The sequence below is a fragment of the Podarcis raffonei genome, chromosome 3 (assembly GCF_027172205.1).
Source record: "Podarcis raffonei isolate rPodRaf1 chromosome 3, rPodRaf1.pri, whole genome shotgun sequence".
NCBI lineage: Eukaryota > Metazoa > Chordata > Lepidosauria > Squamata > Lacertidae > Podarcis > Podarcis raffonei.
Window position 1 is genome coordinate 94219691 of NC_070604.1, and position 288358 is coordinate 94508048.

Consider the following 288358-nt stretch of genomic DNA (forward strand, 5'->3'; position numbering starts at 1 on the left):
ACACAAAGAGTTTTAAACATGCTCTTAAATGTATGGGGTGCATTTTTATAAGTAACGGTGCATTTCTGTATTATTTTGTTTAAGGTGTCTGTTGTTGCTCCACTTTTCTGTGCAATGCTTACAGATATTTTTTTAATATATTAAGCAGTATAAAAATTAAATAACCAATCCATCAAAACCCACCCCAGTGCAGGAATCACAGCTAATCAAATCCTTATATTGGCAGGTGTGTGAAATAATCCATCCTTGTTGATAGAAGCCCATGCTGGGAGTTATAGAGTAGTTGCTTTGGAAGACGATCAGGTCCAGAATTGGCCTCCACAGTCACTTACGGACTCATTGTTAAAACCGTGTTTATGGAAGACAATCTTTTGGCTACAAGTGAAGGCCAAAGAAGAAGATGATGCTGGGAGCATGTTAGAGCATTTTATAGAGTATGCAATCCTTCGGATGCATACTCACTGGACTTCTAATAATATATTCGAAGCACAATCTTTCCCCTCAAATAATTCTGAGCGATGTAGTTCACACCTCTCAATTACAGTTCCCAGCAACCCTTAAACTACAGTGCCCAGAATTCTTTGGGGGGAAAGGAACGTGCTTGGAATGTGTTTTAAAGATATACTGGGAGAATAGTCAATTTCAGTGATCTCCAGGACACCTCAGCTGGCTTTAGGCCGACTTTCTGCAGGAGCCCCAATAGCACCTGGATTTCGCCCTTTGGAATTTGTTGTTCCCTGACTGCCTGGAGAAGCGCACGATTTCCTGTCAGGGCTGCGCAGAGGTTCCATTGCGAGGATCCTCGCTGCAGTGTGGATATACAGAGAAAGCGTGGGCCGCTCACCCGGTCCGCCGCCTTCCTTAAAAGTTGGGGCAGTTCTTTTGTGGCAGTGTTAAGCCTTCCTGCCTTGTGCAAACCCACCAGGGTGGGGAGAGGGGCTTTCTTTTCCTGCGAACTATAAGCTCTCAGGGAGGATGGGCCCGGAAAGCGGCCGCGCAGTCGACGCGGCTCACGGACAGGAAAAGAGCGTCTTCTCTGCTAAAAAAAAGACAGAGTCCCCTACAGGCTCGAAAAACAGGCGCCTTTCCTATTTCTACACTTCCAGTTTGCTGAGCGGCGGAAGGATTAACGAGGGGAAGATTCGAGGAAGAGGGCGGCGCCTCTGCCCTGCATTGGCCCTGTGACGAAAGAGGGGGCTGAATGCAGCAAGCGCACGTAGCTAGTCCTCAGGAGGGTCGAGGAGGAGCGACCATGCCTGGAGAGTTAGGCGCACAGGCACCGTTTGGTCGCTCCTCTGAGGGGGCGCGCGGCTTTTGCCACTCTCTTGGGCGGAACTAGTTGGCCACGGGACAGTGGGGGTGGTGGGAGGAAGCCCTACATTGTTCGTTAGGGAGGAGGGGTCTCTGCCTAGCAGCTACTGCCCCTCCCCTTGCTCAGTGGTCGCGTCGGGTGCCTGCTTTGCATCCAGGTGCGTCCAGGTAGGGCAGCGCGAGGCACCTGTTCCGTCGGACTCCTCGAAAGGTGTGCGGGTGGCAGTGGGTGGGCGAGGCGTAAGCTAGGAAACGTCTGGCTTGGAGGGACGCCTTCTCCCCGCCTCTGCCACAGAGTCTCTGCTTGCGGCCATGGTCACCTCCTCTTCACTTTTCTCCCTTCTGTCATGGGACGCAGAGCCCGGGAAGGAATATAGGAAGCAACCCAAGGTAAGCTGCTATTCCCTCCTCCTTGAGAGACAGCCTTAGTCTTGGGAGGGCCAAATGAGCTAGTGCCTCTGAGCATGTTTAAAGTGTACAGTGGTACCTCAGGTTACAGACGCTTCAGGTTACAGACTCCGTTGACCCAGAAATAGTACCTTGGGTTAAGAACTTTGCTTCAGGATGAGAACAGAAATTGCGCGGCCGCGGCGGCAGCAGCAGCAGCAGGAGGCCTCATTAGCTAAAGTAGTAACTCAGGTTAAGAACAGTTTCAGGTTAAGAACGGACCTCCGGAACGAATTAAGTTCTTAACCAGAGGTACCACTGTATTTCCATGTGAAGTTTCACCACCAAAAGTGCTTCAGAGCATATGTGGCGGGAGAGCGAAAGAGCTTAACTCTGAGAGGAATGCATGAAGTGAAATGAAGAAAGCACCCCTGAATTGGCGCTCACCCCCCCATCTGTCTGTGTGCTGGGCCACATATCTGGGATGGGCGCAAGATGCTGCATATTTCTTTAGCACTTAAGCCATACTTCACCTTTTGGTGCCCCTAGTTTGGGGAAGGAACATGGGGCGTAGTAAAATGCTGTTTAAGAACAGCCTGCTGTTTTAAGCAAGATTTGGTAACCGTACCGTGAAGGGAAATGGCCACAATGATTTAAGCAGAACACTTCTGCCTTAGATTGTAAAATGCCCATTGGTAAATATAAACTTAAGGATTTTGCAACACTCGAATCTTCCAGCATTCAGCTTCATTGGATGGCCACGAGTTCTAGTGTTATACGAGAGAGAGTTATACTATCCCCCCTTCTCCATGCCATGCATAATTTTGTAAAGCTCTAGGGAGTCACCTCTTACTTTTTCTCTTAACCTTTTCTCTTACCTTTTCTGAAAAACCCCAAACGCTGCAACCTTTCCTCAAAGGGGAAGTTACTCCATCCTCTTGATCATTTGGGTTGCCCTTTTCTAACTCTACAATATGCTTTTCGAGGTGAGGGGGAAAGAAATGCTCACACTACACAGTATTCCAAATGTGGTTGCACTATAGGTTTGTATAGCGGCATTATGATAGCAACAGTTTTATTTTTCAGTTCCCTTCCTACTGATTCGTAGCATGGAATTTGCCTTTTTCTCATCTGCCATGTTAGCTTCTTCATCAAGCTCTCTACTACAACCCCAAGATCTTGTTCCTGGTCACTTGTTTATATTGAATTGAACCTGTCATTTTACCATCCAGTTGGGAGAGGTCCTTTTGGAGGACCATAACATCCTTCTGGACCGTCTTGAGGGGCTGGGAGCTGGGGGCACTGTCATACAGTGGTTCCGCTCCTTCCTCCTGGGCCGTGTTCAGAAAGTGGTGGTGGGGGATGAGTGTTCAGACCCCTGGGCTCTCACTTGTGGGGTGCCTCAGGGTTCTGTCCTCTCCCCCCATGCTTTTCAACATTTACATGCAGCCGCTGGGAGAGATCATCAGGAGGTTTGGGCAGGGTGTTCATCAGTATGCGGATGATACCCAGCTCTACCTCTCTTTCAAATCAGAACCAGTGAAGGCGGTGAAGGTCCTGTGTGAGTGTCTGGAGGCGGTTGGAGGATGGATGGCGGCTAACAGATTGAGGTTGAATCCTGACAAGACAGAAGTACTGTTTTTGGGGGACAGGAGGCGGGCAGGTGTGGAGGATTCCCTGGTCCTGAATGGGGTAACTGTGCCCCTGAAGGACCAGGTGCGCAGCCTGGGAGTCATTTTGGACTCACAGCTGTCCATGGAGGCACAGGTCAAATCTGTGTCCAGGGCAGCTGTTTACCAGCTCCATCTGGTACGTAGGCTGAGACCCTATCTGCCTGCAGACTGTCTCGCCAGAGTGGTGCATGCTCTGGTTATCTCCCGCTTGGACTACTGCAATGCACTCTACGTGGGGCTACCTTTGAAGGTGACTCGGAAACTACAACTAATACAGAATGTGGCAGCTAGACTGGTGGCTGGGGGCGGCCGCCGAGACCATATAACACCGGTCTTGAAAGACCTACATTGGCTCCCAGTACATTTCCGAGCACAATTCAAAGTGTTGGTGCTGACCTTTAAAGCCCTAAACGGCCTCGGTCCAGTATACCTGAAGGAGCGTCTCCACCCCCATCATTCTGCCTGGACGCTGAGGTCCAGCACCGAGGGCCTTCTGGCGGTTCCCTCATTGCGAGAAGCAAAGCTACAGGGAACCAGGCAGAGGGCCTTCTCGGTAGTGGCGCCCGCCCTGTGGAACGCCCTTCCAGCAGATGTCAAAGCAATAAACAACTACCTGACATTCAGAAGACATCTTAAGGCAGCCCTGTTCAGGGAAGCTTTTAACGTGTGATAGTTTACTGTATTTTTGGTTTCTATGGAAGCCGCCCAGAGTGGATGGGGAAGCCCAGCCAGATGGGCGGGGTATAAATAATAAATTATTATCATTATTATTATTATTGTTATTAATCTCTTTTTGTTTTAACAACCCTGAGCAATTTAATATCATCAGCAAATTTGGCCACCTCACTGCTCACCCCTAACTTGTTTATGAATAAGTTAAAAAGCGCAGGTCCCAATATTGATTCCACTTTCTACATCTCTTCATTCAGAGAACTGTCCATTTATTCCTACTTTGTTTTTCCTGCTGCTTAACCAATTCCTGACACACAAGAGGACTTGCCTTGTGCTCCATGACTGTTGGAACAGTGTCTTCAGAGTTGTTCTTTTTATATCTAATTTTGCTCCATCTTAAACAGTACCATACATATCGACCAACCTGGGTTGCTGGATGGACTTCAGGCCAAACACCAGTACTGTAGTTGTTTAAGTTACTGGTGATTTATTTTGGTTTTTTTAACCTACATCAGCTGCAAAAGGTGTGGATAGCTGGTGAAATAGAGAGGTTTCTTAACAGACTTCCCTTTAAAATCAACTGTCACTACCCCAAGCTGCTCATTTTCCCCATTGAGTCAATCGCCCATCTCCTACTACCCTCCTTAGAAAAACCCCATCCCACTCTCCCACTATATATAAGGGTCTGATGACTTCTGTTTCAGTGTATCTTAAGAAGTGTGCATGCACATGAAAGCTTATACAAAGAACAAATCTAGTTGGTCTCTAAGGTGCTACTGGACATTTTAATTTTTTTATATACTTTGACTGCGTCAGACCAACGTGGCTACCTACCTGAATCTTTCCCCATGAGGAAAGTGATGCAAAGACCTGTTATTTTTTTTCTGCATGAGGGAAAAGGCGGGGAGGGTGGTGGTGTTTAGTGAGAGAAGATGTCAGATGCAAGAAGCTGCTCCCTGCTCACCTGATGCCAGTTTCCCACTGAAGCAGATCGCAGACCCTGCAGCTGTTTGGGACAAAAAGAGAAAGAAAGAAAGAAAGAAAGAAAGAAAGAAAGAAAGAAAGAAAGGTGTGTTAGAGTAAGCAAGGCACAAGGCAGAGTATGGTCTTTTTGTTGGTTGTCTGTTGCATTTGTTTATATAATGTTATTGGTAGAGGCTATTACACTGGTCGACAATAATTCATGTGCATGTAAATATTGGAAACCGTTTAATCTATTCTTGTGTTTACTTTAAGTTGTTTGTCTTTTTTATAGTTCTGTAGGTCTTATCATTTTGTAATTATTTGTCTGGTTTTACTTTTTCATATTTTTTCCCATTGCGTGCAGTATCTGTGCCCACACAGGGGAGGGTGGTCATATTGGCTTTCAAGGTTGAGAAACCTATGTCTCTCCATATGTCGTTGGAGCCTAATTCCCACCATTCCTGGTCCTTGGCCATGCTGGCTGGGTTTGATGAGACAACATCTGGAGTCCAACAACAACTGGAAGGACACAGGTTCCCTACCTCTGCTCTATGGAAGTTTTTGATCAAAACATGAAAGGGAAGCGAATCTTATCTTGCTGGCTCATCACAGTAAACTGAGAATTGCAGAAGTTAAACTTGCTGGATTGTTCTTTCCTGCTGGCTTCTAAGAGAAGGATGATTTATGCAGCCTTTGGGAGTGTGGAAGAACACATCCGAATGGCTAGAGAACTGAATGTTCTTCTGTAGATGCAGCTTGATACTGAAAGGTCATATTTCAAACCTTTTTGGAGATTGGGAGCAGGGTGTTAATATATGAAACCCCAGCATCTCTATTGTAGACTCTGACATCCAGTAGATTTTGTTTAAAGCTATTATTCAAGCTTTTGTCCAGTGGTTCTTTGTGTCCCCTAAAATAGGAAAATATTAGCCTTCTCTTATTATGCTGAGGACCTAAGTTACTAGTACAAGTTCAAGAGGTTAAGCAGGGTTCAGACCCCTGAGCCACCTTCTCTTATGGACAGCCACCTGAGAGGCACTTGGCAGAGGTGGGTGGGGCCAGAGTCAGACGTGGATGGGGGCATGGAAACACTACCTTTGTACAGTGTACTAGTTTCTACACACTCTTCTCTGTCCACCATCCAAACTAGGCATGATCAGAGTTCAAGGACACATTCCATCCGGACAAAAAGACCAGGGTGCAAAGTGGGTCTGTGAGGAGTGTGGCCTGCAAAGAGTTCTGAGGACCAGACAGATATTTATTTATTATTTATATTTTTTTCATCTAATATATTTATATCCCACCTTTCTCCCACATGGGAATCCAAGGCAGCTCACAACATTTAAGAACAACATTGTAAAATACAAAGTTAATAAAAACACGCTACTGAAAAGCAATAATTAAAGCACACCAAAACAGGTTAAAATGCTAGCAGTTAAAATGCAGTTTGCCCTAACGACAGCCCAGTGAGTGGCATTATGTGCTCCTGAATTATCAAAGTCCTGTCTGAATCGGAAGTTGCTGGCAGAAGGACAGCAAAGACGGAGCCAATCCAGCCTCTCTTGGGTGGGAATTCCACTAAATGGGAGCACCCACAGAAAAGGCTCTCTCTCGTTTCACCACCAACTGTGCTTTTGGTGCCTATGGATCCAAGAGAAGGTGCTCACCTGAGGATCTTAGCACCCAGGCAGGTAGATATAACCTTTCAGGCGGCCTGGACCCAAGACATATGGGCCTTCATAGGTCATAACCAGCACTTTGAATTGTGCCCAGAAACAGACCAGTAGCCAGTTAAGTTGTTTTAACAAGGGAACAATATGTTCCCTGTAAGTGGCCTCAGTCAGCAGTCTGACTGCAGCAGTCTGGACCAGCTGAAGCGTCTGAACATTTAAAAGTGTTCAGGCAGTCTCATGTAGAGTAGTCCAGCCAGGATATAGCTAAGGGCCTGAAGTTTCCCACTACAGAAATAAATGTACCAGCCTTGCATCCAGATTTCAGTCCTAGCATGGACCCCCAATCCAGTGGTGCGCATGCTCAGTGGCTGGGGCTGTGCATGCCTAATCTCATCAAATAATGATCAGTAGTAATGCTGTATCCTCCTGGCAAATAGAAGGGGAAGAAATGGAGGCAGTGAGAGATTTTACTTTTTTGGGCTCCATGATCACTGCAGATGGTGACAGCAGTCACGAAATTAAAAGACGCCTGCTCCTTGGGAGAAAGGCGATGGCAAACCTAGACAGCATCTTAAAAAGCAGAGACATCACCTTGCCAACAAAGGTCCGTATAGTTAAAGCCATGGTTTTCCCAGTAGTGATGTATGGAAGTGAGAGCTGGACCATCAAGAAGGCTGATCGCCGAAGAGTTGATGCTTTTGAATTATGGTGCTGGAGGAGACTCTTGAGAGTCTCATGGACTGCAAGAAGATCAAACGTATCCATTCTTAAGGAAATCAGGCCTGAGTGCTCACTGGAAGGACAGATCGTGAAGTTGAGGCTCCAATACTTTGGCCACCTCATGAGAAGAGAAGACTCCCTGGAAAAGACCCTGATGTTGGGAAAGATGGAGGGCACAAGGAGAAGGGGACGACAGAGGACGAGATGGTTGGACAGTGTTCTCGAAGCTACCAGCATGAGTTTGACCAAACTGTGGGAGGCAGTGGAAGACAGGAGTGCCTGGCGTGCTCTGGTCCATGGGGTCACGAAGAGTCGGACACAACTAAAGGACTAAACAACAACAATGCTGTATCAGCCCCACCAGCTTTTTGATGTTATGAGTGATTTTCAAATGCGTGCAATTCATGTATGTATCTTTTAGCTAGATTAGGTTGGGTACTACTGCTTTCTTTTTCTAAATTCCAGTGTGCATACATGGCTTTAGAAAGCTCAGGAGAGATGAGTAGAGTCCAAGTAATGAGTACCATTATAGGATTGTCTATAGACATCTCTGTTCCTTTCACTGCCCTATACTACAGTAAGTTATAGGCTATTTCCACCACAGATGGTAGGATTCACTCAGGGTGAAATTTAACTTTGTGCTATGGTGAATGTCCCATCCTTGCAGCTTTCCAGGCAGAATGATCGTCTCCCCTGTGCATGCTGTTCTGGGGGTTCACCTGACTCCCTTGAATCCTATTTTAGGCTTCACCAGGTGTGTGCTGGGGAGGAGAGTGGGAAAGCCCTATAGCAGAAGTCTCTTCCTATGCTGACAGGAGTCCTTAAGTGAATCTCATGTTTCCTTGGTTTGTATCCTAAAGTTATACCTTAGCTTACCGTGTATTGATGTGCTTTGCCATTGAATTTAGCTTAAGGGTAACACTTGCCAAGGAGCAGCTTTTGTTCAATTCTGCTTCCGTTACAGAGCAAACTGTAATTGAGTAATGTACAGAACGAACTTACAAACTAGAATTTCAACAAGTTACAATAATACAGGTAACACCTTTGCTGCTGATGAAAACGAAAGACAGTAACTTGTTTCTTTTGGGTGTTCCATATTACATCCTTAAGACAACTTCCTAGTATTGTTCAACGTGTTTATTAAAGGGGAAGTGTTCAGATGGGTTTGACAATACAAATTCAGTGTCTGAGTAAACCATTCCAGATAGGTATCAGTGTCAGGCAATTTTCATTGCATTATCAATCGGTCAGAATTTTCTCATGCTTTCAAATCACTTCTGTGTTTGTTAGTCAAGGGAAGAGAAAGGATTTTGGTGAAGCCTTGGAATTTTACTCAGCCACTTCCCTAGCACTTGGAAGTTCAGCAGGCATTGCTGACCCATTTTCAAGCTTATTTTCTCAACCTTAATGACCGCAATGTTTCTCCTTTAAAATGGAACAATTTTATTACTGTTTGTAACATTTATTTCCAGCACTTCTTATTTTCATACACCACTTAGGGTGGTTTGCAACAATTTGAATGCTTTTCGCTTGAAAACTAGTGTTTTATTCATATGAAAAAATAACTGGATATTTTGTATCACATCTTGTTGTTTGGTTGACCACAATTACTGTAATTGGGTGACAGCCCCTAAGTATAAAATACATGTAATCTGGAATAGCTAGACTACCATGAGTGTTCATTGTTGTGTGAGTGTTTTTAATCTCATCAGCTATTACCTTTCGTGCCGCTAATCCTGGATCATCTTCCTTGCATAATATAAATATTTTCTTTTGCAAAGCTAGACAAAAACCTGCTGTATTCTTAGCTCTTGAAGGCATAGCAACTATCTGATTTCTTTAAACTGTTTAATTTAGGGCTTGGAGCTCAAATCACACCTGCACACAGAGACGGGGCATGTTTGGACTTTAAGTATTTAAAGCCCCAAATATGGGATGTTATCCAATGCAAGAGATGTGCACTAGCAGAACAGAACTTCTCTCTTCTCCCTTGCAGCCCCTCTGTGCTCTGGTGAACTCTCAAAATCAGTTCCAGAGCCGTACACTATCCAGCCTTGAATGACTTGTATGTACGGGGTGTGTGTGTAAAACTGTGGTGTGCTGGATGCATTCTGACCCTATGTCCTTCAAACCAAATTTATTAATCAAGTGTAGAAATTGAAGTTTCCCTTACAATGTATTGCATTTCCCTTTAATGCAATTTTGACGTGCCTTTACTAATAGTGCAGGATCCAGTCCTTTCCAATTGAAACCACCCCCACCCCCAAATCAAATCATCTGCTTGAAGTTTGCCTAATCTCTGGAATATTTTAGATAGGAAACCCATTTGACTCATATTGTGTGCATAAAGTGTCCCTATTGATAGATCCCTTTTGAATATGTCACATTCCTGTTAAAAAAAGAAAACTGTTCTCTGAGTCACACTGGATTTTTATTTTTATTTAATCTCAGAAGGATGATAAGGTTTCTTTAATACAGGCATAGGCAAACAGGATTGCAAGGGTGCCTGCCTAAGGTTAAAGTTATCACCATAAAACATGCTGTGATATAGCTAAACGGAGCCTTTCCACTACTTAAGAATATGAGCTATATAACTGTATAAATTCTTAAATACTATATGACAGCTTTACTGTTTCAGAAAATAGTACAAGTTACATAGCTCATTTAATTGCTCAATTTGCTCATGATTTGTATGAAGCTATATTAGGAAGGATGGGGACAAAATGTTAATCAGATACAATAACACAAACTGGTGTGTTTGAATATGGCATTTAATTTCTCTACCTTTCCCTCCACCCCATTTTCTGTCTCTGCATTTGCATGTCACTGAGCAAGATCACGGGCATGTCAAGAACTCAGACCAATTTCAGTAACAAGCTCAAGTAGTTATTAGGCAGAATGGTTTTAAATTGTTGTTAATTTTTCTTGCTGGTAATTTTTTTGTATTTTCTTTTTGGTAAACCACTTTGAATCTTACGGGGTGGGGGGAAATAAATTCCCTTCCCCACCCCATGTTTATTTTCTTTTTGGAATGGAAACAGTCTAACTTAGTCTGAGGCACCAAGAATATATGATAATGTTAAGTCTCATTACATCTTTGATATCGGAAAGGATGGCATCAATATATTGGTTTGGTTATAATATTGTCTTTTGGTTGCAAACAGTATTCTGTATTTGCTATAGTTTGTGGTGAGACTGTTTTAAGAATCAGGGACAAGTAATTACTAGTCTGAACCACCCTGAGACCTCTGGGTACAGGGCGGTATATAAATAATAATAATAATAATAATAATAATGATGATGATGATGATGATGATGTTTTTGTTTTTTTAACTGAAAAGCATGCTGGAAGGCAAAGATTTTGAAGAGAGTAATGACAGTGGGTTAAGGAGAAGGAGAGGAGGAATGTTTAACCCTTTCCCTACTAGCTGCTTTTCTGCACAAAATTCCCTGCAGCTTCTTTTCCAGATGCACATTTACAAGTGTAATACAGGCAACTTCCTATTTACGCAGCGATGACATTCTGAGGCACAGGTTGCATTAGCAGGATGTGCGTAAGCCCACCCCACCTCGTTCTGCCCCTGCCCTGTCCCCTTGCGGTGCTGAAAACATCATGCACATATCGATCATGCACAAATAGGGAGGCGCCTCTACACATCTCAGATCTGCAGGGGAACCAGCTGGGTAGGGAACTATTTTGAGCAGAAGAGCTGTCAGGATAAGTCTTGGTGGGTGCACATGCACACATCCCCACACTATGCTGCCACTCCTTTGTTCAAAACCCAACCTCCTGAGGCTGCTTTTCTTTTCTTTTTTTACCCATCCTCATTCAAAATGCCCGTGCAAAAAGGACATGTTTGACTCCTGCTGTTGCTTAAGCCATGGAAGATAGAGTTGGTGAAAGGGAAGGAACTGGGCAGACACCCTGTTGCACATGCTTCCTAGCTCTCCGGTGGGGGCAGGGAGGGGGTAAAGCTGAAGTCACTGTTGGCTTAGAACAGCTTGATTCTGGTTGTGTCTTGTGCAAGCAGTGCAGGTCAGTTTTTACAAGCTCAGCAGTATGCCCAAGTTCCTCTTTGTGTGCATCTGTGGTTTGTTCAGTGTCGCTAATTTATGGCACTGTAGAAATGCTTTCGACCACATCTAGATCTTCAGCTTGATGTTTTTGAGCCAAGGTGATAATCCCATCACCACCAATGTTGTTGGACCATCAGGCCCAACCTCCATGGCCGATGGTCAGGGTTGATGGGAATTGTAATCCATCAACATCTGGAGGGCACTGTTGGCTCTCTTTGTTCTTTGAGGCTGTACTCCCACTAATAATATTTTCACTGGGGGACAAGGAATCTTGTATTTCAAGTCTGGTATGGAAGCCTTGCCAAGAACAGCATGTACATTAAGGATGTACATCAAAGGTGAGTGAGTGTTGATGGGCAGCCTCAGTTCACACAGAGACTGCTGAATCTGTAGGTGGAGGCCTCCTGCTTGCACAAGAAGAAGACACGTGGATGAGACTCCCATATATATTTGTAAATAAACACAAATATTGCAAAGCACCAACCAGCCTCCAATGACCTCCACCCAAAGAAAACCAAACACGGGTAGTGCTGTCATTGGGCTATGCATAATATTAGGTAACAACATCTTGAATTGTAATTGGATGCACACTGGCAGCCAATGCAGATTTGATGCGACAATATAATATATTTGTCACAGCCTTCCCCACTGTGTTTGCTACTGCATTCTGCACTGGCTGAGGTTTCTGAACAGTCATTGTGAGCAGCCCCGTGTTCAGTGTGTTGCAGTAGTCTGTCCTCCTTATGTTCCTATTAACTAACAGTTCCTGAGTCACCAGCATCTTCCAGTCAGGGTGGAAGAATAACAGCCTTTACTGAGTTCATGTGTTCAACCTCCATTAACCCATCTGATATGCACCCAGAAATTGCAGTTGTCAAAGAATCACCTTGTCCATAGTTTCTTTTTAAAATGAGCTCGGGGCAGTAAACTTTTGGTTTTTTTTTTAATATAATGAGGTTGACAATTTATGCTTTTTAGGCTGTTGGGATATCCTCCTTTTACTTTGCAGCTGATAAGGAGAAAATGTGGCCTTTCAGGTGCCATCTGGGTTACATTTTCCATCATCACTGCATTGGCAGGTTGACTGGGGATGAATGGAATTTGTGCATTGGAGAAATGGGAGTCCCTGTAAAAAAAAAAAAGGAGAGGGAACCTGCTGTCAAGTTTTTAATAGGCAAAATGGACAATGAAGTGACTGGTGTGCAATTCGTTTGCCCACACATTCCCCAAAACCCTTCTCCGTGCTGCTGGTGGCTTTGGATTAAACCTGATCTGGGGTTAGAGCCATTCCAATATGCTGTCCAGATTAGCAGTAAAAAAGGCAGGTTGCTCTTTATTTTGTCACAAATATAAACTCTTAAGTGATATCTGTACCGCTTCAAAAGACTGCAAACGTTTCTAGTAATTAAACTACTGCAACAACACAAGCATTTGCCCAGCAGAAAACCTTTTGCAAAAAGCAGTCTGTGCAAGATGCTGGCAGCCCATTCTGTGAATGCAGCAGTTCAGTTAATTCTGTATCAATAATTCATGGCACTGGCCTATTTGTTAATTACTGGCCCATGGCCCAGTTCTCCTCCCTGCTCCCCCTAAAAGCATACATTTATGGGATGGCTTGCAGGGATTTCGGTTCCACAGCAGTTTATGCTTATTAACTTTGAACACAATAATGCTGAAGGGGACAAAAAAAAATTCCTCTGGTTTTCAGTCGTTTATTCCAGCTATAATCTCAGTAAACTCTTAAAAAACAAAACTGGCTCTTCCTGTGCTGGAAAATGACGGTGTTCTGCACAAACGATAACATGCCAATTTACATGTTATGAGGAGCCTCTTTCTGTAGGTTCATCCCATGATAATGACTTTAATGTTTAAAGCAGAGGTTGTTGCCGTGGTGTCCTCCTGATGCTGTGAAGGACAACCCCCATCACCCACCTATGCTCAGATCCTGCTTTGGTCATAGGCATCTGATTGGCTAATGTGAGAACATAGCGCTGGACTACAGGAACCAGGATGGCTTCTCTTATGTTCTCACCATTGAGAAGGCTGGTGGGAGTTTGTAGACTGCAACATCTGGAGGGCACTACGTTTGCTATCCTTGGTTGAAAGGCCCACAACCACAGTGGTGTTTCTTCCACAATTCACATCCTTGGTGGGAAGCTTGTTTTAGTAGCAGGGTCCTCTTAGCCTTTAAACCACTAGCCCAAAGGGTCATCTTGAGCACTGCTGGAATGCCGAAAGCAGTGTTGCCCAACCTGGTGTCTTGCAGATAGCTTGAGCACAGTTGTCCATGCATTGGTGACATCATGATTGGATTATTGCAATCTGCTCAATGTGGGGCTACCCTTGAGGGTTGGTCAGGAGTTTTGCAGCTGGTGCAGAACATGACTAGGTTGCTTGTGGTGACAAACTAACACCAGCATATAAACATCCCGCTTGCATGATTTGCACTGGCTACCAAACTGCTACTGGGACAAGTTCAAGGTGTTGGTACTAACATACAAGGGCCAGGACCTCTGGAGTGCACAAGGTTGGGCAAGGTTCCTTTAAGCACTCCAGAAGTGTTGCTAGATCCTCTCTCCACGGCAATTTAAAGTGCTTCCATGATGCTTTAAAGGTATTTGGTGTGAATGTGGCCATAGCTGCCAATGATTCATTTACTCATCCTTCATTTTTTTTGATTAATATTCCACTTAATATATATTGGGCTTCTTCTGGCCCAGGCAGTATCACAGGGATAGGAAACATGAAAAGAATAATTTCTCCCAGCAGATTAGGGAAGTAGTACATTCTTAAATCCATCTTTGTACAGTAAAAAGGGCAACCTTAATAGCAAAGGAGAGGAGCCCATAACATTGTGTAGTAGCAGTGCTAATTATTTTCAGTACCGTTTAATTATTCAGCTCTATATTTTCTGTTGCTGGATTTATATCCTGCCATAAACATGTAGCTTGTGCAGGTGAGAAGCTTGTGCAAACAACTCATAATGAACTGAAAAGAGATAACAACTATCATGGGTGTGGGAAGCCCAGGATCCAAACCAACCCTTCCTTATCAGGAAGACATTGAGTCCTTCAGCCTCTTTGTTGTGTTCTTCCCCTCAGCCCAGCTATTGTGCAACAAACTACAGTGGTACCTTGGGTTAAGAACTTAATTCGTTCTGGAGGTCTGTTCTTAACCTGAAACCGTTCTTAACCTGAGGTACCACTTTGGCTAATGGGGCCTCCCACTGCCGCCATGCCACCGCCATGCGATTTCTGTTCTCATCTTGAAGCAAAGTTCTTAACCCAAGGTACTATTTCTGGGTTAGCAGAATCTGTAACCTGAAGCGTCTGTAACCTGAAGCGTCTGCAACGTGAGGTACCACTGTATTGCTACAACTGAAACTGGTAGAAAGAAGTTACTTGCTACTCATGGTCAAGGAACAGAGTCCTTGCAGGTCCTAAGCTAAAAAATGCATTCCAGCCAGGCAAAAGGGTGGCGTGGCGGGGGGGGGCATGTGGGGTGTGTGGGAAACCAGTTGGATAGGCCTGGAGGTCTGCATTTGGAACCTGGCCTGAGGTTCCCCATCCCTGATATATTGGACAGGTGGTCTCCAGCTGTTGATGGACCCCCAGCTCCATCATCTTAGACCACTGCCTTTGCTGGCTAGGAGTTGGGAATCCAACAATATCTTGAAAGCCACTGGTTCCCCCAGCGCCTGAGTTATTGGCTATAGTGACTAAATAGAAGCTCCCATCTTGAGATCTCATCCCTCCGATCATCAACAGCAGAGAGTGCTCTATAAACTTTATACCCTGCTTATTCTGTTTAAATTGCACAGGGGCTTTGATGAGCAAGAACTGTACAAATCCCTTTAAATTAAATAATGAGCTCAGGGGCATGTGGGTGGCCTCTGTTGGAAATAGGCTTTTGAGCAAGAAGAGCCTTTGGTTAGTTCTGCTAAAGCAAACTCTGTGTGCTGTTTAGCCCAGCCTTCTGTAGTCCTGTGTGAATTACAATGCTGTTTTTCTCTCCTCTAGGACAAGAGCACAATGCTTCATGGCCACCTACTATTTCTCATTGGACTGACATTTGCATACAGAGGAATAAATGCAGATTCTCGGTGTGCCGTAACAGGCAGGCTTGTGAACTATGAGTGGTGCAACTTCACACAGGTTCCCCCTCTGCCTGAAGGCATTGTTTTACTCTCCCTAAATTTCAATTTCATCCAGCAAGTGAATGCCACATCCTTTCCACTGCTGGAGACATTGACGGTTCTCTCACTTGGAAGCCAGCTGGTCTCTCCTGTCACAGTAGGAGAAAATGCTTTTAGGAATTTGCCAAATCTTCATCAACTGGATTTAGCTTACAATAAAATGATTGTGCTGGATCCACAGGCTTTCAGGGGGCTGGGGAAGTTAAGTAACCTTCTGCTATACTATAATGATCTTAACGAATCCATTCTGGAAAAGGATTACTTTAAAGATTTGGTCTCTCTGGAATATCTGGACCTTGCATTCAATAAGATCACTAGGCTTCACCCTCACCCTTCATTGCGCAACATGCAAAAGTTAACACTTCTGAACTTGAAATTAAACCGCATTGAAACCATATGTGAGGGAGATCTCTACAGCTTTCAAGGAAAAGCTTTCACATTGTTGAATCTTAATTCTAATGGTTTGTTTAAAGAAGATTCTCAAGACTGGGCAACTTGTGGCAATCCTTTCAAAAGCATTGTCTTCGATACGCTGGATGTTGGTGGCAATGGCTGGGGTATAAGAACAACCCAGCAATTCTGTGCAGCTATTCAGGGAACACCACTTGTGGGTTTGAAGATATCGCCTCACACCATGGGCTCATCATTTGGCTTTAATAACATGCCAGACCCAAACAACAATACATTTGCAGGTCTGGCCCAGAGTGGCCTTCGCCTGCTTAATATTTCACATGGCTTTATCTTTTCTCTTAACCCACGTGTATTTCAATATCTTGGTGATCTGGAATTGCTGGATCTCAACTCAAATAACATAAATAAAATTCAAAAAGAAGCATTCTTTGGTCTCTGGAGCCTACAACACCTAGACCTGTCGTACAATCTGCTGGGAGAACTCTTGGATTACACTTTTGAAGGTCTTCTAAATGTGCGTATTATAGCTCTGCAACACAATCATATTGGGGTGATTGATAGGGCTCCGTTTAAAGGCTTGCCAAACCTTCACACTGTGGACCTCAGTGACAATGCTCTAAAAGTAATCTTAACACTCCCAAGTCTCAGCTATGCTTTTTTAGGTAGCAACCGGATACAGTCTGGAGACCACAGCAAAATAGTTGCTATAAATTCAACATATGTTGACATGGGAGGAAACAGGATGGACAATCTGGGGGACCTCTATGAACTTCTCCGATATCCAGATATCCAGTATATTTTGTTAAGAAATAATCGCTTCTCCTACTGCTACAAGTACAACAATATAGCAGAAGACAACCAGTTGCTCTACTTGGATCTTGGAGACAATATGTTGAAGCTTGTGTGGGAGAGAAGTTTGTGCTTGGATGTGTTCAAGGCGTTGTCCAAGCTTCAGGTCCTGCATCTCAATAATAACTACCTTAGTTTCCTTCCAGAGGGCATCTTTGATGGCCTGGTATCACTGGTTAGGCTTAACTTGGCTTCAAACCTCTTAACTTACATTTCTCACAGTGCTTTTCCTGTGAGCCTCAGGAAACTTGACTTATCCTCGAACCAGCTGCTTTATCCAGATCCTCAGCTCTTTGCAACTCTGGACAATCTGGATATCACCTATAACAGATTTTACTGTAATTGCCTCTTAAGTGACCTAATTGTGTGGCTGAACCAAACCAATGTCACCTTAGCTGGGTCACCAGATGAAAGGTTTTGTTTTGGACCCCCTGATCTTGCTGGCAAAAGCCTTCATGAGTTTAATGTTGATGATTGCAATGAAGACAAGATATTGGAGCCTCTGCAGTTGTCGCTCTTCATTTTTACCACCGTTGCTGTGACAATGTTCCTAATGGTGGTGATTGTTTTTGCTCGCTTTAGAGGAACCTGCTTCATTTGGTATAAGACCGTGGTAAGAGTATTCTTGAAGGAGCAACAGCCAGCGTTGGAGGAAGAGACCTATAGATATGATGCCTACATGTGCTACAGCAGCAAGGATTTTGAGTGGGTCCAGAACTCCTTGATAAGGCACCTAGACCTCCAGTATTCTGATAAAAACAAATTTGCTCTCTGCTTTGAAGAGCGAGATTTCTTGCCAGGAGAGGATCACATCACCAACATTCGTGATGCCATTTGGAACTGTAGGAAAACAATTTGCGTAGTGACAAAGCAGTTTCTCAAGGATGGCTGGTGCGTCGAAGCTTTTAATTTTGCTCAGAGTCGGTATTTTTGTGACCTGAAAGATGTCCTCATAATGGTGGTGGCTGGATCACTTTCGCAATATCAGCTTATGAAGTATCAACCAGTCAGAGTGTTTTTGCAAAGGGGTCAATACTTGAGGTGGCCTGAAGACCCCCAAGATGTGGAATGGTTTCTAAATGCACTTTCTCACCAAATACTGAAGAAGAAGGAAGTAAAAAAGAAACAGAAGAAGAAGAAGAAGAAACTCAAGAGGAGGAAATCAAAGACATTGGAAATGAAAGTTATTACCATCTCTTAGTTGGCAATTCTAACTACCAGGCCATTGAAATGGCCGCCAGTCAGAGAAATGTGTCATACTGTTCCTTAAACACATTGAGCCCTAATCTCTCTACATGAGCGAGGCAAATCCTGCACTGAGAAGACTGTGCGAGCACTCTGGAGATCTTTGTGCCATTTCCTCCTTCACTGCCAAGACTTTCCAAAGATCAGTATGTTGCACCTGATGAATCTTGCATTTACCAGACTGAAATTGAAGGAAGTTTGCATGTTTATAGTAACAATTGTGTGAGTTCCAACTATGTAAGCTTTTGTTGATTGAAGGATTGTTAATCATTGAGTTACTTAGTTAAAGGGGGGAGGGGATCCACTACTTTGCCCATAGACCTGAAAACATATTGCCAATTGCATTACTGCCTTAGAGCACAGTGAAGTTCTCAAAGCTCTTTCCTGACTAGCTGTTCACATCAGCGCAGCCTAATTAGTGTCCAGTCCATTTCTGTTTGTGTACACACCAGTGGGCATTCATGGAATGAGGATGTGTACACCCTAAAGAAAGGTGTTCACACCTTGGCTAGAGACGAATTAGAAATGGCTCAGGGACTCCAATCACTGTGAAGCTGGTTTGGAAAACGACGCATCAAACCATAGTATCTTATAACAAAAGTAGGGGATACATATGCATGTTGGATAACAATAATATGCATTAAAAACCTGGCACTGAAAAGCAGTGTGAGTGCACAGCCTTAAACTGAAACATGAGATAGCTATGTTTTCCATTGTGACCTTTTCATATCTTAACAGAGGTGGTTACTCCTTCTTAAGCCTATCTCCTGTACAATATCAGTATTGAGTCAGTGAAAGATGGTGGCCTCTTTGGGCCTTCATTGCCCATCAAATGTGCAATGCGCGGACACCTCCAGTGGGAAAGTGGCATTGTGGTGGCAAACTCCGCTCCTCACCTATGTATTTTCATTACAATGTCCATAGGGACCCCCCCCCCCGATGCATTGTGGAGTTCATTTTGGATGAATCAGGGGTGGAGCCTAGCCTGCCCTGCCCCACATTGATGATTGTCATTCGTGGGGAAAAGCAACTAAACAACTCTATATTAGAACTATTTTTATATGTCAACTACCTCAAGGTTTGAACTGGTTTAGAAACCAAGTTCAGCACGTCTGTTAGTATATAGTTTACATAATACAGTTTAAAACATAATGGTTACAAACACCTCGGGTTACAAACACTTCAGGTTACAGACTCCGCTAACCCGGAAGTAGTACCTCGGGTTAAGAACTTTGCCCCAGGATGAGAACAGAAATCACGCTGTGGCCACGCAACGGCAGCAGGAGGCCCCATTAGCTAAAGAGGTACCTCAGGTTAAGAATAGTTTCAGGTTAAGAACGGACCTCCGGAACGAATTAAGTTCTTAACCAGAGGTACCACTATAGTGACCATTACAAATTCCAGTGCCTGCCTGAATGTATTTCAAACAAACTACCTAAGAGCTTGAAGGACTGCACAGCAGGCAGAGGAACCATGTGGCCTTCCAGATGTTGTTTGACTGCACCTCCCATCATCACTGACTATTGGCTGTGCAGGCTGGAGCTGAAGAGAGCTGATAGTCCAGCAACATCTGTAGGGCCACAGGTTCCTCGCCCCTCATGCATACAGAAAGGGAATATTAAAGCAACGTCCTTAGACCTAAAGACATCAGGTTATTGTACATGTGCCCGAATGAATTTAAATATTTAGGTTTTTGGTTCAAGGCAGAAATCTTGGGACTGTTGCTTAATGTGAAGTTCTGAAATCGTAAGTGCATAACTGAGTTTAATGACTTCCGGAGGTGCTGTGCATCTATAGCTGGTATTAGTTATGCGATTCACAGATGTTCATTACCAGCTTGAAAGGGAATGGAAACTCAGGCTATCAGTCTTCATTTAGTCTCTATGAGAACAAAGGCTTGTCGTGCAGTGGCACCAGTTATTTGGAACACCGTTCCTATTGAAATGAAGCTAGCACCCACGACTCTTGATATTCCATCGCTTGATGGAAACCTTTTTAAGAGACCTAATAACATTCACTGTTGGTAATTTGTTTTGTATTTTATGATCTTGCTTTTTTACGATGGTTTATTGATTTTATGGTACACCTTCCTTATATATGGTTTTAATGAGTTGCTGGCTTATGAATAAAACAAAAAAAAAATTTTCTTTCCAGTAGCACCTTAAAGACCAACTAAGTTAGTTCTTGGTATGAGCTTTCGTGTGCATGCACACTTCTTCAGATACACATCTGAAGAAGTATCTGAAGAAGTGTGCATGCACACGAAAGCTCATACCAAGAACTAACTTAGTTGGTCTTTAAGGTGCTACTGGAAATAAATTTTTTGTTTTTGTTTTGACTATGGCAGACCAACACGGCTACCTTTCTGTAACTGGCTTATGAATGTTATTGGAAGTAATAAAATGGAATAAATCAGTCTTGCCCTCCTCATATGGTCTCCATAGGTAACCTAGCATTTCTCCCAGGCAAATGAGTGAGCTGGCAGATGACCCTCTTCTAGCAGTCCACTGTATTTCTGAGCTGGGCAGCAAGGAAACACAGACCCCACCCCCAGCCTAGAAGTGGAGGCAGCATGGGGTGCTTCATTCCTCCTCTGGCAGCCCACTGCACCCCCATTATACTGGGCATAGAAGAGATAAACTTGCACTCCTTCCCTGCACCATAGCAGCACCCTCTGCTGTGTTTCTATGCCGGATGTCCAGCACAGATATGCGGCACCAGACCATGGAGCCATCCAGGTCTCAGCCACAGACCACTTGATCTCTAAGCTGAGCTTGCAGGTCGAGCCTTCACACCGAAGTGCAGTGGGCTGGTGGTGACCAAGGGCCAGAGCGACCTGGCCCTTCATCACCAGTCCTTTCCTGGATGGAGGAGTCGGTGAAGCTCTACCCATCGCATCCAGCACAGAAGCCGAGCAACCAGAAGTGAGAGGCAAAGAGGTAAAATAATCTATGCAGTGCTGGAGGTGTAAAGGTTTTTATACATGGTTGGTGGTTGTAAGAAGGATTGGATGTTTGGTTGGGGAAGAACAAGCAATTCGAGAAGCCTTAGGGGAGAAAGGGTTTTCTGTCCGCTAAGCCGGTGTTGTTCAGTGATGCAAACAGATCTGCTGAAACAAGGTCTGCTCACTCAGTAACTAAGATGAGCATAGCAGCCAGGACATTTAATGCAATAGGAAGGAAGGAAGGAAGGAAGGAAGGAAGGAAGGAAGGAAGGAAGGAATTCTATTAGGGCATCTTCTTTGAGAGAATAAGGTAAATGACCATGAGTAAAATTGCAGCAAGTGCATAAAGCCTAATGGGAACAATGGATGTAATTCAATTAATAATGATTAAACTTTGTTCCTCTGGAATTATGTGTGTGCAGGATGATGATAAATCTCAAGTACTGAGAATGTTGCACATCTTCTGAAATTTTACCAGAGGTCTTTTCCCTTAAAAACCAGAGGCAAGGAATGGTCAAATTTGGGCCAGTAGACCTCCCCATTTGGCTCAAAAGGCTGTTTTGAACAAGTCATGCCCCTCTGACAATCAGTTGTAGGGAAAGTGAGGGCAGGGCTTGAAGGAAAGAGGCTTTGCATAGGACTTCCCAAGCATCCAGCAGGCAGCTGATTGTCAGGCATCTGAGAAGCGCTGCAGACAGAGCTGAGCAAGCCCCTTGAGCTATGGTGAAAGAAGGTAAAAGACCCCTGGAGGGTTAAGTCCAGTCAAAGGCGACTATGGGGTTGCGGTGCTCATCTCGCTTTCAGGCCGAGGGAGCTGGCGTTTGTCCACAGACAGCTTTCCGGGTCATGTGGCCAGCATGACTAAATCGCTTCTGGTGCAACGGAACACTGTGACAGAAGCCAGAGCTCACGGAAACGCCGTTTACCTTCCTGCCGCAGTGGTACCTATTTTTCTACTTGTACTGGCATGCTTTTGTACTGCTAGGTTGGCAGGAGCTGGGACAGAGCAACGGGAGCTCACCCCATTGCAGGGATTTGAACCACTGACCTTCCGTTCTGCAAGCCCAAGAGGCTCAGTGGTTTAGACCACAGTGCCACCCACGTCCCATCTTTGAGCTATACCCCCCCCCCCGTAGACCAACTTTGATAGGTGTCAATCACATGACATTATGCCAGATGATTTACAGGTGGGTAGTCCTACCCAGCTGCCCAAACTGGCCCACGGGGGTGTGTGGAGTTAAGATCTGGCTAGAAAGGTTCACCATTGGGTGGTGGGGTGGAGACCTGCCGCCTAATTTCATGGAGTAGGGAGGAAACCAAATGGAGGGAAGCAGGAGGGGGAAACCGCTGGTGTGATGGAAGGCGGAGGGATAGAAAAGTCTCTCCAAGCAAACAGTTTGGCAAGAGTGATCTGTCCCTCTTCAGCAACCCAGTGGATGGGGAGGAAGAGAGAGAACGAGATGGGGAGAGAGAGAAGGGAATGGCAGACAGAGAAACGGGGTGGCCATGCGTACCTCTGGCATGTGGCCCTTGACATATCACCTCCTATGGAATGTCCTGTGCTTGTCTTATTTTTTTATGACGTCTATTAGTGGGGGGAGGACTCTGCTTGTGTATTCATTTTTATAGTGATATTGACATTTTGTATTTTTGTATAATTAAATGGATAAAAATAAAAGTTCTGCTGGATGTTTGCTCATATAAAGGCAATACTGTATATTCATTGAGGAGTGTTTATGGCATTTTGAATATGTTGCTTTTATGTTCTTTTTAGCTGCTGCTTAATTGGAAAATCGCACACCGCTGTGAATCCTTTCCTTTCAAAAGGCTGATATACTTACAAATATATTTAGAAATGAGAGTTACAAATACATCTTTACATTTCTTAAGATGCAGTCAACTCTTCTCAAGCTAACATTAAATGACTGATTTTGGGAAGAATTATATCATATGATTCTGTCCATAAAGGAAGTTGCTGTTGATTCTTTAATGAAAATTAGAAAGTGGTGGCACAGTCCTTGTCCTGCAGGTGGTGCTGTGGGATTTTAAAAGCCCTGCCAGTTGTGCCAAGTTTCCTGCTCACTGCATTTCAATAGGCAATTTTGTTAAGAAGACTTTTGCAAAAAAAAAAAAAAAGCTTCCTCCAGGGTTGTTTATCAGGCTGCACTTCATTTTTCACTAGACCCAGCTCTATCATTCCCATTTTAATCTCCAATGACAAATTATTGCAGAAAACAACAGCAAAGGCTCCTTGTAGGCTAAGAGATTTGTGATGGCATTAGCTTTTTACAAACAAGAGCCCACTTAAGCCAATGAATTTGACTCAGTAATTTTACAGATACAGTACACACACACCTGGTAATATGGGGGGGGGAGCTGTCAGCTGGGGGCAGAAAGCCATGAAATTCAAGAGACACAAATCTCTGATATGTCTCCAAAAAGCTGAAATGTAGCATTTTGACCATTCACAACAGCAAAAATGGGTAACACCATAATATTCATGGCATTATGGAAACTTAATACCTGTAGGAGAAGAGGGAGCATGGCTGTCGATTAAGCCCTGAACCATGGAAGTGTCTGCCCAGGGTTCAAATGTGGCCCTCCACACCTATCAGGACCTCAAAACTCTTTGTAGGCCACACTTCCTTCCCCAGGTCACACACCTTATACCCCAAGTGACTTTCCCCTGGCAGGAGTGTGTCACTGAAGCCTGGGGAGAGGGTAGACAGTGTGGTATAATGGCTAGAGTCCACATTTGGTCATGGGCTTGGGGCCCCCCATCTCCTGCTCTAGCGAAAGCAGTTCTTGGAGGGAAGCCATTTAATGTTTATTTTGTGTACGTACACGAGTCGGTTCTGGCGTCCCCGGTGTACAGAGTAGAGATGCTGTGTGAAAAAGCACCTTCAGGAAAGGACCTGGTGGATTTCATGGTGCAAGCTGCAAGGGCTAGGCTGGTTGCTGTTGGTGGGAGGAGGAGGAAAGATTGTGGCTCTTGTACATTGCTGAACTATATAAAACATTGGTATATTTGACCCCCCCCCACAAAAGTCAGGCTGTACATGGTTGCTGAATCATAGAATTGAAAGGGACCACGAGGCTCATCTAAGACCTGCGATGCACAAATCTTTTGCCGAACACGGGGGTCGAACCCACTACCCTGAGATTAAGAGCCTCAAGCTCTCCCAACTGAGCTATGCTGCTCCCTTTGAGATCAGTGCAGCTATTAAACTGGTGCCCTCAATTCTGTCTCCTATTTTAGCAGTTTCCCAACAATGGAAGAAAGAAGCACTTGCACCAGGCTTTTCCCTAGGAGTGTGTGCTTTTTAACAGCTTGATTAATTGAGCCCATGTAAATTGAGACTTGGGCTCATAACTATCAGTTGGATTCCCTTTAGCCCCAGTGGGAACATTACAGCTTTATTAGAATTCTGTGGCACCTGTTCAGGACGCCCTCCCTAGTTTTGCTCAGAAGATGAACGATGTTATCGTGCAGAGAAAGTAGCTTCCAACAGGGGCACAGAGTATGATAGAGCGATCCTCTGTTAAGTTTATTTGTCAACGTGACCTAGAAAAACTGATGTAGACCAGAGACTCAGTACCAGAAACCACAAGATGGTAAAGATGAGTTCTATGAGGGTGTCTTCTTCTGCCCTTCAGGATTCCATCTCCCCAAAGATCTACACTTCTGGGGCACTGTTTATCACCATTTCTTCCTCTCCCCCTAACAAGGGAAAGAGGGTAACAGAGGAGAAGAATATCCAGTAGGATTGTCATTTCCTCTTTAAAATAAAATAAATAAAATAAAATTATAACCCACCCTTTATCCAAAGATCTCAGGTTAGGAAACAATGCAAGCATCTAACTGTGTGTGGGGAATCCCTCTCAGGTCAAGGGCTGCATTTGCCCCCAGGAGCCACATGGCAGGGGTGGCACCAGAGACAAAAGCAAGCAGAACAATTTTCCCTTTGTGGGATAGGCTAGTTTCCACACACACACGCACCTCTGCAGCCAGGCAAATTGAAAAAACGGTATGAGCCTGCAAGGACACATTCCATTCCAGCCCAGGCAAACACACCCAGATAAGCAGGCACAAAAACCAGGCATAATCAGACGATATCAAAGCTCGTTCCCACTTCCCAGTTCCTTGCCTGAAAGTTCAAAGCACTGGAAAGGAAGGAAAGTTCACCTGTCCCTGAACTGCTGGATAAATAAGCTTATGTTTTGTCCTCAGGAATCTCTGGGTCAGGCAGGATCCAACGGTATCTTGTACAGAACATGCTTTCATATCTGTGGGTGGCCCAAAGCATAGTTTGAGGTGGGCATCACCAGTCACTTACTTTTCCTACATATTTTGGCTGGTTTTGGTGTGCACAGAGACCTTTATTCATGCCCTACGCCCACAGGAAGCTCCAGGGCAGGTGAGATGCCTTGGCATCTTGTATAAGACACTCTCCCCTTTGCTTGGGTGTATGATTTGTCCTGACATGAAGCATATTTTGGAGTGGGCACCCCCAGTTACATTTCCTGCCCTACACACTGCCTATCATTGCTATGCATAGATTCCCTTTGACCATGCAACGCGTCCCCAAGTGTCTGGGCCAGATGGGATGCATAGTGGATTTGCTTGGGGGTATGATTCTTCTTGTGAAGCTGAGGCTCCAATACTTTGGCCATCTCATGAGAAGAGAAGACTCCGTAGAAAAGACCCTGATGTTGGGAAAGATGGAGGGCACAAGGAGAAGGGGACGACAGAGGACGAGATGGTTGGACAGTGTTCTCGAAGCTACCAACATGAGTTGGTCCATGGGGTCACGAAGAGTCGGACACGACTAAACGACAACAACAAATGATTCTTCTTGTCCCAAAGCATATTTGAGGGTGGGCACTCTCCATTACTTATTTTCCCCCTACATAAGTTAGCTATTTTTTTCTTTTTTGTCTCTGCCATTGAGTGTGTGCCATGCACCCACAGGAACTAGTAAAAAAAGGTAAAGGTAAAGGACCCTTGGTCGGTTAAGTCCAGTTAAATGGGGGTTGTGGCACTCATCTCGGCTTTCAGGCTGAGGGAGCCAGTGTTTGTCCACAGACAGCTTTCCGGGTCATGTGGCCAGCATGACTAAACTGCTTCTGGCGCAACAGAACACTGTGACGGAAACCAGAGTGCACGGAAATGCCGTTTTTAGTACCTATTTATCTACTTGCACTGGCGTGCTTTCAAACAGCTAGGTTGGCAGGAGCTGGGACCAAGCAATGGGAGCTCACCCCATCGTGGGGATTTGAACCGCCGACCTTCTGATCAGCAAGCCCAAGGGGCTCAGTGCCACCCCTGTCCCTGCTACAGGAACTAGTGCACGCTAAGTTAGTAATTTTTTATGGTTTTGTGATGTCACCATGCACTTATGAGCATTTTGCGGTCATGTTAGTTTCAATTGATTATCTGCATTGTTGTGCTTCAAAGAGGGAGTCCTCTGATCCTGATATAAGACATGGGGCATCCCAGCATTTATTTGGGGTTTCAGGGATTACTATGGAGTTCAGGTGTCATGGGCTAGGAGTTAGCTTCACTACCAAAATGATGAAGGTTTTAAATGACAATTTTAGGTTATATTTTAGTGATCAAGATTTAATATATATTTTTAACTGACGCTATATCTGAATTGTCTCTGTTATACCTAATTGCAATCCAATGTTTCCTGTTGTGTTTTATAATTTTTCTGATATTGTAAGTGAGCTGGAACTGGTCTGTGACCGTAATAATAAAATTAGTTAAAAGTCAGCTTCACCTGCTGAACAGCAGCCTGAAGGGGGGAAAGGAGGAGTGGCTCCACTTGCAACTGATCAGCCTTCAATGACACAAAGGAGAAGGGACTGATGAGAACCAGCTGGCTTCAGTCTGCCTAAGCAGAGCTTCCAGTAGCCTTCAGTTGCTGGTAACAACGCCTGTAGCTCCTGGCCCTACCTAGCTGCTTCTTGCTCATCTTGACCCCATGATCATCGGGGTCCCTGACCCCTGGACCATCTGACTATGTGGATTGCTGCTCACCTGCTCTTGGGACTGGACCGGACTTTGGATGCTGACTCTGTCTCCAGGCAAGTACACCTCAGGGAGTCTTCTGGGTGGCTGGCCTCCCACTCCACTGAGCTCTGCACGTTGTCGCTCAGCAACAAGACTACAACAACAGGAACAGATGGACTTTCCTTCCTTTGTAGTGTTTTGAGCTTTCGAGCAAATAGGAAGTAGGGAGCCAACTTGAACACCACCATAATCAGGCCCTGTACACTTGGATGCCAAGAGGCCTTCAACCTGCAGGAGGATGCTGCTAAGTGCCTGCACTGATTGCATTCTGAATTGCTATTATACCTGTTGCCACACAACTGTGCCACTATGAATGTGCAGAAATGGAGCTGGGTTGCAGCTATGGCAGACTGCGCAGCATCCCGCCATTACTTGTGCTCAGCAGGAAGTTGCAGTAGTAGCTCCCCAGGAGTCCTTGAATTCAGAGACTGCAGCAAGCAAAAGCATTCAGCAGATACAGTATATGAACAGAATGCCAGAAGAAGAACAAATCTCTGTCATCTCCTGTGATCGCTGCAATCACAAAATGGGCTCAATCAGGCCTCACTTTTGAGCTGATTGAGGGCTAATTTAAGTGATGCATGAAAGGATCCTTGGCTTCCTCAAATGCAGAAGGTGCTCCAGCTATAACCTAACTCATTTCGCTATGCAAAGGCCAATTATCTACTCACAGCAGAGACCGTGCTTCCTTCCTTCCTTCCAGGTAAGCCATTGTTTGCTTTGCTATTCTATTAATAAGAACCTTTGAATACAGGCAGTAAGGATGGAAAACAGTCTGCAAGAAATGAACAATTAATGAACGGAAAGAATAGCTTTTCCTGTCTGGACACAGTGTCCCAAACCAAGAATTTTTTAATTTTAAATTGCGGAAGTTTTAACAGCAGTCGTGCATAAGGATTGATATATTTTCATGAATCACAGATATGAGTTCGTTAGTACAGATGTAACAGTCCCACACATTGCTAAAAACAAAGAGCCACATGTACTCCCTTCCCTTTGTGATACAGCGGCACCCTGATGTTAGCTGCAATTAACATGCTAACCAATAATCCCTTAGTTAGGAAAGAGGAGGGACTGAGGTGGTGAAAAAAATGTATAATCCCTGCTCCGGATCTCTTAACCATAGGTGGGAAGAGGGTCTTCACGTATCTGCTTTCTCTGAAATTTAAACTGGCAGACATGGTTTAGGGCTGATCTGTGCCTTTCCCTTTATGCAGCTGTGTCTTATTTATGTGGGAAGTGCAACAGCAGGGGTCATTTTGTTAGTGTTAAAAGTCACCTTGCCAAGAGGGGAGGGGTGGAGGTGTTGCTTAGGAACCAGGCAAAGTGCCATGATGTTCTCTGAGGGAGTGTGTGCTCTGACTGGCTGCACAGTTCTTGAGGGAGTTTTCCTCTGTATGTTTGGTTGCAGAGGTGCCAACTTAAATAATATACTGTGTGGGGGGCAGGGAGGTAAAGCCCACCCCTCATAATTGATCACAATACACGACACACGCACCATTTGAATGGCAATGTCCATCAACTTGGGGTGGGGGCAGCCCCCTCAAATATTTTATGGGAGTGCGAAGGGACCTCAGCCCCTAGGAATTGGCTCCTATGTTTGGTTGAATGTCACCCTCTTATGCACAAGGCTGAAGGAAAAACAACAAAACCTTTCCGTTCCTTTCTCCTCAAATTATACACTGTTTCTGTTCAGTTTCCACAGTAAAGCACTTTCAAGACTTTTCTCTCAGGACTCTCTACATTAAATGATTAACAAAGTCACATAAACATGTATATCCCACTTTCCCCCCATGGGCTCAATACAACTACCATATTTACTTGAATCTAATGCTCACATTTTTTGGCCAAATTACGTTGTGAAAATAAAGGTGTGCATTAGATTTGATGGCACGTTTACATTCGCTACAAATTCTTTTTTTGGCTTCAAGGTTCTGAAAAATTGAGGTGTGCATGAGATTCGATGGTTCATTAGACTCAAGTAAATACAGTAACAAAGTGAGTTAAAACAAAGTGAGTAACTTAATTAACAGAGATTCAAGCAAATTGTGAAACATGTGAAAGGTTAACACATTGCATAAAGCGCTTAAGAACAATTTGAGGAACAAACACCCTCTACCAAGAATGGAACTATAGCTCACCCTGCAGGCATGCACCATTTAATGCAGAAGTACAAACACATTTTAAAAGCAAAGGCATTGCAATATGAGGCAGCAGTAGCTTTTCTCACCTTGTCCTGTTATCTGGCCCCTTCCCCTGTCTGTTGGACTACATCTCCCATTACCCCCAACCAGCAGGCTAGTCTGTTACCTCAAGTCTCTTCCCTATTACAGTGGTACCTCGGGTTACAGACGCTTCAGGTTACAGACTCCGCTAACCCAGAAATAGTATGAGCTTTCCTGTGCATGCACGCTTCTTCAGATACACCCAAAGAATAGATTTTGCATGCACACGAAAGCTCATACCAAGAACTAACTTAGTTGGTCTTTAAGGTACTACTGGAAAGGAAAAAAAATTTTTTGTTTTGACTATGGCAGACCAACACGGCTACCTATCTGTAACCAGAAATAGTACATCGGGTTAAGAACTTTGCTTCAGGATGAGAACAGAAATCGCATGGCGGCAGTGGGAGGCCCCATTAGCTAAAGTAGTACCTCAGATTAAGAACCGTTTCAGGTTAAGAATGGACCTCCAGAACGAATTAAGTTCTTAACCCGAGTTACCACTGTAATTATAGACACAAGATATGCCTGTTTCAACTTCCTTCAGGAAAGGAGGACATTTTCCAATTCGCCAGGCCCAGAGACAACACGGTTCACGAAGAACCTGTGCAAATGTCGGAGCATGTGCTCTTGCTTCTGTGGTAATTTCTACTTAACAGTGTCCTTTTCATTGGTGTTCATCTCTGAAGAGTTTCATTCATCATATTCCTAGGTGGCAGAACACATGGGCCTCACAGATTTTTTATTTATTTTTAAGTCCACAGCTTTATTCAAATACTAAATGCACACTTATTTGACAACTTTTTTGGGGGTGGGAGGAACATCAAGGAAGTTTACTCAGAGATACACATTCTATTTTAAGCCTTGGGTTTGGCTAGAAGATCTGGCAGCTCATCTGTATTTCCCAACCACAACTTGTGCCTAGCCAGAACATGTACAGTACACCGTGTGAGGAAAACTGTTGCCTAAGCAAATTATGGGAGAGATTAAATGTTTTACGACATCCTGGGCCCAATGCCACCAAAAACACGCAAAGAACCTCTACTGTAGGTGTAGCACAGTTTTATGATGTTATGAATCATACAGTCCTGCTGTGGAAAGCTCCCCTTTAGGCTAAGGATGTCTTAGGTCAGGGGTGGGGAATGGATCCAGCCAGCAGGCTGGATCTCTAATTTCCCCAGCTCCTATAGGCCAGCTTTGAGGTGAGAGGGGCTGCCCATCGGTCCATCACCTGACCTCATGGCCGATTCTCAGGGGTGATGGGCGCTGTGGTTAATGGTCCCTGGAGGGCTACAGGATTACCCAGCCCTGCTCTAAGTGTTGCTTTCCTCAACCATCCACTAGCATAGCTCCTAAGGCCTTGCCCCAAGCATTTAGACTGTAAATCACACCCAAGACAAGACATTTCAGTGCAATCTTCTGCCATTTGTGAAGGCCTGTCCCCAGAGTGAAATTGGCATGCAACTAAGTGCCCTGAAAGCTTTTAATGCTCAAAAATGCTGGCAAATCCTGCCAGTTGAATGAGCTCCTCCATCAACATTCTGAAATTAGATGAATCTCCCTGAAAATGGCGAGAGTTGCAGGCATTGCTTTGTCAGCAAGAGACATGAATGGCATTTTAATAGTGTACTTAACAGTAATGAAACGGTAATTTATCCTAATTGGTAGAACACTGATTATACAGAAAACGTGATGTACTCACAGACACAGATGGCAGAGTGCAAAAAGAGAGAGAGAGAGAAGTAAAGGTTTCAGCATGGTAAGTAGGCGAGATCTCCTGGCAGGGCCACTTGCCTTTTATGCATTCTGTGTGGCTTTCCAAACCTGTTGGAACCTGGCACTAGCTGCAACTCAAACCTTAAAAGTTAATTATGGCTATAAAAAATAAGACTTTTAGCTGAAGCATCTAAAGCTGCAATCATACACACTTCCCTGGGAGCAAGCCCCACTGAAATCCACAAGGCTTGCTTTTGCGTAAATATACATTGGACCAGACTGCAAGAGGCTTAGACTACAGTGAAGCAGAATGAGCAGGAGACAAGAGTAGCCATAGCTGCCCAAGAGAAATGTGGCTTCAGTCCACCACTCCTATTCCTTGGGAGCACTATAGAAGCACGGCAACATTGGTGGCCAAGTAATGTTTTCAGCCTCCTGGCATGTACTGTAGCTGTATAGCTCCCCACCAGCCAGCCCAACAAATAGTCTTGTAGTGGCAAAAAAAGACACACATCACCTAAAAGCAATCTCTGGTGGCGGCAGGAAAAGGAGGAAGGTAATTATTATTATTATTATTATTATTTACTAAATTTATATACCGTGGTAAATCACAAGATCTCAGGACGGTTCACAGAATAAAATACAAGATAAAAACACAAGGTTTAAAACAAAAACAACAAAACTATCTTTGGCGATCACTCGTAGCTGAGTAAGATTGTCTTCCATAATCACGGTTTTAACAGTGAGTCCGTAAGTGACTGTGGAGGCCAATTCTGGATCCACATGTCCTTCCACAGTGGGGATGCAAGTATTGGGGCAGGAGTTGATCATGGTGAGGGTTTGTCAAATGTGCCTTCCTCTTAGCACATTTCTCCCTTTCATCCTGAGTTTGAGCGTCTTCAAAACCCTTGGTAAAGGCTGTTCTCCAATTGGAGCGCTCACAGGCCACTGTTTTCCAGTTGCTGGTGTTTATACTACATTTTTTAGATTTGCCTTGAGAGAATCTTTAAACCTCTTTTGTTGACCACATCAGCATTACACTTTCCATTTTTAAGTTCGGAATAGAGTAGTTGCTTTGGAAGACGATAATCAGGCATCCGCACAACATGACCCACCCCACCCACTGCCTTCCTACAGACACATTTAAAAGGCTGTAGAATATTAATCAGCCCAAGGCCTTTTTGAAGAGGAACGTTTTCGCCGGGTGCCTAAAATATATAATGAAGGTGCCAGGCAAACCTTTATTCCACAAACAGGAAGCCATTACAGAAAAGGCCTCTTTTCGTGTTGCCACCCTCTGGACCTCTTGTAGGGGAGGCACACAAAGGGCCTCAGATGATGAATGCAGAGTCCAGGACAGTTTATATGGGGATAAGCGTGACGGTTTATGTGGGCAGAAGGTAACTTGCGGATGGTGGAGAACATAGCCCAGGCTATTTCTGGTTATCTCCAATAAAGTCTGCAATCCTAAACACACCAGAGAGTAAGCCTATTTAAACCAATGGAACTAAATTGCTGGAGCATGCCCTATACAGATATTTATTGTTTGTTCAGTTGTAGGCAAATCACTTGGGGAAGCCGTGCCCGGTTTTAGCAGATCCTAAATATGGAACAGGCTTTCTATATACTATTCATCCATATTTATGGAGCAAGGATAAAATCTTGCCACCTATTTAAAAAGGAACCAAAAACAGAATTCAAGGGTTGTTGGTGAACAAACAGAACCAAGATCCTACTCATTAAAATGATGTCCTCAAAATGTGCTTCCTTGGAGAGCATGTCATATTAAAACCCCAAAACATTTATTCTACAGCCACATTAGTCAAAGGCTTAAAATACTATCAGAACTGGCTGTGAGGAAAGCCATGCAAACAGAGCTGGTTTCTTTTTCTTTTTATGTTGTGAGAAGATGCCTATTAAATGCACAAACTCTATCCAAGCATGTACTGGAACCTCTTTTTTCTTCTAAAAAAGAATGTTTGGGATAAAATAGGATGTTGAACCCAATTTGTTTCCTGCCAAACCCATAAAATAAACCATAGAACTATTGGTTTGGAAGTCCAAGTCCAAACCTTTGCCTCGGATATCAGTCTCCCGCTTCTCGTAGGCGAGTTCAAATACCTGAAACCAGGAGGGAAGGGGGGAGAAGAGAGGATGCCTAAAACTTTATCAAATGTGCCAGACCTCTGGAAGGCAAGTTCACACATGTAAGATCATACTTCTGTGACCGAACCTCAAGCAGAGTGAAATATACTCGGAGTCGAGTGTGGATTTCATGCTCTTTATTCAGCTCATAGTAGTGAGGAATGCAAGTTCCCCCAAAATGTCTGCTTTATATACATTGTTTACACAATGGGCCCCACATGATTGGCTAACTCCGGGATTCTCCTGTAGGCCAATCAGGTTGCAGATTAACTTCCACCAGGCGTTGGATTGGGTGGCTCCTGCGGACCAATCAGACTGCTGCATTCTGAATCCTATTGTTCTAGGACCAATCAGACTGCTGCATTCGGAATCCTATTGTTCTAGGACCAATCAGACTGCTGCATTCTGGATCCTATTCAACTCAGTACATAACACCGAGCATGCATGTTGTTGAGTTCTGTGACCCTGGTGTAGTAAATGTGCCTACGAGAGCCAGCCTTTAGACCTGGGGTTTGAAGCAAATCCTACATACTGAGATTCCTTACCCTCCTCAAAAAGTTTGAATTACATTTGTGTGCATGTATATTGTACTCCCCCCCCTCAACTGTTCTTGTCTTGAGAACCTTATGCAGTTTTTGTTTAAGATTTAAGCGACCAAATAAACTGACTTGAAACAAACAAACTGAAGTGTCGTTGGCCCAATACTCTCGGCACATAAATCCATTCCACTCACCAACTCTGAAGTTTAACATGGATTTTTTTTTTTGTGGGGAGGGGGTATTAAAGAAGTAAAAGAGCACTATTTACTATTCAAAATAGACCATGGGAATTTCAAATTCAAATGTGTCTAATTAGATGGTGCACCCGATGTTCTAGTATGCATTTTATTTGTTTAGGTACGCATTTGGGGACTGGAGAGTGCAGATGGCTATTAATTCCAAAATGACAACGCATATCTGCACCCATGCCCATTGCACCAGCAGACTTTGCATGATGGAGTAGGGAAATTAAAGCATTTCATGCGCCTTGGTCCAATTTCATATCATGTTTGCTGATGAACAAGAAAGAGTGTGTGAGGAGGAATCTTCTACACTGGTGTCAAATGCAACCAGAGTGAACTGGGTACTTCTTCAGAATGTGTGTTCAGATTGTGTCATGATTCTAACCCCTAAATGAACCAAAACAGCAACACAGGCAGATCCCTGAAGCCAAAATAATTTTCAAGACTCTTTTACATCCTGCCACTCATTGATGTATTATCCCCTGAAGCTGTTGCATCAGTGATTCAAATAGGAGGGGCCTCTGTCTCTCCCAAATCTTGTTAAGATTTGTTAGCATTTCAAAATTTAGCTTTTTTTCTTTATTCTTTTAAAGCCAGAATCAAAAATAGTCCTATTCTCTGAACACTGACCAAGGAAATTTATCCTGTTTTCTGCATTTTAGTGCCAAAAAGAATGATGATCTTTTAATGGATCGGTTTCAAGCAATTTGCACGGAATCTGAGTTTTGCAGATAAAAACATGTCTGTAGATGCGATAGATCAGGAACATATTAATTACTATCAGTCAGCTCTCGGTTCATGTTAGACAGATGATTGTTTTGTTTGGTTCTCCTCCCTGAGCTTCAGACCTTGTCATTGTCTTTAAATGTAGCAATAACATTCTGCTGTGGTTGAAAAATGGCAAGAGGGGAATGTTTTCAAGTAGCAGATATTTTTTAAACCCTCATCATTAATAAGAGCAATGAAGCAAGAACTTGCAGAATGAGTTGCTGTTTTCCCCTCACTTTACATTCCTGGTGGCTGAAAACTACTCTACTGGGGGAAAGGAATAACTGTGTTGATTTGAAATATGTTAAGGTGTCTAGATCTGAATCCTAGATTTGTTATAGCTGTCTTGGTAAATCATGTTACAGATAGGTAGCCGTGTTGGTCTGCCATAGTCAAAACAAAACAAAATTTTTTTCCCTTCCAGTAGCACCTTAAAGACCAACTAAGTTAGTTCTTGGTATGAGCTTTCGTGTGCATGCAAGCATACCAAGAACTAACTTAGTTGGTCTTTAAGGGGCTACTGGAAGGAAAAAGGTGTATCTGAAGAAGTGTGCATGCACACGAAAGCTCATACCAAGAACTAACTTAATTGGTCTTTAAGGTGCTACTGGTTGGTAAATCATGTTGGCTAAATCTTTTTTTTTTTATAATATTTTTATTAAAGAATTTTTTGTAACCACAAAAACATAACATAACAATACAATAAACACAACAAATACATAGACAAACGAAAACGAAAACAAAAAAAACAAGTACAATTTCATATCTTAATTTCTTATGCCTTTCTTCTACGACTTCCTCATGCCTCCCTTTTCTGTATTCCAGATTCTAATCAATTATTCAGCAAATCTTCCCTTATTTTAATTTACTTTAATCTTCCTTATTCTCCTTATCTTAACCATAACTAATAGTAACCATTTACTTTCTAATCCAACATCATTCTAACTTTCATTAAATTTTGTAATGTTTCTTTAAATAGTCCTTAAATTTTTTCCATTCTTCTTCCGCTGCTTCTCTTCCCTGGTTTCGGATTCTGCTCGTCATTTCTGCCAGACCCATGTAGTCGATCACCTTCATCTGCCATTCTTCCAGAGTGGGTAGATCTTGTGTCTTCCAGTACTTCGCAATGAGTATTCTTGCTGCTGTTGTGGCATACACAAAAAAAGTTATATCCGTCTTTAACACCCCTTGGCCGACAATACCCAAGAGGAAGGCCTCTGGTTTCTTAGGGAAGGTATATTTAAATACCTTTTTCAGTTCATTATAGATCATTTCCCAGAATGCCTTAATCTTCGGGCACGTCCACCAGAGGTGAAAGAATGTGCCTTCCTTTTCCTTACATTTCCAACATTTATTATCAGGCAAATGGTAAATCTTTGCAAGCTTGACTAGGGTTATGTACCACCTATAGATCATTTTCATAATATTTTCTCTTAGGGCATTACATGCCGTAAATTTCATCCCGGTGGTCCACAACTTCTCCCAATCAGCAAACAAAATGTTATGACCAATGTCCTGAGCCCATTTAATCATACTTGATTTAACCGTTTCATCTTGTGTATTCCATTTCAGCAGCAAATTGTACATTTTTGACAAATTCTTAGTACTGGATTCTAACAATTCAGTCTCCAATTTTGATTTTTCCACCTGGAAGCCCATTTTACTGTCGATTTTAAACACTTCATTTATTTGATGATAGTGCAACCAATCTCTCACCTTCCCTTTTAGTTTCTCAAAACTCTGCAATCTCAGTTTGTCCCCTTCCTTTTCCAAAATTTCCCAATATCTTGGCCATTTCGACTCCATATTTAACTTTTTAACTGCCTTAGCCTCCATTGGCGACAGCCACCTTGGAGTTTTATTTTCCAGCAAATCTTTATATCTAATCCAGACATTTAATAGTGCTTTTCTGACAATATGGTTTTTAAAACCTTTGTGTGCTTTAACCTTGTCATACCACAAATATGCATGCCACCCAAAAATATTGTTAAAACCTTCCAAGTCCAAAATATCTGTATTTTCAAGAAGCAGCCAATCTCTTAGCCAGCAGAAAGCTGCCGCTTCATAATACAGTTTAAAGTCTGGCAGGGCAAATCCCCCTCTTTCCTTTGAATCCGTTAATATCTTAAATTTAATTCTGGGCTTCTTGCCCTGCCAGACAAATTTAGATATATCAATCATGTTGGCTAAATCATCTGGCACAAAAAGGATACTCCTGCACAGAGCTTTTGAAGTTGTTGGGTACAAATATTATATTTTTATTTGTACATGGCACCCGTGCATGTTGCCAGTGTCACAGTCCCATCTTATCTCAACAGTAGACATGAGACATTCTGGACTATAGATACTGTTTAAGTGTGCACTCATACACAATAATGCAGTATTCTGGCATGAACTAATGCACACCACCTTGGACCTAAAAATGGCTTGGGAATTGTTTGTTTATTTATGAAGCATTCAACAGCATGGGAAAGAATTTTCCCATATAGATGAGCTCAAAGTCTACATCATGAGGAAGCTGCTCACACATCATTTTCAGAACCATTCTGAGGTGACTTCTGAAGGCCCCTTCAGAAGTTACCTTAGCAGTGTGAGAGCCACTGCAACACATGCCATTTTTGCATTGCTCTGATCCTGTCAGAAGCCTGAATTCACCTTGCAGGTGCCACATTCTCCAGCAGCAGTGGCACGATTAAGGGGATGAAACATCTCTCCTGTGACGGAAGCCTACAACATTTGGAGCCTTTTAGTGTTGTTTTTGAATGCGAATCAGGGAGGATATGACTGAGTAAAAGATTACGTATGGTGTAGATCAGGGACGTCCAACTCCCAATAGTCTGTGATCTACTCACAGTATTTAAAAAACTGGCAGTGATCTACCCAAAGTTGTGGAGCTTTTTTTAGGAAGCCAAAGTTGGGTTTTGGTTTTGTTTTGTTTTTTTTTGCTTTTTTGTAAGGAGATTGCTGAGGGGCCAGAGATCTACCAGGAGCACCCCGCGATCTCCCAGTAGATCGCGATCTACCTGTTGGACATGCCTGATAAAGTAGATATAGAGCAGTTTTGTCTCTCATAATATTAGAACCCAGTGCCCTTCAATGAACCTGAATACAGGATGAACAAATGACAGTATGTCTTCACACGGAAGATGGCTACACCGTGGAATTTGTTTCTATATGGAGTATTGATGGCCTCCAACTTGGTTGGCTTTAAAAGGGAGTTACACAAATTCATGGAGGATCAGCCTACCAGTGGCTACTGGCTCTGATGCCTATGTTCAAACTCCATTGTTTGTATGTCTAGAGATCAGTTGCTGAGAATCAGAAGTGGTGAGAGGACCATTGCAATGTGGTCCTGCTTATGGGCATCTGGTTAGCTGCTTTGAGAACAGAGTGCTGAACTAGATGGGCCTTCAGCCTGGTCCAGCAGGAGACTCTGTACATTCTTGCAAAAGGGTAACAAGGTCTGGAAAGTACCACTTTTGGCCCTTTGCAGATGTTAAAACCATGATGGCTGTAATGCCAATAGGCAGCATGCAGGCACGTACATATTTTTGTCATTCTGTCTTCCATCTGTAAATTGAGGAAGGGATGGATAACCCAGAGGTACTGCAACTGTAATAAAAAGACTGCGAGATGATTGCTATGACAGAAAATCATAGGACTGTGGATCTGGAAGACAGATTATGGGTAATCTATTTCAATCGCCTGGAAGTTAATTGCTGCATTCAGTATGTGCCCATCGAGTCTTCTTAAAACCCTCCAGGAAAGGAAATTCCAGAGCATAGGCCTCACCTCACCGCCTGACTTTTTTAATATTAGGAAGCAGTTTCTGATATCCAACATAAATCTGCTTTGTCACTTCAACCAGTTGCTTCGTGTTCCTTCCTTAAGGGCTCAGAGGTATGCTGTGTGTGTCCCCGTCCTCCCTAAGTGCAACACAGTTGCTTAGATATTGGTTGACTGCTGTTACCTGTGAGCATCCCCACCACTACTTACCTTATTTTGTTCAGGTCTGATTACCACTGATACTCAGAGGAAAATCGCCTCTCCTCTGGTATTTCCCATAGGCAGTATAAAAAGCACTGGAATGCTAGTTCAGCATTCATACATGCAGTTATGAATGGCTTGCTTTTGATCCAACAACCCCAATATTGTATGATCTACTCTCTAGCCTCACCTTGTCCCTTTCTACATTGTTTGCCATTTTCACTGAGAAAAATGAAGGCAGGTTTTATTTTTGATACCATTATCTACACACCTGGTTGGCTGCTGGGAGAACAGGATGCTCAGCTTACCCAGAAGGCTCTTCTTATGTTCTTACGATCCCACCTACAATGATTTAAATGATGGCACAGCTTCATTTTCAAGTCAATGGTACTCTATGGATTTCTCTGAATATGACAAGGTATATTGGTGGCTTACACAGAATGGTTCCTCAGCTCCTGTGCTCCTGTCCCCAAGTGCCTCTTCATGCTTCAGGAACACCAGCAATCCAAGATTCAGAAGCTGCATGACTGGCACAAGACAACATGGTCCCCAACCCCATTTCCGTGGCAAGGAGATAGCTACCTCTACCACACCTGAGGGCAGTAAACTAGCTTAGGAGGTGCAGGGCTGCCTAACTTAGGAGACTTGGGGAAAGTTGGAGGTTGTTGCCCCACCCACCAGTATTTGGTGTCTGAGGCAGATGCCTCACTTTGCCTAATAATAGGGTCTGGGCCCACATTGACTGAAGCCTAATTTGGTTCTGCGGGACTCAATCTAGAAAAGTATCCTTTCTGCAGCAGCTGAAGCCTCCGAGTTCCGTCCCAGCTTCTGTTCTCATCAGTAAAGAAAAACAGTCTTGTAATGGACTCTTTGCCAAAGTATATGGGTGGAACAATTAGAACTTGGATGGTCTGAGATGCAGGATAGAGCATTTGGTAACTCAGATTCTCAGTGAAAATACACTGGCAACAACAGGAGGAAGAACACATATGAATAAAACTCTAATAGCCCCTGGAAGCAGAGCTGAAGTTTGAAAAGCCCAAGACGCAAATGTGTTCCCAAGCAGAATGTAAACCAAAAAACATTTGGGATAATACATGAAGGTGCTTAAGCTTCACTTGAGTCCCATTCCAACCAGAGCATCAGTGAGTACTCTCTCTCTCTCTCTCTCTCTCTCTCTCTGTGTGTGTGTGTGTGTGTGCTGCCCTAAGAAAGCATTTCAGTATCAAGTTGTGCCGAAATGTCAAGCACAGCAGCTCTTGTCGAAGCAGCTCTGCTTACTGGTGGAATGATAATAATCAGTAATTATAAAGTAATTAGAAATTTCAAGCTGCTCTGCAAGCACAGGCATAGCCCTAGTGAGTCAGGCATTCTTGCCTCAATTTACAGAGATGAAGGATCCCTGAGGTGCTGAGGCAGAGATGGTGTTGGCAGGTTTCAGCTGGGGCAAGATAGGTCAAGGGCAGAGCCTGGTAGATTCTGGTGGGTCTAGGGACAGGGTTCATAGCAAAGAAAGAAACTGTCGGGCTGCTTCTAGAATTCACTGGCCGCTCAAATCCCAGTTCCAGTTGCCTGCCAGAATGCTGTTTTATTAGCTGGGCAAGTAAAATAATGCATGGTTGACATCCTGTGGAGGGCTGCAGAACCATAGTGGGTTATTACTTATGCATGGTGATCTATTTGACTGACCATGAAAATATATGGCCGCAAGCCCTGAACATCTTACTAGGCCATGTAAACTCACAAAGCTTGTCCATGAGCACTGACAGCATTAAGATGAAACGAGGATGTAAGGGCTGGTGGAAAGAGCACAGGAAGCTGCCTAATACAGAGTTAGACCAGGACTGTCAACACGGATTGGCAATGGCTCTCTAGGGCTTCAGGCAGGAGTCTCTCCTAGCCCTACCTAGGGATGGACCCTGGGACCTTCTGCATGCAAAACACATTCTCTACAACCACGCTATAGCCACATCAAGTGGCCCTCTCTCATGATCTCTGTGACACGAAAGATCCTTACACATGTATCCCCCATCATCATAATCTTGCTCCTAAGCCACAGATAGCAATTCCCCAGAGGCAGACAGCTACTAGGTGCAGCTAACCTGGGATAAAATCCGATGCACAGTTGCTTATAATTGCAAGATCGCATATGCCATTGCTTTGAAACTGGCAGTGCCACATAATGTTTGTTCTGCTTTTGTAAGATATTGATCTTTTTGTGTGGCAGAACTTACCCTTTGGAACTCCCTGCCTATTGACATCAGGCAGGCTCCATTGCTTTACTACTCTGTTTGGTGCCTGCTAAAAACATTTTTCTTTAGGCAAGCCTATTCAGACATGTAGAATGTTGCTTTAATTTGTTTTTCAGGTTTTCATTGATTTTAATTATTTTCCTGAACATTTTCAGTAGTTGTTTTTTCCATTTGTAAACCACTTTCAGGTTTTATAGCACTCAAGTGGTATATAAATCTTGTGAAACAATAATCAAGTCCCTCTATCAGTGTGATGGATTGTGGCAGTGTTCATGGGAATTGAACCTTCAACTCTAGGTTTCCGTAAAGCTGAAAGGTGATTTCTCCTGCCCTAGGTCTTGAAGAGAACACTGCATTATAGTCTCTGGCAAAGAAGTTTTGTATTATTTCAAAAACCTACAATACATTTTTTAGCCAGAAACAAGAACGGGACAAAAAACGGTGTGCGTACGCCATGGAAAGGAAAACTCCTCTCAACTCAAATGTGATGCCTTGTGTGACACATTTGCAATTCTGGGTTCGCCATGAGAGTCTGATGATGACTTGTTATAGTGAATCAAATTATCAACTGGTTTAGCTAAGCATTTTGCCATTGATGGTCCCCAATCAAATGCTCTTTGGGGTTTTTTTAAAAAATGCTTTTCCTAGCTGAAATGCACCATTCCAAACCTATTACTCCTTCCCTTTGGACAGAAGTGTTTTGTTCGGACAAAATGTCAATAACTGGCCAATTAAGCTGCATGACTCCATCCCATCTTGAGAAAATAAAAACAAAAAGGCAGAGCCCTCAGAGGGTTATTTGACAAATGCCTTCATTAAAGGAGATCTTTGTGTAACAGAATGGAAAGAAGAGTGTTGTATAAAGAGCAGAAGTGGGTGACTCTCTCTTTCTCTCTCTCTCTTGAGCAGCTGAGGATTTATGCAGATGCAGGTTTAACCGAATAGCATTCAGTTTCTGGGGCAAGGCAGAGCTCCCTCCCCTCCAATTTAGGAAATTCCAAAGAGCCGCTCATGAGTAAAACAGGAATCATCATTGCTTGGTTGATCCAACTAAAGCAAAAGATGTACATCAAATTGAACAATGTCTTTATTGGGCATGATTAGCACATTAAATGCTGGAAAAGCCTACTTTTTGGGTGACACAAAATTCTTCAAAGAAAAGAAAGGAAATAACTAATGTTTCACCATGGCCTGCTGTGCAGTCTTCTAAACTGTTAAATGCATGACACTGTTAAGGATATTACTTGGCCTTGCTGTTAAACATCCAGGTATAAAAATCCTTTCCAGGAGCAAAGTAGTAAATGAAAAGTATATACTCCCTTTGCAACTATATCATTCGGAAGTAAGGTTCACCTAGACGACAACTGGAGTCTCCTTTGAGTCCTGGTAAGCAGGGCCAGGCCAAGCAAAAACAGAGCAGCAAAGCTAGAGAGTCATTTGGGAAACTCAATCAACAGAGTGTCAACTGGAGCAATGGTACTGCCTCACATAGAGCAATTGTTCTTGAGGTCTTCATTCAGAATCATAACAAAGTTATCCTCTGGTTTTTGCATTTCTCTGAATTTGATGATATAGTTTGCAGCTCAATTCATATACCGTGTGAAAATGCTTGCTTCGAATGCTATTTGGTAGCAACATTGCCTAAATAATGCAGATGGGGTCCAGAGAGAAAAGAAATCTTGATAACACTTACCGAGTTACTAAGGAAACTGGACCAAAACAGTGTAGAATTTAAGGAAGAGGGAACAGAGAAGTTTTGTCTTCCTTCAGGCCTTCTATATTCAGCAAAGGCTTTTGACAGAACTACACATCCAATCGAGGCATGTACTATCTCAGGAAATGCAGGTTTCTTCAGTGCTATTGCTTCCACTTTCAACCACAGTTTTCAAACAACAAAACTTCCTACAGAAGCCTTAGGGAATGTTTGTGCTACTACTACTGAAGGCCATAACGTGAGCATGGCCAATCCCCATTTCAAGTTTGCTCTTTCCTTGCCATCAAGTCTCTGTATGTAGCATGTCAATCTTTTTCTTTTTGTTTTGAAGTGGTCAGGATTGGGCACAAATTCAACAGGGGAAGCTTACCCTCCCACTCACTCCACACTTCCAAACAGGAAGCTTCAGAGAGAAGGGGGAGTTTATTGCCTTTGCTTCTGACACTGTATCTCACCTGTTAGAGGCAGAGAGTCAACTCTGTTAGGAAATGAAATCTTTGGCAATATCAATATAGGAATCATGGGATAAATTCCCTCATTCACCTCTTCTTCAGTCCACGTCAGTAGGTGCAGCCTCCAGGTCCTTTTCTTTTCACCCAGCTAATCCCTTCCCCACATCCGTGCTGCACAGATGCTATTAGCCCAGAGATGGAAAGAAGATAAAGTCTCTACCAAGAGAAGAATGGCAAATCAAACTGTTGGACTATGCCGAAATGGCAAAACTAGCCAGGAAGCTCAGGAACCAAGAAGACCAAAACTTCAACAAAGAATGGGGAAAATTTACCATTTATCTTGGAGACCACTGTAAGCAGATGAAAACGTTAGCAGGATTGCAATAACATTTGTAATGCAGCAAGTACTATGGAGATAATGGATTTATATAAAATATGGACTATTGAAAAAGATGGAGTAGAAAAGGTTTAATAATAGGACCCACAGAGGGGAAGGTGGGAAGTCCAGAGATTCAGTAAAGGTAAAGGTAAATGTACCCCTGACCGTTCGGTCCAGTCACGAACGAATCTGGGGTTGCGGCGCTCATCTCACTCTATAGGCCGAGGGAGCCAACGTTTGTCCGCAGACAGCTTCCGGGTCATGTGGCCAGCATGACTAAGCCGCTTCTGGCGAACCAGAGCAGTGCAAGGAAACGCCGTTTACCTTCCCGCTGGAGTGATACCTATTTATCTACTTGCACTTTGACGTGCTTTCGAACTGCTAGGTGGGCAGGAGCAGGGACCAAGCAACGGGGGCTCACCCCGTCGTGGGGATTCGAACCGCCAACCTTCTGATCGGCAAGCCCTAGGCTCTGTGGTTTAGACCACAGCGCCACCTCCGTCCCCCAGAGATTCAGAGGAATCTTCAAATGTGGATGTTTTTGGTTGTATTGTCATAATTTTATACTTTTAGAATAAAATAAAATTATTATTAAAAAAAAATTCCTTCCCCACAGCAACATGCAGCAGAGGTAACAGGTAGAGTGCATGCACATTCACAAATACACACCCATCAATTTATTTATAGAACATACATCCACTACTCCCTCCTGGCAGCCAAGAGGCATGATCACAGTTCAAGAATGCATTTCAGCCAGGCAAGCACCATCAAAGGAGGACATGGCCAGATAGAGGGGTGTGGAAACCCACATTTGCAACATGCATCGGGACGTTCCCCATCCCTGTTATAACTAGCTAAGCTGTTTCGATGTCTTCAGACAGCCCAGAGCATTGATGTTCATATTGGCAGGAGAAAGTGAGAAGATAGCAGAGGGAACACCAAAAAACAGTGGCACTCTTTCCAGCTGCACTCTAAAGAACATCACAATGGAGCTCTAAAGATCCTGTATGGAATTTGCTGCACTCGCTGAATAGCTTTTTCAGACAAATTTGGGTTTTGGCAAGCACACAGAAGGAATTCCTAACCCACAATGGTTTGGGGGAAGACTTCGACTTCCTACCTCACTTGAACTGGAGTTGTTTGATCTGTGTTTTGATTGAGCGCAACTTTGCTTTGGCAGCAGCGCATGTAATTTCCTGAGGTCGTGTCAATATTTTGCAGCGGGGAGGCCCCAACTTCTCCACAACACTATTATTATTAGGAACACACAAAAATATGAGAGGCTGATGCCAGATCTTCGGAGAGGCTGCAGGCGAAAGGAAGCAAAACCCTGAAGAAGGGAAAACCCGCAACTGCTAGCACACAAATTGACAAAACACTGTGCTCACCCAGCACCACAACTGCATCTCTGGCTTGTCTCTTCCCGTATTTCGCCTTTAGAGAGGCAGCTCAAAGAATACAATGCCGGATTAGACAGCCTCTATAAAGAGCAGCAGCATCTGGCATTACACTAGATGGGATAAGTATTAGGATAGCTCCGCATTGTTGGAACTCAAAAGATTTAAGCTGATCCCCAGCTGAGGGCCAGAAGGAATCCATACTCTGCCATCGGAGAATATAATATGATTACACTACATACAGAAAGAGGATTTACACCTCCCTTGGAAAGAGACATTGATAGCAGCTTTGCTAACTCTCATATCTGATTGGATGAATCTCCAGTTTTTAAGGGGGGGAAACACAGCAAGAGATTCAGGCAATTAATTTGATCACACTAGTAATAGAACAGGTGGAGGATGCACCGAAACATGTTTGTTATGAAGTTATTATCGAGAAAGATGCACCAGCCCTTGAGAAGTGGACATCAGCTCACAGGAGTTACCCATTAATGGTTTGGACATGCAAGGAAGTTTGGAGTTTGTTCTCAGGTTCCCCTTTGCTCTGCCATCCTTCAAGCCACTGGCAAATGAAACCAAATATGCTGCTTAGAGGGGTTCAGCCCATTCTTGCTACTCAAAGAGTAAATACCTTCCACTCCGGGCAAAGGAGGATGCAAGCCTGACACAGTCCTTCATCAAGCACTCTCGCCAGAGCAGGGTGTCCCAAATTTCTGAGTTCATTAACTCCTCTATGAGTTTATAAAGTTGGCATTGACTCCAACCCAAGTTCTTAGAAATGTAGTAAATGAAATCAAGTCAAGACATAGCTATATTTAAGGAATTATTTAAGGAATTATATTTAAGGAATTATTTTGGAATTATTTTTTGCCACTGTGTTGGAATTATTTTTTGCCACTGTAAACAAAAGTAGTGCACCTGAATACAGGATTTTTTAAAAGCAAGAAAGCAGCACGGTCTGAGAATACTGTTGCATTATTATATCATCTTATTAAATAGAATGGTTCCTCACTGGAGGCACACTTTTTATATACTCTTTATTTCTGAGGCCCATAGCTCCTAAGTAATTTTTTCACACTGTGCCTCATGAACTCCTTTTCTGTCACGTTTGACTCTGTTTCAATCCTTAGTCACCCTCTGGGCAGTCCCACTGACTTGTGGTGGGGTCAGTTTCAACTACTTTGGGAAACCCTGCACTAGAGAGCACACAAAGCTGGTTATAAGTGTAGCTTCTGAGCCTCAAACCTTTTCTCTCCACCCTACAAATACCCCTTACAAAAAAGCCCCAAACCCTTAAAGCAAAGCCCAGCCCCTTCTCCCCCAAACCACAAAGGGCCTCCAGTTTTTTGGTTTCTGAATTTCCAAGGAAGAGTAGATGCACAGCAACAAAAAGTGCAAACAGGCAGGCAGGCAGGGAGGGAGGGAGGGAGGTCATGAGAAACATCTGATGTCGATCTCTGTTCTCTTAATCCTAAATCATAACAGTGTGAAACCAGAGCAAGTACGAGAGCTGTGGCATCCATCTGGAATTCACACTGGTTCCTCTGCTTCATGTTGAATGAGGAAAGGGTGTATCATTCGTTACATGCAACAAGGGAAGAAATTACATGTTTGTGTAATCAGAATAGCCTCTGTGATGATGGCGCAGGCTCCGCCAGAGGTATTGACCAAGTCAACCGATTTCCCATCGAGATGTATTTGAACTCCCTGTTGTTGTTAACGAAAGAAACAAAGAGCTGCATTCAGCTGGGATGCCGTCCAAAGTGCAGGCCCTGTCAGCCTCCCTCCCCTTTGGCAAGCACTTCGGGGGCAACGCAGTGGCGTGAGCGTTTTGGAATGTGAACCAGGAAGGTGCCATGACGGACAAGAGCAGCTGCTGCCAGCTAAGGGGAAGGAGAGCGCCAAAAGCTTCGTTCTGTGTAATGAGGTGCGGCGATGATAAACACACTCTTAAGGGGATTCAGAGTGCAAATAACACTTGGTGGAGCGAGCAGAGAAGCCAAAGGACAGCAAGGAAAGGAAGAATTCAGACCAAATGTCAGGAAAATAAATTGCTGCAATATCCATTAGGCTGGAGCCTTAACTTTTCCCCCCAAGGGAAAGGAGGAGAAGCTTCATTTCTGTGCAATTAGGGCTGTATTCTTTTTCATGGCAATAGATTGTGCATTTCATGGTCCATTCACTCCTCCCCTCCTCAGTTGCCAAGTCCTAAAATGGACCCTCATGCAAGTGTTTCAGGAACAAATATTTTTTCACAGGGAACTGATATTACACAGGCCTGGGGAGGATTTCACACAAATTATGAAATCCTTGATGCCTGTCGGGGAAAGAAAGAAAAAGATGACCCTGACTGCAAAATGTCAGGCTGTGATGTGTGAATCACTTGTCCCCTTTGCAAGGAATGTTGCATTTCTTTCAAAAGAAGACATGAAGAGAATCCAGGTCTGAAGGCTTTAAGTAGATCATCAAGCTGTCTTTGCCTACACTCACAGGGTTCAGTTTGTAGAGGGATCACTTTGTGACAGCCCACTGTCTAAGGGTATAATTTGGAAACTGAAAACTGAAATACCTTGAATTGATGCATGCCAATTGGACCAAAAATAAAAATAATTATTCGTCTTGTCTCAAGGCAGTAAGATCCCTTAGCAACAAGCATATCCTGTTAATCAAAAGCCTAAAACAGAACAAAGGCATGCCTACCGTTTCAACAAAGTGTTGGTAAAAATACAGGAAGGAAGCTGAAGATTAAAACAAACCAGGGAGATTCTTTTGAAGTTTGATAGCACCTCTTGACCACGCTGGCTTCTGTTGCTAGGGGCAGCAGACAGGACATGTGAAGAACGAAGGGTCAATTCAAACACTATGGCTGTCACATGAAAATGCTGCCACATGACAGAAGCTCTGCAAAGGCCATCCTGCTGGAAAGCTGCTCCTTGGCATGTGGATCACTCCATTACAGAAGACTTGCTTCCATCATAGGCAGAGCAGGTTCCAGCTACTCCGCCCAATTCCCTTGCTCAGAGGATCACGGTGGGTGAGGCAGCCTGGCAACACTTTCTTCTGTCATTAGCTGAGCAAGGTCTTGTTGCTGGGCCCTCTTCCCTCGCCTCAGAGGTTTTCAGTGGCTCTGCTGCCTACTAGGCAGGAGCCAAAGGGTGTCACTGAGGGGACATAGAAAGCTGCCTTATAGTGAGACGGACAATTGGGTCTATCTCATTCTGTTCTGTCTACACTGACTGGCAGGAGCTTCCAGGGGTTTCTCCTTCCCAGTCCTACCTGGTGACAGGATCAAGCCAGCAGTAAATTATACTGAGCAATTTGGAATTAACTCTTTATTAGCAAAAACACAAACAGTACAGCAGTGGCCGGTCTAATGAGCACAGCAACTCATCTCTGGCAGGTCTAAAGCAATTGCAGAGGCTGAAGGTCCCCGCTTTCCCACAGCTGCCTAAGTTCCCTCCTTTCCAGGGTTTTTGCCAAGCAATCTGAGACTGTACCTGCATGAAGCTAACTGCTCCTCTGCCCTCTTCATGCCTCTCCCAGTTCTGGGAGAACAGGAGAGAGGGGAACTTGAAGCAGCAGGAGGGGGAGACACCTGTGCCTCTTCACCAACCATATTCATCTCTGCCTCTTGGCTGTCCTCCTCTCCTCTCCTGCTTCAGCTTCTTGCCTTTGATTCTGTACCGCTCTCTGCCACAGACTCTTCCTGCTCATTCAGCCCTGTAACCTCTTCAGCTTTTGACACCTCCACCTCCCAGTCCACTCCTTCAGACCACTCATTGTTGTCCCACCACCAACCCCTGGACTCTGAGCCTTCTTCCCTTGGGGGCTCCTCACACTGTTCCTCTGTGCCCAACCAGTTTGTGACATCTGGTGGTGCAAGGGATAGAACCTGGGCCCTTCTGCATGCAAAGCTGATGGTCTGCTGCTGAGCTATGATCCTTCCCCAAAGACCAAGGATGAGAATGGGGAAAGTTGCCTGTATAATCCCAGAACCATATGGACACAGTGTTATTCCTCTGTCCAATATTACATTTCATTGCAATTGTATTGCGATAACTAGATGCTTGAAGAGCATCTAGGAACATCTAGGAGTGGGGATAGAGTTCTAAGCCTCCTTCCGCACGGTCAGAGTGAAGCATGGGTGAACAGTTTTAAATGTTCTGGGCCCTGAACAGCAGCATTACTATGACAAAACTTCAAGCAAATTGGCAAGATCTGATTCGTGAATTTTAGTGCCACATCAAAAATGTATCTCCTGTATTAAGTACAAATTCTGTGCACACCAATCAAATTCTAGGACACTTATACAATGCATACACTGGAAAGTAAGCAGTATATGTTCTCACAAGATCTTCAGAGCTTCCACAATTTCCCAGGCAACAGTTTTTTACTGGCATGTCCTAACACAATTCTTAAAGGGACGAGGCTCAGTTCAAATACAGGTCACAGCACTCATCCTGTTACAGGCCGGCAAAAACAACACAAGCTTCCTTAAACTAGTCTACAAGTAACCCTTTCACCTTGGAGTTACCTATAGGTGATCAACAGTTCAGGACATCCTGTGTCCTGAACTTTGACAATCGTGCTCTTTTGGATTGAGGTTTTGTTTTTGACATCACTGCTTTCAAAGAAAAGTCTTTTTGTAAACTACTCCATTATTTCTGTAAACCATTTTGAGATTTTATTATAATCAAGTGGTATATAAATGTTGTGAAATAAATACATTAAAAAATTAAGCAAGTTATGAAGCCTTAGATTAGCAGTACCCGGAGGTCCAGCGGTCCGCCAACCCCGTGGCCAGAGGGGAAAAACAATTCCAGAGACTTCTTGGTCAGAGAAAAGAGATTTATTGAGATCTGCGCAGAGGCAGCCAGTGGAGTCCTCTCCAAAGACTGGCTACGCCCAATTTCACATTTGCAAACTTTCTTATACCTTGAAAACACCCTTCCCTCCCCCAAGCTTCCCCAAAACCTTCTCCAATCAGCTGGCAAGTTTTAGCTTACTCCCTAATATGGCATATAGCTAGCTAAGCCCCCTCCCTCCCTTGTTTGTGTGCTCCTTGTCTCTTGCGTTTCTGCAGCTTCCTGCTAGCCGGCAGAAAGAGGAAGTAGCTCCCAGCTTGCAATTGCGGTTTTTTTGCTAGCTGCTTAACCACAACTGCAGAAGTTAGCTTAGGTGCAGATAGTATTGAGATTAACCCTTTCAATTCCCTCCTCTTCTTTTGGACAACCTATCTCCTAGGTTCGTCCTGGTCTCTTGGGTTTATAATCCTGGGGGAGAACAATAAGGGCCATGATTCTTTTTGCATCACACCTTGTAAGCATTGCACGAAGCAGGATATACAGAAGCAAAAAAAAAAAAGCAGAAGGATTAACAGCGGCCCTGCTAATAATACCACAATATGCCTGAGCCAACTGCCATGAGGCAGCCAGGAATATAACCAACCCCATAGATCACCTCCTGTAGTTTTCAGCGGGTTCCTGGCTATCATTGTTTCCATGTGATCAATGGTGGCTGAAATATTATCTGGGACATATCTATTTTATTGCTGAAGGGCCCACTGATACTCGTGCTCTATCAGCTGCCTTGCTTTTTGGGAGGTTGTGTCCCACCTCTCTAAGGAGGAGCCTATTATCTTAACCAATTTTCCCACCTGTCCTTGTGGATGCTTAATACTCTCATGATTTCCTCCCAACATACTGTATCCGAAAGGGGCTTCTCCCTCTACATATATTAACATATACCCACAGGAATATATCCACCCTTGCAGAGGCCTGACACACGGAGTGACCATATCAAAGAGTTCTGGCCCCAATATCAAAAGTCCTGGCGGTGCCTTAAAATTTGCTGGGGGAAAAAGTCTCTACGTTGGGGACGCTGCCCGCGGGCGTCCCTCCCATCCACTTGTCCAGTCGTCTGGCGCTCTTCTGGAGATGGTTAGCTTCAGAGGATCATCAGGATTTGGTGTAACTGTCCAATCTAAAATAGCCTTCTTCACTTAAGTGTGGTGGACCCAAGGGGTGAGGTAACAGCAGTGGGCCTGGGTCCACCTGTTAAGAAAGAGAAAAAATCTCGGGAGAATTACTGCACATAATTATTAAACTGCACATTTTGACTAGCATGGGGGGTTATTGCAAAACTGAGTGGACAAAGGCTGGTCCATTGTCAGATCCTATTGACCTAGGTAGTCCATAGCGGGGAATGATCTCCCTAAGCAGGCACCTGGTTACTTCAAATGCCTTTTCAGTTCTGGTGGGCCAGGCTTCAACCCATTCTGTATACGTGCAGATCACCACAAGCAGGTAACGGTATAGTCCACAGCGGGGCAATTCAGTGAAATCCACAACAAGGTCTTCCATGGGTGCAGTTCCACTATGCTGAATCCCCGGGGGAGCCAAGGGTCCGGTTCTGGGATTATTCTTTTGACATAGCGGGCACTTCCTGGAAATCTGGGCTGCCAGTTGATAAAGGTGGGCTATGTAGAAGCACTGCTTCAGCTGTCTGGTTGTGGCATCTGGTCCCATGTGGGTGGACTCATGGTATCTCTGAGTAATCTGCCAAGAAAGGGACTCTGGAACCCATATTCTGTCATCATGAGTAAGGTACCATCCTTCTTTGGACATGGTCAGCCCCTGGGCATCTGCAGTGTCCCTCTCCTTTTGGTGTATATTGGCTTATCAGCGGTGTTCAAGATCCTTCCAGGGACCAGTGCTCCAATAACTGACGCGGGAGCTGGTTCCCGGGCTGCTTCCTTGGCCACCCTGTCTGCTAGTCGGTTTCCTCTGGCCACTTCTCCTAGTCCAGTTTTGTGTCCATAACAATGGATAACTGCCACTGCCTTGGGCTCCCATACAGCATCCAGAAGGTTCAATAAGGCTTGTGGGTGGGCCACCTGGTTTCCTCTGGAGGTAAGCAAACCTCTTTCCTTCCATAAGGCTCCATGGGCATGTAAAGTCAGAAAGGCATACTTAGAGTATAAATGTTTATCTTCTGTCCCTTTGCCAAGCACAAGGCTCTGGTGAACGCTGTTATTTATGCCAGCTGGGCCGACGTTCCAGGCGGGAGTGGCTGCGCTTCGATCACTTGGTCTTCCAAGGCTACCACTGCATAGCCTGCCTTCCGCTGTCCAGCCTTAACAAAGCTGCTTCCATCCACAAACCATGAAGGCCAATGGGGGTTTGCCTCATCTTTGAGGTCAGGCCTGCTAAAATATTCTTCATCCATTACTTCAATGCAATCGTGCATCTGCTCCTCACCTTCTCCTGGCAACAGGGTAGCTGAGTTGAGGGCGGTGGTGACCTGAAACTTCAAACGCGGATGCAGCAGTAACATCTGGCACTTTCTCATCTTCGCTTGGGAGAGAAAATAGGTACCCTTCATGTCAAGCAGAGCTGGGGCTGCATGCGGGGTCACACAAACAGTGTCTTGGCCAAAAGTAAATTTGTCTGCTTTGTTCAGTAGGGTGGCTACTGCCACAACTGTTCTCATACACGGCGGTAAACCTTGCTCTGTAGGCGTCAGGCGCTCAGGTACCCTTCATGTCACTGGCTGTTGCCAGCTTCCCAATTTTTGGCACAAAACCCCTTTCCCCGTCCCTTGGTCCTCATCCACGAATAGAATAAAGGGTTTCTCAGGGTTTGGGATGCCAAGCGCTGGGGCTTGCTGTAGTGCCCTCTTCAAATCCACGAAGGCTTGCTGTTGTTCTGTGTTTCAAACAAAGGGGTCTCTCTCAGTTCCTCTGGTTGACTCATGTAGAGGCTTGGCAATGATGCTGTAATTAAATATCCATATCCTACAAAATCCTGCAGACCCCAGAAAGCCACAGAGTTCTCTGCAGTTCTTTGCCTCTGGTATCAGGATAATAGCCTGCTTCCTTTCTTCACTGGTAACAAAGGGGTGTTTCACTGTGATTGGCATTGCCTCAAGATCCTATGTTGGAGCAGTCGCTCTAGATGCACCTACACCCCTTCAGTCGCCCTTCGTGGGATGGGATACTTATTTACTGCAACAGGATTGACAAATGGCTTGGGCTTCACGATTATTGGTGGGACATTCTTTGCCATTCCTAGGGGGTTCACTTGTTCCAGAATACTGGCGGGGATGGGTCCCTCCTCTTCTTTTACCATCATGAGGTGCCAGTACTCCCTCAGGGGTGCCTCCACAACCAGTTCCCCAAGTGACATATTGGACAAGGTGGCTTCTCCCGATGGCTTAAAAGTAATTTGGGCTTGCAACTTTACCAACAAATCTCTTCCTAATAATAGAATAGGGCATTCTCTCTTCCAGTGCCCTTCCTGTCGGCAGATGGCGCACTGATTCCTCCCCAGACGGCTTCGCCCTCCTCCCCGGGCACTTCCTCTTTCCTGAGGGGTGGGTGTGGTGGCCTGTAATGCCATCAACTTCCTTGTTTGATACTTCTCCTTTTTTTTTTTTTTTTCCTCTGGGCTTCCTCATCTCTCTGATTGTAAGTGGTTTGAGCTAACTTCAACATCTATTCCAGCCCATGGCCGATGCACCCCTCATGCTTCTGGATTTTTTCTTTTGGCGAATATTGGACGCTGCCTGAGCTACAAAGGCAGCCTTTATAATGGGGCGTTGGCAATATCATCTGGGTTCTCCTCAAAGGTAGGGTTCTAATTTCTCCAATTGCACACATCAGCACTTGAAAAAGGCACATGTTGGACTGTATAAGTGCATGGTGGTGCTTCCCCACCCTGTCCTGGGGGGCTGGTGGGTCATACACTCTGCGTAGAGGCATCATTGCAGTCCCACCCTTTTTCTGTGCCTTATGGGACTTATGGAGGGACGCCCTGGTTTCTGCTTCTATCCATTTCTTCTGTGCCAACAAATGGGAACTAACATTCACTTCTTTCGCACAGGGTTGTACATACTGTTGCAATCTCAATGTCTGATACTGTGTCCACATTTTTTCCTTTCTTTGCTAACTCAATTAGTCCCTTCATAAACTCCTCATCATCCTCTTCCTCTTTGCTCTCTAATTCATCAACCTTGGAGGGTTCAGGCTGAGGGCCGGCTCCTCCCTGGTCCTGGGGCCCTGGGCCTGGGGGATTCGCTAGAGGGGCAGTTGGTGGAGCATAGGGTGGCGGCGGTTTAATGACTTCCCCCTCTTCTCCTTCCTCTCCTTCCGGCTCTGATATCACCGGAGGCTTTTCTGACTTCCCTGCCGGTCAGACTGCACAAATTGTATTTTGTGGGGCGTCGCCTCGGCAGGCTTTCAGCCACGGTGGATTCTTTTCTACATTGATTTTCCAGGTAGGAATATAAGGGATCTGGTCTGGGTGGACGTTCAAGATATTTTGATATAGTGGGTTGATTAGTTGCAAATTAAATCTGCCCTCCAAGGGCCAATTAGTTCCTTGGGTGGGCCAATCAACCTCACATCCTCTCTCTTCTCAATTTGAACCCAATCATCATGCTTCGTAGCTGCTTTCCAGTTGGTTAAAAAGCATTTCAGAGGACTACGTTGGCTTGCCCCAGACCCCATTTTTTTTTTTTTTTCAGATACTCCGCTCCTAACCGGGCTTAAGATCCTTTCACACACCAACCACTACAGACTGTGACTTGGCGAACTCGCGTTGCTAAGAAATGCACAGCCCTGCAATCGCTCGGCCAAGGGGACGCTAAGCCCCGGCCCACACTTGACAATTCAGCCGCTGGAGTATCTGACATGCAACACACAAAACACACCCCAATATAATTCCAACATGCAACACACAAAACACACCAAAATAATTTTCCCTCTGTTTCCCCTTTCCCCAACCTTACTGGCGGCACTCTACTGCCACCTCTGTTTCCCCTTTTCCCTTTTCCCGTCCCTGTCTGGCGGGGCGGCACCTTATTGCCACGGCCAGTTCCTTTGTTCCTTTTCTGGCGGCACTCTACTGCTCACAGCCAGACCCTTTATCCCTTTTCTGGCGGCACTCTACTGCTCACAGCCAGAGGAAGCTGATCGGGCTTCCTACCACGCCCTTTCCCTTGGGCTTACCTGTTCCGCTGCGGACCCCTCCTTCGGCCGTCCTCTTTTCTCTCCCGACTGGGTGTCTCGGCTCAGGCACAGCGTGGCGATCTCCCCCTACGAACTGGCAGGGTGCGCGCTGGAGATTGCGAGCGCTGGTCCCGGTTGCTCACCCGGTCGAGTCTGGCCCCTCGGTCCACCTTTCGTGGGGTGGGGACCCATCCCGGACACGAGCCCCCAAAATGAAGCCTTAGATTAGCAGTACCCGGAGGTCCAGCGGTCCGCCAACCCCGTGGCCAGAGGGGAAAAACAATTCCAGAGACTTCTTGGTCAGAGAAAAGAGATTTATTGAGATCTGCGCAGAGGCAGCCAGTGGAGTCCTCTCCAAAGACTGGCTACGCCCAATTTCACATTTGCAAACTTTCTTATACCTTGAAAACACCCTTCCCTCCCCCAAGCTTCCCCAAAACCTTCTCCAATCAGCTGGCAAGTTTTAGCTTACTCCCTAATATGGCATATAGCTAGCTAAGCCCCCTCCCTCCCTTGTTTGTGTGCTCCTTGTCTCTTGCGTTTCTGCAGCTTCCTGCTAGCCGGCAGAAAGAGGAAGTAGCTCCCAGCTTGCAATTGCGGTTTTTTTGCTAGCTGCTTAACCACAACTGCAGAAGTTAGCTTAGGTGCAGATAGTATTGAGATTAACCCTTTCAGTTACTTTCTAGGCAATGCCTGTTTTGCCTTCAAAATTACAGATGCAGAAAATAAGCATCACTTGTGATAATGACTTTCGTCAACATGACTGTTTCTTTAAATTTTTAGTTGATTCAGAATATGAATTCTCTGTTTCCCCCACAGCCTGCATTCATTGCCTTCACCCAGACTAAACAGAGCTTAGCATTTTAATCACAGCCTTAAATGTACTCAAAGAGTTGCCATTTACCTGTATATTAAGATCTTCATGGTAAGAGCTCCTGCAGGTGCCTTTGCCTTCTGAGGTCAAACTGGAGGCTTCCAGAAAGAGGGCCTTTTCTGTGGTGGCATCTAAACTACATATCCAAACTACCCCAGCCTTTTAGTTCATTATATTTTGCTTGTGTTTACATTTTAAGTAGTTTATTCTTTCTTTTAAACCATCCTAATGTGGAAAAACCTGTTCTTTACCTCTGGATAAAAATTGCACATCATGAATGTCCCCATTTAAGCCTCAAAATTCAAGTAAATATGTTTTACTTTAGAAAACACCATAAAACAATTCGGCAGTTATGTAGCAATTTAGAACATACTGATGTTTCAAAACAGTGAAGCCAAAGAGACAAAGCACACACACTTGGCCATTTTCCACCATTTCCAAGGCCACTTCCCATTTCGTAGGGGCCGCAGTGGAGAGGAGAACTGGCACGCAGTACATGGCTTTTGGATTTCAACCATCACCTCAAGAATCCTCACAAGAGCAATGGTCAGTTGAACTTAGTTTCAACTGAAACAGTGGGTCTTCTCTTAGCTGTGACTACCTTTTCCCATTCATTTCAGTGGGACCTAAACACAATCAACTTACCTCTTAAAGGCAGGCAGCTGTTATTCCCATATTGCAAAGGGGCGTGGGCTGAAGTAAGATGGCTGGCCTAAGGCTCAGAGCTCATACCCTGAGATGCTTTTTAAGAAAACTGGAATTGGAGGAATTTAAAAAAAAGTGTTAAACTAAACTTCACCAGTATATTTTGACAAGCACTTGGGCTCTGGGGCACAGCTCTTTTGCTTTTTATTGGTCTAATAATTGAAGGCTGTAGATCCAAGCTGTCCAGGTCGCCCACTGCGCTGTCTCAAATTCTGGCTTCAGGGCTTATATATCTTGCCATTAAAATATCCTACTTCAAACCCCATGCCTCGATTTTTCTCTGCAAACAATGAGATCAACCAAGTAACACTTGAGAAATTGTCTTCATTAAGACGTTCCCCCCCCCCTTTGGCAAGATAGGCTCATTCAAAATGATTGAATTTACCCCAAATCTTTTCTGATAACTTTTATAGATGCCAAGGCTTGGCTTTTTGAATTTTCCAGCTTTTATAGAGGATTTGTGATCTGTGCCTACATAGCTATTCCTAGAGTCAAGTCTCTTAAAATATAAATAATTAGTTCCCTCCCAAGAAAGGATAAGGAAACTGTTTATTATGTGCAGATGGCTTCCCTTCACCCAGAGGAGAAAGAAAGAAAGGGAAAAAAGGAGGGAGGAAAAAGAGAAAGCGGGGGGAGGTAAGGAGAAAAGCCACTCATTCGCTTTACCATCATTATTTGATTTAATGAAAAGCAGGTGATTGTAATGGCATGAATGGGCTACACAGAAGAGGAATTGAAAGGAATCTTGGACTCCTTGGCAAGGCATCAGGAAAAGAGACTAGGTAGGGACATCTGCTCACCAGCAGATGTGGGACCCTTGTAAGCCATTTCTGCGGTTCTTTGGCCTACTTTCACTGAGCACATGATTAATTATTATCATTATTTAATTGCCTTTGCTTTCCAGAAAGGAAAAATGACAGTGGATCATCATTCCCAATGTACAAAGGAAGTCATCTTGAGAGCATGCACAGGAAAGAAATTAGATTTTGCCTACAGCTGCTCAAGGCCAGCCCAGGACATTTTGCTCCCTGAGACAAAGGATACCCTTCCACATACAAAAATCAGGCTACTTATTTTATTTACTTAGCATTGTATAATGGTTTTGGTTTTTATAAATATTAGTTTTTAACAATCCAAATTGCATATCCATATTTTGAGATTTCTCCAAATCTCAGGACTTCCTGCCTTCCCCTCCATGCTTCCTATTGTACAATATTTTATTTACTTAGAAAACCACTTATTAAGAAAATGACAATAGCTCTCCAAGCTAAAAATATAGATAAAACATGGCTTAAAGCCATAAATCAATTCAATGCAACTATACCCACAACCATCATCATTAAAAACTAAAGATATAAACAATAAAACTTAAAACTAACACAAGTAACTAAATCATGTGTCTGAATAGGCTTGATAATTTTGCAGCAGGTGTCTAAAATAATATATTGAGGGCACCTGCCTATTGTCAATAATGTCAAGATTAGGCTGGCTGTTGAATCTTACTTTGGGACCCCATCCTCCAGTCCAGCAGGCTATTTGAGAAGTGTAGGACAAGACTACATGGGACACAGTCTTCCAACATTAGGGAAGAGCTGGAAGTCTCAGGAGTGGCGAGTGGATTGTCAACATTCCCTTCCCATTTTCCACCTGAGCCAGCTGCTTCACTTGGCCCAATGGTAGGGGCGACCCTACAGTTGGTTCTCTACAACTCTCAGTCAAGGTGACACGTGAAATAAGAACTTCAATGCTTGTTCCTGTATGCTAATGTAAAAGAAGATGTCGCAATGGGCAATGTTGCTGCAGATCCCAGGATCAGGTCGATTTCTAAGCAAAAGGATAGAGCTACGTAAGATCAAAGATCTGAAGGGGGTAAAACTCATCATCACAGAGATAGGTTATTAAATAGGCTCAGAAAGCACTTGCGTGGCACTATAAACCAGCCATAAAAGAATACTTTTTGTATCCACTCTGCAATAAAATAGCAAGTGATATTTACAGTGACTGTTGAAATGCAGAGTATATTTGAAAGTAAGCAGATGTGAATAACAATCATAAGTCCTGTCCAAAACTGCCCAAACACATAAGATTCTCATTGTTTAAAGCAGCTGTCTTCAGACCCATGAGTCATTTTATGGTAAAAAAAGAAGAAGAAGAAAGAAAAAAAGTTAATGCATTTCTCTCCTCCCAGTTTCAGTTTTTTTCTATTTATTTTCTCCTCTGAATTTAAAATAAAGTGAGATAAATTGTCACAGTGTGGCTTGGTTGTAGGTCATGATCTATCCAGTGAAAACATAAAATTACAAATATTTATTCTAACACCAACTCAAAACCAACTTAATTTTGCATTCATAGCAGGTGATAAGGTGTCCTGAGCTCACCTTATCATATACTCTTTTATGTTTTCCTGTTCACAATCATACTTTAACAGAGGAGATATATTAGATCAGTGGCTCCCAATTAGCTAAAGGACCCCCTATTTTTCACAAGGCAAGCCACGGTCCCCCTACTTTTGAAAAATTTTATAACTCTATGGTAGTTACCTGTACAAAGCATTTTTTTTAAAGGAAATCTGAGGTAACCCCTAATAAGCGAAATTTAGGACCATAAAATTTGTGATATTACTACACAAAATGCAAAGATTTAGTTGGGGGAGGGGACAAATTAAATGTTATTAACGCATAGTAAAGGTAAAGGGACCCCTGACCATTAGGTCCAGTTGCGGACAACTCTGGGGTTGCAGCGCTCATCTCGCTTTATTGGCCGAGGGAGCCGGCGTACAGCTTCCGGGTCATGTGACCAGCATGATTAAGCTGCTTCTGGTGAACCAGAGCAGCACACGGAAATGCCGTTTACCTTCCCGCCGGAGCGGTACCTATTTATCTACTTGCACTTTGATGTGCTTTCGAACGGCTAGGTTGGCAGGAGCAGGGACCAAGCAACGGGACCTCACCCCGTCACGGGGATTCGAACCGCCGACCTTCTGATCAGCAAGTTCTAGGCTCTGTGGTTTAACCCACAGCACCACCCACGTCCCCATTAACGCATAGTACAAGTGAACAAATTAGGACATGTCCAGCAGCTACCTAAATATATGCCACTCATCTGTCTGGGAGCCACTCTGGGTGGCTCACAACAAAATGTTAAAAGCACATTCAACCTAAATGTGATGGGAAAAACCACGCCTCTTTTTGTCCCTTCCACATCCGGTTCAATATTTCCTACTTTTATTCTCCAGCCTGGTTCAACAGTAAGTCATTTTCTATGCTTTTTCTTCATATAACAAAATGTTGACAATGTGTTTTCACAATGATATGTGGAACAAAAAGGAACTAGGCATTTCAAAGCTTTTTCAGCAAAAACCTCTGCCCAGAATTGGTCCAGTCTACATTCTTTGAAAAATGATTTCAATGAACCCTCACAAGTCACGTCAACAGGTACATCTTGCTCTTCCACAGATAGTTGTTAGTTGTACATCACCACATTCAAAAGGATTCCTTACCCATGAGTTTTCACGATTTGGTGCCAGGAAGTAATCTCTGAAGCTAGTCACTAAATCACGCAGGTACTCAGTGATGTAATGTTTTACTTCTGGTATCAATTCTTTGTCAGTGGTATCAATTGTTTGTCAGTGGCCCCCAGAAATGTCTCCAGTGTTGGGATGTTAGTGAGGCTGCCATCTTCTACTCAGCTTGCCCATAACCACCATTTTTTAAATCACTGCCTCAATCTTATCTTCAACATAAAAAATATTCACATCACTACCTTGAAGGCTTATGTTGAGAGAGCTCAAGTATGTGACTACATCTGTTAAGTAGGCTACCATACACAACCATGCAAAGTTGTTCACCTGATCGCATGAAATTTTGAATCTGTCAGGAAAAAAACATTGAGTCAGACCACTGATCCATTTGGCTCAGTGTTGTCTCTACAGTGACTGGCAGTAAATAGTTCTCCAGGATTTCAGATAGGGATGCCAGGGCATGTGCAAAACAGATGCTCTACTGCTGAGCTCTACTTATCCCCAGACAGTAGGAAAAACTTGTCTTCATTGCTCCTCTATAACTGAATAAAAAAAAGAAACTGTGTCCCTAGCTTGCAAGTGTTCTATATGCAGAAGGCTTTTTATATGAGAGAGTATTCAAACATGCTATTCCTTACTTGTAATCTGAGATGGTACATTTTAGCAAAGCTTTGCAGCTAACTGAAGGATCTTGCACCTTCAAGACATAGGTGAAGGCTTGGTCAGGGCTTGATAAAGTATTGGTGAGGACCGAGTAGAAAACAGCTGGAATTATATAATGTTGGTAATAGTAGTAGTAGTAGTAGTAGTAGTAGTAGTAATTTATAATAATACAGTCCTTCTGTGCCCAGGTTTCATCCCTGGCTTAAAGAGATTAATTAGTTAAATACAGCACTTATTTGGAGTGAGGTTTTTATTCTTGCTGATTACCCAATAAGAACTACCAACTTTTTAATTTATTAGGATTCTGCCGTACATCTGTTTCCTCCCATCCCCAAATGTAGCTGCATAGCTTCACACAGAAAACAAAATCTACACAGGCTGCCTTTTGCACTAAACTAAAATATTAAAGGGTGGCCATTTGCTTAGCTATTTTCCCTGTTGGACTTCCAAGCTGAGACATGAATCCCAAACTCAAAAGGCAAGATTCATTGAAAACGCTACTCACAAGCAGTGGGAGAGTACTCTAAACCTGATAGTCCTTGAAAGCAATTAGAACTTCTTTGCAGTTAAAAAGTAGAGAGCAAGGGGAAAGGAACCATTACTTTTAAAAAATATAGGCATGTGAACCCACCCTGTGGAGCAAGCCATTTGCTCCCTGCCCCAAATGCAAGAGCCCTAAGAAACTGCGTCAGTGGTTTTTCTCTCAATACCAGCTCACTTGCCATCCAACAACTCTTTCACAAGTTTTTTTCCCTGGCTAGCAAGCAGGCCCTGGTCAGGAGCAGAGGCTGGATGATGTGTCAGAAGCTTTCACTGTACATTTAACAAGATAAGTGAGTCCCCTGGCAGGGGATGGTGCCAGGGGTCCCCTGGGTGTGTTCTGTGGGCCCCCAGACACCCATTTGGGAACCACTGTCTTAGACCATTGAAGTTTGCCTTTCTTTAAGTTTTCTGATTCAGTTCTCTCATTGCCACATTCTCTTATTATAAATGTGAATATTATATTTCAGACTTATACCAGTGTATTTTAACATTTTGTACTGCTTCCTTGACCACTGAAAATTGAATCATTGTTCCATCTTTAATCAGCTCTCTGTAACTAGATAAATCCCTTCTCCCCATCCAAATATTAAAGCCATAGTCCTGTTCAATTTCACACACAGATTTTTCTTGGACTGAGTGCTCCATTTCCATCTGGCAGAAAGCAATGTGCTCCAAATGTATTTTCAAGGGAACATCCTCATTCTAATTTAATCAAGTGCAAGTTAGAGTCTATGCCAGATGTCCCGCGATGAGTTCAGAACTGGACTGGGGATGGAGGATACTGGAAAGAGAAGAAAGTAAACAAACATTTGGCTACATCCCCCTTCGTTTTATTTTAAGTTCTACACAGAATCACAGAACTAAATTTAGAATGCTTTTATTTCAGCTGTGACAGGGTAATGAAGTGTTTAATAACGGGAGTGCAACTGACCGTTTTCTGTAGTTTGATGTCCATAAACTAAATGTTCTAGGACTAGGTGGTGTATTAAGCCACTGGGATATGCTGAATATTTTATCAAAGGTGCTTAGTAGCTGGTACTATGAAACAAGTGTAACTCCCCCCCCCCCCTTATCAGGTTCTGTGAACTTCATCCTAGATCCTGTCACCAGACTTAACTGTACTGGGTTCTTCTCTGAGCAGAACAAAAATCCCAATTCCTTTGTCATTTTGTTGTTGTTTTTATCTCACACTGAGTCTCACTTCACTTTCTATCCTGATCAAAGATTGGTCTGGGACTGGAGAGCCTCCATGTTAGTGCTCTCTGTAGTACTAGCTTTAGGAGCTCAAATGGAAACACTTGAGATGGATTTTGGCTGCTACTTTGCTTTTCTGTTCTGGTTTCAATCCTGAATGTGTTTAAATGGATATAAAAAGATAATAAAATTAAACTTTTTTAACCGTTTTGATTATAGGTAGTAAATATTCTCCTCTCTACCTTCTCCTCATGCATTTATGTTGTAAGAGTGTTCAGTTGTTTTTTATTTTAATTGATCAGCATTTAATTTTGTTCAGGTTTTTTTTCCCAATCGCTTTTTAAACCAGCTCTCCTCAGTATGGCTGCTCACTACTAAAATGTTTTGTCTGTCTGGCTGTTTTATACTGCAAAATAGTGAAATCTGAACTCCAAAGGTGAGAAGAGCAGGCATGGTTATGTCCATGAATAAGCTGGCTGCATATTCAATTTCTTTCTGTTCCAAAATAAATTAATAAAATGTGGCATTGCTTGCCTTACTTTTTTTTGGAGTAGACAGAAACTAAATGAAAAGGTAAGACGTGAGCACTTTTCAGTGAAAAACAATAACTGTGTGAGATCAGTCGTGGATTGGGGCCCTGAGGTTGCTTTTTCTCTGAAAGGTTAAGCACACTTGTTTAAACACATGACTAATAACACATGTAATTTGGCCCTAACACAGCTACTCTTCTAAACTCTTCACTTACATTGCTTGGGGCTAGTCTTTAAAAGAACAAAAATAAACACTAGTTCGATATGAACCAGCAATGTGTGACTTGCCTTTTCCTTTGCAGAAAATGATTGTCAGTCACTTCACTACAGTGACTACAGATGCCGGCCAACAGAGATCCCTGTATTTGAGTCATATAAGACCCACTCAGTGCTCAGTTCTGCTTAAAGAGGTGAGCAAAATTACGAGGTTTTCACAATAGAATTCTTAAAGTACCTGCGCTCTCTCTCTCTCTCTCTCTCTCACACACACACACACACACACACTGACCCAAGGCTGAAAAACACTTTTTGTACTTCATAGATAGATAAAAGGTAAAGGACCCCTGGATGGTTAAGTCCAGTGAAAGACTGGAGATAACTGGTTTACCACCATGCTGAATTTAATGCAACATGTTGAGTTAAGAGAAAGTTGTTCTTGAACACTGTGACACATTTCCTGGTAATCGTTTAATTGCACTAATGTGCTCTATAGGGGGCTGCCCTAGAAGGTTGTTCATAAATTGCAATTAGTTCAGAATGCAGCGGCAAAAATACCTTCCGGTTAGCGCCAGCGCTTAATGGCGGATTTCTCCCGGAGCTCCGGGAGAGATCTGCTTCGTGGGTTCGGGTCCTGCAGCCACGGCGGAGCGAGGACCCTCAAAAATCACAGGCGCGTAGCCTGTGAACTGGAGAATCGGCGGGCACCTTTGCGCCCCCCCGACGTTGTGAAATAGCCTTTTTAAAGGCTACGGAACAGCGGAGGGTGTGTGGAGCGGTGCTGAGAGTCGCTTTCACCCAGCCTGCGAAGCGAAGCCGCGTCGCCATTAGCGGAGAGCGCTGATTTCTTCCGGTGAATTTGGATTAAAAAGAACAATTTTCCGTGAGTAGGATTGAACTTTAAAATATAATTGGACGTTAAAATTAAAGAAATTGGGCACCGAGACGGACAAGCACTAAAAAGGAAGTCTGCTTTCCGTTGTGTAGCAAGATCAAAGCGAAAGGCATTCAAGCTGTAACTTTTTGACAGGAGAGTTGTGCGAACTAAGAAATCCACCACCAAGCAAAGAACTCCCTCCCCCGAAGGCAGGAGGGGGGGGAAGAAGACTTTAAAGTGCTTTCCTGCCTGCTTAAAAGAAATTGAACTGTTTACCGCTGCTCCTTTACCTGGGGGTCGGACTGCCGGAGAAAAGGAACCGGCTAAGGACTGCCGCTACAAGAAGGTTAAAAAGTAACTGTAATATTGACTTTGGCTACTCTCAACTTGAAATACTTTATTTTGTTGCACAGTAAAGTTATTTGCAGGACACTATTGATCTGGATCTTTTAAAAAGAAAAAAGAATAATTGAAAGGGACTAGGAGGGCTTTTGTTTGTTTTTTGGAAAGTGTGGGACCAACTTGAAGGCAAAGAATTGACTTTACGCCCTCTAGAGGACTTGTGAATAGTTTCAGCAACAAGTGGAGCTTAAAACTTGAGAATTTTTTTTTTCTGACAGCTTAAGAGTGTGGGAATGACCTTGAGTGAAAGACTTTGTTATGGCAGATGGTAAAGAGAAAGAGGACTCACAAGAAACAACCTTGAGATCTGGTAGACAATACAAAGTCGATCTTTCTATGCAAAGAAGGGCCTCTGTATCAGGAGCCTCTGGAACTGCAGCTGTCTCAAAGGCAAAAGTGAAAATAATGTCTTCAGAAGAAGCATTTGCTAAGGCACTGGGGAAAATAAATGATTCTTTGGAGGAACTAAAAAAGCAAGGCACTGAAACAAATAAGAAAATTGAAGAAATCTCTGGGAAAATTGATTTAAATACAAAAAGTATAACTGACCTTGGGAACAAAGTGAACTCTAATGCAGAAGCAATTGGGAAACTACTGGAAGATTCATCTACAACACGAAAGATAGCTGAGGAAGCTAAAGAAATTGCAACTGCTGCCGAGGAAAAGTTTCCACCGGTGTACAGGAAGCTAGATGAGTACGAGCTGGCACTCTCTATGCAGGATATGCAACGCAAGGAGAGGAACCTAAGGATCAGACTTGTGCCGGAAAAGGAAGGAGACAACTTGGTGGATTACTTGACAAAAGAATTCTCTGACTTTTGGAAGCAGGAGCTGGATAAGGAAGAATTTAAGATAGAGAGTGCATTTAGACTGGGAACAAGGCAGAGGAAGAACAGACCCAGAGATTGCTTAATAACTTTAAGATCAAAGGAGGAGAGAGACAAAATACTGAACCTGCACTACCAAACAACCCTTCAAATTGAAGATTTTCATATTGAGATTTTTAAAGATATTCCCAAAAGTATTTTGGATGCAAGAGGCTTTTACAAGGACTTGGTGACACTGCTGAAAAGGAACTACATACCATTCAGGTGGGAGTTTCCCCAAGGCTTGTCTTTTAAATACAAGGGGAAGAAAAGAAGAATAAAGACAGTGAGTGATAAAGACAAGTTCTTAGGAGAACACGAAGAAGACCTACAGAAAGAGACGTTTCCAGGACAAGGGCATCCTTCAAGCAAGGGACCATTAGATACGGATACGGAACCACCGACAAAAGAGGAACAACAACTGGGAGCTGTAGGAGGAAAGAGTAAATAACCCCATCATGGCTCTGCAACTTTTAACCTGGAATTGTAACGGTTTAAATATTCCCAGAAAAAGAAAAAATATATTTCATGCTTTAAAGAAAGACCAATTGGATTTGATTTGTTTACAAGAGACTCATGTGACAAGAGCACATAGAAAATTATTAATAAATAAAAGATTGGGACAAGAATTTATATCTTCAGACAGAGTAAAAAAGAGAGGAGTGGTGATCTATGCAAAGGAAAATTTGCAACCGAAACAAATTTTTAAAGATGACCAAGGAAGATATTTGGCAATTGAAATTCAATCTCAAGGAGAAAAGTTTTTGATAGTGGGAATTTATGCACCAAATGAAGGGAAAGCTGAATTCTTTAAGAAGTTGCATGAGACTTTGATGGACTACATGGATTACAATTTAATTATGATGGGTGACATGAATGGAGTAGTTTCAACAAATATGGACAAAGCACTAAGACAGGTAGTTACAAAAGACGGAAGACTACCAAAAACTTTCTTTGAAATGACTGACAATATGGACTTGATTGACATTTGGAGAACAAAACACCCATTAGAAAGAGAGGGAACCTTCTTTTCTGAAGCCAAAATGACATGGACACGGATTGACCAAATTTGGGTGACTAGCAGTATGGCGTCGAACATAAAGAAAGTGGAAATCTGCCCAAAAACCTTCTCCGACCATAACGCAGTAAAGATGGTGATGAAGCAAACAACAACTGGCTCCTTCAGATGGAGAATGAATGACACCTTATTTAGAGACGAGGAGATTTGTAAGAAGGCCCAAAAAACTTTGAAAGATTATTTTGAAATTAACTTAAGGACTAAAGTAGAAAAAAGAATAGTATGGGACGCAAGTAAAGCCGTGATGAGAGGGTTTTTGATACAACAAAATACATTAAAGAAAAGAAAGCAAAATGAGAGGAAAGAGAAAATCTTGGAAAAGATAAAAGAAGGGGAAAGGAAACTAAGATTGAAGCCAAAATCGCAAGAGATTTTAAGAGAAATTAAATTATATCAAACACAATACATGGAACTGATGAATCAAGAAATAGAATGGAAAATTAAACAAATGAGACAAAAGACTTTTGAATCTGCAGATAAATGTGGCAAGTTATTGGCTTGGCAAATAAAGAAGAGACAAAAACTCAACACGGTAACAAACATAGAAGTGGAAGGAAAGAACATATGTAACCCAGCGGAAATTAGGAACTGTTTTCAGAGCTACTTTAGACAACTGTACACACAAGGGCCGCAGAAAGAAATGGATATACAACAATTCCTCGAGAAAAATGGGCTGAAAAAGATTTCGCAGGAAAGTAAGACAATTTTGAACCAGGAGATATCAGCACAAGAAATAGAAGATGCCATTCAAAGCATGACGTTGGGCAAATCTCCTGGACCGGATGGACTGACTTCCAAATATTACAAAGTTTTGAAGGAAGGGTTGATACAACCTTTGAAGGAAGTCTGCAACGAGATCATGGAGGGGAGAAGGGCACCCGACACGTGGAGGGAGGCCTACATCACACTTATACCAAAGACAGAGACTGAAAAGACTCAACTTAAGAACTACCGACCCATCTCGTTACTAAATGTGGATTACAAAATCTTTGCTGATATTTTAGCAAAGAGATTGAAAAGAGTTTTGATGGAGGAGATTCATGGGGACCAAGCGGGCTTTCTCCCGAAAAGGCATTTGTCGGATAACGTAAGGAATATAATTGACATTTTGGAGAAGTTGGAAGTGAATATAAACACTAAGGCTGTTTTGATATTTGTGGATGCCGAGAAAGCCTTTGACAATATATCTTGGAGTTTTATGTTGAAGAACCTCCGGGGGATGGGGGTAGGCCAAGGGTTTGAAAATGGTATAGGTGCAATATACTCTGAACAGAAAGCAAAATTAATTGTAAATAATGTGGTTACAGAAGAGTTCAAGATTGAAAAAGGGACACGTCAGGGGTGCCCTATCTCCCCACTACTTTTTATATCGGTCCTGGAGGTTTTGCTTAATATGATTAGGAGGGACCAGCTGGTTAAAGGGATTCAGGTCGGAGCTAAACAATATAAACTGAGAGCATTTGCAGATGACCTAGTACTTACATTACAAGAGCCAGAAGCTAGCACGAAAAGAGTTTTGGAAATAATTCAAGAGTTTGGTCAAATGGCAGGATTTAAATTGAATAAGTTAAAGACTAAGGTATTGGAGAAAAATTTAACACAGGTTGAAAAAGAAAGGTTTCAGAATGAGACGGGGTTGACTGTGGTTAAAAAAGTGAAATATTTGGGTATAAATATGACAGCTAAGAATGTGAACCTATTTAAAGATAATTATGAAAAAACTTGGACAGAAGTGAAAAAAGATTTGGAGATTTGGTCAAACTTGAAGCTTTCCTTGTTAGGTCGAATTGCAGTTATAAAAATGAATGTATTGCCAAGAATGTTGTTTTTGTTCCAAGCATTACAAATAATGGATAAAATGGACTGTTTCAAGAAGTGGCAAAAAGATATATCTAAATTTGTCTGGCAGGGCAAGAAGCCCAGAATTAAATTTAAGATATTAACGGATTCAAAGGAAAGAGGGGGGTTTGCCCTGCCAGACTTTAAACTGTACTATGAAGCGGCAGCTTTCTGCTGGCTAAAAGATTGGCTGCTTCTTGAAAATACAGACATTTTGGATTTGGAAGGTTTTAACAATATTTTTGGGTGGCATGCATATTTGTGGTATGACAAGGTTAAAGCACATAAAAGTTTTAAAAACCATATTGTCAGAAAAGCACTATTAAATGTCTGGGTCAGATATAAAGATTTGCTGGAAAACAAAACTCCAAGGTGGCTGTCGCCAATGGAAGCTAAGGCAGTTAAAAAGTTAAATATGGAGTCGAAGTGGCCAAGATATTGGGAAATTCTGGAAAAGGAAGGGGACAAACTGAGATTGCAGAGTTATGAGAAATTAAAAGGGAAGGTGAGAGATTGGTTGCACTATCACCAAATAAATGAAGTGTTTAAATTGGACAGTAAAATAGGCTTCCAGGTGGAAAAATCAAAACTGGAGACTGAATTGTTAGAATCCAGTACTAAGAATTTGTCAAAAATGTACAATTTGCTGCTGAAATGGAATACACAAGATGAAACGGTTAAATCAACTATGATTAAATGGGCTCAGGACATTGGTCATAATATTTTGTTTGCTGATTGGGAAAAGTTGTGGACCACCGGGATGAAATTCACGGCATGTAATGCCTTAAGAGAAAATATTATGAAAATGATCTATAGGTGGTACATAACCCCAGTCAAGCTTGCAAAGATTTACCATTTGCCTGATAATAAATGTTGGAAATGTAAAGAAAAGGAAGGCACATTTTTTCACCTTTGGTGGACGTGCCCGAAGATTAAGGCATTCTGGGAAATGATCTATAATGAACTTAAAAAGGTATTTAAATATACCTTTCCTAAGAAACCAGAGGCCTTTCTCTTGGGTATTGTCGGCCAAGGGGTGTTAAAGACGGATATAACTTTCTTTATGTATGCTACAACAGCAGCTAGAATACTCATTGCAAAGTACTGGAAGACACAGGATCTACCCACACTGGAAGAATGGCAGATGAAGGTGATTGACTACATGGGCTTGGCAGAAATGACGAGCAGAATCCGAAACCAGGGAAGAGAAGCAGCGGAAGAAGAATGGAAAAAGTTCAAGGACTATTTAAAGAAATATTACAAAATTAATGAAAGTTAGAATGATGTTGGACTGGAAAGTAAATGGTTACTATTAGCAATGGTTAAGACAAGGAGAATAAGGAAGATTAGCTTAAATTTAAAGTAAAATAAGGGAAGATTTGCTGAGTAATTGATTAGAATCTGGAATACAGAAAAGGGAGGCATGAGGAAGTCGGGGAAGAAAGGTATAAGAAATTAAGATATGAAATGGTACTTGTTTTTTGTTTTGTTTCTGTTTTTGTTTGTTTATGTATTTGTTGTTTTTATGTTATGTTTGTGTGGTTATAAAAACTGTTTAATAAAAAATATTAAAAAAAAAAAAAGAATGCAGCGGCAAAAATAGTTTTTTTTTTATGTGAGCCAAAGGAACAATGTGCAAAGACTTCACTTGTTGCCGATTTGTTTCTGGGCTGTGGTGATGCTTATCTTTATGGTCTGGGCCAGGGATGCCTTCTCACTCGGAGAACACTGCTGAACCATCTTTTTCAGGACTGGCTCTAAGATTCTGGAACCATGAGCCTGCCCTTTTTAAACAGGTGGCTAAAATGTTATTTAGGCAGCCTCTCCATGTTTTAGCATTTGTTTTTATTTGTGTCAACTCTCGTGGCTTTGATTTGGCCCTGATTTACTCTAGTATTTTAGCGCTTTCAGAATTGCATCCCAAGAGAGTAAAAAGTTTTTGATTTGAGTTCCTACTGAAATGAGGCTGCATTTTAATGTTGTATTTTAATCTTGGTTGTAAGTTGCATTTCAATCGTTTTAATACCTGGTGGAGGGCAGGGTATAAATAACATTTATTATTATTGTTGTTGTTGTTTTTAAATCTTCTAAATAAAGACTCCCTGGGCATTAAAGCAAGCAACAACAGGCAAGTCACAATTATTATTTTTTTAGGATGGCTATGGGTGATAAGGATCTCAAACAAGTGACAGGATTTAGTTTCCAATTGTGCCTTTCTACCTTGCTGACATACTGGAAGCAATCTGTATAACGGGAGAGTTGCATTTACGGCAACACTTTAACAATTGTAACGGCTTTCTATTTCAGGCGCAGTTCAATATATTGGTAGTCCTCTTTAAATGCTGTTGCGTGATGTGCTCCTGCTCAGGGTGCCTGCCAGTGGACCACATCCCTTTCCAGGATACTCCATTCCATTCCAGTGAGTATGCTGTCCTTATTGATATATCTTTTGGGTGGAGGGTACCCCACCTAGGCTCCTCACAAAATATCATTTATTTTTCTACAAATCTTGGTTTCCCAGAGCCTTCTGATACCTCCTCCTGTGTGTAGATCGATGCCAGATCAACCACATAAAATAGTCAGATGGGGTGGGCGTGGGCAGGAGGAAGGTGAAAAAGAAGTAGCAGCACTTATCCTGTTTGGGATGTAGCCAAACATCCTACTCCTTGTCTTCCTTCCCCTGTAGAAAACTATGGGAAAACAGATATGGACTGCCATTGTGCTGGTGATGAAGCAGTATTGGAGGCACGCATGCGCTGTGCTCTCCAGAAGAGAGCAATGATAATCATGACTTTAGATCCAATTTTGCATGGCAAGACTGGAATGTAGCAAATAATTAATTATTCCCAAATTCTCCAGAAGAGTATAGGATATTTGCAACCTGGTAATTTTTCCATAATGTTTGGCATCATCTTGATTTTATGGAATAACTGGCCACAATATAGATTTGCACTATGTGCTCAAAGCATCCAGCCCCAGAGAGCGACCTGGCCACTGAATTCTGCACCAGCTGAAGTTTCTGAACAGTCTTCAGAGGCAGCCCTACATATGATGTGTTGCAGTAATATAACCTAGAGGTTACCAGAGCATAATCGACAGAACTTAGGCTACCTGTGTCCAGAGAGGGGTGTAGCTGGGACATGAGCCAAAGCTGATCGAAGGCACTTTGTGTCACACCAAAGCCACCTGACCCTCAAGCAACAGCAGTGGGTCCAGAAGTATCCCCAAGTTGCATACCTGCTCCTTCAGAGGGAGTGTAACTCATGAAGAGCGGGCTATTTTTAATTGCTATTCAAATAGGTGCCCATGACATTCATTTATGCCAAAAGAGCAGGAGGAAAGTGCTTTTTCGGTTGGAACTCTTGGGGAATGTAAAGTGAGAAGCACATAAAAATTCAAGCATTTGTTTGAACTAATTTACCCAACGGTACTATTCCGTGAGTTGTGAAACAGATTGGTAACATTTAGAGTCTGTACAATTTGTGCTTCTGATTAGGTTCAGTCTTCTTTGTGAATGTTATACAAGCAATAAATTTAGACAAATCTCATTTATGACATCATGCCAATAGCTAATGTGTGTTGGTGCCATTTTAAACCTGTAATCTCTTTAGATCCAAGTCAACGTGCAACATGATACATATGGTAGAAGCAGATTATTTTTATAATGTTAAAAGCAGATGAGAAAATCTGTGTGCAGGGAATTTTGTCGTTTTATTAGCCTCCCTGATCCTTTAAGAGATGTCTCTAGCTGACCCAATGTAAATAGATAGATAATAGAATAGTAAGAATAATACAGCACATTGGTTCACAAACTCCACATCTACACCCACACCACTTGCAAACTGCTGAGAGTCTTGGCAGACCAGGAAATGTTTTTCCCACCTGTTGTTTAGGAACTGTAATGCATTCTCTTAGATTCCTCCTCTTTTTCTTGCTGCTTCCTTCATTCCAACACATTGATTCTCTGCTCATTTCAAGTACCTTGTCTGTCTCTTTCCTCTGCTTGGGACCTTCCTGTTTCCCTGCCAGCTGCGACTTTATTCCTCTGGGGAAGGCGGAGCCTCCATCACTTATGCTGACCACACCGCAAGAACCCCTCAGCAGCATAATTATAACCTCAATGACTAATCCTCTCTTGCCAAAAGGTGATTAGTAATGTTTTAATAGATAATTAGTTATCTTAAAAAGTAGAGACATCACCTTGCCAACAAAGGTCCGTATAGTAAAAGCTATGGTTTTCCCAGTAGTGATGTATGGAAGTGAGAGCTGGACCATAAAGAAGGCTGATCGTCGAAGAATTGATGCTTTTGAATTATGGTGCCGGAGGAGACTCTTGAGAGTCCCATGGACTGCAAGAAGATCAAACGCATCCATTCTTAAGGAAATCAGCCCTGAGTGGTCACTGGAAGGACAGATCATGAAGCTGAGGCTCCAAGACTTTGGCCACCTCATGAGAAGAGAAGACTCCCTGGAAAAGACCCTGATGTTGGGAAAGATGGAGGGCACAAGGAGAAGGGGACGACAGAGGACGAGATGGTTGGACAGTGTCTTCGAAGCTACAAACATGAGTCTGACCAAACTGCGGGAGGCAGTGGAAGACAGAAGTGCCTGGCGTGCTCTGGTCCATGGGGTCACGAAGAGTCGGACATGACTAAACAACTAAACAACAACAACAAATGTTTTATTTTTCAGCTTGTGTGGATGCATTGCTGTTTTTTTTCCACCAAGACCTAAATTAAACATGGCTTCATATTCTTGAGAACAATACCTAATTAACTTGTATGAGTTAAGAGAACTAACACACATACACCTTTCTTTTTAAGGAAGCATTTAATTCGAGAGTGTTAACTTTAATGTCTTTGTGTTTGACAGCTTGGCCAGGTTGGAATATTCTTACTTTTAAAAAGAGAAAAGATCTCCCCACAAAAAAAGACAGAACCAACAAGTTTAAGATTTATTATAGGTTTTTTTATTAGCAAACTTTCATGGGAAAGTTCTGGGTGTGCTAACAACAGCAGGCACATGGGCTTCACTGTTTGGCATATGACACTCAACAAAATTGCACTTTATTGTTATGGTTCTGTTACAATACCAGGAATTTTCAGGCCACAACTCAAAACCAAGCCTTTGTTGATGTACTGTTTTCTGTATATTTCCATTTATTCTGGTTAGCCCTCACACCTGAAGCAGTTTGTCGTAAGTTCTGGAGGCACTCAGTTTCAGTTTGCGGATTTTGCTTTGATTTAGATGTTCTGTTTTTGTTCCCATTTACTTCAGTGACTCTTACAACCCATTTGTCTCTGCAGTTATCACAAGAGTCCCTTCTGATTATTAGATACGTTTTTCTCCATTTCACAACAAGAGTGAACCAACACCCTTGAAGATAAACAGAGAAGAACTTGCTTCCTTTGGAGGAGTTCTCAAGTTCTCCTTGGCATTTGGAAGACTTCGGGATTGAAACAGTTGCTGTAAGTGGAGAAAAAATATTTCAGGGGCTATCTTAACCTGCTCTGTAGACAGTTACAGTGCAGAACTTGCTGGGACGGTAGTCACATATCTATCCAAAGAATGATGCAAAGCAGTTGTGCAAACTACAGAACTCTGGCTATGCACATTCCTGGACAAAGGAGAAGAGAGGTAGCATGAAGTTTCATTTGACCCCAAATTTTAACTGCTGACATGAGTGGGGGCTCCATTTCATGCTCACATGCTTATAATCAACTGAGCAACTACACTGCTGGTTTTGACATAAGAGCTGGCAAGTGGTGTCCTGCTCACCAGAAGACAACATGCCTATCCTGAATTCATTTTTGCTGCTTACGTTCAGGTCGCTGTTATACGCTGACTGGGGAAGGACGTGCTCATTTGCAAGCCTGCCATCTAAGAGCTCCGTGCACATGTGCGTTTCTTCATAGGTTCTCTTCTCTAACGTGCTGCAGTTGTTGGCATGGCATGCCAAAGGCTCCAATTCGTAATGCTCATGTTCCATGCCCGTTTTTTGACCTCTAGAGTCCAACTGATACTTACTGGCAGGCTGAGCTTTGTTTTGTTCCCCGTCCCCTTTGTTCCCCGACAGCGCCTGGGAAAAGGCGCTGCACTGCAGCCTTTTCGGCAGAGGAATCTGACCAAAAGTACCTTGGGGTCCAAGGCAACGGCACATGCACTGGAAGAAGAAGGTCGCAAAGCCCCAACTAATGCACATTATAAGCATCATGAATGTACCGAGCTGAGTATATGCCAGAACGGTGGAAGGCATCATCATGGCGCCGGCTACAAATGTGGTCAGCGCAGCCATAGCAATTGCCGAACCCATGCGGCTGAGGGAGAAGACTACTTTCCCTTCTCGGTCAGGATCGGGAGCTAAGCGATAAGCAACACCATAATGGACCGCGAAGTCTACCGATAAGCCGACAGCAACAGAAATGGTGACAGACTCCAAAACATTTAGCTCCCAGCCAAGAAGGACCAATGATCCAACTGTGACAAAAATGGTTCCTGCTATCGAAACTATTGCATAAAGGCTCAGTATGATATTCCATGTTGTGAGCAGCATTACGCTGAACGCAACAGCCACGGAAAGACCCATGGCAATCAAAGTGCCATCAGAGAGACTGTCCTGGAGATCATAGAACTCTAGATTGCTCACAAACCAACCACTGCTTAGACCCTCAGGGGCAGTGCTCAGCTCATCCGCAATCCAGGTATCTACCTCTTTGTAGAACTGATGCATCTTCTCGTAAGCCAAGGTGAAGAGGTAGGTGCTCTGGAACTCCAGTACTACTGCTCTGATGGTATCGTTGATGTCAAAGCGAGGCCCTGGGGTTTTGCTGTCTAAATGGTACCCTGTGCTTCTTTCAAGTTCCATGATGGCCCTCTTGATGCATAACTCAAAAACCTCCTGTTTATAGGGGAAGCTCCAGTGACTGCAGCACGGATAGAGAGCCGGCTCGTCGCAGTCCTGATTTTCCATCCACTGCTTAAACGTCTCAATGAAGCAGCTCGTGAAGTCCTGCTCTTCTGTTTGGTAGAAAAAGGTCTGATTTCTCAGCCTCTGGCAAAACTTCAGAATCCAGAGCTGTGAATCTGGGCTTGCAATATTGAAAGTGCTGTCCAGTTTCAGCTTCCCTTTGCTTTTGGGATTTAGGGGGTCCCCGTTATCCTCAGGAGAGACCCCCCAGATAATAGTGATTGGCATATGAAGCTCCTCTCCGTGGTGGACACGTTCAAACATGAACAGCTTTTTGTACTCAGCGTCATAGCGTTCAAAAGGGTGGGAAGACCTGAACACTTGAAACTCGGAGAGTTCCAGGGATGGCAGCTTCATCTTTGGATTCACACAGACGATGTATGCTCCCCCAACAGTTAAGGCCAGGAACCAGACCAACCAGATGTAGCGAAACCTGATAACTATGTGTGGCAACACTTTCTCAAAAAATATCCGGGATGCTTCTGACGCTGCGAAAGCAACCTTGCGGAACATTTGGCACAGCACTGTCCAGCAGCTTTTGTTATTGTACACACTTGCCTGAGGCTTTCTGAAGCAACTAAATATATTGAGTAGATACCGTTCGTGTAACACGACGACTGCAGGTAACCAGGTTACCATTAATACATAGTTCACCAATATGGCGGTGCCAGCATAAACACCAAAACATCTGATTGCTGTGATATTGCTGACATAATTGGCATAGAAGGCAGCGGCGGTGGTAAAACTGGTGACAAACATGGAAAGGGCAGCATGTTGCAGGGTGATGCTCACCGTCTCCGAAGTGGCAGCTTGAGACTTGTCAAATTTTGTGTAGTTCCACACATCGCACAATACGAAAGCATCATCCGCCCCAATCCCGACGAGAATAATCAGTGCAGTGAGGTTCATAAAGGGGAAAAATTCAAAATTAAATACTACCCGATAAAGAAAATAAGAAACGATCAAGGAGCTAATTATTGCAAACATAGTCATCAGTGTGATAAACATGGACTTGGTATATATGCACATGACTAAGAGAACAATCACAATGGCTATAGCAGGATACACAGTATCCATTAAAAGGTAATCTTGGAATAAACTATGCTTTATTCCAAACTCAATCCCTGTGATGGTGGTTATTCCATCTGAAGAGTTCCAGTTCTCAAAGTTATCCAGATAGATATTCATCATGCTCTCCCCTTTTTCAGTAGGTGAAAAGAGCATGCTGTACTTTAAAGCTGGTAAGACATAGTCTGTAGTCTTTGGGCTTAGAAAATCTTTGTCTACTAGGTAGTGGAGAATCTGGTAAACAGCATTGTACTTTGTACATTTACGAGGCACATTTGTACACTTGAGTTGGTCCTTCCTTCTGGCTGCCATATCCCAGCAATCTGGTCCCAGGGTCCCATTATAGTAGTATTTGGCACATGTACGGAGCTGCTTCAGAGTGTGAGAAACATCTTTCTCCACAAGCTTTTGACAGGATGATCTGTTGTTTAAAATGGCAATGTAATTGCCTAGCGTCCAGCTGGGGCAGCACGAAGCAGCAGTGGTCCTCTGGCAGAGATCACCAAACTGAGCATGGGATCGTATCTGCGTAAAGAAAGACAGAAAGAATTATAATAAGAAGCAGAAGTACAAAGCTCAAACACCATTTTAACATTTTCGTTGCCCACAAAAAAAATCTTCTTACCATCTCTAAAAATATTAGTTCCAACTGTGGGATTTCTCAAGCATTTGAGTGATTTGGAACCAATTCTTTGTGATCACAAATTGCACACACTTTTGAGCTCTGTCCTTCCCTTCTGCACATTTAGCAAGAGCAATTTATACTAAGCAATCAGTGGTTTTGATAGCAAATGAGATGTAATTTTAAAGGTAACATACTTTGTAGACTAAATTTACTGCTCATAGATTTATTTGAACACATACCAAAAAAGTCAATATACTCCATCAGAAATATATATTTTTTCTGTATACTGAAGGCAAAGGAAAATACAGGCACCGGGAATTCTCAACTGAGCAAGCTGCTGTAGCTACATTTATACAAATGTGAGTGCAAATTGGTTAAAACTGGTCACCTGGAAGTCTTGAGTGTATCTTTAACTACAGCCAAGAACAGAAAAATCATCTGATATAAAACAGGCTGACTTGTGTGGACAAAACTATAATTAAATTTTGCTTCTTTCCTCGGTTCTCAGTCAGGACTATGAATCCTTTCTTCACCAGATCAAGAAAAGGCAACAATGCAGGCAGACAGGTAAGTGGCTTGGTTAAGCGTTTATGTGGTACTTGAATTTCTCAATCACTTGACACGGCTGCCATTTCACAATGTTTCTAGGGTTATCACACATCTATTAAAGTTGCTGATGACCGCAGGAAAGTCATTTTCCTAGACATATTTAGAAGTTAACTGGCACAAACTGTGGCAAGTCTTCAATACCTTTTCAGACTAGTCTTTTGAACTGGTTCCCATGCTATCTTTTTGCATAGGGAATGTTGGAAGATATCTGTGTCAGGATCCGTCCTACTCTTGAGTAGGACCCTGGCAGAGAAACATGCCCGACTGGCATATTCTCTCCTTCCTGGTCGATTGTTCGGGAGCTTCAAAAGCTTTCTTCTGCCCGAACATCACAGCGACTGATGCCAACAGACATCAGCACAGTTAGGGATCCGCAGTGTTTGCGCAGTCAGCGTAACAGAACTCAGTAGCTCAGCATTTGGCTAATCTACATTTATTTACATATAAAGCACTCGGAGCATTCTGACTTTGCTGTCTGATGAGAAAGAGGAAGGAGCTAAGAGAAAGAACAGAGGACAATAGTCCCACTTCACAGAACACAGTAACACAAACATCCTGTCTCCCTCACTTCCCACTCTGTGGAGTCAAAACATACACAGTCATGTGATAGACAACAATCCCATGACTGCAGACACGGGGAATGAATCTCCAATAATCTGAGAGAGTTTCTTGGACAAGTTCAACCACTGTAACATGATGTGACAAAGAGGGTATGTACATACTATATCCCACAAGAGCAACAAACCTGTAACAACCCCCCCCCCAAAACCTCCAGTGTTACCTTTCCCTAACTGGTCAATGCATTCAGAGAATATACTGATATGTAGACTCATTCCATCACTCCCAGAAATCAGAATATATATATTTATGGAAATACAGGAGGGATAGGCTCCTTAATTTGTGTTGGCACACCTACTGAGGTGTGGGGATCTTTGTGGCACTGCTATTCAGAGGGCCAGGATACTCATTAGTTAGGCCTGCAAAGCTTCAGAATTAAGTTGTGCCTAATGTACATCTGGACTCACTAGTCAAATTTCCTACTTGGAATGCATAACAAAGGACCAATCCTGGATACACTTATGTACTTTCCCAATATTATCAGAGGATTAGTCTTACTAAGTCACTTACACATGTGCTTAAGCTTTTTGAAAGCCAGGCACATTTCAGACATCCAAACATTCTGGTTTTGAGTCATATTGAAATTGCTTTGGCTGATTATGTGCAATCCTTTTATAGCAGAGGCAAAAAAGAGCAGGATTTAGGAATTCTCCCGATCGTTATAAAAGATTTAATATGGCCTTAATTTTGTCAAACAATTTCAGAACAATAATGACCTAGCATTCCATAAAAACAGGATAATTCACATTTGATTGTTTCCAGATAAAAACACTCACACATGCAAGCTCAGGAAAAAACGAACAACCTAATAAATAAAAGGAAGCACTGGAATGCCATCTCTTTATTTTTCATGGCCCATGTCCAGTTGTATCAGGGAGGATACAACATGAAAGCCCTTCAGGTCAGCCAGACAAGCTGGGAGGGAAAAACAATCATCCACTTTACATATCCAAGTTCAATCTGAAACTGTGAGTTTGCTTGCTATTCCTCAACACACTGCAGACCTTACATATTTGCTGTTAAAGTAAGCCTCACAAAAGATAAAGATGAATTGGCTGTTAGAACTTGGAAAGAGAGACTTAGCCTGGAACTTATCAAAATACCTCATGAAAACATTGTTTTAGAAATACTGCTAACACATGCAAGGGTTAGGGGTCTGTTTTGTTGCTACATCAAAAGGTGTTGCCAAGGCCACTTTGTGTATGCGAGATTAGATGTATCATTGTGATGTTTTCCACTTGTTCTGCAACATCTAAAGAAAATATTGTGCTTAAATTATCTCTCTGTGGTTTTCAGATTTCTTACACTCCCAATGTGACCATGTGCTCTAGAACCCACACATTTCTTAGTAATACTATATTGTACAGCAGGAGGAACTTACCGTATTTTTCCGTGTATAAGACAAGGTTTCCCCCCTAAAAAATAATGTCCAAAATTTCAGGGAGTCTTATACACGGATGGATCTCCCCCCATTTTCTTAAATTGGAGTCCCTCAAAATAAGGGGCGTATTAAAAATACAGTACCTCTGCTCCTGCAGATGTTGCTGGACTGCAATGTCCATCATCTTCCATTACTTATGGTGGCTAGGGCTGGTGGGAGTTGAAGCCCAACAACATCAGAAGGACAGCAGTTTAGCCATCTCTATTTTAAGAGAAGACTGGTAATGGCAGACGACCTGTCTTTTAGGGGGCTTTATCTATGTTTCACACTGGAGAATGAGGACACGCTTCCAAGAAACCCCAGAGTTCCTCAGCAAACAGTTTGAAAGCAGTTGCTACGTGTTTGTTTATTAATCTATGACTTGGCTTTCACATAAATTTCAAGGTGATTAACAATCATACAATAGAAAGATGTGGGCAGTGGCAGTAAAAGCCCTGCTGTGGACGGGGGCTTCTGATAGCTTAGAGACTTCACAGAGAGCTTCTTTTGCAGAACAAAGCGACCTCCTGGGTATATAAGAGGTAAGACCTCAAACCACCTGGTCCCCAAACTGTTTCAAGCCATGTATGTTAGTACCAAAACCTTGAACTTGACCTAGCAGCAATTAGCAAGCATTGTAGATCCTGCAGACAAGGTGTTGTGTGCTGGCTGCAGTTCGCTCCCCACAGGCAGCCTAGCTGCCATATTCTGCAGCAGCTACAGCAGGGGTAAGGCAACCTAAGGCCCGGATGTAGCCCAATCGCCTTCTCAATCCGGCCCGCAGACGGTCAGGGAATCAGCGTGTTTTTACATGAATAGAATGTGTCCTTTTATTTAAAATGCATCTCTGGGTTATTTGTGGGGCCTGCCTGCATGAGTAGAATGTGTCCTTTTATTTAAAATGCATCTCTGGGTTATTTGTGGGGCATAGGAATTCATTCACCACCACCCCCGCAAATATAATCCGGCCCACCACATGGTCTGAGGGATGGTGGATTGGCCCATGGCTGAAAAAGGTTGCTGATCCCTGAACTACAGCTTCCAGAACAATGTCAAGCATTGCCCCCTCCGAGAGAACACTGCAGCAATTCAAACTTGAGGCTACCCTGCATGGTCAAGCTGTCCTAATTGAGAAACTGCTGTAGAAGTCTGTAGAAGGCACTCCAAGATCATCAGTAACAGAGCAGCATCTAGGGCAGGCATGTCAAAACTCCGTTTTGGGGGCATAATTCAGCCCGCTGGAACCCCATAGCAGTATATGTCTGGGGGTAAAATACTCAACAACTTCAATCCTAAAGAAAAAGCTCAACAACTTTGGTCGGCCCTCATGCATGGTCACTTCATCAAATCTGGCCCCCTTTGAAAAGTTTGGGCACCCCCAGATCTAGGGAAACCCCCAGACCACACACCTATTTCTTCAAGGATAGTGCAACATCATACAGGGCAGGCAACTGTCTAACTTCCCCAACCTGGGAACTGCACACTCACAGAGCTTCCGTCTTGCCAGGATTCACACGCATCCAGACATTGATTCAGCACTTGCTTAAAGGTAAAAAGGTAAAGGTACCCCTGCCCGTACGGGCCAGTCTTGACAGACTCTGGGGTTGTGTGCCCATCTCACTCAAGAGGCCGGGGGCCAGCGCTGTCCGGAGACACTTCTGGGTCACGTGGCCAGCGTGACAAAGCTGCATCTGGCGAGCCAGCGCAGCACACGGAAACGCCGTTTACCTTCCCGCCAGTAAGCGGTCCCTATTTATCTACTTGCACCCGGGGGTGCTTTCGAACTGCTAGGTTGGCAGGCGCTGGGACCGAGCAGCGGGAGCGCACCCCGCCGCGGGGATTCGAACCGCCGACCTTTCGATCGGCAAGCCCTAGGCGCTGAGGCTTTTACCCACAGCGCCACCCGCGTCCTAGCACTTGCTTAGCTGGTCCTAATTCTCTGTTATAGTGGCACAGAGTTGGGTATCAGCAATGAATGGATGACACCTCACTCCAAATCTCCTAACGACCAATCCCAATAACTTCATATAGATGCTCAATAGCATTGGAAGCTAATACATTGCTCTGCAGCACTCAAAAGCCAGGAAACTGAGAAACACTCATCCAATACTATCTTCTGGAACCTTTCATGGAGATATGACCAGAACCATGGCAGAACAGTGCCCCCAGTGCCAATCTCCCAAGGCTGGTCGAAGAAGATACCATGGCTGATAATATCAAAAGCCAATGAGAAATCAACCAGAAGCAGTAGGGTCACACTCCCCCTCCCCAGGCCAATTTAGTCCCAAACCCTGTTCTAAACTCAGACTGAAATAGTTCTAGACCAGGGGTCAGCAAACTTTTCCAGCAGGGGGCCGGTCCACTGTTCCTCAGACCTTGTGGGAAGCCAGAGTATATTTTGGAAAAAATAATAATGAACGAATTCCTATGCCCCACAAATAACCCAGAGATGCATTTTAAATAAAAGGACACATTCTACTCATGTAAAAACACGCTGATTCCTGGACCGTCCGCGGGCTGGATTGAGAAGGCGATTGGGCCGCATCCGGTCCCCAGGCCTTAGTTTGCCTACCCATGTTCTAGACAAATGTATACATCTACTTGCAGCATGATTTTCCTATACTGGAATCTCACTTGTGAGTCTGTTTTTAAGAAGGACCCTGGAGAAGATTTCTAGGTCAATTAAAAACTAAAAGCATATGATCGATTTTTAAAAGGGCTTAAACGTTAGCAATATACAAACGGGGGGCTGAATCCTGTAGCCATTCTGCATATGGCATTAACATTAAGATTATGTGGGTGCAATGTGTGAAGAATTATAGGATCTTTTCCCTAGCATAAGTAAACCAGATGGCTAAAGCTGATACAGCATGCCCAAGACAATTTGTGTATGACTGGTACACAGCTGGCAATACAATTTATAATATCCCGCCTCCTCTTATGGAAATGCTGGGAATTTAATCAAAGTTTCCATTAAAACACATAATGGCACAGAAAGGAAATATGGCAGACCTTAAACTTAAACTTTCAAAACACCAAACGAGTTGGATTTGCTTCCACATGAGTTAATGGCATTGACTTGAGTACAAGAGGAGTCAGGCCTTTAAAGGAACATGAACTGGAAAGAGATACGGATAGCAGGCAACAAGAGAGAGACATTAATAAAGATGAAAGACCACAGAAGACATCAATGCCTCATTACTGGGCAAGACAGCCTCAGTTCAAAGATCCAGAGGTTTGCAATAGGATAGAGCTGTTTTCTAAATACAAGACACACTTAAAAACACCACCTATTTCCATATGGCTTGAACAGCCAATGAATCTTTAAAAAATGATTCCGTTAGAATAACTAAATGCACTTCCCATTCCCCTAGCTCATTCAGTATTGAAAGCTTTTCTAACAAGAAGCCATCATGTTAATATCTGGGTAATACAGTGGTACCTCAGGTTACAGACGCTTCAGGTTACAGATTTCGCTAACCCAGAAATAGTACCTTGGGTTAAGAGCTTTGCTTCAGGATGAGAACAGAAATCGCGCGGCAGCAGCGGGAGGCCCCATTAGCTAAAGTGGTACCACAGGTTAAGAACGGACCTCCAGAACAAATTAAGTTCTTAACCCGAGGTAGCACTGTATTGCTACTTCTCCAAATTCTCATGATAGCATCTACAGGGATAGCAAATAACTTGAGAAGCTATCATCTGGTTTAAAAGTAGCCCACAATTTCAACTCAACCCCAGTTGGGATTATGCTAGACATCGTCCTCATCATCATAATGATAATAAAAATTATTCAAGTGCCTCTAAAGTAAACATCCATGCAAGTGTGCTGCAAAGCTGTCAAGCTGCTTGAATAAAATTATGTTATAAAATAAATGGCTTGTTTGCTTTATTATAATCACGTAGAACTGGAAAATATTTTAAAAGCACTATTACAAGCTCTTCATCTTGAATTCAGTGTTCTTTTGTAATTTTGTGGTGCTTCAAAAACAGGTTTTCTTTCATTCTTTTTTCAAAAGCAGAGTATTATTATTAAGCAGTAACTGAAACATTTCCCCTTATATCTAGCGTGCAGGTTGGGTTGTGAAAGCCTTGCAACAATGAATGATTACGTGAACCCTAAAGAAGTTATTACGCATTCATTCCTGCACACACACCCCACAACTGAGTGCTCGTACTTCCACTTGCATGGATTCTTGCATTGTTGGGCATAACAATCCGATAACCCACAAAAATCTAGTTTTCCATTTCCCCACCAGCCTGCTAAGCAGCACTGTGAGGGGCAAACTACAAGTGACACCAATCTGTGGTTTGTCTGTGGCTTTTTTTCCGGAAATAGCCAGCACAGGACACCAGGCCCAGATTGAAACCATGGTGAGAGGAGCAGAGGGACAACAGCCCTTTTGTCTCCTGCTGTGGGTTAAACCCCAGAGCCTAGGGCTTGCCAATCAGAAGGTCGGCAGTTCGAATCCCCGCAATGGGGTGAGCTCCTGTTGCTCGGTCCCTGCTCCTGCCAACCTAGCAGTTTGAAAGCACGTCGAAGTGCAAGTAGATAAATAGGTACCGCTCCAGCGGGAAGGTAAATGGCGTTTCCGTGCGCTGCTCTGGTTCGCCAGAAGTGGTTTAGTCATGCTGGCCACATGACCCGGAAGCTGTACGCCGGCTTCCTCGGCCAATAAAGCAAGATGAGTGTTGCAACCCCGGAGTCGGCCACGACTGGACCTAATGGTCAGGGGTCCCTTTACCTTTACCCTTTACCCAATCTGGACTGGACCCCAGCACATGCAGTTTGCATGGTGACCCAATCCGGATCAGGACCATGAACCAACCATATTTTGAGGCTCCAGCACCTGTCAAAGTATACCAACTACTGTAGATTCAGAGAGTGACAAGCTCACATATCATAGATATACAATATGAACATACTCTCTTCACTTTACCAAAGACCTTGCATCAGTTAAGGTCCATTAGTTAAAACCAGACTTCATTCTCAACTATATGCAACGTTAACTTCTAACACATGCAGGAGGAACTCACGGAGTCCCTGAGGCTGCCTGTTACTTTTTACATTTTGGTTCCTTGGGGGAATAAAAAAAGGCCCTAACTATTTTGATGATGGAAAACATTCTCTCCTGATCAGAGCAGTCAAGACCAAAGTGTCTTCTTTCATCCCCCTGTGCTCTGAAGAGGAAGCAAACTTTGCTTTCTCAGAACACCACGATCTGGATTGAATTATTTTGGGGGGCTGCAGGGGGTATTTACGCAAGTTACTGTATATATGTCTGCGTTCCCTATTGCCAACCTATTCCCTTTTGGACTTACAAACCTAAGCAACTCACGGAATCACACACAAGAAAACTACTTTAAGGAGTATTGTAAACGGGCAAAAAATACTTCCTCGCCAAGATGACAAAACAATCAATGAGAAAGACAAAGTCTTATTCTGAAAGATGCATACTAAATCCTGCTCCTCTCCTCAGACAAAGTATTCAGAATAGGAATGGGTAGGAAAAAATGAAACAGACTGCACTGTTAACCTTGAGAAGAGGTCATAAAGAAATGTTGGGCAGCATTATCATCACCACTGTAAAAGGCAAAGTTTCTTTTGTCCTAATGGTTGCCTGCCAATAAGTGCCCCGTGACAAGCAAGACTTTAGTAATTATCAAAGACAAGAACACGAAGTTTCACATTTAGTCATATGGAAATTTGATATCGGTACTTACTCTCATATTATCCACATTGCACATGGATTTTATTGCAGGTAAATTCCACAAGTTATTTCCATCTGCTGATGTAAATACCACTCGGGAATAGCGATCACCTGAAATAAGATTGACATATCAAGAAGGTTTCTGATGTTATAGACCTTGAGAGTTAAAGTGTAGGGTATGTTCTAGTTCAGTAGCATCCTGGGACACTCTCTTAGTCTAACCCACCTCAAAAGGTTGTTGTGGGAATAGGATGGGTGTGGAGAAGCATTTACGCAGTCTTGAACTTCATGGAGGAAAGGCGGAATTATAATGTAATGAATAAAATATATAGCCTAGCTAAATTGGTGTGCCTAAACCATCTTCTGTACTATATCAACATATAGAAACTAATTGCCAAGAAAAGCAGCACATAGAAACTGGGGGATGTTTTATAAAGTTAACATTCATTTTCAGAAATGTTGAGTTTGTAATAATCAGTTGCTAGAGTCAAGTGTCTTATTTTAGTGCATACACTTTCAGTATCAATATACTTTGAAAAATAGCGCCAAAGGGACCAATGTGTTATTGGTGTGAGTGGGTTGGGCTAAAAGAAGAAGGAGGAGGATTTACACCTCCCCCTTTGTTCTAGCACCAAGGAGAAGCAAGCATTCAGATATCCATTTACTTCCAGTGGTGAGAAAGGAGGACATGCAAAATGCCCTTTCTTCCCACACCACAAACTTCACAAAGCTGCAGCTGGTAAGGAAGTAAAAAATTGATTTCCTGGAAATATCGTGCAGGATTCATCTAATGAACCCTGATAGCAGAAGCCATGTGCAGGACTTCTGTTCGTGTGGCGTCTCCTTCCCCGTGTGCCCCCGACAACGGGCTGGGGGGTGTATCTAGAGACTCCCCAGACAGTGACTGCAGAGGGGAGAGAGGATTGTTCTGTCTGATATGCTTGTGTAGACCCACTGTTTCTAGTACCAGGACACTGAATTCCACCCATGCACATTTTCGTATCACTAGTGTGTGTGTGTGGGGGGGGAAACAAGTGCATGTTAAATGCCACTACTATGGTGATAATCTCTAAATGTAGTAAAGAACTTGTAGCTTGGTAATCATCCCTTGCTTTTCAACAACTGAAAAGAACATTTCCTAGGAAATTGAAAAGGTCAATAGATAGCACCAACTGTACGTAAAATATTAGTTAATCTTCCTCACATGCTTTAGATCAGGCATAGGCAAACTCGGCCCTCCAGATGTTTTGGGACTACAACTCCCATCACCCCTAGCTAACAGGACCAGTTGCAGTCCCAAAACATCTGGAGGGCCGAGTTTGCCTATGCCTGCTTTAGATTCATTTCCTAACATTTTTGCACACTTAACACTCACTTGGAATGTCGCAGAAAAAGCTGTCCTTGTGGAAATTCCAGTCTGCTTCCCTCTTCTCTCTTTCATAGTGATCATCTGAATATCGGTTATCTCGATGGCTAAGAGAGAACAAATTTTCATCTTTGAAAATATAGCATTCGAACAGCTTACACTTTTAACAGTTATCTTTGTTTCAATAGTAACTGCACAAAAAGATGGGGTGGGATGAAGTGCCATGAAGATACATGTACTCCATTTTTGTTGGGTGCTAAAGACATACCTCTTTACTCAGATGTTTGGGACTTCTTGGGGGTGTCACTGGTTAGGGTCAGGAAAAGCTGGTTGGCAGAACAGTTTTTGGCAGGGATGGGGAACTTATGTCTCCCACTACCTGCGAGATAACTCTGACAGGTGGGTGGAGCAACCAGCCCATGAATCACTTAGAAATAAATTAATTAAAAGATTGCTGAATGCAGGAGGGAGGGGGATGAATACCTATCCACAACCGAACAAAGAACAAGCTGCTCCTACCATGATTTTCAAGAACAGTTCTATCCTTAAAAGAACACTAACATAAAACAGGGTCAACAACATCATTACTCTGTGTTCTCTGCTTTTTATACTAATATGGGCATACTGCCCCATTACACATTTTCGGCTGTGGCTGCCGGATAAAGTAAGAATTCCCTAAGAAAATAAATCAAGTTTCACATGACTTCCAGGGTTTAAGAGTTCAAATATTCAAAATAGTTTTTTATATCACTGTAAATGCTTGTTAGCATGCCACCTTGTTATTAACACTGACCAGGGCTTATGATTAAGAGAGCCAGATGTTAAAAGTGTGCAGTGCTATTTTTGCTGTATGGTGGGGGGGGGGAGGAGAGGTTTAAAATAAGTTCCCACATTTTGTTTCATATGATACATAAGTGGAAAACAACAGCAGAAGAGATCATGGTTGAAAAGCTCTTACCTCTTAGCCTGCTCATCTGCATATTTGAAAGGATAGTTTGCTAAGGTTGCTTTGTAGCCTGTGTTTTTCACCATATTATTCCAGGTAACCAGCCGCTGTCCTATTGCAGTTCCTCTTGGCTCAAAACCCTATGGCAAAACATTAGAGAGCTTTTTTAGTGCATGCCATCCTTCTATTTGAAAAGGATGTTAGCAAGTCCAATTGATGAGAAACCTTCATTAGAAAGCCCTCTCTCTGCAGTCTTATGCAACAAATTCACTACCATCAAGTCTTGCTCTTCCATAGGCCAAGGAAGACACAGATTGAGCATTCTGGGGACCAGTGGATAGAAATGTTTTAATTATCCTCCCCTCTTCCCTCTCCATCCCCACCATGGGCCTTTCAAAGGTCACCTTTGGGAAGCTGCTATTTGCATTGAAAGGGAAGCTCCCATAGGTGACAATGGAGATTTCAGAGGGATAATTTTTGTTGGGATTGTGGCAGAGAGCGCGAGAGCGCAAATATGAGAGTGAAACTTCTCCAGTCCAAGGTCCCCAGGCTGCTCGTTAACACCATTCATGCAATTAATGGTGTGCCTAGCGTGGTTCTTAGTTGTTTGAGAGTTTTCCTACAATGTATTCAATCCCTATGGTAGTTCAAGAGGGAAAATATAGCTGCTCAAGTAATAAGCCTACAAACTGTGATGTCTAGACCCTGACTGAAATATAGCTTTAGGTGTGCCTGCAATAAAATGAAATTGTCTAAAGCTTGCCAACTTTTGTTTCTTTAAAAATAAGATAAAATTAGAGGGGTTGGACTCATATCCTTGCCTTGTTTAACCATTTATGGATTCTTATGTCTATGCCAACAGTGGCACATTTAATGTCTAATGAGGAGCACGCTACAGCCGACTTCACCTAAATAGTTCAACCAGATGGTTCTGCGACAACTTTTAATAGTGTAGTTATTCTCTCCCCCTGCCCCCAGCCCAGAAGACTCTCCGTACCTTTGATGGCTTGTTTTTTATTGTTAGCAAAGCCGATTACTAACCAAATATTCCTCTTTCATCTTCATGCTGCCATTGTTTGCATGCTCTGTTGTCTCTGTCTCGAGAGACCACACAATTCCCATATTGCTCACACTGGGCTTTGAAATGTATGAAGCTGTTCTCCAATAACCTAAGCATGTGTAGACGTGCTCCACATGAAAAAAACACCCCTGAGATTGTGCAAAGCCACCTCCATAATAGTTGCTACATGCAGCGATCCATCAGTACGAAGTGCCTCACTACTGGCGGCCATCATCTGGTTTGTCTCCATGTGATGTAAAAACACCCTATCAGAGTTGCTTTGCAGTACAGAGAGAAACTGACAGTGTTCAATACATGTGCAAAAATCTGCACCCAGTAGTTTGCTGCATGAGCAGCTAAGTTGTGCAGTCATGGAGATTGTGTTAAGCAGGCTGTGATTTCCACAACCCCTTGATCATTGTTGTATTGCCACTGTTATCCTCTTTACTGTCTCTGATTACCAAAATGCCTGACCACTGAGGCTAAATGCCAGGCAAGAACGGAAGACTGCAACAATTTCATTGTGGTGTAGTAGTAGTAGTAGTAGTAGTAGTAGAAGAAGAAGAGTTTGGATTTGATATCCCGCTTTATCACTACCTGAAGGAGTCTCAAAGTGGCTAACATTCTCCTTTCCCTTCCTCCCTCACAACAAACACTCTGTGAGGTGAGTGGGGCTGAGAGACTTCAAAGAAGTGTGACTGGCCCAAGGTCACCCAGCAGCTGCATGTGGAGGAGCGGAGACATGAACCCGGTTCCCCAGATTACGAGTCTACTGCTCTTAACCACTTTGACCTGAGAGACCAGGGATCAAATCCCCACCCAGCTGTGAAGCTCACCGGGTGATCTTGGGCGTGTTTCGCCCGACCTACCTCACAGGGTTGTTGTGAAGAGACAATGTGGGGGAAGAGACATGTGTACCTTCTTGGAGTAAAAGTGGAGGGATATAAATGTAACATAAAAAACCCCCACTGGGTGATGACCCCAAGGGTCATCTAGTTCACCCCACTGCAACGCAGGAATCTCAACTAAAGATGTTATTGTCCCAGAGTTGGAAAGATGACAAAGTCCCTACCAGAGAAGAATGGCAAGCCAAGTTGATCGACTATGCCGAGATGGCAAAGCTGACGTGAAAACTCAGAAACCAAGAGGATTTAAACTTTATAAAAGAATGGGAAAAACTTACAAGTTATTTAGGAGGCCATTGCACGCTGATGGAAACAAGAGCAGGATTATGACACACTTGTAGTGTAAAAAAACATTGTGGATAATATGGTTTGATATAAAAACTGGAGTACAGATTAATATGCACAGTTGCAGATGTTCAAAATAAGACTCCGTGGACGGGATTGGGGGAAGTCGCAAGATTCAGAGAATCTCCACATACAGTATTGCTCTACTGATTTGAGTTTATTTGTACTTTTTATTTGTAAAATTAATTAAATGTCTTTTTAAAAAGCCCAAAACTAAAGATACTCAGAAGTTCTTCACAAAGCCCCCCCCCCTTAAACTGCATCCTCCCAAAATTGCCTCAGGAGGGGCCAGCAAGCAGGGGATTGGAAGAGGATTGTTCCATTGGGTGAGCTGTTATGCTTACACAGACAGAATGTTTCTAATAGTGTAATGTTGAACTCCACCCATTGACTTCAATGCGTCTACTCCAAATATGATTACACAATACTTTTGGTAAACTCATTTTAAAATTTAACAGGATAGATATTCCATGTACCATTTCATAACACTGATGGTGTTATACTCTATAATCTAGTCATTACCATTTAATAAACCCATAATCTTCCTTTTACTGGAGTTGCCTTCTATACAGCACATTCAAAACTGAAATTATTTTCAGAGGTGGTGCTAGAAGAAATCTTTTCAATTTGTGTGTTATTGATTAAAAGGTTCAGCAGCTGCGCAGACATATTTGAAGACATCTGGGCTCAACTACCAAACTTCATAAATATTCAGATTTGGCGTTTTGATTTGCGCACATCTGTATTTGAAAGCAATATAATACATTTGCTGAGAATTCTTACAGCTCTCTGCTTACCATTACTGCTGGAAATAACACAACGATTTGACAGCACAAGATGATAATGTTTACTTACCAATAATGGATCAGAGAAGTCTGGAAGATCTGGGACTAGTATTCCAACCAACGCACACACCACAATTAACACAGTACACATGCCTAAAACCACCACCGGCCAGTCAGCTATCAGAGCTGCATAGCTAGAAGAAAATGGAAAATAACTATTTAAAAGGGGAAGGCTTGTGTGTGTGTGTGTGTGTGTGTGTGTGTAGAACCAAGGAGAAGATAAATTTTATTTTAAATCTGTTTTTAATTCATGAAGGTAATTTAAAAAAGAAAAACAATTGCCACAATGTTTGTGGCAATTTAGAAGTGGCACTTCCAAAATACATCAGGCTGATAACCAATGTTGCACGAATGCAACAGGACTACTGCTTCCTCTCATTCTACTTGCAGTCTCCCCTGTGTCCCCGAAATCTGCTCCAGAGTATTGCGAGATTTTTTAAATTTCTTCCTCAAGTTCATGTTTTTGGTTTGGTCAGAATATTTCCAAATTCAATACCAAAAGTAAACCCCATACAATGTTAGAACATGAGAAGGGCTAGGCTCCAGCTCTTCTGTAAAGGGTTTCAGGGATTTAATGTAATTAGATTGCAAAACATGGAAATGTAATTTTGGGCCCAGTTAACTCAAACACGGTGGCTCGGACATAAAAGGAAACACTACTGTATTACTCTGTGCTTGAAGAGTTATATCCAGTTTTAAGGCTAGCACCAACAAACTGAAGAAGATTTATCTGGTATGCAAGACACAATTAAAAGGTAAAAGACTGGCCATATTTACTTAAAGGAAAGAAGACTGAAGAGGGCCAAATAAGTAGACCATTGCCATGACAAAGAGGTCACATGCTTACCAGATGTACCAAAAAAAAAAAAAAGGATGAAAAACGTGGATTCAAATTGCAGCAAAGCAAATTTAAGCTGGATATCAGAAAGGATTTTCCAACTATAAGAATTTTAGGGCAGTTACCCAGAGACGTTGCAGCGAGTTCTTCCATAAAGATTATTAGAATACCGATCAGATGTTGGTTCTGTCTAAGGAATCTTGCATTTATTGGGACTGGTGTGGGTCCATGCTGGGAGTTAATTCCAACAATATGTTCTGACAATATTGAGTTGATGCGAGATTTCAACTGCTCTTTTGTAAACTGGAACATTCCAACTTGCAAGGGGGCAACCTTAGAAGAATTAGCTGCTGTGTTGCACTGCTCACAAAAGTAGGCAACTCAGACGAACCTTTATTTTATTTAACACAAAAAATATGCCAACAGTGTATTGTTGGACATCAGTATGACTGTTTTGGGCAACTTGGGCAATGTTTAGGGCAATGTCCGGCCAGTTTCTCTTTTCACTTAACAGATTTCTCTTTAACATAAGCTGTAAGGCAGAATGCTTTAACTGTCTTTGCAGGCAGTGATCCTCCTCAACTAAGGAAATGTGAATTCAGCAAAAGGGGAAGAGATGCCAACTGCTACTCTCAGCAAAAGTTTGCTGCCTAAGGACATAAGCATGTGTTGTTTTGTGTCTGCTAACAACTCTTATGGCTTCTTGTTTTTGTTTTTCTTATTAACAAACTGGGAACGAAAAGCGAATGTTTTGAATGGTCTTCATTAGTGAATGACTACAAAGATGCACAATCAATTTCACCAGGAAAAAAGGAGAGAAACTAGGAAGGATTAGAAACAGGGACAATACCGCGCCCCCCCTTACAAATGAGCTGAATCTATTCTTCAGGCTGCTTCTGATAATGTTTGCTACAAAAAATAAAACAAAACATTTAAACAAAAACTGATAAAAGGTGGTGACGTCAACCTTTCTCTAGCATGTGTGTGAGACGAGCAGATTTGTGTATTATATAACCAAGGCAGGGAAAATTAACAGTGGGAAAGGTAACAACAATAAAACGCTCTAGTCACTCTTGTCGGCGGTCCATCCCTACCTACACTGTTTGATACAAACTTTGTTTAGATTTTTTAAATAAAAAAAACACATTTATTCAAGAGTTACAATATAGCTTTGTCCACTGCCATAATATCACAGAATGATCACTCCAAACTTTGTTTAGATGAGCATTGTGGGTTGAGAGATTGTTTGATAGAAATTTAGTCTTCAGCTTAATACAATGAAGGTGTTACTTTCCCGCCTCTGTCTCTTGTTTTCGATTAATTTTGTATTCTTATGATCATTCGTCACCCTGCACACCAAATTTATATATAAATTAGTCACATCAGGTGGTGATGTGGTCAAGTCTATGAAGGTATCGTCCGGAGTGCCCCTCAGCCCCCAGGATTCTTGCCACACCAGATCACAGTATTTATACTTATTTGGCTTCCTCATTACTTGAGTCCTGAGGTGGATTGGACTAGTACACAAAAGATGTTTCCATGAATAAAAACCACAGAAGAGAATATAAAGCATGGAAATAATTCACATCTTACCTTTTTGGCCACGTTAATGTTCTGGCTGGCCTGAAAATCAAAAGAAAAAGAATCTTAGATAGATAACAGATATACCAATGCCCAATAATTTCCCTCCCCTCAACATGTTTATAGAGGCAGTGAAGGGATTAAACTAGTAAGTTTGCTTTTCAAGGATCTACACTGTGCTAGTATTTTGATGCAGATATATCAGAAGTACTTTGTCATTAAGAGCTTGCAAAACCAAGGCAATTTTTACAAGTTAAATAGAAAATGGGGGGGGGGCGATGATCTACAGCACTTCCTTCCCTTTCTACAGAATGTATTCTGGAAACGTTTCCCCAGTCGATTTCCAAAGTCAAGCTCATACCTAAGACACTCTATACAACACTGATTTTCTTGGCTAACAGGAAAGAAACAAATAGGAAATTACAAACCTCTATTCTTAGATCGTTTAAAAGCAGTTTGCTTTTAAACTGCTATGCATTAAATATGAAAATATTTCATGTACACACCAAAATACAATACACATTATCTTTACTTGGATCCCTAAGTACAAATATGCCAATATTATTTTAGTAAGAGAACATGGCCAAGAGTTCTGAGCTGTTTGCTCCCTTCAAACAAACAAACAAGAGGTCATGCTCTGATTTAGAAAAAGCAAATCAAGTTTTGGTTTCCAAACTCTAATCAGATGATTAAAAAATGGCCTCCTGGGAAAGCTGAAAATCCTCTGAAAAATGCCAGATATATGGACATGACAAACATAACAAACAGATGTTCAGAAATAACTTAAGCTAAAGGTAAAAAAAAAAAGAAAAGTTTTTTCTTCAGGTAAAAAAAAAAGAAAAAGAAAAGTTACTTCACATTGAAGGTCAATTCTAAAAGGTCCTTCTGTCTGCTCCTAAGCTACTGAGTTGGTGGATAGTTTTTTTCAAGAAAAGTTCATTCGTAGAAAGGTATAATGTTTCTAGTTTTCAAAGAGTTTTCAAAATTGCTATATGATAATGCTATTGATGAAACCATGAAAAGCAACTGTGAATTCAAAGACCATCACAATCGACATAGTGGCCCACTTTTGACAATGCAACCAACAGCAGTGTGTTCTTAAACACATGAGCCTCAGTCTTATGCACTCCATCTTCTTCAGTCCTTAATATACACATTTCTCCAATATGTAACAGAAAATGCCTACACTTGGATCTAGGGCAAAGCACGTGGGGACCTAGTTGTGCTTTATCACTGCTTTAATTAGGCATTCTGTAGAATTCATTATACTGCTATGTTGTACCAAGCCCTGCTTGGAATGCACTTTTTGATAACATTTGGATAATGCATGGATAAATTACATTAATCCACAATTCTCTCGTGGGGAGTCAGGAGTGTTTGCCCTTCTCCACAAAGCAGTTGGGGAAGGTGTTCTTGACAAACCAAACTGGAGCATAAAAAAGACCTTTTAAAACTGTGCATATCATCCATTAACGCAGCGGGAAAATTCTATTTTGCTATGCCTTTCTACGTTTAAGCATAACAGAAAAGACTGTTGAAGTCAAAGATGGATAATGTTCCTAACCAACATAATAAAGTCGTCATAAAACAGCTGCAACGTATTGGTTACAGTGCAGGGCTTCATTTTGGTGCACAGCTTTTTTAATGCATACTTTTGAAAACAAAACAGTTTGATAGCAGGTGTGACCTTTAACATTTCAGACTTGAAGGACTTAATCATCGCTTTTGTGCAGCTCAAATATGCTTAAAGCCACTGAGTTGGTAGAAAAGGGAACATAGATGCAAGCTGGGATCTCTCCAGAACAATTTTGGGCATATCCATTGGCCTGCACAGATCCATTCTCTCTCTCTCTCTCTCTCTCTCTCTCTCTCTCTCTCTCTCTCTCTCTGTGTGTGTGTGTGTGTGTTAAACACTTTCAGCATGCCATGTCACCAAAAGCTTTTCAAACTCCTTAAACCTTTTTTTTTTTTAAAGAGTAGCCTACTTTGAAGTATTGCTGGGGAAAGGTAAGGGTGGTTCCTGCTTTTTGAAAACAAAATGCTGCGCTGCAATTATTTGGATTCATGTCCTTTTTCCCCAGAAAGATGTTGTGTGAATTATTTTTAAACGCTATCTCAAATAAAGTCATAGCATAGGCCCATTGAAATCAGTGGACTTAAGTCCATTCGTTTCAGAGAGTCTCCTCCAAGTATGATATAAGAAATAAATACTGGCATAGATACTCACTGATAGCTTATGGTATCTGAAGAAATTAATTTGTTTTGCTCAAGAACAGAATTCGGGTCTCTGGGCTCTGCTTAATAAACTAACTCTCTAAATCGTATACTATGGAGAGAGTTCAAGGCTACCGTATTTTTCGCTCTATAACACGCACCCGACCATAACACGCACGTAGTTTTTAGAGGAGGAAAATCCTTAGGCATGCCACCCGTAGGCATTCCCTCCATAACACGCACAGACATTTCCCCTTACTTTTTAGGAGGAAAAAAGTGAGTGTTATGGTGCAAAAAATACGGTAAATTAGTAAACCAACTCAACATTCAGAATGACGAGAGAGAAGACTGCTTTGGCAAAACTACTGCCATCATTTTCAAGATGAAGTAAAAGGGGAAATTGTATTACCGTAAATTTTGCTCCATAACACGCAGATTTTTCCTCCTAGAAAGTAAGGGAAATGTCTGTGCGTGTTATGGAGCGAATGCCTACAGATGGCGGGGGAATCTGCTGCAGTTGTGAGCAGTCCGTGGCTCGCTTTGAAACAGCAAAGCGGGTGTAAGCGGCTCCTGTCAGCTAGTGGAGCCGGGGAGGAGGGAGAGAAGCAGAGCGGGGTTGGCTGCTTTAAAACAACCCCGTCCTCTATGCTCCTCTCTCCTCCCCACTGAGCTGCTAAGTAGCAGCAAAGCTTTTCAGCCAGCCTAGCCGGGAGGACGGAGAGAAGCAGAGCGGGGTTGGCTGCTTTAAAACAACCCCGTGCTCTCTGTCCCTGCCTGCAGTTTTTTGCTGTCTGATTTTGGATTAGCCACTGTAGGGGCTGTGTGTGTGTGTGTGTGTGTGTGTGTGTGTGTGTGTGTGCTTGAGCTATCGTTCTCCTCCTCCTGCTTCCCGTTCACTCTCCCTGCGCCCCTGCGCTCTCCCTCTGACTTTAGAATCGACACTCTGTGTGTGTGAGAGAGGGCTCCTTCTCCTTCTCTTGCTTCCGTTCACTCTCCCTGCGCCCCTGTGCTCTCCCTCTGACTTTAGAATCGACACTCTGTGTGTCTCTCTCTGTGTGAGGGCTCCTTCTCCTTCTCTTGCTTCCGTTCACTCTCCCTGTGCCCCTGCGACTTTAGAATTGACACTCTGTGTGTCTCTCTCTGTGTGAGGGCTCCTTCTCCTTCTCTTGCTTCCCGTTCACTCCCCCAGCGCCCCTGCGACTTCCAGCGCCCTGCGACTTTAGGGCCAGTTCTCTCTCTCTCTGTGTGTGTGTGTTTTGACCTCACTGCGCTTGTTGGGGGAGAGTGTTGGTCGCAATTTTTCTTGATTTGTCTCAGAGTGGTTACTATCATGGTTTCCTTGCCGGGGAGGAGGGAGAGACGCAGAGCCTGCTTGTTCTAAAGGAGCAAACCCGGAGAGGAGCCTCTCCTGCATTATTAGCAGCATCCTTCTCCACACACCCCACGCGTGCTCCTTGTCCCTTGAGTTCTTTTCCTTCCCTCCCCACTTAAAACATGGTTACAAAGCACGGATCCACATGGATCCTCAGGATTTTTGCACTAGGTCACCCCAAATTCACCATCAGATCACATAGCATATCCATGGCTACAGCCTGCACCAAAAAACACACCCACCCACTGTTTTATGGGGCCGCAATGGTGCAAAAACATGGTTACAAAGCATGGATCCACATGGATCCTCAGGATTTTTGCATTGGGCTACCCCAAACTCACCGTCAGATCACATGTCTGTGGCCACAGCATGAACCACAAAAATCATACATCCACTGTTTCGTTTAGAATATTTTTTTCTTGTTTTCCTCCTCTAAAAACTACGTGCGTGTTATGGTCAGGTGCGTGTTATAGAGCGAAAAATACGGTATTTCCAGAGCAGCCATTTCCTGATCAACTTAGATGTTGGTGAAAATGAATTCGGGGGGGGGGGGGGTTGGGGGGGAGAGGTTTCATATTTAAACACTTGTATTCAGTCAAACCTAACTGTCTGCCCTGTAGCAGATGTAAGCAAACTGACCAATAAACTCTTGGAAAAGGAAAGCAGGGCATGCCAACATAGAAAGGCACCATGTCACAGATCTGAAAAGAATACTATATTGTATTCATCCTTTATAAATGACCCTACAGGACATTTATGAAAACAGAAACAATTGGTATTTACTGTTCATTATTTCCATTTGCAGATACTGAACTGACTTGCCCGGGACAGTCGGCGTAAAAAAAAGGTTGCTGCCATTTTGGTACCACGCAAGATCCTTTTAGTTTCCCAGGCTTTTAAATCCTGTTACATTGCTTTTATACTGCTTGGTGTTTGCTTTTAATCCCGACTGCCTTTATACTGCTCTTTCGTATCATGGCGTTTTTATCATGCTTTTGTTTTAAAATTGTATTGTTGCAATGTTAACTTATTGAAAGCTGCTCAGAGAAGCTCCTCAAGGTGGGATATAAATCTAATACACAAGAAAAAAAGTAAGATAAAGGTCTTCGTTGCAAACTGTTTGATAAACATTGCTTTAATTGCTGCATTACTTTTTACTGTTGCATTACTTTAAAAAAAATAGTAATAATCCGCCACCACTCTGAGAACAATTATGGTTGAAAAGCAGTATACGTATATTGTAAATAAAGGGGACATGAAAGCGACTATAAACACTTACCTGGGATACTATAAACATGATAATGTTTAATGAGGCTTTCTTCCCTACAAACCCTTACCTTCCAACTTTTGAGAATACACATTCAGGGGTTCAAGTGTTATTTTATATGCCTCCACTACTATATATATAATTTAAGTCATGAGTGCATATTAAGCTGATCTCTAAACTTACAGTTCAATACAGATGATGATTTCAGGATGCTGGCATTCTGACAAATGCAGAACAAATCTCTCTAAATGTATACAGTGCCACAGTTAAAGCTTCATATGCTTGGCTAGTAGTTCTGAGAAAAAGCATCCAGTTTTATTTCGCCCCTCGGCTCTGCCTAAAAGATGGACATGACTTTTCTTCTCATGATGTGTCTTGTCACTCATAAATAGGCCTGTATTCCTTCAAGGTTCTATTGCTTAGGTTCAAGTATACCGTATTTTTCGCTCCATAGGGCGCACCTGACCATAGGGCGCACCTAGTTTTTAGAGGAGGAAAATACGGAAAAAAATATTCTGAATCAAATGTTGCACTAAACTATTTAAAGCAGCAAAGCAGGTGGCTCCTGTCCGCTTTGCTGCTTTAAATCGAGCCTCAGAGGAGGGTAGGAAGGTGAACTATGGCTTATCTAAGTCCAGTTAATAATGCTGACTTATGGCCATCGAGATTAGCCTGGCCGTCTCAGTGGAAATCTGGGGTGGACTTTCAGTGGTCAAAGTGTGGTTGTGTCTTCCTGCCCAGCATCTATTTCCTGCCGTCTTTCCCCCCTGCACCCCCGCACCCTGCTTCGAGGGAAGGAAGCGGAGCCATGGATCCTCTGCTCGCAACTGCAGTGGATTCCCTCCACTTTGAAGCAGGAAAGTGGGAGAGGAGCTGCTTACACGAGTGTAAGCTGCTCCCCTCCCACTCTGCTGCTTCAAAGGGAGCCCAGGAGGAGGGAATCCACTGCAGCCGCAAGCAGTGGAGGATCCATGGTCCCTTTCCTTCCCTCCTCCGTGATTGCTTTGAAGCAGGAAAGTAGGAGAGGAGCTGCTTACACAAGTGTAAGCTGCTCCCCTCCCACTTTGCTGCTTCAAAGGGAGCCCGGGAGGAGGGAATCCGCTGCATTCGCTAGCAGAGGATCACCCATGGTCCCCTTCCTTCCCTCCTCCGTAGTTTCTTTGAAGCAGGAAAGTGGGAGAGCAGCTGCTTACACGAGTGTAAGCTGCTCCCCTCCCACATTGCCGCTTCAAAGGGAGCCCGGGAGGCGGGAACCTGCTGCAGCTTCCCCCACCTCCTGCAGAAGCCGCGCGCTCTTTAACGGGGCTGCGCGGCTTCTCCTGGCTTTTCTGGGAGGTGGGGGAATCTAGAAAAGCCCGCAGGAGCCGCGCAGCCTTTAAAGAGGGCGCCGCTCTTGGGGGCTTTTCCCCGAGGGAGAAGGGACTGATGCGGCCAGTCAGTCCCTTCTCCCTCCTGGGGAAAAGCCCACAAAAGCGCACTAAGCTTGTGTGCGGCTCTTGGGGGCTTTTCCCGCCTGCCTCCCCCCTGCATTCGCTCCATAGGACGCACACACATTTTCCCTTGCTTTTTAGGAGGGAAAAAGTGCGTCCTATGGTGCGAAAAATACGGTACATAGAGCACAAAATTGGTACAGGATGCTGTAGTTTGCTTAATAATGGGTGATTGGGGTGCATATTAACAGAAGCTTTCCTGTCAGTCATGTTGGCTTCAAATGATTTCTAACTTTGTCTTTTGCTCCAGTATATTGAAGTCAGTGAAAGTAATGGAAATCCAAAATAAATTGTTATAATTGAAGCTTAATATTTAGATGGAAAGGGGGTATTTGTAGCCTAATTACGGTCTCGTGTTGGAAAGAGGTGGTTTGGGGAGTGCCAACGCTATTATATTCAATCGTTAACAGTGGCATTCTGTAATAGTTGCAAGTTATTTTACATTTCCCTAAGCACAACACTGTGATTCACATTGCACCAGTGTTCATCAATATGATTAACTGGTTCAAAATAAGTTTCTAGCTAAGAGGTAGCATATCAAGACAAACCTTTTAGTTCATGGAAGGTGAACACATAGCCTTCAAGATGTTAATGAGCTCCAACTCCCCATAAGACCCAGACAGCATGGCCAATGGAGAGGGAAAATGGGAGTTGTAGCCCAATAATATGCAAGGAGGGGGGAGGTACTTCATCCCTGCTTGAGCAGAATGTGAAAAATCCCAGTATTTGCAGGTCTTTGGATATAGGTAGGTAAATGTAAAGGACCCCTGGATGGCTACGTCCAGTCTAAGGCGACTATGGGGATGCAGTACTCATCTCGCTTTCAGGCCGAGGGAGCCAGTGTTTGTCCACAGACAGCTTTCCAGGTCATGTGGCCAGCATGAATAAACCGCTTCTGGCACAACGTAACACCGTGATGGAAAACAGAGCGCACGGAAACGCTGTTTACCTTCCTACCACAGCGATACCTATTTATCTACTTGCACTGGTGTGCTTTAGAACTGCTAGTTAGGCAGGAGTTGGGACACAGCAACAGGAGCTCACCCCATTGTGCAGATCTGAACTGCCAACCTTCTGATCGGCAAGCCGAAGAGGCTCAGTGGTTTAGACCACAGTGCCACAGCATGGAAGAGGGAAATCTTGCTGTAATTAAAGAAAAGTAGCTCTCATTATGACTGTAACTTTTAGAGCAGAGAGAGCCTGACTTGCACCAAATGGGCAATATAGATCGTCAACTGCAGGAAAGTTACAGGGAAAAGGTCTATGCATACTGAACAGCACTCTCATTTTCACCCAATAAAAACAATCGAAAAACTCAAGACAAATGTGTATCAAAGTTGTCACGCCACCACCAAGTGCCTTTCATTGTCAATTTGATCCTGCCACTCTGTCTTTCAATATCATTGCAAAGTCCCTGATTTTCATGTTATTTCTTACAATTTGCCTGCCACTATGCTAACAGAAAACCACCAGAGCAGTCAAATATATAGTGAAATGTGACTACAGCAGCTTAATCTAGAAACTGGTACATTGGTTGTGCTAGTGAAAATGCTGTCCCCATATGCTGGGATTTGTATCTTAGAACAGCTTGCATTGCCTTTAGCCTTACCTAAGATTTTACTAATGTTCCCTTCCCTGTATCATATTTGGGTAATGGGTCTGCATTCTTTACTCTCTTAAGAGACTGATGGTTAAACCAGATCCCCTTTCCGCACCCCCTCCCTAGCACTGAAGCTAAATGTTTGAGATCTATGCATTACTTTATCATCCAAATAGACTGTTACAAAGTCCTGGCAGCCTTTGAACACTAGGGCTATTCGTCTCTGGCATGAAAATCAAAGGAACGGACTATAAATGGATGAGGTCTTGCTGGGATCCAAAATGGTGCTTAAGCTTTGGATTTTGGAACAAATGGAATTTACTAGAAATGATTTACAGATCGTCGTTTTTCCAGCTGTCACTACCTTTCATTTAAAAAGAAGAAGGCAAAAATGAGATACTGCATTTCATAGGATTGTGCATCTTTTTTTCCCTTGAGCATCGCCCATTGCAATTATTTTTTCTGACATTCTCTGTCTTCAGTTTTGGAACCAGCAGGACCATTTCAAACATTACCTTTTCCTACACAAAGACGCAAAGGGCATTACTTTGGTATGGATGCATAATGCCCTGAATGTCCAGAACTGGCCTCCACAGTCACTTATGGGCTCATTGTTAAAACTGTGTTTATGAAAGACAATCTTACTCGGCTACGAGTGATCGCCAAAGAAGAAGGTGATTTTATTTTTATTTATAATATATATATATGGTATTTCAAGATAGGTAACAACTATTTAAAATAATGTAAGGCCAGGTAAAAGTAATTAGAAGATAGAACAGCCAATATCCCTCACATCTATTCCAGCATAGGACTTATACGTCAAATGCTTGGCAGAAGAGGAAGGTGTTCATCTTTTTGCTTGCAACTTTTCCACCTCCTCAACTGCTTTTCCCTCCAGCAATTACAGGTGCACATTTGTGAGAGTAAATGCACACATCTGGAAGTCTACAGGAGGGAAGCAGCCAGAAAGGGCCCGCCCTCTTGGCTCTTCTCTCCTCCAAATCAACCCTGACCAAATCTGCTTTACCCTAACAGACATGGCAAAAACACTTTTTGGTGCACACATTTCTGCATATAATGTCCTCCCCCAACCCCACTTTCAGGCCTCTCATGAAAAGATACAGTTTGCTGGGTTAGTGAAATAAAAGGTTCTGAAATATTCAAAGACAATAAAAGTTTAATATCACTGTGAGTCACAATTTGAGAACAGGCCAACATCTAATTTGGAGCAGGCATTTTACTACTAAATACTTCATAAGATGAAATTCTTTTGTGCTGCCTTCTCCACATCCCTTCCATAACCGAAATGAAATTGAATAATAGTTGGCCTAAATGATGACCAAGTGGCTTTCAGCAGCATTTTTGGCACATAGTTGCTTCCATAACAGACTTTATTTGTATGCTTTCATTACACCTCCTATTTCAAGCAGCATCACAAGGTCAAGGTCACCAATATCTTTGAGAGGAAACTGAAACGATTCAGCAAAAATCACACGAGACATCAGACTCCTCCAAAACTGCACAAGAGGAGAGACACGAAGGGTAAATACTGACAGTTATATGCATGATTATAGTTGCTCATTAAAAATACTATTTCTCTCTTTACTGTATCCAAACTACAGTTTTGAAAACTCAACGCAAGCTGTGTGTTTCCTAGTATCCCTTAAAAGTTTTTCTTATGATGAAGACCTTCCAAAAGATAACACATGCACTTACACAGAAATCCTCAAGATATTTGTGAAAACATGCCAAATATTACAAATGTTTGTCATAGCATCTAAGGCTTTCAAAAGGCTACTCATGCATTATGGATCAGCGAGGGGTGGGGGGTGGTTTGATGTATTTATACACGTATTTTTATCCAATATTTTTCTAGTGCGCATGCACCTAACAATTAAAAACACAATATAAAACCCGAGGCAATATAACAAAGCAGATAGGTTCACAGGAGACAAACCAAAAGCATCAGATAAAAAAGGTACTGAATTTTAAAAAAAGCCTGCTTAAACAGAAAGATTTTGACCATAGAGTAAACCACCCCAGAGGAGACCAACCAAGCCTTATGGAGCAAAGAGTTCACATATTTTAGATGCAGCCACAAAGAAGGTCTTTCTTCCATCCCCACCAGTTGAGGTTCCATAGTTGGAACATAGAGAAGGGGCCCCTCTGTAGGAGCTTAGGGAAAGGAAAGGGTTGTGTTGGATGTGGTGATTTGCAAGGTCACCTGGATCCAAGGCAGGGGTCGCCAACCTTTTTGGATCATTTTGAGAGAGTGCTTGGGGCACCAGTCACATAACAGCTGTTGGTGTGTGTGTGAGAGAGAGTGTTATGTGTGTGGTACAACACAAAATTAGAGAGGCAGTCACCCCTGGCAGCCTTATGTGAAACCATAGGAAGTTAGCTATGCCCTACTGGTCCCAATTGTGGAGATATACAATCACACTCACTCACTGTTATTATTGCTATCTAATAGCAACAGGCCACATTCCTAAGTACCAGGAAAAATATACAAGGTGGCCACACTACTCACTCTCATTTTCACAGAAATCAGTTAAATGACTTTTTGCCCCACAACTTTCTTTTTCCAAGGGCTAGAAAAATTTTCAAAAAGAAAAATTGAAGCTTAAGAGTCTGCGGCATCTGCCCAGGGGCACCAGTAAAAGCCTTTGCAGCTGTCTACGGCACCAGGCTTGCAACCCCTGACATAAGCCATTTTATAGTTTTGCTGCTTTACCTTGTCTCGGATTTTAAAAATGAATCAAGTAGTTCAGCTTTGGAATATTGCTATTTAAGAGATGGAATTTAGAAACAGCCTGAAGGGTGTTAGCTAAATCTGTACCTTGTACAAAGCAACTCCCCTACAAACACACACACCTTCAAAAGAGTTTGCAATCCTAATTTTGGACGTTTTACTCTTTGGGCCTAAGTCAACAAAACCATCGTAAAGTAGTATTCCTGCTCTCCAAACATATCTGAATGACTTAGATGTCACCTAGGTCATTTGGAAAATTTGGGTTGTGCTGTATTTGCTCATATAATTATACATTCCTCCCTCTTTTTCTACTGCTATTTCTCTCTCAGTTTTCAGAGGAACTGGGAGCCCAGCATCAACATTAAGGAAATCTAGATTATACTAGTAGTTTTCACCAAGCATGCACAATGCTTAGCCACAAGCGGTATAAAACAAGTCTCTTGCTTATATATCCAGTAATGGGGGTTGACTCACTCCTGACACACCTAGTTATTAAATTTCTTTAGCTAGTTTAGACACTTACTTTCTTTGCTTAGGGAAAAAACCCCACTCTATTTCCTTTAATCTGGTGTCTTCATTAAAAGTGAAAGAAAGATTTGAGGCTACGTCCAAAGAAAATGCCAGTTAGTTCAGCATTTGATTTTATGTGTGGGGAAAGAACCAAAATAAAATAAAATAAAAATACAGAGAGTAACTGAACAGAAATGGGATAAAATTTAATAGAATTTGCAGCATTAAAGTGCTTACAGTACTGAGCAGTGAAATGGGAGATTCGCGTACAGAATTGTTTTTAATCTTTTAAAGCAAAAGTTAAGAGATTTAGAGAATTTAACTACCAGATACAAAACACAGTAGTGTTTATTTACATTTCTGTGCCATTCCAAAAGGCTTGGGACAAAGAGAACTAGAGTAGATTGGCATTATCATGTCATATAGCGCATATACTCTTGTGGGAAAGGAGTACCATGTTTTGGGGGTAGATACTAAGAATACTTCTTCACATTACTTACAACCAAAATTTGGGCCTGCTTCTCAGATGATAAATCTGTGTCTAGACTCAATAACTTGAAAATAGAGGTGGGGGCTTAAGTGATGGATAGATGTGACAAGTTCTTGCACAAAGATGTCAGGGAAAGCGGTGCTAGCCTGCCTCCCAACCTCCATTATGATTTTTATGTATAGCAAACTCAAGGTAAAGGTAAAGGGACCCCTGACCATTAGATCCAGTCGTGGTTGACTCTGGGGTTGTGGCACTCATCTTGCTTTACTGGCCGAGGGAGCCGGCGTACAGCTTGTGGGTCATGTGGCCAGCATGACTAAGCCAACTGCATGTTTGAGGAGCAAACACTGTAACATTTCGAGCTGTGATGCTGCTGTAAAGTTTGTACTTGCTTGGTACAATATACAGATCTGTCCACCTTATAGTCCTCAAATGCTGATGGCAACAATGGAGGAGTGTCCCTTTGGGAGTGAGGTCAAACTGCTGGAAGGCTGCAGCGCTCAAATGTATAACAAAACAAAACGTTGCTTCCCTGAGTAATTATTCCGTGATTCAGAATGTCAGATAAGGCTGCACATATGCACAAGGTGTGCTTTTAGTACAGTTGTTTCTTTTCATCCACAGAAAAGAACTAAGAAAATGCCCCCAAAGGATTTTTTAACTACTCCAGGGACATGCTAGAGAGGCCCCCAAGTCAATAGGGCTGGGCGTTATCAGCTTTTCAGCATTGTGGTATATCACCAGCCAAACATCGTGGTCTAGCGATATACCACGATGTTGGGAAAAAAGCTGCACTGGCCCCAGCTTGCGAGGTGCCAGGGGAAAGTGCCACAGCTCTCAACGTGGGAGCCAAGGTAGTTTTGCCCCAGCACCTAGTGGGAGCCTGGGACAAGACAACTTGCTTGTACGGTTCAGCTGGGGCACGGGAGGGTGGAAAGAAAATAAGGCCATGTTGGACATGATAGAAAGGGAGTGAATGAGTTGCGTTACAGATAAGAACGCATTTTGGAGCCATCAGGAGATGGGAGAACGCAACAAATCATGCTACAGAAGCTTCAAAGAGAATGGAAGATGGAGCACTTATGCATAGCTGGTGGTGTAAAACAGGCTAGTAACAAAGGGGACTAACAGCATATCTAATTAAGTCAGCATGGCTGAAATAATGCTTTAATTAGTCAGTGTTGCTGAAATGATGCTTTGAGACTGTGCTGAACTAACAGTAAAGAGGGGGGTGGGTTTGGTGATTTTACGTTGCTGTTACCTATGCTTGCATTGTGTTGGAATCCTTTGCAGCGACTTCTGCACTGGAGTTGCCACCTTGCACGTGCAAAATGAATGTTTTTGATTTACTACTGTGTTATTATTGACCTCCAGCAAGGAAACCTAGTTATTTCCCTACAGTGGAACATTTGGATCATGTCAAATCCCTATAAAGTAGGGTCTGTGATTTAATGTGCAGTAGGGAGGGATGGAAAAGGGACGCTGGAGGCGCTGTGGGTTAAACCACAGAGCCTAGGACTTGCCGATCAGAAGGTCGGCGGTTCGAATCCCCGCAACGGGGTGAGCTCCCGTTGCTCGGTCCCTGCTCCTGCCAACCTAGCAGTTCAAAAGCACCTTAAAGTGCAAGTAGATAAATAGGTACTGCTCCGGCGGGAAGGTAAATGGCGTTTCCGTGTGCTGCTCTGGTTCGCGAGAAGCGGCTTAGTCATGCTGGCCACATGACCCGGAAGCTGTACGCCGGCTCCCTCAACCAATAAAGTGAGATGAGCGCCACAACCCCAGACTCATTCGCGACTGGACCTAATGGTCAGGGGTCACTTTACCTTTTAGGGAGGGATGGAAAAGGTTCCCAAACCTTTCCCCACCAATGTTCCTTTGTCTCCCAACATTACTTCTCCCCAGCCATTTTTCTCCTGGTTTGGGTTGCTTCTGGAGTCCCAGAAGAATTGTAGTTGGCGAATTGTGGAGTGAAATGTAGTATGAGAGAGGAGTGGAGTGTTCGGCTTTCAGCTCAACTGACTCCCACCAAGTTCAAATCTCCTACATACATATGCATTACATGTATATCCCACTTTTCGTCCAAGAAGCCCCCCCTTCATTTTATTCTTGAGTAATCCTTTTGAGGTAGGTTAGTCTGGGAGACTGCAAATGGCGCAAAGTTGCCCCACAAGCTTCACAGATGAGTGGGGATTCAAACTCTGGCCTGCTGCCACCATGTCTATTTTGTCCTGAAGGCAGACCTTTGTATTTTTTAAAACTAGAACAAGCCAACAACAGTGGCTGGGTCCTTGCATGTTCTACTCACATTTATAGTGGAACATGATTATTTCAAGCATCATAGGAACAAATTTCATAGCGCCACTGTGTTAGAAGTTCATTTGGTAAAATGCAATTGATTTGTGATTAGTTGAAAAATTAACATGTAAACTTCTAAAATTATATGCGGTCATACTAAGAGCTTTTAAGTAAAGGAGGGCAATCAGAGAAAGTCTTGGAAGACTTGTAGATAATCCATTAGAAAGAGAGAAATCCAAGATCTACAGTAAAGTAATGCCTCTATTAGAAGCAACCAAAATGTCATGAAGTCATGAGTAACCTTTCTAATTCCCAATATATATCTGAAACTATGCAAATATTTGACATTCACGTTCCATAAATAAACTTCAGAAAAATAAAAAGTCCAGCACTTGCACACATTCAAGAATGTTGAAAAGCAGACACCCTTGTTGAGTCTGGACTCCCCCTAATTATCCTGATTCTTTTAAAGAATTAGGGACTTGCTCCTTAAGTGTTTTGAAAGCTATTCATCTATCGTCCAAAAATAACTCAGCCTTTTTGTCTGTGAATTAAGATGCTCACAGTTCATTCAGTGTACATTTTGAGCACTATCAAGCATAGCTTGTTCATAACTTGCTACAAGCTTTAAAAATGGACTGAAATAATACTTTTCATAATTAACAGTGGAACGGAGGTATATTCTTGTTATATTAATTATCTCATTTGCACGCTACAGTTCAAAGGACTAACAGATCACTAGGTTAAGTACTGAATATTCTTCTGTTTCTTAGAAGGTGAGAGTTGAAGGGCATGGGAAATGAGTTTTCAAACACTTTGTTGCTACCATTTGCAAATGCCAGATTCTAAAGGTCAAAAGACGTAACTACTCCGGGATTGTGGAGCAGAGGCCAAAGCAAGAATTTACAAAACCCTTTTGGAAACTGCAAAGAACTCTGGTTCTAAAAAGACAGTAATTACAACAAGGCCTTAGGTTGACTATGTAATGTGCTATCTTATTAAACTAAGAAAATTTAGCCTCTACAGACTGTATGTAGACATTAACTTTGAAATGGTTTTCAATACAGTGTGGTATATTTGCATAGAACCTAAGGCAATGGGGAACGCTTTAATGAAACTACAGCATATTGCTTTCATATGCACACTAAATAAGCAAAATGGGATCTGTGGAAAGATATTAATAAAGCCTGAACAAACTTTCTAAATTAATGTTGACTGTGACTAATTTATTTGAGCAAAGAGCTAGGCAGGCCTAGCAAGTGTCGCTGATGCACTGACATTCCAGAGAACCCATAGATCAGAAGTTTCTGGAGTGCAAAATGTGTCATTCTGAAGGCATCAGATACTGGAAAACCTTTTCCAATTTTGTGCGGACAAGGGGAAACATAGGATTGTATCCAGTGTTGCCATTACACCTGTGCAATGGAACTTCCCTCTCATCTCTCTGCTGAAACTCCTTGTGAACCCTCAAAATCTGCTGCAGAGGGTTGCAAGATTCTCTGGAGTGGTTTTGGGGCACATATGGAGATGATGGGGTAGGCAACCTAAGGCCTGTGGGCTGGATGCAGCCCAATTGCCTTCTCAATCCGGCCCACAGACAGTCCGGGAATCAGCGTGTTTTTACATGAGTAGAATGTGTCCTTTTATTTAAAATGCCTCTCTGGGTTATTTGTGGGGTGTAGGAATTTGTTCATATTTTTTTAATAAAAAAATAGTCCGGCCCACCACATGGTCTGAGGGACGGTGGACCGGCCCGCAGCTGAAAAGTGTTGCTGACCCCTGATCCACAGCATCATTGGAGAAGGGCACCGGCACCTGGGCTCCCGTGAGTGAGCCCGCCCCGCCCCCAGCACACCGCATCCCCTGGCGTGCGTGCCCACCCAGGGCAGCAAACAGGGACACAATGTCCCTGCTGTCTACTACTCCATAATATAACAAAGCAAAAAAAGTAAGTGAGTTATTGATATCAAGCTCTATAGTGTCAGCTTTACTTTTAGAAACAAAACCGACTACATTTATTTGAAATGTTGAAACCAATCTGAGTGTACACAGTTATTTCAAATTCATTAGGGTTTCTGTAATTCAAAGGTAAATACTATGCCGAATTAAATTCAGCTGAAAAACAGCAAAAGCGATTCTTCACTTTTTAAAAACTGATTTAGAACACGAAGAATCAACACTTCATTCTTTTAATGTTAGGTCACTGACAAATGCTAAGCTCTAGGCGGCTTGAAAAACCTGCTATGACCTGCTGTGCCAAACTGGTTACTTGCCAAGTCTCAATTTTTCGTTAAATTTGTAGAGAGATCTTTCCTCTGTAATAATATTGGTTCCCCCCTACCCTTTCCAATTCCCAATTAAAGTTAACAATGTGGAGATATACAGTAATGAAAGCTGCTTTCATTATACACTAAATTTAATTAATGTGTCATACAAAAATGGAAGGACACCTACATTTAATATTACACTGTCAGAACATGCACACTGCAGTGCTGAACGACTTCCAACTAGGGCTGTTTTACACACTTTTTCTTTTAATTGCCTTCCCAGCTTTTGGACAAAACCGAGGTCCATATGCCCTGTGCGGGGCAATGTGCACATTTAAAAATAGAAATAAACAAAAAACCCTTACATTATTTCTAAGTAAGAATATCATTTTTGTGTGTGGAATAAATCTAATGCAATAGGGAAAAGTCAATTTCATGTCCATTTTTGGAAAATAGCACAATTTACTAAATTTGAGGTTTAAAAATAAGATAAGGATATTTATAGAACAACACACAATGTTGAACTTCCAAACCAAGGGTGCTTAATTTAACTCTAACTTGCACCGGGGGGGGGGCGGGCTACCAGAAAAGTAGATTTGATTCCGTCTTCATACTAAAAAAAAGCCAAGCAGGCTGGGTATAGAGAAGAAGAACAGAAATTGAGATATAGGAGAGCTTGCTAAAGTGCCAGAGAAAGTTTGAAAAGGCTATGCCAGCACCCAATTATGAAATACCTAAGCAGGTGGCAGAGCCAGATGCCACAATGTAATGTTGGTTTGGGTTGGACCACTAAAAGAATTGGGCAGATGGATCAGAGCCTGCTGCTCAGTCCTGGTGTACCGTCTAAAGAACTTTCCAGTAATGTCCACAATGGAGATAAAATTATGACATTACGTATTTTGTGTATATTTTCTTACAGAGCTCATTCCAAAAACACCCTATACCTAGTTCATGTGGGGATCAATGTGCTGTCCATTTTGGTTATGAAAATGCCATTTCCTACCAATACCAAGTGTTTGTTTGTTTTCTTTTGAAACCTCTTTAGGATCATCATACTGAAGAGTACAAAGAATCAAAAAGCCCAAGTTAAAATCCACAGATCACAATCCTTGTAAACACTGATCTAACTGCATTTAGTTTAGCTCAACTGTTGGAATTCGAAAAGGGTTTGACATGACAGATGTTGCCGAAGAACAACAATTCTCATTACAATTTTATATTCTGTGTATTTTAACCAACGCCAAGAGATCGTATGAGACAACTAATTGTAAGCTAGTCAAGAGAAAAACCTCCACCTTGCAGTAATCTGAAAGATACATATATGCAGAGAGACACAGCTTGCCTACTGTCCTGGTCAGATGTTCAACTTGATTTGTCTTCAGCCACACTATAAGATATTACATATATATGATTAACAATGAAATACTGTGTGTCTACTCAGAAGCAAGTCCCACTGAGTTACCCAAGTTGGTACAGAACTGCATCCTACCACTGTTTTTCTACCAAATAATGTACCCCCTAGGAAATGTGTGGTAAAGACGAGTGCTTTCCAAGAACCAAGGTTTCGGGTACCTAGGTTCCCGAATGGCTTGGCTCCTGAACAAATTGGCTCCTGCATGTCGCAGACCTGGAAATAAGTGTTCCAGTTTGCGAATGTTTTTTGGAAGCCAAACGTCTATTTTAGCTGTTGGTATTGTTTCCGGGGCCAATCAGAAGCTGTGCCTTGGTTTGCAAACGTTTTGGAAGTCAAACGGACTTCAAGAACGGATTGAGTTCGGGAAACAAGGCACCACATGAAGGAGACATCAAAAACTATTTGTAATAACAAGTCACAAAATGGCATGTCTTAATGTGAAAATATTTAAGATAGAAATAGTTTTAGATCAGAAGGGCACCAACAATCCCAACCAACTAACTTGTGTCAATTTGGAATTCTGCTACCCCTAACAATCAATCATTAATACTTACAATTTTTGGATATGCCATGCCTTATGTAAGGTATATAAAATAACCAAACCTTCTTTATCTTTAATTCAACATGGGCTACTGGAGCATAAGTTTGCACATACTTCTAGATGAAACATGTCTGATGCACTAGGACTATAGTGGGAATGATTTAGCTTACTATAGGCTTGCTTTAAAACCTTTTATCTACATTGTGAAACAAGTAAAGTAGAAAGCATATAAAAATAACAATTCAGACACTATAGGAAAGAGCCACTGTCCTCCTAGTGGTGCAGCAATAAAACTGCTAGCACATTTGCAAAGCTAAGTAGGGTGCGGTATGGTTTCAAATTGGATGGGGGACCATATGTTGAGATTCCTGCATTCCAACTCTACAATTCAAATATACTTACCGTATATTGGCTATATGTTGTTGCACAGGCTGATGCTGAAAATGTTCAGGCCACTGATGATGTAGGCAGAATGAGGGCGAGGACTGAAGACAGCAGGCAGTCTGATACAAGGGTGTATGTTTTTGGCAAGCGGATGCTGAATATTCTGTATGAAGGTTTGGGCAGCAGGAAGTTAATGGAGATGGCGCCGCATTGCCAGACAGTGAAAGGCATTCTTGCTGATTACAATGGTGATTTAGAGGCTGATGATGGTATGGGCAAGGGCGACAACACTGTGATAATACCTGTGGAGTTCTTTGGTCATCTACAGGCAGAAACGATGGTTTTAGCATGCCATTAAGTTGAAGGCACCCATTTGCACTCACTTTTCTTCTTGTGGTTTCCTTAGATGGGAGGTTTTGGACGGCAACATTGCCATCACTGGTTGCAAGGAGATCAGGACTAGTTGCATTGGTCGGGATGTTACCATTGCTCAGAACGACAAAGTCATTGCTCCCATTGCTTGTAGCCATGCTCCAAAGTTCTGGTGGTCTGCAATTCTTCTAGAAGGGAGAAAAAGAAAGAAAAAGTTAAAAATGAAAAAGGCACAATTTTGTCAATAATATACTGGTCTCAGTGTTCTATATGATCTGCTGAATAAAAAGAAACCTGGATTAAGGATGCACCAAGTATCTGTACAGTTACAATTAGGGCTGGGCGATAGCTGGTTTTCACCATCACGATATATAGTCAGCTAAACTTTGCGGTATACCAATATATCACAATGTCTAAAATAAGGATGGAACTAAGTACAGTATAGGGACGCAGGTGGAGCTATGGTCTAAACCACTGAGCCTAGGGCTTGCCAATTGGAAGGTCAGCGGTTCGAATCCACACGATGGGGGAAGCTCCCGTTGCTCGGTCCCAGCTCCTGCCAACCTAGCAGTTTGAAAGCACGTCAAAGTGCAAGTAGATAAATAGGTACTGCTCCGGCGGGAAGGTAAACGGCGTTTCCGTGCGCTGCTCTGGTTTTGCCAGAAGTGACTTAGTCATGTTGGCCACATGACCCAGAAAAACTGTCTGCAGACAAACGTCGGTTCCCTCAGCAAGTAAAGCGAGATGAGCGCCGTAACCCCAGAGTCATTTGCGACTGGGCTTAACTGTCAGGGGTCCTTTACCTTTTTAAGTACAGTATAAACATTGGCTGGCTTCACGTCCCCGTCCCCCCCGCATGACTTCTGCATTGTCCTTGACCACTGACCAAGCCAACTACAAATGAATTTGAGTCCAACACCACTGGGCAAAGGTTAGTCACCCTGATCTAGAAGAGATGACTGCTATCACTGATTTAACATCTTTAGAATGTACATAACATTAAAGCTTTGTGATTGTTAATAGCTTGCTAAGATTCTGCTTGCTCTGCAGGGACCCATAAACATTAATTTTCTCTTTCTTCTCTTCTACTGAGCTGTTAAGAGTGCCTGAAACTGTACAGCCAGCCAAGCTATTTAATTGGTTCATCACTAATATCGAACAGAAGGTGCTATGCACAATGGAATGCTGCCCATAGCAACCCTGGATGCTGATTCTCAGAGCCATTTGGGTTTGGAATCCTCAATGCCTAAAGCTAAAGGAGGTGGGGGAGAAAGAGGCCTGAATAATGAAACTTAAAACTATTTGTTCTATGTTACACTCAGACACTCTGCAAAGTTAAGACCAAACGGCAACCAGTCAAAACTTGACAGCATTTTCAAGACAGGAATATTTTCCTTCAGAATCCAATTCCTTGCATTCCTATGTTTAATATTCTTTCCCAACCCACTGCACCCTAAACCAGTAGACCCCATTAAAAAGTTACTGAACACACACTTGCCAAGTTTAAATTTAAGCAGTTGAATGAGGTTGGTTGCTGTCTGAAAACATCTAATTTTTAAAATACTGTATGGCTGAAGTAGTTTTCTCATGGATTGCATGGCAATTTCAGAATGGCTACAGAAAGGGATGTAGCAATAAGCACACAATTAAAAAGAAGATTTTTTTCCCTTAAAGAGACATCTGTACACTTTTTCTTTTGTGCAACAGATTCAGAAGCACATTGACACGCTGGAGAATCACTATCTTCTGAACAGGAAATTCAAGCATCTAAGTCAAACCAACAGCTTCTTCCATATTTTCATTAGGATTTCTAAAGCAGTAGGTATAAACATTTATTGATCTGAACTCTGGGCAACCCAAAAAGGTCATGACTGGGACAAGACAGACCAATTCCTTTGCTGTTAGGATGCAAATACACAAAAAGGCAGCTGAAAAATGACTTTATGACCTACCAAGTCTACAGAGAACATTTTGTGGTTTTTTTGTTCTCTATGATGAGAGGGCAAAGATGAGCAGGTTGCCGGCTGCTCATGATAAGAGACAAGAGCCGCAGCAGACACACACAAATCAGCAATAAAAGAGCAGCAAGTTAGCAACAAAAAGCACAGTGAAACCCATGTGTTTTAACCTGCTTGCAAAATGCTGAAAGGGAAGGTGTCAAACTGTGGGAGGCTATTCCATGGAACCTGGTGGCGAAAGAGGTCCTGCTTCTCAAGGGGCTTCTTCAGCAAGAGAAGAACAGACTGCGGGGAAGGTTGAAAATGGTAGTTCTGGTGTTAAGAATGGAGAGGGGGCTGCCAGCGTATCATGTGGAGAACTGGTTTACCAGGCTTCAGCAGGCTTGTCTGAATTTGTTCTGAGTCTGGCACTATGACCAAAATAAAAGAAGCAAATGTGGTATGGTAGCAGTTTATTACAGAACTCCAGAAGGGGGGGGGGAGCTCTGTTCCTTCTCTTTTTAATCCTACAACTGATTCTCCACTCTGGGGGGGGTCTCTTTCTGCTAAGACAACCACTCAAGTACAGGATTTACTTTGGTATGGGATGGTTAGTACATCAGCCATGGCAGTATCTTTCTATTTTCACCCCCCCTTTTTTTTTCTTTCCTTTGGTGTCCTCTGCTTAGGGCCAATTTGGGGGTCCAAGGATTACACACACATGAAGGCAGTAGATGAATGGAAGGACCCTGAGTGAGTGGTAGGGAAAGGAAGACCTCCCAGAGTGAGAGATTGGGAGAAGAAAGGAAAGTTCCCAGGTGAGAGCTGGAAGGGTCCACCACTTTCTGTGTGAGACAAGGGTTAAGGGCTACCTTTGAGACAGGACTCTGTGATTTCTTCTCTGTGTGTTTTTATTTATACCAATCTCTTTTATCTTATTGTATTATGAAAAAGCTTTAATAATTTTTTTTAAAAAAATTATCTGTAAAAATGATTCTGATATTATGTTGAGGTGCAGGAATATCTTTCATCTGAGGTTTGAGACTACAGACAGCAAACTCATGACCGTCAGGTTTAATTTCAACACCATCAGTAATGTACTTTGGACTCAGCATTAAACATTAAAATGCAAAAAACAAACTTCAATCTCTACCCACAGTTGCACAGAAGGCAAAGCGACTCCCAAAAGTTCCTCTAGATCAGGCATAGGCAAACTCAGCCTTACAGAAGTTTTGTAACTACAATTCCCATCATCCCTGACCATTGGTCTTGTTAGCTAGGGATGATGGGAGTTGTAGTCCCAAAAAATCTGGAGGGCCGAGTTTGCCTATGCCTGCTCTAGATAGTCAGAACCCATGCCCATATCCTCAGGCCAAACCAAGTGAAAGTGATCCCACAAACCTGGACTAGACGGTACTCAAGGAGCCTCCCCGATATCAGCTTCAACAGTAGTATCAAATTAGGAATGGAAATTAGTGACTTTGCCCTCAAGTGCTTCACAAAACTAGCACAGTGGGCTACTCAGTGATCTGATGCTACATCTGCTGGGCTGATACTAACCAGACCCTTCAGCTTTAGGAAAAGGTCCCCTAGGTAGTTCACCGAGTATGCAATTGTGGCTATAAACTGAGCCGTCTCTGATGCCATCACCTCCACATAGACTCTCACCTGTGTTTGGTCCAAGACTTTAAGGAAGAACTGTAATGCTGTACTGCACTCAGACATGTGTGCAGGATTTTGTGCTCACTCAAGTGAATATTAATTTTAGATGTGGGTAAACCTCTCCCATTCCTTCAGGCCAAGATGACGTATTTCATTACTCTGAAGAGGTTTTTTATGTTATTATTAAGAAAGGGTGTGGGGGTGGGAGAAGGAGGCTTAAAAAAACATTGGTTCAAGAAAAGCCATCTGGACTAACACCACTTACTATTGAAAAAGACAAGTGCAAAATCAGGTGGGAATGAAGTACTGGAAATGTGGTTTCATTTGCTATTTAGTGCAGAGCATTATAAATGGCCTTAGGAACCAGCTAATTAGCTGTTGAACCATTCATCCCCAGCCTCTCCTAAATCCAACAAAAACTCAACTTAAAAAACCGACGACAACTGTTCTATAACATTTAACCTAGATTCAACTTGCACATGAAATTATTTCATATATAAGCTGGAAAAGAAAGCTCCCAAGCAAACAATCCTGGTTTAGGGGGGTTGTGCTATTTAAATCAGGCATAGGCAAACTCGGCCCTCTAGATGTTTTGGGACTACATCATCCCTACGGATGATGGGAGTTGTAGTCTCAAAACATCTAGAGGGCCGAGTTTGCCTATACTTGGTTTAAATCATTGAATTCCTGCCAGATAAAGAGATTGCAGTATGCTAGCTGATGGAAATATGTCTTCTCATTCTAAAGTCTTCATTAAGGTGTTTTCCTTAAATGCTGCAAGACAGACAAACTGAGCAATATGCAACAGAGTGATATGCAACAACCTGTATAATTATTAAAATAAATTCTACGATTTTCTACAGAATGTTTATACAGCAAGCCTGCACCATTCCACTACTCTCGTTTTACAACAAAATTATGTGGGTGTGGGTGAGAGAGAAGTGACAGACGGCCCTTGATATTTGGATTTTCTATCTGTCTCTCAAGCCAGTATTCCTAAGGCAATTAAGAAAATGCTTAATGTCATTGATCTTAACCAGTGCTTTTTTTCTAAAAAAAAAGTTTTAAGGGTACGCTCATATTCCTACTTATACTGAAATACTGCCCCTCAATGAGGTCAAACTTAGATTCACAAAATGTTTAGGGGTATGCGTCCCCCCCCCAAAAAAAGCACTGATCTTAGCTTCCGGCTCTCAGCTAGACATTTTTGAAATTCCCTAGTGCCTTTGCTATTCACAGGCCAAGGGAGTCTCCCACAGTTTCCTGGCACTTGCTTTTTATTTTGTTTATAGGCCGCTAGCTATACACTGAACACTCGTCTTTAACTATGATAACTTACTCATCGAGGAAGCTCTGTTTCTGCAGAATGCCATTCCCTCATCGAAGTAGTTTAGGTCTACTTTAATGTGTACAAAGAAAATGTGTGTGTCTGTTAAATCCAACAAGCTTGCTGTAGTAAGTATTAATAAGTAAAGTTCAACATGGTTAAAATGAAGTATTTTAACTCCTTTCCTTCAAACAAGGGTGGAGGTATATGCTTGCAAAGTCCTCTTCCCTCGATCACCACCTGAGCAGAGCCCTTTTCTGTCTCCTCCTAATAGGAACTTGGAGCTAAGAGCTCTCATTATGTGTTAAGCAGGATGCCCATTATCTGATTCTTCACCCCTGAAGCTTGGATGTGAATGTTTCCTCAGCCATTTTTTGCACAGGCCATGGGTTTTAATTATGTACAGGTGTAAGTATATGTCATTGCAGATGCTACTTAAAATTTACATCCTTCTTAAACCTAAATCCATCATTAATGCATAGCGTTTGCTCACAATACATGAATTCAGAGGTACTGGGGTCACTCAGCTGATTGCTGCAAATATTCATTTGCTAAAATCCTCTTATGTATGTGTCACAGAAACACTGAACTTTTATACTGCCTTTCATCATTCTTGACCCCAGGGTGTGTTATAAACATATAAAGCAGATAAAACCAATTCTCAAATGAATTATTTTTTAAAAATGCTATGGACGTATTATATAGTCTCAACACCTATGAAGGCTGGGGAAGTATGAAATCTACCAAAAGAATGGCTGGGGAAACCCAGCCAGATGGGCGGGGTATAATAATAACAATAACAATAACAATAATAATTATAACACTGTAGGTGCCACTAGCCAAACATCCAAGGGGAGGGGGTTTCACCCTCTGGGCCTCTACTGTCCTATTCTTCTTTGGCGATAATTCGTAGCAGAGTAAGACTGTCTTCCATGAACACAGTCTTAAAGAGAAAGCTGGTTCTTGTGTCACAACATAATCCACCAGTCCTTCATAAAAAGCTAAATTGATCCATCACATTATTCAACACCTTCCAAGTCACGAAACATTTTTAGGATTAATCTTCTCTTGTATTTAAGTGTTTTGTTGCATTACTGCCAATCCATATCCCGAAAGACTTGATGTGTCTGCCCTGACCTTGAGAAATTATTTCATTTCCTGGGCTGAAGGCTGGGCTAGGAATTGCAATTCCACTGGCAGGGATTTTCCAAATATCACCATGCCAAGGTAATAAAAATTGCTTTACAGATAGGCACAGAAAATGCACATTAATTCAGCACTGGCAACAATGGAGTGAAGGAATGACTGCTGGGAATACAAGTAAGGATGGAGAGATGCAATTAAAAGCCATATTTTTTTAAATCTATCAACAGGTTAACTTACCTAGAAGAAGCTAAGGGTAAAGATTAAATCCAAGTGTAAGAACAACCCACATAATGGGTTCTTGCCTTCATTGGGATGATGCCAAACAAACTAGAAGGGACTTTAATATACAATTGTAGTTTCTGTTTAGAATCACATATTGTACAACTTAAAGCAAATAGAGATGAAATAATTAAATGTATTAGGTAACTTGAGGAACTGGCAGAACTCTTAGTTAAATATGTCAATAGCTTTTTCACCTCACCAAACAGCAAAAGAGCCATTTTTAAGAGTTAGGTAAATTTACAAGTAACATTTTAGACTAGAAATTATATGCTTGCAAGACATCCCTGTATCAAGCAAGGAAAGCTGTGCACTCTTAGCACAATGCAAAAGGATTCTAAGAATCCTTACGCAAGTTTAAATCATACACCCTACAATTTTAAGCACCGTCATTACACTAAATCTTATATACATGGCTTAATGACTTTTCAATGGTATGTAAAGGCAAGTTTTCATTATGATAAATCCTTTATGCTTACAATAATGCTACACACACACACACACACACAGACACACAGTGATATGCTCTTTTTCAGCTGAAAAAGGAAGTAACTTGTACTGAAAATGAACTGAAACATGTACAGGAATCCACAATAAATTATGTAAACAGGGAATGTCAATATTTAGAATAACTCACAGCAGTAGAAAATCCTGTTAAGATAATGCACAACTGTAAAAGAATTGTTCTGCTACATGCATTTGAAAGGCACATAACACAGTAAGTTTGAAACCAATTTTGGATAATATGTATTATCTAGAACCTTCCAGTGTGCTCTGCTAACAAAAGTTGCAAAGCTGAATTAAATTAAACTGGCTTTTGACACACAGGAATCACAGCTGAGCTATGATTTTAGCATATAACTGGTTAAATGTTTTTGTATCTAAACACGTGCACACTTTTCAAAGTGACAATATATTTAGAATACTTTTCAACTTCTGCACTTAATAGCTGTGTTTTTTCGTAAAAAAAAGTCATAAAACCATACAATATTTTAGTATGCTAAATAGACATACGATGAACATGTTTTAAATGACATTCAGTGCAGGTTTCCTAATCTCAGTTTATCAGATGAGAAAATTGCTTGTCGTACATGCATATCCCCAAGTAAATTTAAGATACCAATCAAGTTTAATTGCTGAATGCCTTCTGCCAGTTTTGCAGGCACATTCTGCTTCCTTAAAAACAATACCTACTTGCATTTGTTCTCTTCAATCACTATAAAAGCATTTTGCCTCCTGTTGGGTCCGAACAAAACCAGGAAATCTCTTACTTTAGACACATTCCCTGGCAGCCCGTTAAGTTTTGCCACACTTATTCTCAGGCTTTTTAAGTCTCCCCCTTCAACTGCAGTCTCATTCCAAGTCAACAATCATATGCATACTTAACACAGCTTTGCAAAAACAAACCAACCCATAAGTTCTTAATACTTGCATTAACTCACCCAATTATTCTGAAATTCCTGGCTTAAGCCGCATCAAAAAATGTAGTGCAGAAACTAGAGATAAATATTTGGGGAGGATATCTCTCCTTGATTGCCAAATAAGAACAGTGTTGAAGAATTAAAATCGTTATCTTGAAATGAACTAAAGAAAACTCAAAGCTGTATGCACGATCTTTTATGAAGTCTTCACGGCAAAAGCTGTTGGTTAACTGCTCAGAACAGCAGAGACAAAATAGCTGGTTGAGGCTGCTCTGCAATACTGCAGAGAGGAGTCAGTATGACATGCACATGCAAATTGCCTTAAATCAGGCTTGTTGGGGGCTGGAATTTCCAGCTCTCTTTCTCCTATTGGACAGTCGAATTTCTCTCCTAATGAGCCTCAAGGGGCAAGGGCTCAGTGGTAACAGCTGGTATGGCAAAGGCTTGATTTCCATGCAAGGTTAGAAAGGCAGGATATTACCATTAACATGCCCCCCCCCCCGTTTCTGCAGGAGAAGCTATTGCTGCTAAACATATCTGTGTTTTTCCTTTTAAACTGAACTAGTTGCTAGATTAAGACCCTTTCAGATGGCCTTATTTGGTTTGCTATTTTAGAGAAACTTTAAACTCCAGCATCCAGGTACCTCATTTGTAAGATCTATCACGTATAAGGATTTTTCACTACACTTTGCAAACATAGCCCCACTCTACACTAAGAACAGCAGAGAAGCACGGCTGAGTCAGTCCATAAAAGTCTACCAATTCCAACATTCAGCTACCAACAGAGGCCAGGCTAGTCAAATGCATCTGGGAAGTTCACAAGCAGGGAATAAAGGCAATAATCCTCTCCCATTGTTCTCCAGATCCCAGCAACTGGTATGCAGAGGCATTCCGTCTCTGAACCTGGAAGGTTCTATTTAGGTATCATGTCGAATAGATCTATCCTCCACAAACTTGTCTACCCTTTTAAAAGACATTTAAGTCTGGAGATGCCAATGCCCCCAAATCTTGTGGCAGTGGGTTTTTAATAAACGAATCACCTTCTTTTATGTCTCCTGAATCTGCGGTCAAACAATTTATGTGTCCAGAATCTGAGGTAAAAAGGTGTGCAAAAGGAGGAAATCATAGAATTGTAGAGTTGGAAGGGATCCGTAGGATCATCTAGTCCACACCCTGCAACGCAGGAATATGCAACTGTCCCATACAGGGATTGAACCTGCAATCTTGGCGTTATCAGCACTACGCTCTAAACAACAAAAGCTGAATGAATTTGTTGCATCTTTACTGAAGAAGATGCAGGACAGAGCCCAGTCCCTGAACTAACTTTCTCAGGAAGGAAGTTTGAGAAACTGAGGTAAACAGTTGTGACAAGAGATGGAAATCTAGGTCTTGCTGACAAAATAAAAAGCAATACATCATCAGTTCCAGATGGCATCGACCCAAGAGATTTCAAATGTGAAATTGCTTATCTTCTTACAAAAAAATTTAACTTGTAAGATCAGCCTCCATTACGGAAGGCTGAAAATTGGACAGTGTAACAGCTATTTTTATAAAGGGATAGAGGGCAGGAAGATCTATAAAATTACATGTCCGTTCTGGGAAAACTGAAAGAAAGCAATACTGATGATAAAGCTAGAATTACCAAGCACTTAGAACAGGGGTCAGCAACCTTTTTCAGCCGTGGGCCAGTCCACCATCCCTCAGACCAGGTGGTGGGCCAGACTATATTTTGAAGGGGGGGAAAAAACGAATGAAATCTTATGCCCCACAAATAACCCAGAGACGCCTTTTAATAAAAGCACACATTCTACTCATGTAAAAACACCAGACAGGCCCCACAAATAACCCAGAGATGCATTTTAAATAAAAGCACACATTCTACTCATGTAAAAACACGCTGATTCCCGGACCGCCCGCAGGCCGGACTGAGAAGGCGATTGGGGCACATCCAGCCCCCAGGCCTTAGTTTGCCTACCCCTGACTTAGAAGAATAAGTCTCTGTGAAAAGAAACCCTGCCTGTACGACCTTTTTAGCGTTTATTTATTTGGATTATTTTTATAGACCACTTATATTTTAACAAATCCACTTGAAGCTGTTTTGTTCTTCGAGTGTCAAAAAGCATGTGGATAGGGGCGATCTAGATGGCACTGCATACTCTGAGTTTCAAAAAGCTCTTGGAAAAGTCCCTCATCAAAGAGGAAGCTAAGCCAAGCTTACTCGTGAGGTAAGAGGGCAGGCCCTCTTATGGATCAGTAGTGGGTTAAAGAACAGGAAGCAGACGGTAAAAAAATAAAACAAAGGCAGTTCTCACAATGTAAGGATGTAAGAAGCAGGGTCCCTCAGGATCTATATTGGGACCTGAGCTTTTAAACTCGTTCATAAGTGATCTAGAGTTAGGAGTGAATAGCGAGAGAGCAAAGTTTGCTGGTGACAACCTATGGTCAAAACAAAAAGGCACTGAGAGGAGTTTGAAAAGGATCTACCCAAACCTGGTAAATGGGCAGTAAAATTGCAACGGCAAAACAAACAAGCGGAAAGTGATGTGAGTTGGGGCAAAAATTAAAAATAAATAAAAATCTAACCTCACATATATGGTGCCTGAACTGGCAGTAACCTACAAGGAAAGAAATCCTGTGGTTGCAGTGGATGGTTGGTTTAAGATGCTGACCCAGCTATGGCCAAAGCACATTGCATGTTAGGGAGCAGAAATAGGAAGAATCATAGGATTGTAGAGTTGGAAGAGACCCTGACGATCATCTAGTCCAATCCCCTGCAATGCAGGAACATGCAACCGGGGATCGAACCTGCAACCTTGGCGCTATCAGCACCACGCTCTAATCAACTGAGTTATCCATCTACATGTTGTGCTCATGCAGACTTCCCATAGCATCACTGTGAGAACATGATGCTAGCCTAGATGGCCAGCTGCTCTGATCCAGAGGGCTCTTCTTATGTTCTTAAATCAGCCTTTTAACTTGTTTTGATTTAAATCACTGAAATAAAATATATCTCCACTGCGATTCAGAGCACTGCAGTAATTAATCCAGAAAGGAACATACCACAGTGCCCAAATCACCATCTTCCAGGAAGGCATATAACATATTACTTTACTTTTTTTATTACACTATATCAGAAGAGGTGAATGACACTGTCAACTAAGCATCCAGAAAAAGATTAAAAATACATTAAAACATCAGTCATTAAAAACTTCCCTAAACAGGGCAGCAAGAATTCCCAAGTTATGCAATTGCTCCTTTAAAGGTAACTGGAACCACACTCTTCCACACATGACATGCACCACTGTCCTGGGAAAGCTACAATAGTCAAGGGCTGCGAAAAAGATTCTATGCACCTCAGTGGAACATCATTCCTTAGGTTTTATATGCAATACTCTGGCCATTACCTCCTTGAAGGCATTATTAGTGAGCAAGAGCTCGTGCAAAAGGGTTACGGTAAGTTGTATAGCTCAATATAATTCTAGCCCTAGGACTACTGTCTGGAGACTAGAGCGGCCCTTGACAATACAGACCCAGACATGAATTACTGTCAAATCAGAGACTTGCACATATTACTCAGCTTAGCATTATGCAGCATCCTAGTAACCAGAGAAATGTTGAAGAAAGATGTAGCCAAACTCTCAAAAATAAGAACAAGCATTTTGTTAACATGTGAAGACAGGCTGAAAACCAATGGAAGACTCTAGAAATGCAACTGGCCTCTATGGCAGCCACTTCTTATTAAACATGTATGAAAAGAAGTAAGATGCCTAGTTCAGCTGTGGTCACAATTCATGAGCAGTAGAAATCTGTCTGTTTTGCTTCTATGACTAGTGATGATCATTTCCACAAGCATAATTTTATCGGCCAATTTTCTGCTACCTACTGCTTTTCAGACACAAGAATCTTCTATTTCTATAAATAAATAGGTGTGGTTGTGATAGAGACGTGTAGTGGAGACAGGCATTTAAGTAAAGAAACCAAAAGGGTTTCATACAATAGAGGCCGACTAATAACCTCAGCAGGCATGCTTTAATTTCAATTCTTTATGGATAAGCTAACCAACAATATAACCTCTTGAGTTCAAAAGGAACACTACACACACCTGTGGAGTTTCAATCAAACCACAAAATCTGTTAAACAGGCTGATCTCCGCTACACACAGTCAGCTGCTTATAAGCAAAGGAATGTGTGACATTGGTGGAGTTGGGTCATATGTATCTTACCTTAGCAGCTTAAAAGCTCTGGTGGCGTATTATGAGGTATGATAGCTGGCCCTATGCCAACCTTAATAGCACTTATGGACCTATAAACATAAGAATGCATACATGCATATTATATTCTGCAAATATGCAGGAATAAGTCCAAAGAAATTAAATAAGTACAGTCTGACTTGCTTTTCCCCTGCTGGCTAATTCAATCATTTGTTTCATAATGTACCCCAAGGTCCAGTTATTCTGACAACTAAGAGACAACCTCATCTGATCTTGGAATAACAGCATGCACTATGGTGTGTTGTTGTTGTTTAGTCGTTTAGTCATGTCCGACTCTTCGTGACCCCATGGACCAGAGCACACCAGGCACTCCTGTCTTCCACTGCCACCCGCAGTTTGGTCAAACTCATACTGGTAGCTTCGACAACACTGTCCAACCATCTTGTCCTCTGTCGTCTCCTTCTCCTTGTGCCCTCCATCTTTCCCAACATCAGGGTCTTTTCCAGGGAGTCTTCTCTTCTCATGAGGTGGCCAAAGTATTGGAGCCTCAGCTTCACGATCTGTCCTTCCAGTGAGCACTCAGGGCTGATTTCCTTAAGAATGGATAGGTTTGGTGTGTACTACGACTTAAGTTGTCGCTTTGAGACAGCTGATGGTATGGTATCTTTCAAGACCACATTGTCCTATGTACGGTGAAAAATTACTACTAGCAACTACTATTACTACATCACTGTGCCCATTTTCCTTCCCCCACATGATAAACCTCTTGGACACCTCATTTTTTAAACTGAGCAAGATCCACAAGAGGAGGAAGATGGCTAGAGGATTGCATTATTCTGTTAAAAATAAGAAAATATCTATGGTACCCAAGCATTAAGCAGGGAGTGGACACTATGCTTATCCCTTCTCACATGTGCAACAGTGCACACATGGGGAGGAATAATGCCTTCAACAATTTCTAGTTGTTTGTGAATATGTTCTCATTTTGACACATTTCCTGTGTATTTGGCTACTCATAACAGCAACTTGACATCTTTCCGCAGGGCCTGCAAGACAGAGCTGTTCCACCAGGCCTTTGGCCAGGGCACAGCCTGACTCCCTCCCTTGGCAATCTTCACGGAGCTCTGGCCCAATGGTTGCCAGTGGCTTGAGTTGAATTAACTTTATAATGAATGATTTTAGAGTGTTGTGTTGTGTTGTACTGCTGTACTGTTTTATTGTTGTTAGCCGCCCTGAGCCCGGCTTCGGCTGGGGAGGGCGGGATATAAATAAAATTTATTATTATTATTATTATTATTATTATTATTATTATTTGCAGTACCACATAAAGTAACTGCAAGTCATCTCAGAATAAGTATAAAAATGTAACTATTAAAATTTATGTTATGATTTTAAAAGTCACAACACAAACAAATCATGCAGATCAGTTCAGTCCCCCCCCCCCCAATCATACACCATAAAGGCTTGTTAAACTGATGTAAACCAAAATTATTGAAAGAAATCAAACAACTGCAGCGTATGGTTTAAAATATAAAAAGGTGCAGAAATTTGCATGTTTCAAATAACATTCAAAATGTGTACCTTTCTCAAAATGTATCAAATTGGATGAGGAAATTAAATTGTTTCAACAGTCATAGAAGCTTGACTTTCTAAAGTAGAGTTTAACACGCCTGTTTGTAACTTCAAGCAAGTTGCCTGATCTGACAAACATGCACCAATAATAAATGACTTACACTGGAGCGCAGCTGTACTAACATTTATACAAAGTTACACAGTCATATGCATTCCATTATCACAGGTGTTGGCTTTCCACTATGAGTTACAACTAATAGGAAACTTGAACAAGTATACGCAAACCCCCAGACTGGGCTATTTTTACAAGCAGCCAAGGCGGGAGATGATATGAGTCCATCACCCGTAAACATAATAAATGATGCAAAAAGCCACATGCAGCACTTCATAAATTGGACAAGGTTGGTACTTTAGAAATCCCACCAACTTGATGTTATACACTGATTACATTGCTTGGCAGGCATCTAGAGAAGACATCACCTGTCCATTTATGTACAATGCTGTTAGTACAAAGAGGAAGTATTCTCAATTCTACCTTGTGAGAATTAAGACAAGGTGAAAAGCACAACCACCATATCGGAGCTAGCTGTCTAACTGCACCCACCCACACCCTGGTCAACTCTTACAAGTTTGGAAGCCGCACTGTATTCAAGGGAAACCCAGCCAGATGGGTGGGGTATGTATTAATTAATTATTATTAGTATCATGAAGAGTCCTGGCCATCTCTATTGTTACTAGTTTCAGGAGAACTACTAACAATAGATCTCTCAGCAGCTTTCAGTATCATCAGTCATGGAATTCTGGAGCAGCGGTCCAAGCTGGGTGGAGACAACACTGGGTTGTAGTGATTCTGCTTATATGTGGGTAGCTGGTTCCAGGTGATGCTGGACCACATAGCATTTACATCTCAGGGTCTTGCAGCAGTGTTCAAAATTCCCCCAGTGCCAGGCGTGTTGTGCTACTGGCGCAGGTCCAATTATTGTTCTTATTCATTTCATGTCTATATCGCTTTACATTTTAAAGAAGAAAAAAACCTCAAAGCGGTTTACAAGACATTTAAACATCAAATACCAGTACATCAAATACAACAATGCAGAATACAACAGATTCAAGCTTCAAGGAAAATATTTCAGATCCTTCTCTATGTGACATTTTGCTTCTCAACCTAACCTACCTCACAAGGGTGTTATGTGGATTAACTGAGCAGTGGAAGAACCATGTACTCCTTGTAGAAAAAGGTGTATAAATATATATAATTATAAGTACAATAAATAAGCTCTTCTGCTTGCCTGCTTAAGAAAACTGGAGAGGCCAGCTAGATGGAGACGTCCATTGCCAACCTAGCATCCAGAGGTTTCCACATGGTTGCCAGTGGCAAAACTCACCCGGCTAATTTAGAACACTACCTTTCATTATTAACTAGCATTATGCAAGACTGTTATTGATGTTTTATGTCTGTTTTCATCATGGCTATGTTTTTAAGTTTTATGAGATGATATCAACTCTTTACATGGCTAGATGAATCGGAATGCAGCCATTAATATATATATATATTTTAAAAATCTCTGCTGCTTTGCATCTTATGATGGCTCGTTTGGTTTACTCGATTTGCGTTTTTTGGCATTTAACAAATGAATATTCTATAACACTGTATTACATTCTCTGCAGGCTTCTGGAATCTGCCTGTGCTAAAGTTTTTCCATACACAAAGGGGGAGGCTGTGAATGTTCAATTAGGGACAACTTAAGCTATGTATATGGCTCTCATAAATGTTTCTTTTATCAAATGAACAGTTATGGCATCAACCTGGGAGGTTGCTGCTTAAGTCAGAGAACTGTAACACCATGGACTCTAATAGCTGCCTTTATTCAGCACCTACACTTTTTCCTGCTTAGGGTAATGAAATAAGTATTAAGACTACAGGAGTTTTTTTCTTTACAAAAGAGGTCCAAGTGATTTGAGTAAACGGACATTGCAACAGCTCATACAGAAGGTTTTATCTGATCTGAGATTTGCTGACACACTAATGAAGGCTGAAGCAGACAAGGCAAGAGAAAATGTTGTTTGAGCACAAATTTAAATGTTTATTCACTAGGCTGCTTGGGTTTGAGAGCACTGCCCAAACACAGCTCTTCCAATGCGGAGACAATATTTTCTAGTTGTCTCTTGGCAAAGAGATGGGAGCCTGGGAATTCCTCTTGCGTGCAGATAAATCAATGGCCAGGCTTTGAGAGAGCTAACCTTCAGTGCCTTCAGAAGCATGTGTTAAATGTCTCTGGGACACTCCAGTTTTGCATAGCTCACACTAAATGAAAACCACCAGCTCTAATTATAAGCTGGTAACTTTTAAAAATGGATTAGCTCAACAAATATATGAGATAATTTTTATTATTATTTGAAAACAATGCATAAATTCAACTATTTTCTTCAAACCAGAAGCCCAAATTCAACATTTTTTTGACTGTGAATGCAAGGGCTGTTGCAGTAGCATTAAGTGCAAGAATAATGGCTGCACAATACGAAATCCATCGCAATACTAGCGGAAACTTGTTATGCAACAAGTATCAGGGATACCATAATCTGCTTCACAACCAGCAACAATAACTGTGCTGCCTTGCGGCCCGTCTCCTGTGCAAGCCATTCCACTAGCACAACTAGTACACTGCTAAGGGACTTAAACTTACTGTGACTTATTTAATAAAGTTATCATTAATTTCAAGGCAATACCGGTAAGTCATAGAAATCACTAATCATCATGTGCATTTAAGATTATTTGCACATGTGTTGGCTCACTCTTGCAAGTACTGGGAAACCCAGCCAGATGGGTGGGGTATAATAATAATAATAATAATAATAATAATAATAATAATAATAATAATTTAAAATTTTAATTAAGTACCCTCATACCTTCATTTTTTTTTAAAAAAAGCACTGACATTACATAGATCTGACAGTCTCTGAAGAGACAGGAGGAAATAATCCATTGTGCCTCCTTGCCACAAATTTATCAGGGCTCCTTTCCAAACTCACCAAGGCTATGGGAAACGTTCAACCCATTTACAGTTGCACCAGCTTAACATTCAAAAAACCTAAACCTTGAGCAATGAAGGAGGTATATGCTCCCACTGCACAGCTTTCCGTAGTCCTTAAACTAATGCAGGATTTGTCAGCCTCCTCACTGTTATTCACAAGTAAGAAAATATAGTTGAATGATGATCAATTATATAACTACAATATATATCATAGCTGGTTTGGGAAGCTCTATATGTGAAGGCGCTTCAGGCTCCATCTTCTCCAACAGCAATGAGTGAAGAGCTGTACTTGCAGAAAAGCTAATATTACGCATATGAAACTGGTTCTCTCCCCGCACCCATGACAACCAAGTGGGAGGGGGGAGGAAACCCACCTGTAATTCTCAGTGTTATTTTACTTTTAAAAGTGTGTTGTAATGCTGATAAGTGTTTTAACACTTAGTTCCAAATTAACTTTGTCAGCCTTTGCATTCTACAGGCTCTCAGTTTCCTTTCAAAAACTTTTTCAACATCTGTAATACCAGTGAAAAGGGTATTCCAAAAAGGGTTTGGAAAAGGGTTCCAAAAAATACTGATGATGGGGAGAAATTTCACACAACATATGAGCCTGCTAATTAATTCCATGCCAACCACAGCACAGAGACAGACAGACAGACAGACAGACAGACAGTGCAAGCCTCAGACTCCATCTTCAACAGTCTAAAACAACTTTCTTTCTTCTCACATTCCCAAGTCCCTAAAACCTGTAGCCAGGCCAGAAAGTTATGAGGACAGAGCCCACATACTGTATATGGCTGGGCAAATTGGAACTGTTGTAATACTAGAACTATGTAAAACTTTGGAAGTACACCGATATTCCAATAGCGTTCATATTAATTTGTGTATAGTTTCATGGTAAGGAACAGAAAGTTAAGAATCAAGGGTTATTATATAACTGATTTATACCAAAAGTGTTCTTAAAAAGAGAACACTTTTAGAGCTTAGAGAAAGCTTAACTCCTCTTCAAAGTACAAAATCTCCTAACCCCTGTTTAAATACACTACACATGCACCTTGACCCTTCAAAAACGGGGTTTTTTTAAAAAAAATCTTCCCTGGGGGGAAAGAGGCCTAGCTCATAATTTCTGTATTAAACTCTGTACTATTAGCTAAGGAATGGAATTATTAGTGACAGGTTCACTGAATTACCTGAGAGGTCACTAGAGCTTCCTCAAAATCTAAAACTGCCACCATAAATTTAACTAATGACAAATGATTTTTTTAAGCTACCAGAAGGAGATGTGCACAGGATAAAAACTCTTCCAAACAGCAAGTTAGGCACTGCACAACAGTCTTCTACAGCAATGACAGAGGCATCAAACTGATATGCATCAATGCTAGTTTAGATGCTGCTTTCGCAATTGCGCTATAACTTTTACAATCCACACAGTAAAAATGAGAAGCCAAGGACGAAAATATAATTGATGGTGGCAATCCCATGCACTTAAACATGAACTTCCCCAATCAATCAAGAACATTTGTGGGGAAGGGTCTGATTCTGAAGCCAAAAAGAGTTCACAGATGCAAAGTACAGAACTACCCCATCACCTACAGCTTTTCTCCCCAAAGTGTTTTGCCAATGCACAGCAGAAGAGTGGGGGCTGCAGGTAAGGAGCCTTTGAATTTCATCTGTATGCCCCTTTTTGTCTTAAAACTTGGACCCTGCTCTAAGTTCCCGGGACAATTCTTGTTTATGCACATGGAAGTGCCATAATCAAATCTAGTTTGGAATTAAATCAGAAGCTGATTCCTGATCGATACACTTGAGGGCAATTTCATTTCCCCATAAGTCAACCTGTGTAAAGTAACTGACCATGAAACAGTCATCAATTTTGAGAAAACAGAAAGGCTATTCACCTGGTGTTGATACAAACATATCAAAGATGAAATGAAGGAGCTGCTCTCAAACAGAAGGTTTTGTCATGAACTAAACATTTGTTTAGAGCCAATTAGGTGCTGGTCTGAACACACACACACACACACACACACACACACACACACAATTAGCTTACTAGGGGCACCTCTGCCTTGAAGTGAAAATTATCTGAAAGCTACAGGGATGAGTGTGCATCACAAAGAAGTAGCCAACTTCTCAAGTGGGTAAGAGAGCCATCCATATTTTGAAATAACCCATCTGCGAAACAGAACTTCTCCCCTGAGCCTTCCCCAATGGTAGGGAAACAAAGGCCGATATAATGATTCTATAGTAGGACCCTGAAAGCTGTCAAAATGAAAAAACCCAGAGCGTAACCCTACAATATCTGAAAGGGCATTCCAGGGGCTGCAAGTTAGGTCAAATCTACCCCTCCAACGTCAGAGATCTGATCTCACAGACTCCCTCCCTATGGCTGGTTCCTTCAAAGCCAACAGATGTTGGAGTTCCATAATCTGAAGAAGCAGAAGGGGGCTATCTTGAAATATGGCTTGGGTCCAAAGTCCTCCTGGCACTCTGACAGGCCACAAACCAGAGATAAATTTAAATAAACTTCTGAGCATGTCTAAATCTCTCCTTCCCCTTTCCTCTACCTCATGGTAGACCACATGTCTTGTATGGAAAAGGTCCCAGGATCAATCTTTGGTATCTCCAGGTAGGGATGAGAAAGACTCCTGTCTGAAAAGCCACTGCAAATCAAAGGGCAAGGGAAAGCGTTAAGAGTACAGTTGTTGTTGGAAACTTGCATATAGGCCCAGCCAGGTGCAGCATAAAGCAGTTTAAATGCCTTCAGTTCCTCTCCCTTGCAACCATAGGAATACAGTCTTAATATTAAAATAAATGCATGTTTGAGTTGTAGGATCTTAATCAAAGTGATCTCAAATAACCTTAGTAAAAGTGGAGTAACTATATATAAAAAGTAACAACCAACGGTACATAAAATGCAAAATAACAAAGTTTCACATTTTCCTTTGGACAGACCCTTCCTTTTCCCTCTCTCCAAGATATACTTGTTAAAGTGTCATCATGTCCACTCTCAGGGCTGAACTGCACAAGGCCTTTTTTGTATATTTGCCCCCCTTGTAAAAGCAACGTGTGCAATGATCATGACATCACCCTCCAAAACCAAAGGTTTCTGACAAGCATTCTCAGTAATCTGAAGGCTAATGAAAACAGTGTTTGGATGGGCTCCACCCCTATAATTTCTTAGAAGGGTTGGTGTGCTGTATCACACTTCTACCCAACACTACAGGCTACAGTTCAGGTCAGGGGAAATTATGCACAATACACTGAGAGTACCATCAGTGCTCGTTCACACTCTGCTCATCATCAGTTGCTCATGAAGATCAGAAACAAAAGCACTTTAAAGCAGGCAAGTACGGAAAAAGAAAAAGAAGGCAAGCAGACACTGACATTGCTAGCTACCAAATTGTTCTGACAAAAACCAACAACTTTCATTTGGTCTAATTGAATGCAAAATGTTAAGCAATTTAGAATGTGACAAACCCATGGACCAGTAATTTTAATGTGATTTTTAATGTGGTTGTTCTTTTAACATTCACAGATATGTTAAATAAGCAGCCAGCCATACAACAGGCTCTGCTAAAATATACTAAGAGCAGAACCATGACTTTGTACTGCTTCTCATCATTAAATAATCTGGCTAAACCTTATAGCAAATTTGTGCTTTTCCATGTACAGTAATGAGAAGGAAATAAAACATAAAACTTGCTAGCTCAACCCCCCCCCCCAAAAAAACAGTGTGTCTTCATAGAGCTATAGTAGAAACAGAATATTTTTGTTATGGCAGAGAAATTGTGTGGCTGCTTGCCTGGCTGGAAGGTAGGGGTTGAAAGAAATGTAGTGTATGAGGACTGGACTTCAAACTATTTGCTCAAGAGGCATTTTCCTAAATTCAAGTACTGTACATAAAAGATCTCAGGTTCAATACCTTGCACTTAACTGTTTGTGTGTATTTAATGTGTCCAACCACCATTATCAGAGTGACAAGAATAAAGCAGAATCGAGTCCAGATAGAAAATGAAATTCTGATAATACTTTAATGCTAACCAACTGAACAAGAACAGCATATAATATGATGAGAAATGAAGGGTGGGGGTTGTCTTTGTTACGTCAAGCCTAAAAAGGGAGGAAACTGCCTGCAGAACCACTTTCCCCTCCAATTCCTCCATTACTCAAATTTCAATCTTCCTCTTCACTCACAGCCAAAACCCAACAGACTAGAACCTCCAGCCAATTAAGTTTGCTGTCAGTTAGACCAATAACAGAATTAACCTCTTAAGATCCTGATAGCTTGGTTGGTCGAGCATGAGACTCTTAATCTCAGAGTTGTGGGTTTGAGCCCCGTGTTGGGCAAAAAGATTCCTGCATTGCAAGGGGTTGAACCAGATGATCCTCATGGTCCCTTCTAACTTTATGATTCTATAAGTCACACACTGAATGTTCTCTGCAGCTGTAGTTCCAACAAAGACTACTAAACAAAAATCAGTTTTTCGCTTGCTACAGCTGGAGATTTGAGCTACAAGGAACTAGAAAAATTGGATGCCTAAAATCAGCAGGCAGAAGGTCCTGCTGTATTTCCCCTGCAGGATCAAAAGGTCAGGCTCTTAGGTATTTAAACCAGGCATGGCCAATCTACTTGTTTCACTTTCCCCTTGTTGGCATCCATCTGTCTCAGGATCCACTGGCTTCGTAAAGTCTGTCTGTTACAAAGAACAACCTTTCAAAACTCCATTTCTCTTTGTGCCTGAAGTAGGCTCTAAAACCTTCAGAGAACCAAGTCAGGTCACTCACAATTTAATAATTTTATATCACTCCTCTCTACAACAACTATAAATCAGGCCTCAGAGTCCCCAGTTCAGATACTGGGCAGAACGACAGGGCCTCAGAGTTTTCACTTTATTATGGTGTCTTTTTTACTGCACATTTAATTATTTTATTCTGAAGCATATTTATGTCAGGTGGAGCAGGTTTCTGATCATGTGCAGAATATACACAAATACTCCACAATACTGCAGTGATGTAATATTATATTGAGAGTTTTATTTGCTAATTCCTAATTTTACATGTTCACCGTGATCTCTAAAGCTCAACAGAGGATAAATGTTTTAAGTACATTAAATAAAGGTGCAACAGCCAAGACAAATAAAACCATTTCTCAACTGTTCTGAATTATAAAATAAAGCTTGTGCTACACCAATGTATTTTTTAAAAAATCAAATTAAAAAGTTGAGACACTATTTTAAAAACAACAAATCAAATGCTTATTTTTGCTTTCTTGGGATGCTCTAGTTCCTCCTCCCATTTAAAAAACTAAATCAAAGAAGGCATTTTTCTCCTTCCTGAACTTCAAGTCAAATACAATTTAGGACAAGATCCCAGCACACTTTAATTTACTTCTCCTTTTGCTATTGTTACACAGCCGTTTCTAAATATTTGTCCTTCCCAGATTACCAAAATGGACTGAGATGTGATTCCTTTGTAGTGCAGATGATTTGCACAGACCTCAAGCAGTAGAGAAATTCTCACGCCTTCAAGGCATAAACCGGATTTAGGAGGTGCTCTGCTCACATGGCAGGGTAAACTAATAATTAAAGTCAAAGAGAGCTTTCTAACTAACTTGCCCAAAGAAAAGGGTCGCAATATTGTTATTACTGCACTATGGAAAGGCTCTGGTTTCTAATTCCCCCCCCCCCACAAAAGCCAGAGGCCATCGCAAAACACAGCTATCGCAAGTCAGTGTCTCATAATGAATCTCTAGCTTTACAACAGGTTCTCCATGAGAGGTGAAGCTTACATATTCTCTGACACCCCTACACAAAACCAGAATTCCTTATAACCTTCCTTGAATATTATACATAACTTGTTGTTTAGTCGTTTAGTTGTGTCCGACTCTTCGTGACCCCAAGGACCAGAGCACGCCAGGCACTCCTATCTTCCACTGCCTCCCGCAGTTTGGTCAAACTCATGCTGGTAGCTTCGAGAACACCATCCAACCATCTTGTCCTCTGTCGTCCCCTTCTCCTTGTGCCCTCCATCTTTCCCAACATCAGGGTCTTTTCCAGGGAGTCTTCTCTTCTCATGACGTGGCCAAAGTACTGGAGCCTCAGCTTCATGATCTGTCCTTCCAGTGAGCACACACCCAGTCATAACTTATTCAAGACTAAAAGAGATACATGCACATAATACAAGCAGTGGCGAAACTAGCCTTTATTTCACCAGGGTCAAAGATCCAGTTTGGCACCCTCTACCAGCATTTGCATATATATACACACACATAGGCAGAGAGCCTCAGGCAAATCAGGTCCTCCCTTAAAGAGGGCACGTATTGCGGTGAGACCTGGACAACAGACACCCTGTGCTGTGGGTGGGTACAATTGGTTAGCCACAACACCCGATTGGTAGGTCCCTCAAAGCTGGGTACAATCTGGCCAATGGGACGCAGTCTAAACGGTTTGAGGGACCTATTTATGCACATGCACGTGACCCAGAGCTTCCTCTTTCGGTGCATGCATTCGGAACACCCACCCACCTCTCCCTACTTTTAGGGCTTGTTGCGCTTGACCTTACTATGTCGTTGTGTGTCATCTGTCGTTAGGACTGGGGCACTGCAGGAATTTTCCCCACTTGGCTGATAGGCTGTTGCCATTTGGGTTTCACCTGCCGCGTAGCAAATCATCACAACTTGTAAGGTTGCGGATAGGCTCTGGTTCAGGTGATAGGGATGGGAGAACACTCTCGCCATCCCTATGTGAAGGTATTCCATTAAAGGAATCCAGGGACTCAATAGTTTGGTCAATCCCTGAGAGGGGGTTGTGCCCGTGCCTGAGTCCATTTGGATGGCAGAGCTAGCCTGTTCCAGCTTTCCGCTTATCCAGGTGTTCACCCTTGGCTGACCTATGCTGGTGCCCTGGGTCAGCGCTACCTGCATGGCAGGGAGCTAGTTGAACCAGAGCCTATGTAACCAGTCACTTTCTGTAATCAATAAAGTTGTGACCTAAATTCTGCCATAAACCAAACCAAAATTTTGAGTCAAGTGAAAATTTATTTAGGGAGGAGGTTTCTGGGTCTGAACATGCAAAGAAATGCCACCACACAAGGGAAGTCGGGCAGGGTCCCATTGTCTACCCATTGTCACCTGAAGTGGCACCTCAAAAATCACTGGCGCAACCAGCCTTGCTACTCTTGTCATTACCATTTGGGGGTGATCACCTGTGGGAACCCCAATTGGAGGAAACAGGGCAGGGAGAGGGAGGGGACAGGTGGATAGCTATCTTTACTTAGCTATCTTTACTTAAACGGCCTCGGTCCAGTATATCTGAAGGAGCATCTCCACCCCCATCGTTCTTCCCGGACACTGAGGTCCAGCTCCGAGGGCCTTCTGGCGGTTCCCTCACTGCGAGAGGCCAAGTTACAGGGAAACAGGCAGAGGGCCTTCTCGGTAGTGGCGCCCGCCCTGTGGAACGCCCTCCCATCAGATGTCAAAGTGATAAACAACTACCTGACATTCAGAAGACATCTGAAGGCTTCAGGGAAGTTTTTAATATGTGACATTTTAGTGTATTTTTCATCTTTGTTGGAAGCTGCCCAGAGTGGCTGGGGAAACCCAGCCAGATGGGCGGGGTACAAATAATAATTATTATTATTATTATTATTATTATTATTATTATTATTATTAAGCAGTTTTAAACATGGTTCCCTCCCCCCATAAGGGGGGGGAGTGGTGGGGTCTTGGTTACAGGGCTTCCTTTCCACTAGATGCGAACCTCCTCACCCTGGAGGACCCTGCAGTAGGATTTGTGCCTAGGGCTTTCCCGCCCAAAATTCAAGATAGTTTGTACTGGCTAATCAGTATCAAGTTTAAAGCGTGCATTAAAATTCCATTTAGAAGATGTTACAACAATGTGAAAAACATATTTAAGGGAGATGACAAGGTATGCCATAAATCCTTCATGGGGCTTAATTAGTTTCAGACTAACCACTTAATGACTGCCAAAAGACCAAAGCTGCTGTATATACATGCATTAATTTCCAAAGTCACTGTCTGCTTATGCAACTAAAATTGATTCAGATCCATGCGCACATCTCCGCATAGTCCTGATTTAGCAACGGCCCCTGTGATATAAATACCTTGATGCTCAAAGTTTAGAATATCCTTCACACTTTACATGTGTTGTGTTTTTAAGTGAGGAGCACAATTATCACCTGAAGTATGGAGCCACACCAGTTACAGTATAACATGTGATTTTTGTTATGGAAAAGTCTTTCCTAGAGAAGGGCCAACTGCAACATTATTTTTTCCTACCTCAGTCTTAAAGCAGGTAGAAAATGTTCAAAAAGGCATTAATAATTAATAATAATAATAATAATAATAATAATATTTATTTATACATACATACATACACACCCCACCCATCTGGCTGGGTTTCCCCAGCCACTCTGGATGGCTCTCAACAGAACACCAATAACAATAATAAAAAAGCAACATTATCAAACATTAAAAACTTCCCTAAACATATATTTCAAAGAGGTTAGATATAACTAATACTAAATGAGATCAGTTTTAAGGTATAGGTGAAGCTGCCCAAAAGTGTAAGAACATACCCCAACAAAGATCCAGGAAAATATAAATAAAAGTTAACTTCTCCATCAACTGGGGAAAGGCCATAAGCAGAGTACGGCTATCACATTCAAGTGCAAAACATTTATAAAGACCTGTGTGCATCCTCCTCGGAAGCCTGGACCAATCAGGGGTTCCAGCTCTACATATGTGGACATTTTAAGTTGTGTACATGTATGCATACTGCTGTTGAAAGTGACTGGTGTAACACCACACAAAAAAATCACGTTTGCCATGTTTGTGATTATGAATCTCCCAAAACAGGAAATCTCTTACCACCCTGTTCATTATAATAATACAGCTATGTCAAGAAAGCAAATATCCACACAGGAATATAGTCAAACATGATAAAATCCTACACCTGCCCTGCCCCACACAGTCTGTAGCATAGTAATAGCTGGTAAAAACAAAAACACTGATTTAATCCCGTTAAAGAATCAACTCTCATGTAGTCTTATTACAAAGCCATCTCTAGAGATGATGACCAGAACTTCAAAGCATTAAAAAAAAATTACTACCTCAAAAAATAAACACTGCTTTAAAGTCAAGTAGCTACGTGTACATACTATTGTGGTTCTTCAAAGTTCTCCAGCTGCTGCATTTTACAATGGAAATTGATGAAAGGGAAACATTAACTGAACCTCTATTTTACTAGCACACATCAATCTGTTTGATGCAACGGTTAACCCAGCTGTTAACTTGATGTAGAAAATTAAAAATGGGGTTTAAACAAAAATACTCTAAACAAAGAAACACAAAAATCTAAGATGCATTTTACTGTGTCTTTATGACATAATAAATAGCCAACATTTCTTCCTGGAAGTGAAGACTGATTCAGCCTTCCACAAAACGTTTGATCTACCTGAAGACAAGATCTGCTTGTCAGAACTTCAAACTTAGTGCTTCAGCAGCTCGCAGATCTGAGGCAAACATTGTGAATTAAAGCAGCACACTGAAATACATTTACAATATAAAATTGCAAGCTTATGCAAATACAATCCATATCTACCAAGCACTGTTTGCTTTTGGCTAAGATGGTCAAAGATCACTTTAACTCAGTGTCCATAATTTATCATCACTACTATCAGAGTTATATGGAAGATGGTTTTGGCAAGTAACAAACACATCTAAGTTGCACTGGAGAAAACTCCCTTAGATATCCCATGTACAGTGGTACCTCAGGTTACATACACTTCAGGTTACATACGTTTCAGGTTACAGACCCCGCTAACCCAGAAATAGTGCTTCAGGTTAAGAACTTTGCTTCAGGATGAGAACAGAAATTGTGCTCCGGCAGCGCAGCAGTAGCAGGAGGCCCCATTAGCTAAAGTGGTGCTTCAGGTTAAGAACAGTTTCAGGTTAAGTACGGACCTCTGGAACGAATTACGTACTTAACCCAAGGTACCACTGTATTCAAAAGTAGGCCCTAGAAAAGTAATCCATAATGTGATTTCACATACTATTAGGCTGTTGCTGATTTGATCATATTGGACCACCTTGTTTGCTGGGTATATCTGGTTTATAGAAGAACTCGCCAATGTTCAATGCACTATTTGAATATATAACAGCTGTAAAATTGAGTTTCATTTATCTAAAATATCTGGAACTGACGTTATTATGGCATTATGTATGCATCATTCTTCATGATTCCTGGACTAGAGTCCTTGTTAAGAGGTGGGTTTTCTACTATCTCCTTTCTTAGGTTGTTTGCAATACTATGCAGAGTTTCAATTGTATAATGGGCCTTTCGTTTCTCCTCCCCAGCTCTGGATGCCCTCCCTATAGTGTCCATGGTTTGCAAAGCAGTCTAGATTGCTGCAACACGACGCCTGCTACTTGGAGGAAAGTCTCTCAATTCTGCCCACTGCTGGGTCTACTCTCTAGATCAGTGATGGCCAAACTTGGCCCGCCAGCTGTTTTGGGACTACAACTCCCATCATCCCTAGCTAACAGGACCAGTGGTCAGGGATGATGGAAATTGTAGTCCCAAAACAGCTGGAGGGCCAAGTTTGGCCATCACTGCTCTAGATGGAATGTGTCTCCCACCCACCCCTTCCCGCCAGGCATGCTCTACTCAGGGAGCCCACTTAGTCTGAGAACCACTGATCCAAAATCGAAATATGGCTAAAGTTAAAGAGGATGGTCATAAAGAAAGATTATGGGTCTGACACCAAGGTGGGCAGGCATGACAAGCAAAGGCTAGAAGCAAAGCTGATCAGGGGGTTGCAGGACCGCAGCTAGGTTCGAGTGAGCAACTTGATCCAACGAAGACTGAGAGCAGACCAAACCTTTTTAAGCTCCTGCTCTCAAGACTACCTCTCTCTCATGCTCCATTCCCTTGTGACCAGATGTAGATTCTCAAAGAGCCAGCCTCCTGAACTGGAGTCGGGCACTCCATTCCCTTAGTCTTCTGGCTGGTGGACAGGCAAGGTCCTCTTAAAGAGCCGTGCTGATGGGTTGAATACAGGCACTCCATTCCCTGGTCTCCTGGCTGGTGCATTCCTTGCACAGCTGCACTGGTGAGGTCCTGGGAAGGCATTTCTTTGGCATCTCAGACTCAGAGGATGGTGTCCAGAAGGGTTCAGGTTCTGGCCCTACAGATATAGGAGGCTCTTCTGGGGCTCATGGCCAACCAGTCTTAATTCACATCAGAAATATTCCATCCTTCCCATTCATGGCCCGGTACCACCCCAAAGACCAGCTATTTAAGCAGCGGCAACTAGTTGATTCATGGGAAACAATTCATTTCCATGCACAGCAAATTTCTCCCAGAAGTTCTTCCACATGTGCTATGGTGGAACCTCGGTTGCGAAACATAATCCATGCTGGAAGACCGTTCGACTCTCGAAATGTTTGACAACCGAGGATCAATTGCCAGTTGGCAAAATCAATTGAGAAAATGGAGAAACGCGCCTCGGAAGCCGTTCGACTTCCGAGGCGCGTTTGAAAATGGAAGCATTCACTTCCAGGTTGTTGGCGTTCGGAAGCCGAAACATTTGACTTCTGAAGTGATCAACAACCGAGGTTCCACTGTAAATACAATGCACTTCAATTAAATGAAAAAACAAAACTTCTTTACTGCATACCTGACAGTTTTCTAGCAAAAGGGACGGAGTGAATCAGGGTAATAATGAGATAGTTGTGCTTTCTGATACAGGGAAGAACTTCCTTGGATTTTTAAAAAATGCATTTCAAGAGCTATTACAACAATAACAACTCCTGGTTGTAATAATATGAGGAGTGTAAGAGCAAAGAAACTCCACTGCCCCCCTCCCCCAGTGGATTATGCATAGTTTTAATAGGATCAATTGGACTAAGCCATGAGGTTATCAGAAATTTCTAGCCGTATGCCAATAACTTTCTCTGCAACAGCTTAACAATCTGGAACAGTGAAGCAGAAATAATTCTGCCGGCTAATAGGAAAGTTGAGACAGAAGGCAGTAACAGCCTACTTTAATCTTTTCAGATAAAAAATAACATTAACAGGCTCTTGGAAACTTTATTTGAATTCAAAATGTACACAATATCCCTAGTCCAAAAGATTATTTCTTATCAAAACCGAATATTCGACTACAGTAGAATTAAATTCTGTGTCCTTAAATGTGTTCTTTGGCTAAACCACTTCCTTCTATAGAGACATGGAAAGGAAATCCAGTTTCAAGAAAAATACCATCTATTAGGATTTAGTCACAAGACTATAGATGCTTGCAAAAGGATTTAACCCACTATGAGCATTCCGTCCTACTGTGCTGAGGTTTAAACCATGAGAGTATAATGTGGTCTCCATATAGCTGATTGTTTTCCATTCTGCCTGATGCAGAGTTCAAACTACCATTTAGTAGCCCAAACTGGACCAGAAAGTATTTATTGCACCAAACAGAATCAGCAATAAGAAAAAAGAAAATACACCACCTTTACAATTCCCTCATATTGCAGTCTGTAGATTTACATTCAGGTAGGTAGCCGTGTTGGTCTGACGCAGTCGAAATAAATAAAAAAATTAAAAAATTGTCCATTAGCACCTTAGAGACCAACTAAGTTTGTTCTGGGTATAAGCTTTTGTGTGCATGCACACTTCTTCAGATACACTGAAACAGAAGTCACCAGACCCTTATATACAGTGGGAGGGTGGGGTGAGGTTTTTCTCAGAAGGGTAGTAGGGGATGAGTGATTAACTCAATGGGTATGGTAAACCTATTGACGACTGTTAACGAATGTGATTAGTCCTACAGTAGTCCCACCCTCCCACTATATACAGTGGAACCTCTGGATGCGAATGGGATCCGTTCCGGAGCCCCGTTTGCATCCTGAAGAGAACGCAACCAGTGTCTGCGCGTGCGCGGGTCGCGATTCACCACGTCTGCGCATGTGCATGATGTCATTTTGAGCGGTAAAACCCGGAAACGCTCAACCTGAAGCTACTTTAACCTGAGGTATGACTGTATAAGGGCCTGGTACTACTGGACAGTATGTTAGAGTCACTCTCTTCAGACTCTATGAAACTTTTTACTTTGACTTTTCCTTGGTTGGCTAATTTTGTGTGCTTTTGGAGATAATGTAATTTGGTAATTAACCCTCCATCAGCTGCAATGTTATGCATATTGATAAATCTTTAACATTTATTCCTCGCCCTTTGCAAATATGTTTTCACAGCTCCATTCTCACCCAGGACTGAAATATTCTCTCAGCTTTTTATGATAGCTTTATGATACCTCTGCTTTGTCTGGAGACATCAAAATAAAATACCTTGGATACCATAGCTCAAGGGCCATTGCTAGCCTTATGTTCAGCACTTTAAGAAGCTCTGAGCAACGCGCTGGCAAATCACTTCTTTCTCCATTCCACAACAGCTGAAGCCTGCATACCGCAAGCATCACCTGACTGACAGGGGGGCAAGGTTTGGGGAAAATGGCATGTGCCAACTGGACCCCCTTGACAGGCCAGAACAGGCCCACAGGCTGGAAGTTTACTACCCTAAAGCAGGGTTTCCCAAACTTGGGTCTCCAGCTGTTTTTGCATTACAATTCCCATCATCCATGACATCAGCTACAGATGAGGGGAGTTGTAGTCCAAAAACAGCTGGGGACCCAAGTTTGAGAAACCCTGCTCTAAAGTAAGGCAACATCCAAGCCCACAATCGAGTAGCGTTGTTCTGTTCTGTTTTCTAAAAACCGGACTGGATGAGTACCGGTAAGTTTTCTGTTGTAGAAGAAAAGGTAAGAGGTGTTTTCTTAATGGTTCCCTAATGAAATCCATTGGCTCAGCACTGTTGAGGTAATAAAGAATACATTTTAACTAGCACTGGATGGGCACACTGGAGGTACATCAAGGAAACATAGATCATCATTGTGCTGAAGCAACAGAAAATCCCCCAAATGAAACAGAATATTACGTTTACTGGAAAAAGTATGGTAGAAGCCATTACAACTATATACTGAACTTTGTTGGCTCTTCCCACAATGTATTTGTTAAGGTAAAGGGACCCCTGACCATTAGGTCTAGTCGTGACCGACTCTGGCGTTGCGGCGCTCATCTCACTTTATTGGCCGAGGGAGCCGGAATACAGCTTGATTAAGCCGCTTCTGGCGAACCAGAGCAGCACACGGAAACGCCGTTTACCTTCCTGCTGGAGCGGTACCTATTTATCTACTTGCACTTTGACGTGCTTTCGAACTGCTAGGTTGGCAGGAGCTGGGACCGAGCAACGGGAGCTCACCCCGTTGCGGGGATTCGAACCGCCGACCTTCTGATTGGCAAGTCCTAGGCTCTGTGGGTTAACCCACAGCGCCACCCGCGTCCCTTATGTATTTGTTAAAATGTAGTAAATACATACATAATCTAATATTACAGTTCAGATACGTGTAATTTTTGACATTCTTTCTTTCTTAGGGTGAGTTATAATAAAACGCTTTTGTACCACCCATCTCCAAAACTGGAGTTTTGATTTTTAAAAGGAAGTGCAAATAAGTTGCATAACAGAAAGAGCCACAAGAAATTCAGAAATGTATCTGAATAAATCAAAGATCTGCAATGTACTCAACTATCAAATTCCCCCCCCCCCCGCAAAAAAAGAGGAATGGTGCATTGACATCAGCAGTCTTTCCTGCAGTAAAAGAGAACAGTATCAGAAGCAGAGCCTGAGGGACCTGACAGTGTGAAGATTTTAATAGGCAGCTCTTTGGCAAAGGTACTCTGACCACTTCTACATTAGCTTTGGAAGAACATTTGCCCTATTTTAGCTGGCAAACTTGCATTAGAAGCAAAACTGTATTATTTCCATCTTGAGCATCCTTAATCTGACTTCTTAAAGAAAAATAAAAAAGCTTCAAGTTAATATTACAACCTTTTAAAGGTTGTCAGTTCCAATTTGCTACCTTAAAGAGACACCAATATACATCTTTTAAATTCTTCAGGCTTTCACATTCCTAAAAATTATTAAGCACATTACAGTTCAAAGGAAACGGAGTAAGCAAGTGGAAATCAAAGGATGGTTCAAGCATGCATGAAAATAATGAAACGACATGGAGAACAGATGGCTGTTTCTGCCTGGCAGTTACGGTCAGAACTTTGCCATTAAGGCCCAATTATTTGAAGACATTTTGACATATATTGTACTTTTAAACATCAAACTGGTATGTTCACCAGGAACTTTCCAAACCTAACCTTAAATCTACAAACAGTTTCGAAAGGATCCTGGCCCTTTTCCTGAATGTTAAATAAATACGCCCCCCCCCCCCGAGATAACTCTTGTTCAAGTCAAGATAGCCAATGAGCCGCTATAAAGAAGAACAGGGGGTATCTGATGCTGTTGCCCTTTGCTGATAGAAGGCATCAGTCAGGTGGAAGAGGGAGATTTTCTCTCTCTTCTGAAGCACCCTGCACCCCCAAAATCCGCTCTGGGCTCCACAACCCTCCAGAGCAAATTTAGGGAAGTTCAGGGACTGGTGGGGGGCAGTCACTAAAAATTGCATCCCTCTCTGTTCTGCTCACACCTTCCATCAGCAAAGCGACAGCACTGGATACTACACAATATATAAGACAGGCCCATGTTAAAATCATTCTCCTCCTCCTCCTCCTCCTTCTTCTTCTATAGGCTAAACTATTCCCTCCAAGGCATAAAAGACCAATTCTGCAAGCATCCACTTACATAGCAGTTCATATGACGCCAAAATAACTTAGGTGACTTGAAGAGAAGAATTTGAAACCTTTGCAACAAAGCAAAGGGGTCGCTGACTCTTAAGATGTTTTTGAAATGTGCTGTGTTTCTTGCCTTTGGGCAGGAGGGGAGATTTTACTGTTTTATCTTGTATTGCAGTATTTTAGTTTCATTGTTTGTATATATACACACACGCACACAATTCTTTTTGTAAACTGCTTAGACTGTCCTGATATTAAGCAATATATAAATGTATTCAATAAATAAAAAGATAAATAAATAAATAAATAATCAGGGTAAGGAAATATGAATAATTCAATTAGGATCAAAAATCAGATACTTTGGCCACCTCATGAGAAGAGAAGACTCCCTGGAAAAGACCCTGATGTTGGGAAAGATTGAGGGCACAAGGAGAAGGGGACGACAGAGGACGAGATGGTTGGACAGAGTTCTTGAAACTACTAACATGAGTTTGACCAAACTGCGGGAGGCAGTGGAAGACAGAAGTGCCTGGCATGCTCTGGTCCATGGGGTCACGAAGAGTCGGAAACCACTAAACAACAACAAAAAACACACTGTGCAGTCACTCTATACTTTTCTATCAGTAACATATACTATCCCTTAAGCAAAATAAGAAACTGGGTAGAAAACATTCATAATAATGCCGAGGTTGCAGGTTTGATCCCCCTATGGGACAAATGTATAATCCTCCATTCCAAGGGATTGGGTGAGATGATTCGCAGGGTCCCTTTCAGCTCTAACATTCTACGATTCGATAATTATGATGCTTATGTCATAATTTACACTGAGAGCAGTTCTCAGATGAATAGCTGGCAGGCTCTATAAGCTCTTAGAAACTATTTTGGCATATAAGCAGTATATAAATGAGTAACAATAAATAGTATTTTACATGATAATTGCCCATAATAGCATGCTCCTTCAATCCAAACATCCTGTATCAGCACATTGTGTAGTCCTGTCGATACATTTTTCCATTTCTTTGGTCATATGTCGCATCCTGTCCTGGGATCTCTCATTCTCATCACTTCTCCATTATGCCCCTTTTCCTGTTTATGTTCCACAAACTTTGTCCACAATGGTTCTTTGTAGATCTGCAGGGCTGGGTAGACTGATTGTCAGGGTGCTTTTTTGGAATTTTAAGAAACGTTTCCCAGATTTTTTCAAAAGAAAAAATAATTTTTAACACAGGTATTTATGAAAATTGCAGGTGGGCACCATCTTGGAAAATGCATGATCTTTCCCTCCCCCTGACACTGTTATACAGGAGGCCTCTTCTAAGCGGTTGCCTGCTATAACGCACATATCCATCGCCATAACAAAAAACCCTCCCCCCACAAATAAGGTATATTTCCCCTTGTTTTTAATTCATTTGCCAATTCTTGCAGATTTAATTAAAACTTTTTATCCAGCTAAGATTTCCTTAGTGAGACGACAGTCCTAGTTCCTTTCATTTCCAACTAAATACTCCCAAGTAGAATAGCAAGGGCAAATCTTTTCCTGAGCACATCCAGTCCCCTGCAAGGAGGACATGCAATTGGAAGTTTAGTTCTTTATTGGCAAAGCACTTGAATAAATCAGCTCCTAAGTGAAAGAATCTCAAGCACCGCTCTTGCTAAATAGCTAGCTGGACATCTCCTTCCTCTGACCTGTGCTCCACCTCAGCAGTTGGAGCACCAGGCCTCCTCCAGACCATTTAAACCAGTGATGGCAAAAACTCAGCCCTCCAGCTGTTTTGGGACTACAACTCCCATCATCCCTAGCTAACAGGACCAGTGGTCAGGGATGATGGGAATTGTAGTTCCAAAACAAGTTTGGCCATCACTGATTTAAACCCTCTCTTCTGATGTGGTGTGCACAAGCGACTTCTCTTGTGAGGCATCTCCACCTGCTCCTGTCGCCCCTTAAGCCCCTCCTTGACCTTGGAGACTGTGGGGAGGGGATGGAGGAGATTCTAAGGAGCCAGCTCTCTCTGTGAAAATGTCTCTTCCACTTCTACGCCTCCCTGCAGCTCTCCCTCTGCCTGCTTTTCTTCTGTCTCTGTCTGCCCAGCTTCTTCTTCTCCCCCTGCCTCACAGGTAGCACCGAACCCCACAAATCACCGGCTCCTTCTTCTGGGTCATCTTCTTGTCCCCTGCCTCCTCTGCCCACCCTTCAGACTCCTGCCTGTTGCTGACAAAATTGCACAATGGCCACAAGAAAGCCATCATTGCAGAAACAACTGCAAGGGTTGGTTTTGCATTTCATTATCAGCTGCTTTTTTCACCAGTTGCTTTTGTTCTCAAGCCTCCCTTGCACCTCACCCAAATCTCTTCATACCACTACACCACACAAATGTAATCTTGTGCACGTTAAAAGTAATTTAACATCTTGCTCAGTGACAGTTTTGAGACATTGGCATGTGGCCGACTTGCAACTGATACCACGGTTTAAATACCTTCCCAGCAAAGTTGCACATTAACTTCAAAATACTCTGGGATTAAATATGTTTTTGTTTCAGTTACAAAGCTAATGAAAACCAAATGTCTGAATTTGTTTTAGCTCATGTAATGCACCAGGGATTTCACTTAAAAGGGAAAGGTTTGAATAAACTTCCATTTGCTCAGATGAACACATAGAGCCAGCACTACACTATGCACAGATACGAGTCATTATCGACCAAGTTTAACACAGGGAGAAATATTTGATGTTTAAGTTCCTGGCTGAAATTGCTTCAGACACACAATATTTGAATATAAGTTTTACTGAATTGTACATGTATTTCAAAACTGCAAGTTGCTCACTGCAATAAGATTCAGAGTGCAATCCTATATACATGTATCATCCGAGGCGAAACCCACTGAGTTCACTGAGTCTTACTCCAGTGTAAATGTATACAATATAGACAAGTCAGTTTATTAACATCCTAGAGAAAACACTCCTCATCATGCTGAGACAACTTTATTAATTCCGGTTTTAAGATGTTTAATTTTAAAATGTTTTGAGTGTGTTCCACTTGTCTTTAAGAAGTCAGCAAGAGCTGTTGAGAACAATAAAATCAAAGTACATGCGACTGGACATTTCAAAAGTCTTGTTCTAAGGAAGATATGTGAGGAATCTTTTATTTCAACATTTGTATCCCACTTTTCTACATCAAAAGATCTACAAAGCAGCCTATAAAAAAATTGAAATGTACCATTAGAGAGAAAAATAAAAAACAGCAGCATAACCAATGAAACTCAAACAAAATTAAACCATTTAGTCTGAAACAGTAAGGAAGCCGAGCTGCTAAGACAGCAAATCCTGAAGTAACCACATATTGATAAAAGTAAGTTTTAACTCTGTGCCGAATAGTAAAATCCTATACATCATTCTACTAAAAAATAAGTCATATTGAGTTCAATGGGGTTTACTCTTAAGTAAGTAGGTACAGTCACTGTTACCTTAGTCAATGTTAAGTGCCCTCCCCTCGTGTAAGGAAGGCATTTCACAGACATGATGCTACAAATGAAGAGGTCTTCACCGGCTATGTACTACAGTGGTACCTCTGGTTACGTACTTAATTCATTCCAGAGGTCCGTTCTTAACCTGAAACTGTTCTTAACCTGAAGCACCACTTTAGCTAATGGGGCCTCCCGCTGCTGCTGCGCCGCAGTCGCACGATTTCTGTTCTCATCCTGAAGCAAAGTTCTTAACCCGAGGTACTATTTCTGGGTTAGCGGAGTCTGTAACCTGAAGTGTATGTAACCTGAGGTACCACTGTACAGTACTTCCAGTAACAGAGGCTGCATACTTCTCAATATCAGTTGCTGGGAAGCACATGTTCTCTCTCAGGTACCTAGAGATGTACCTCTTCTCTCTAAGATTTTTTTTTTAAAAACCCCACCACACATTCATATGGGAAACAGCAGTCCTTCAAATAACCAGGTCTCAAATTATTTGGGGTTTTAACATCAGAACTTTGAAATGTGTCCAGGAACAATTTGGTGCATTGCAGATCTTTCAAGAGTGACAAGATATGCTCAAACTGGCAAATTTAAACTCAGGAATCCCGGCAGAATAGCATAATATATAGCACAATGGCTCGGCAGGGGAGGAAATCAATAAAAATATTTAGCTAGCCAAATAACTTGCTCTAAAGTTTGCTTGGAATCTCAAGGCTGAAATAGATTAACCATAGGACATGTCACTGAAAAACTCACGCAAAACAGTTTTGCCAGGTTTAGTTCCTGCAATAAAATTCTGCCTTCCACAGCGTTTTAGGATTGGCACAGCATTCCAGGCAGCTGTTGAAGATATGGAGCAGTACGTATTTGGCTCATGATCTAAGGTGATGAAGAAACACATTACGGGTTTTATCCAGTTCTGATGTGTTTCCAGCCTAAGTGTCTTTCAGAGCTATGGCCAACATTGGTTGTGAAGGATGATTTATAATTTTACACATGCTCTTCCACAGCAATGCTTTTATCAGTTTATACAGCGTTTCAAAATTAACCACTTGCTGTCTGAGGTTTCGGAGATAAGCAGCGCTCCGATGACTGAAGCAGTTTCATCTGCTGCTTGAAATATATTCATCCATAAAAGTAATTTGTGCAGATTTGACTTTGCCTCTGAGTAGATAGATTGTTCTGATTTTCTTCCTGTACATTAAAGCAATATATATAGGTATAGTGTACTACTGAACAAACAGCAAGCACTGGTTTTCAAATGGGTAAAAAGCAGCAGAATATAAGTACCTTATTAAGTATTGGTGAAATTTCAAAATATGAATATTTTATGATTGCCTTTTAGCTGGTACTGGTAGAGAGGCTAAGTCACTATCCCACAGTTAACCACTGAAGAAATAAAGCTTGTAGATCTGTTCTAGAGTGCATGAAAACAGGTATGACTTTCCAACTTTAGATAAGAAGCCACCACCTCCAGAGCCAACACAAAACTGAAATAAAGAAGACTGGGGTAAGGGTGAACACTGCAGAAAGGGGAAAGGGAAAAGCAAGCACCACATGTGTTTTCTTCAGAACTGATCCAAAATAGTTTTCTTTACATCTTGCTAGTCACTTTCTAGAAGGCCATAAATAAATCACAGACATTTTTTAAGCAGTGCTTGAAGCCAGCTATTGGGGGGGCAGCTTTCAAGCCATAAAAAGCACTAGAGGCAAAACAATATTCAGATGTGAATGTATGCCAAAGTGAAAACCTATATTTTAAGAACCCTTTTGGACAAAGAAGCATGCATGATGTGCAGGCATGTCTGAAGCCAATGTGACACATTAGAAAGCAAGCAGGAACAAGTTTCTCAGACATAGCAGTCTACTTCATGAGGGGCTGGTTCCAAAAACTGTAAAGCTGCAATCTTAGGGATATTTACTAGCAAGCAACCCCCCCACCCTGAACTTGGGAAGGCTTACTTCCAAGTAGTGCAAAGCTCTAAGCATCTACATAAAACTGTCAATGGGACATTACATTCAACTGCAACAGAATTCAGTTTTTTTTACAGACATCTTTTAGTTACCAATAGTAAAATTTCAGAGGACTATTGTTTACGATAATGACAAACCTTGGGACAGCTTATCTTCTTATATAATTAAAGCGTTGCGTAATCTAGCTAAATCTTGACTCCTGCAATTAAACTACAACAATACGAATTTTTAAATTCCTGGCAGTCTCAAGCAAAGCTCACATAGCTATTCATTAAGACACTATGGTGATGCTGAGTTTTAGATGTGCAGCTATTAATTCACCCTTTCCATCTCTTAGGCTGCAATCCTAGATATATACTTCCAAATAAGCAAACCTGCTGATGGGGTGTGTGTGTGTGGTATGTACTCTCTTTTTCTTCTCATTTCCTCAGCTACAAATTATGAGAACATTATACCACACCATATCATGAAAAAAATGGGCTGTGTTTGCTAATACCACAATTATTGATTAAATATGCAGTTATCTGAAGTCACACATAAACGGTAAAGGACCCCTGACAGTTAAGTCGCAAATGACTCTGGGCTCATCATCTCACTTTACTGGCCGAGGGAGCCGACGTTTCTCCACAGACAGTTTTTCCGGGTCATGTGGCCAGCATGACTAAGTCACTTCTGGCAAAACCAGAGCAACAGACGGAAACACTGTTTACCTTCCCACTGGAGCAGTACCTATTTATCTACTTGCACTTTGACGTGGTTTCGAACTGCTAGGTGGGCAGGAGCAGGGACCGAGCAATGGAAGCTCACCCTGTCGCGGGGATTTGAACCACCAACCTTCCGATCAGCAAGCCCTAGGCTCTGTGGTTTAGACCACAGAGCCACCCAAGTCCCACATAAAACCCACTAAATGAGGTGTGGGGTAAAAGATCTGGCTGGCTGGCTGCTGGGCTGCCCCACCCTGTGCGTCGTTTTGACAGGTGAGCGGACCCACCCATCACTCAACCACCTCATCTCACCTTTTAAAAAAACAACAACCCAACCCTCTTATAATTCTAGTATTGTTAGCAAAAAAGGAACCCAGAATAATCTCTCACTGGAGCAAGCTCACTCATATACAGTCATACCTCGGGTTACAGATGCTTCAGGTTGCATTTTTTCAGGCTACGGACCCACCAAAACCTGGAGGTACCAGAACGGGTTACTTCCAGGTTTTGAGGGAAACGTTAAACTGTGCTTTGCACATGCACAGAAGAGCCGAATTGCAACCCGTGCATGTGCAGACATGCCTCTGCGGGTTGCGAACGTGCATCCCGCACGGATCATGTTCGCAACCTGAGCATCCACTGTATACTCTAACCTAGATAGACCAATTTGTATGGTATTATTTTTAGGTCACTTTTCCAAAAAATAAACCCTAACAAACCCTGAATGTCCCAACATAATTGTTTCCTCTCTCCCATCTATAATTGATTGTGCTGTTTCACCACAAGAGTAGAAGGAACACATAGTTCAGTCCTGAGAGTCACAGAATTTCTTAAAAATCCACTACCCAATTAATATGGGGCACTCTTTAAAAATTGATTAACCTAACCCATCAATCAATACACTGCAGGCTATAAATGATAGTGGTGAAGGAGACCAAGAAATGGCAAGATTTTCGAATAGAAGTTTAAATGGCCTTTTTGATGTGGGGAACGGCACACAGTAAACAAACAAGGATTAAGAAGTGCTGTATTTTAATTCTGAGACAGTAGAGAGTTCTGAGACAATGTTGGCCAGTTAGGAGCATCTTTTGCCAGAAGAAGGGGCTATCTACCAAGCAATTTTGCAGCCTATGGCAAAGTCTTAACTAGCAACTTTGTTTGAATAGACTAGTAAGCATTTTCTTTGTTCAGACTTAAAGACACACACCCATGCAGTGAATGTTAATTTATGGTTGAGAAATAAAAGGTTTCCAATGAAGCATTCTTAGTTCACACCTTTAAATCAGCCATTAACCCTGAAGCACAACTGTAATGTGAGAAATATCATTCTTTAGCATTCCAGCTAAACCCCGAGGTGTGTGAATTGTTCCCACAGTTAATCCTTTTTATTTTTTTAGCCCCCCAACAGAGCCTTGAATTTTAAAGTAGTTTACTCTAGGACTACATACACCTAACTTAAAAAGGAACAGAAGAATTCACTTCTCCTGTTTCTCAAGGTGCAAATATTTTACCATTTTAAGTGGTTACGGTTTTAAAATTGTGGATTTGTAACTACAATGTGCAACGCAGTAAGCTCACAACTTACACAACTTGTGCGCATTCAGCAAAAAATAAAATATAAATAAAAAGGGGCTGGAAAGAAGATGAGGTTCTGGGGGAAATTACTTTGGCAATCCCACCCGCCATTGAACCCAATGTGTTTTGACTATACACTATTTTGGCATTAGGTGTGTAAGTTGCGGGCTTACTGTACTACTTAACATTTTCACCATGTTCAAGCAGTTTTCTTTATTTCTTTTATTTAAAGCAATTTATATCCCATCCTCCACCCCGTGGTCACAAGACAGGTTATAATTTGTACAAATACACATAACACAAAGTCAAATTACACAAAAACAGAAACTTAGTTAAAATTAGAAGTACAGAATTCAATCAGAATTCAATCCTTTATCTAATAACAATTCAATCCTAAGTCACTAATGATGTTCAAAATCAGCATGAAACAGAAATGCCTTAACCTGTCAGAATCCACCCAATGTAGGAGTCTGCCTGTTATTGGGAGAGGGAGAACAGGGAAGAAGAGTGTTTCAGAGCCAGGGTGCCACAGTCAAGAAGACCCTGTTCCAGGTTCCCACCAAGTATAATGACAGGACAACCAACAAGGTCTTCTCAGCAGATCCCAACTCACAATATCAGGAGAGGCATTCTTTCACCTAACTGGCCCCAAACAGTCCAGAGCTTAACGTCAAAGTTAACACCTTGAATTGGACTCAGTGATGAACAGGTAGCCAGTGCAAATGTTTCCAAATTGTGTATGCCACTGAATATGTCAGTACCCATACAGCATTTTGCCCAAGTTGCAGCCTCCAAACCACCCTCAAGGGCATCTCCACAGAGAGCATCTTACAGTGGGCAAGCTGGGAAGCTACTAGGGCATGGATTACTGTGACTAAGCTATCTCTGTCCAGGAACACAGAGCATGACAGTTCCCATCAGCCCCAGCCACAATGGCCTATGGTCAGGGATGATGAAAGGTGTAGTCCAACAGCATCTGGAGGGCCATACATTCCCTATTCCTGCTTTAGGGAGAGTGCAACCTCACCCAAAACAATCTGTGAACCCAATTCCTAAACCTGGGAACTCCAGTCTGCAGCAACTCCATCTTGTCAAGGTTCAACCTTAGCTTATATAGAAATACAGTACTAAATGATTGCAATACATTTTCAGAGGGGAAAAAATTCTGTACTATAGTGAAGAAGTTACATTGATTTAAAGGATTTCATAACAATAGTCATAGGTTTTTCAGACACAACATTTTAAATAAGCCTTCATCTGATGAAAGTAACTTATTTAAAAATACGTCTGTGTAGGAAGGCCTTGGGACGCAGGTGGCGCTGTGGTCTAAACCACTGAGCCTAGGGCTTGCTGATCAGAAGGTCGGCAGTTCGAATCCCCGCGATGGGGTGAACTCCCGTTGCTTGGTCCCAGCTCCTGCCCACCTAGCAGTTCAAAAGCACATCAAAGTGCAAATAGATAAATAGGTACCGCTCCGCCGGGAAGGTAAGCAGCATTTCCGTGCGCTGCTCTGGTTTTGCTGGCCACGTGACCTGGAAAAACTGCGGACAATCGTCGGCTCCCTTGGCCAGTAAAGCGAGATGAGCGCCGCAACCCCAGAGTCGTTCACGACGGGACTTAACTGTCAGGGGTCCTTTACCTTTTAGGAAGGCCTTATTGGGCAAGACACTAGCAAATTTAAAATGTAAATGCAGCTCAACTACATATGCTTACTATGGTCCACTTTCAAGACTGATTTCAGATACAGAACAGTTCCAAGCCACTAGTTCTGAGAAGTAATACAAACTTGGGCGAAATAACTTCTAAAAAGAAGCTCAGCAGTCAGTCAGCACAAAGAGAAAAGAAGTCACAGAAAGTGTTGTGAGAGAAGCTTCTTCGATAGTATACAATACATGCAAATAGCCTCACATGGTTTCAGCATTAATTAAAAACACCCACACATAATGGAGAAGGAAGAATTTCTAACACTACTTATATTGCAAAAAGTTACTAACCCACTTTTAAGAGCGCAAGAGCACATTAAGTCACTGTCCATCAGTTCTGCTCCTCAATTTCCCTCTCCCCAGGGATTCCTCCAAAGTAGCATGTGAGCATCTTCTGGAAATGCTATTAAGGCTTAAAAAAAATTAGTCTGGCTTTTAGTGTCTGGTATGGTGGAAGAGTTTTAATAGTAGGTTTTATTTTCACTGATTAGGCTTTTTATGCTTTTAAAACACCGTTAAGCTGCCACAAATCTTCAGGATAGAGTTTTGTGTACAAACCATTAACATCTGAAGAGGATTCCAGAAAGATGAAAAATATTTATTGAAATTTTATGAACTGAGCAGTTTGGGGGGAGGGTTTCAAAACTTAGTTGTGCTTAGGCTTTTTTCCCATTGATTTTACAACTCTAGCTCTATTTGGGTGGTTGCTGATAAAAAAGGAACATTCAGATGATCCTGCGGGCTTGACAACAGATTTGAAATATTCCAAGATGTTGTCACCTGACATTTGTCTCTCTTATACACACACAAACACACACATGCTCATTCATACACCCCTTGGCTAACACCTAGTGGAATTATCTGAAATGTTAGAAATGTGGCTGAAAATTCAGTACAACTCATTAGACATTGAATGTGAGTGACAAACTGTATCCTTCCAGAATACCTACCCCACCTGTTTCCCATCACTTTGTGACTTTAGGATTTAAGCTACCAGGAAAAAGAACAAAAAACCTTAACTCTGGTCTGTTAGCCAACTTTAAGAGGGTGACTAATCTCAAAGAAGAATACTGTACATAGCATTTGAAAAGAGATGCTTTATGTGGGAAACTGAGACATACTGCTGTAAAATATGAAGATTTAGGAGTCAGCATTGTAAGAAGTCTTTATTTCTTTCCTGGAAAACCCTTTAAAACATAGTCCGAGTTCCAATGTTTGACACGGTCTACATCTCCAGTGCAGAAGCAGGGGGTGTGGGGGAAGAAGAAATGTTCATACTTATTCTGGGATGACCATCTTCTCTCTTTTGCCACAGATAACCCAATATCTGAAATAGTAACAGGCCAAAATACGGCTGAAGGCCACTTCCATTTCACTAACAAAAAATCCTTGAGGCACAACAGAGAAGTTAGAGCATCTTTCTCCAAGCTTGTGCCTTCCAAATATTTTTGGACTACAACTCCCATCAACCAATGTTCTGTAATGATGTTCAAAGCATCTGAAAGGTACTAGGCTGGGGAAGGCTGAGTTTAAAGGGTTGCATCTTTCCCCTCTTCCTCCACCAGATGTGCTGGAAAGTATCCAGAATTCTACATCCCATTCCAAACAGGAAACCTAAGCAACTACTAAAATCAGCTGGATAGCCGATGAGGTGTGAAGGTTTACATTACTACTGAATAATTGTTTTGTTTCTAATTTAGGCATGCTCTACCTTAAAAATTCATCAACTCAGGAAATTCACATGATTGTAGGTTTGCTAAGGAGCACCAATATGTAAAAAGGTTCACCTTATAACATTTTTATGATGGTCCTACTATGCTGTTGATATACATGTAATGAAATCCTATACAAGTTTACTCAGACCTAAATCCCGCTTACGTTCAGTGGGACTTACTCCCAAATACGGTAAGTATGCCAAGGGTTGCAACTCTAGGTTCACCTCCGTTTAAGGGAAGACCAGCCAAGGTTCTTCTGACATGTGGAACATAAAGGGACCCCTGACCATTAGGTCCAGTCGTGGCCAACTCTGGGGTTGCGGCGCTCATCTCGCTTTATTGGCCAAAGGAGCCGGCATACAGCTTCCGGGTCATGTGGCCAGCATGACTAAGCTGCTTCTGGTGAACCAGAGCAGCGCATGGAAACGCTGTTTACCTTCCCACCGGAGCAGTACCTATTTATCTACTTGCACTTTGACGTGCTTTCGAACTGCTAGGTTGGCAGGAGCAGGGACCGAGCAACGGGAGCTCTGATTGGCAGGTCCTAGGCTCTGTGGTTTAACCCACAGCGCCACCCGCGTCCCTAATAAAAATAAGTTACCTTTATTTATTTATTTATTTATTTCTCTTGTATTCATTTGTATCAATGAGCTATGTCTGAGTTCTTTTATGATGGGCGGGGACTGAAAGGGGAAATTAAGGGGGAAACCAAATGTTGTCAATGTGTTTATTTAAAAAAAAACTACACAAACACACAAACAGTGGAAAATGACATGTTCTAACCCACCTCAATGATAAAAGAAATACTGTCAAGCCTTGATATATTTGGAAGAGGGGAGATGAACATAAGCCTTAGCTTCCAGTACTTTAAAAATGCAATCCCTGTTGCAAACTCAAACTAAATTCTGCCCCCTCTGAGGTAAAAAATAAATAAGTGGAATAATATCTGGAGCCTCTGTTTCTACTACAGGGTAATAAAACGACCAGAGCCTTTATTAATTCTGAACAATCCAAGACAAGCAGCAGTCGTTTTATAAATGTTATGGCTAAAGTTAAAAGAGCTTTCTTTGCTTTGAATATGTGCTTAGCACAGGAATGTAAATATTCTGATGTAGCAGATTCTTGTACAGCAGATAATTAACCAAAGGATTATTGGGACTGCGGCTCACTGAACCAGCACAGAAGGTCCCATGTGCACTCTCAGACACCTCCAATTAAAGGCTCTCAGATGCCAGGACTGAGAAACAAATGAGACCTTGAGTCTGCTGCTAGGCGAAGTAAACAATACTTAACTAAATGGATGAATGGTCTGACCCAGCATACAGAAACTTTATATGATAATGCATTCAAATATAATTTCAATTAACCCCAAAAGGCAGTGAAATTCCCTACTGTCTCTGACTTAAGTGTCAGAGTTGGCTTTGGAATTGGATCCAATTTTAGGGCAGGCAGGCAACACTAGGTTAAAATGGCGAACAGTCATAATGATGGAAACTGAAGTCTAACAAGAACTGGAGGGCACCATATTGACTAGCTTTGGACTAGACAAACCATGTGGTCCTTTCCCTCAAATTCCACCTTCCATGTTTGACCTTCAGTCAACATGTATCTTTTATCTGTAAAAGCCCCTTTAGAAAGATACCGTATGTGTGCATAAGCATCCTCTTAATACCCAATTCAAACACACACGAATAAAAATCCTGCATCACAGAAAATAACTAATTAAAGGAGTCTTATTCGAATAAAAGAATGAGCCATCAGTGGAACATTTCCCATCTCCCTGCGAAGTAGAACAGGGTTCTGTCAGATGATGTTTCTAATAATATCATGACCAGACAGCTCTATTTGTGGAGATCACAAAGCACCTTTTCAGCAATTCCGATCCCCAGAGTCCAGTCCTCAACCAGCAACATAGGAAGTGGCCATATGCTGAGACCATTGGTCCATTTAGCTCTATGATGACTGGCAACATCTCTGCAGGCTCTCAAGACAGTGGCCTTTTCCAATCCTTCCTACAGATGCAAGGGAGAGAACCTGGGACCTTTTCTGTGCAAGGTATGTGTGCTTTACAACTGAGCTATACGAAAGTCCCCATACAGAGATGGAGAACAGCACAGACTGTGTTGCCTTCCTAGCTCTTTTCACATATTTAGCTGAATAAAATATCCCTTAAATTCCCCACGTCACCTCCAATGCTCCTTGTGCAATTTAGAATCCAAAAGGAAGCACATCATACTCAACACAGCAGTAGCCAGAGTAGTGTCTTCCAGATGTTGTGGACTACAACTCCCATCAGCCCCAACCATAAAGTGATTAAGCGTGATAGCTAAATCAACATCACTACCTTGACTATGCCTGCCAGAACTTGAGTCAAGTTTCCTCCCCAAAATATGCAGAACACCACATACAAAGGGCATGTTTGCATGTGAAGAGTGCAGGGAAACAAAGCCGTTCTGGTGATGAAACCTAAATTTGGGGTGAAACCTGAGGAAAGCAACAGTCTCCCCCTCCGTTCCAGAAGATGGATACAGTACTAACAAAGAGTCGGATGTGAAGCTCATTTTGGGTATGCTGGACCTTATGCACCACTGGAAAGGGGTTTGTGAGGCGGGTAAGAGACAGGAAAATTCTACACACTTTGCAAACAATTGCATACGAGAGTTGTCACTGAGACCCGAGAGAGAAGATGCTTAAGCTCTGCAAGAGGGAGGTTGTTGTAAGTAAAAAGCCGCAACTCTTCACTTTTAGCATTATTTAGGAGGAAGGGTACTGCAGCCAACCGTAGAGCCAGACTTGCAGAGATGCAAGCCCTTCGTTCGTCCCCCAGTTTGCTGGGCCAAGCGCGGCTTCACGAGCAGCGGGGCCCCCTCCTCCTTCCTTCCTTCCCCAGCGGGTCCTCGCGGCTCCCCCCGCAGTCGCGCGCTCACCTCCCCAGTCGGCACAGACAAGGCTGGGCCTCCTCTGCAACCGAGGCGCTGGCTACCTGTGCAAATCCCCGGGGCAGAAGCCCCCTGCCCGTCCCCCACCCCGCGGAGCGCAGGACCAATTCTTACCTGGGTCCCTGCGAGGGGGCGGTCCCTGCCCGGCTTGCTGCTGAGGGGGCGCGTGTGGAGCTCGTCGCCCTCGTCCGCCTCCTCGTCCTCTCCCTTTCTCTCCGCGCCGCGTCTCTCTGCGGGGCAGGAAGTGAGCAGCCCCTCTGGCGTCCCCCGCCGTGGCCCTGTTACCATGGGACGGAATCCCTCTCGCTCCGGAAATCACTGCCGGGAAGAGGTCTGGGCCAGGGAGAGAGGGAGAGGGGAGGGGAGCAGCCGCCCATCTTGAGCGTGGCGCGCAGGCGACCCCGCCATCTTGAGCGTGGCGCCACCCCGACGCGGTCTAGGCTCGCTGCGGCCGCGGCTGGTATAGGGCGGCGGGTTTTCCAGGAGCAGGGAAAGGTGGAAAAGCTTGGAGGGTGGTGCGCGGTGCCCTTGCTCCTTTCTAATACGTTTACCCCTTTGAGGAGGGGAGGGATATACTACCATTTTTGACTCAGGATCTCTTAAAAACCTAGATCGAACTGCAAATGCCACTTGGGACTGTTAGATTATATATACTTGAAATGCATGGTTTGAATGTGGTTTGAATGAATGCCGGATTCCGGGGGTGGGATAGGCATCTAGTCTTGTCGCCCTTGTGTTGAATTTTAGATTGGAAGCCCCTCGGGGCAGGGATCTGCTCCTTTTGTACTCTGCAAAGGGCTGTGCACGCTGATGGTTTTATATGAATAACAACGCAGGATGCTCTCGCCCTTCTGGTAAACTTCCAGAGCCTCTCCCCATATGAACCAACCCCGACCCTGCAGTCACCACCTGAATCCCTTTTCTGGCTGCCCTCTCCCTGGGTTTCCATCCAGAAGGTGGAAACAAAGAAGGGGTCTTTTCTGTGGTGGCTCCTCACTTGTGGAATGCTCTCCCCAGGGAGGCTCCCTGCTGGTGCCAACTTTTTCCATTTTAAGCACCAGGCAAAAGAAATTCCTTATTACATGGGGTTTTGCCTATGATTTGAATGGCTTAAAGTACTTGCTGCCTGTCTTGTGCCGCAGGATCTGTAAGTCCTGCCTTTTATTGGTATAGATGTGTTGTTTAAATTTTTATTGGTGGTTTGCTATAATTTGTTCTATGCTAGAGTTTATATTTTGTTTGCTTTGAGTCACCTGGGAAGAAAGTGAATGATGATGATGCACAGCAAAAGCAAAAAATAATGAGTGGGGGGACGACAAAGTAGAATATGGAAGGAAGGAAATGGTAGATTTGAAAGAGACTGAGGAAACACACAAACACAATTTTTAAAGTTGACCATAGGGAGTATGCTGGATGTTACTGCAAATGAATTTCTCCTAAGTCTTATCATCCAGTTGGAGTCTGAAAGAAGTTCCATGAAAAGGTGGATTCACATGGCTGTGGAAGAATGATAAAGTAGCACTGCCATTTGGATTAGATAGACATTTCATATATCTGTCATGCTAGGATGTGATCCTGCTCGTAGAAAGGGATAGGTGAATAAGGGTCAATTTTTGTCAATTTCTCCTTCAGCCTCCTTCATTCTGAAGCATCCCCAAGACTCCTGAAGCATATTTGTGGAAGGGCCTTTATGGGGAAGGAGATACCAGTAAAAAGCACTCTTAGCAACTTATGCTAGCTGCACTTCCATAGACATTGTCAAATCCAGGAGAATCCCCAGGCTGCTAACTTGGTCCTTTGAGGGAAGTGCAACCAAGTCCAAGACTGGTTGCAAGCCTGCATCCAGATCAGCCTGCTGCCCTGTCCTGTCTGCCTGAAGAAGCAAAGACATGTCTCTCTGTGTGAAGGAATAATGCCTTTGTTTAATGTGGTGCTCTGCAGCTTATATAAGCGCTTGTTGCTTTTTGATGTCTGCTTCCCGGTTTATTGGGGTCACATTAACAAAAGGTGTTTTTTTATCATTGATTAGCCTTATTGGTTAATTAATTAATTAAGGATTTAAGCCCTAATTTTCATCCATTACATAAATGCTGGAAAGGTGAAATGCTCAAGGAAAGAATATAGCTGGGGCACCTGCATGTACTTGAAGAAAAGCATGCTGCTTTCAACCACAGGCAGTCAGACCTGGGGAGCAATTTGGCATATAATTGCTACCACCTCCTAAGGCACAGGACGTCTGACTTTGTTCCCTTTAGCAATGAATTATGGAAAAAAAAGATACTGAAGTGTTTTCAATTGTGTAACTTTTAAATTATGAAACTTTTGAATGTTTTTTTTAAAAAAATAGGAAGGTGCCATTAATAACAATGTACTGTTGATATACTTACATTATTTTCATGCTTTGCTGTGAATCTCCCTGAGTATCCAGAGATGAGATATGCCCATGAAGCGATTATGACTAATAGCTGAGGGCTGTAAAACTGAAGTATAAACAAAGCAGGAAATAATCACAGCTAGACTGCTTTTTCACCATTTAAGTGAAGTATTCAAGAGTGGGGCTTAGAGTGGCTGGGGAAATGCAGCCAGATGGGCAGGGTATAAATAATAAATTATTATTATTATTATATGGATCTTGCTGGCTATGAAAATCTGAAACGGTGACCCTGACATAAAGCTCTTGTCATGGTACAGATAATCCTTCCCATGGACACCAGGTTGTTTCTGTACTCTCACGTCTTCTCAGAGAAGGGGAAAGAGTTGAAAGGGATGATAAGAATATTTCTGACTCAAGCCTTAACACTGTTAAAAATTCACTCTCTTGCTTTGCATAACAAACATAATCCCCTCAGGAACTGGATAACCTGTCAGTTGCCAGATTCACATACAGTACTTACATAAATATATTCTTATCCATGGGGTTTTATGCTCAGGGAGGCTCCAATCCCCTATAACCTTTGAGTCCCAAAAACATTTTCTTCGCAGACAGCTGTGCCTTACACTAGAGCTGACATCTTCTTTTCTGGCAAGGTTCCTATGGGTTTGGTGGGGAGGGGGCTAACGTGAGCTTCCAAATGTCATTGGAAATACAATTCCCATCCCCCCTCACCATAGCCCTTGCTGCCTTGGGCTGCCAGGAGTTAGAATCCAACATCTGGGGGTGGGGCACAGATTAGCTACCCCTGCTTTCATAACTGCTGTAACAGGAGAAAGCTGCACCTGTTGAATTTAAATTAGTAGGCAGATTTTAAAGTCACAGAGTCTCCAGCACGAAGAAAGGGCAGCAACCTAATTGGAGACCTTTATTCCATCTGAAATAGCAAATGTTTCCCCTGTGATAATATTCAGCTATGTTCGATGGTCACACATACTTAGCTGAATAAAAAAGGCTCTGGCAACTGATGCACCTTTATAGTGGGAACTTGGGCAATAAACTGGTGTTCATCTCTGTAGGATACATTCGAACTTATTGCCTCTGAGCATTTGTGAAGTCTGCTCCTTTAGCATTTTATCTCCAGATGGAGATTCTGGGAAGATTTGAGGCCCTGTATGTAACTTTTTAAAAAAACAGCAACACCTTTTTCATCCTAGTGTCAAATGTATCTGAAAGTGACCTTAAGAGAATCATACTAATTCTGGTTTATCAAATAATCTCCAAATAATCTCCTGAGACAACCAGGAAATTGTGTAGAATGTACGATATACATTGAATGATGCAAGCAAGAGTCATACAGTGAGATCAATTTCATATAAGTGTAACTTTAAATATGCTACCCGATTCTGTTTGACTGGTTTAGCATGATGACCTCATCTTTGATTGGAGATGGAAGAAGGCACTGGCGTCTCATTCTGTCCAGTTGATAAATCACTTGGCCTGGAAACCAACTATAGCAATGGTGGAATACCTATGGTCCTCTAGATGTTGCTGGACTACAACCCAGCATTCCTACTGGTTACGCTGGCTGGGGCAGATGAAAGCTGGAGTCCACATCTGGAGGGCTAAGAGTTGTCCCACCACTGTTCTAGAGCCTCCCACTTCTGTCTTTGCCACCTATTCCTATGACTACAGTTAAAGACTGTATTTTATTTTATTTTTTGGATGTCTGGTCATTTTGGGGAGACCCGGAGGTGCTTTGAAAAGCCATCATTGTACTTTGCATGCTGTGCCACAATATTTGGTAAAACAGGGTGTACAAGTTTCATAGCTGCACACTGTGGTTCCGCTCCTTTCTCCTGGGCTGTGTCCAGAAAGTGGTGTTGGGGGATGAGTGTTCAGATCCCTGGGCTCTCACTTCTGGGGTACCTCAGGGTTCCGTCCTCTCCCCCATGCTTTTTAACATCATATGAAGCTGCTGGGAGAGATCATCAGGGAGTTTGGGCTGAGTGTTCAGCAGTATGCAGATGACACCCAGCTCTACCTCTCTTCAGAACCAGTGAAGGACTGGAGGCAGTTGGAGGATGAATGGAGGCTAACAGATTGAGGTTGAATCCTGACAAAACAGAAGTACTGTTTCTGGGGGACAGGGGGCAGGCGGGTGTGGGGGACTCCCTGGTCCCAAATGGGGTAAGTGCCCCTGAAGGACCAGGTGCACAGCCTGGGAGTCATTTTGGACTCAAGGCTGTCCATGGAGGCGCAGGTTAATTCTGTGTCCAGGGCGGCTGTCTACCAGCTCCATCTGGTACACAGGCTGAGACCCTACCTGCCTGTGGACTGTCTTGCCAGAGTGGTGCATGCTGTAGTTATCTCCCGCTTAGACTACTGCAATGCCCTCTACGTGGGGCTACCTTTGAAGGTGACCCGGAAACTGCAACTAATCCAGAATGCGGCAGCTAGAGTGGTGACTGGGAGTGGCCGCCGGGACCATATTAATACCGGTCCTAAAAGATCTGCATTGGCTCCCAGTACGTTTCCGAGCACAATTCAAAGTGTTGGTGCTGACCTTTAAAGCCCTAAACGGCCTCACTCCTGTATACCTGAAAAAGCGTCTCCACCCTCATCATTCAGACCGGACACTGGCATCCAGCGCTGAGGGCCTTCTGGCGGTTCCCTCATTGCGAGAAGTGAGGTTACAGGGAACCAGGCAGAGGGCCTTCTCGGTAGTGGCACCCGCCCTGTGGAATGCCCTTCCATCAGATGTCAAGGAAATAAGCAGCTATCCTATTTTTAAAAGACATCTGAAGGCAGCCCTGTTTAGGGAAGTTTTTCATATTTTATATTTTATGAACCCTTGAGTCACATTTGGCAATGATATCATGGGGCATCCCATAGAGGACAGACAGACGGCCAAACAAACACAAGCCACTTTCCAAAATATATAGTAGATTCTTCCTTGAATAAAACAAACACTTTGTGTCAATAAACCAAATAATTACTCCCGACATGGTGGGCTGCTAAAGTGCCAATTCAAACCCAGATTACAACCACCAAATGAACAGGAACCATTTTCAAGCTGAATGAATTTGTTGTGAAAACAAAAGCAGCCATGTCTCTTTTTACTGGAAGTCTGTTGTCTTGGGACAACTTGAAAAGTCAAACTCAAAATTAGAGATTGTCGTGCAGTGCCACCTTGTGGTGAAATATAATGAGACTACCCCCAATTATAATTGACGACTTTATATTCTGGGCATGAATGGGTCCGTTCAGCATGAAGTTCCAGTAACAAGGCAAAGCTGTGTGGTTTTTTTATTCAAAGCATTCCATATTTAGATGTGCATCAAGTGCTTATTTACAAACTTGACAGTGGCTAAAGTTCATTTTGGACTGGGGAGGCTACCTTCTTCAAGTTCATTGACCACTGCAACAGTGTTTTCCGGAGAATATGCAGGTGTCTCTTTAGAATCAGTGGACCCATATCCAAAGCTCTGCCTCTCCAGGTGCTCTTTTTCATTGGATGCAACAGTCCCCTCCATCTCCTGCATCTCTTCTCCATCTTCATCACTTTCACTTTCCTGAAACAAACCCCCAGACAATAGCAAATTCAGGGCACAAAACCAAAACAATTTGGATGTCTTAAGGGAGGCGTGTGACAACAGCTAGATAAATGTTTTCTTATTTTACATAAGAGCCTACTGGATCGGGACAGTGGTCCAGGATGACCACAGGAATCTCACATTCTCCTGTCCTGCGGTTTCCAGCTGACAAGTCAAGGGTCCCCATCTTATATTGGTACAGCTTGTACTTTCTGCCCAAATGTATAACCTTACATTTGTCCCTACTGAAATTCATTTTGTTAGCTTGCGCCCAGTTCTCTAATCTGTCCTTAGCTTTAGCTACCCCTCCCAGTTTGGTGTCGCCTGCAAATTTGAAGAGCATCCCCTCAATTCCTTCATCCAAGTCATTTATAAAGATGTTGAACAACAACAGGCCCAGGACAGAACCCTGCAGCACCCCACTTGTCATTTTTTTCCAGGATGATGAGGAACCTTTACTGACCACTCTTTGGGTTCAGTCAGTCAACCAGCGTTCAACAGTGGAAAAGACTGAAGATGGTGGACCCTCCTTCATTGGAGATTTCAAAGCAGAGGTTGGATGGCCATCTGTCATGGATGCTTTAGTTGAGATTTGTGCATTACAGGGAGTTGGACTAAATGACCCCAGGGGCTCTCTTCCAGCTCTACAATTCTATGTTTCTATGACCGTGGAGGCAAAGCACAGCCATCATGGTTAATAGCCATTAATAGCCTTTACCAATTTTTTTTATAATCAAGTGGTACTTAAATTTTGTGAAATAAATAACATAAGTATTAAAAGTAAAGGGACCCCTGACCGTAAGGTCCAGTCGCGGATGACTCTGGGGTTGCGGCGCTCATCTCGCTTTATTGGCCGAGGGAGCCAGCATACAGCTTCCGGGTCATGTGGCCAGCATGACTAAGCCGCTTCTGGTGAACCAGAGCAGCGCAAGGAAATGCCGTTTACCTTCCCGCCGGAGCGGTACCTATTGATCTACTTGCACTTTGATGTGCTTTTGAACTGCTAGGTTGGCAGGAGCAGGGACCGAGCAACGGGAGCTCATCCCATCGCGGGGATTCAAACCACCGACTTTCTGATCGGCAAGTCCTAGGCTCTGTGGTTTAACCCACAACGCCACCAGTGTCCCTTAACGTAAGTATTAGTGGAAGCTGAAACGTAGAAGAATGGAAACAGCACTGATTGTGATAAACGCAGAACAGGACAGCCTCCCCATATTCCTAAGCCACAGCCCGCCCTATTCAGCCAAAGGAAAAGCTTTTGGGAGCCCTCAGAAAGACACCATGGGGGAGAAGGAGAGAGTGAAGACGTCACCTTTCCTCCCATCTCCTTTGCTGGTGTTTCTCTGGATCCAACAACATTAGAATTTAGGTATATCATCAGTTGTAAAGGCAGACCTCAGACATTTTGAAGAAAAATAAGTGTTGTTGCTTCCATGGTCAGCCTCAGCACAGCTGGAAACCACTTTTAGGTTTCTGCATCAGAGGCTGACTTCTCACAAAACAGCAGGTGAAATGGTAAACCTGTACCTCACTCGCCTGCTGTTTTGAGAAAAATTGGCCTATGATGCAAAGTCTATAAGCAGTTTCCAGCTGTGCTGGGGCAGGGGAAAGAGAAGTCTTCCATAGGACTCAAAACTGCATAAATTCAGGCTGGAGGTGTGAGAGAGCGCTATCTTAAGAAATGCTCCCCCATCCAACACTAAATTAGGTGTCAGGGAAAGGGACTGCAAGTTTTCTAGGAAAAGATGAAGTCTTGTGGAGTCCCACCTGCTACAAGTAATTCTTATCAGCCGTTTTGGAGACTTGCTTGCAGAAACACTTAAAAGGGACCAGCAGGAAAACAAGATGTTTATTTTGGGAAATGAGTGCTAACATGCCTTTAATATTCCCATGTAACCCAATTTCAAAAGGACCCTCCTTTGTTATTTCCTGCCAAACTTCACAGCCAGGCCCATTTCTCTTTGCTTTTCAGAGATCCCCACATCCAAAGCTGATTGCATTCCAGCTTCATCTTTATTGTCACTCAGCAGACTCACAAGAAAACAGGAGGGCTTATCCCTAGCAGCTTCTTAGCCTCCAATGAAACAGCCAGATAACCCAGCAATCGGTAAACAAACAGATTTGCTCTGAATTCTCTGAAGAGTTGCCAGAGAAAAGGAAGTCCTTCCCTGGAGATAAATTCAATAGGATCGGTGCTGTGGGCCTGAGCCATAATAAAGCAACCCTAATTAACCAAACACAATCCCAATGATCTTAATTCCTGTTGCTTTTGTTCCACTTGGAGCTAGACTACACTTACCTTGTTCTGTGTCCTGTAGTATTCGTCTATTGCATATTGATATTTGGATTCATTGAGTCCAAACAGTGCGGCAAACTTCCCACCAATAAATTCGCAAGCTGTAAAGATATTAAAGAAAAACAGCAATTGGGACCTTCATCTTAAGGAGAATAGAAAATGGATAGAAGGGAAGTGGGAAATCACCAGTGTATCCCAACAGATACAACAAGCCACATCCCACCTGAGTTGAGCTCATGTTGATCTCTAACCTGTGAGCAGAATATATGGAGACCAAAAGATGGGCCATAGTGCAACTTGGTTTATGTGGACTATGGATGCACATTAATCCTCCCACACCATATGCACCACATTTTAACTTCCATTAAAATGGCCTTCTTCAACCTGGTGCCCCTCCAGATGTTGTTGGACTACAACTTCCATCAACCCCAGCCAGCATGGTTACTAGTCAGGGATGATGGGAGTTGTAGTCCAATAACATCTGTTGAGCCCTAAGCTGGGGGTGGCTATAGTAAGATAGGCCTTGTTCCTGGTTTGCTGGATGAAGATGAAGACAGACAGACCTTCTCACCCAGGAGCAGAAGACTTAACCAATGTCCACAGACCCAACATGGGCATTTTTTTAAAGCAATTGTGAATTGATGTGGTGACTGTTCTCACACCATCAATTTGATAATCCTATTGAAAAGAAAAACGCTTACTAAAAAAAGTTGTTGCTGCTATTCGAAGGACCCAAAATCGCAGGTAACTAGCCCAGGAGAGGCCAACCTATGAAACAAAAGCAACATTTTACCAATGACAGTACAGAAACTCATTTGCTACTCCATTAACAGCAGGATTATATATTTGAGATCAGGGCTGTGGATGTCTCTTTTGACCTCAGAAGACAAAATGTCTTCCTTACAACTCAAAAACCTCTTTCTTGCCCTTACAAGTGAAACTATAGAGAGCCTTCTATTATCAAGGGTGTTTAAAATTTGGTAGGGCCTTCACATCCAATTATATGTCTCCTCCGATATTTGTAATTTCTTGTAGAAAACACCTCTCATTCAAGAAATAAAGATGCAGATTCGGCAGGAGTTGAGATGGGGAGAGGAACACTTGGACGTTTGCTGTTTAGGTGACTCTCCATGACTAGAATTAAGTAATCTTGTCCTTGTTCCTCTCCCTCATTACAAACTCCTATAATCCAAACCAAATGAAGTAGACTTGCCATTCTAAGGCAGAAGTGGGAAAACTCAAGACACTCTCTCTCTCTCTCTCTCTCTCTCTCTCTCTCTCTGTGTGTGTGTGTGTGTAGGCTAAATTGAGGCCCTCCAGACCTTGTTCTCTGGTCCTTAGGGTTAGGGTTAGGGCTCCTCAGGCCACACCTCTTCCCAGCTGTGTGCCACCCACTCTGGGTGCTACTGCTTGCATATGAGAGTATTGAAAGACCTTTACATGGCCGGAATGTTATATGTGGTAGAAAATAACAGTCGCACTGTTGCTTCACTTACTCTTGGCCTCTGGCCACATCCGCCACTTTTACATGGTCCCTGGAAGGTTGCCCTTGAGGAACTGTGGCCCTGAAAAGGGGTTCACACCCCTGCTAAGGAGAGTTATCCCACAAGAGCGTACTCAAACAAACTTGTCAGAAGGCCTCCTCAAAACCCATCCTTCTAAAATTTGGCAGGTGGAGAAGAGGGCCTTTTTTGTCGTGGCACCCAGCACATTCAAATGACCTCTTTAGCAAAGCTTGCTTAGACCCCAGTCATTGCCAGGTATATATATTAATGCTTAGGCCTTCCAGCACATTAAGACTGCTACCAACTGATGGTCATTATCGGCTCTACTGAGATTTTAAATTACCTGATGTCATATGCTGTGCACGTATATTGCTTTTCAAGCACATTCAAAGTACATTATTTTTGTCAAGAATTATGGGAGCTGTTGTTACAATTCTCAACCACCTTGAACAAACTAGTGCCCAGAATTCTTTGTGGGAGTGTGTGGATTGTGCTTTAAAGATATAGTGTGCATGCAGTGGGGAATTAGATACATTAATTGCTTTTTGTTTTGTGTTATTAGCTGACCTGGGAGTATATTTTTTAAAATGTAAGGTTATATACAAATTTGAGGTTTTTAAAAACATTCTCACAGTGTCAGGAAGTGGATTGTGGTCGCTTTCCTCCATATCTTCTTCCTCTGTGCTGTATTCTTCCATCGTTTCACCACTTGTAAAATGAATAATCCTCCTTGGAGGTTTCCCCCCCTTTGAACAGTCATCTCCAGGCTGTTTGCCACCATTTTCTTCATTCTGCTCATCAGAAAGATGGTAATCAGCTGAGACAATTTTAGGAAAATTGTGGGAGCATCCATATGCATCATTATTTTTATTTCACTCACAGTGAGTTGGTAATAAAGTTGTGTGCTGCACATATCCTCCATGTATATATCATATACAAATATGGAAGCTACTTAACATTCCATTGCACTCTTTGCAACTTTTGGCCACACTTTTAGAGTGACCAAGAAACTAAAAACCAAGCAGAGCTATGAAGACAAGAGCAGGCTTGATTCTAGGGTACGAGTCATCCAGATGTTGAACTACAACTGCCATCATCCCTGACTACCAGCTATACTGGCTGAGGATGATGGGAGTTGGAGTCCAACAATATCTAGAGGACACCATGTTGGCTACCCCTATTCTAGGATAACAGGGAAGAAGTTCAGGACATACAAACACACACCCATGACGTGCCTGAGTTGTTTTAAATTTGTGCTTAGCTAGAGGGAAAGTGTTTGTCTTCTCAGGCAGATAAAGTACAAAATATGAGAGTCTATATGTGTTGATTATGAAGAGCTCAGGGCTTCAGCACAGTCCATAAAATCATATTGTGCACTTAAAATATTTTGCACACATATTTTACAATGCATCGGGGGATCGTGCAAAAAACACATCTAGCTCTGGAGCAGAAAATTTTGTTTACCGCTCCATTATCTCCCAGCTACTGTGACAAACAGCAGGGGAGTTAAAAGCAGGTTCAAAGGATTTTCTCTGCTGCCGTGTGCGAGGAATTATAATAGGCAGGTTTGCTAAAGATCTATTAAAAACCCACAATAGTCACTCACCTTCAGAATCCCTTGGCTCCCTTCCATCACAGAAATGAAAATCTGACTAAAATGCTGAAGAAGTTGGGAGGAAAACAAGAAAACATAACTGGGCCTCCTCCTCTTTTGGGAACATTAGCAGCTCATAACTGAAGACACCAGCCAGGAAAAGCAGAACTGCTTCAGGAGGGAATTGCGCTCATAAAAGGGCTGGCTGTATTTGAATTGTGGGCTGGGCTTTTTTCTTCCTTTTTCTGCCATGCAGATTTAAATGATTGCAACAGAGAGGTGGAGGGCCAAGAGGAACGAGTACCTGCAAAAATGATACTTTAGGAGGCTGCCAAATCTGTAATTTCTTTGTTCCAAATCTAGTTTTAGGGCTCCATTTTCAACACCTCCTTTTGATGCCCTCCCTCCCTCAAAATGTTTAACAAGGTTAAAAGTCACAGTGGTATTTGCTCTTTCCCAGCAGCTAACCAGCCAGAATCAACGCCACACCTTTGTTGAATGGAGAGAAGCCGCTTGTGACCTGGGATGCTGCGCCACCTACTGCTTGTTTTGCGAAAGTGCCACGTGTTAGGAAGTTACACGTAGCAATCGCAGGCCTTATAGCTATGCTGCGGATTCCCGACAGAACCGACTTGAACAAGCCATTATCTCGTTTTTTAATCAGAAGCTTTTGTCGTATGCATAGCAAAGAATAAGGCATAATCAGACTAGGTAAGGGGATATTTATTTTGAGTTTAACTTCTCCAAAGCTTGACTGATTCTGTCCAACTCTGATTCAGTCTGGTAATAGGTTTTAATTTATAGTGTACCAAGGTATTCAAAATTATTCATAGTCAGTCACTGTCAGTAGTCCTAACAACAGTCCTATAAGGTAGGTCCGGCTTTCTCCACTTTGGGTCCCCAAATGCTGTTGGACTACAACTCCCATCATCCCTAGAGAAAAAGGCCAGCAGTCAGGGATGATGGGAGTTGTAGTCCATCAACATCTGGTTGGGGCAAGGCTGAGAAAAGCAGAGGTAGGCGATTATTTGCATACCGCAAAGGGGCAGAGGTTAAGAGATGGGGCAGCCAGCTGGAAATAAGACTTGTCCTGCATGGGAAACTGTGAAGGCACATTATGGGATGTGTGGGTGGGACAAGTTGCTATTGCTGCTGATATTCCAGTTTCCATGATTGCTTAGCCTCTGACCACCCTACTGAAAGATACTGGCTTGCCTAAGTCATGTAGGGAGCTCATAGGCGAGATGAATTTAACCTGGGAGATGTCCCAGCTCATGCTTGTGTAATAAACAAAAAATCTGCCCTTATTCCCTTATGGGGAACACAAGAGCCCTTATAGAGTCCTTTGTAGGTTCTCCATCGGTTGGAGAAAATAACAGAGGCCAACCAGAGAATATTGAGAAGCAAAGCAGCTGGTAAGCCTGATCTTTATTGATCTGTTACAACAGGGTGCCCCCTTCCCACGCAGGAAGAGGAGGACCCCGAACAAAGGTGTGCCCGCCCTTGTATAGACTTTTTAAATTGCCCGCCCTGGAGTCCAAGACCACCCCCAGAAACATCATACATACATCACAGAAAGGGCAGTCTACAACAGAAATCTGAGTGTGTTGTTTATCTCCTGTCTGGCAGGTTAACTGTTAATGGTTACTTGATTGGATACCCTGGGGAGCCTGGCCAGTCTTTTGTAATGACAAATACTTAGCTCCTGAGCCAGGTCACAGGCTCACCCTATTCATACACAGACATACCCTTAAGACATGATTTGTGAAGGAGGAGACAATGGGGAGACGTTTCCATTTTCCTTCAACCTTGCAGAGAAATGTTGAGGTCAGTTTGGGAGGGACAAAATGGTTTCAGGACTTTCTGTGGGGTTTCAGACATGTGGTTTATATATCGATGTACGTGCTTGGTTGGTGCATTTATGAACATTTATTTTATATATATATATATATATATATATATATATATATATATATATATATATATATAAATAACCTTCATTTTTTATTTCACTTGTAGTCTTAAGGCACTATAATATACAGGGAAGCGCCTTAGTTTAATAGCACAAGAAAAGCCTGCTGGATCAGGCCAGTGGCCTCTCTAGTCCACCATCCGATTCTCACAAGCAGGACCCAAGCGCAAGAACAGTCCCGTCTCCTGTGACTTCCAGCAACAGGTATTCAGAAGCATTGCTGCCTCTGATAGTTGAGATTGAACATACTGTAGACATCAGGGTTAGTAGTATCCATCGATAACCTTATCGTCCATGAATTTGTCTCCTGCTTTTTAAAAGCCATTTGAATTGGCAGCCATTAACAGCTGCTACACCATGGTTGAACTATGGGGTTGCAACATTGGTACTTTGGTTGGTGCTGGGCTCCTGGGATGTCATCAAGCATTTCCAAAGGATGAATGACAGAAGAGCCTTTGCATGAAAGCTAGTTGCTTATTTCACAAAGAGACTTGACATATAAACTTTTAGGTGCCAAAAAGAGCAAGCACCAGAAGGATATGGAAGAATTCACACGCACAACCCCACAACAGCTTGCCGTAAAAAAGCCTGTCGTTTCCCCTGCCTAGTGTTAAGCCTTGTGATAAGCAGAGGCTAACAGAGACTGCGAACCAGTCAAGTAATAGGCGACCATGCAGAAATAATTCAACATTGGTTTGTAATCTGGCCTAGCTCAAGTAATCAGGTAGGTTACAGTAGTCAAACTTCTCCTTATAGTATCTTGACCAGTACAAATAGCATGCGATAATTCACAAAGTTATAAGCAGCAACACAATTCTTAAGTGCAGAGTTGTCTTTGCAGCAATATATTAATATTCAGCTGTGTGTAAGGCTGTATCACAGGACTCATCGGGACACAAGCAGATTTTTTTGAATTAAAGGAATCAAGTACCTTTGGCCTCAGTACAGGTTCTCACATGCTTAGACAAAGATGCTTAGCTATGATACATACTAATCTTTTGAGCTCGAGCACTGCACGCTCAATGAAAACTTGGGTGTAACGCATGCTGCTTTAGTGTTTCTTCATTGAAAACCGATAATCCTACTGATTTGTCTGAGATATCCAAAGGGGAAATTAAGCTTTTAGGGTGGCGCGTCTCTAACAAAGCCAGCTATTTCCTGTGAGCTAAAATAAAACAGAAAACAGTCAGAGGAGATTTCAGGCATACCATTTATCATAGCATATTGTTTGCTGAAACTGCAGCTTATGCAGTTCTTTTTTATTAAAGGCCATATCATGCTGACAAATTTATATATCTGGTTTAATAAAAATGGTTTTAACACTAGTATCCCAAGTTCTGTAAAGTCTCTTAAACCTTGCATTACTCTCAGTTCATGTAAAAGTATATATAATTTGTATAGTCCACTTTAACGCCCAGAGCATATCTAAAAGTGGTTTACAAGAAAATAGTGTCACATTCAAAATCTGGTACAGGAAAAGAAGTTATATAGCATAGTGGATAATGTTGGACTAAGACATGGAAGACCGGGCTACAATTCCCACTCACCCACTGGGTCACCTTGGGGCCACTTACTGACTCTCAGCCTATCCTACCTCACAGGGACGTTGCAAGGATAAAATGAGGAGGGGAGAGCTACGTACACCACCTTGAACTCCTTGAAGGAAAGGTGGGATGGAAATGTAAGAACAGTAAGGAAAATCAATTATCCAGGTTTTATTTCCTGCCATAATAATAATAATTTATTACTTATACCCCGCCCATTTGATTGGGTTGCCCCAACCACTCTGGGTGGCTTCCAAGAAAATATAAAGGGACAAAACAAAATATCAAACATTAAAAACTTCTCCCTACAGGGCTCCCTTCAGAAGGTTGTATAGTTGTTTATCTGTTTGTCATCTGCAGGGTGGGCGCCACTATTGAGAAGGCCCTCTGGCTGGTTCCCTGTAACTTCGCTTCTCACAGTGAGGGAACTGCCAGAAGGCCCTTGGAGCAGGACCTGAATGATGGGGTGGAGACACTCTTTTGGCTTTAGTGGGTCTCTGATGTCATACCAGGTAGCAGGTCCCACCAAAATTTTCTTGAGGCTGGGGAGCCTTCCCAGTGCACCAGCAACATCAGAGCAGCTAAGCCAAAAAGGTATTCAGAGGGGTTACGTGGTCCCACTGTGACATCAGGGATCTGCTGAAGAATTAACACTCGCAGCCTACAAGCTGTGAACATGCTAGGCATTTTATTATTCCCACAGCTCCATCAACATACATGGTGCTTTACAGAGCAGTGTTTTAAAATCAATTGCTAGATTTTCCGTCAGATACATTTTAATTATGAGTGCATAAGGAAAAGCAGCCCAACATTCAGAAAATAATATGAAAATGTTCAGCTTGCATGTTAAGTAATTCATTCGTCCATAAAGTCCCAACCAGCTTCTCTTAAGAATGTTATGGCAAGCAGGGGAGCAAACCGAAGAGGCAAATCAGAAGTATTAAATGTAGGGAATGCATACTGATAATGAATAGCTTATCTTTCATGAGAAAAATGTCACAATTACAAAAGAGAAATCTATATACACTGGAGTGTAAAAAGATCATGCCTTGTTTTCATTAATTATATACATAATTATATATACTACATGACATCTGAGTCAAAATAATGGGAAAAGGCAAACAGAAATCCAAGAGCATGTTGATTCATTTCCATTCATACCACATTCTTGATATGCAGTCAAAGGCCACCCAAGCTTGGGAAAGGGACCAGGAAGATCTGTTAATTCCCTCTTGATACAGATCTCAACCAGCATTCCAGTAATGGCAAGACGTAAAGAGTAAAGTTTCCCCAACTCCAAAAAAGCAATCAGGAACTTTCAGCATGTGTTTTTGTATGCGAGTGTGCAAACATGTACACTAGGAAACCTTAAATACATAAACACAGCTGTTCTAAAAATAAACGGAATGTTTTTTTACTGCCAAGGATAATTTTGGAATCCCAAATCTGCAAATATGCTCACTAACATGCTGCCTCATTAGTGACCAGTACAAAAATCAGTACATTCTTCAAAGCATCTTGCAGCGCCAGCTAACATTTCTATAGATTTGAAGCAGTGCCTTTTCACCATCAGAAACACACCAACAAGTCAGAGGGTTTAGCCAACCTTACATTTTGTCCTGCACTTTCCAGGCACAGGAATACACTTAAAAGCCCCATGTCTAAGCATTGGTTGTTGGGAGCTTTTTTGCCCCACTAAAACATCAGTTCAGATTTTCTGTGGATTACTGTTTGCTCCGACTGAGCTTTAAAGAACAGATTTTCACAGGGAAAACCCTGGAGGCACAAGAAAGGATGCTTAGACACAGAGTCTTAAAGTGTGGGCTGTGCCTGGAAAGAGCAAAAGAGAGGACAGTGCCGATATGCCCACTGGAATCACACATTTCTATTTAATTTAAAACTGGCTTGTGTGCTGAATACTTTTAACCCGTCATTTCACACCTATTCCTCCAATAGCTCCAGGAAGATCTTACCAGTCGGGAATGTGTGATCAGAAAGGGAGCGAGGGCAGCAGGGAAGAAGCAGAGTTGAAAGAAAAACTCAAGAGATGGAAAAGTGGTGTACATACTAATGTATGTAACATACAAGGGCATCCACTACAAGCTGGAGTACTGGGCTGGGAATCACAACCCTGACCACACAAAGCGCTTTGTGCAGTAGTTAGTGGCAGCTTCAGAGCAACCAAAGATAAGGGGCTGAACAAGAATAAGAACATGCAGCCAAAACTTCTTACACTGCTGGTTGAGAACTACAGGTGGCTGAACCTGCAGGCATGTGGTTGGGGGGCAGGGGGGACCCACCTGATGCAACAGAGAGGAAAAGAAAGTTATGGAATAAATAAGAGCATGAGAAGTATGGGTGGTAAGTGAAAGCACGCAAAGGCAGCACTTATATGTGAGTTAAGCTCCACTGAAATAACTTGACTGTTTACCTCTGAATACATACAACCAGGACTGAGCTATGAAACTTATTTTCTATGCTAAGCCTGGGGGCAGGTTGTTTGCCAACTCCTAACTGTTCATTAACTACATTTTACAAACTGGTTAATTTAAGGTTACTGACCAGAACCCCTAGTAAGAACATAATCTACAGTTCCTTAGCACAATACATTCCAAAGATTTGTTAAGCCGTTCAGGCTTATCTGATCCCTACTAATCCCTGGCTGGACACGCTCCCGGTCTTTTACATATGCCATGAGCTTCTCAGTGCATATTCATATATGTTTCCATACATCAGAACACTATTCTTTCATCCAGTGTGGTGTAAGGCAGCAAGAAGACATCCTAAACCACAACCACTGGATGATTGTAAATTTTGATGGAAATGAAGGGTCCGGACCTGTACTGGCACAGCTGGCACAAATAATAAAAGGAGCCCTGCTGGATCCAGAAAAAAGTCCATTCAGTCTAGTGTTCCATTCTTACCAGGTGAATATGGGAAGCCCTCAAGGAGGGCATGAGCACAGTAGCAGGTCACATCTTAAAGGTGTTTTTAGGCTTTGGTGAGTCCAGCCAAGCTGCATTAAATAACCTTACTTTCTCCAAATACAAGTAGCGAGCCAGAGTAATCTACTGAGGATGCTGTTTATACAAATGTATACAAATTCAATTGTAGGCTGGAGCAGCAATTTTTCCAATCATGTGTTAACGGTAGTTGTTTTTACAGGACATTTTTCTTTCAAAGCAATGTTCTGCAAACCAGATTCTACTAGTTTCCCATAGCGTAATCCAAGTAGCTCACATACAGCAACATTCTTTTGCCTTGGCTCAAGAGTCAACATTTCTTTGTTTTCCAGGTCACCATTCTAGATCTTTGAAATCTGCTGGTTATCCACAACCAGGGACTCAGATTGGTAACAAAAAGGCGATTTATATGCGTTGTATATGCGATATAACATTGTGCCACCAGATGGCGATGTGGAGTCTCATTTTTCTCTACCTGTTTTCCCTGTTTAAATTTACAACTCATTTAACTGAAACACTTTTTTGATGTGTCTAGACGCAGCCCAGGTTTCTGAACAGAATCAGTATAGCCACTCTATTCCACAAACATCATCCCCATCCTCCATGACATGTTTTGATTTTGCTTTTCCATTCTATTAGTCTTATCTCGTTGCAACTCCCATAACTCCACAATTTTGTTTCTCCTTCATCCTTTCTCTACACTTACAATAACCTTTTAAATTGATTTTACCCCATTTCTGATAAAAGCAGTTGACACAAATACCGAATACTTAACATGAATCCTTTTCGTATTTACTACACAGATCTGCCATTATCTTCAGGCCTTCCCCATAATGTGTTATTTACTAGACTCTGGAGTGGGTAGATATTTTTTTTAACACAACAGAGCAGCTTGATATTTATCCATGGCAGCTCTGCGTTCAATTAAGAGTTGCATAGTCCTTCTGTAAAAGTTTTGCTTCTGTTTAGCCCTTTTGGTGCAAAGGCTAAATCTTGCTTAACATATGTTCCTATAATCTCTCTTCCCCAAGCATGACCAAAATAAGACATTTTGTTTCTGTTAAAGGACTTCAAGGTAAAATACCTTCCAAAGGCATATTTTACGTGTATTTCACTTGCTGTATTTGAAGTGCCAACATGGCATCCGTTGTATTCCTGCCAGGGTAAAAATTATATGAGCTAAAACGTTCTATTCCCTTAGCAAGGTGAGGCATTATATTTCCATACCATTTCTTTAAATAGATTATTTTGATTCTCCTAGAAGTCTCCATTGCCTCAACTTAACATCCTTGCTCTTAAAATTCAATACTATGAATTTATCCTACCTTTAAAAAATGTTCCTTGACTTTTGTATTTTCAGTCAGTTCTTTTACATGCCACCTTAAAGCTTCTACAAAATTTCCTCCTGTTCAGTCTTCCTTCTTCGCAAAATACTGCCTCTCCCAAGACTCACCTGCTTCTGTTTCATCTCTTGTATTCACTATCATTTATTCCACATTCTAGTGCAAATTCATCTAAACACTCACTTTCTATGCTGAGAAGGGTACATTTATGACAATTCCAATTTTAATCGCTTAATTCTTCTGAAAGAGAGCTTAAAAGAAAAGTATCTATAAAAACTCGAAAAGCAGTGAATTCCTTTGTAGGATGAGAAAGTCCAGAAAACAAGGTAGATGATAAAAAACCCAGAGTTCACAAAATAGCTCACAAGGGCTATTTCAAAGCATTTAAGAGATCTGGCACCCAGTGTCTTTTTGAGGTTTTATATCTGGTTCTTTCACAGGTTTCACTTCCTCCTCTGGTTTTGGTTTAGCCTACAAATAGAAAGGAGAAAATGGTGTTACTGGAGAGCAAATGTTTTTTGGTTTTTCTTTTAAATACAGATTTAAGCAATGTGGCTTTCAGAATCAAGAGACAAATAAGCCCCATTTGTGCATTTATATTCACCACATGAAAACAGCCACAAGATGGAGACCTTTGGGGGGGGGTTTGCTATCAAAGCCTGTGGCTTCCAGTGAGTCAGCTTCAGTCTATAAGTTTGAGGGTAAAGGTTTTGAAGTGGGTAGCCTCCACTTCTTGTAGATCTTCGTTCTCCAACTTGTGGAGGGCTGTAAACAGACAACAGGACTTGATAGAGCCCCAACCGTTCCCCTGCTCTTTTCACAAGAGCAACACAAATGCCAAAACAGGGCTATATTACTCAGGTTTTTGTTTTTTGAATTTGGTACACAAGAATGTAGAAGGCACTCTAAATTTAGGCCAGTTCTTCAGCTACTATAAAACTGCAGCTGCATATTATTCGATGGTGGTCTCAACCAAGGCATATTTTGAAAGCTTTTCAAGGGAGTAACATTTTGTGCAGGGAGCCCTTGGAACAAGGCAAAGATATCCAAGACACCAAAATCCAACACTTTCACGGCACCAATCTCTATCAACACCATTCTTCCTCCACAAAGCAAGAAAGCAAGGTGATGCTGATGCAAAAGGTAACTCAAGTTGGAAAAAGCAGCAAGAATTGCTTACACTGTCCTCCTTTGGCCTTTTGGTGAGATCAAACGCAGAAAGGGCTTCTGAAGTCCAGTGTGCATGCAAATCAGGGAACTCAAAAGCAATTGGCTCAACCAGACCATAGTTTGCCTTCAGCTCCAGCTGGGGAGCCTCGGGGGGAATCTTCTGGAAGTAACTGAAAAAAACCACCACGTTGGATTTTAGCAACCTCCTCGTTCTTGACTCAGGATTCGTGCCACAAGGCAGTGGGCACAATTTAAACAAACACACCTCACAGTCTGCACATTCATTCCTATATCAGGAGTGGGGAACCTCTGGCCCACGGCAATAATTAGTCCTGTGCCTAATTATTTGGCCCACCAAGCCTTTTCTGCCAAGCTACGCCTACTGACCTACACCTGAAACCATAAATGTCAGGTGTGGGGCAAGTATAAATCTGGCTCAGCTGAATGGTTTGCAGGAACTGCCAATCAGCTATGCTGTAAAGCACTGTGCAAAGCACCAAGTGAGGCAGCACTCTGAAAGGGGCTCTTGAAGATCCAATCATCAGCTGGATGTCAGGTCTTCACAAGTCCCTTTCAAAGCACCGGGCAAGGCAGTACAGTGGTACCTCGGGTTACAAACTTAATTCGTTCCGGAGGTCCGTTCTTAACCCAAAACCATTCTTAACCTGAGGCACGCTTTCGCTAATGGGGCCTCCCGCTGCCACCGGCGTGCGATTTCCATTCTCATCCTAGAGCAAAGTTCTAAACCCGAGGTACTACTTCCAGGTTAGTGGAGTTTGTAACCCGAAGTGTTTGTAACCTGAAGCGTTTGTAACCCGAGGTACCACTGTACTTTGAAAAGGGGCTTCTGAACACTCCTGTGGGTCGAAAAGGTCAATTGGCACCACTGTGACACCAAGTGATTGACAGGTGGGCTGCTCTGCCTACTTGCCAAATGTGGCCTGTGAGGAGCAGGGGAGATAATGATCTCGCCCACTGGCCAGATCCAGTTTTTCACTGGCTGTCCTGTATTTAAGGTCTTCAACACAGGAGCACAACCCAAAAAGAATCCTGGAATGAAGATTTCCCAAGCACTTCAGGCTGCTTATTTTATTGCTGAAGTTTTGTTATAATTGGGAAATGGATAAAGGTCATGCACTGCCAATTCCTTCTTTAACCAGAGAATGAAGTATGAAAGAATATCATCTGCTAGTGGCCTTTAACAGCATTACTCTCAGCCATACAAAATGGCTGCCGATCTTCACATGTTCATGCGCACCCATTAGTACTAATTTCCCACAGAACTCGGCAAGATCTACTTTTTAGTTAATATGTTTATGGCTTATTTGGCTGTTACTGTATTTCAAAAAACAACAAGCAAGATCACTTAAAAACCGTGCAAGTATTTGTTGAAAGCATGGAAGAGACGTAACAAACTTACATGAATCCATTCTCTCGCTGGCATTTTTCTAAGGTATTTTTCACCAGAGTTCCCAGTTTCCGAAAGAAGAGGTGGCCGGAAGGCTTAGCTGTAGTTCCAGGACCTTTGGTTTCACCATATTCTTTGCACAAAGCTTCAGCCTTGGCAAAAACTGAACAAGAAAACAACAAGTGAGACCATGCTCTTTAATTACGTATTCCTCTTTGTAAAAGCTGGACAATCTACTGTTTTCACCTGAAAGGAGATTTGTAATTCCAAGAACACAATCATGGACATATCCTTTACACTTTATAGAAGGATGACATGTACTTGGAAAAATGACAACAAGCTGAACAATCACAAAGTGAGACTGTTGCTTTTTTACTTTTGCTGTTTGTTCTACATTGGCAAAAACCAGACTATAACAACCATTGCATTTTTCCCTATGTAAATCGTTCTAGGCTTTTTAAAAACAGAATCTCATATAGACGATTAGCAGATACAAAATCTGACTATCGTATCTTTGTGGAAAATACTTTCAGCAAACACTTATATTACAATTTTGCTCAGGTACAGTGCAGTCTTTCCTAGACTAATGATTTCTCCGCACCTATCAGTTTGGCACAGGAATATTTACCATAGTAAGTCCCGGACCTATTAAGAATGTTCTGAGGGAGATTTAGGTGACACTCTGATTCTCTACATTTATGAGCAAGACTTTGGATGTTTGGTGTGTGGTAAATAGAAGGTAAAATCCCATATTTTCTGGAAGGGAGGAACAAGGTACAAAAGAATGTAAGAGCAGACCTGCTTGATCTGACCCAAGGCTACACCTTGTCTAACATTCCATTTCTCAGTGGCCAACCAGATGCCAGGAGGACAAGAGCTCTCTCCCACTATTGTCACCGGTAGCCATTTCCGCCATTTCCAATTTGTCTAAGCTTATTTTAAAGTCATCAGAAGTGGTGACCATCACATGTTGTAGAAACAAATTCCATAGTTTAACTGTGTGCTGTATAAAATAGTCATTTCTTTAGTCAGTTTTTAAAACCCAGTTTTAGTATTACAACAGAAGAAGAACCTAATCTCTCTATCTGCTTTCTCTTCACCTTATAACCTCTATTATGTCCCCTCACGTTAAGACACATTGCATTGTAATCTTTGCTCCTGCTGCCTGAATTTTTTGGTTGCCCTCTTTCCCACCTCTAACATGTCTTTTAGAGGTGAGTGATCAAAATGGGAAACAATATTCCAAGTGTAGTCACACCAAACATTTGTATGCAGGCATTATGATATTAGCAGCTTTGTTTTTTATCCCTTTCCTAATGATCCCCAATAGGGAACCTGCGTTTCTCACAGATGCCAAACCCTGTGCTGACACTTTCATGGAGCTAAATGCTAACAATGCATTTTACCATTTTAATGTCCATTCACCCAGCTTGGAGAAAACTTTTTGGAGCTCTTCCCAAGATTTGTTTTTACCACCTGAATAATTTGGCATCATCTGTGAAAGCCTGGCCACTTCATTATTTTTCACCCTTAACTCCAGATTATTTATGAACAAGTTTAAAATAATTTTTTAAAACCACCATACATACATTTTTCTGATTCCTGCAAAGACCTAATGGCTTCTCCACATTTATCACCGGCCAGGAGTGTTTGACCATGGTAGCAGTAGGCCTGGTGAAAGAATACATTTGTTAAACAATTATGACATGGGTAGGCAAGCTAAGGCCTGGGGGCTGGATCCGGCCCAATTGCCTTCTAAATCCGGCCCGCGGGTGGTCTGGGAATCAGTGTGTTTTCACATGAGTAGAATGTGCCGTTTTATTTTTTATTTAAAATGCATCTCTGGGTTATTTGTGGGGTATAGGAATTCGTTCTTCTTTCCCCCAAAAAATATAGTCTGGCCCTCCACAAGGTCTGAGAGACAGTGGACCAGCCCCCTGCTGAAAACGTTTGCTGGCCCCTGAATTATGACATGCTGTGCAGCAACATTAAAATGCCACTTGCTTCAAGGGTTGAGGCAGAAGAGCAGCAGAATCATGACCTGGGAAGCATCACCAACAATCCAACCGGGGAGCAAAAAAGGAGAACATGTACGAAGTGCATTTCTGCTCTCGTTCACAACACACATCTTCATCTGAGACAGTACGCAATTGTCACTGTCCATTGCAGCAGAATCGTACAGGTAATGGATTACTGCTGTGGGGACAAGATGCTGGGCCTGATATATTATAGGAAATTTAAGAGCATCCTATTAAAAATACACTCTTCCTGAAAAGTACTGCTTTAAATCGAACACAAAGTTTTGATCGCATTCTATGCTAGTATTTTATGACCCTTTGGAAATCTTCTTGAAATGTTTATAAACAATGACAGAGCACTCACATAGGCCATATAGAAACATGACTTCAGCTGAAGGTATTTTCGCCACTTGGTTGTATATGCTGGGTCCAGACTGGATAACATTTGATCTGGAAGGAGAAGACAGCATTACATTTACAATAGCAGTCTATTCACAAAGCCATCCTCTTACTGTGACTGCTGAGACCCTAATTTGGTATGAAAGCTCTAGTTACTCTGGGAACTGTCTTTAATATGCATGGTTGCAAGATACACTTATTTGGAGAAAACTACAGCAAGCCAATCAAGTTCTCAACCTAAGTTTGTTTCTTGCTCCAGTTAGCTATAAAGAGGGAAATGTAAACATTATCAGATCAATCTACTTTCTGGAATCATGGTTAACCCAAACCAAGACCCTTCTTAGCTAAATCTGAAAGCCATGGAAATAATTTACTGTCCATAATATTTCCTTGGTATTCTTTCAATGCTTAGGAGCCTGTACTTTAGGACTTGCTTAAGAAGCTATCAAGAATTCATACAGCAATGCTTTTTGACATACCTGCTCTTTGATAGAAATTAGCTGTTTCATAGGCCAGAGCAGCTATTAGACCAGGATTGTGTTTCAGTTCAATAGCTCGGGCAATAGTCACTGAAACAAAAAATAGATATGCTGAAGCTATTTGCTGTAGTTGATGGTGATTAAAAGTATAAGTGAAAAATTGGCCACAGAAGTCCTGTTCAGAAATAAATAAATAAATAAATAAATAAATAAATAAATAAATAAAATATTTCTAACACTTGAGCTGCACTGAATGAACACAGAAGCCCCCTGCAGGAACAGACTAAAGGGCACATTTAGTTCAGCATCTTGTGCTCACAGTGGCCAATCAGATGCCTCTGGGAAGCCCACAAGCAACAGCACTCTCCACACTTGTAATTCCCAGATACACTGCCTCTGACAAAGGAGATAGAACACAGCCGTTGCGGCTACTAGCCACTCAGAGCCTTACCCTCTTTTTTAAAAACCACCAAAATTGGTAGTGATCACTACATCTTGTAGGAGCAAATCCCACAATTTAGCCATACACTTTGTAAATAATTTGAGACCCTGAGACCCCTGCCCCAATTATTGAAGGAAATCGCTCAAATACCAGGCCCTGCTATCTTAAACTGAATTATTCATAGCTGCTGGTAGAAACAGGAAAGGTCAGATTTCACAATGAAAAAAGGTACAAACATTGCTCATGGCTGAATGTAGCTAATTAAATTAGCAAAAGTGATATCATGAGTAATAGAACTGGACAGATGCCCCAAAGCTAATAACACGGGCATTATACCAAAGATCACAATAATGTTCTAGTATAGTTGTGCATATATGTCAGAATGAAAAGGATTGGGACACAGGTGTTCAAGCCAGAATATAAAATTGAAATTACAATGTCAAGAGCAATGTCAGAACATGAGGATGTCAGCAGTAAACCTGTCAACCTCTCCTCTTATCCTATTACTGCTCTGCTTACTCAGGAGCATTTGGCGATGTACTTTATCAAATACTCTTGGAGGTCTTAAGTACATGACGCTGACTGGCTCACTTCTATCTATATGCTTGTTGACACTCTCAAAAGACTCCAAAGGACAGAATTTACCCTCACAGAAGCCATGCTGGCTACTTCAGCAAGACTTGTTCTTCTATATGCTTGGTAATCCTATATTTCCAGCAGTTTTTCCAGAAAAGACATTAAGCTAACCAGATCCCCTCTGGATCCTGTTTTTTAAATATTCCAGCAATTGAGTATTTCCATTTCCAAGGATCAGAAATAGAAATATTCCTTAATTAACTTGATAAAAATGGAGAAAATCAGTTAATTAAATAATCTACTGAGTTTCATAACCAATGTTTTCAAATCCATTATGAGGATGGACATTAGTCCTGCATGGAGGTTACAGGTTTGATTGTCGATGTGTGCAATTATTGGGATCAGGTAGCAGGTCATGAGAAACATCTCTAAATCACTGGGAGCTGCTACCAGTCAGAGCAGACTACATTCAGCTAGGTGGACAAATACTGGCCAGGGGCATCTTCCTATGCCCCTCAAATATCTGGATTTTGCATTATTACTATATAAAAGCAGCCCCACTGCATCAGGCCAAAGGCCCATCTAGTCTAGCATCCTGTCCTCACAGCAGCCGACTAAAGGCTTACAGGCAGCCCACAAGTATGAGGTAAAATGCCAAACCACATTCCACCCTAGAGTTCCCCAGGAGAGAAAATATAAAGAAATCCAGAGAGAGCCCTTAAAAATTTAAGAAGTACCTTCTTGTGCTTCAGCTTGGCACTGGATAACGTAGGAATCTATCAGTCGAGCTTCTAAATCTCTTCCCTTTTCTACAGGAGTGATCAGCTTAGGGATGTGGCTTTCCTAAAGGGGGAAAAATGTAATTTAAGATATGTTTGAAGCGCTATAACCAAACACAGGTAACATCTGAAGGAAATGACCAAGGAGTAATGAGATCACAGGTATAACCCTGGACTGGCTCTGGGATGGGCACTCGTGGCTTTCAGATACTATTTGGCTGCCCCCTGGCACTTCTGCTATGGGGTTCCTCAAGGTACCATCTTTGCCCCCAATGCTTTTAACAAACCACTGAGAGTAGTCATTAGGAGACTTTGAGCAAGACGTCACCAGGGACCTGATGACACTCAGCTCTACCTCTCTGTTACATCTAAATCAGAGGAGGCTGTGCAAGTCCTGGATCAGTGTCCGGAGTCAGTGATGGGATGGATGCAGGAAAATAAATAGAAGCTGAATCCTGAAAAGATTCCTGTAGGAGCAGGCACATGATTGTTACATATTATTATTTTTATTTATTAAACCCAGTTTCTAAGCAAACTAAGCAGCACCACTATTTTAGAACACACTTCTATTGGATTCAGACAGGCACCTACAGTTTTTATATTTCATTACCTGTTGTTGAAAACATTATTGTTTTGACACAGCTTTTTATAGAATTAATTTGATCCAGTGCTTGGTCATGTTATGTACTAAATACGTTTATAATATTATGGTGTTTTAATGAATTCATTGCACATTGCCATATTTTTCACATGTATTGTGGGTTTATAAATAGTCTTGCAAATAAGTAAAAGTATTGTGCCATTCTACTTCCAAGCAAAGGAATGAATTCTCTGACTTTGTGAAGTGTATGGAGCATTTATGGCTACCATGGAATTCCAGAGGAATGCGGATCAACAAAAGACAGTTGCTATTAGACCAGGCCCCACTAGTCAATAAGTCATTCCAAAATTAAGAAACAGCATGTGGTATAGTCTCCCTAGGGCTTGACTGCTTGCTTGAATGCACCCTCACATCAAAATCTCCTTGCATTAGGAAGATTTGCCCTATAAAAAGAAAAAGAAAAAAAGACAAGCTTCCAAGAGATTTGGAGTACATTTTTGAAAGTCCACTCAAGAGTAATATCTACACAACTAGAAGAAGTGGGAAGCACAATACAGGGCTGAAACACTCCAGTTTAACAGTTTTTAATTTGGGATTCAATCAGAGCAGTGGCACTCATTTATCCTAACCTTTTTCTGAGCATGTGATCCTGAACAATGAAATGAGGGCAGGCTGGGGAAAATTGGGCAGGGGTGGTTGTGGGAGGGAGTAAGAGACTGTTCTGTTTTACTGTAATAAGGTCAAAACCCTAATAACCATCTCCTCCCCACTCCCCATTGTTTAGCTAGTTTTCCATGCATACAAATATGGTGATATTAGAATGCCTTCAAGCAATTCCCCCATATAAATCCTGATGTGCAACTATCCCATGGTGGGTATTCCACAGACTTTTCATAAACATCTGAAGTTGTTCTTCGTTCTCTAAATTAAGTTACTGTATAAAAGGAGGGGAATCAGAACATCCCCCCAAACAAGAGCTATACTGACCAAAAACAAACAGGAAAACAGGATCTTCATAAGAGGAAATATGTGTGTGTGTGTTTTGTTTTTGTTATTTAAATAAAATGGGTTTGTACCTTTAAGTGTTTGAAAATCCCAGCTGCTATTTTCATACTCCTGTGGACATCTTTTGCTTCATCTTCGGTTATGCTAAAGGAGGAACAACAAATTAGTACTGCAACTCTCCAAGGATATTAAACATCACCCGAATTTACTTCCATTTAACCTCATCAAATTTTCCAGAATTCTCATTGGCCATATTTCTAATGTCTATTATCTCACCCCATTTCAGGAGGGGTTGCTGTAGATAACCTTTGCTTTAAATGTCTGATACAGCCGAGACAGTCAGAAGGTAAAAGCTGTCTTATACCAGATCAAAGTACAGTCATACCTCGAGTTGAATGTGCTTTGGGAGCGCGTTACCTCCGGGTTTCACCGCTTGCGCAGACGCTCAAAATGACGTCACACGCATGCACAGAAGCGGCAAAACACGACCCGCGCACACGCAGATGTGCCGCCGCGTCTTGCGTTCCATTCGGGATGCAAATGGGACTCCAGAACGGATCCCGTTCGCATCCCGAGGTACCACTGTAGTTGTGCTGTGCATCTAGCTCAGCATTGTCTGTACTGACAGACAGACAGGGTCTCAAGCAGATGCCTTTCCCATTTCTCACACACTGATTTCTTTCACTAAGTATGTCAGGGATGGAACTTGGGACCATCTGTATGTAATGTGTGTTCTGTCACCAATTATAAACGTCGTCAACACAGCCCAACAACTGCAGCTCCAGTATGTATCTGTTTCACCACAAATACCCTTTGGACCAGGCACCTCCAAACTTGGCCCTCCAGCTGTGTTGGGACTACAACTCCCATCACCCCTAGCTAACAGGACCAGTAGTCAGGAATGATGGGAGTTGTAGTCCCAAAACAGCTGGAGGGCCGAGTTTGGGGATGCCTGCTTTGGACCCTGGCCTATGTTTCCATACCTAAAACATAATCCTCAAATGGAAAGCGTAAGAACAAAAGATGCAACATATATATCCCATGAAAAACAAGACTGTCTTCACTTGCTACCTTATGGCTAGGAAGGCAAGTGTCAACAGAGCATTCCATAACCAGAGTGCCATCATTGAAGAACGTAAGAGCCCTGCTGGATGGGATAAAAGCCCCATCTAGTCCAGCATCCTGTTTCCATAGTGACCGGCCAGATGTTTAGGGAAAACCTACAAACAGGACATGGGCACAACAGCACTCTTTCATTGTCTATTGGAGGAAAAGAACAGAAAAGGGCCTATATCAGGTCACCAAGTACCAAAAACTCTGAAGGAAGGGGAACCTGGAGCAGGGGCTCTGATGAGAATATCAGAGAAGGGCAGGCTCAGATAACAACAGGCAGTCCTTCAGATATGCTGGTCCAAAGCCATATATGTGCTTTATATAACCACTATATATGCTACTTCACAATTTCGTCTGTTGGCTTAATTGATGTTTCAATGGGCTTAAGCACAACTAATGCTGCACAGGAAAAGAGGTAGATAGTTTAGAAGCCTATTACTAAAGTGAGAATACTTACTCTTCTTTCCCTGCCAACCTTGATGCATATTTTGTGTACCATAAAGCCACATTAAATCCCATGGAAATTAATTCAAACACAGCATCTTGTTGGGCACTAAGGGACAAGGGAAGAGAAAGAAAGAAAAATATAAACTCAAATGGTTTTTTGCATCAACTACAACACACTGTTAAGTACTCCACCTCTCTTTTAGAGACTTCTAAAGAGAACAAACAATCTTATGTTTAGTTCCCTCCTTACCCTCCCATCCCAAATCATGTGAGCAAACCCCAGAGTATTCAAATGTATGCTCCTCACATAGATTTCAGACAACTTGAAAAGGATAATTGTTTAGTCAGAAACAATTTATGCTTTGTTTTAAACTGGATTAAGAATGGTTGAAGCATAACTCTTGTGCAAAATCCAAGTCTCCATCAACCCCTCCAAACAAAGCACAGAATAGCAGTCAGAACTTTTACAGTTCCCTATAAAGAGCAACTGAGAATGTACTAGTTGATGTTTTAAATAGAACATTTATCTTAAGCAGAATTATTCACATGCCCTGTAAAGATAAATTTCATATGAACTAATCTTCTTCTCTCTGGGGTTCTATGATAATAATTTATAATAATAAACCATTATTTATACCCTGCACATCTGGCTGGGTTTCTCCATCCATTCTGGGCAGGTATGATACAGAAGAGTTTGCAATTGGGGGGGGGCTGCAATTACCCATACAAATACCCTAAATGTGCAGGTATTGTGGAAGACCAAATCATAGGAGAAAAAATATATATAGATTTGTTTCCAGGCACCAACATCTTGCCTAATCATAGTGGCCTGGTTTAATGTGAATGAGCAATGTGCTCTAGCATTCTGCTGAAAACACAAGTGCTCTGCTTGCCCCTCATTCCTGCCAAGCCAGAGAGGAAGCAAGTCACTGTGTGGCTTGTCATTAGTATTCATTTATAAAAATATTTATATACCACTAATTCATAAAGAAAATCTAAGCAGTGTTCTTGTTGTTTAGTCGTTTAGTCATGTCTGACTCTTCGTGACCCCATGGACCAGAGCACGCTAGGCACTCCTGTCTTCCACTGCCTCCCGCAGTTTGGTCAGACTCATGTTTGTAGCTTTGAGAACACTGTCCAACCATCTTGTCCTCTGTCGTCTCCTTCTCCTTGTGCCCTCCATCTTTCCCAACATCAGGGTCTTTTCCAGGGAGTCTTCTCTTCTCATGAGGTGGCCAAAGTATTGGAGACTCAGCTTCAGGATCTGTCCTTCCAGTGAGCACTCAGGGCTGATTTTCTTCAGAATGGAGAGGTTTGATCTTGCAGTCCATGGGACTCTCAAGAGTCTCCCCCAGCACCATAATTCAAAAGCATCAATTCTTCGGCAATCAGCCTTCTTTATGGTCCAGCTCTCCAGGTGGAAAAGCAGTGCAGAACAACTGTACAATCCAGCCTCTCAGTTACCAAAATATGGACTACTCGAGAACCCAGGCTCACAGGTTTTTTCTCTTGGAACAAAGGATAAGTGGAAGCCAATCAGCTGATAGGATGCAATTGTTTTTAATCATTTATACAATGTTTTAAATGATATTGTTACCACTGGGCCTTGAAAAAAAGGGCACAGCATAAACAGAAGTAATAAAAATAGTTACAATAGGCACTGAAAACCATACTACATGTAAGTAAGTACCTTGGTACTTGTCCTTGCAAGGTGTCTGTCCACTTAAAATTCTGAATATATCTCAGCTTGCTGTCCTGTGAAGAGTCATCCAATGAAACTATAAAGCCTGTTAAAACAAACAAACTCCTCTAAAATTCAAAGTAACTTTCAAAATGATGATTTTGATCTTCAGCAATTGTTCCTGAGTCTACTACTCAGCCTTATATACGTAATTTGTTTATATGTGCACTTTCACTATTTAATAGCCCCCAAGATCTACTCCACTGGGCTAATTGGGGGCCAGTTTTAATGCTTCATATTGTACTGTACATCTTCTACAGGCTCATTGCATAAACCGGCTAATAAATATATTAAATAAAATTGTTTCATTATTAGGTGGAAAAGCAGAATTAAGAAAGCTATAGAAGTACAGCATTTTCCTACCAGTTTCAAATATGTCAAGTACATCCACTAGACATATGAATCTCTGGGCCACTGATCTACATATCATGCCCATTGGGCTAGTGTCCCATTTCTATCTTTTATTGGCACAGCTGAGAATTTGTGCTCTCTAGTGCCAAGCACAGAGATTTATTTACTGAAACTACTAGTAACCCAGAACAACTATGCCAGCTGCACTGATATCTTACCTTTCAAGAGTGAAAAATAGGAATCAGTTGCGTTTTTCATCATATCTGGATTACAACTAAGATCTGTAAAAAGCTCCAAGAGTCGGCTTCGTGATAATCTTAGATCACTGTATTAAGAAACACACCAAAAACACAGTTCAAAGACAGATACTTTGGAGAGATTCAGTGTTGGATTGTCTCTTATTTCAGTACTTGCAAATGCATGTTGTATGTTGAGAAGCCCCACTGAGTTTTTAGAACCACTTACTTGCAAATCTTTGTTGCAGCTGGAGTGGTGGCTACCCCATAGTAATTGAATGAGACAGGAGCTGTAGCCTTTAAAGGGTTTCGATGAAACCAATGAGTCATTTCTGAGTGTCTACTGCAGGTTTAGAACTACAGCAAGCCTGAAACAGCAAAGGGAAGGGAAGAAACTAGAGATTATAAACATAAATACCAATCTTCAGCAAAAATAATAATGATAAAGTATCTAATTACTTAGAAATAATTCTTCATTGCAGGAAAGACTTAAGGGTAGAATCCTAGACACATTACTACAACGCAAATCTCCCTTACAATTTATTTACTATATTAAAATTATTTGTATATTGTCATGCATTTCCAAACACAATAAAGTGGTTACAGGGCAATAAAAACGGCAACATTTAACAAAATGTAACAATAAAAGCTGTATCAGTAAAACATCCATTACAATTACAGTGGCCAGATATGCTAGGAGTTAGTATTAACAGTCAAAAAGAGGTTGGGTAAAAGGAATGTTTTTAGTGGCTGGGGGAAGCATCTAATAGTTGGTGCCTGCCTGATCTCCAGAGCACTTACTTCTGAGAAAGGACTGCACTATATGAAACATCTACTGTATTTTTTTAAGTCAGTATTAGCTAAGGTGGCAGCACGGAAATACTTAACCCTTTAACACCCAGTTTAATATGACTAGTGCAGCAGAGATATTCCGTATTTTTCGCCCTATAGGGCGCACCGGCCCATAGGATGCACCTAGGTTTTTTTTGGGGGGGAATAAAGAGGGGAAAAAATATTTCCCCCCCCCAGGCGCAGGGCTGGGGAAGCCCGAGCTTCCCCCGACCCCAGTCCCCAGAACAAGCTGCTATCCGCAAGCCTGGGGAGACCGGCGGGAACTCCCGCGGGCTCCCAAGGCTTGCGGATAGCTTCCTGAAGCCTGGAGAGCGAGAGGGGTCAGTGCGCACCGACCCCTCTCGCTCTCCAGGCTTCAGCGAATGCCTGCATTCGCCCCATAGGACGCACACACATTTCCCCTTCATTTTTGGAGGGGAAAGGGTGCGTCCTATAGGGCGAAAAATACGGTACTACATACCAATCATTCATTTATCACACGATATACTTTTGAAGAAGGATAAATCTATTTTATGTTATCTTTTCCAGTTTTCATTAATCTAGGCATTGTTCTGGAATAAACACAACAACACAATAACCAGAGCTTCAAGAATATTTTAAGAGGCAAGAAGTACAGAGCACTCATACAACTGCATCAACTAGATTTGCTACTCAGAATTTCTATCAATGGGGCCATTATTAACTTGTCTTTTGTATCTGTGAGTTCACGCTAGTCCATAAGATGCCTTTGCTTTAATGTCAGAAGTATTTGCTAGAACTAATTAAACTTGACTGTTCAGATCAGATATCTGATTGGTTTTTGTTGTAAGCCCACTCCTGCATTAGTAGATTTGTTCAACTGTGAGGCTTACATGTATGTAAAAAAGCATCCAACCCTTTCACAAGCTTAGCCTACATTAAAGCAGAAGAAAGTCTGCAGCAGCTGCTTTTGAAAAAACGACTATTTCCTAGCAGAATGGACTCATAGTACAATTAAATATTAAAAGCAAGTAGATTGTGATTAGGATAGTTAAAGCAACACTTTGAACAATCTAATTACTGTAATTTCACCCCCATTGTGTTTTTCAAGAACTGAAGAAAGGGATACCTTTACAAGAGTTGCCCCAGACAAACTATATTTACAGAAAGCACTTCTATATAATTAAAAGTTGCTTGTGCTCTCTTGATTAACGTGTATTACTTTAGAGCATTAAGAAACTTCGGCTTGAGTCTATTGACTGAGATGCTGCACAACCACTAAACTTATACTGTACAACATAAATGCTGATGTTCATCTGATATTTCTTAGCAAGCTTCTTTAGAACAAAACCCTCAGTGCAGGCTTCCTTTACAAATAACATTACTGAATCTTTTCCCATTTGTAAATGGCATAAACAAGGGCTGCGATCCAATGTGCATGTGAAGCTATGTACATGCATAGTGAGAACACATACAGCTGGAATTATCTTTGAAAGTTCTCCTGTAGGCACTTGCACAGCTCAAGAAGCAAACTGATTTTAAACTGAAAAGCACCTTGTCTGATCCGTCATGTAAGAGGCTCCAGCAAAAAATATAAAAGACACCCCCAATTGTGCATGTAGTTTTCTACCATAACAGCACAAAGGTTTAAAACCACAGCCCAGGTTCTACTAACACCATTTTGCATCTAACATCTATTTTATTAAAACAGTTCTTAAAAATATTGTCCTTCTCAAATTGGTTATTTCAGTCCACCATTACAGCTTAATGCATATGTGGATGTTTAGACAAGAAGTCACGCTTATAAGGTCAGGACTGGTTAACTGAACTATTAACCAATAGTCATAAAAACACCCAAATAATAGCATAACAATGCCTAAGCCACTACACTAACCTCTGTTTCATGCCGGAGAATCATAACTGTCAACCTTCCCTTTTTTTGCGGGAAATTCCCTTATTCCAGCGCCATTTCCCACTGCTTCCCACTGCTATCCCGGATTGTTAGTTATCCCGTAGACTGTCCCTGGGACAGGTGAGGCTGCTGATCCCTTATTTTCGAGGCTGCTGATCCCTTATTTTCAGGTCTAAAAGTTGACAGCTATGCGGAGAATCTTGCAAGTCCTCAGTCTGCTGGATGACCATTAGGCTAAACCAGTGGTTTTCAACCAGTGTGCCGTGGCACCCTGGGGTGCTTTGAATGATGGTCAGGGGTGCTGCGGGCAACACTGGCCTCTGTCCCTCTTCCCTGCACTCTCTCCTCTGATGCCCTCACATCTCTGCTTCCCAAAGGCTTTCACAGCTGTTTATTGCAGTTGCCCTGGCTATCTTTATGGAAGGTGGGCAGCTCAGAGACCAGGGATGACTTTAGCAGCTGCCCAGAGAACTCCCAAGGAGATGGGAGAGGAGAGGAGGCTGAAGGAACACTCCACAAGGGAGGGTGTTTGAAAAGGGTGAGAGGCTTTCAGCTTGGCAGGCAAGGGGTGACATAACTGGGCTCCTGTCCCCCACAGGGGTGCCACAGAAAGAATGTAGCTGGTTAAGGGAGCCATAGACTAAAAAAGCTTGAAAACCTCTGAGCTAAACAAAAGGGAATTACTGAATGTTTCTCTTCAGTCTGGGACTAATGGGAGAAGGGAAGCAAACTGGGGTTGAAGAGGTGTTCCTGATAGCACATATACCCCTCAAGGATCTTTTAAGCTGTTAGATGTCTACCCCTTCACAATGCAATATAAAGAATCCATTGGGATACTTAATTTGGAGCCTCTGACCTAAATCAATCACTTCACAGAACTATTTAAGCCATGAACAGGAAAGAGCCTCCACCAGGTTAATAGGATAGATCATTAATGGAGGAGGAATATGTATCATCGGAGATGTTTTCCCGAAATCTCCTGTTTACCACACACACACTTTCCATGCAATGTTTCGGAGGAGTCAAGGATGGCCATCATCCGCCCCAGCTTCACACCAGAGCACTATAGTGACCAAGCAGATTTCCCCCATCGCTTATCCCCACCTCACCCCCATACAGATGTTTGCCCTGAATCAATACTTTTCTATCCCAGGGCAGCAATCCTTTACCTCCCTACTGGGCAGCAGGCCCCAGTAAACTCAATGTGACTTGCGTCTGAGTAGACATACGGCATGAAGGATTGCACATACCTCCCTCAAATCCCTGTCAAAACTTAGCAGATTGAGAAAGGCAAAGTAGTGCAGGGCGTTGTCATCTTTTGCTTATAAACATTACTTCACTCGTCGCAGGCCCTGCCGAGGGGAATCTCTTTCCAGTCTGGCCTCACCAACACACAACCGGGCCAAGCACCAGAGTATTAAAAAGGGCACGAAGTCGCGCCCCGCCAACCCTCCCGCGTGTGTGTTTGTGTGTGCCCCACCACCGGCCACCTTTTTCGGCCTTTCCTCCCCAGGGCGGGGCTGCTCTGTTTACCTTCTCTCCGCCAAGCTCTTCCTGCTGCGCCGCTGCTACGGCAACCACTTCCTGCTTGTGGGTGCGGGAGGAAAAGAGACCGAGATATAATAAGAAGGATCCCGGGCGGAGCAGCTCCTCCACTTCCGGCGCCGGCTTCTCCTCCCGCCGGTCTCTATGGTGCCGCGCGGATCCGGGAAGCAGGCGCGAAATGGCCGCGCCGCGAAAGCCCAGGGAGTCGCTCGCGCAGCGGAGCGGCCTCCTCGCGGTAGCCCGAGCGCATCGATACGTCTCAAGCCTGCGAAGGAGGAAGGGGGGAAGCGGATCCCCACGCCTCGCCCCTGTCTCTTATTGCTCCCAGCCGGAAAGAGACGGGACTACGGGGGAGTAAAGCCCACGGAGCCCAATGGGATTTTGAGCCAGCCTGCACCCGATGGCCTTGCCAGTCTGTTCCTCAGACAGGTTGCCATGGGCTCAATGCAAGACACATAGGTTCCAGTCTTGCTTGGATGCAAACCCTGCCGATTAATGGGTGATCTACTTTCCAAAAAGTGTACAGGCTTAATCAGTTTCCTGCTTTGGTATCTGCCACCCGCGTGCATTCTGAGGGACTTATCCTGCACAGTTTTTTCCTCTCCTCTCAACCCCTGATAAGGAGCCAAGACCCTATCAGCGGGGAAAGGTTATCCATGGCCTGCTCATCGGTTTGCTCCAGGACACTTCTTATATTAACTAACTGCGTTGTAAACTATGGATGTCAAAGTTGCTCACTGTTAGAGACCGCAATAGGGGGGTGGGTGAGAGGCTTTGCACAACTGCAGTATCTAGCGCGGTTGCGGCAGTCCATAATAAACGGCTTGCTCCGAAGTAGTCCCGTTGACTACAGCAAGACCACTTTGATCTGGACTAAAAAGTTGTAGATTGCGATCTCTCTCACGCGAGCTAATGGCCACCACGAGCTATCAATTGAAAGAGACAGTAGGAGGACCTTATTGTTCCATCCTTCCCTTTTGTTAGTGCAACTGCCTTAGGCAGGCATAATAGGGAATAAAGGGGGGTCTAATTTTTCGCGCGATTCAGGCTACAATCCTATGCCAATTTACTGAAGAGTAAGCGCCACTGAACGTAGTGGGGTTTGCTTCTAAGTAATCATATATTGCATCAGGCTGCGGACTACCGTGTTAATACGAATCTTTGTCCACGAGTTTTGTTGCCAACTGTCTTCGGCTGCGGTCATCAGTGAATTTACTTTTAAGGTAATCCTACCTGAAACCAATGGGATTCACTTTCTAGGTAACTAAGTTGCTAAAACTCTTAGAATTATCACATGGAAGGTAAGAACTTGGGTTTAATTGAAGATGCAATCCGTGCCCATTGAAATCAGTTCAGTTTGCTTTGGAGACAGCGCTGAGATTGTACTTCCTATCGAAAGGATTGTAATAGCAAAGCAGGCAATGGATTGTTTAGTGAGGGGAGAAGGGGGGGGCGCAGCCTGAAAAATAGAACAAGCCTTCGAGAAGTGAGGTCTATGCTTAGCTAGGCAATAATATACATACTATACAAGAGTAGACAAAATAAAGCCAAGGAGGTGGCATTAGAAGGAAACTCCCCAGTGTACAGAAGTTCTCCTATGTCCACATCCACAAATATCCCCTACACAATATAAGGATGAGAACATGCCTTCTTAGCACCCTGTGTCTAATTCTACATGAAAGCATCGGGCTGTCGCGGTGTTTTGAGCCCTACCTGAATGCAATGGCACTTCCGTGTAAACATTTTAAAGGATTGAGCCGTTGAAACACTACAATCGGCAAAGAGAGGAAGGAGGCAGGGTACATACCGTTGTCTTTTAGTTCGGATGCTGGAGTGGAGGGGTTGAAACGCAAGATAAACACACATTTTAAGATAATATAAATAAAGTCTGTCTGTAGCACTCACCTCTACCCACGACGGATTCGTTAGCCCACTTATGTAGATCCAGATGTGATGGTAAGCAGGAGCGTGATGACAGGTTTGATCCAAGACCTTGGCAATAAATGCGCTAAGAGAGACCCTAAACTCCCGAGATAGATCTACTAGCCGAAGATCACGTGTCCTCCCTTGCCCTGGCAAGAATCAGGTAACGAGGCGGAAGTGCTTCGGCTGGTGCCATCGTAGAAATTGGGCGGGGCGGCTGCTTCAGTAGCAACGACGCCTGAAGAGCCACACGCAGGGTTAGGTGCCCCTTGGGGAGGTAACGGCTAAGATCGGGAAGCAGAGAGTGCATGCAGGCTTTTTATTAAGGGAGCTCGCCTCCCGATTCCCTCTGAACGCTGCAGGGCAGAGCCGTAATGCAGAAACGGGACAGTCAGTCTAACATCCATGTCTCTATGTTGCCCTGGCCTTTTTTCTTTGCATTGGTTGCCCGGCACGTTGCCCACAGGAGGAGGTAGCCACGCCCACGCGCCCCTCCTCTGCCTCCGGGTTTGAATTTGAGTTTCCATGCACGCTGTGGAGGGGTGCAAGCACCAACGCGTCCGGCGAAGTGCGTGTAAGGCAAGGCACCTTGAGCCCCAGCTGAGCGCTGCGTATTGGTGGAGAGGACAACTCGATTACATTTTTCCTATAATCTATGGATTTTGTATGTGTTTGCGTGTGTGTATGCGAATATCTATATAGCCCTAAATATAAAGTGACATGTAGGGAGCGTGTAACTTCTATTGCAGGGCCTACCTTTAAACTCCGCTAAAATATAATCCCCGTGGGGAATTCCGTCGGGCTGCTACTGCCTATTGTTCTACAAAAGGAGGGCGACGGTGTATTAGCTGCGCAATTACGCCTGATGCTAAGCCTGGACTACACTGCTGGGTTATGGTCTCATGCGCTTACTCAACTGCTCACCTGCCAGTATGGAGAAAGGGACACCAGACTACACTGGAGGGCTGTCCTAAAAGCCACCCTCTCCCAATTTTTGACATGGAATAACAATGATCGCTTGCGTGCGCACATAGAAATGAATAAATATTTCCCGCAAGAAATGCTCGAGCTCCATCACGAGCCCTGTCTTGCTTCTGCCTGGCTTCCTTGGGAAAGCCCAGCGAGCATGTAAACCCAGCAGCGCCTTCTTTAGGTTGCCGTCTTTATATGCTCACTGACCAGGGAGTTAAGCCCCGTTGACCTGAAGGCGGCTTTACTCCGGAGTGGGAACAACGGACTGGCGGGAGGCCCCGGCGCATCCAAAGCCGACGCACGCTCGCCAGTGTCACCGCGGCTCTAAATGCGCCCGAGAGCAGAGCAAGGAAGGCGGGTCGGGCACAACCGAGCATGATGGCGGGGAGGCGGAGCCGGCCCAGAGGCGGCCGCCAGGTTTGGTTGCGGTGGCAGATGGGCTTGGTCGGTGACTGAGTAGCGGTGCTGCAGGCTTTGGACGGAGCGGCGGTTGCCCGGCGCGAGCCCTCCTCCTCCTCCCCCCCCCGCGCGGCCCCGGGGGTGAAAATGGTGCCCTAGCAGCGCTGGGACCATGTCGGAAGCGGCCCGGAGCCTCCTGCAGCGCTGGGGCGCCAGTTTCAGGAAAGGCACCGACTTCGACTCCTGGGGGCAGCTCGTGGAGGCGATAGACGAGTATCAGATGTGAGTGCGGGGTGGGCGGCGGCGGCGCCTGGGGCTGCTGAGGCGAGGCGGCTCCGAAGGGCTGGGCAGCCCGGCGGCGGGTGAGAGAGGCGGCGGGCGGCACTGGGTGGGGCAAAGAAGTTGAGGCTGGGGCGAAGGCACTTGGAGGGCTGAGGGCTCCTGGGTGGGTCTGGCGCTTCTGGGCGGAGGCCGAGGGTGGTGACCCGAAGGGCACAAGCATCGAAAAAGCTCTGGGTGGGGCTGAGGAGCTGAGAGGCTCCGGCTCCTCAGGAGACGAAGGCGGTGGAGGCGGGGGGGGTCTGAAGGCTACAAGATGTTCTGCCTGCTTGGAGCCCATGTGTCGATGCTTCACTTCAGGAGGATTGTTGTGGGGTTTTTTTGGGGAGGGGGTAGGGCCACGAAGGTCCCGGGGGGGGGTTGCCTGTGGGTGAAGATGAGGCCGTCTTCAGTTGAGGCGTTGGGGAGCCGTGGGAAGGGCTGCTGAACTAGATCACTCCTATCTCTATTTCTAAATATTTGCCTCCAACATTGAGCTTTGAAGCCTTAAGGAAGGATGGGGAGATATCTCCGCCTCAGTGTCCTCGCCCTGGGTCTCTCTCTCTCTCTCTCTCTCTCTCTCTCTCTGTGTGTGTGTGTGTGTTCTGCGCTGAAACCTAAAGTTAGCATTAGAAATAAGACTAAATGATAATGATTTTGTTAACGTTGTCTTGCTTCCCCAGGCACATCTATGTGTTTGCCAGTTGTGTGGTGTCTGGCGAAAGTTTTGCCTTTGGGAGCCACCTGTTGTTGTCCACATTGTTAATCTGGATGCTGCGACTATCAACTATCTCAGCCCTCGCTGGAGCTGCCAGATGTGCTGTGGCACAGGGCTTCTTGCAACTCTAGAAACCATCTGTGGAAGAAGGGTTTCTGCAGGTGCAGGTGCTTTGGATGCCGTGCCGTGGAGATCTGTGCTTGCCAGTTAGATACCTACCCTCCATAAAAATCGGATAGACCCACCTTTTCTTTCCTGCCAAGCTTTCATGTTTCGCCGATCGGCACCCAGCTGGCACTTGGGGACTGCTGCATAATATTAATAGCTTGCTGGGAAGCAATTATGACTGCTGTTCTTGACTTGAATCAAATCTGCAAAAAGCCAGAAGACAGGCTGAGATCCAAGAGAGCTGCTTAAGCCTTAAATTCATGCAAGGGGCTTTCAGTTAAATTTGTTCCTATTCAAACAGCTGACATCTTCCCTGCCATACCACAAACAGCTTTTAAAGCACCTTCGTGACTTCCAGTCAGTATGGCATGGGGAGGGCTCCAGTTCAAGAAAAGGAAGTCTTAAAAACCCATTGACCTCACAGAATGAGATTAATAATTCTTTGGTGTCTTGTCTTAGAGCATGTGCCCTTCATCTTTCAAATAGTTATTCGCTGCGCGTTACAAGTTACTTCAGAATCTTTTTCTCTCCCTCCCACAACATAGGAGTATCCCTTTTTGAGTGCCATTTAGGTGTGAAGTGTAGAATCAGTTATATGCCCTCTGTTGACATACGATGAAACTTGTTCTAGGTCTCCCCTTGTTAGTATATGCCATGTCACCACATCATTGTTAATCAGAGTACAGTGCCCCAGTTATTATTATTTATTAAATTTCTATACCACCCTTCATCTGAGAATAACAGGGCAGTTTACAATATTTATAAACCCACACAATATAGCAAAAAACAAAACAATAGCACCCCCTACACACAGTTTAAAAAGCCATAAAAAGGTAAAGGTACCCCTGACAATTAAGTCCAGTCATGAACGACTCTAGAGCTGCGGCGCTCATCTCGCTTTACAGGCCATAAATTGTTTAATTAGCCAAAGGCCTGGGAGAAGAGGAATGTGTTCGCTTGACACCTAAAGATATGTAATAAAGGCATCAAGTGAGCCTCCCTGGAGGGAGCATTCTACACACAGAACCACCTTAAAAAAGGCCCATTCTTGTGTTGCCACTCTCTGAACCGCTCATGGAGGGGGTGCATGGACAGGGTATAAACTACTACTACTACTACTACTACTAATAATAATAATTTAGAACAAACTGACCCTCAGAACGTTCCCTTCTGGGCCTTCATGCTGAACACAGTTCCCCACTGCTGCTCTGAGGAGCTCAAGGTGGCATTCATGGGTCTCAGTTTCCCCATTTTGTACCCACAACCCTGAGAGCTTGGTTAGGCTAAGAGAGAGTGATTGGCCAGATGAGGGGAATAGTCTCTCCATAGTTCTGGAAATTTATGGGGTCCCTAGTTAAAAGTCCTTTGTGGCACTTTTAAAAAAAGTCTTACCAATTCATACTGCAATTCTGTTCATATCAGGAAGCAATCCCTATGGAATTCAGTGGGGCTTATTTCTGAGTACTGGTAATGTACGTTTATTGTGGCATGAACCCACAGTAGACATTGTCACAGCAGGCATATCTTTTGAACCAAGGTTTGCACTGGTCTTTTTGAACCTGAGATTCTTCGCCAACCAGCTTTTACTGAGGTGCCTCAAGTTGTTACTGTTTTTATTCTAGAGTTGTGCTTTTAAGTTGTAGCTGCTTGCAACGTCTGAAAGTGTGGTATATAAATAATTAAGTATTTAAAAAGGTAAGACATTTAGTTACGTACTAAGTATCGTGCTCTGGTCCATGGGGTCATGAAGAGTCGAACCAACTAAACAACAACAACAACAACAACAAAGTAATTATACAACTAAAACAAGAGAACCAGAACAGATGGAGGCCATTCAACTTTTCTTCTAGGAGAGAAGCAACTGTGACTGCTTCTGAACCTAAAGTATGACACTTTTCAGTTTAGTTAGGCACTAAGTAGTTAGTTGTACAAAGGCAATACTGTACTTAAATGTCCACTATATCCTTGCAAGAGAGGAGGATAGACAGAAAACCAGTGCAACTTGGCTATGTCCCCATGGCCTTATTGGCCACCCCTCTGTGACTTCCTTGCAGTCCCACTGGTTTCAGCTACCTTTGGCTGCCTCTGATTTGCAGTTGGCGTTACTGATTTATGAGTACGTATCACTTTTTGTGTATCATGCAGGTTGTCAAGTAAGAAAACACTTAAATACCTGCTGTTGACATTTGCTGGAGCTGTTCTAGGTCTCCACTGGAATTGCCTGTAAAATGTTAATACAGAGGACAATTCACTCAAGGAGATGCCAAGTACAGTACTGCATCAGATGGTCTGTGCAAATAAAGGTTCATTTCTATGTTTGCGATGGAACTTAATATAGATTTTACATGGAAAATGCTGTAGGGTTTCATGGTAGGCTTGTGGAACTCCAATAATTTTTTCTTGTTAAATTGATTTGGTTTGTGCAGTATGCATTAGTTTCAGACTTTCCTGGAAAACCATGCACGTGGTTCTGCGATAGGAATTTAGCCGTTTTGCCTTGCCTCTTAAAACTTTCACAGGTTTTTGAAGGATGGGATAAACCAAGCAGCAGAAGTGATGAACCTCATCACTAATGTCTCGTCAGAAAGCAGTAGTAATAGTGTGACTCTCTTTTGCCCTGGCAGATGCTTAAGTAGTGGAGCATAACATCCCTTTTCATTGAACTGTATTTCAGGGCTGTCTACTGCACTACTTTCACTCGATATGAGTGTGCAAACCTGCCCTAAGAGATGTAATGGTGAAATCTAGAAATGGTAAATGTGGTCCTGTGTTTCTAGGACAAAAATAGGGCAGAGTAATCCTGTGGGCGGATTTGGATTTGCATCCAAATCTCATGCACTCAGAGTTGCAGTTTTGCCAGTTTGACTCATGGTGTGCCTTTGGATAACTTGCCAGCTCCCAACTTAGCTTCCCATCTTTAAAATATTGAAAATGGTGCCTCAATAACTGTTAGGTTCTTTGACAGATTTGAGCAACCTTTTGCGTACCAAGGGCTTCATTCTGCGATGATGGTAGATGGGGCTGGAGCAAAAAGTAGATGGGACCATTCTTCCATTCTCCTTTTTCATACTGCCAAGGACTTGCTCAGCTGAGCAGGCCACAGCACTCTTGCTAGAAGTGTGAACTTGCAGGGACCTTTTGAAATTAGACTGAGGGCCACAGATTGCCCATCCCTGTTCTGCAGCAATATGGAGGCCTGGGAATATTGAGGGACAAAACTTTTTTCCTATTTTCAGCCCTACATGGGAAAATTGAAAATTTTAGGTAAATGGGGAAAACATTAAGTACTTATCTCTTTTAGAATATTGGATGGGATGCTTTTAAAGGCACTGTTTTAAATTATTGGTGTTCACTGAACTTCGTTCCCTTAAAATGGTTTCTAAGAGCAATCAACTTTGCTAGATTTTATTTTATTTTTACGTTTACATTCTGCACTTCATCATAAAAAGTTCTCAGAGTGAGTCACAAAACATACAAACGCATAATATCAAAGATGAAAATAAGACACGCTTATAACCCACTTTGAGAATTGTTCCTTTGCTATCCTTCCTAAAAATGTCAGGTTTCACCTCTTCATATTATATTTTTTTTGTAGCTTTATAGATGGGTAGGGACTGTCTTTGCTGTTCTGCCTTAACATCATTTATGTTTAAGATGAGCAAATTCAATCTTCGAAATGAAATCACAAATCTCATACTTCAGAAAGGCAAAAGAGGGTGTGCTGGACAGAAATCATTGTATGCTTGTATAGAAATCTTGCAAAATTGACAGTTTATAGCACATGTACAGAATTAGCAAGTTATATATATAGTTCAGACTGTTCCACTTAGATTTGTGGAGTTGTTTGGCAACATCAACTGGGTGCAGCTTTCTTTGTCTCTTTCCAGGTAGGTAAGTATGAGTTTCCATTTGCAAGTTTAGATCATTTCACTGTTTTTCTTGCTGTTAAATTGATAGCCCTTGTCACTTTACAGGGTTGTATAACCCTGCAAAGGGATTTATTGTCTCTTTCAAATGTATGCTGTATGCTATGCATTTAATTTATATAAGCAAAGTAGTACTACATAAATGAAGTCATATTTTTCCATGTACCTAAGATCAGGCTTCCTCAACCTATGTTTTTGGCCTACAACTCAGATGATCCCTAGCTAGCAGCACAGTGGTCAGGAATGGTGGGAATTGTAGTCTCAAAACATCTGGAGGGCTGAGGTTGAGGAAGCCTGCATAAGATCTTCAAACACCTTTTTGCCTTCTCAACTACATACCTCCAAAATCTCTAGCATTTTCCCACCTTGCTTTTTTTTTGGTCTCCCATCTCTTATTCCATTACACAAGAGGTTTATAAGCTTGACACTCAGGAGGAACCGGAGCCTATAGCTCCTGGCAAAATTAGTACTGCAACTCGGGCCATGAGGAAAAGTGGACTGAACTCTTGGTCCATCTACTTCTTCAAGCACCTGAGAAAAGAGGTGCTTCCACTGCAGCATTTACATCTCTTGGCTTTGTGCATTGCTGGAAGCAGCATATAGGTAACATAAATACCAAATGGTCTGATGGTTGATCTGGAAAAACTCTACTAGCTGAAATCATGTGTTACAAGCCATGTGCTGTGTAGGCTTACATTTCCCCCATCATTTGAAGGATTTCTTATGGAGGGGTATGCAGTTGTGAGGAGAGAGGCAAGCCTTTTCTGATATTTTTTCACACCACCGTTTTGGTTGGCCTGCATAATGGTTATAAAAGCTTTTCCCTGTCTTTTGTTTGTTGTTGTTTTTTAAAGTGGAAAATTGATGTCCTGTTTCCCTTTACTGCAGGGCTAGGGGAACTTTTTCAGTCTGAGGTCCACATCCCCTTTCAGGTGACCTGGAGGCCACATGCCAGTGATGAGCAGGCCAGAGGGAAGAGTGGGAGGAGCAGTAATTGTAAATTTTACCTTAATGCACCAGCCTAGTTTCTATACACACACATACCCAATTCTATATCCTCCATCCAGGCAAGCAAGAATCTTTATCAGAGTTCAAGGGCACATTCCAGCCGGGCAAAGGCACTCAAGGAGGGTGGGAAAGCAAGGCTGTTAGGGTGTGTGGCTTTGGGGACAGGGTATGTAACTGGAGAGAGTCAGATTGAGAGGCCCAGAGGGCTACATTTGGCCCCTGGGCCTGAGTATCCCTACCCTTAACTTAGTGTGTTGAATAAATCTGTGGGTGACCAGTCAAAACAACCTGTTTTCTGCATTTTCTTGGGCTTCTTTGCTGGGGGACTTGGGGCATGCCACATACTTTGCTGTTTGCCACTGACCTGCATGGCCCATTCCCTGAGGCAAGCATTAGCTCTGTCTTTGTTGCCACACAGGCAGAGGTGCAAGCTTACTTTAGACCTGGGAGAATATTGGTATATTAACTTTCAGAATCCCTGTAAGCTGTGGCAACCATTTTCAAGCTTTCTGTGCTTGCCCTGTGCACATTGGTTTGCCTGCTGGGGAGCTGCTGTGTGTTGCAAAGGTTTCTAGGGTACACAGTTCATAAAGGTGGTTAGCCAGATATATAATAATTGCTTTTCTACCCTGGAACACAGCCAATGAGGTCATGTAAGGAAAGATCAGTAAAAATAAGAGGGGTTTCTGATGCCTTCTGCTCCTAGGTAGATTCCTGCTAAATGAATTTTGTCTCATCTTGACCCTTTCTCATTAATAATAATGAACTTTTTCAGTGAAGTTCCAAATGTTACCGGCTAACTGATTACTAAACAGAATTGCCAACAGCCTGCTTCTGTATGAGTATTTTTTGGAAGCAAGTATAAATGGTTTAGCTTTGATTGAAATAGTGGTAGAAATGGATTGTATAAATTCAATGTCTAGATTGGGATGAACTTATTGCTCTCGATCATTATTCCAAGGAATCTCCAATAACCTGATGTTCAGCAGGCTCCAGCAAGACCTTTAGGCACACCTCCAACAGGTTGCCACTGCCTGCTGCTCTACTACACTGGTACCTTATCTGTTGTGAAGCTTCCCAGTTCCGGGTGCAGCTTTTGGGGCATTGCCAACAAGGGTGGGTAGCTGCTGTTGGGAGGCAGAGATTCAGAAGCGCTATTGGGCGTACTTTTGTTTATATCCTAGCCCTAATTCCTGCCACTTGTGTGAACTTGGATTAAGTTGCCTGGAGTCTGCATTATCTGTTATACGAAACAGCCTAACTTCAGTTCCCTGTATGTTACGTAACTCCTTGGTTTGATTGCATCTGCTTAGAAAGTGCATTGGAAGTTGTATATCTGCTTCAAACTCAACTTTCCTGCAAGTCAGATTATAGATTTTAAAAATGATAGGAACAGGGATCTCGTTTTGAGAGTGTTTTGGTGCCCTTGATCACATAAGTGCTTCCTCAAATATAAAGCAATTTCTGTCATTCTCTGATAAGGACTTGACCTACAGAGATGCTAAATGGTATTGATATACTATGGCTTTTTACAGAGAATAGTAACAAGTGTTGTTAGGAGTTTGGTTGAGATGTACAGTAGTAGTTTTACTATTTCTTATTTACTCAGAACTTACATCATAGGTGGGAGTTGCATTAATGACAGCAAGAATTTCCATGCAGAATGTAATGATGGAGGCAACATAGACCAACATAGTTGTGTTTTCCAAGCATAAACATAAGAAACATTGGGTGGCTAATTAATGTATGTCTCAATTAGTTCTAGGTGAAAATGTTTGAAGAAGTGCATGTTTTTAAATCTTGGTTTGATTATCCTTATTTTAATTCTTGTACACCTTCCTAACACTATACAATATACTTGCTGTTTCATTACTGAGAACACTGTCTGCCTCTTAACATAAAACATACAGGTTCCTGTTTAAACCTGTTTTTAAGAATTTTAAGAGCACAGTTACCCTTTTTATGACCCTAAATTTCACAAAGTGTCTCCCCTCTTTCCAGATTAGCAAGGCATCTACAGAAAGAGGCCCAGTCTCAACCCAACAACTCAGAATTCACAGAAGATCAAAAGGTACATGATGGTGTATGTTCATTGGTGGTGGAATATTCTTTAAAATAGTTTTTAACCCTTTTCTTGCAGTCTTTGGGTGGAGGTAAAGAGAAAAGAGGAAGTACTATCTTCCTCTTTTTATTTAAATATTTAAAAATATTGGTTTTGTGTGGCAGTGAATGTCTGAAAACTGGCTTGTCATTATCTGCCCTCTAAAGCTTTGGGCATTCAGCTTTCAGGAGAAGAAATTTTGTTCAAAGAAACTTAACATAGATTACCATAGATAGAAAGTACTCTCACTGCTAAGCAGGAGATCCCTGCTTTACCATGCACCAACAAGTTAGCCAGGCCATTGAAAATTCATTCATTTTATTATACAGGTGACATTTTGGCTTTAAACCAAATCTTTCCATTCACAATTTGTTAATGAGAAGGCCAACCTGGCTGCCTCCACTGCATCATTCAGCAGAGCTTTTCTGTGTAGTACAGGGCATTTTATACTCTAGCCTGATGGAGGTGGTAAAACTAATGGTGTCTCACCGTGACTTGTTTGTGAAGCATTTTGAGGATAAAATTACTTGCATCTGCTGGACCTTGACTCCATAGCAGGTGAATCTCGAGAGGGATCCAGAACACTGCTTTGTCTTGTTTTGTTGGATGAACTTCAGTTGGTATGGTTTGAGGATGTGAACAAGGTGCTTGGATTGGTGTGGGAATGGACCTTTGGTCTTCATTGCTGATAAAAACTAATAAAGAAGGGAAGGCTAGTTGGGCCAGATGTGATTAATGCCTCTTTACTAGAAAGAACGGTCCCTGTCTGCTTAAAGGATGTAGTGGTAAAACCACTCCTTAAGCCTTCCCTGGATCCACAAAATTTAAACAGCTGCCAGCCAGTTACTAATGTCCCCTTCTTGTACATAGTTCTTGAGCAAGTGGTTGCTAACCAAATCCAGGCTCTCTTGGATGAAACAGATTTTCTAAATCAATACCAATCAGGGTTTATCATAGCCTTGGGGCTATGATGTGTGATAGAAGTGAATGTGTATGGGTAACTTGTCCACTGAGATCTGGAGCTTGAATCACTTAATAGGTAAATGCTTCCAGACCTAAATTAGGAAAAAATGTATGCTAAAATAGTTTTGATTGAGTCTCCATATTGCTTAACTGACTCTGCCTGGCCTTAACAGACAAAATTTTGCTCTTGAACAGAGCTCCTCTCTTCTTCCTACTGCAGTCCCCCCTGCAAAAAAAAAATTAAAAATTGCTTCTCACAACACCATGAAATATGTGGACTATAGCTGAAGGAAGGATCAGCAGATTGGCGGTCTCCCCTTTCATGAATGGAAATGTCTTCTACTCTAGGGCTCTGTTGAATCCCTGCCATTGTGTAGTAGAGCCTTCAAATGGATCTTAAATAAGAGTATGCATGGTGAGGATTCGGAGATTAATTCCCTGCCTTTCAAGGCACATTCTAGGATAGCATGGAAGTATAATCTTCACACTCTTCACAATAGGGAAGCCAATGTGCACTCTGAAAAGTTTTGGTTAGATCTATGGTCCATCTTAATCAAAAGAGTGATGGGTGGATAAAGGCAGAACCAGCAGGTGTTAATGCCAAGGACATTTCTTCATTGTTATCATAGAATCATAGAATTGGAAGAGACCACAAGGGCCATCGAGTCCAACCCCCTGCCAAGCAGGAAACACCATCAGAGCACTCCTGACATATGGTTGTCAAGCCTCTGCTTAAAGACCTCCAAAGAAGGAGACTCCACCACACTCCTTGGCAGCAAATTCCACTGTCGAACAGCTCTTACTGTCAGGAAGTTCTTCCTAATGTTTAGGTGGAATCTTCTTTCTTGTAGTTTGGATCCATTGCTCCGTGTCCGCTTCTCTGGAGCAGCAGAAAACAACCTTTCTCCCTCCTCTATGTGACATCCTTTTATATATTTGAACATGGCTATCATATCACCCCTTAACCTCCTCTTCTCCAGGCTAAACATGCCCAGCTCCCTTAGCCGTTCCTCATAAGGCATCGTTTCCAGGCTTTTGACCATTTTGGTTGCCCTCCTCTGGACACGTTCCAGTTTGTCAGTGTGCTTCTTGAACTGTGGTGCCCAGAACTGGACACAGTACTCCAGGTGAGGTCTGACCAGAGCAGAATACAGTGGCACTATTACTTCCCTTGATCTAGATGCTATACTCCTATTGATGCAGCCCAGAATTGCATTGGCTTTTTAGCTGCCGCGTCACACTGTTGGCTCATGTCAAGTTTGTGGTCAACCAAGACTCCTAGATCTTTTTCACATGTACTGCTCTCAAGCCAGGTGTCACCCATCTTGTATTTGTGCCTCTCATTTTTTTTGCCCAAGTGCAATACTTTACATTTCTCCCTGTTAAAATTCATCTTGTTTGTTTTGGCCCAGTTCTCTAATCTGTCAAGGTCGTTTTGAAGTGTGATCCTGTCCTCTGGGGTGTTAGCCACCCCTCCCAGTTTGGTGTCATCTGCAAATTTGATCAGGATGCCCTTGAGTCCATCATCCAAGTCGTTGATAAAGATGTTGAATAAGACCGGGCCCAAGACAGAACCCTGTGGCACCCCACTAGTCACTCTTCTCCAAGATGAAGAGGAACCATTGATGAGCACCCTTTGGGTTCGGTCAGTCAGCCAGTTACAAATCCACTAAGTGGTAGCATAGTCAAGACCGCATTTTACCACCTTCTTTACAAGAATATCGTGGGGCACCTTGTCAAATGCCTTGCTGAAATCAAGGTAGGCTACATCCACTGCGTTCCCTTCATCTACCAGGCTTGTAATTCTGTCAAAAAACGAGATCAGGTTAGTCTGACATGACTTATTTTTCAGAAATCCATGCTGACTATTGGTGATCACAGCATTCCTTTCTAGGTGCTCACAGACTGTTTGCTTAATGATCTGCTCCAGAATCTTCCCTGGTATTGATGTCAGACTGACTGGGCGGTAATTATTTGGGTCCTCTCTTTTCCCCTTTTTGAAAATAGGGATGACATTTGCCCTCCTCCAGTCTGCCGGGACTTCGCCTGTTATAACTGCTATATGTTTATATCTGCTGTGACGATTGTAGAATGATTGTAGAACTATCATTGCAGAATGATGAGATTTAATGGATCTTGCTTTAAATGTCAAGATACAATCTCTGAAAGAATAAGCAGCTTTGTTTTGGACTATTTTTTAATGTAAAGAGAGTCTTCTTCCAACTAGAGTAGCAAATTGCTACATGGCAATTAGAATGGGGCGGGTCTCCCCTGGACATTGCCATCTCGGTGCATAAATTTCTGATGTTCAGGGGCAGGGGGGAACAGGAGCAAAGAAAGCATTCAGGTTCTGATGTTCTAAGAAGGAAGGGTCAGGAAGCAAATGAATGATGTGTTTCTTTAGGGAGAAGTGGATAGGTGACTAAATGGAATGGAGTTGGGTTTGGAATTAGAATGAGAACTTTTCAGCCACATCTCTCTCTTTTTTAAATATGCAAGTGCCAAAAACATTTGGAGAGAGAAACTGTGTTCAGACATTAATACTAGAATCCACCAAACCAAGATGGGTGAATTGGAGTGCATGGTCTTGAAGGCAAGCATAGATAGAATCGGCATAACAGAAAGCTGGTGGAATGGAGAGAACCAGTGTGACATGGTTATCTCTAGGTACAAACTCTATAGGAAGGACAGGTGTGGGCATAATGGACGTTGTGTCATTCTATGCATCATAGAGGACATAAAGTCAAATGAGCTAGAAATTTCACTAGTTTAATCCCTTTGTTGTTTAATTTCTTCTTACTGGTCACACCTCTCTTCCCATGGTGAGTTCTTGGCTCTTGTAAAAGGAGGGTTGTGTCTTGATTTTTCTGTTACATTTAGCAGTATCAAGTCATGAAAATCCTGTTTCATTGCAAACTATCACTGCGTTAAAACATACTGTACTTATAGCTGATTACTAGCAAATAGACTTAAAGCTCTAACAAAGCAAAATTCAGTTTGGATGAAAAACATGTGCAGTAGCACAAACATTACTTGCACAGCAGAGCTAATGGTTAACACATCCAATAGCGCACTCTTAAGATTCAGTTTTAACATAAATTGTGGACAAAGATTCTCACTTGCAAGGACATTACAACTTTAATGCTTTTAATGTGATAAATGTTTTCCCAGCTGAAAAATGAAGCATCTTGTTGGGGAAAGCAACACTTGGGAAAACATTAGCTGTATCTAGCTGTAGTGTTTTGGATTTGGGGCTTTTTTTCCCTTTAAAAAAAAAGTTAGTGTTGGGTGTGGTTCCTGAGAAATAGCTATGAATAATGCTTGCTGGTATCTTGCCACCATTCAATAGATCTCAGTTTCTTTCTTTAAAAAATAACAAACCAGACCTATTCCTTGTGGCTCTAAATCTCTCCCAAGCAAATCTGAGTGCATTATCATTCTTCAACTCTCAAGTGCCTTCTAACACATCTCAAAGCTTTCTGCTCCACAACAAAGTGCAGCTGGCAAGTTCAAGCAGCTGTAATGCTCTAATTTGGGGAGAAGAAATAGGGCTGTAAGCCTAGCTGTTAAACCAGGAAAGGAAAGCAGACTGATACCTCAGTTGCCTCTGGCTCAGTGCAGGGGGTGAGTGGGAAGGAATGTGGGTGGAGGAAAAAGAAGAGAACATCTTTAGCCCTCTTGTTTACAACACTGTATTTGGGAAGAGTCTCATATTAGAATTTAATATATTCTGATTTGCGTTCATCTATGAAGATGTGGTCTCTTGTAGCTCAGTCTGGAAGTTGGTTGTCATTCTGCTTTCAAACTACATGTGTTGCACAGCTGAACTTGCATAATAAAATGTATATCTTTGTGCAGGAGTGTGGCTGCATATGGGAAACAGCTCTTAGGAACACAGAACAATATTCTTGCCCGCTGTTTCTGCCTCTACACTTAGATAGGCACTTTGCCGTCTCTTCCATCTTTTACACACACAACTGAATTGCTGCTGCTTTAGTACATGAGCTTGAAAAGAAATATTCTGTTAGTAAAAAAAAAGTTAACTTTCTCCTCTCACTTACAGAAAACCTTAGCAAAGATCGCAACATGTTTGGAACTCAGGAGTGCAGCTTTGCAGGTACAGTTAATTCAGTTTTCACCTTGTGACTTCCAGTTTCTTTGTGGGTCTCAATGAATGTTAAATAAAAGACACTATCTATGGAAAGATGGCTTGTTACATATATTGTATTCTATTCCTCTGTTAGCCACTTATTACAGGGAATCAGAAGCAGAAGGAGAGATAAAATTAAGCAGTGGTTGAGAATAGAATCATAGAATTGTAGAGACTGTTTGAGGTCTTCTGGTCCAACCTCCTGCTCAATTCAGAATGGAGCTACAGCATTCCTGACAATCATATGCTTAAATACCTCCAGCAGAGATGCCATCACTCCTAGGGCAGTCTGTTCCATTGACAAACTGCTTTTTGTTAGCAAGTTTCTCCTAAAGCTTAGCTGAAGTCTTCTTTGCAATTTGCATTCTTTGTCTCTAGCCCTCTGGAACATCAAAGCTCTTTACATATTTAAAGATTGCTATCACTTATTTCCTTAATATTATCTTCTCCAGGCTCAACACACTCAGTTCTCTTTCTGTCAGTCTTCATAAATCTTAGTTTCCAAACCCCTCACCGTTCTGACTACCCTCCTCTGGTTGATCAATGTTCTTCTTAAAACAACTTCTGAATATTGAGGGTGGTGGCTTTCTGCCTGTATTTTCAAGCCTTCCATGTTAATCTCACCGAATTGTTCCTAAATATCACTGAAGTGCTTAGGGGGCTACTCACAAAGGTGCTCTTGTCCCATGAACAACAAAGTAAAGTAGACTGATCACTTCACTAGTAGTGATGTACCTTGGAGTTGGTCTAGGATGAGAATGACGTCTAGTTTTATTTGTTGCTTTTCTTCACCTTTTAAGTTTTCTCCTATAGATACTCTGCAAGAAAAAGTAACAACATCACTCATATATATACTTCAGATAAACTTTAGTTCCTTTCCTACTGACATGTTAGATCACAATAGAAAGTAGTGCAAACTGAAACCTGTTTCATAATCATTTTACTACAACCAGTACAGGAGTGAAGCCCTTTGGGCTTATGCTGAAATTCTCAATGTGAAACTGCCCTATACTGAACTAGACCATGCAACTGTCTATAGTCTACTTTTCTGTGACTGGTTGAATTTCTCCAAGCAGAGGTCTCAACCCTGGTATCAGAGATCCTCTTAACTAGAGACACCAGGGACTGAACTTTGGACCTTCTGCACGCAAAGCATATGTATGCTTTACTGCTGGAGCACAAAAAATAGAACTGAGAAGTGTGATACATGGCAGTATGTTTCCTTTGCTATAAGAAAAGCAGCCCAGGTTCTAGTCATTGAGATTTCTGAAGACTTCCTCCCCGTAGTCAAGAGGAGCTGGAGGTGCTTGCCTTGATATCACACTGAGAGGTGAAGAAATGCTGCTGGCCAACGGGCAGACTTCTATCTCTGGTTATCTTGCTCAGTTAATCTCTCATAGCTGTTAAAAAGAAAAGTAGAGATGATAAGCCTGCTGCCTGTGGATTTCTCTCCCTTCAGTTTGACATCAGGACAAGCTCCTTCAGCTTTCCTGTTGAGGGAGCCTTTAGACCATGGCTTATATTTTTCTCACAGTGAGTATAATGTTTCGCTGGGCTCTGACTTTAAACAAATCAACCCAAAGTCTACAGTGTCATTGCTTTCTTTTAAGTACATACTACTAAATTGCATGCTGTTTCAACATGCCAATACTTCAGTCTTAAGCAAATGTGTCATTATTTGCCTTCAACACCAGCATAATTACTTCTTGATATCTACCGTATTTTTCGCCCTATAGGACGCACTTTTTCCCCTCCAAAAATGAAGGGGAAATGTGTGTGCGTCTTATGGGGCGAATGCAGGCTTTCGCTGAAGCCTGGAGAGTGAGAGGGGTCGGTGGGACCGATCCCTCTCGCTCTCCAGGCTTCGTGGACCTCTCCGCAAGCAGCGGGAGCGCTCCCGCTGCTTGCGGAGAGTTGCCTGCATGCCGAAGCCTGCGCGCGCTGAGCTCAGCGCACCCAGGTTTTGCGGACCTCTCCGCAAGCAGCGGGAGTGCTCCCGCTGCTTGCGGAGAGTTGCCAGCATGCCGAAGCCTTCGCGCGCTGAGCCCAGCGCGCCCAGGCTTCGCGGACCTGTCCGCAAGCAGCGGGAGCGCTCCCGCTGCTTGCGGAGAGTTGCCTGCATGCCGAAGCCTGCGCACGCTGAGATCAGCGCGCCCAGGCTTCACAGACCTCTCAGCAAGCAGCGGGAGCCAGCGCTGGGCTCCCACGGCTTGCAGAGAGCTGCCTGTTTGGGGGCTGGGGTCGGGGGAAGCTCGGGCCTCCCCCGCCCCAGCCCCGTGCCTGGCGGGGGAAATAATTTTTTTCCCTTTATTTCCCCCCAAAAATCTAGGTGCGCCTTATGGGACGGTGTGTCCTATAGGGCGAAAAATACGGTATATAGATTGCCAATAGGTCTCCATGCAATATAATATGTGAGCATCACCAGGATGTTTAATTAATTAAATGCAGCGACTAGTAAACTAGTTGTTGCTGCTGTCCTGTGTTCGCTGCAGCCTTTATTTCTTCCTGGTCTATAACTTGCTTTGCCCTCCAGTCTTGATCTATGCTATCTTCTCTTTGTAAAGTTATTTTGGCAGAAGGCCCCACCTTAGTTCTGCCTGATCAGACATCTTATCACTGGTTTCTTCACCTCTGGCCTGGTCTGACCACATGAGCAATTAAAACACATCCATAATCCTTAATGTTTTTTGTCCTGGTTCTAGTCCTGTAACCTGCAGTTCTCCACATCATGTTTGAATCCAACTCCCATCATCCCCAGCATGACTACTTGTCAGGGATGATTGGATGTGGGAGTCGAACAACATCTGAAAGGCCACAGTTTAGTCCTGTAAACTCTGCCCTGAATTTTGGTGGTCTTAACATACACAAAAATTCCCGCCCTGTGGTTTAATTAAAATATATAAGGGACCAGTGTGTGTGTGATAAAGTGGATCTAATATGGAAAATGATTGGACATTAGTACCATATTCAATTTTTTAAAAGAGAGCAGATATTGCTTAAGACTCACGAGGGAAATTATTTTTTCTATTTCTAATGCCTTAATGAATCTTCAAGAAGCTGGAGAGAATGCTGTCTTTTTTGATGCATTAAAGACATGCTGATAATTCAACATGTTTTCCAGTCAGTTTTTTACATCAGCAGGATTTTGTGTCTCAATAACTTTTTCCCTTTAGGTAAACAATGAAGTTCAAAGGTACCCAAAGAACTAACAGTTAGTTTCTCTTTGAAATACAGGGCCCTTTCAGGAAACAAGAGGTAGAACAAAATGCAAAACCAGCACTACTTTTACCATTGTAACTGGCTGTAGCAATGGATAGTAGATACAGATATGTAATACTACTTTCCTTTTAGTCTACACAGTCCCAGGAAGAATTTAAGCTAGAGGATCTGAAGAAACTAGAACCAAGTAAGTATCTTTTAATTTCAAGAATAATTTAAAAGCAGTGTCAGTGTGGGATGGTGTTCAGTCAGCTGTGCTATTGTGATATTCTGGTTTCTCTTACTATGCACCACAAAGAACAACTTGGAGGGCCCACAAGATAGTCTTGGTTTTCATATCTAGGTGCTTGGGCTCCTGATTGCTATAAATGTATTCCAAACAGTTCTATAAAGATTCTATTGGTAAGCAGCTAGGAGCTGATTGGTTTTCTCCAGGAAAATAATCTTCCAAGCATGCTGTTCCGTCAAGCAAGTGGTGAAGCAACTCTCTAGACCAGAATTTCCTAAAACGAATGCTGTGAAAAAGATGTTAATGCATCATGAGAAATTAATGAAACGAGAAGTTACCTTTGAACTGAACATATCAGCACAGATTTCCACTGCATCTGTGCATGATTCATTGGCTGTTTACCCTTCCAGCACAATCGGCTTCGCTTGGAGGAGGGGGATGTGTATGGATCATTCAGTCACTGTTGATGTAAAGATAGATTATCCCTCCTCTGAGACAGCTGCCCATTATGTGCCTACATGAGCCATTCACAATGCATGTCCAGAACAGTGACTATTGCAGACACATAATGGGTTTTAGTCAAGAAATGTCTATGCGGTGTAGACTCATTGAAACGAATGACCATGATTAACCTAGGTCCATTAATTTAATATTTCTGCTCTGAGTAGAAGTAAGTTGATTACACACCAGTGCACAGGTTCCACTTTGGCAGGTAGGTTTCTTTGATCCAAAGGGTTTATTTTAATGTAAGGTCTGGCCAACGGTCTGTCTAGTCCAGGCATAGGCAAACTTGGCCCTCCAGATGTTTTGGGACTACAGCTCCCATCATCCCTGACCACTGGTCCTGTTAGCTAGGGATGATGGGAGTTCTAATCCTAAAACATCTGGAGGGCTGAGTTTGCCTATGCCTGGTCTAGTCCAACATCTTGTTCTCAAAATTGCCAACCATATGCCTGTGGGAAACCTGCAAGCACTCTACCCTCCAGTGTTTTCTGGCCATTGGTATTTAGAAGCCTACTGCCTAGTAGCCTTTGATAACCACCAACTTGGATGGCTTTAAAAGGAAGTTACGCAATTCATGGAGGGTAGGGCTTTCACAGCCTCCTATGTGAGTGAACTACCTGGAACGTTTTAAAATAAAGGATGGCATGTGAGTATTTTAAATAAATCAATATAAGCAAACTTCATGAGTGAAACATTCCATTGTACTTTTAACCTTCTTGTGAACTTTTGACCCTCCTATGCAGGAGAGAGCTGCGAGAGCAAGTATTTTACAACCCAAATTTTCTAACCAATACCCAAATGCAGCATGATTGAAAATCCTATTTCTTCACACATGGAAAGCTTGAGAACAGTAGTGTCATATTTTGATTTGGGCAAAGGGGACTGAATTGATGTTGCTCTGAATCTGGTACTTACTTTTTTCTCCACTCGTAACACTTAAGGGCACGATCCTATGCAAGTCTGAACCCCTCTTTGCTCATTGTGGTTTATTCCCAGGAACGTGTACATAACACTGCAGCCTTAGTCACTAGTGTGCTCTTTCACAAAAGAGAGAGGTGCCCTGAATTTTTTCATTCTTGAACAGGAGAGTGGTGAAATTGGATTCTTCTGTAGTAAAGCATTGAAAGCAAAGTGCTTTCCTTAACTTCTCAGTGTGTTGGGTAAATCACAGGTAAACCATTAAAAACAAAGAACCTGTATGTGTAAATCCAAAACCACAATATGAAACATTACTTTGAAATGAAAGGTCTTGTCCATCTGTAGCCAGGGCTACGATTAATTGTACTTTATGAAGTTCAGCAACCTTATAGAACTTCCTCATATTATCAGGACTGGATATTCCATCTTATTCTGGAGAAGAGTTCTATGTATACAATGCCTTATTCTCTCACCCCACCCCCTTTAATTTACATGATGGTAGTAGATATTGTTCTATTAAAAAAATACATACTGTGTGTGATTGTGTGGGAACAAATGATAAAAGTACCATCACCAATTCTTCATACTATTTCCGAGAGATTATTGTCTGAGCCTTACTAGGAATGAAAGGAAACACTATTGGTTCTCAGTGTTTGCAAGTTGCTATTTTTTCTGAGAAGAGAGCAAGCTATTTCAACATGAAAAGACAAAAAGTATGGTTCTCACATTGACATTGATTTAAAATACGATTGGATGTAATTTTTCTCACCATGCATTTGACCCTTTTTCTTTCATTCTTTGCTTTTCTTGCATGAATTAGGTTGTAGGAAATGCTACTTACTTAAAACTCATGATTTTTTGGGGGGGTGACTGTGAAAATGACAATTACAGTGACCCTGTTGTTATGTTGTATGTAAGGAGCCTCTGTTTCTTTCAGGTGTCTTCTGGGAGGGCACAAGAATGAAACCCTCTGCCTATTTATTTCATTTATACACTAATTAGGCTTTTTGATAGTTGATGGTGACTGTCTGTCTTCCCTTACAGTCTTAAAGAATATTCTTTCATATAATAAAGAATTCCCCTTTGATGTTCAGCCTGTTCCGCCAAGGTAAGCAACCAATAAATTAGAAGTATATATGGAGAGGGCTTTAGGAAGCTATACCAGAGATTGGAGTATAGTGTTTAACAGGGAATTGTTATAGGTCAATTCTAACTTCCTACCCCCTGGAAGGCTACGGATATTTCCTCAAGCCATACTGTTCATTGCAGGCACATTGATCTGAAAATAATTGAGTGATGAAGGTGCATAATCACCCCTCAGTTGTGGTGTGTGTGTTTTTAAAGGAAGATCTTAGCACCTGGTGAAGAGGAAGATTTGGAATTTGAAGAAGATGAGGAGGAGGGTGGAGCTGGAGCAGGATCTCCAGACGCGTTTCCTGCCAGAATTCCAGGTAGTAGGGGCATCATTTTCTTCAAATGTCATTTACTAGGATGAGGGTGATGATGTGGGAGTTAAGATTTGTTGCAGAAGTGTTTAGGTGCACACTTGGATGGTCATTAGTTAATGGATGGATACCAGTTGGTACATCTTCTGTACCAGTCTGTGCATAGAAGCTTTGCTAAAGTTCTTTTCACATAGTTTACATATAGTAATAAAGTATTGGTTACTAGTTGGATATGAAATAGGTTTGCTAACTTTGGATAATTCTTTATACTAGGCCAAAAAGGGGAAACATTTTACAGATGTCAACAAGGTATCTGCTTTTCTTCAGCAGCTAAATTACTGTATCTATTGTAGGAATTTATATTCTGCGCTTCAAGTAAATTCCTCGGGTGGCTTACAATACAAAATAAAAGATCCTATAAAAACACTACCCCAGAGGCTGATGGATCCAGTGGGTTTCCAGATGGCTCTGGAGGATTTTCTGGCTGATATGACTGGCACTCCTGTCAAACCCCTGGCTGACCTCTGAAACATCCAAGTGGCTCACACTGTTGACACGATCGTCCCGAGTGCTCTCTCCCGCTTTGTGGAGCCCATTTGACTCCCTGGTATGTTTCAGAGGAAACAAGCTAGGAGACGGCTCAAACATGAGTGGAGGAAAATTGCAATCGAATGCAGTCGAACACTCATTAAGCCTACCTAGTGGCAGTGAAGGCAGTAAAGAGGGCATACTTTGCTGCTTCCTTTGCATCCTCATTGTGCTGTCCAGCAGAACTTTTCCGGGTAGTGCAGGGCCTTTTATAGTCTGTTATAAAAGAGATGATAGAATCAACAGTAGCTCGCTGTGACTTATTTGCAAAGCATTTTGAGTATAAAATCACTTGCATCCATTGGGATCTTGACTCGGCTCCTATAGCTGATGAATCTCTAGAGGTGTCCAGGGCACCTGATAGTTGTGCTTCCTGTTCCCTGGCAAATTGCCATGTCTGAAATGGCTGTTAGACCACCAGCACTCACTTTCATTTTTGTCTTCTATGTCTGGACAAAATTTGCAGGTAGATATGTGTAAACATAGTGTTGAAATACTTTTTACAGAAGGGCTTAAATGTGAAAGGCTTAAGGTGACTCATGCAACCTAGATTTTGGGAGGCATTATATACTGCTATTCTCAATCAACTGCTTTGCTGAATTTGTACTGATCATTGTACTTGCTTTGCCTGTACAATCTGCTTGTTTCCATGGTTCCCCTATTGCATTATTGTGCTGCCTAACTGTACGTGGTCTTGTCTTCTACATGCATGGCTCCATCGTGTAACCATATACTACATAATTCATCTAACGCAGGAGCCAATGAAGGTATGATAATATCTTAATGTGAGCAGCTATTAATTGTGAATGTGTTCATATTGGCCAGAGCACTGGCCTTGTGCTTCCACTTGGATGTGAAAACTCTTGTATGTAAAATCATCCTGCCCACAGCAACAAATGCTAGATGTTGCAGAGCTCTTTGCCCATGCCACCACACAATTAAACCCAAAGTCAGAACATCTCCAAGTGTCCATATTGCTTTATATGACCAAGGTCACATGAAGAAAGTAATTCCATTTGGGGGGGGGTGGCAGAGGGAGGTTGTAATTTGAAGAGTAGATCCTGCAGATTAATACCTGGTACTATCTCTTTCAAAAGGAGGAAATTTATGCTGATATTTATTTCTGAACTCAAACATATAATAATATTCATTGGTTACCTTTGATCAGACCTTTGTGAAACTCTGCTTGCCAGTTGCTGTTTTGTTAGTATCCTTTATCTAAGGTGACTCAAATGTAGATTTGTACTTATATATACACAGGTTTATCACCATATAGAGCTGCGAGTATAGTTGTTAATTGGCCCTGAGCCGCCATTTTGCATCTGGCTCTGCTATTTCCCTGATCCACTATTTTATACCTGGTTCCAGTTACTGGACCTCAGAGTTCCAGTTAAACAGCAATGAAGTTGACCTCAGAGCTGACCCGAACCCCCTGAAGTCTGCCCACCTCAATTGAATCAAGGTCTTTGGGTACAGAGGTGAATCTTTTGTCTTCCCACAATGGGTGTATCTGTTTGGTGCTTATTTGGGGGATTAGATGTACTAATATAATATATCTGATCCTTGTAATCCAAGTGTACTGGATTACTGGTGGCTGGTACCTTGCTTCCCCATATGGTGAACTTCGAAAAGGACCTGCAGACTTCTTACTCATGAGACTTGCTGCCAGATCCAAATGAATAGCTGTTTGTTTGTGGCTCAAGGTGGTCCTTTGACATTAGGCAGCCCCGTTTTTCCTTGAATACAGTCAGTGGATTGAATCCTCCAGGTTCAGAATGCAGATAAAAACAGCGGTAGAAACTGTGCTGAAGCGCTATAATTCTGTTTCTTTAACACCCCCTTGTCTTATTTTCTTGCCAGGTACATTATTACCCAGATTGCCATCTGAACCTGGGATGACGTTGCTTACTATCAAAATAGAGAAAATTGGTCTTAAAGATGCTGGGCAGTGCATCGATCCCTATATCACAGTTAGTGTGAAAGGTAGTTGTTGTGTTAGTTGCGTTGGCGAGGCAATTAAGTCAGGCTTTGTTCCTTTGACACTTCTGATCTACTCCCGGTTGCCAGCAGACTTGGCACTAATTGCTTAAGACTCCCACAGCAAATAGGTAGTTTTCCCCCTCAACATGTACACATTTTCTGACTCAATCAGTGTTTATGGAGGGCTGAAAAATGACACATTTGTGTCATACGAGTACCCCAAGATACTGGTTTTGAGCGACATCCTGCATCTGTTAGGAGTTGTGCATTATCCAGACTTCTTCCAAGTCCTCAACATCGTAGCTCCTCTTTTCACTTTGAAATGAATGCTCACTTTCAAGTCATAAGTGTTTGAATCTTTCTTGGCTTTTAACATTCAGCAAGTCATGACAGATTTCTATTAGATTAACTTCTTCTGACGATGAAAGTGTGTTCAAATATATAAAAGCCTCGTCTACCTTTGTATCTTTCTGTTTCGTAAAAAATGCTAATGACAAAGTGTTCCTAAAAGAATAAATAGAGCAACATCTTTTGTGGATTTCTTGAAAATCTTCAAGTGACGTTTGAGGTATGAAAGTATTGAACCTTATAAAAAAAAAAGGTGGATTATGTGTTTGGAAAGTTCCCTTCACAGTATTGAATTTATGTTATGCCTACTGTTACTGTTACTGGTGGGTGATAGTTTACTGGACAATATCCTGCAATATACACTGCAAATACATTCAGATCTAACATGTCAGATTTTCTGTAGCAAAATCACCCCTGGGTAGGAAATAGCATATACCTTGAGCTTACTACTAGGGAGGGTGGTATCCTAGTTATGCAATGGCCTCACCTGGAACCACCTCACGTTATTTTCAGTGCCAGGTGAAAGTATTTGTATTTATCCAGGCCTTTTAAACTACTTGAGTTTTTTAAAACATGAAATTCCAGTCTTAATCTGCAAGAAAGGAAATGATTAATGCTGTTTTTATTTTGTGAGTTTACAAGAACTTACACTATAAGAAAATATATTTTACCGAGTAGCCGTACAACCATAATGAACAACACTGCAATTCTACTTACGGAAGTGTTTTTGATCCCATGGAGCTGTCTGCTAATGTTAGAAAAGAGGCATTCTTTAACCAATTCCCCTTCAGTCTAGACCACCGTCCATGCTGTACTGGAGGGTCCCTCAGCTATCTGGAGTAGAAGGCGGGGTGCAGGATACTGCAACAGGGAGTAGGAAAAATCGTCTTCCTCTTTTTTTTTATGTTAGTCAATGCTTCTGCTGGATTAAAAGGATTCCTTAAGCAGAATGGCAACATTGGATTTCACCCTAAATAAATATGTTGCCATATGCACGTGTTTCTCTTGCAACAAGTGATGCACAATGAGAATTCCTAATAGGTGTGATAGGTCAGTTCCTTCTGGTATTATGTACACAATTTTGGATTGGACGTGATAGTCATGTAAGATACTCGCCTTGTCTAAAGGTGATTCTTGTGCTGTTCCCAAAAACAAATGCTTTTTTCACTAGTAACATGTATAATTCTGTTGTTACATTTTCAGAAATGGAGGCTTCCAAAATTTTACGCAGTGGTCCTTGTATTTTTCTAAGAATTGAAACAGCTCTCTCTTCTGATAAAAACATCATCTTTTGCCCCTAACAGATTTGAATGGGATAGACTTGACCCCTGTGCAGGACACACCAGTTGCTTCAAGGAAGGAGGACACATACGTTCATTTTAATGTGGACATCGAGATTCAGAAACATGTTGAAAAATTAACAAAAGGTTTGTTGCATTGAAATATGACCAGCTGATCAAAGCTGAATTTAGAACCACTTCAGAAGTCAAAAATCTAGGGTGGGGAGGAAGAACATTTCCATGTTTTGCTTTCGTGACAGATTGACAACAGTATTTCTGATAATTGCTCAGTACCTTTTATATCGTAAAGCAAAAAATGTTGTTTAATGGGAGGCAGCTTTGTGCCAAGCCTATGAAAAGAAGCACTCTGCCATGTAACATACAGCTCTACATCATCGCTACATGGCTCAGTTGGGTCGTGGGTTCAAGCCCCACGTTGTGCAAAAGATTTCTGCATTGCAGGGGGTTGGACGAGATGACCCTCTTGGTCCCTTCCAACTCTACAATTCTATGAGTCTATGTGGTTGGGGGTCTTCACCCTCTGTATCCTAGATTCCTCCTATCAAGGAATGATTCTTTTCCCTTCTGTTCAGGTGCAGCTATTTTCTTTGAATTTAAACACTATAAGCCTAAGAAAAGGTTCACCAGCACCAAGTGCTTTGCCTTCATGGAGATGGATGAAATTAAACCTGGACCAATTGTTATAGAACTGTAAGTGACCTTGGGCACATGCTGTACACTCAGATCCTATCAATTGCTTGCATGTTGAAGAACATAACTACTTGTGCTATGCTGGATTGGCAATTGCTGCTCAAAGTCTGCTAGACTGATAAAGATGTTGAGCATCCTCTATCAAAGTATTAAAGCTTTTAGTAGGTAAGATAGCAGGGGAGTGATAATCAAAACCTAATACACCTTGACATGGGATGCTGCAGCGCACAGAGGCAGGTTCATCGTAACTGTGTGCATGCACATGTCCTAAGGATCATTAAACTGAAGAGTCTAACAGTTCTTTATGTAATTATAGGTACAAAAAACCCACTGACTTCAAGAGGAAGAAACTCCAGTTGTTGACCAAGAAGCCACTTTATCTTCACCTCCATCAAACACTGCACAAAGAGTGACTTTTGTGAACTGAACCACTTGCCACAAAACCATAGCAGCTGCCTTATGTAGCACTCATCCTTCAGGACGCAGGGAAATGGCTGCATTTTACCCAGCTAGACAAATGGGACCATCACCTGCCGCACATCGAGTGGATCAGCGGCCAAGCCCTGCCACCTAGGTGCAGTTTTCTTTGGAATGTATATTTTTATCACAGATGTTCCAAAGCGTGTTGTGAATTTTCCTAATTGGGCTGGTTGTAAGAGTTCAGTTTTGTAATTTGGTTTCTACACCCATATAAGAACACCCCAACTAAGGCGGTTGGGAAGTCCTCATCCGCCAGACCTGATACAGCAATAAAGATGTGCCAGTATCAACAAGATTATTATCGTGATGGTTGCTGCAACTCTTCAAGTATGCATCTCTCTCTAGTCAATGGATTGATTTTATGAAGGTGACCCCCCACAAAAAAGCACTTGAATTTACTTGATACAAAAAGATACTTGGTCATGAGTAAGACTCCAAAGTAGGATGCTGTGCCCTTGATTGCCTTCATCTTTTCATATGCCTGTTTTTCTTCAGTTTGGGGACAAAAGTAGCTACAAATGAATCATGGTGCTTCAGAATTCCTGAAAATAAATAGGTAATTTACACTTGCTACGGCAAATTAGGAATAATCCTACTGACTTGAATTTTCTACATTGATCATTAAAGGAAATTAAGCCACCCCAATTACCTTGTTATATGAAAAACAAATTGTATAACAACCTTAGAAGAGAAACAACTGTTGTTACCAGAGGAACTGAGCTCTTTGCCAGCCTCCATACAAAATTCCCTGTGACATTTACCTTATCTTTAAGAGAATGGAAATATGCAAAATAATTTTGAGATCATGGACTTGCATGGATACTTAACTAGTTAACGGGGTGTGCATCAACTCTGTGGAGAGGCCAAATAATGAGACCAACTGGGGTGATAGCTATATGCTTTATAATCTCCATTTCTTAGGGCCCTAGGCTCTGCAAGAAGTAGGGCTGTCCAAATGTTGCCTGAAAAGCTCTGGACTGTTTGATCAGCAGAGGGTTTTAAAAAAACATTAAATTAAAAGCTTCATTTACTTTTTTTAAAAAAAGAAACTATATTGCTCTGCTTTAACAGAAACAAACGGGGAGCTTTTCAGAAATCCATAAGCACCATTCTGGGCATCTTCATGTTATAAGGCCTTTTGGAGATGGGTTAGTGTGCAAAGGTTTTTTTAAAAGACAACAAAAAATAGATGAGCAACACTACACACCACTTAACATAAAAGAGAATACTCCCCCCCCCCACTTGCTGGATTGTGGAATAAAATGTATCCCTTTACTTCCCCTCCCTTAAAGCCCTTGTACTTATAATTTGGCAGGCCTAATCCTCTCTGAATTAATTACAGATCAAAGATGACAATGCACAAAATGCTTTTTTTAAAGTGCAGATATAAAGCAATACATCACTAAACTAGGTCACATGAGAGTCACAGCAGTCCTAACCGTGTCTACTCTGAAGGAAATCCTACTGAATTCAGTGTTTGTTCCCAGCCAGGTGTTTTCACTTACCTATTAACTTGCTGCACATTAACTAGTTACTGATCCATAAGAGGAAAGGAACCATTTTCTTGCAAGTTTACTCAAGAGCCTTGGTAAGCAAGGACCAGTTCTTTGAGGTGGCCAAGTCACAAACCCAGAGCTTGCTTATATATCTCCAACAATCCTGCTACAGCCGGCTAGTTTACTTTCTAATGTAAAACCTGTTTTAACCCAGCAGTAGGGGGGGAAGAAAAGCCACAGCTGGATTGTTTCTTCTTGTTGGCAGGCACATGACTTAAGTCTTAACACCAAGAACCATTCTGAAAATATTCTTAGTCAAGACGAGTAGTTCCTACTACATTGGTACCTCAGGTTACAAACGCTTTGGGTTACAAACGCTTTGGGTTACAGACACTGCTAACCTGGAAGTAGTACCTCGGGTTAAGAACTTTACCTCAAGATGTGAATAGAAATCGCGCAGCAGTGAGAGACCCCATTAGCTAAAGTAGTGCCTCAGGTTAAAAACAGTTTCAGGTTAAGAACGGACCTCCAGAACGAATTAAGTTCTTAACCAGAGGTACCACTGTATGCTACCCAGCAAAAGTATTTATTCACCCCCAGAATGCCTTAAGTGATTATCACAAATGGAACTGTTCTTTGAAGTGTGAATTGTCTCTTTACATAATACTCAAAGCATTTTCTGATCCTTTAGAAAGCTTCCAAAAGACCAACATTAAATGATGAGAACACTGAAGCCTATGTTTAATGATGGGGCTAATTCTCCTAGAAATGCCCTTTCATACATACCAGCACATTCATAGAAAGCTGTGTGTTGTGCTCCAAAGAAGGAAAGTTTGTATTTGTTTTAGAAGAGATTGAAGACTCTCCAAGGTAAAGCAGCAGCCTATAGAAGCCTCTTTCCATGTGCTTCAAGTCTGGAACAAGTTTTGTTCACTCTTAAACCAATTACATATTGAGATTACCGTTCTAAACATCTACATACTCAGCAGTAAGCCCCACTGAAGTCACTTCTGAGTAGACATGTTTAAGGCTGGGTTGTAAGGTAGTCTTATCTGAGCTATCTTCTTGACTGATGTAGTTTTGAAACAAGATCTGGCCTACTACAGAGCCAAACATGACATGCAAAAAGTACAGTAAAAGCACAAGGGAAGGGTGAGCTTCTGAGCCCCTCTTCAGCAGCCCTCTGTGTTGGACTCTCTAGAGAATCCTCAACAGTACTGCTCATGGAAGCTGCATCTGCCCAAAGACCCCTTCCCCACTGCAGCACCATAGCCCATACTGCTCAGGAGGGTCAAATGACTATAGTGAAGTCAACAGGGGTGGGGTAATGAAAGGAGTCCTGAGCAAGGAGCCACCAGCTCACATCCCCCTCAGATTCAACTCAAATGTGCTGTTTTATAACAATTACCAAGTGATAAATGGCACCATTTCAACCCATAATTTTTTGAATCTGCACTCAACATGGGAAATTTGACCTGAATTTTCCTGGGCCGCTAGGGCTCTAAATTGTGGGGTTTTTGTGCTTTATGGAGGCATGACACTGTAAGTTTTACTCAGCGTACGCCGACTTAAATCCATGACTCTTACTAAGTTAGGCCTATTAATTGCAATGGGTCTAAAACTTAGCTGAATATCACCCACTAGCTGGAAGAGTTTGTTCTATTCTTTCATCTTAAGCCGTCTCGTGACTAGTACTATTCATTACTGCAAAGGAAAATGCATTTGTACAAAATTCATTCTTCTAAATGTAGCAAAAAAAGAGAAAGAGATCTTGCTCACTTTATTAGTAGATTTGTCCTTCCAGTACAGAGTAGTTTGTTTCTGGTCTTTCATACCAGGTAGTTTAAAAATATCTGCATTAGAATCCTTATGTAAACCACTTGTCTACAGTCACTGTAGGCTATATGTGAAGGGGTAGCATTTCTTACCAAAGGTATTTCCACAGGAAATGTTCAAATTATCATTTTGAAATCATTCACCAACTTATTACATAGGCTACATTAATTAAAAACTAACCACACAGGTACTTTCATATATTGCACGTTGAGAGCTGCAGGTCAGCCACAGCTGTAGAAGCAGGCTTCAGGTTCATCACAGAAAAATTATATGTGCATCCCAAGTGGATGAACAAGTCCTCATTTAAAGGTGATCGAATGCGCGATGCTAGAGAAATTATTTCTGCAAAGGAGAAAGAAAGAAAAAAGCTACATAGAAACCAAGTCCAGAGGAGGAAAGAAGAGTTGGTTCTGAAGCCAATGAAATCCTCCCCACATGAAACGTGATGGAGATCAGTCCAGAAATCCAAAGTCATGGTTTCTCTTCAGCATGATGTGCAGAGTCCCGTGAGCTAGCTGGGGATGGGGGACCAGAAGGACCTCCTTGGTAGTCATTGGGTCCTGAAGGTGGCAAGTCTCTGGCAGGAGGAGGGGGGTAGTCCCTTAATCCTTGTGGAGGTAGCCGTGGAGGGCCTGGAGGATAATCTCTTGGGTATGGAGGCCGGAAAGGAGGAGGTCCACGCTGATATCCTCTCTGATCAGGAGGTGGTAGTGGACCATGTGGAAAGTCTCTCATTCCAAATGGAGGGACAGGTGGATAGTCTCTTGGAAGAGGTGGTGGAGGGGCTCCACGTACTGGAAGGAAAAGCAGTACAGTGAATTATTCACTGGCAGGAAGTACATGCAATCTCACCCCAGAAATTTGGCAGAAACCAAACAGCAGGCACAGAATCCCAAGTTTACTAACTTCCATTTTAAAGAAGCATATTTGAAGCCTTTATGCCTGGCAGATAATATGTGAACAGACAACAAAATGTTCCACTTCTCAGAAAAGGAACCATCTGTATTTTGCATGCCTCTCTTGTCACTTCCAGTCCTTTCCCCACATAGTTACAACGGTGCTTTGCTATCAATAGACTCACCAAATCTATCAAGGCAATATTCAGATGAAATACTTCAGCCAAATATTCAAAGCAGGTTATGGCTCTCAAATTAGTATTGCTAACATTGCTCAGCTCTCACAAATTCACCATGAGGCACCCCTGCCCACTCACTCATTGCCGCAAAGATAACCTTGTTCTGCAACAGGTTGTGAGAAAGATTCTTGAACCTGTAATGCCAATTCAAATAAACACCTTTTTTATATAAAAAAAAAGCACAATGGAAAAACAACCATACCTAAGGGAAGAGGTCGAGGTCCATAGGGTAGCCGGGGTGGAAGTCCAACACGAACTGGAGGTGGTGGCAAATGCCCAGCTGCTGGCGGTCCCATTACAGGGGCCCCTGGGTAAGGTGGAGGGCCTTTAGGACCCATGTTAACCTGTGTAAGACAGAAAAGTTAGTCTACTATATACACCAGCGAAATATAAAGCTGATCTTCCACCAAAAATGTTAAGTGTTTGAAAGCTATGTATTTTCAAACTCATTTTCACTGCATACTACCAAACAGGGGTGAGGAATCTCAGGCCAGGGGACCAGTTGCAGCCCTCCAGACCTCTCTAAATGAGCCTCAGACTAAACTCCTCCTTGCACAGCCTTTTCAGTGCCCATCAAGTACTTTTGCCTGGTTAAGACTATGCCTGTTCCTTGCCTGAATGGAGAATGTAGAGTCTTGTGCGTGTAAGTAAAGGGACCCCTGACCATTAGGTCCAGTCGTGGCCGACTCTGGGGTTGCAGCGCTCATCTCGCTTTACTGGCTGAGGGAGCCGGCGTACAGCTTCCGGGTCATGTGGCCAGCATGACTAAGCCGCTTCTGGCGAACCAGAGCAGTGCACGGAAACGCCGTTTACCTTCCCTCCGGAGTGGTACCTATTTATCTACTTGCACTTTGATGTGCTTTCGATCTGCTAGGTTGGCAGGAGCAGGGACCGAGCAACAGGAGCTCACCCCTTTGCGGGGATTTGAACCGCCAACCTTCTGATCGGCAAGTCCTAAGCTCTGTGGTTTAACCCACAGCGCCACCCGTGTCCCCTCTTGTGTGTGTAGCCGTCTTCAAATTTTGACTGGAATGTGGCCTGCTGTACAAAGGCAAGACTCTCATCCATTGCCCAAACTACTTTTGCCTCTGGCTCCACCCATGATTGGGATGCAGACTGCACAAGGCAATGCTGCTCCTGAACTGGAAAAGGTTCCCCACCCCTGCTATGGGGATTTTCCTTTTCCTGAATACTCTGGCTATACAAAAAACAGGTGTTTCAACTAAGTTACAATCCTGAATATTTAACCACCTAAAACCCATCATCCATGTAGTTAGTATTTCTTAAAGCACCAGCAAACCCAAACAAACAGTTAATTTAAACACAAAGAAATCCAGAAAGTACCCAAGGGATTAAAAAAAAGAAGCCTCAAATATCTGCTATATTAGATTTCTAGAAAATAACTCAGGACCAAAGCATAGCTTTTACAAATGTAGTATATGTTAGCTGCCCTCACCAATGTATGCAACCTTAGGAAGTCAAGAAGCCCCAGAAGAGTTGTAGCCTAAAATGAGTCTCGCGGGGCTCATTTTGTCATGCTGAGATATGAAGCATCATGCTCCTCTCCATCAAATCAGGGGAAAGCAAAAGCACCAATCCCAGCCTCTTGGTACTCACTGCAGTTGCTTCAACAGATGAAGGTGGAGCAGTAGAAACACAGGGGGCTTCAGGCTCTTTAGGAGGGTTTGGCTTTATTTCCCCCCCAGCAACATAAAGACAGTAAGATGATAGACAAAATAAGAACATGATATGTAAGAGGTGATGTGACCCGTACAGTGGGGTAACATACATGGTCCTTCCCAAAATGCCATCTCAGAAAAAAATTTAAAACCTCCCTGCCCCTTGCTTACCATTCCATCCACTACTGCAGCAGGAGATGATGTCCTTGGCCCACAGGTCATTAGGGATGCTACAGCAGGGCCAAGCTCTAAAGACAAAGACCACATATTTTTACCATTTTGAAAAGAAATGCACTTTCTCAATTGTGGACACCCACTTGTTGCTTGTCTACAACTAGAGATCTTTTGTTCTTCTAAGTGGTATGTACATTTTGTTAAAAATTATTTCTCAATTTATATACCACTTACATGCCCTAATGGCTTCTGAGCACCAGCCAGCACAGCCAATTGTCAGACAGGATGGGAGTTGTAGCTCAGCAACATCTGAAGGAGCACATATTCCCTACTTCTGGTTTAGAGACCTGGGCTATGCACTCCCTTCCTCCCTAAACAGTAACACGTACAGTGGTTTGAGCATTGGACTAGGACCAGGGAGACCCAGTTTCAAACACTCACACAGCCAGGAAGCTCATTGAGCAACCTTAGCCAATGACTTTCAGCCTAAACTACCTCTCAGGTTTGAGAGGATAAAAATGTGGAGGGAGAAAACCTTGCACACCATTCTGAACTCCTTGGAGAAAGGGCAGAATGAAATTAGCATAGCGCTGTCGCATTAAGGATTACTCCATTTACAAACTATGCACATATGCTAGCAAAAAATAAGGTGCTTTATTTTCCTATTAAGGTCAACAGGACAGAAAAGGCTTAAAATTAACTGGATTATAACCCAACACCTTTAAACATAGTGTGCCATTCTGGCTAATTTAGGACTGCTTTGTTATTTTTACTATTTCCATTCTTAAACCAAAGAAAGAAAAGTGAATTCCGTAAAAATAAAAAATTGGCCCTTTATAAAAGTTTAAAGTGTTCAGTGATAATAAAGAAGGCTTCTATAGCAAGACAACCTAAGGAAGAAAGAAAAAGGATTGATTTATTGCCATCTTCACCTCTTGAACCTTCTCTTGGATTGGCAGAAAGGGGCCGCCCAAGGGGTTCCATCATCAGCGGTGGGGAAGGAGCTCCCCCGCTCACAGGTGAGGGCCCAAAGGATCCATCTCGACTTAATGGACCTGTAATAAAGCATGGTCACTGGTGTCAACTTTTTATTTCCTTTTCTGAAAGGTTAGGCTTGACATTTCAGATCCTTAGCAAAAGGTGAACAGAGCATTTACCTCTGCGAGGGGGGGCTTGATGGTCTGGTCGGCCTGCAGTTGGTTTCACAATTAGTGGTCTCTGAAGCGCAGCTATTTTCTGATCCATCTCTATTAATCTATTAAAGGGGGGGAAATCGAAAGTTAATCTCAAAGTGCATTCATGCTTGTACGATATAGCGCTGAAGCAGGTGCGCCAGGTGGTTGGGGGCTGAGGGGTCTTCAGCCCCCAACATTTTTTCAAGGAGGGGGCTGGGCTCCCCCAAGATCCTGTAGCCCCTGCTCCACTTCCTAATCCCCACCGATGTCGTGTGGGGAAGAGCTTGAGCACGGAGCTCTGCTCTGCGCTCCCCATTCTCCACCACACAAGCACTGGCATCACAGCGGCAGGATGCTTGAGCGTCTCAGCATGGCGCGCGAGCGCTAGGTGGGGCAGGACACGTCACATGATGTGTAACATAACACATCACATGATGCACCCCCACAATGTGGGGGGGGGGGGCAAGTCGGCGCCTTTGTGCTGAAGGAATTTGCCATTAAATAATATGCACTTTCACCAAGAAACCTGCAGTTGTGAATAGCTTAGTATTAGTGGCAGTCTATAAAACCAATCACCTTTTGCAGTTACCAAGTAGAGAACATACTTACTTGAGCCTTAAGTTGGAATTTTCCCTTTTTTCTTCAGCTAATGCCCTTTCGGCAGAACGTGCTATGAGCTGCAATAGGGGGAAAAATAGGAAAACACACATTAAAGGCTAATTGCTGCTGCTCTGCAAAAAGCATTAACTGCCCTGCTCAACTAAATGAAAAGGTTTTTTATATGCTTTAATAAAATCCTTACCCAGTTCTCATGGGCCTTCTTCTCATGGATGTCAATCTTAAAACATTAAGGAAGGAAGGAAGAAAAGTTTATTTGAGTCTGCACATTGGCTTATATCCTACATCTACTGCTTCAGAAAGATTTATTGGGATAGCATCACACCTGATTCTTGTACGATCGCTCTGTTTGCTGCAGTTCTTCAACAATTTCGTCAATTCTCTTTCTGTCAAAGAATTTGAGAGATTACTTCTGCTCACTGTCTGAAAATATGAGACATTACATTCATCAATCAATCTATTTACTTGTATTTTTTCACGTCTTCAACTGCCAGGACTGCTTTTTCATCTGCAGCAGAGAGCTTCTGATCCTTCTCTTGACGCTCATACTCTTCTTGTGACAACTTCCTAAAGCAGAAATTTAGGTATAATTAACCCTCTGTGGCCAGACACAACCTGACAGCATTGGAAAAAGTTCTAAAGCTTTTGTATCACTCTTACACAACTCCATATTTCAGGTAGTCCTCAACCATGACAAATTGCCAATTGGCGTTTCAGCCTCTCCTTGATTCAATGGTGGGGTAAAATAAATTTTTTAAAAATGATTTGCAGCTATGGGGATCAATTCTAGCCCTATTGGAATGGCTGAAAAAACAGAAGCTGGGTATGTTTAGCCTGGAAAAGAGGAGACTGAGAGGAGATATGATAGCCATCTTCAAATATCTTAAGGGCTATCACATGGCGGAGGGAACATGCTTGTTTTCTCCTGCTCTTCAGGGTTAAGACTCAAGGCTATGGCTTCAAGTTACAAGAAAGGATATTCCGATTAAACATTTGGAAAAACTTTCTGATGGCAAGAGCTGTTCAGCAGTGCAACAGACTCCCATGAGAGGTGGTGAACTCTCCTTCCTTGGAGTATTTTAAGCAGATGTTGGATAGCCATCTGTCAAGGATGCTTTAGCTGAGATTCCTGCATTGCAGGGGGTTGGACTAGATGACCCTTGGGTCCCTTCCAAGATTCTATGAAAGGCAAACAGAAAAGGAGCAAAATGATGTTATAGCTTACACAAGCTTTCCAGAACCTTAAAGGTAACGGGACCCCTGACCATTAGGTCCAGTCGTGACCGATTCTGGGGTTGCGGCGCTCATCTCGCTTTATTGTACAGCGCCGGTGTACAGCTTTCGGGTCATGTGGCCAGCATGACTAAGCCGCTTCTGGTGAACCAGAGCAGCGCACGGAAACGCCGTTTACCTTCCCGCCAGAGCGGTTCCTATTTATCTACTTGCACTTTGACGTGCTTTCAACTGCTAGGTTGGCAGGAGCAGGGACCGAGCAATGGGAGCTCACCCTGTCGTGGGGATTCGAACCGCCAACCTTCTGATCGGCAAGTCCTAGGCTCTGTGGTTTAACCCACAGCGCCACCCATGTCCAGAACCTTATTCCTTCCAAATACTGTTGGACTACAATTCCTATCATCTCTTGACAACTGGCCATGCTGGTTGGGTTGATGAGAGGTCATCCAAAACATATGAAGGGTGCCAGATTGGGGTAAACTGGTTTATACCATGTTTTGGGGTATTTTTATCATCTTTTAAAAGCCCAGTACTTACTTCTGAAGTGCCATTTCCTTCTGCTGATAAAGCTCATTGAGAATCTCCACTTTCTGTTGCAGAGTTTTACATTCACTTTCTAGCTGAGATTTTGCTCTCTGCAAGGAACAAGAATCATGTTCCAGCTTCTTGATTTGCTCTGCAATAAGACAAATCTATTTAGTACAACATTTGTAAGAGCTAAGATACGGTGACACAGAACATTCAATTGCTCAGGAAACAAGACAGTTTTCACTCCAGGCTCTATGACAGAAGGAAAAACTGCAAATTTGGATGGAAATAAGCTTCACACAGAGGCAGGCCAATGACTTGGAAGAGGTCCCAACATAAAGAGGAGGACCGAAAGATGGAGCCCTGAAGTAAGGAGGCTGAAAGAAGGTGGAAAGAGGCAGAAATAAGACCATGAATTAAGCAAAATGCAGTCTATCAAAGAAAGGGCTGTAAATAAATTCCCCAGAGCTTAAGATAAGGAGATGCTGTAAGCACTAGGGGAAGTAAGATAGCTTAAAGTAGTAGTCAGCAGCCAAAAACCAGGAATCTGCAAACACAACAGGGAGTGGAAAAAGTGAAACTGGGCTAGACTATGCACAACTGTTCCCTTTTTCTAGGCCCTATGTTCTCTTGGCCTGAAGGAAATGAGCAGACAAAGAATGTCTAGAAGGCTGATGAATGCCAGCCAATGGGGAATGCAGCTGCTGGATCTGTGAGAGGTCTAAGCGGTTGACTGTAGTCTCTATCGTCACCACATCATTACACACTGGCAAGGGAAGTATTAGGGACAAAAAGCAGGGTGAAGCAGAAGGAATTCATTGACTGATTTGAACTAACCAACCATTTTTGTGCCCCAAAGTTTCCTTTTTGATAAATTTTATTGGTTTTCATCAAATTGTACATTTCATCCCGAATATAACAAATCATAGCTGTTTTGGACTTCCTTCAGCGTCTCTGACAATCATCCATATTTATACCTTTAATACACATTCCCTTTTTTCGTATTGCCAATATTCCTCCTTATTCCTAATATTTCTAATAAACAATACTTATTTGTTTTTTACAGTGCCTCTTGAAATCCTGCTAGCGTTGTGTTAATACCACATGTATTTTTCAGATAGTCCACAAATTTTTCCCAGTCCTCAATAAACTTTTGATCTTTACTATATCTAATTTTCCCAGTTAGTTTATCCAGTTCTGCATAATCTGTCAATTTTAGTCTCCATTCTTCTACTGTCGGTATCTCTTCTTGTTTCCACTTCTGGGCCAACACAATTCTGGCTGCCGTTACTGCGTATTGGAAAAGCTTGCAGTCCTTCCTTCTTATGTCCTTTCCTACTATCCCTAAAAGAAAAGCTTCAGGTTTTTTCACAAAAGTATATCTTAACATTTTTTTCAACTCATTATATATCAATTCCCAAAAGCTTCTCACTTTCTTACATTCCCACCATTGATGAAAGAACGTCCCTTCTTTTTCTTTGCATTTCCAACATTTGTTATCAACCTTATACATCTTTGCTAATTTTACAGGTGTCATATACCATCTATAAAACATTTTCATCACATTCTCTTTCAATAACGTACAAGCCGTGAATCTTATGTTCTCTTTCCACAATTTTTCCCATTCTTCGAATTGAATGTTGTGCCCCACATCCCTTGCCCACTGTATCATTACCGATTTAACCTCTTCATCCTTAGTATACCATTCCAGCAATATCTTATACATTTTTGACAGAATTTTATACTCATTATTTATTATGTCTTTTTGGAAAATTGATTCTTTTTCAACATATCCTTTATCCTTCAAGTCTTTTTTGAATGTTTTGTGCCCCAAAGTTTCTAGTCTATTAATGAATGGAAATGGGAACCCCCTTAACTGATGAGCTACTGCAGTGGTTTCTTTTAAAGAACTTGTCATTCCAAATTATACATTTGCTGAACACACCTTCCAACTCATGCCTTGCTGCTACTTCATCATTAAGTTTGGACCGCATGTGATCTCTTTCTTCTTCAATGATAGATAATGTTGTTTTTACCTGCAAAAAGCAACAAATGGCCAGTGAAACACTCTCCTGGAATACAAACTTAGGCCATATTGATTACACAAAACAATGTTTTCATGGGGTTAATTCATGTACCAAACTGCCCCCAGATTCTCTCACAGCACCTTTGAGGCCTGCTATAACTAGTGGAATATCACTGAAGGCGTTTCAGATTTTTGTGAGCTTCTACACTATGGTGGGTAAGGGGAAGGGATCTGTGTTAACATGGGTTCAAAAGAATTTTGTATTTTGGGGCTCTGCTTAGACTCAGATCCGTGGGATAGTTATATTTCAGCCTACCCAGTTTGTGTTATGTGAAATGGGTGTTTTGTGCTTGGGCATGCCCACACAGTAGCCATTTTATGAATGTACATGCCCCCATGGCAGCAATTTTGTGAAACTGCTGTGACACTTCAAGAATCCCAAATGTGCCCACTGGCCCAAAAAGATTGGAAGCATCTGTGTTATACCCTTGAAACATCCATCATCTGTTTAATCTGATTCTTCATCTTTTCATTCCTGGTATCTAGAAGGGAGAAAAATTATTTTCATTGTGTTTGTTTAAGCAAAATTTTCAAAAGCTGGCAAGAGGAAATCTCCATAATTTTCTAGAAGTGTACAGATGAAAGCAACGCATTTCAACATGAAGCAGGAAAATATTTCAATTATAGGAGTTAAAAGCTACTGATGTTCACAATTGACTCAAGAAAGGGCAGATCCCAATGGTAATCCAATCCAGTTATTTATCTGATGAATTGCTCACATTATAGATATAATTCATCAGAGTTGAGAAATTTACTTCTCAGTGATATAGCCAGTATGTTAGATGGACATCATCTTAATTTCTGGTCTTTTGTATTAGGAGTATCTGTTCCTATTTGATACATAACAGATGTTAATTATTCACTATTGTGTACCATTCCCCCTAGGAGACTTCAGCTATTGCTTCCTCAAGATTAGCTGCTTGAATGGACTACCAGGTTATCTAAGATTTTAGTACCTGAGAGCTCTCCATTGGCCAGATCATTTCCATCATCCCTCTTGCCTTCTGACTCAGATTCTGCATCAAGCTGCTTCAGCTGCATAATGCAGTTAGTCAAAACCTAAAGCAGAAGCAAAAAGCCAAATTTTAAACTATAAGTCCACAACATTAGGTGTAGTAGTTCAATCACAGAGTCATGAACACAGAAGAAAGTTGTTCTTCAAGAGAGCTTACTTCAATTTCATTTTCTTTATAGGCAAGTGCTTCTTCCATATCATTCTGAGATTTCTGATACAACTTGATCTGTTCACTGAGCTCACTGTGCCTCTCACTCCAGCCTTCTGCTTGTTGCAGCAGCTGAAAGAACACAAATACAATATTAACAATATTACTGGGATGACAAACAGCATGTAACTCAGGCCATCAGGTTTTAAAACTACACCAGAGTGGCTAAATATGTCAAAGTTAAAGTTGTGCCAAAACAAAAAAGAACATGCCACCCCTTTAAAAAATAATGCTGGCTCAAAATGAGGGGAGGCACAGGCAAAAGAACGATCATCTGCAGCCATGCACAAAATCCTTTAAAATGAAAGCACAGCTTTAACTGATATATTTAGATATCATCTTATAATAAAATCAGAAAACAGGAGGGTGGGTGGATTTCACAGAGGATCACCATTTTAATATTCTCCCTGGAGCAATAACATTTCTAAAGCTGCCACAAGGCACCCACCCGATACATAAAGGAATTCAGGATGGGATTCACCTAACCATAACATGCATCTTCAGCATCTGTCTAACCATCTATATTTCTTTTAGAATTCACTGTTGAACATTTCCACCTTCTCCAATTTTTCATTATACTGAGAAAGTGTATTGTATGTGGTCTATTCCCTTGCCTCAAATGACCTCAGTAGGAGCTGCTGTCCATCAGTGTCAACTGTCAGCAAGGGGAGACTTGCCTTCATCATAACCTGAGCACAATCTAGCTGTTCATCCCCACTCCACTGTGTCAGAGAACCACAGAGAGTTCCCAAAACCAGATGGGGACATCATTTTGGGTGAGAATTTTTTTCTATAAGCTACTGTTGAGAGCTTCTCAGGAATATAAATGAAGATGTAGGTATTCTACACGAGTAAATATTGTAGCTAGCAGCTCCTATGGTGGAGTTTCCTAACCACTTATTTCCCCACAATTGTGTATTCATGTTTCACTTCTACCAAGGTTCCATCTTCTCTAGCTCCAATATCATCAATGTAACAAAAGGTTAACATGTTGCCAGAAGTCATGGGAAGAGAAGGTCTGATAACTACAGCTGATACAGCTATGGTAATTTCTTCAACAGTATAGGAATCATCAACTAAGGAAGTTTGACCTGGACTTCTCATCAGCTTTCCTTTTCTCTCTCTCTCAAGGTCAAAAAGTATTTCTTGTTCAATGTGCTTTCACCTTGTCACTTATGTTCTGGCATCATATGGATGTAACTTTAAGTTAGGAAGACACTGAAGAGCATGGCCAGAAATGACCTTCCGGACACTACGAATCTGCACAGGAACAACATTGAGCATGGCTGTGGGGGTGGGGTGGGCAGCTGTTCTTGCCAGTCACAGGAACTAGAGGCACCGTCATCAGGTTTCATTCTCTCACAGAGCAATGAAAATCAGCCTCCTAGTACTAGGGTTCCAGACTGTCTTTGCAATGACCAGCTCTAAACAGAACAGCAAGTATAATTCACTGTAAAGAACTGTACTTGTCATATAAGCAAAGGATTTAATAAAAGAAAGTGTGAAGCTCAATATGGTCACATACGGTGCTTTTTTCAAAAAAATGTTTAGGGGTGCTCTCATTTTGACTCAGGAAAATCACCATTTTATATTTCAAATCGGGAAAAATAAATACAGTAAACGGACAAAAGTACAAAGATTCACAAAATGTTTAGGGGTATGCGTAGCACTGGTCAAATTTATCTAGGGTCAAATACATCTACATCTACAAAGACTGCTGCTGCTCCTTAACTTCTGTGCACAGATGGGGACGCAAAACAATACCATCTCAGCTAACACAGAAACATGACGCTTGCATTACAGATATATTCTTTTTGCTGAGAATCTCCAAAGAAATTCACCATCCCTGATTGCAACAATCCATTAGCTTAAGGTTGGACAATGTGTATTCCAGAGGCCGGATGAAACCTTCAGCCAGTTTTATGTCCCCAGAGTTATCAGACTCTTGTTCCTTTCCTTCCCTAGTCTTGCATTCCTCCCACATTGTTCTGCTAAAGGAGGAAGATATTAAGCAATGCCTTTATGATGGCAACAGAACTGGCAAAAAATGTTCCCAATACTGCTTTTCCAAGGAAAAATATTAAAAACGGCTTTTACTAAATAAGGAACCATCCCATGAAATGAGTTACACAAGCCTGGCTTGCCCATCATTGGTTTTGGTTTTGCCCACTGCTGTCAGGCAGCCCTCAATAGAAAAAAGGTTCCCATCCCTGCTTTAGCTCCTGGGGGTCAACTGTTTTCCCAAGGCTTCCTCACACTCACAGCAGCACCTAGCTATCTTCATTGTCCTTTGTCTCCTTCCCCAGTGCTGCCCAGGTACTGCCCAATCCCTGACTGCACGAGACCAATAGTGGTTCCAACAGTGAAGAAGGTGGTTTCTGCACATGCTGTAGGGGGAAGTAAGGGGCAGATGGGGTTTATAAACCTGAGAAGGTAGCCCATCTAGGAGAAGGAAAACTCTTGAGCCTAAACTTCTGCTGCCTTGTGGGATATCTTCAGGAGAAGAAAAGGCTAAGGAGTAAACCCTACACAAAATCTGAGCAGACTCACTAAGATGGTTGGATTGCACCTTGTACGCCTCCTTCCGGCAACTCCAGCCAAGCTGGTGCCAAACATATTGCTCTATTTTCCTTTGGACCACATCAGTGAGGCTGAGAGGGGGGTCTTGTTGTCTAGATGGTCCAGGACCTCCATATATACTATGCAGGCTTACATCCCGGAGAGGTCACTTCGGTGCTGCAAACAGTGTTTAGACTTCACCTATGGAGGTGCACTCCATTGTCCCTCGAAACAGATGGATGCCAACAACTACTCATGCCCTTCAATATTTTAAAATGAGCAAACTTTTCAAGCAGAATTAACTTGGTCTGATATGTACACAAAGCAAAGCCTAATTAATGAAGAACAGCAGTTTAACAAAAACGGCACACTCACTTGCTCCTTACTCTTCTTAAGTCTCGTATTCTCTTCTTGAATACGACTCAATTCAGACTTCACTTTTTCTTCACTTAGTTTAGCTTCATTAAGTGCTATCTGCACCTAAAAATTCCAATAATTTCAAGTTTAATATGCAAATCACATAAAAATGCCAGCTTACACCAAAAAAGCACAGAATAATTCAATAACCCGCAACATTCAGAATTTAGATTCTTCTATTCTTCTTGGGAGACCATACCTCCCATTAAACCATGGTTAAAAACGAATTATGGTTTAATACAAATGCACAAGCTGTATGTGCACGCAGCTAAAAAATTCCTGCTGCATTCCTCCCCCCACTTCTGTTGCACCACCTTGAAACATGAGAGATTCTCGCTTGTCATGATGTTCAAACCTAGGCTCATGGTATTAACCTTGAACAAACTACAAGCAGTAAGCCAAGACCAAACTTTTGTTTATTGCTCATAGATCTGTTTATTTGAACATCAGGACAAGCCAGACACTTAATTGGTCCTGGGAGCACAGCAGGAGTGCGAAGAGCAGAATGAAAACTTTTCAGCAGCATGCACCAGCAAGTTGTGCATTCACATTGAACAGTAATTTGTTTTTAACTGTGATTTAAAGTGATGCTGATATCAAGTCAAAGATTTACTTGAATTCAAAATCCAGATGTGTTACCTCAGAGAGCTCTACAGAATGCAATGTGATGATTTCTTGGAAGTTCTCCAAAGACTTCTGAGCTTCTGTGAGCTGTGAATAGAAACAAAAAAGGCATACATATTGGACCTGAAAACAAAAGAGTTATACTGACATTACATTTACTGAGATGTATAAGTACGTAAACTAGGTAAGCTGGCTTTCAGGTTACCAGCAACCTAATATAATTTATTTCAAGTTCTGTAATGAAACCCAGTTACAAAGATAGGTTCCTTACCCCCTCAAAGAAAGGAGCAGCATACCATAAATACCTAAACACATTTACTAGTCTCAGAATAAGAAAAGATACATATTGAGCTGGAATACTGGCTCATATTGCGTCATTCATAAATAGCCTTAGGCAAACAAGTCACTATTTCTCAGTCTCACCAACACAGTATGTGAATACTACTAGCCTACCTTATAGCACTGTTGCAAGGACTGAAATAAGCTCTATGAAGTACTCTGAATACTGCAATGTGCTAAATAAATGTTAAGCATTATCAGTATGCTTAAGGTCAGGGATCAGACATGTTGCTTCCATCAACCTCATAAGAGATGATGGGTATTGTAGTTCAGCAACATTTGGAGAGCCACAATGTTTGTTTTGGGTCCCAAGGATAGGAAACCTGGCCCTGGCCCACACTGGTCCTTCCCTAGGGCCTTCCTCCTAGCGGGTGTCCTTGGGCAAAATGCATGCCCTGAGGTGAGAACGTAGAGAGGAGAGCCACCCACTCGCCTGGGGTCCACCAGCACCCACCATCGCACTGCGTGGCCAAGGAGAGGTGGCCAGGAAAGGGTTGTGCCTGGCTGATTGGCCTGCTCTCTGCCACCCTCCTCCTAGGCCTGCTGCAGCTGCGGCTCCAGCACTGCTGGGATGCTGCCAGGTCCGCCAAGGAGTGCCAGCCGCAGGTCCCACTGGGATCTCACTGAGCTGAGAGGGCAAACAGAGTAACCAGCAGGCAAACTCTGTAAGAAGCAGCCACCACAAGGGTGCAGGGAAGGCCACCTGTTGCCTCTCGCACAACGCCCACAAGGTGGGTAGTGGGCGCAATCCTTGCCTTGCCCCAGGTGCTGGCAACGCATGCTATGCCACTGTCTAAAGGGCTGTCACATGGAAGATGGAGCAAGCTCGTTTTCTCCTTCTCCAGAGGGTAGGACCTAAACAATGGATTCAAGCTATAAGGAAGGAGATTCTGACAGTAACAGCTGTTCGACAGTGTAAAGGACTTTTCAGAAGGTGGTGGACTTTCCTTCTTTGGAGGTTTTTAAGCAGAGCTTGGATGGCTATCTCTCATAGATTCTTTAGCTGAGATTCCTACATTGCAGGGGGTTGAACTAGATAACCCTGGGGGTCCCGTCCAACACTACAATTCTATAAATGTTGTAAGATTATTGACTTAAAAGTTACCATTAATTCTCCTGACTATTTTACCTTCAGAACATAGGAGAAATATTGAAAATAAATCTTGGAGGCATGAGTGTGGATAGAACATTCCAGGGAAAATTCTAAGGATGTGTGGCTGACGAGAGCCATTTGTGTGGATTCCAAAGCAGTGAAGGCCCACATCACACAAAAATGGTCAGGTTTCCAAAACCCAATGGAAAATATGAGTTACTGGACTTTTCAATCGTAAGTGCTGACATTTAAATATTAAACAGATTACAGAATTTAATGTCAAATTGAAGTTAAAAAAAAGTTCACCTCTTCAAGTGTTCGTGAAGTTCTCAACCACCACCACCTTTCCAAGGAGCTTAACCACACTCTCAAACACGCCAACAGCCAGTAGCAAAGTAGGAAAATTTGCTTACTTGTTTCTGTTTCTCTGAGTAGTGCTCTTTCTCAGTTTCTAGCATGGTGTGCAATTTTTTCACTCGCTCGTCTAACAGATGGTTTGTTTCTTTAAGCCCCCTGATTGTGTCCTGTTAACAGCAATGAAAATATATGTTTATTTTGTTTAAATATTTTAAATATCTGTCATAAGAATAAAATCCTTGTTTCATACCTTAAGCCCTGTAGCCTCATCTGAGAGATTTGTGTTTTGTTTCTGGGCCTCGTTCACAGCTTCTTTTGCTGCTTTTATCTTTTTAAAAGAAAACAAACAAACATGGAAAGTAGAAACTTAGTATTAATTTGATTTTTGATATCCCAAATTATGATCTTCGCAATTATACCACTAAAAGAGAGTAGAGGACACGCACATTTTAGATTATCCAAACACTGATATTAAATTTTTAACTTCAGAATAATAAAGACATGAAGACAGCACAATACCTTTTGATCATATTCCGACATCTTTTCTAAGATTTCTGTCTTTTCTTTTAAGAGAGTTTTAATTTTTTCTACAAGTTGTTTTTCTGTCACTAGAAAAAAGAAAATTGGGGACAAATGTGGAGCATTTTTCTGTAGAACTGGGCTACTCTGCTAACCCTTACACATCACATGTACCTCAACAATTACAAACAAAAAATGCCACAACATGGCTCCCACCCCACAACACTGATGTCAGCTGCTGAAAATGGTGAGCTTAGACATCACAATATATCATGGATCTATCATTCAACTTAGGTTCAGTTTCCCTGAACTGGGGCTGTCAACTCCAGTGTACATGCAGTTCACTGGAAAACAGGGCTCTTTCCCCACCCTGGAGATCTTCTATTAGGCTTCAGTGTGAAGCTCCTGCATTTTATGCTAACGGACACACCGCATTATGACCCTTCTTGGGGACTCAAGGGGAAGGTATTCTTCATACTGAAACCTATTATGTCAAAGCTCCAGTGAGGTAGTGTGGAAAGACACATTCAAGATGCACTGGAAAGAGTTAGGCAGACAGTACAAAGGGGGCTATGGGAAACAGGCAGGATTCAAAGGCCTGTATACGCACCAAAGTTTCTCAGGCCTTCCTTTCTCACTGCTTTCCCCACCCTCTCAAAACAAAAACAAAACCACCCTTGGGAGATTCTCCTAAGTAGAATCCAGCACAGCACAAAGGTGTAGAGACAGACGTGGTAGTTCCCATGAGTCCAGGAAAACACCTGAGGGACAGGTACATGTAATCTTTGGATTACAACCTGATCTGCCCAGACCAACAGAGTAAAGAGCAGCCAGAATACTGAAGTGTCCAAATGGCTCTTTATACACGTGATATTAAATAATAAATTCTGATACTAAGTGCTCAAAGTTATATTAAGCAATAAAGCAATCCTGCCATACAATCTGCAATATCGCAAGGACAAAATATTCCTACCTTGATACATTCTACTCTTTACCTACAAAAGGAATGGATAAAAGACAGCATTATGAGAAAGATTATGCCATTTTATTAATGTCATCAACAATGAAAAGTAAATGTTTGTCAATAACCGCTTCAAGAAATATCAACACAAGCATGGTTTCCATTGCAAGTATCAATTTACATTATGCAAGCAAGCTTCTAATAAAAGCTTTTAGGTTCTGCTTCAAAGTCAGGCCAAAGTTCTGGTTATGTAACTACTGTGTGGGTACAATTAAAAACATTTGATTTTGAAACTAAAATAAAAGAACAAGAAGTACCAGTTTGAAGCTTGCCTGTCAAGCCATTCTATCATTGATGTTGTAATTTGAGGCAATAATAAACTTGCCATACAAATTATTATAGAAACTTCTCCCTTTATTTTGAGAATGTTGACCACTGTCCATATTATCAGTACTGAAACTGTCTAGCAAGGATCCATCTTTGACATTACTATTTATTGTTCAATTTTAACGTTGGATTTAGCAACTGAAGAACAGTTCGTTTCCAGCAAGTGTCAATGTGGCACTTTTGACACAAATGTTCAGCACTGACTTGTTTTCTGTTAAAACACTTCATTAAAAAGTATTTAAAATAAATTTATGTGCTTTACTGTTGAAGGTAGAAATATTTGACACCAAATATTGAAGCCTGAAAGACTTCATAATCATAACTGTCAAAGCTCGGCCAGATAACTAAACATCAGTATACTGTATCCGACCTTGAAAATAAACTTACGGATAGACAAGTTCTCCACAAGAAAATGGCAAGTGTAGCAAATCCCACAAAGGCAGTAATAATAATGGGCTCCCAAGGAAGTCCATGGAAGTCAGGACCAGGCTGCATGTCTTCAGGTAGTGTTGAAACCAACTAAGAAAAAAGTTGGCAAATTTTATTTTTCTTAAAAGCTGTCAAGTGAGTACATATTTAGAAAATGCACCAAACTCATAGGAAAGTTTACACAGAAGAATGTCCACTAATTTCAATGGGGTCAACTCCCAATTGTGTCTCATATGCCTGTCAAGCTTCATCCTTACAGTACAACCAAAAATTATAGCCTAATCATATGCACACAGACCAGAACAGAAAGGACTTAATGTAAAGTATGACAAAATCTAAGGGGTTCTCTCACCAAAGATAAGGCAGCTGGAGCTGGGTTGTGGGAAAGGAATTCACAAGCACTTCCCTCTGTTCTGAATTTGCTTAAAGAAATTCTAATTTTTGATTCTTCCAACAACAACAAAATCAATATTCCCTGTTACTGTTAACTTTTGGATTTATTCTTCTTCTTCAACAACAACATCCTACACATTTAAATTTAGCCAAGTTAAACCTAACATAATCTTAAGTCTAAATCCCTGATGACTTTCAAGTTGTTGGTTTTCTTAAATTATTCCTCATTAGAATTTCAAAATATATATATACTTAAAAATTCAGAAAGTAAATTTCAGAACCCATACTTTACTAAGTTTTGAAGTTGTGTGTTGAATCAAAGGTATGTATGTTGAATTAAAGCTGTTGGATCCTTGATAGCCTGCTATTACACCACACATTTACAACATCTTGTTATTGAGAGTTACACAAGCTTTCAGTTTCATTCCCAGAAACCTTTGCATCACTAGGTGTACTGATACGCAGAAAACAGGGGGTGGAGTGGAGAAACTAGGACTCTGTTCACACAGAACTCAAAACACAATTATTCCAGGTTCCTATGTCACTATAGATCTTTCCACACAAGAAGAATTAGGTATTTGTCATACTGAAACCTATGACACATATAGCAATACAGGATCTATGTGATCTCTCTCCCAAAACATATAGACACAAACAAGAAAACTTTACTAAAATGTGCATAATTCTAATTTATGTTTTCTAGAATCGTTTGCAAAGTGGAAGGGAAGGATGTCCTATTTATTTCCCGGAAGAGTCTGAGGTTACATGATACAGGAGCATGAGGCTTCAGAGCCACAAACATTTACAAACAACTCACTGTAAAATGGGGGGCTGGGACGAGAGAAAGCAGTCAAGATGCAACTTTAGGGCCATTTACTGAACCCTCGAAAACTGTCTGATCTCCTCTATGCTCCTAGCTCCTGTGAGCCCACGAACTTGCAAGAACTACGAAAGCTGATCTAAACAGGTTTATCCCCACTGGAACTCTGTATTCTGCAAAAGCCATTTCAGGGCACAACTTGTTTGTGGGCTGTGCACGCGTTTTAAAAACGGCATTACATTCCCCACCCCCAGCACCGGACCGGCGTTTGTTAAATCTTTCTGCCGATCCACATCTGCCCTGCGAAAGTGGGTGGAGAGAGAGGCAAGGAGTAAACAAAATCCTCCTCTGTCGTTTCCTCGGTCGCATGGAAACCCACGTTTCCCCTTCTCCCTGTGTCACCTCTAGCACTAGTTTCACCTAGTTTCTCCTCGCAATGTCTCTAAAGGCCCATCGGGTTACTTTCACCTCCACCCAACCCCCCACCCGCCTCCCTCGGCCGCCGCCACGGTCCTTTCCCCAGGTGTGACGGAAGCCCCCAACGGGTGCTCGGAGCCGTTAAAATATGAAGAGCCCTGGAAGGCGGACCCCCTGCGAGAAGGGGGCGACAAGAACCCCTGCGACTACAACCCCTCCCCCTCCTGGGACCCCGCCGAGATTCGCCCCTTGCCTGGCCGCCAGCCCCCGGCTCACCTCCAGAAGGCGGCCCGTGAGGGAAGCGTAGCCGCGGGACAGCGGCCCCAGGAGAAGCGCCGCGCCGCCGCCGGGGGCGCCGGGAGGACTGACGGACTCCATATGGGGAGAGGTGGGCGGGGAGAGACGCTTGCCACTATCTGAACGGGAAGGAGGCGGCGGAGGCGAACTTGGCCCGTTCCTCCCCGACCGTTGATACGGCGCCTGTGTTCCCCGCAGGGACACGTCACCTCGCGCTGACCCTCGAGCGACCCCGTGACGTCATCGGCCCGTGCCGGCAGGTCAGGGGGAAGGAGATTCCGGAAGGGAAGGTGGCCGCGCCGGGTCCTTGCCGGAAGTCGGTGAGGGCGGCTAGGGCGGGAGCAGCGGTGACAGAGCGGGACGGGTGCTCTTGGCTCGGCAATGGGATGGCAGCACGTTCCTGCGGACTCTCTTTTGACTCCCGAAGGAAAGCGCTGTAGCCGTTCACTTGATACGGGGAGCGGGAGTTACAGCGAGAGCACGGCTGGAGGCAACCACAGGCCTCAGCTCCTCAAACGGCACTGGTTTAAGTTACTTTGGAGGCAAAACTGTTTGGCTTCAAGAGCAAGCGCGTACCTTTTACATTCAGGTGTGTGCAAAAGGGGCGGGGGGAACCACCTATTTGTATATAACGGGTAGTCTAGAAGAACAGGCAATGAAGGCTCTTTTTTTGAGCAGGAGAGCAGCATGGGTGTTCCTACTGCTGGTTTTAAACAACTAAAAATCATCGCCATGCACGCTGCTTTTCTCATAATGGGTTCCAGGTGTGTTTGCTGAAATCTTTTAAACATGCTTGAACAGCAGTCAACTGTCACTGAAATTACAGTGGTACCTCGGTTTTTGAACATAATCCGTTCCGGAAAGCTGTTTGAGTTCTGAAAGGTTTGAAAACCGAAGCCTCAATACAGAAGCTGTGTGACATGTTTGACTTCTGAGGCGTGTTTGAAAACTGAAGCATTTACTTCCGGGTTTATGGCGTTTGAAAACCGAAATGTTCATCAACGGAGACATTCGAAAACCAAGGTACCACTGTCTTTGAACATGCTTCTGTGTGAACGTGGTTCGGACTCGGTTGCAAGCACACTTGGGTGCATAAGGCTTCAATCCTTTGTATTTCTACATGGGAGGGATCTCAACCGAACCACAGTGGGACTCACATATGCACAAGATCAGGCAGCTGCATACCCTTCGACCTGCTTAAACTTCTTTACAAATTTTAAATTAAACATGTATTTAGACATCAACACCACACTGATTATATACATCATTAAGTAGGTACTCACAAGCTCTGTGAAGGGGCGCATATTTTCCTTTGCTGATAAGATAGCACTATCCAAGGCAGCAGTAATATGTGGAGCGGTAGAGTCTGCATCTGATGGATTACTACTCTCTTCTGTGACATCATCCTTAGCATTAATTATACCTTAGGTTAAAAAAAGTTCCATATATTATTTTCACTAAATGTCTTCAGCAAAAAAAAAGCATCTTAAAGACAAATACATTTCTTTTGGCATAATTATTAACACATTTATCTTCTGTTGTACATCACCCACATCCCTTCAGAAGAAGGGAGAGTCATAAATACATAAATAAAAGCAATAAAAACTTGTCACAATTCAGACTAGTTTCTTATATTTCACAAGGATATGACCTCACCATTTACATTTCTTTTACATTCTGTGTGCATTACACATTGAGGAAGACACTTCATGCAAGTAGGGTCTAGTCCAAAAATATGCAGGAAGAGGCAATCAAAATTTATCAATTACTGTATATTTGTTCAGAGGCCCTACTTAAGTCTTAATTTAAGTGTATCCAAGGACACAGCTACATTAGTGAAGAAAAAGCGTTTTATATGTGTTATAACACTGTGACACCAGATGGCACTATGGAGTCCCGTCTTTCGCCAACGTGATTTCCCGCTATGAGGTTTACAATGCATTTTGCTGAAACATTTTTTTTTATTTGTCTAGATCGAGTCCCAGACCTGTGCATCTCAATATTGCAGCTTGTTTACTCATTAGTCAATCTGAGTAAGTCTTGAAATCCATGGGACTTACTTTTGAGTAAATATGTGCTGGCTTGTGCTGTAAGTGCACATACTATTGCAACCTAACAACATGATCCTAAGCATATTCACTAATTAGTAATTCTTATGTCCCAGTAAATGTCTTTAGAATTGCAGCCTAGTGGGTTAAGTCAGTTCAAATACACTACTGATTCACTCATAATCCAATACTGACATCATACCACAATTTAGAGAAAAACTTTCTAAATCTAAAGAGATTTGTCTGTAGAACCTTATATGCGGATACATTTTCTCTGTTGATGACCATAATTTTAGAAGATCTTGTCTGCTGAATTGTTGACTTGAAAATGGTGAAAAAATGGTGAAAAAATCACCACTGATTATCTTACACTAGCATATCAAGGTAGGATTTCTATAACACAGGTTCAAATTCTGAGCCCTCTGTGCATCTCTCGTTTAAATGGAGAAAATGGCATATGTACAGAGGGATCTGTCATTTCTACAGAAATGAGCAGGAGCTCATCTGGATGGGAGAACTCCACATGCACCAGATGCTCTGCAATCATAGTAAGTTGCTTAATTAAGGTGTTGACTTTAATTTCATAAGTAATTTCATTCATGGCTGAGTCGGAAGAACATGAGACTCTTAATCTCAGGGTTGCAGGTTCAAGCCCCATCTTGGACAAAATATTCTTGCATTGCAGTGGGTTGGACTAGATGACCCTTGTGGTCCCTTTCCAACTCTACAATTCTATGAGAAGTTTTTATATTTTTCTTTGTAAATATGCCTTTGGGCATTAAAGGTAAAGGTAAAGGTACCCCTGAAAATTACAATTACAATATTTCATGCTGACTTGGAATTAAGACCCACTTAAACCAGTGAGCCATACATAGGGCCAAGCTAAATCCCAACAGCTACATTTCTGCAAGGAAGCAGGTAACCACCATGGCACCTGGCTCTGAGTAAACATGCTTGGGATTGCGCTGCAGCAGCATAGCTGCAAATCCTAAATATTCATACCCAGAGCTAAACAGTTGGCTTAAAGGTAAAGGTACCCCTGCCCGTACGGGCGAGTCGTGTCCGACTCTAGGGTTGCACGCTCATCTCGCTTAAGAGGCCGGGAGCCGGCGCCATCCGAAGACACTTCCGGGTCACGTGGCCAGCGTGACGAAGCTGTAGCTGGCGAGCCAGCACCAGCGCTACACACGGAAACGCCGTTTACCTTCCCGCTAGAAAGCGGTACCTATTTATCTACTTGCACTTTTTAGGGGTGCTTTTGAACTGCTAGGTGGGCAGGAGCTGGGACCGAACGACGGGAGCTCACCCCGCCGTGGGGATTCGAACTGCCGACCATACGATCGGCAAGTCCTAGGCGCTGAGGTTTTACCCACAGCGCCACCCGCTTTTGGGCATTGCATTGGAAATCTTTAAAAACCTAGACAATAATGTCACCAGCAAAATATACCATTTTGAATATAAATATGCCTACTTTATAGACTTCATTTGGTGTGCTTCCTTTAAAAACTACATTGCTTTTTGTTAAGAGAAAGAAGTTAAATAACAACAGTTATCAAAAAGGTTACCTGGAACAATGTCCGTCTCCATTCCTGAATCAATTGATATAAGAGTCGTATCCGCAATTGGCAATACTTTGTCACTGTCAAGGACACCCTTGATTTCTGTTTCATCCGAAGTTCCAGTCTTTTCCAAAATATCCCTATGTTCTTTTGGCTGATCTGGGTGAATAATTTCTTCCTTTGCTGTTGACATCTGTTCCAAATCTCGTGGTAACTCTTCATCAGGGTTCTCTACAGGGCTTTCTATAGAATGTCTGTCATGCTCAGTTTCCTTTGCATTAGCTACAGTGAACAGAAGTATATATTTTAGTTAGGTTATACACCTGCCAGCACCTTGCCTACTTCTTAAATTAAATTTCACATTTTTCTTTGTTTGCAAATACATTACTTTCATTTCAGTAACTCTGAATTAGTAATTTCTATAAACATTTTTTCAGAATACAAATATTAGTAATATGAAACACTTTTTTTCATAGGAATGGCCACTATCCCCTGCAGGACTTGTGAACTTTTGTTAATTTATTCTGTTTTTTATCCTGCCTTTCATAGAACTCAAGGGACATATACACTTTCTTCTGTGCAGGCCAACTGACCAGCTTAGCTTCAGCAACATTGCTGCATATTGTTGTTTCAGATTGACCACTTTGAATAATTCTAGCTTCCGTTTTAAATAAATAAATTTCCAACTAGAGAGATAAGCTTAAAAGTTTAAGAACTGACCAACAATCAACCAGCATATATTCAGCCTCAGGATTTTTACAGGCCATTGTCAGGACTTGCCAACTCAAAATATTTCTGCTGTTTAACATTTTTTCCTCAAAAGGAACAAGTGAAACATTTCCAATGGTTATGGATTAGCAACCAAAACTTCAACATGGATATGCAGATTATATGAAGCTGGAAATGCAGTCCATTTTCAGTGGGGCTATCAAGACTGATCAAACTTTCAGTCTTTATTTTATTGTCTTAGTAGCACAGAATACAAATTACAATTGTCTATCCCAAGGTTGGTAAACTAGTGGTGAAACAAATATATGGTAAAACTTTTTGTCATCAAGTTCATTCTTAAGAGTTTGAAATTTTAATAAATCATGATATTCTACAAATTAATGCTTCATCTCTCATGTTCATTTTAAATGTAGTAAATATATAATAATCAAACATTTTAAGAACATATGTTCTATAATTATAAAGTTCTTACTGCCAGATAGTGCCAGCTGAGCAACCGTAAAGGTGGTCAATTTGTGTGGCAAAATATGCATGCAGGCCCCAGACCACTGTCTGGGAAACAGAACGACCTCATTGCTAATATGACAAGCTGGCTTATCCCATTAGAGACTTTCTAAGTAAAAATGAAGTTCTCACACTTGGCCTTCACAAGCCTCAAACCAAAACAAAAAACAGGCTAGTTCTTGGTGTGGTATTTTTATTTATTTTTTTATGTCCCACTTGTCACACTAAAGTCCTTGTGAGTGGTATTCAGCTAAAGTTTTGCTCAGAGTAGACTAATTAAAATTAATTGACCTAACTTTGTCATGTTTATTAATTTCAGTGGGCCTTCTCTAAGTAAAGCTCAGTTGCATACTATTCTGTATCCCTTCAGACTGCAGGTGGGGTGTCACATTTGAATGCAAAATAAGCTCCCTCTGCGTAGGTACACAGGGTATTTCCATCAAGGCTTTCAACATAAAGCACATTCAACTCCATTCTAAGTAAAACACCATGATTTAAATCTGGAAATAGTTTGTTAAATTCACTGAGCAATTAATCATTTTGATTCAGAGTTCATCAGCTGTCTTAAAAAGTTTCCTCAGCAATTATCCTAGACAAGGGTTTGAGAAACACTTTAAATAAGTCCAGCATCAGGTTTGCAGGTGCCTATGTGTCATGGGTTTCTAGCATATTTTGTAGCCCTGTCAATAACTCAAAATATAGCACAATCCTACACAAATCTTCTCAGAATTAAGTTCCACCAAGTCCAGTGGGTCTTATTCCTAGGAATGCATAGGACTGCAGCCTCAAGACTTACCTGTAACGGATTCACTAGAGTCCATCCCAGATTCCGGAAGGGAGGCAAGTGGAGCACTCTCGCTAACTGGAGAGTATTTTTGCCTTAATGAATACATTAGTTCCTGGATGTCATCCATTAAGGCAGCTTCGTCATCAAACAAATCAATTTCCTTGATCACTTCTTCTTTATTTTCTGCCTCCCTGGAATCTAAAACTTTGTTCAGAACATCCAGAATATTAGACTCTGAAGATTCAAGGATCCGGTCCAATGCCTCTTCAGGGTCTGCATGGTTATCAGCGTGTTTCTGAGCAAACATCAGCTCCAACTCCAGGTCATGAAACAAAGATTCTATCCTGAAAATATGTTGTGGTCCAAGATACTTTTGGATACGTGCAATACGTTTTTCATCAAGAAATTCTTTCATTATATTGAGCTGCCTCACAGACTCACTGTACTCTGGCTCTGCAGCTTCATTTGTTTTTTCTGAGACCTCTTGAGGCCCAAAGTCATCGCTGGAATGCTGGTGCTCTGTTGAGGTCTGTAACTCTTCATGCAAGTCACTCTTGTTTTCTAACTCAGAAGTATTTATTTTATTTGACATTATTTTATCATGTATATACTGGGTTTTTTCCTGAAGCAGAGAGTTTTTCACTTGAGGCTCCACTTCCTCCTGATTTTCCTCTTTGATTTCCTTCCTCTCGCTCAGCTGAGAATCTTTATTTATTTGTATTCCTTCCTGTGCCTCGTTCCAATCTTCCATGCCATCTTTCTTGGCCTGCTCAAGTGTTGTTATTGCCTCTTCTCCTATTGCATCAGCAGGATTAGCAGCTCTTGAAATAGCACCATTTGGCATTTGCAACTGAGTGGTACCACTTTCAGCCTCTGACGTGAAACTTTGTTCATCTGCAAGTCTCTCTTTAGACAGTTTTGCGCTCACTGCATTTTCATCCTGTAGTAACTCCTCTTCTAGTACTTCAAGGAAATCATCTTCTTCAGCATCTAACTCGACAGGCTTAAGTTCTTCCGTGTTTTGCTGAGTAAGGTTTCTATGTTGTGTAACTTGCGGGGATTTTTCTATAATCAATTTCTTCTCTTCTTCCTCCTTTTTTAAATCCTGGGTTACAGTTTCTTGTTCAGATTGGACAATAGGCACTTCAGTATCTTCCTCTGTGGGAATGCTTTCCATAGCAGAGTCATTTGACTGCTTTGTATTACTGAGCACCTTCCCAAGTTCAAAATCTTCTCCATCTTGCTTTGTTTTGCCCTCCAAAAGGTCAGAAGCGCCCAGTTCAGGTTGAGATTCATTTGTTAGTTCTTCCACCAAGTGTGGTACAATGTTCATTGGCTGTTTACCATCACCATCTTTTTTGCCTATTTTTTCCCATAAAGTTTTGTGTTTTGTATCATTTTCTAAGCTATCTTCAATGTGACCATCTCTTGTTTCCTTTTCTTTTATTATTTTATGAAGAGAAAGGCCTTCTGGGTCATCTTTGATATCACCTAGGGGTGGTTTTAAATGTTTTTCCTTAGCTCCCATGGATGCTTTAGGCTGCCTGCCACCTCCATAATTAGAAAAGGCACCAAAATCATGTGTAGAAGTGCTTTGGAGTTCTTCTATGGTGGGTTCAACTTCAGCTTTTGAATACTCTTCTTCGTAGTCCGGAGTTTCATGTTTTTCCCCCTTAGGGTCCCCAACATCTACATTATGTATCTTCTTTGTAATCTGATCATTTTCTGGTGTGATGCTATCATCTTCTGCTGAAGATTCTGAATCAGCTAACACATCTGTATTTTCCTTCTTGCTGATTAGGACCACTTCATCATTATCTTCATCATCTTCCTCCTCCTCCTCCTTGTCCCCATCAGTTTCATCAACTGTTCTTTCACCTCCACTGACAATTGCAAAAAATTTATCGCCTAAATTTGTTAGTAAACTAGAGTCATCTTTTTTCTCATGAACAAATCTTCCTGCAGCTTCCGCAATGCCTTCGTCATAGTCACTAGTTTCTGATTCAAAAACCCCATCAGATGGCGTCTCTTCAGCTTCTGGGTCTTCTGATGATTTTGTTTCTTCTGTAAAAGACAGCAAAGGGATTTCTTTTGACTGCTCCTCAGGTTCTTCAAGCTTCTCTGTATCGTAAGAGTCAATGCCCAGATCTTCGCTGAAATCATCATCTAGAGGTGTAACAAGGCTAGTTGTCTCATCATCAGACACAAGGGCATCTGCAGTTGAGCCAAGTGTTGTTTTCAAGTCTTCCAATACTTCGTGTTGGCGTAGAAGTGTGTCAGTGCCATCATCTTCGCCTCCATTATCTGATTGTTTCGCTTTGCCCTGAGATACAGTAGAGTTTTTGGCACTTTCATATTTTGGCACTTTTAATGTTTCTTGCAGCATTTCTTCTGAAGGCTGATGTGCACTTTGGTCTCCCTGAGGATTGTCTGTGTTACTATTTACAGTGAGGTCCTTGCTCTCGGAATCAAGAGCTCCCTCTACATTCTCATTATTTTCAAAAATAAAATTGTCTTTTTGACCCATTTTCGCATGGTCTTCACTGTCGACTTCCGAGCCCACTTCAGAACCATCGATCTCTGGTTCTACTGACTCTGTATGCTCAGCAGCTTCTGTTTCCTCTTCCTTTTCAGTTTCTAGCTGAGCTTCAGCATCACTAGCCACCATGTCCTCTGATAATTTTAAAAGCTCTTCTGCATTATAATTTTCAAAATCATCCTTGCCTCCATTAAAGCAAACAAAGTCTGTTTCCTGAAAGAAAAGAAATAATCTTAGTTACTTAAGGAAATAATTTATCTTCTAAAATTTACTGCTATATTGGCATCTGAAATTTAGATTTTAATTGTTCCCACTAAGATCCACAAGGGAGTCATCTATTTAAAATGGATAGTAAGAACTCCTTTCGATTTTGAACAAGTTTAGTGCTACAATCCTGTGTCTGCTTCCTTGGAAATAAGGCTTTATGGACACAGGCATAGGATCAGGTTGTACAGAACAGAAACCCTGATAATTTGTGATGTACCAATTGCCCAATGGATTTTGCTTATGCAAACAGGGCTTCCCCTTCCTCTGCTCCCCACTCCGCAGCCTCCCACAAAATCTGCTCCAGAAGACCGGGGGCCCTCCAGAGCTGGGTTGTTGTTGCTGCTGCTGTTTTAGTGTGTGGGAAGCTGCAGAGGGGAAGGGGGGAGAAGTTTTGTCACTTGTGCTGGGGTGATCCTGGATCTCAAACAGAGGAATTTATTGGTCTAAAATACAGGAGAATTTTGTTGCTGAAGAAAATATTTTAAAGAACAGCTTTTCTTCTATTTCTATTTCCATCTCAATCTGCCCTTTCCCCTTCTTCTCCTGGGTTCATTTATATGGTCTGTTTTTAAAGTGAGCCCTTTAAAAGACATGGATTTATCCATGCATATTCCTGAGCCTTGAGAATTGAATAGTGTGTAGATCAAAAGAAACTCGCAAATAACTTACATCTGTTGGCAATTCTAGTTCTTCATAGGTATAAATGTGATTTATCTCAAGTAAATCCTTTGGAAAATATCCAAATTCATTTCCAACCTGAGAGGAAAATAAGGAAATAGAAGGGTCAGTATAGTAAATGGTTTTGTTTCGTTTTAAGTATTTCTGCCTGTTTAGAGGCAACTTTGCTGCGAATGCATAGGAGTGGCACTTGCAGTGCATCAGAAGAACTGGTCATGATACTTGGCACGTCAGTTTCCTATATAGTACAATTGCCTTAAACCATGGGTAGGCAAACCAAGGCCCGGGAGCTGGATCCAGCCCAATCGCCTTCTCAATCTAGCCCGCGGACAGTCCCGGAATCAGCTGTTTTTACATAAGTGGAATGTGTCCTTTTATTTAAAATGCATCTCTGGGTTATTTGTGGGGCATAGGAATTTGTTCATTTCCCCCCAAAAAATATAGTCTGGCCCCCCACAAGGTCTGAGGGACAGTGGATCAGCCCCCTGCTGAAAAGGTTTGCTGACCCCTGCAAACCCTTTTAAGAATAATGGGGGTCAGGAATACAGAATAAAACAAGTTTTTATGTATTTGAAATAATACAGTAAGTTTAAATGGCAGCTACTGTTAAAAAGGCACTACAGTGGTACCTTGGATTAAGAACTTAATTCGTTCTGGAGGTCCGTTCTTAACCTGAAACTGTTCTTAACTTGAAGCACCACTTTAGCTAATGGGGCCTCCCACTGCCGCCGCGCCGCCAGAGCACAATTTCTGTTCTCATCCTGAAGCAAAGTTCTTAACCCAAGGCACTATTTCTGGCTTAGCGGAGTCTGTAACCTGAAGCATCTGTAACCTGAAGCATATGTAACCCAAGGTACCACTGTATTTGAAATTCATCCAAATAGGCACAGTCAAAGGCCACATACCCTAAAGATTGAAACCATCAAGCATGTTTGCACATGTCATTCCATTAGGGGTCAATAACAGTTTGAGGCATCTAGTATATGCAAATGCTTTGCCTCAGCATCACTGAGAATGTAAAGGAAATATATGGAAAGTTATCAAAGCAGTGAAGCATCAATGCCTAGATGCAGACTTTCACCACTTCAGCTTAGAGCACTGCAGAAAGGTATACAGTGGTACCTTGGTTTACAAACTTAATCCGTTCCGGAAGTCCGTTCTTAAACCAAAGCGTTCTTAAGCCAAGGCATGCTTTCCCATAGCAGTGGGGGATTCAACTTACATTCAACAGGAAGCGGAACATGTTCTGCTTCCAAGGCAAAGTTCACAAACCAAAACACCTATTTCCGGGTTTACAGCGTTCTTAATCCAAGTTGTTCATAAACTAAGCTGTTCTTAAGACAAGGTATTAGATTATTACTCAAACTCCATAAAAAAATAGTTCTAAGTCTTGCTGAAATATGGGAGTGGCACTCTCACTAGTGCTTATTTATTTGGAGGTTCCTTTAATGGAACTTGCTTTCAACTTACAGAATTTACTGGGACCTTTGATCCACATTTGAAGCATACTGTGGGCATAGGTGTGCCCAACTTCATCTAGATTGCATTCTTTTTGCCTGGCTCAAAAGCTGATGTTTGTCTTTGTTTCTTATACTTGATTATTCTGTATTTAACAGTGTATATTCAGCACCATACTCTTCAGAAATTAAATGTAAAAACCAACAGGCATTGTGGTACTTAGGATCAAACTAGGTGTGATGTTTAAAGCATCTTTGCATTTTTACATTTGATAGCAGCCAGTGGAAAATAATTGGGATCACAATCACAGGTGGAGAGCGGGGTTAAATCTTCCTTCCCCTGGTGCAGTCTTCTCCCCTGAAGCTGCAATTTACATTGGCAGGAAAGCTCTAATTTGGTTCTGAGAGACAGGCCTCAGAGGTAGAAGCCATTCTTACGTTGTCTAAAACTGGGAGAGCATCAATTGGGAGAGTATGGCTGGAATTTCCAGCTTCTATACAAGCAAAGAGAAAATATGAATTTTGCATAAACAAAGCAGGTTTTTTCCTCCCATCCTACTTCACTCTCCTTGAAATCCATTTTTCTACCATTAAATATAACAATAATGAGATGTTTTCATTGTTCTTAAACCTAGCATGAAATAAGTTACTTCCTAACAAATAGCATATTTGCAGAGTAAGTTATGATTTGTAGGCCAACATCACATTCAAAATGCCCTTGTGATATTCTCTTATTTTCAAATACTCCACCACCACTCTGCAAACATTTCCCAGTATTTTAAAGTCTATACTTTAAAATTTGACTCCTTGCTATTGTTTAAATTATTCACACTCAACATCAATGCAAGACCACCCTTCTTTTGTCAACACGTATTTCAGTAAGAATAATTAATTCCACACAAGAGGCAAGATGCTACTCTAGTAAAATGCAAGCTATGGAAGGAAGCTAAATCTCTCATCCTAAACGTGGTGACTAGAGAGTAAGTCCCACTCAACACAGAGGTGCTTATTTCTGAGTAAACATGCATAGGCATGCACTTTCTGATTTTATCCCAGCTTACTGCTTTCTAGAAAAGATTCACACTTCTGCTCTCATTCAATTCTTACAACTGTTATCAGGAAGCCAATATTAACAGCCGAGAATTGCTACAGAGATTAGATAACTTAGGCATTTAGAAACTGGCAGAACACATTAAGTAAACAAACGCTAAAGATAATGTGCTCAGTTAGAGTGCACTCCATGAGTGTTGCCCCTTTCCTAAATATCCTGGTGGTTTTATTGCCAGGAAAACATCCCAGATATTTACTAATAATTAAATGGACCACTTCCTGGCTTCAAATAAGTTAGTAAAAGTTGAGAGCAGGTGATTCAGATGTCTTTTCATAGGGCTTGAGAAATATATTTCCAATTTCTCAATGCCAGATTCATATGTTTTTATTATTACAGTGGTACCTCGGGTTAAGAACTTAATTTGTTCTGGAGGTCCGTTCTTAACCTGAAACTGTTCTTAACCTGAAGCACCACTTTAGCTAATGGGGCTTCCTGCTGCCACTGCACGATTTCTGTTCTTATCCTGAGGTTCTTAACCCAAGGTAATATTTATGGGTTAGCGGAGTCTGTAACCTGAAGCGTATGTAACCTGAAGCATATGTAACCCGAGGTACCACTGTATTATTAAGGAGTCTGCATCAAACTCTTAGATGCCAGGCCTACAAAGAGATGGAAAAACAACGCCACACAGTTCTTGGCTGAAAGCATCAGCATCACTTTTGTATGCAATTAAACCAGGGATTTATCTGGTTATCTGGCTTATAGGATAGTACAGTAAAATGAACATCTGTCTAGTATATAATACTCTTCTATGAACAAACAGAATGCTAGCTGGATGTGTTATTCCCTTTGTTCAATATTTATTCTTAAATATTAGTGCAAACTAGTAACATCCAAAGTCAAGGTTGCACAATAGGTGTTCTTGACATGGACTGCATCTTTTTTGTAGCCGGAATGGACAATTTTTCTGTATTAACTTTGTAATCAGTTACAAAGGATTTAAGATATTGTACTGTACTCTCACCTTGACCTTTGCTGAGTTACCTTAAACTTATTATTGTATACAGTTGTTTGTATGCACATTAATTTGGCTAATGTGGGTGTGAACTTTTTAATTATTTCTTTGGTTTAAAAACTTGAGGCTCTAATTATCCAGCCTTTTGTTTCAGAGCCAGCCCTCTCAAGTCTTCATATTTTGTGTTTATAAAGCTCTGGCAAGCCTGGAAACAGATGCCTCCTAATTATCCAGGTTATTTGTGGCACAGTAATGTCAGAGGGGAATTACTGGAAGAACACAATGATTCCATTCTGCCACTTTCACTGCATGCAGTGCTTTTCCTGTTTCAACTGTGCAACTTTAATTGGACTCTATTGCTGGCTGAGAGTCTGTTGTGCCATAATCCCACTTGTGTATTCCAGTGAAAGCAGTTGTAATGGTGTTGTAATGGCTCATAGTGGCAGACTTTCCTTTACAAAGGAAAAAAATATATGCTCAGCATGCTACAAGGAATTCGTTCAACCAGACAAGTCTGTGTAAGGGGCAGGGAACAGCCAGGTACACTTTTCCTTGGCCTCGAAGGGCTAAGTTGCCTGCAGGAGCCCACCAGGGCCCTGGACTTACACTGTCCTGCCAACATCCTAGGCCTCTGACAAGCTCTGCACAGGCCTGCAGTCAGAATACCCAACTTTAAGGGACTGTTCATTTGTTATTTAGCAGTGACAAATTATAGCCTAGTAGGTATCTATAAGTCTATGTTACCTCTCTGACATCTCATTGCAAAGAGGAAGTAAGATTTGAAGTAAGGTCTATCATGTTTACTGAAAGCCACCATCACCTTAACAGAGGCCTCAATCTAGTGAGTAGTACTTAAGATCCATTGGTTATGTTAGTTGCTGTTAACTTGTCCCATTCATTTCAGTAGAAACCTAGGAAGCAGCCTTATACCGAGTAATGCAAAAACAAAACAAAACGTTCCTCAATGGAAGCTACTGACATTAAATGTTCTTCTGAAAGGGAAATTTACCCACAAGAATGGGATTCAAGACCAGTGCTCCTCATGGTATAGGAGTAGGAAAGAAAGTAACTAGCACTTACTAAATTGGGAACACAGAGTTGTGAGTTTAGCTGAACTGGAAGCAGCTTGGTGATTGTGGTATGTGTCTACACTGTTGCTATCTAGGAATCTAATGCAAGTACAGTGGTACCTCAGGTTACATACGCTTCAGGTTACAGACTCCGCTAACCCAAAGATAGTACCTTGGGTTAAGAACTTTGCTTCAGGATGAGAACAGAAATCGTGCTCCGGTGGCAGTGGGAGGCCCCATTAGCTAAAGTGGTGCTTCAGGTTAAGAACAGTTTCAGGTTAAGAATGGACCTCCGGAACGAATTAAGTACTTAACCCGAGGTACCACTGTAGTTTTGTTGCCTCACTTGCTTCCAATAGGCTTTGCTTGTAGAATTAAAAAATAACAAGTCTCTGATGCTCTCTCATGCAGAGGAAACTTAGGCTGTAGGAGTACCCTTTGAATTCTCAGCAAAGTGTGGAGTACTTAATGAATATGTTTTAAAATGCACAGAGCAATGTCAATGAAAATACCTTTAAACGTCTCTGCAGGAAGCAGTGAAAGAAAGAAAGAGTAATTAAAATGTTAGTTGAATACCACCACATATCTCTTCTGGCAAGTTTTACTCAGAGTAGACCCCCTGAAAATAATGGACCTATCTTAGTAATGTTCATTAATCTCAGTGGGCCTATTTGTGAAGAAATCTTAGTTGAATGCCACCCATACAGTTTTTTCCCATTTGTGTTAGATGTGGAGATGGTGGGGGTTGAACCTGGGCTCTTCGGCATTCAAAACAGTTGCTCTGCCACTGAGCTAGGGCCCTTAAATAGAATTAAAGTGTGCATGTCTCTGTATCCAAGCCATTGTTAGTTCTTTTGTGTTGTCAGTGTACCACATTTTTAGAAAGCACAATTTATGCTCCCAATATGAAACAGATGAGATCCTTTATCAGGCTCCAGAATGCAATTAAAATATTTCTCTTGTGCAATACTGCCTTTGCGGTATATCCTTCCAAATTTTTCAGGACCAAATTGCAGATTTTGTAGTTGTAAGATTCACCCCAAACTGCTCTCCATTTCCCGATCATGGGGTAGGGGAGAAATTACAGGGTCCCAAAATCTTTGCCTCCCATGGAGACACAATTCTGAATGGACAAATAGCAGAGTAGGAGAGGGTACACAACGCAGTACACAACGCTTTTCAGCAAAAGTTGATGGCAGAAACAGAGTAAAAGTAACATGCAATTGTGGGCAATATATACTTAGTGGCTCAAGCCATTTTCAAAATAAATGCTACCATTAAACACAAAAAAACCCTTGAAAATGTGGTAATACATGCCACAAAAGAAGCATTTTTTAATTGCAAATGATAGCTTACCAATGGACTCTCCTTCCTTGGAGATTTTTAAGCAAAGGTTGGATGGCCATCTGTCATGGATGCTTTAGCTGAGATTCCTGAATTTAACAGTTACCATTAACCCCCTGACTATTTACCTTCTGAACAAAGGAGAAATATTTAAAATAAAACTTGGAGGCATGAGTGTAGATAGACCATTCCAGAGAAATCTCTGGGACTGAGAAGAGTCATATGTGTGGATTCCAAAGCAGTGAAGGCCCACATCATGCAAAAATGGTTCCAAATACCCAGTGGAAAATATGAGTTACTGGACTTTTCAATCATAGGTGCTGACATTTAAATATTAAACAGAATTTTAAGTCAAGTTGAAGCAAAACAACAACAAAAAAACAACAACACCTCATCTGTTCAAGGGTTTGTGAAGTTCTCAACCAAAACCACCTTTCCAGGGAACTTAATCACACTCTCAAACATGCAGCTCTACAATTCTATTATAAGTAAGAGGAATCTGCTGTCTCGCTTGGGTGATCTGGTAGATTTGCATTTACTCAAAGTTTTCTGAGTCAAGGCAGAATCTCTTCTGCATTAGAAGCTGATGGTGTGCTATTTCTAGTGCAAAAAAACAACAACTGTAGAGGTGGTGAGTTTAGCTGGATTGGAAGCAGCTTGGTGATTGTATTGCCTCTTTGTAAGCATTCATTTACTTCCAATAGGCTTTGCTTGTAGAATTCAAAGTTAACAAGTCTCTTATGCTCTCTCATGCAGAGGAAACTAAAAGGCTGTAGCAGTATCCCTTGACTTCTTGGCAAAGTGGGGATTATTTAATGAATATGTAAGATAACATACTGTAGCACAATGTGAAAATACCTGTGAACATCTCTGGGGGAAGCAGCGAAAGAAAGAAAAGAAAAATTAAAATGTTAGTTGAATACCACCCCATGTCACTTCTAATAAGTTTTACTCAGAGTACTGTAGACCCACTGAAATTAATGGACCTAACTTAGTCATGTTCATTAATTTCAGTGCGCCTTCTCTGAGTAAAGCTTCATTGAATACCACCCATACTGCTTTTTCCAATTTGTGTTAAACCATATAAAGTACTTAAAAACTTACACTTCCAGCCCAAAGCTCATGTGTTCTCCCGGTTAATTTATAATACACGTACACCGATTCACCTTCTTTAAAATCTACAAAACGGCAATCTGGGCCTTTAAAATCCTTCACTGCTTTCCCTCGACACATTAGCACTGTTGAAAGAAAATGAGAAAAAAATGGCAAAGTAAATAAAGAGCCGTTTTCTCAACAGAAAAGGAAACCTGTCTATAACTTGCAGTCCATGTGTATGAAACAATGTAGCCCAGGAATGAGAATTTATGGCTGGTGAAAATCTGGTATCGAACTTACTTTGTGTCTTAAAATGTTTGTTAAGGCAATGAAAGGACATAATGAGGTTTCAATGTACATTTTATTGAAGACGTTTCTCCTGGAAAAACGTAATAGACTCCATGAATATATCCCAGTATCATAATCCTTCACTATGCCCCAAAGGCATGTAGTCATATGCATTATGCACCAGGGTGTTATTTGTTTATTTATTAAATATGTTTGTTATTTGCTTTATGCAAAAAAGAAATCTCAAACCAACAAAGTAAACATAAAATCAATTTAAAACTAAGCTTAAAACAAAATACAATACAAAGTTCCTAAAAAGTTCATCCAGTAATACAATAAGAGGAACAAGTCCTGTACCAGCCACTCCGCTAAAATATGAGCACAACACTAGATGTTAATTTAACCACAAAAACTGTTTCCTAAACATTGACAATGAGGATGCTAAGTGTGTTGCCCTGTGAAGAGCATGCTCAACTGGGTTGATTTTGTTAAAAAAAATAAAACCTTGATATTGTACATTTGTTTCAATTTAAGTTAAATTAATTTATTTGGGAAAGAAAGGCAGAACAAGTATATTTTAATAAATAAACAAAATCAATGGAAAGGGTTCCAAATTCTATTTTATAATTCGCAAAAGCTTATCTCTGAAAGGTGATGTAGCTAGAGAGTCCTTCTACACATGCATGCTCACACACAACTGTACAGTTAGTTTAACTGAATATTAAAGTCTACATTTTTAGTCTAGAAATGTCAAACCAACAGCACAAATCTATGCATGCTTACTTGATAAGTAAGTGTCACTAAGTTTAATGGGGGATAGGATCACAGTTTATAGCTGCAATCCTATACTCAAACGTCACCCCATTGAACTCAGTGGGACTAACTACCAAGTAAGCCTGCATAGGTACAGGTGCAATCCCTATGCACATTTAACAGGACATAAGGAAGTCATCCTTGCAGTTAAACAAGTTGAGGAGTGGGCTGTCAGTAACAAAAATTAAACGCACTGGATCTGACCCTACAAATCTGAAACGTCTGAGATATTCTTACAATGAGTTCTGGATCAGAACAATACATTTTAAACAAACAAATGCAGTCATCTAATTAGCTATGAACCACTCAAATAGATGAATATTTCCAAGAAAGTGAATTTCATATATCGGATTTCTTTGAGTAATTTGATACAGGACAATGAAATGAGAAGAAGAGGAGAATGAGGTCAAGAATTTGCTTCTCCTAAAAAAACAGCTTCTAAAGGATGCAGGTTTGTTTACAAGCAGAAAGGAAGACAAATACTTGATGCTTATTAAAAGCAAATCTTCCTGGTGACAACAGTAGTAGTACAGAGACAGCAATAAGAGAAACAGGTCCAGCATTAAGTTTTTACAGGGTGATGAATCAGAACCTCCCCAGAGTTAGCCCAAAAAACAAAAACAGCCCATGAAATCACTTGGGGCAACAATTTGTAGGGTGACAACAGCCGAAGTCATGGGCAAAGTAAGAGATGCAGCCTAAGACCCTTCGACACCGCGGGACATCTCAGACTGCGTGGTGGAGCTGTATCGGTGGGTGGGAGGGATAAAATGTAAAAGGATCGCCCCCCCCCCCCGGCTTCCAGTTGAAGTCAGCAATGTATAAGAAAGAGTAATAATGGTGATCGGGATGATAATTATCGCCGTCTCCACATAGGGAAGGAATAAAGCACGCGCTACTTTACAAAGTAGAAGACAGGTAGCAACCTGCAAGAGCACATTTGACGGGGGGGGGTGAGAGACTGAGGCAACACTTCCCAGTTTTAGCTCCGATCCTAAACACCTCATTCACACCCAAAACCCCTCCCCCTCAAAAATAAATCCCACTGTGTTCAATTAAGCTCGGGTGGTGTTTTTTGTTGTTGTTTCGCTCTGGCACAAGCTAAGAAACCGTGGCAAGGGGGGGGGGCACCCTGCCAGGAGCAGCGGGCCCAAGGCAACGTGGACGGATATTTAAAATGACAAGGGTGTCAAATGACAGGGGGAGAGATGGAGATCCCCGCCGTCCCTCCAGGGACGTGGGAAGAGCGGTGGGGCAAGAGCACCCTCCGGCTCTGCCACCAACCCACCCCACCCTGCGAGGCAGGAGGCGGCCCCATCCAGAGCCTCTTCTCTGACGCGGCCTTGGAGACACCGCCGGCTCCTGCTCGGCCCCCTTTGCAAGGGCAGACAGTCGCAGGGACCCGGCGGATACCCGGTCGCCTGCCTCTTCCCTCCCCGCCACTTACTGCTGCACTCGGGGTCGGCGCACCGCTTCCATTCGGCGAAACGGCGGTCCGGGGCCCCGCCGGACTGGACGCAGGGGGGCAGCTGGGCGCACAGCAAGAGCAGCAGCAGCGGCGGCGGCAGTAGCATCCGCCAAGGCGGCAGGGCGAGGGGCCGCCGCCGCGCCGCAGCAGCCATGTTGGGAGTTCGCGAGGCTGCCGGGCTGGCGCCGAAAAAAAAGAAGCGGCGCGTGGGGCGGCCGGGCGGGGGGAAGCCGGAGCAAGACACGTCAGCAGCAGCAAGCAGAGCCCGGCTGGAGAAGGATATGGGGAGGAGGAAGAAGAAGAGGAGGAGGAGACTCGCCCGCTGCCCCAAAGGAGCAGCAGCAGGAGGAGGAGGAGGAAAGGATGGAGGAGAACCACACCCTGCGCGGCGGTGCTTGTCCACAGGGAGGAGGAGGACCAAGAATAGGCGCGCGCGCCCCACTCCTGAGGCAAATGCACCTCAGGCGCTCTCTCTCCCTTTGCTCGCCTCTCCCTCCACCCCCGACTGTATTTTGCGTGTATGTGTGTGTTCACTTTGGTTCTGTATCTGGCAGCACTGCCCGCCCTCCGTCAGTCCTGAATAACTGCCTGGCGGACAGGCGGAGAAAGACAACAACAGGTCGGACTTGAGGGACCGTCCCCTGTCAGTGGGGAAACACAACTTCGCTTCCGGCCTTCCTTCAGCGGCTCGCGAAGCCGCCCCGTCTGTTTTCACTAGAGCAGGGTGGGCGCGTGGAGCGAGAGAGCTCCCGTCAGGCCCAGCCTGCCCGCCCGGTGACGAGGGGCCGACGGGAGTTGTAGTCCGCAGGGCCCCGGGGTTTTGACGCTTTTGAAGCAGAGGCGCTCGTCTCTTGCGCGCGATATAAATAGTTGGGATTTGTTTACTCTTCCCCCCACCCCCAGCGCGCCCTCACTCCGCAGTAAGGGTCGTTAGGGTTGCAGTTTTAAAGGCGCAGGAAAATTTAAATTGAAGAAAGGGGGTACGGGGATATGGCGAGTTCTGAGCGTGGGCGTAGCCAGGAGAGGCACTTGCCCCCCAGATCAAGTAAATCAATAAAAATATTTAACTGAGGTCTCCCCCCCCCCAATATAAATCTGGGCTATGTCCATGGTCCTGAGGTGGAAAAACAGGAAGTGTCATTTCGGACTGCAGAAGGATAAAATCACATCTAACCATAGGAGCCAACTCCTAGGGGCCGAGGTCCCTTTGGTACCCCCAAAATAAAATATTTGAGGGGCTCCCCCCCAAGTTAATAGGCATTGCCACTCAAATGGTGTGTGCGTGCTGCATCTTGTAAATCGATTATGCAGGGTGGGGCTTACCTCGGCCTCCCCAATATTTTATTCGAGTTGGCCCCCTGCATCTCACATAATTCCTCCCTATGTACAAAAATCTTCCTGCAAGTAGAAATCTAGCACATAAGGGAGAAGGATAATCCAGAATTGGTGGGGAACTTTTGGCCCCCCAGATGTTGCTGAAGTAAGCAAGTATGGGCAATGACCAGAGATGACAGGACGTGTAGTTTTGCCCGAAACTTTGTCTACCACCTCATTCTTTCAGCAAGTCATGGACTGTTCCCCTTCACCCTGATGTGGAATCTGAATGGCTTCCTTGTGCATTTCACATGAAAAATCACACAGGGTCATTCAATTAAGCTAAATGGTGGGAGATTAAATACAGACTGTGCTTCTTCACACAGTGTATAGTTCACTTCCATAAGATGTGGTGATGGCTACTAACTTGGATGACTTCAAAAGAGGATGAGACAAATTCATGAATGATAAGACTATCAGTGGTCACTATTAATGATGGCTATATGCTGCCTCCAGGAACAGAGGCACTATGTCTCTTATTACCAGATTAATTTTATTTCTTAAACGTTTCTTATTTATCCCAAAGGATTCAATCACATACCAGCAAATTCAGGTTGCACAAATATAGTTGATAAGGGATCTTGTGCAACAAACCCACTTGCCCAAAATACCAGACTTTTTGCAATAAGTAAAGTGATGGGGAAATGCATTGGAAAGCATAGATTAACATTTGTTTTGATGCAACACCATCTAACCACCTCTCAAACAAATCAGCCTGAATGTTCAATAAACAGATAGTCTGGAAGCACCTTCTATTGCTGTTATTCCTATATTATCTATAGGGAACTAATTCAAAGTTAGTACTGTACTCCTATATTTCATCCATGTGCGGCAATCTACATGGCTTGAAAATGTTCAAAACCCCCTTACCATGCATGTGTTTGGCTGTGTTATGTGCAGTATCTGACACCAGTGCCAGTCATCACTGCAGATACATAGTGCAGCTGCATGACGTTTGACTGGGCCAGGACACCTGGTGAAGAACATTCAGATGATGCAGAGAGTTGTTATGTCAGCTTTTTTGGCTAAGACATAGATACAGTATGGTAGCATTGAACACTCCTCTATGTTTTCAGTTTGTTTGCATTAAGGTTATTGCTGGTTTATACATTCACTTTGCATTTGTGCTTAGATTACATTGCACCAGTTGACTGGTTCAATGTGAAACAAGCGTGCTATACAGGAAAATGTATGTTCATCCAGGATTCTAACAAAAAGAAGCCAAGGTTTGCTAGAACTTAACTTGTATCTTAATATGAAAAGGAACATAACAGAATAGGCTAATGATTGCAATGTAAATGCTTTCATCTCTGCACATTTGGCAGTATGCAGAAGTGGTCTTTTAAGATAATTAAAATATGTAAAGCACACAGTGTCCCTTGTACCAAGCGGCACAGAAAGAATAATAATGATGAACTAGTTGGCTCGCTGAGTGACTACATAAGTAGCCGTCTGTTGTGCTCTTCCAGTTATTGCTACTTTGATATCTGAAATTGCTAACAGTAATCTTTGCCACTAATTACATCAGAAGTGAAGCCAATGTTCTTATCATATACTCACAATTATTGATTTTCATTGCATACTATTCTCTTGTGTACTATCTCACTTTGAGCCAAATAATCAGTGACTATTGCGTGGCTGCTGGAAAACAGAACTGTTCTACTGTTTTTCTTCACCCAATCAGAGGAATTTGAAAGTATGTTAACATGAAAGACTTAAAAAACAACAACCCGCACACACTGATATTTGCTCCCAAATTTTCACTTCTAAATGTGAAAGTAACTTTTGTTGCGATCAGCTTATTTCCACAAACATTTTTATGACTAGGACCTGCCCAACTTTCATCATTTTGAGATGTATGACCTGGTTGCTTGTTACCTGTCCCATAGACAGCAGGGGCTGCTTTACAGTACCTTTATTACCCACAGTAAGGGGAAGCAGGAACATGCAAATCCTAAATTTGCTCCAGATCTCACCCTGAGTACAATCCCAGTAGCAAAGTAAAAAAAGAGAACAAACCAACTTAAATGGAATGGATGCCATGAGCAGAGTTCTAGAGCTTTAATCAGCAGGGGGTTTTTTTGCACACTTAATGTCAAGAGATGATAAAACTTCTGACTCTCTCCTCCAAACTGCAGTTGCTTGCATTCTTGGATGACAGGTCAGCTACAGTCTTGGATGACATGGATTATTTAGATCTATTCCAGTCTGGCTTCAGTCCTGGCTGCAGGACTTGAGTCACCCTTGGTCATCCTGATGGATGACCTTTACAGAGAGTCGGACAAGATGAGTGTGACTTTGCACCTGCTTCTCAATAACTCCACAGCTTTTGGTACCATTGACCATGGCATCTTCCTGCACTGGCATTTAACTGGAATTGTAGGCACTATGTTACAGTGGTTTGGGTCCTACCTATGAGTGCAAAGAGTAGCATTGGGAGGGTATTTTTTTTGGCCCCCAGGAAGCTATGCTATTTTATCCGCAAAGCTACTTACAGTACTATCTATATGAAGCCACTGGAAGTGGTCATTAGGAGTTTTACAGCAAGGTGCCACCAGTAAACTGCTGACACTCAACTCTATTTCTCCATAATATGTTATTCAAGAGGGCCATGTGGGCCCTGGGATGATGCCTGGACAGAAGGTGGGCTGGATGAGGAAAAATAAACAGAGCCTGAATTCTGACATAATGGAGACATTGTGAGTGAGTGGTTCCCGTGTCCAAAAAAATCGGTCAGTTGCATGCCCTGAAAATTGGTTGCACTACTCCCAAAGGAACAAGTATACATTCTGGGAGTGATTCTGTATCCAGCTTTGTGACTAGAGCCCTAGGTAGCCTCAGTGGCTTTCCTTGTGCTTGATCCAGAAACCGTAGCTTGTGCAGAATGCTGCAGCACACTTGCTGACAGGAGCAAGACCCTGTTAGCATATAACTCCTCTGCACAGAGATTTGCACTACCTGCCAATCGCTCATTGTGGCAGCACTTACACTCTCTGCCTACTAACATCAGCCAAGTGCCTTCTCAGCCCTCTATTTAGTGCTAAATAGCACCCTGAGATGGAGAAGGGAGGTCCTCCCCTTGTGATTCTAAATGAAAGATAGGGGAAGCAGATCTGCTCGCTCTTTCCTCTGTCCCTCCAGTGCAGGGAAGGAATGAACAGGTGGTGGAGCTGGAGGCAGAGAGGGAGGATATAGTCTTGTTGCTAAGATCCAGGTGCTGCCTTTGTTGCAGGGATCAGACACACTCATCCAAACAGAGCACATGTGGAGCAGATTCACAGATTGAGTCTCATGACTAAACTATGTAAAATGAAATAAAAAACAAACTTGCAACTATTTGTGCATTTAGGAAGAATAGACCCTAGTAAGCCAACAGTTTAGCTCTGGGTATGAATATTTAGGATTTGCAGCTATGCTGCTGCAGCGCAATGCCAAGCATGTTTACTCAGAGCCAAGTGCCATGGTGGTTACCTGCTTCTTTGCAGAAATGCAGCTGTTTGGATTTAGCTTGGCCCTATGTATGGCTCACTGGTTTAAGTGGGTCTTAATTCCAAGTCAGCATGTAAGATTGTAATCGCTTTTTTTGTACTGTAGGTGAAATAGAAGGCTAGGACAGTGAGCAGTAAGTATTTCCTATGGCATAATCACTACTATGAGAAAGCTTGACTTCCAAATACAGTGGTACCTCAGGTTAAGTACTTAATTCATTCCAGAGATCCGTTCTTAACCTGAAATTGTTAACCTGAAGCACCACTTTAGCTAATGCGGCCTCCTGCTGCTGCCGCGCCGACGGAGCACGATTTCTGTTCTCATCCTGAAGCAAGTTCTTAACCTGAGGTAATATTTCTGGGTTAGTGGAGTCTGTAACCTGAAGCATATGTAACCTGAAGTGTCTGTAACCCGAGGTACCACTGTAGAGATTTCCAGGGCTTTATATGGTAAAGAGATGAGGTGCCAGTACTTTTATCTTGAGAAAATTGCCATGGGTGCCAGCACAAAACAGCTACCAATGACAGCAAAGAGAGGAAGAAAGAGAGAAGTGTGTTGGCATTCATTACAAAAAAAAGGGGAGGGGAGCAGCGGATATTTCCCTACATTCCTATAAACAGCACTTGACATTCTGGTTGAAATTGTGTGGCTTTTTTCCTGGTGGGGCTCAGAGGACAAGTTTTTGTTCGCTCTCAGGGGTTTGGGAACTTCTGTGCATAGCTTCGAAAAACGAAGACGTTCTGCATATTTTAAATTATATCCTGCTCTTCATTAGAGATGATCAGCAAGGTTCAGACACCTCGCGAACACAAGGAGCGTGTACCATGCGCGGCGACAACCACAAAGCCTCAAAACTTTTTGCGCATGCGCATATAACCGCAAAGTCCTTTGCGGCCTCCAGCCCCGCCCCTAACTAAAAAAAAGAAGACCGGTTGTTACGTAGTACGAACAGGGAGTCGGGATATGCCATGGTCAAAGATGGCGGCGAGGAACGCGTCGGCGTGCTGGAAGGAACTCAAAACGGCCTTTTAGACATTCCACACCCTCATAAGGAGCGCGCTTCTCCTGCCGTTAAGAGCGAGACCGGGCCCTATCAGGAGAGGTTTCCGAGAGACAGAAGGAAGCTCCGCATCCAGGTAGGTTGACCGGCGAAGGCTCCTCTCGGAGCTCACGTCGCTTGTATCTGGGAGCCAATAGATTCCCGTGGGAGACAACACGTGGTAGCCAACCGATATCTATAGAGATAGGAAAAGGGTAGATTGGCACCTCACTTTTCTGAAGTTAAGAGAATTCTGGCAGCCTCTTATTGCAGGAAAAACAGCGAAGGCACCTGTGACGCTTCATGTTCATTACGGCATAAGCTTTCGTGGGCTACGGAAACAGATGCGGTTTCCTGGCTCCTGTTGAGGAGACCACGCAGGTTGGACTAGATTGCGCTTGGGTCCTTTTGGAGTTCTGCGGATGAGGGCTGACCATAGTAAGCAGTGGAGGAACTGGGAATTTGAGTGTAGCTGTGATTAGGAAGAAGCACTTTCGTCCTGGAACAAAACGTAATAGAAAGCAGTTCGTAGCCTTAGTAACTCTGAGCATTTCTAGGCCACTTGTTTGTTGAACATTCATCCTGATTTGTTAGAAATGGATGCGAGGGGGCATCACGTCAAAACAAGCATTACCTGTATTTCCCAGTGCATTTTCTTGTCACTTTCCTAATTGCAGAAAGCCCAAATTTCAGGGGGAAATGGGTTTGTTGAGCAAGAGTTCCAAAGCAGTTTTAACTGTTCACCCTGAATTTGCCAGTATATGATTGTATCCCACCTGAAAGTAGTGACAGTCTGGAAGCCTGCTGATTATATTTTGCCACAGGTGCACTAAAATATTGGATTTCTCACTTCTGATGAATAGGAAGGGAAAGGAAGAAAAAAGGGGAGAGCATTTAGCGTCAACCTGTAATTTGGGCTTTTTGTCTAATTGTTATAAGTTTATGCCACTGTTACTTTTGCAGACCAGGATGGGAAGTGTTAGGGAAACGTAAGTTATCTGATGCCATCTAGTGGTTTCATGGAGTGTAGAAAACTCAAGAGATCACTGCATTGGCCCATTAGAAAGAAATGACACAAAAGTTGCAATCCATTTCAGGCACTAAACTCCAGGCACCCTTTCTCAACCTGTGGGTCCCCACTCCTAGCACTCCCATCACTCCTAGCTAGCAAGGCCAGAGCTCAGGGATGATGGGAGTTGTAGTCCAACAACATCTAGGGACCCACGGGTTGAGAATCACTGCTCCAGGGGATGCTGTTGAATGGGGTGCTGGTGCCTTCTCCGCAGGGGCTGTGGGGTGACAGAAGACTCCAGGGACTAGGTTAAGTATCCTCACCAGCAGTTGGCTGACTACGATGCCTATTCATGGTGTGAATCTGTGTAGGATTACAGCCTAATAATGTAATTAATATGTGGGGTTAACAAATTAATTAAAAATGAGTCCCCTGCTATTCTACAGTGCGGTGTAATATTTATTTGTGACGCTTGCATGCTGGCCCATGCTGTAAAGTCCTCTCAGCTGCTTACAATAAATAAGTATGAAAGTAACTTTAATACAGCCGAAAACATAAAATGAAAAGCAACATGAATCCAAGAACAAAGCACAACTCCAAGCTTAAAACCGATCTGAAACACTGAGAGGACCAAGACTACCTGAGTTGCTGTCCTGCCCCACTTCTGAAAAATGGGTGACATAGGAGCCAACTCCTAGGGGCTGTGGGGGCTTTGGCTCCACAATAAAATATTTGAGGGGGCCGACCCCCCACAAAGTTGATGGGCATTCCCATTCAAATGGTGTGTGCGCACTGTGCCATGTGATTGATTATGTGGGATGGAGCTTACAAGGGCTCCCACAATATTTTATTCAAGTTGGCACCTCAAAGGGTGATATGTCATCCTTTCCAATTCTGATTCTGCACAAGGCAAGGAATAAAAACGGTGTGGGGAGCAATGCTGAAGGCTTTTCCAGCCCTGCAGTGGCCTGCTCTGTCTGTCTGTCTGTCTGTCTGTTTGTCTGTCTCTCCACCTTCTTCTAAGATGCACACTTTAACCTTCACATCACTGTAGCTACGGCAATGTTGACTGAAATTTCAGCAAGGTGCTCTATTCCCCACTTGTATCGGGCACCCTGCTTCCATTTCATGTTTGTAAAGGGGCAATAGGTAAAGGTAAATAGTAATAAAAAACTAAACTTATGCTTCCTTGTACAGCTGTTTTTAAAGACATTGAAAGTGTCTCTTTCCCCCTGCTCCATTTCTTTTTTTTTTTATAAATATTTTTATTAAACAATTTTTATAATCATACAAACAAAACATACATAAACAAACAAAAGACAAAAACAGAACAAAAAAACAAGTACCATTTCATATCCTAATTTCTTAAACCTTTCTTCTTCGACTTCCTCATGCCTCCCATTTCTGTATTCCAAATTCCAGTCAATTGCTCAGCAAATCTTCCCTTATTTTACTGTAAATTTAAGCTAATCATCCTTATTCTCCTTATCTTAACCATTACTAATAGTAACCATTTACTTTAGTCCAACATCATTCTAACTGTCATTAATTTTATAATATTTCTTTAGATAGTCCTTGAACTTTTTCCATTCTTCTTCCGCTGCTTCTCTTCCCTGGTTTCGGATTCTGCTCGTCATTTCTGCCAAACCCATGTAGTCCATCACCTTCATCTGCCATTCTTCCAGAGTGGGTAGATCTTGTGTCTTCCAGTACTTTGCAATGAGTATTCTTGCTGCTGTTGTAGCATACATAAAGAAAGTTATATCTGTCTTTAACACCCCCTGGCCGACAATACCCAAGAGAAAGGCCTCTGGTTTCTTGGGGAAAGTATATTTAAATACCTTTTTAAGTTCATTATAGATCATTTCCCAGAATGCCTTAATCCTCGGGCACGTCCACCAAAGGTGAAAAAATGTACCTTCCTTTTCTTTACATTTCCAACATTTATTGTCAGGCAAATGGTAAATCTTTGCAAGCTTGACTGGGGTTATGTACCACCTGTATATCATTTTCATAATATTTTCTCTTAAGGCATTACATGCCGTAAACTTCATCCCGGTGGTCCACAACTTTTCCCAATCAGCAAACAAAATATTATGACCAATGTCCTGAGCCCATTTAATCATAGCTGATTTAACCGTTTCATCTTGTGTATTCCATTTCAGCAGCAAATTATACATTTTTGACAAATTCTTAGTACTGGATTCTAACAGTTCGGTCTCTAATTTTGATTTTTCCACCTGGAAGCCAACCCTGCTCCATTTCTTATTTTGATTTGCCTGACCTGCAAGCATAAATATTTCCCCATCTTGCTTTCACAGAAATGGATACTTTTGTTGAAGAACTGAGACGAAAAAGAGGGCAGGTAAATTTGGAAGGAGAAACACAGGATGTGCATGCAGCCACAACAACGACAGCTCCCATCCCAGGAATTTATTTACCTTTGCTCCCGAGATATTTTCACTACACAAGTAAGTTCTTGATTGTTGGTTGGTAAGGTTCCTTATTGCTTTGCATGGTATGATAGGCCTGTCAACACTGGAAGCAAGAAGCAAAAATGGTGGAAAACCTTTTCCACATTTATGCCCTCATCAGCCTACAGTAGGTGGCAGCAGCACATTTTTTTGCATGAAGTTATGTTTGCATGAAGCTATGAAGGAAGTTAGACAGTTTAGTAGTATGGTATTGGATTTTATGTTCCGAAGATGAAATGCAGGATTGATTCCTATTATTTACTTGCCAGATGCAACCAAGAACGTATGGGCTTTTGTGTTTTCCTCTGAATCGCAATTTAAGTCTATAACCGCATTAGAAACACATCAAAACTATTCTCATGTCTGTTACCAAAATTATTCTTGTGTTGTAGCATCTAGGGTTGGAATGCACTCGGAATTTCAGAAGGCAAAAGAAGGTTGTTTAAACTGCATCCAGGATTCACTTTTGCAAGGCCAGTTGCAGAGGGCTGCAGAATTAATCATAAGCTACATAGAAATGTTGGAGCATTACAGTAAAGACAAACTGCGGGCTGCTCCTGAAGTAAGTAGATGAGCTAATTCCCTGATTCTGAGCAGGAAAGACGGAAAAGGATCTCTGTGATTCCTGTGTCCTATGCTTCCATCAGGTAATATGTTTAGGAACAGGGTAGAATAATTTTTGGACCAAGGGTGGGCTGTCTTCTATTGATGGCTCTGTTCTCTTGGGGATAGCCTGTTGTTGAAGTACATGCCAGTGGTGGAAAGGGCAAAACTTAAAGTGGTTTCTCCTTTCTGCCATCTCATAGAATTATTATAATTATAATTATTAAATTTATATACTGCCCTATATTCGTAGATCTGAGGGCGGGTCACAACATTAAATTGCAATTATAGACTTGTAGAGTTGGAACAGACCACGAGGGTCATCTATTGTTTGTTTGTTTCTTTGTTTTGTATACCGCCCTTCTTCCGAAGATCCCAGGGCAGTTCCCAACAGAAAAATACAAAATGATAATAAAAAACAAACAAAAACAAGCTGAAAAAGCCCCTCCCACAAACACATTTTAAAAGCCATCAGCCAAACACCTGATTGAAGAGAAATGTTGATTGAGTTTTCAGCCTATTGGCTCTCATCTAATCCATTAGTGGGGCAAGACAACGGTCCTGAACTTTCATTGCCTCACCTGCAGATGTAAAGGAGAAGTAGAGCTGTTTGTCATCAGCATATTGCTGACCTCGTGCTCCAGAACACTGGATGACCCCACTCAGTAGTTTCATGTAGATGTTAAACAGCATAACATTGAACCCTCAGGAACCCCTCATTGAAGGCTCTATGGGGCCAAAGAATACTGCCTCTGGGAACGACCAGCCAAGTAGGTCGCTCCAGAAGGATACCACAGTCAATGGTTATCAAAAGTTATTGAGAATTGGGGTTCAGCCCCCTGCAATGCAGGAATCTTTCGCCCAACATGGGGCTTGAACCCACAACCATGAGGTAAAGAGTCTCATGCTCTGAGTTTATCGGACTGAGCTATACTCCTTCTGTCTTTGCCTCTCCAGCCAGTGGGCTGCTGGGATAGGGATAGATTGCGCTTGCCAGAGATATAACCTGATTGCTTGCAGAAGGCTTTTGAAACAGTCTTGAGGGCCACATGAAATTAGACCAAGGGCCACAGGTTGCCTATCCCCAATTTAGGCTGTTTTGTGTGCATTTCATTCTGTGTCACGATGGCTGCAAATTTTTGCATTATGCAATTAGAAGTGCTCTTTGTGCCTGTTGTAAGTGACCGTATACTTCAAAGCTATGCCTATGTTCACTTTTTGTAGCTGTTGTTTGCTTCTGTGATCTGAATGTGTGTTCTCTGTGCTAGGAGATCTGGAGAATAGGAACTGAGATCTTGCAGCGGCATCCACGGAGCAATATTCAAGAGACCAACCACTTTGCAGATCAGATGAAAAATTTAGGAGTAAAAGGATATTTAAAGGTGAGGAGAGTTCCAAAGGATCCTTAAGATCATAATACTTATTTTTCATAGAAAACATTATTAACATTATTATTGCTATTATTAAGAGTGCTGCTCATTCTTCCACGTATAGCAGGGATGGGGAACTTTTTAGTTCACCATAGCGATTTTGGGTAGCAACTCCTTTGAAGTGCGTTTTCCAAGTGGTTTGTTTTGAACATAATTCAGTGTGCAAGCCATGCTTTTGCCTTCCTCTCACCTGATTTCTCATGTGACTTTAGGGGTGTGGCGGGTGGGCATGGTTTGAGGAAGATGGATTTGCTTGTTTTTATCCTGCATTTTATTCTGTGAACCGCCCTGAGAACTTTTGCTGAAGAGCAGTATATAAAACAACAACAACAACAACAACAACAATATAGAGCAATGAATGCTGATGTAGTTCATGCAACTTTGGGTTTAGCCGATGCTCTTGGAATGTGTGATTTCCGCTTCTTCTCCTCCCACACTTTGCCTAAATCTGGTCCTTCAACCATATGAAGCACAGAGCAGGGGGCACAGCAGATGGCAGGAGAGGAAGGGGAAGTACTATTGCGCACAAGGAAGTCTCTTGCGCACATGGTACTGCAGCACTGGATGCAACTCTTTGAACTGGATATTATTATTTTTGTGTGTGTGTATGTGTGTGTATATATATATATATGTATATATATGCACAGTTCTGCACCTTGATCTCCGGTAAATTGACCCCATGTACATGCAAAAAAGTGTACCATTTGTATACTTGTAGAGTTCAAACTGGGAGTCCCTAAAAATTTTACCTGATTTTGTGTTAATTCCTTTATATTCAGTTTTCCACTCATTTATAATTCTATTTCATATCATTTGCATATTTTTTTTAAATGTTAAGCTAAACGGAGTAATTCCATTTTGGTTTACATTCAGAAGTCTAGTTCTTTTTCATTCATTCTTGGTGTACGGAAGCTTTAGTCCTTGTTCCACTGGGTTGCTACTGAGCCAGTTTGAACCTTGACTGGGATCCAGTGAGTGTTAGTGCATTTGCCAAGATTTGAATGGCGTGTGCTGATGTTAATTGCATCGCCAGTTTGACAGTGGTCCCCCATTTATTTCCAAGTCCAGCATCATTCAAACGGCATGTTTCTGTTGCTCTTGGAAAGCTGCTAAAATTTTCACTGAAAGTATTGGGGAAACCTCCAGATGTAGGAGGTCTCTGAGCCCATTGGGTTTGCATTGTAGCATTTTATTCAGAGCTGCTGCTGAGGATTGTAAGCTAGGTTGAAATTCTTGTAGGTTTCTTTAGAGCACGCCTTCCACCTCCTGTGCAACGGGTTTGAGGATGAGGCTTATCAGAACCTGGTCCTGGCAGAAAGCTGGAAGTATGGAGAACAAACAGTCATTCAGAACAAAGAACTGAAACTCATTCAAGGTTACAGGGGGCTGCTGGACTATTCTAAGTGGTTGAAAAAGAAGACGGACATGTTGGGGCTTGGTGAGTATGCTCCTTAAGAGAAATCAGTGCAGTACGTAGATGGCCATATGCTCAGCTCTTGAAATTGGAAGCATAGAATGAGACTCTAATGCTGGACTTTGAATATGCACCTAAGTCCTAATAATGTTTTTATTGTCTGTTTTGTATCCCACCCACGGCAAGGATGAATGAATAGAGGAATAGTCAGTATGAAACAATAATTAAGAACAACACACAAAATAACACTGTACAGTGCAGCAGTCAGTGGTATTTGGACTACTAAACTGTCCTGAGGTCACAGTTAAATCAGAAGTCATGTGTGTTTAGGATTTCAGCATTAAGCAATTGTTAGGGAGTAAGTCCAGTGACGTGGGTGGCGATGTGGATTAAACCACAGAGCCTAGGACTTGCCGATCAGAAGGTTGGCGGTTCGAGTCCCCGTGATGGGGTGAGCTCCCGTTGCTCGGTCCCTGCTCCTGCCAACCTAGCAGTTCGAAAGCACGTCATGTGCAAGTAGATAAATAGGGACCGCTCCGGCGGGAAGGTAAACGGCGTTTCCGTGCGCTGCTCTGGTTCACCAGAAGCGGCTTAATCATGCTGGCCACATGACCCAGAAGCTGTCTGTGGACAAACGCCGGCTCCCTCGGCCTATAGAGCGAGATGAGCGTGCAACCCCAGAGTCGGTCACAACTGGACCTAATGGTCGGGGTTCCCTTTACCTTTACCTTTAAGTCCAGTGAACTCGACGGAACTTATGAACAAACATGCTTAGGATTGTGTTGTTAAGTCTGCCTTCCTCATCAGGTGAAGGTTAGTTTTTTTGAATATGTTGTTGAGAGTTTTTTGCTCTTATCATCATTGCATCTGTACCGCAGGAACTCAAACTGAGTGGCTTTCTCGGTAAAGCAGACTGACTGATGCTTTCGTTTCAGTCTGCTTTGCCATTAAGTTTAATCAGGTTCATTGGCTTGCAGTAAACATAAAGCTTAATCATCATTTGTTGCCTTAACAGATGGGTGGGGTTGCCAGTGGCGTAGCGTGGGGGTGCAGGGGGGGCCGGCCGCACCGGGCGCAACATCTGGGGGTTAGGGTTAGGGGGCGCAAATCCATGGGTTAGGGGGCGCAAATTACTTGCCTTGCCCTGGGTGCTGACAACCCACGCTACGCCACTGGGGGTTGCTCACCTGTCAACGTGGCCTCTGCTTGAAAGAGGTTCCCTGCTTAATAGTCCTCTGTTTGACTCTTTTGGGACCAGAAAGATACGTTGTGAATTTCTTTGGTTCTTCTCTTTCAGAAAGCTTTTTGTTTTTGTTTTTAGGGTGCTTGGAAAGTGAGATTAGTGTCATGATTTACCTGAGTTGCAGATCATTGTGCTTAATATAAGAGGTTATATTATGCCTTGTCTTTCGCAGATGAGGACAGCTACGCAGTGTCTTCTATTCAGCAGGAAATGCGCATCTTGTACCGGCAGGCTAAAGTCAGCCTCAAGGAGATCATTAAAATTCCTGGAGTTTGGGATCCTTTTGTGACGTGTTATGTGGATGTAAGCGCATGCTTCACAACCATCTTACTCCTCCCCCACCCCCCAAATCTTGATCTAAGTAATTGCTGGCTGTTCAAGATTTTGTAGCTCGGGGAACACTCGAAAAACGTCTTTCATAGCAATTAGTAAAATAAGACTCTGAAAAAGTCTGGAAAGCATTGGGGAGTCTTGGGAATTTTCTGTCATAACATATGGTGATGTTCATTGGCTTAAAAAAATGTGGCTTTTAAAAAATACTAGATAGATTGCCAATTCAAATGTAATGGCTAACTGGAGTTTGCTTGGATCAGGAAGCGAGGTAATTGTAGGAGGAGAAAGCCTGTCAGCCCCAAGTTTTGAACCCAATGACCGAACCATGGTTTGGCAATTTGATCCAAATTATTCTCTCTCTCTCTCCCTCTCCCTCTCCCTCTCCTCTCTCTGTGTGCACCAAACCAATCACATTTAGTGATGTGTATATATTATCCAGCCATATGTTCTCACCTGGATTTTGCTTTTTATTCTAAAGCTCTTATTTCTGATCCATTAAAGTGGATTATTGCAGTGTATTCTATGTGGGGCTTCCCTTGTTCCTGACCCAGAAGCTGCAGTTAGTGCAGAACGCTGCAGCACAGTTGCTGATAGGAGTGAGACCTTGCCTGCATATAACACCTCTGCTCAGAGGTCTGCACCTGGCTGCCAGGCCAAGTTCAAGAGGTTACAATTAGTATATGAAGCCCTTAACAGCTTGGGACCAGTTTACTTGCAGGATCATCCTACCCCTGTAACAGACGTACCTTGGAAGTCGAACGGAATCTGTTCCGGAATCCGTTCGACTTCCAAAACATTCGACTTCCAAGGTGTGGCTTCCAATTGGCTACAGGAAGATCCTGCAGCCAATCGGAAGCCACGGAAGTCCAGTCGGACGTTCGGCTTCCAAAAGAACGTTCTAAAACTGGAACAATAACTTCCGGTTTTTGATCGTTTGGGAGCCAAAACATTCGGCAACTAAGCCATTCAAATTCCAAGGTACGACCGTATACCCACTTAGTCTCTTCAATCTGTGGTACTGTTACAGTTGCCACAAAATACTGATTCCACACTTGTAAGAAATGGATAGTTTCGTGTGGAACTTTGGAACTCCTTGTGTACTGACATCAGGCAGGCACCTTCATTGTACACTTTCCAGCAACAGCTTAAAACATTTTTGTTTAGGTAAGACTATCCAGACACGTTGAAGTTAAACACGCTTTATTTCTTTTTAGCCGCTTGCTGTTTATTTTAATCTTTTGAATATTTTTAAATACCTCATTTTAACTGTGTTTTATCTTTATTTAAATGGGTTTTTTTTGGTAAACAGCTTAGAGGTGTTTTTTGTTTTATTGACAATCAAGTGGTTTACAAATTTTGTTTTAAAAAATCATTTCAGTCACCTGATCATTGACTGTATTATGTTCACTTGAGAAGATTTTTCTTCAATTTTTTTTTCCTTGTTGCAAAACACTCCTTTGGGTACCTCAAGGTGAAAACCTTAAATAATCAGCTGTACATTTGTGTGTTTCCTCAGATGCTGGAATATTATGAGGAGTATGAAGAAGCAAGAGAAGTGTTGAGCGAATATGCATATAATTCCAAATTTCCTCCAAACCCTAATGCACATGTCTTCTTATATCAGTTCCTAAAGAGAAGGGGTGAATCGAGGAAAACTCAGATGTCTGCACTCCAGGTATTATATTCAGGCCTTATTTTAATGGTCACCATTTAATTGTGTAGCAGTTAGACTGTCGGACTAGGAGCTGAGAGACCAGAGTTCAATTTCCTGCTCAGTCATGAAGCTCACTGAGTGACCTTTAGCCAGTCACTGTCTCTCAGTCCAGCCCTCCTCACAGGGATTGTTGTGAGGAGAAATTGGAGAGGTGGAAAACCATGTATGCCAGCCACCTTGAGCTCTTGGAGGGAAAGTGAGATATAAAAGTAATTAAATTTTAAAATGTCACAGTAATCCATTAACTGTGGCTCATTTTGACATGAGGTTGAGGTATACTGTGTCTGGAAAGCCTATGAACAATGTTAATATTATTAATTATTATTATTATTATTATTATTAATTATTATACACACATACATGGAGATTTGTTTTCCTGTAAGCACACTGTAAATTCAATTTTCACCCCCCCCTCAAACTTGATGTTGCAGAATTGCAAAAGAAATTCTTTGTCCCTGTGTATACTTAGGCTATAAAGTGAAATTATTAGACCAATCCAGGCCCCTGCTATAGTGAACTTTGGCACAAGCCTCTGTCATAATTTGTCCATTGAAACTGGTGGGATAGGGAAGTGCATAACATTGTCTCAAGATGGATGTTTAGCGTCTTGTCTGTTTCTTTTTAGATCTTGCACGAGCTTGTCCCTTCTCACGAACTGATGCTGGAATATTACGCCATGCTGAAAAAGTCAAGTAAGGCGTTTTAATTATTGTGCTTGAAGATACACAGAATTAGGATCAGGTTGCCTCCCTGCCCTCCCTACTTAATGTGATTCGCTCTTAATTTCAGAAAAAAGGAAAAACCAGAAGCTACGGCTGGAAGTTATTTTTGCAGCCTTGGACTCTGCTGGGTGGAAGGAGAATGTCAAAGCCTGGAGCTGCTTGGCAAAGGCGATCGTAGAAATATTGCAGAAGTGGGTGAATGATCAGCTGCCCCATGTGATTTATCTCTTGCTTGACTGTGGATATTTGACTGCCCCCTCATTCAAAAACTTCTCAACATATTTGAAAATATGTCAGGGGAAGGCTTTAGACACTTTTACCAGTATTCAAAACTGCACCAGTTTTCTAATGGGATATAATTGGTTAATTTTTTTAAGCTGTTTTCATTTCATAATACCTTTTAGTTCATTCATCTTGGTGGATTTCTGGATGAAACATCAGCTTTGGATCCATTCCAGTCCGGTTTTCTCTCTGGTCATGGGACCGAGATGGTTTGGGCTGTCATCAGTATGCTGATGACACCCAGCTTTATCTGTTGATGGAAGGCCACCCTGACTTGGCCCCAGACACATTGTTCAGATGTCTGGAAGGCGTGGCTGGATGGCTATGTGGGAGCCGGTTAAAGTTAAACCCTTCAAAGACAGAGGTCCTTTGGCTCGGTCGAGACGATATGGGGTTGGGGGGCCAACTCCCATCCCTTGCGGTGGTGCAACTGGTGCCAGCGCCTTCTGTCAAGCGTTTGGGTGTAATCTTTGAAGCCTCCCTTTCTATGGAGGCGCAGGTTACAGCTACAACAAAGGCGGCATTTTTTCATCTCTGCTGAGCTAAGCAGTTGGTCCCTTATCTCTCTTCGCCCTGACCTCGCCACTGTGATCCATGAGACGGTCACCTCCAGGCTTGATTATTGTAACTCACTCTATGTGGGACTGCCCTTGAAGCTGACCCAGAAATTCCAGCGGATGCAGAATGCCGCGGCGAGACTCCTTACGGGGCTTCGCCATGGGATCACATTCATCCAGTGCTATACCAGCTGTACTGGCTCCCGGTGGAGTACAGGATCAGGTTTAAGGTGCTGGTTTTAACCTGTAAAGCCCTATACGGCCTAGGACCCTCGTACCTATGGGACCGCCTCTCCTGGTATGCCCCACGGAGGACCTTACGGTCTACAAATAACAAAACCCTGAATATCCTGAGCCCCAGGGAGATTAGACTGGGCTCAACCAGAGCCAGGTCCTTTTCGGCCGTGGCCCCGGCCTGGTGGAATGCTCTCTCACAAGAGACTAGGGCCCTGTGAGAGTTGACATCTTTTTGCAGGGCCTGCAAGACAGAACTGTTCCACCAGGCCTTTGGCCAGGGTTCAGTCTGACTCATTTTCTCTTTGTATGAACAAGTACGAAGGAGGTTTCCCAGCCCGCTCCTAAGTCCTTATAATATCAGTGGAAATAATTGGTCCTGGTGAGTATTAACGGCTTTCAATTTTAACTTGAGGATGGCCATTTGTCCAGTCTAATTTTAATTTATTTGAATTAATTTTGAGATGCATTTTAATTGTTTGTTTGTTTATTTTTATGTATATTGTGTTTTATATGATGTTAGCCGCTCTGAGCCCAGCTCCGGCAGGGGAGGGCAGAATACAAATAATAATAATAATAATAATTTGTTATACAGTCCTGCATTCATGAAAGATACTAGCCTACAAAAAAGTAGCCTACCTTTTTTTTTTTTTACTCCATGCGGCACCAATTTATATAAAAAATGTGCAGAGCAGGTTGCATGTTTTTCTTCCTGAATTTAGGACATTAACTGGAAACTGAACATGTTTTTGCTGCAAGGGCTCAGCCAAAAACAAGAGATAGCATTTGAATATTAGTAAAGCACCCTTTTAAATCACTGAGTTAAATAACCATAAGTAATCTTCCATGCCCCTGAAATAGGGGTAGCCAACGTGGCAGACTACAGTAATCAGAGACAATGAGAGCAGCTGTCCACAACATCTGGAGAATACTACATTGGCTCCTTCTAGCCTAAAACTCCAAACGAAAAAGGGAAGTTTGGACCATGATGAGAATGCCTGTGTACACAGCTTGGTAGAGCCAAGCATAAGTAATACACACATCCTAGCCTAGCTTAGTTGTGTTCTGGCACAGTCTGACCCCCTCCTTCTGTAACCCTCATAGAACTCTAGCCCAATGGTTGCCATTAATTTGACTCTGAATTGATTTTAGAATGAATTGATTTTAGAATGTATTTCAATTAATTGATTATGATTTAATGTAAACTGTGTTATTTTTACTGTTAGCCGCCCTGAGCCCAGCTTCGGCTGGGGAGGGCAGGATATAAAAATTTTTTATTTTTTAAAAATTATTATTAGTAGTAGTAGTAGTAGTACAGAAATCTGTCAGCATTCAGCCTGGATCTAACTGAGATACACCCTCTTCTCTCTCCCTCTCTCCCCCTCCCTCTCCCCTCTCCCAGCTCTGACAAACAGCTTCACTGGCTCAAAAACAAGTGGGCACCTCGAAAGGACTGGTGGCCAGCCTTGCATTTCAGCCTTTATTTGGCAAAAAGAAACTGGCAGAAAGATGAATGTCTCGCTTGTGAAAAAGTACTGGTGGCTGGAATGCTGATGGGAAAAGGTAACTGCCTCCCCCGCAATATATGTTCTGTCTCCTGTATACATGCAATAATTAGAATCCTGGCAAAGCATATATTGCATAAAGCTTTATCTTGTATCTTCTGCCTTTTCTCTCAACTGCGACCCCCTTTATACTTGCACCAGCCCTGTGAGATGGGTCAGACTGAGAAATATGGCTGGCCCAAGGTTTTGCCCACTGGCTGAGGGAGGATTTGAACTCTGGTCTCCCAGCTTCTAGTCTAACACTAAATCTATTGCTCCACACTGCCATTTGGTGCAGAGAACTGTATCAAGTAACATAAGCAAAAGTTATTGGTTTTCGTAACCAAGGCAGTTAGCATCTGAAGTTCACCAGAGCGGCAAGCAAAAACGACGAAAGGAAGAGGCAACTGTTGTTAAAAGTTCTTAGGCTTTCTTTCAGCTTGGACTGTGGAGTTAAGCCAAAAGCTTCAAAGAAGAGATCGATTTTGAGGAGCGATGCGAAGAAAGTAAGAGAGGTGGAACTCTGTAGATGCCCCGAGAGAGCATTCCACCTTTAGCCTAGTTGAAGCATCCGTTATTACCGTGGGATTTCCTTCCTCCCTTTTGTAGGAAGGAAATTTGAGGTGCTGAGAGACCATACAAAATGTAGGACGTTAATGAACCTCGTATTACTTCTTACATGTGTTATTTTCATGGCCTTCAATGGAGAGGAGAGGCAGTTCTAGCTGCTGGTGGGAATACCATGCATACTGCTGGTTACTCATTACAGCATTAGTTGAGCCCAAACAAAGCAAGATGATGCATTTTCTTTTGCATGTACAAAACCCAGCACCCATCAGACTCCCTAATGGAAACATCTAACATGAGAGATGAGCACATGGTCTGTAGATTAATAGTGCTGTTTGTCAGTATCTTAAACTCTATACAGTACCTTCAAAGCTCTTGTAATAATGGTCTAGATAATTTTTTTAAAGAAAATGGCCATCAAACCTCATCAGGCTTCTGCATTGGGACCTTGTCATTAAGCAAAGTGACTTCCAGATGTAGGCTAACATCGCTGGATTATTTGCTCCGCATTATAACAATACTGAAGAAATAATTTACCCATAATTTTTCTATACACTGAGATTTTGACACTTGTGGAGTACTGAGGTTTGAGGATGCTCAGTGGGATTTTTTTATTCTTCTCCCTCTCCATCCTTTCAGAAGCTCCATCTCATAATCACAACATGTTCTAAAGGGTCTGATTGTGCCCAGTTAGTCTTGTCCCATTCATTCTAATGCCGTTTTACTTTTGTGTGTGTCTAGATTGCAAATATTTTAGATACGTCATGCGACAAGGTTGTGAAGCCAATAAGAAAAAGTTCAAACCGTTGAAGACATTTGTGAAAAAACACAGCTGGGTCAGTTTGAAGATCGTCTGATATTTGATTGCTTTTAGAGGCGAAATCCCTTTTCTTTTTGGAACTATATTCTCTCCCCTGCCCCCCCCCCCAATTGTACATGTTTTGCTCTGCATACAGATCTCCCCTGCAATGGAAAATACCTTGTAGATAATTGACAACCATTTTTTTTAAAAAAAAAATGAAGTTCCAGTTTTATAATAAATCTTTCCAAAGGAATTCTACTTTGAGTCATTGCTAAAATAAAACTTCACAGGAAACACATTTTATCATTGATCTTTCAAAGTCTCCATATAAAAACCTTTGAAATATGTTCTTGAATTGATGGTGCTTGTGTGTGTGTGTGTGTGTGTGTGTGTGTATCTGTAGCAGACAATATATAATATAGACATGCTGTGACTACAGTTTGCCTTGCATCCTATAACAATAGTGTAAAATAGTTTGCCTTTAGAAGTTCTTCCAGTCACCCATTGTGCAGTTAAAAGAAGAGGCCCACACCAGCCCATTCTATGCACTGTTGTTAACACATGTCTTTAAGAACCTGTCTGTGCGCATGCACTTTGCACATTTAAACACATTTTTGAGAGAGGTAGAGGCTTTCTGGTGCTAATTGACTTGCAGGCACTTCTGCCCTCCTTGGGTAACAAAAATGGAGACAGCAGCTGGTACACTGCAGTGTGTCTCTGGTAACTCGGTAGGTAGCAAGATGTTCAGACCTGAAGTCAGTATGCATGGTTGAGTACATTAGGCAAAGCAGGGAAACCCAGAGCAACCCCAAGAAATTCTGCTGTGTCCATTTAGCACCTTTGGTGTACATTATGAACATTTAGCATATACGCACAAATGACTTGGGTAATCCAATGCTTTGCCATCTGCCTACTAGACATTGCATTCTGCAAGACCAGCAGCTTCTCGGAGGTATCCGAGGCATCCTTTCAGTCCAAAAGTTCATAACATAAGGGTTAGAAACATGTTCTTTTTCAAAAGAAAAGAAAACTCAAGAATCCCAGGAATCTGAATGTTGTACCCAGTAGAATTATTTATTTGCTTGTGCTGCACTGTGGCATTCAAACATATGAAATGCTTTCTTTAGGATGGAGCTCGTGAATGGATTAATTAATCCCCCCCCCTGCACCTTCCTGCTGGTCATGGTCATCACTTTGGCACAGCCTTGAATTGTGACTTCATCAGAAGTCTGACTTGGGAGAGTGGCTTGCGGAGGCACCCTGCAGAGAATGTCTAGACTCCGGTTGCCTTCAGACTGTCACTACTTTGCAGGAAGGATTCAACTGAAAATTCAGGTTTGTGCATTTAAAGTGGATTAAAGTGCTCTGGTGCAACAGATCCACTTTAAAAACACACTTTTTGTGGTTAGCAAAGTGATGGGGAAATACAAGTATGGGATAAAGAACAATTGACAGAACAATGTATAACTCCTGTGCAAACCAATCAGGATGAATGTCCAGGGGTGAAACTAGGCTTTATTTTACCTGGGTCAAAGACACAGTTTGACACCCCCCCTTGTGCATTTGCACACACACACAGAGGCTGGGAGCCTCAATGGCACCCCCTGGAGGCTTCACCCGGGGCCAAAACCCCAGCTAGCCATCCCCCCCCCAGTGGTTATGGTTCTGTGAATGTCCCTTGTATAACTTCTCTGCAAATACATGGAAACAAATGCTTAATAAATAGCGTACATAAGTGAGAGAACTGCTACAAGTGGTGCAAAGTACGTTTTGTATTGGTGGAATACAGCAACAACACCATGCATTGGAGGAGGTTCAAGAAGCAGTGTGGAACTGTAATGTGTTTTTAAACGGTTTCACTTAAATGACAAATGCAGTATATTATTGACTTCATCAAGTTACAACAATGGGAAATGAATTACTATATTTTCTGGCGTATAAGACTACTTTTTAATCCAGGAAAATCTTCTCAAAAGTCGGGGGTCGTTTTATACAGCGGCTACAGCAGCAGCTCCTGCAGCAACTCCCTGCAGGATAAAACAGCAGGGATAAAACAGCAGCAAATTAAATCAGAGGACACCAATCTCTCTAGACGAAGCAGAAATATGCTTGAAAATTGGCCCCAGAAGCCCCCGGCCACTGGGAAGTGGAGCGTATTTCTGAGCCGGACTGGAGACTGGTTTTTAAATTTTTTATTTAGTGTGTGTTGGAAGAGGGGTAGCCTTATACGGCGAGTATATCCCAAACTCTATATTTTAACTGGAAAAGTTGGGGGGTCGTCTTATACACCCAGTCATCTTATACGCCGGAAAATACGGTACATAATACTACTATTGTCATTTGTGCATATCCTATTCTTCATCTAAATCAGCGATGGAGAAACTACAGATACCCCTGGGGATGTCCACTGTCTGAAGCCCTGAAGATCTGCTGTCGGTCAACATAGATAATACTGAGCTAGATGGACTAATGGTCTGAGTTGGTATAAGGGAACATTCTGTGTTCTAGATATATCCCTGGCATCTCATGTTAAAAGGTGCTCAGGAAACAAGGGATGTGAAACCCACCCACATCTCAAAGGCTGTAACATGGAAGATGGAGCAAGCTTGTTTTCTCCTGCTCTGGAGAGCAAGACCTGAACCAATGGATTCATTTTACAAGAAAGGAGATTCTGCCTAAACACCAGAACTTTCTGGCAGTAAGAGCTGTTCAACAGTGGAACAAACTCCCTCAGAAGGTGGTGGACTTTCATTCATTGGATGTTTCTAAGCAGAGGTTGGATAGTCACCTGTCATGGACGCTTACTTGATTAATTTCCTACATTGCAGGCGGTTAGACTAAATGACCCTTGGG

The 288358-nt window shown here is 42.4% G+C and overlaps 7 protein-coding genes and 1 long non-coding RNA gene across 25 annotated transcripts; 4 read left to right on the top strand and 4 right to left on the bottom strand.

Annotated features, from left to right (window-relative positions):
* Positions 1-649: 649 nt before the first annotated feature.
* Positions 650-20297, top strand: TLR5 (toll like receptor 5). Its single transcript, XM_053383085.1, has 2 exons — positions 650-1701; positions 15496-20297. Exons 1-2 carry the CDS (start codon positions 1624-1626, stop codon positions 18130-18132), a joined length of 2715 nt encoding a protein of 904 aa, XP_053239060.1. The 5' UTR covers positions 650-1623; the 3' UTR covers positions 18133-20297.
* Positions 20298-73271: 52974 nt separating this feature from the next.
* Positions 73272-158983, bottom strand: DISP1 (dispatched RND transporter family member 1). Of its 9 annotated transcripts, XM_053383087.1 has the most exons (9): positions 158768-158983; positions 158716-158737; positions 111841-112382; positions 93239-93268; positions 90818-90941; positions 87665-87792; positions 86716-86813; positions 85354-85451; positions 73272-76885 (listed from the first exon to the last, which is right to left on the bottom strand). In XM_053383087.1, the coding sequence occupies exons 1-9, from the start codon at positions 158887-158889 to the stop codon at positions 73976-73978; spliced, it is 4074 nt and encodes a 1357-aa protein (XP_053239062.1). In that variant the 5' UTR covers positions 158890-158983; the 3' UTR covers positions 73272-73975. The 9 variants fall into 9 exon arrangements, with proteins under 9 accessions (XP_053239062.1, XP_053239061.1, XP_053239067.1 ...); XM_053383086.1 differs by having other exon boundaries at positions 158716-158983; XM_053383092.1 differs by having other exon boundaries at positions 112206-112382; positions 158716-158798.
* A 5266-nt stretch (positions 158984-164249) lies between these two features.
* FAM177B (family with sequence similarity 177 member B) lies at positions 164250-170483 on the bottom strand. Its single transcript, XM_053383096.1, has 5 exons — positions 169976-170483; positions 169002-169160; positions 167566-167632; positions 166868-166965; positions 164250-164547 (listed from the first exon to the last, which is right to left on the bottom strand). The coding sequence occupies exons 1-5, from the start codon at positions 170000-170002 to the stop codon at positions 164350-164352; spliced, it is 549 nt and encodes a 182-aa protein (XP_053239071.1). The 5' UTR covers positions 170003-170483; the 3' UTR covers positions 164250-164349.
* A 6043-nt stretch (positions 170484-176526) lies between these two features.
* BROX (BRO1 domain and CAAX motif containing) lies at positions 176527-196951 on the bottom strand. 4 transcript variants are annotated; one of them, XM_053383098.1, is made up of 13 exons: positions 196723-196951; positions 190780-190918; positions 190533-190639; positions 189913-190009; positions 188233-188328; positions 186734-186806; positions 185015-185120; positions 183260-183349; positions 182746-182831; positions 181953-182034; positions 180376-180526; positions 178966-179125; positions 176527-178256 (listed from the first exon to the last, which is right to left on the bottom strand). In XM_053383098.1, exons 2-13 carry the CDS (start codon positions 190878-190880, stop codon positions 178170-178172), a joined length of 1236 nt encoding a protein of 411 aa, XP_053239073.1. In that variant the 5' UTR covers positions 190881-190918; positions 196723-196951; the 3' UTR covers positions 176527-178169. The 4 variants fall into 4 exon arrangements, with proteins under 4 accessions (XP_053239073.1, XP_053239072.1, XP_053239075.1 ...); XM_053383097.1 differs by lacking the exon at positions 196723-196951 and adding an exon at positions 194806-195015; XM_053383100.1 differs by lacking the exon at positions 196723-196951 and adding an exon at positions 194523-194546.
* A 1178-nt stretch (positions 196952-198129) lies between these two features.
* Positions 198130-223458, top strand: AIDA (axin interactor, dorsalization associated). Of its 5 annotated transcripts, none has more exons than XM_053383102.1 (12): positions 198130-198393; positions 206251-206320; positions 211377-211430; positions 214698-214718; positions 214815-214869; positions 217378-217441; positions 217678-217784; positions 219074-219133; positions 220227-220349; positions 221999-222121; positions 222568-222685; positions 223002-223458. In XM_053383102.1, the coding sequence occupies exons 1-12, from the start codon at positions 198284-198286 to the stop codon at positions 223096-223098; spliced, it is 1002 nt and encodes a 333-aa protein (XP_053239077.1). In that variant the 5' UTR covers positions 198130-198283; the 3' UTR covers positions 223099-223458. The 5 variants fall into 5 exon arrangements, with proteins under 5 accessions (XP_053239077.1, XP_053239078.1, XP_053239079.1 ...); XM_053383104.1 differs by having other exon boundaries at positions 198131-198393; positions 219122-219133; XM_053383103.1 differs by lacking the exon at positions 214698-214718.
* Positions 223459-226409: 2951 nt separating this feature from the next.
* Positions 226410-265082, bottom strand: MIA3 (MIA SH3 domain ER export factor 3). 2 transcript variants are annotated; one of them, XM_053383107.1, is made up of 28 exons: positions 264652-265082; positions 262113-262246; positions 255063-255149; positions 251597-254339; positions 249574-249849; positions 247244-247383; positions 243992-244123; positions 243230-243251; positions 242257-242345; positions 241988-242065; positions 241794-241904; positions 239964-240035; positions 239283-239387; positions 236298-236420; positions 236082-236184; positions 235552-235607; positions 234985-235075; positions 233049-233187; positions 231744-231845; positions 231604-231664; positions 231463-231498; positions 231270-231337; positions 230643-230740; positions 230418-230540; positions 229483-229559; positions 229250-229321; positions 227835-227976; positions 226410-227291 (listed from the first exon to the last, which is right to left on the bottom strand). In XM_053383107.1, exons 1-28 carry the CDS (start codon positions 264824-264826, stop codon positions 226969-226971), a joined length of 5778 nt encoding a protein of 1925 aa, XP_053239082.1. In that variant the 5' UTR covers positions 264827-265082; the 3' UTR covers positions 226410-226968. The 2 variants fall into 2 exon arrangements, with proteins under 2 accessions (XP_053239082.1, XP_053239083.1); XM_053383108.1 differs by lacking the exon at positions 229250-229321 and having other exon boundaries at positions 264652-265078.
* On the top strand, positions 227971-228997 carry LOC128411098 (uncharacterized). The gene is made up of 2 exons (XR_008329685.1): positions 227971-228279; positions 228642-228997. It is a non-coding gene; the product is annotated as an uncharacterized LOC128411098 (long non-coding RNA).
* A 5392-nt stretch (positions 265083-270474) lies between the features above and the next one.
* TAF1A (TATA-box binding protein associated factor, RNA polymerase I subunit A) lies at positions 270475-285758 on the top strand. 2 transcript variants are annotated; one of them, XM_053383109.1, is made up of 11 exons: positions 270475-270671; positions 273908-274057; positions 274453-274622; positions 275932-276045; positions 277333-277531; positions 278923-279053; positions 280600-280758; positions 281423-281489; positions 281587-281710; positions 283995-284155; positions 285445-285758. In XM_053383109.1, exons 2-11 carry the CDS (start codon positions 273910-273912, stop codon positions 285558-285560), a joined length of 1389 nt encoding a protein of 462 aa, XP_053239084.1. In that variant the 5' UTR covers positions 270475-270671; positions 273908-273909; the 3' UTR covers positions 285561-285758. The 2 variants fall into 2 exon arrangements, with proteins under 2 accessions (XP_053239084.1, XP_053239085.1); XM_053383110.1 differs by lacking the exon at positions 274453-274622.
* The last annotated feature ends 2600 nt before the right edge of the window (positions 285759-288358 follow it).

Excerpts from the sequence above, each read along its gene's own strand:
- TLR5 (XM_053383085.1), top strand. The coding sequence starts at position 1,624 with ATGGTCACCTCCTCTTCACTTTTCTCCCTTCTGTCATGGGACGCAGAG. Across the intron at positions 1,702-15,495 it reads AATATAGGAAGCAACCCAAG|GACAAGAGCACAATGCTTCA; the intron begins GTAAGCTGCTAT and ends TCTCTCCTCTAG.
- DISP1 (XM_053383086.1), bottom strand. The coding sequence starts at position 158,889 with ATGGTAACAGGGCCACGGCGGGGGACGCCAGAGGGGCTGCTCACTTCC. Across the intron at positions 93,269-111,840 it reads CAACATATAGCCAATATACG|GCCAGCCAGAACATTAACGT; the intron begins GTAAGTATATTT and ends TTTGATTTTCAG. Across the intron at positions 90,942-93,238 it reads ACATTAACGTGGCCAAAAAG|CTATGCAGCTCTGATAGCTG; the intron begins GTAAGATGTGAA and ends ATTTTCTTCTAG.
- FAM177B (XM_053383096.1), bottom strand. The coding sequence starts at position 170,002 with ATGGAAGGGAGCCAAGGGATTCTGAAG. Across the intron at positions 167,633-169,001 it reads ACAATCCACTTCCTGACACT|GTTGGCCTCTCCTGGGCTAG; the intron begins GTGAGAATGTTT and ends TTTGTTTCATAG. Across the intron at positions 164,548-166,867 it reads ACTACAGGACACAGAACAAG|GAAAGTGAAAGTGATGAAGA; the intron begins GTAAGTGTAGTC and ends GGTTTGTTTCAG.
- BROX (XM_053383098.1), bottom strand. The coding sequence starts at position 190,880 with ATGACTCATTGGTTTCATCGAAACCCTTTAAAGGCTACAGCTCCTGTC. Across the intron at positions 186,807-188,232 it reads AGGTTGGCAGGGAAAGAAGA|CATAACCGAAGATGAAGCAA; the intron begins GTAAGTATTCTC and ends TTCCTCCTTTAG. Across the intron at positions 182,035-182,745 it reads CATGTTTCTATATGGCCTAT|GCCTACTGCTACCATGGTCA; the intron begins GTGAGTGCTCTG and ends TTCTTTCACCAG.
- AIDA (XM_053383102.1), top strand. The coding sequence starts at position 198,284 with ATGTCGGAAGCGGCCCGGAGCCTCCTGCAGCGCTGGGGCGCCAGTTTC. Across the intron at positions 198,394-206,250 it reads GCGATAGACGAGTATCAGAT|ATTAGCAAGGCATCTACAGA; the intron begins GTGAGTGCGGGG and ends CCCTCTTTCCAG. Across the intron at positions 217,442-217,677 it reads GTTCAGCCTGTTCCGCCAAG|GAAGATCTTAGCACCTGGTG; the intron begins GTAAGCAACCAA and ends GTGTTTTTAAAG.
- MIA3 (XM_053383107.1), bottom strand. The coding sequence starts at position 264,826 with ATGGCTGCTGCGGCGCGGCGGCGGCCCCTCGCCCTGCCGCCTTGGCGG. Across the intron at positions 241,905-241,987 it reads ATGAGGCTACAGGGCTTAAG|GACACAATCAGGGGGCTTAA; the intron begins GTATGAAACAAG and ends TGCTGTTAACAG. Across the intron at positions 236,421-239,282 it reads TTAAGAAGAGTAAGGAGCAA|CTGCTGCAACAAGCAGAAGG; the intron begins GTGAGTGTGCCG and ends GTGTTCTTTCAG.
- TAF1A (XM_053383109.1), top strand. The coding sequence starts at position 273,910 with ATGGATACTTTTGTTGAAGAACTGAGACGAAAAAGAGGGCAGGTAAAT. Across the intron at positions 279,054-280,599 it reads TTGTGACGTGTTATGTGGAT|ATGCTGGAATATTATGAGGA; the intron begins GTAAGCGCATGC and ends GTGTTTCCTCAG. Across the intron at positions 280,759-281,422 it reads CTCAGATGTCTGCACTCCAG|ATCTTGCACGAGCTTGTCCC; the intron begins GTATTATATTCA and ends GTTTCTTTTTAG.